The 220,489-nt window shown below is 37.1% G+C and overlaps 3 protein-coding genes, 1 long non-coding RNA gene and 4 pseudogenes across 12 annotated transcripts; 4 read left to right on the forward strand and 4 right to left on the reverse strand.

Annotated features, from left to right (window-relative positions):
- Positions 1 to 15,898: 15,898 nt before the first annotated feature.
- On the reverse strand, positions 15,899 to 21,611 carry LOC110346562 (uncharacterized). Of its 4 annotated transcripts, none has more exons than XM_087213187.1 (3): positions 21,113 to 21,611; positions 17,526 to 17,602; positions 15,899 to 17,029 (listed from the first exon to the last, which is right to left on the reverse strand). In XM_087213187.1, exons 1-2 carry the CDS (start codon positions 21,608 to 21,610, stop codon positions 17,564 to 17,566), a joined length of 537 nt encoding a protein of 178 aa, XP_087069313.1. In that variant the 5' UTR covers position 21,611; the 3' UTR covers positions 15,899 to 17,029; positions 17,526 to 17,563. The 4 variants fall into 4 exon arrangements, 2 of the variants coding, with proteins under 2 accessions (XP_087069313.1, XP_087069314.1); XR_015452011.1 differs by having other exon boundaries at positions 16,086 to 17,029; positions 20,006 to 21,611; XR_015452012.1 differs by lacking the exon at positions 21,113 to 21,611 and adding an exon at positions 20,223 to 20,344 and having other exon boundaries at positions 16,842 to 17,029.
- Positions 21,338 to 123,142, forward strand: Agl (amylo-alpha-1,6-glucosidase and 4-alpha-glucanotransferase). Of its 4 annotated transcripts, none has more exons than XM_004869110.4 (34): positions 21,338 to 21,478; positions 22,009 to 22,155; positions 32,616 to 32,826; positions 33,306 to 33,472; positions 34,291 to 34,494; positions 40,659 to 40,840; positions 41,177 to 41,288; positions 44,934 to 45,057; positions 45,391 to 45,493; positions 45,587 to 45,684; positions 46,942 to 47,081; positions 48,759 to 48,946; positions 50,705 to 50,828; positions 51,408 to 51,571; positions 51,849 to 51,950; positions 52,064 to 52,219; positions 52,307 to 52,457; positions 53,897 to 54,021; positions 54,107 to 54,219; positions 54,333 to 54,467; positions 59,853 to 59,983; positions 73,195 to 73,331; positions 73,591 to 73,724; positions 74,845 to 75,020; positions 79,379 to 79,481; positions 81,219 to 81,444; positions 83,279 to 83,390; positions 98,797 to 98,932; positions 100,190 to 100,302; positions 101,220 to 101,431; positions 102,934 to 103,031; positions 103,810 to 103,897; positions 104,006 to 104,139; positions 120,258 to 123,142. In XM_004869110.4, the coding sequence occupies exons 2-34, from the start codon at positions 22,074 to 22,076 to the stop codon at positions 120,373 to 120,375; spliced, it is 4,599 nt and encodes a 1,532-aa protein (XP_004869167.1). In that variant the 5' UTR covers positions 21,338 to 21,478; positions 22,009 to 22,073; the 3' UTR covers positions 120,376 to 123,142. The 4 variants fall into 4 exon arrangements, with proteins under 4 accessions (XP_004869167.1, XP_004869170.1, XP_004869168.1 ...); XM_004869113.4 differs by having other exon boundaries at positions 45,394 to 45,493; XM_004869111.4 differs by lacking the exon at positions 21,338 to 21,478 and adding an exon at positions 21,496 to 21,681.
- LOC106008083 (nascent polypeptide-associated complex subunit alpha pseudogene) lies at positions 30,760 to 31,358 on the reverse strand (annotated as a pseudogene).
- Positions 70,685 to 71,356, reverse strand: LOC147827685 (AP-3 complex subunit sigma-1-like; annotated as a pseudogene).
- An 8,009-nt stretch (positions 123,143 to 131,151) lies between the features above and the next one.
- Positions 131,152 to 138,514, forward strand: LOC110346565 (uncharacterized). The gene is made up of 3 exons (XR_002390674.2): positions 131,152 to 131,232; positions 136,527 to 136,647; positions 138,398 to 138,514. It is a non-coding gene; the product is annotated as an uncharacterized LOC110346565 (long non-coding RNA).
- A 2,746-nt stretch (positions 138,515 to 141,260) lies between these two features.
- LOC147827686 (U2 spliceosomal RNA) lies at positions 141,261 to 141,383 on the reverse strand (annotated as a pseudogene).
- A 32,464-nt stretch (positions 141,384 to 173,847) lies between these two features.
- Positions 173,848 to 214,203, forward strand: Slc35a3 (solute carrier family 35 member A3). Of its 3 annotated transcripts, none has more exons than XM_004869114.4 (8): positions 173,848 to 173,979; positions 192,549 to 192,753; positions 197,578 to 197,732; positions 197,809 to 197,931; positions 200,258 to 200,429; positions 204,650 to 204,768; positions 207,965 to 208,098; positions 211,908 to 214,203. In XM_004869114.4, the coding sequence occupies exons 2-8, from the start codon at positions 192,567 to 192,569 to the stop codon at positions 211,996 to 211,998; spliced, it is 981 nt and encodes a 326-aa protein (XP_004869171.1). In that variant the 5' UTR covers positions 173,848 to 173,979; positions 192,549 to 192,566; the 3' UTR covers positions 211,999 to 214,203. The 3 variants fall into 3 exon arrangements, with proteins under 3 accessions (XP_004869171.1, XP_021103495.1, XP_087069311.1); XM_021247836.2 differs by lacking the exon at positions 173,848 to 173,979 and adding an exon at positions 174,285 to 174,456 and having other exon boundaries at positions 211,908 to 213,598; XM_087213185.1 differs by lacking the exon at positions 173,848 to 173,979 and having other exon boundaries at positions 192,579 to 192,757; positions 211,908 to 213,598.
- Positions 212,794 to 213,234, forward strand: LOC147827687 (large ribosomal subunit protein eL21 pseudogene; annotated as a pseudogene).
- Positions 214,204 to 220,489: the final 6,286 nt, after the last annotated feature.

Consider the following 220,489-nt stretch of genomic DNA (forward strand, 5'->3'; position numbering starts at 1 on the left):
AAGTAAAAGGGTGGAAAACAATACTCCATGCGACAGGAACCTGAAAAAAAGCAGAAGGAGCTATCCTCTTTGCAGATCAATTAGATTTCAAACCAACACTGATTAAGAGAGATGAAGAAGGACACTACATCCTTGTAAAGGGAAGAATCCAAGAGGAAGAGATGACAATCATAAATATCTATGCACCAAACACTAGTGCACCCAACTATATAAAACAAATACTAATGGACATGAAAAGTCATATATGCACTAATACAACTGTAGTGGGGGACCTCAACACCCCACTGGCACAAATAGATAGATCAACTAGACTAAAAATAAGTAATGAAATACTAGAACTCAATTGAACTCCTGAACAAATGAACTTAACAGATGTTTACAGAGTGTTCCACCCCACAAAATCAGAATACACATTCTTCTCAGCTGCACATGGGTCATTCTCCAAAATAGACCACATACTCACACATAGAACATGTTTAAGTAAGTGCAAAGGAATTGAAGTTATCCCCTGTATATTATCAGACCATAGTGTGATGAAATTGGAGATCCATAGCAAAAGAAACTCAAAAAATTTCATAAAAACATGGAAATTGAACAACACACTTCTGAATAACCAATGGGTCACAGAGGAAATTAAAGAAGAAATCAGACAGTTCCTTCAATTAAATGACAATGACAATACAACATATCAGAATCTATGGGACACAATGAAAGCAGAATTAAGAGAGAAATTCATAGTAGTGAATACGCATATTAGGAAAACAGAATGAGCCTAATTAAACAACCTGATGCTGCACCTCAAGCTTCTAGAAAAAGAAGAAGAGGACAACCCCAGAGCTCATACAAGGGAGGAAATTATAAAGATCAGAGGAGAAATCAATGCAATGGAGACTAAGAGAACTATACAAAAGAGCAATGAAGCCAAGAGTTGGTTCTTCGAAAGAATCAACAAAATTGACAAACCTTTAGCCAACTTTGTCAGAAAAAGGAAAGAAAAGGCCCAAATCCATGCAATTAGGAGTGAAAAGGGTGAAATTACAACAGACCCAGCAGAAATTCAGAGGATTATCAATACCTACTTCCAGAACCTATACGCCAATAAGATGGACAACACAGAAGAAATGGACAGATTCCTAGATACATATGAATTACCAAAGTTGAATGAAGAAGACCTAAAAATTCTGAACAACCCAATATCAACCAATGAAATTGAAAATGTAATTAAAAACTTATCAACTAAGAAAAGCCCGGGCCCTGATGACTTCACTGCTGAATTCTACAAGACATTTAGAGAGGAACTGATGCCACTACTGTTTAAACTCTTCAATGAACTTGAAAGAGAAGCAATACTCCCAAATTCATTCCTGGAAGCAAGCATCACCTTGATCCCCAAAGCAGAGAAAGACCCAACCGAAAAGGAGAACCATAGGCCAATCTCACTAATGAACATAGATGCAAAAATCCTTAATAAGATAATGGTAAACAGAATGCAGAAGATCATCAAGAAGATCATACACCCTGATCAAGTGGGATTCATCCCAGGGATGCAGGGATGGTTCAATATACACAAATCAATCAATGTAATACACTATATCAATAGAGCCAAGGACAAAAACCATATGATTATCTCCATGGATGCAGAAAAAGCATTTGACAAAATCCAACATGCATTTATGATAAAAAACCCTACAAAAAATTGGAATAGATGGTTTCTACCTCAAACTGATAGAAGCCATCTATGAAAAACTAACAGCCAATATCATACTAAATGGTCACAAACTGAAATCCTTCACACTAGAATCAGGATTTAGCTCAGTGGTTCCACTGCCTGCCTCGAAAGCAGAAGGACCCGAATTCAATCCCCAGTACCAAAAAAACAAAAACAAACAAATAGAGCCAAGGACAAAAAACATATGATTATCTCCATAGAGGCAGAAAAAGCATTTGACAAAATCCAACATCCATTTATGATAAAAACCTTACAAAAAATTGGAATAGATGGTCTCTACCTCAAATTGATAGAAGCCATCTATGAAAAACCAACAGCCAATACCATACTAAATGGTCAAAAACTGAAATCCTTCACACTAAAATCAGGAACAAGACAAGGATGTCCACTATCACCACTCTTGTTCAATATAGTTTTGGAAACATTATCCACGGCAATTAGACAAGAGAAAGAAATAAAAGGAATAAAGATAGGAAATGAAGAAGTCAAATTGTCATTATTTGCAGATGACATGATACTCTATATAGAAGACCCCAAGAACTCCACCAAAAGTCTTCTAGACTTAATAACCAAATTCAGTCAAGTAGCTGGTTACAAGGTCAACACACAAAAATCAATAGCTTTCCTCTACACGAATGACAGACTCACTGAGAGAGAAATAGGGCATATAATTCCTTTCACAATAGCATCCAAAATACTGAAATACCTAGGAATCATCCTAACGAAAGAAATCAAAGACCTCTTCTCTGAAAACTATGGCACTCTGAAAAGAGAGATTGAAGATGATATCAGAAAATGGACAGACATCTCCTGCTCCTGGGTAGGAAGGATTACTATAGTGAAAATGGCCATACTTCCAAAACTGCTATATAGATTCAATGCAATTCCACTTGAGATCCCAGCAGCATACTTCATAGACCTTGAGAAAACAATCCAAAAATTCATTTGGAACAAGAAGAGACTCAGAATAGCAAAAGCAATTCTAGGTAACAGAGACATGGCAGGGGGTATCACAATCCCCAACCTGCAACTCTACTACAAAGCTACTGTGAGAAAAAGAGCATAGGACTGGCAAAGAAACAGACCTGAGGACCAGTGGAACAGATTAGAAGATGCAGAAACAATGCCAGACACACTCAGCCATCTCATCTTTGACAAAGGAGCCAAACGCCCTCACTGGAGCAAAGATAACCTCTTTAATAAATGGTGCTGCAAAAATAGGGTTTCAACTTGGCAAAGATTAAAACTAGACCTGTATCTCTCACCATGCAACAAACTAAAATCAAAATGGATTAAAGATCTAAATATTAAAATAGAAACTCTGAACCAGTTGGAACAGAGGTTAGGTAGAACCCTTGAAGACATCGGTGTAGGAAAAGATTTTATGAACAAAACCTCAGTTCCCCGTGAACTAGCACAAACAATCAACAAGTGGGATCTTTTCTTATTAAAAGGCTTCTGCACAGCAAGAGAAACCACCAGCAGGGTGAAGAGACAACCCACAATGTGGGAAAAATTCTTCACCTGCTCTTCCTCAGACAAAGGTCTACTATCTCGAATCTATAAAGAACTTAAAAAGATCAGACCTCCCAAATTTAAAGACCCAATCCAAAAATGGGCATCTGAAATGAACAGACATTTCTCAGACAAAGAAGTAGAAATAGCAAATAAATACATGAAAAAATGTTCAACATCACTGGTCATTCGGGCGATGCAAATGAAAACAACACTGAGATCCCACTTCACTCCAGAAAGAATGGCTGCTATCATGAAATCCACCAATAACAAACGCTGGCGGGGCTGTGGGGAAAGAGGAACCCTGCTCCACTGCTGGTGGGAGTGTAGACTGGTGCAAGCACTGTGGAAATCAGTATGGAGATACCTCAAAGAACTAGGACTGGAAGTCCCATTTGACCCTGCTATTCTACTGCTAGGGATCTTCCCCAAAGAATTAAAAGAATCTTACCACAGTGATATATGTGCACCCATGTTCATAGCAGCACAGTTTGTGATAGCTAAAACTTGGAAACAGCCCGAATGCCCATCAACTGGAGACTGGATAAAGAAAATGTGGGTTTTTTTTTTATAAAATGGAGTACTACTCAGCCATAAAAAATGAGAAATTAGAGACATTTATAGCTAAGTGGATGCACATTGAGGCAGTACTCTTAAGTGAAATAAATAGGACACACATGTATAAATACCAAATAGTTTCTCTGGTGTGAGAAACTGAAAGTGTAAATAAGGACCAAAATGTATAATAGGTAATGTGAAATAGGAAGAAAAGGGGCAAAGGGGAAGGAAGTGGGAGGGCTAGGGGAAAGGATAGAAGGGAATGAGATTAATTGAGAAAATGGAAAAATAGGAACAAAATCTTTGTAAATAGGGAAGACTGGAGTGGTTGAAGGGAGGGCTGGGCCAGGGTGAAAAATAAGAACCAAGAGAGACTATGTAAAGGTGCAAATTTCCAATGATGAATATCATTATATTGTATACCTAAGATGTACCAATCATTAGAATGAATAATCGATAATGTAAAATAGGAAGAAAAGGTCCAAAGGGGTAGGGGTAGTGGGAGGGGCAGGGGAAAGGAAAGAAGGGAAAGGAAAAATGATGAGAAATGGAAAAAATGGAAATAAAGTCTTTGTAAATAGGGAAGGGTGGAGGGGGTGAAGGGAGGGCTAGGAATGGGGAAAAAATAAGAACCAAGATGCATTATGTAAAGGTACAATTCCCAATGAGAAATGTAATTGTGTTGTATACCTACAATGTACCAATAAAAGAATTTAATAAAAATAAATAAATAAATAAATAGAATTAAATTAAATTTAATTTAATTTAAAAAAAGAAGCAAACTTTTTTCTCTGAAAGAGAACACTATCAGAGATAAAGACTCACAGTGATGGGCAAACAATTACACCTAGCTTTTTTGGTCACTATTGGCCTGTTCACCATACTAGAGCCAGTTTTTCAAGGATAGAACAGAGGTACAAAGATGGAGACCAAAGCCTTGGACTGGTGAGATTTCACAGACAGAACAATGTAAGAAGAGAATTCCAGCTAGATCTGGAAACAGTGTATATATCTATCAACAGAAGAATAGGTATAGAAATGTGGTATTTATACACAATTGAGTACTACGCTGCCATAAAGAAAGATAAACTTGAGGCATTCATAGGTAAATGGATGCAACTTGAGAACATGATGTTAACTGAAATAAGTCAGGCACATAAGCTCAGCTATCACATGGTTTCACTTATATGAGAAGCACAAATAAATAACAAAATAAAAAAGAGATAAACGGGAAGTAGGGAGCAGTTCAAATACTTCCCCATATTACAAACTCCATTGTTTTAAAAACATTTCAATATATCTCTAATTGGTTTCATTTATACTACTAGTTTATCTTAGTTCATTGAAAAGAAAGATTTGTGTTATTATCTATTTCTTTTTTATAACAATCTTTTTTGTTTATGTCTTATACTCTAAGTACTTTGAAGACAACAATACACAGTGTAGCCAGGGGTTTAGCTCAGTGGTACTGCCGCCTGTCTTGCATGCACAAGGTTCTGAGCTCAATTCCCAGCACCAAAAAAAAGATTCCCCCACAATGTAACAACTATTATTATTCTCTTATTACTTGATTGTGAAATTGTTTTATTTTTTTCATAAACTAAAAAAGAAGAGAATTACAGCATTTCAATATCAATTGGCAGACAATGTACTTGCAAAGGAGATTATGAAAGAAAGAGAGAAAGAGAACAGTTCCAGAAGTAAAAGAAAAGTTAAGAGAATATTAAGTCATTGCAACAGAAAAATGTTTCAAGAAAGGAGAAGCTAACAATGTCAGATGACATGAAATATCAAGTAAGATGAAAATGAGGTTTAACATTGTGAAAATCATTGGTGATCTTAGTAGATATTGAGATAGAGCATTGGTTCTCAACCAGGCATGATTTTGCTCCATGGGAGTCAATTGCCAATATCCAAAGACATTTTGGGCTGTCCACAACTGGTGAAATGGGCTGCTTCGAGCATCTAGTGAATTAAACCAGAGATGCTGCTAAATATCTTAAGTGCACAAGATAGCCCTCATGCACATAAAAAGTAGCCACCCTACAATACCAGTACTGCCCAAAGTAAGAAACACTGAGGTAGACCCATGTAGGTAGAAGTTAGATTGGAGAGGGTTTAGAAATGAGTAGGGGGAAGAAATAGAAACAGTAAGTATAGACAACTTCAAAAGTTTTTCCTATGAAGAGGAAGAAGTAGGGCGGTAGTTAAAATGGGAATAAGGTACTCAAATGAGAACATTCTCTCTTTTTCTCTTAGTTGGAATAAAAGCCAATTTTTAAGCTCTAGGTGAAGGAGAATTTGAATAATAGGATTAGAGAAAGCATAATCTTTAACTTCAGGTCGCTGAGAAAGTGGATAAAATAAAAGATTTGGCCTTAGCAAAAATAGTTGTACCTATTAGTAACAGGAGGAAAATGAAACAGTATGGATAGAGATGTAATTAGGGTTATATGTTGGAAATGGAACAGAAGGTGGAGCTCCTATTTAATAGCTTCTTAATAGGGGAATAGGGGAAAAAATAAGAACCAAGATATATCATGTAAAGGTACAAATTCCCAATGATGAATGTCCTCATATTGTGTAGCTAAAATGTACCAATAAATTTAATGAATAAAATATACATATATATATGTGTGTGTGTGTGTGTGTGTGTGTGTGTGGCTAGTAACTCCAATTCATGTTACAAGTAATACAAACTGAGATATGGGGCAGTTAAATGAACTTTTCCAAAGCTAATTAATGATAGGGAACTCCAGGTACTCAGAACAAAGTTATGATTAGCATCAATATGTGTTACACAAGATGGGCTTCTTTCTGGTGGCCACCTGAGGATCACTAGAACCGAGGGTAAATTTTACAATACCACGTGCAGAGGTTAAGAAATAGACAAACTTAAGGTATAACCAATAAAGAAGTCACAGGTTCTTTGATTCTCTCTTTCTTCCCATGAAACCATTTGCTTAGGCCAGGATCATCTATCTGATGGATACTCTGACCAGTATTCCAGGAAAGACACCACCCTATTATAGGTAGGTAAATTAATTAGGTATCTTGTTGGCAGGTAGACAGGGCCTCCCTTAAGGCGCCAGCCCTCCAGGAGCCAACACAGCAAGGAACCAACAACTGAGGAGAACAACTGAGGCACATTCACTGGTTAGCATTATAAAAACGAAAAGAAGTACTACTTCCCCTAGAGATAGATAGCAGTGATTGATATTCTAAATGGAAAATTCCTTGTATGTGACTTGTCTTCCCATTTGATCCCCATTTAATCAATATTACCTGGATGACAGTACATGTAATCTTATTGGTTGGTCATGGTTTTGTCCCACCTCATGCCCACCTTGTAAATTTCCATTGGGTCTTATAGTTTTGTCCCACTTTGTACCCGCCTCACCACATGGCTTTGCTGTATAAAACATCTTTGAAGAGTGGGGTGAGTGGGCAACCCACTTTCTGGTTCCCCTTCTGTCTCTCTTAGGCAGGAGCTTTCTTTCTCCCAATAAATTTTTCCTACTCTTAACCTCTGTTGTTCCTAGAATTCATTCTTTGATTTTAGAGAACACAAACTTGCATTTTGGATATCTAGTAGGTTTGGGAGTTACATCTCTTCCCCCTATATCAACCCCACCACTGCTTTCTTACAGGGCAAGCATGACAGTAACCTTATCAGAAGAAATACTTGGACAACTTGTACATTAGGCTGGATTTTCACACTAATTAGTTGAAGGTGGTGAAATCTCTCTGTTCAGACCTAAGAACAGGAGCTAGTATAGAAAGTTCTAATTATCACAAGAGGAAAAAACAATGCCACCAGTCTTCTGGGAAGTTAAGATCAGCTGTGGCTTCTCCCACATAAACAAAGGTAATTCCTGGGCCAGGGATTTAGCTCAGTGGTTTTGCCGCCTGCTGCACAAGCGCAAGAACCCAAGTTCGATCCCCAGTACCAAAAAAAGGTAATTCTTTGTTCCAGATGGTCCACTAGTTCAGGAACCAAGAATTAGCTCTCAGAGTCCCTTTCAGACAATGCTGTGCTTGCATTATAAAATTCTGTATATCACTCAATAAACAACATTTAGACTAGCTTGTAAGCGTATTTCATCAGACTTTTCTCACATTATTTCTTCATCATCCTGTGTGGTTTTTAGAAAAAATGCAAGAAAGGGTACAATTTCAAAATGAATAGGGTTTTTATGCAACAAACCACAATGGTATTTACCAACCAACAGTGCTTAAACTTAATTTAGAGACAATTTTAAACTGACTTCTGATACATAAGTAAAAATACTACAAACATAAATACCTAAATTTCAACATGATCCATGAGGATATTATTTTCCTTCTATAACAAAGGCAGAAAAGTAGAGGGGGGAAAGCTAAGAGAACAGAGATGAGAATGTGCCCAATAAAGACTTTTTCTCGCTTGGCATGGTAGAGGGCTTCTGTAGTCCTAGCACTTAGATAGCAGAGCCAGTAGGATCACTTGAGTCCAGGAGTTCAAGATTAACCTGGACAACATAGTAAGATCCTGTCTAAACAAAAAGTTTTCTTTAATTGGTTTAGAATTGTAGGATAAAATAATAGAAGAAATATGACAAAAACACTGAAAAGAATAGCCACTGCTATGAGATGCAATTTCTGAGATTCAAAATTTCTAAAATGTTGTGAAAAATCAAACAAGAAGTTGGGGCTAATGGAGAATAATTCTCCATCTGTGTGTTTTTCATTTGAAGGCACTCTAAAGCTAGCTAAAAGGATGCAATATTGAAATTGATAGCACCTTTTCTGATAGAACTCAGCATTCAGCAGAAACTCAGCATGACGTTGTTGAGGGAAATTTTGCCTTTCTAACAAGATCCCAAGTGATCCAATACTACACTTTTAGTAGTGAAGTACTGGTAATTTCTGACTTAACCTAACACCTAGGGAACCCGAATAGGAACTCCTCACATTTTTTCAGCCATATAGATATACACACCTTAACAAGATTAGAAAATTGTGGCATGCGGAAACAGAGTTTACCTCTTTTACCTGTCTGTCATTGAAATAACTATTTCTTTATGCTATTAAAGTTATTTGCATAACTATCATGGGAATACTTATATAGCCCTAGAAGCACTGATTAAGTACCATTTGCTCACAGGGTAACAGGCCATGAAAATACACATGGAGATTATTATAGAGTAATGTGGCACATATTTTTATATAGGTAACATGGAAAGTTCACACTTATACATCTGCAGACTTATTGAGCAGAACATCTCAGGTTTCAAGTAAAACACATTTTGTAAGCTGAACCATGTGCTCATGTACCAAGAAAGCAGAGCTTCTTGCTTCTGCCCACTTAGTCTCAGCATGAAGACCAACATGGAGAACTAAAGACATTTGATCACACTGAGCACTGTCAATGAGAGCCATATCTGGAATCCATTAAGGGGCTTGAATTGGCTGGTTCTCCTTGTGTTTTATGTCTAGGTGACATTCATAGCCCATTAAACAGAAATAGTCATCTGCTTTCCAAACCCAGTGCCCCATTTTTACCGTATTTCTCTTTCTAGACAGGAAGTACCCCAGTCTGGATTTGTATTCCAATTTTGCATTTAAGTTTGGAGGCTCATGAATATTTCTAGAAAATATGAGTTCTGGGTCCTTGATATTATGCTTAATCCTTGTAGACGCTTCCCAACCTCTTCACTATAAGAGCTATTTGAATTTGCTACCTATAGTCCAACTCTAACCTCAAGAACAAAGATGCTGTCACTTGACTTACAGTAGTACAATTTAAGGTTAGAGTTACCATGTCTTACCCAATCAGAATGAATTATAGTATCTCTGAAATTGTGCTATTTCAGTCCAGAAAAAAATTGGTCATATGGCCTAATCAGTACCCTTCATCTCTGTGTAATCCATAATACCTTATGTCCACACCCACAAATTTTTATAATTTTTTTTTTTTTGGTACCAGGGATCGAACTCAGGTCCTGTGCTTGCGCAGCAGGCAGTGAAACCACTGAGCTAAATCTTCGGCCCCCAAAATTTTTTTAAATCTGATATTTCTTTCCCCTCTACATTTCTAGACCTCATTTTCCTACCTATAATCTGGAGTTGGTAATCTTTGTCTTCAAAAATTGTTATGAAGATTAAATAGAACCATAAATATTATAAGCCAGTATCAAATATTATCACTGATAGTGCATGTTTAATTTAGCACATGGATAAACTAATTAATTTTTCATTTTTATTAGTATATGTTTACAGTACATAATGATTACATCTATCATGGGATGTTGGCACATGTATGCGACACATCTTAAGACTTCTTTCTTCCCCTTCCCTTCCCCTCCTTTTATTTTCTTATTTATGTACTTTTGTGATACATAATAGAACAGTGGACTTAAGGATTGGAACTTCCAAGTGAATCCCCTAGGATTTCTGTAAATTTGGTGGGAATCTCAACATCCCAAAAGCTTTCCTCATCCCACCCTTTGTTTTGCTGAGTAAAGGGAGTAAGAGCGTATGTAAGTAGCTAGCTCATGAATTAGGTTGCTCACTGAAATGCAGTATCACTGCTGCAGTGTCTACCAGAAATTCCTCTGATTTCTGAAATACAGATAGTATCTCATTGTGCACTTTATTCCTGCTGTAGGTTTTGTTTCTATATTCTGAATCAGAGATCACTGCATAAATACAAAATTAAGGCTCACAGAGTGGCTTGTCTACACTAGTTAATGCCTCAGTAAGTTCTAGAACTGTATTGTCTGATGTGTACTCTCAGTGCTCTTTTTATGTCACCTTCTCTCCTAAACAGCAGAAAATTATGAACACAAGGTTGACACTTTGATTTTAATGTTACTATTAAGATATAACAAGAAAGAACTAGAACACACCCCAAATTTTCATTACTTTTTATTTATTTTACAATATCATAGACTCCATAAAAATTAGGAAGGAGAGCAAGTGGAATCTGGACGGATCCTAGAGAATTTTTTTAATAAATATAGCATGGTTTACAAAAACCAGTTCAAAACCTACTTTGAATTCAGAATACAATGTATTTCATACATTTGCACATCTAAAATACCATTATTCTCAAATTAAGTCTTATGATATTTAAGATGTAACTTTATTGTTTAAATCTCTACATAATTTTTTCAGTAAAACACTTTTAAAAAAGAAAATGAAACTATTTTTTTTTATATAACCAATAACCAGTCATTTGCCTTGACAGGACATGTAACCTATGTTCACAGAATAAACTTTCCAAAGTGCTAGTTGACTTAATTTAATGTTTTGCTGATTTTCCACTATGTTACATTCAAGATAAACTAGCACTTTATCACTGTGTAAGCAGGAAAATGACTCTTAGGGGCACAGTAAATTGAGAAGAGGGCTTTTTTTAAACCTTAGGCAATTAAAATAGATTGACCTTTATAGTTGTACCACTGACCTTTTCTCTGAATCTACTTGATTGGCAGTGAAATATTTCTGACAAGTGCTCTGGTAAGCTAGGTTGAGAAACTATATAGCAGGTATCACTTATAGATCATACTTCATGTGGTTTTATTTTCACACAATGCACTACATGATAATCTGTATAAAATAAATGCCTACTCTGAGAAGTCAGTTAAAGTGACTTTTTCCAATTCTGGCTTTCGATTACCATTTTTGCCATCTACTCTCAGATAAGTCTATCAACTGTTGAGAATTGAACAATGCATGGGTCTATATTGCTTTGAAAAGAGAAAGCAGTCAATAAAACAGCATAATCCTCTCTCACCAGCAAACTCTAAATCTTTCAAGAATTCTAAGTCAAGTGGTGTACCTGCTTACTCTTGTGCCAGTTGGCCCTTTACCACAAATTTTTAATCGGGAGATAAAGAAATAACAAATACAGCTCAGTGTGCTTATTTTAAATTTGTTGCAAGAGATATTAAAAAAATTACCCAAGAGAAGGAAAAGAAATACAAGGGGAAAATAATTTTTTAAAAAATTATTTATTATTATTATTTTTACTTAAATTCTTTTATTGGTACATTTTAGGTATACAACACATTTACATTTCTCATTGGGAACTTGTTCCTTTACATGATGCATCCTGGTTCTTATTTTTTCCCCATTCCTAGCCCTCCCTTCATCCCCTCCACCCTTCCCTATTTACAAAGACTTTGTTTCCATTTTTTCCATTTCTCATCATTTTTCCTTTCCTTTCTTTCCTTTCCCCTGCCCCTCCCACTACCCTTACCCCTTTTGGACCTTTTCTTCCTATTTTCCATTATCGATTATTCATTCTAATCATTGGTACATTTTAGGTATACAATATAATGACATTCATCATTGGAAATTTGCACCTTTACATAATCTCTCTTAGTTCCTATTTTTCACCCTGGACCAGCCCTCCCTTCAACCCCTCCATCCCTCCCTATTTACAAAGATTTTGTTTCCATTTTTCCATTTTCTCATATTAATTCCATTTCCTTCTTTCTTTTCAAGGGGAAAATAGTTTAAATGTCAATAAAAAAGTTAGCCTACATAAATTATTCACTAACCCAGAAACAAAAGTATAGATACTATAATATAATCAATTCCTATAATACAATCCATTCCTATAATACAATTCACTATGGAATGCCTAGAATTGCCAGGCAGTATACCAGGGAATTGAAACCCCAATGTAATAAAGTTGATATTTTTAATAATATTAATTCCTTTTCATTTACCTTTGCAACATGTAAGACTTTCTTCATTCAGCCTAAGACTCCCATCTGTCTCAGTAGGGGATGTGCATTATTATAGAATAAGTGCAAAGAGAAAGAATAATTCATCTTTAACATCTGACATTCAAAACAGAATTTTGCAGCAAGACTATAGGCATTTTAAAAGCGAAAGAAAGCTAAGTTCTTTTGTCTCTCATTTAATGTATTACAGGCTAGGTCTAATGGGCTGGTTGCTAATAGAAAGGGAGGGAAACTCATTCCTTGAGAAAGGACTTTAGGGACTGTACAGATGAAAAAACTTAGAGAAAGGGAGGTGAAAGAAACAATGATGTGTTCTAATAAAAGCAAGTCAGGTTAAGGGGATTACTAGATTATAAACCTGTGAACCCCACATGGCAGAAATTTTTGTTTGTTTTGTTCATTACTGCACTCCTGATGCTCTGGAACAGTGATTAGCACACAATAGGGACAGTATATATTGATTGTCCTACTCTGTTCTGAACTCTTAAGTGTAAAGTACAGAAAGGAGGTAGGAGGACCCAAAAGGGACTCAGCATGGTCAAGAGGGCAAGTTAAGGGGATCAGATAAACATGTACATCATGGATTGAGCATGACAGGTGAGGTGAGTCCAATGAAGTGGATATCTTGGACCTTGGACCAGGTAGAGAACATTTCAGATACTCAGCAGGATGTGGAGTGACAGTAGGAACTCAAGGAAGGCCAGGATGGATTGGGAGTCGGGGTAGGGGGAGGTTAGACTGATGAAACCAATAAAGACTAACCAGAAAGTTATCAGCTACATATATCAGCAGCTTCTGTCAACAACGGAACCCAGGACAGGACTGAATACACAAGTCATAACGCTAGCTTCTGTACAATGCCCAACTTATTCGTATCCATGTGAGACTCTGCTCCGTGTGCCAGATGTCTCTTTAGACAGAAATAGGGAGAGGATGGGCCATTGATAACATAGAACAATTATTTCAGAGAGACAAGGTTAAAGAGATTGTTATAAATATATTATCAAAATAAGTTTTAAAACAACTGAGGCTCAAATTATTACTTTTTCTTTTGCCTGTCTAGCAGTTGGGGAATGATAAGATCATAGAAGTCTTTAAGAATAAAATACACTGTTCCTAGTGTATCTAAGCAGTGTGAGTAATATTCTGTAACTCATGCCATCAGAGACAGAAAACATAGTTCCTGTCACAAAGACACTAGAGGGAGGGGAGAAAATTAAAATAGCAATTTTTATATAACATGATTAAACAGATTATACAACAAAGGAGCTGGAAAGAGCATGAAACCTAGACCTATGGGAGGGATGGTGAGGCAGTGACTTCCTGAAAGCAACATCCTGAGAGGTCTGAGGTGGAGAAGAGCCAGAATATCCCTAGAAGCAAAGCCATTAATAACAATAACATCACTCTGTACAGGGCCATACATAAAGTCAGCAACATTCCATTTCAATTTAGAAAGTCTTGGGAATAAGTCAGTGCCCTGGCATGTAGGATTTACTGAATGGGATCACTGAGAATGCAGTTAAGGTCACACTCATTCACTTGCTCACTATGTGAGTGTAAACAAGTTCCTTAACGTTGGGGACTCAGTTTCTTTCTTTTTAAATTAAAAGTAATACCCGGGGATTTAGCTCAGTGGTTCTGCCGCCTGCCTCACAAGCACAAAGACCGAATTCAATCCCCAGTACCAAAAACAAAAACCAAAGTAAATTAAAAGTAATAATACTGTTTTGAGATTTGAGTTAGTTCGTGTGAAAGGCTTAGAACTGTTTCTTTAACCTCTTAGATGCTTATTAAATACTAGTTGTTGGTAACTAGTTATAGGACGTATATTAATTTTCATGTTTAATACATTTTACTTTTGTGATCTTTGGAAGATGAATAACAGCTTAAGAATTAGGGCATAAGGGGCCAAGGGTTCAGCTCAGTGGCACCGTGCCTGCCTTGCAAGTGCAAGGTCCTGGGTTCAATTCCCAGGATGGCAAAAAAAATTAGGCCACAAAAGAGGCTAGATGACTTGCATACTATCCAAGGAAAATACTTTTCCCTAATTCTGTTTTCTTTGAAGAGACAACTTCCCTAAATAATATCCTGGCTTCTCTTTGCTCTTTACCTTGCTCCATTCCTGGGGAGGCAGAGCAATTTATCAGGCAGGTAAATTTGGGAAGAATAATTGTGAGCTCTGTTCTTCCTTGTGTTAGTTACTTTTCTCTTGTTGTTGAGACAAAATACCCAACACCCAAAGTTAAAAGAGAAGGGTTTATTGGCTTACAGTTTATAGAGGTTTCAGTCCATAATCAGCTGGCTCGAAGACAGGGATGGCAAACAAGCATCGCAGAAGAGAAACACAGCACGCACAAAGCAGCAAAGGTAATGAGAGACTTTAACATCTCTCTGTCCCTTTTATCTTATTCAGACTACCAGGGTAAGGGTGGTGCCAAACTAATCACTCACATGTAGTGGTTTAGTAATCACACGCCCTTAACCCCAGCATCACACATTCCAGATTCAACTACCTCTGAAAAAGAAAGTCCCACCTCATTCATATGAGGCTTTGGGAAGACATCGAAACACAAACCATAACATTCCTTTTGGGAGCAAACTGCACCGATCATGATTCTCCCAGTCCTTCTGTGACTGAGAGGGTTGCCTGGCCTACTTCTAGAGTTTAGCTTTAACACCGAAGCTTATTTGGCTGGCACATCTAAAGCAACATTCTCCAACAAGATGTGTGTGTGTGTGTGTGTGTGTGTGTGCGCGCGCGCGCCCAGGCTTAGTGTTCTGTGTACCAAACATTGATTCACCGCCAAGCTTCCTGAGGGAAAAAAATGGTACACTTTTGAAACATTTCTTAATATGGTCAAGCACATCGAATAATCAGCTTCATGTTTTGCTTGGAGACATTCCTCCTAGTCTTTTATCCTCCTTTGCAACCACTTTGGCACTTCTGGACCAGTTTGAGAACAATTAAAAATTTAAATGAAGTACCATGTATTCAAACTGTGACAAGTTTGTCTAGGAAGAAAGGGAGCAGGGGTGAATTCAGAGCCCAGTGTTTCAGTGCAAATCACAACAAACAGGAAGGAAAGAGCCTAAGAATAAAATTAGGATGTCACTGCATGGTAAATATTTGTTAAAGAATGTATCAAGATGTACATATGAAGAAGTAAAGTTGGTCATATTTCTGTTCAAGACCAAACAAAACAAAACGTGAGCTTTATGACCTTGCTTAGGAAAATTCCTAAACACTGACAACAAATTAGCTGAAATCAGTGTGAGATACTTGGAAACTGTGTCAGGAGGAAAGTCAAGAGGTTTTTTTCTTTTGGGGAGAGTGCTCTTTTTTTTTTTTTTTTCTTAGAGTAGATCTTTTAAAATGTTCCACATTCCCAAATTTAAAACTTAATCATTTCACCCTTGCAAATATATCAAATTTCCTGTTAAAATCATGGGCTCCAAAATTTTAATAATGGAGGGCTTAGGATTGGCAGTTTGGTTGTAGAGAAAAAGGGTTACTCCAGCTACACACAGCAGAAAAGTGACAATGGCTTAAATAAGAGATGTTTATTTCCCACATAAAAGTTTAGAGTTAAGCAGTTCAAAGCTTGTGAGGCAACTTTATGAAGACATAAGGCTTCTTCCAACTCATACTTTCCTTCCTTTTATTGTGTGAACCTCATCATAATTGCACAGTAAGGCTCCCAGAGCTCCAGCTATCATAGCTATGTTCAGACAGCAGGATGGAGAACAGCGAAAGAGGAGTTAATTTCTTTCCATTAAGTAGAAGTCCTAGGGCTGGGGCTTTAGTTCAGTGATTCCACTGCCTGCTTCGCAAGCATAAGGTCCCGAGTTCAATACCCAGCACCAAAAAAAAAAAAAGAAGTCTTGGAATACCTTGCAACATTTCTTCTGTATCTTATTAACCAAAACTTAGTCTCAACAAGGTACACACAAAAATAATTTTATATAGACAGTGATGAGACATTCTAAGGCCTAGGTTTTGTTATTAAAGAAATTTTTTGAAAGGAGCATCCAAACTTTGTCTCCAAAGTTCATTTTCTGTGATTATCTTCTTTTTGAAAAATCTCTGATTTTCCATACTTCTTACCATCATATTCAAGTCCTCCTATTTCTCTGCCTTCAATTCTATTTACTTTCCTATCATCTCTTTTTCTCTTCACTGGCTATATTTGTGTCATGGTTCAGATGGAAAATGTTCCCCAAAAGTCTCGTGTATTTGGAGAGTGACTGGATCATGGGGTGCAAAACTCATTAGATTCATCTACTGATGCATTCACAGCTGAATGTACTGGGGGTACTCCTTGCAGGTGAGTCTTTGGCTGTTACCTGGAAAGGTGTATTCTTGACCCCGGCTCCTCCCTTCTCACTCTGCTTCCTGGCAGGCTGAGGCAGGCAGATCACTGCGAGTTTGAGGCCAGCTTAGGCTACACAGTGAGTTGAAGGTCAACTACATCGCAAGCCCCTGTCTCTAAAAGCCAAAAGAAAGAAAGTTGCTTGTGGAGGATATTTTGCCACAGTGACAAGAAAGTAATCAATAGACTCTGAATACTGCAAAAATGTAGAATAATTTATTCAATTTAGAAAGGATTTCACACGATTCAAAGTTCTGTAAAACAAAAGTATGACATTATAATAATGTCAGTGTATAGCACTATAAATTAATATACAGAAAATACTGAAGAGTATAAAAACCGAGTAAGGCAGTCTCATCCATTTCAAATACAGACAACCATTGAATTAGGATCTAACCATCAATACCTCAAATAACCATAATAACAACTTCCTTTTCAAAAAACATACACAAACTTGGAGAAAGCCTCTTCTGACGATGGCCCTTCTCTAGTTTTCCAAGTGCATCAGTATAAATATTTTAGAAAACACGAGTTTCACTATCAAAGAATTGAGAGAATCTATTAGATGTCCCTCAAGGAGATTCTTCTCAAACCCGGGATGATGGCACACACCTGTAATCCCGGCACTCTGGAAGGCTGAGGCAGGAGTGTCATAACTTCAGGACCAGCCTGGGCAGCTTAGCAATACCCTGTCTCAAAAAAAAAAAAAAAAGGTGAGGCTGAGGGCCGGGGCTATAGTTCAGTGTGACAGCCCTGGTTTCCATCCCCAGTGTTCTTCTCCAGAAACTACACCATGAGATTATTGTGCATTTAAAGACCTGCACAGGGCAGGCACATGACAAATGTTCACCAAAATTAAGATGGACATGGCCTTGGACTGCAAATTCATTGGTATTTGAAGAACTTCACAAATAGCATGCTGATATGACTTTTCTTCTTAAAAAGACACTATGTGGCTTGTAAAATTAGTCTGAGAAGGGCCTGGGATTTAGCTCAGTGGTTCCGCCGCCTGCCTCAAAAGTGCAAGGTCCCGAGTTCAATCTCTGGTACCAAAAAAAAATAAAAATTAGTCTGAGAAGCACCTCATATTAAATCATAGTTCTATCACTTAACATTCTTCACTTTATTTCACAATATGGAATCTCCAAAATTAAGGTCATATGTACTAACAAATCTTGTTAAATTCAAGCACCTGTGTAAGAATGTATCACTACTAAAGGAATGCATGTCCTCAATCCATTTTATTCCTTATATCAAGCTGAAATATTGGGCACTAGAACGAGAGTTTTTCTGAAGGAAGGACAGGTGGAAATGCTAACTCTGGAGCCCTAACAGTGAGCAACAGGAGGGCAGGGTGATGAGACAGCCGAAGGAAAGACTAAAGTGGAAGACGACGTGGAGAGGAAGAGCCTGAAGATGAACGTAAGTGTGATCTATGGGTCACAACATGGTCAGGGTCCCAGTCTACTAACGTCTGTACTTAACCAGTACTTAGCACAGATAAGGCACAGTCCTGAACCCTCATTTGGAGGGACCAGGGAAAGGGGGATGTTACTAGAACCTCTGCAGCAAGTGCTAGTCTCCTGGGAGCCACGGCAGCACAAGGCGAATTAACTTATTATATAGGAAAGGTAGAAAAAATGAGACTTTGAGAAGCTGAGCTTTGGGCCTGATCAGAGCTGCTCTGGGCAGCACAGACAAAAGCTCCTGAACTTGCCGCACCTTCTATTCAGTACACAGGGAGAAACAGATGTAACAGATGACTGGGGAGTGGCGGAATTCCTAGATCAATGCGGAACAATGCCAACGAAGATTTGGTTCTTCCCAGGTCATCTTCCGCTGGTGTGGTCTTGGCCTGGAGCATCACAGTATCATGGAATCTTTGAGGTCTCAGTTGTAACCCGAGGCCAAAATGGAATTATGTCTTGAAATGCCATAGCTGGCCTCTAGGCAGGAGAACTAGACCTAATCAAATGATTTTCCCCTAAAATGCTGTAACATTGCTCCCGATCCTCATTTAATTAATAGTAGGTGCTATTTTTATCCCCATTGATTGGTAGGAAAACTAAAGCACAAAGAAGTTGTGTACCTTCCGAGGCTTCCCAACAAGTTAGTGGCATCACTTCATAGTCATGAGTCACAGTGCATCACTTGCACTGCAAAGCAGTCACTTTCAATATTGTTTTGAACCATGACCCCCAGTGGGAACCAAAACTAAGTTACATAAGTTTTGTGAATTAATACTTTTATCAGATGTAACACATTCAGCTATTTCATTTTTAAAATTGCTTGCTGCCACTTAAAAAATGATTTTACAACCTTCCAATGAATTACAACCCACAATTTAAAAAACATCACTTGAGACCAGAAATACAAATTGCAACTCCAAAGCTGTACTATCTTTAACAGTCATTTCAAATTTACTGTTTAGACTCCTGATTCTCCAATCCTATTCCTTCCCTTTTTTCTTCCTCTCTCAATGCTAAATGACAGCTTCTTCTATACCATCCATAAGCCACATACGCTACTGAACACTTAAAATGTAGCTGTAAAAAGAATGTAACACAGCTCATTAATAACTTTTTATATTGATTACATATTGAACTGTCTTAGCTATACAGAATTAAATATATTACAAGTTAACTTCATCTTTTTTTCTTAATGCGGCTTGACATTTTTCAATTACCTATATGGCACTATTTCTACCTGACAGTGCTTGCTACAGTTGCTGCGAATAAAAACCCTGGAATCATCCTTTACTTCTTTTTTTCTTTCCAGGAACAAATTCTACAGGCTGTACTTTGAAAACAGATGCAGAATTCAACAACTTCTCACCACTTTCACTACTATACCTTTTCTCCAGTCTGCCTCAGCGTAGCACCCACACATCACTTCTCTGCCTTGCTAACTGGTCTCCTTGCTTCCTTCCTTGCTACCCACTCCGTTTATTCAGCTATTCCCCAGAAGTTGTGGAGTAATCCTTGTAAAGGATCACACCTCCCACAGCTTTTTCCTAAAGTAAAAGCCCAAGTCTTTGCATTGGCCTTTAAAACCTTACAAGATCAGGACACTCACTCCAACCCTTTTCTTACCGCTCTTCACTCAGCTTCTTCAATTCACCAGGCAGACTGTCCCAAGACCTCCCCAATTCCTGTATGCCTGCATGTAGTCTTCTAACCCGACATCCCCCTTTCTTCTTTCGGTTTTGTTAGTCTTGCAAACTTCCCTCTCCTGAATCTTCTGGATATAGCCCTTCCTTCTCTGCTTTATTTCTTACAACTGATTAATCTACACAATTATTTTTCTCACCAATTAAATGTACGAGTTCCATGAGGGCAGTGAATGTTCTACTGCTGAATTTCTCAACACTTATATGTCTGTTCAACAACAGGTGTTAGTAAGTGAACGGTGCGTTCACCAGCTCAGTTTTGGACCGTTTGCAACTGGCCATTCTCAAAAAAATCTATTGAAATATAGAAATACTTCAGTATTTTTTAAAAATCCATTATCCTTCTTGGAACTACAGTACTGTAATTCCACAATAAATAGGGCACAATTTTTCTCTACATTCCACCAACTTAACCTAAACCCTTTGTCCATTTTCTCATGACCATTAGGTGTTCTGGAAAAGCCTGGGAAGATGGCTTTTCTTATCCCGCAGAAATAAAATCTCAGGCATCTGCGCCGAGTTCTGAATTTCTGACCGAAAATATGTGCAGTTTTATCTCAGACGGTCTTCACTTGTGGTCAGCGCACACTAGGTACCTCTAGATATTGTAAATAAGCGTTTTAGACTGTTCACACTTCACCCACTTAGTCCTTCCTGTCTGTTGTGGAAGCTGTGCCCTGTTAGGACTAGAGGCAATGGTGCTGGAAGGCCTGTCAGAGACTGTCGCCAGGTCTCTTATTTTAGACATGGGGCATGTTTTTTTAAAAAAAATCAAAACAAAGAAACATAATACATCGGGGATATAAGAGGCATCGGAAGCCGGGTCGCTCTACTAGCACCGTCCAGCCTTCCCAGGAAAAGATCTGCAGTGCGGCTCCACCTAGCTCTCAGCTCAGTCTGGCACTGCAGGACTTGAAGCTTCAACCTGGAGCTCGCAGCTGTTCCGGAAGGGCACACCTGGCCGCCACATCTCCCCCTGGGCAGGATTAGGAGCCCGGCCGCAGCGCCTCTACAGCCCCCGGGAATTCACCTGCTCCCTCGAGGTCCGAGACGGGCAAACTCTCGCGAGACCCGCGGTCCCGGCCGGCGGCTCCCGGAAGCGGTCGAGAGGGCCGCTCCACTCCCAACGCTGCGCGCCCCCGGCCGTGTGGGCTCCTGTCGCCTCAGGCAGCGGCTCGAGGCGGAGTCCGCGGGACTCTCCCTGCCTGCCAGTCACGCCGCCTGGGCCCGTCCCCGCGTCGCCACCCCGCCCTCTGCCCTTCACGGCGCCCTGCCCTCCGAGGGCTGCGACCTCGGCGGCTTTCCCTGGTGCTGGCCTGCGCGATCCCGGCCTCGCTCCAGCGCCGCAGCCGCGGGGCCGCAGTGTCTCCGACGCCGCACGTAGAACCCGATCGCCGTAAGTGCTAGGAATGCCGCCCGCCCCAGGGGCACACGCAGTCTTTCTATCTATAGCTCCCTCTGTACATCCTAGGTCTGCGGCAGCTATTCCAGGGGCAGCAACTGCTTCCCGCTGTTCTCTTCTCCCCATTGGTGGCTTCCGACCCGAATTTGGGAATGGGGCGATCGCCCACCTGTTACCGTGGAGCAGACTAATCTCCTGTAAGCAGAAGTGACATTTGGAGCGTCCACAGCCCTTTGGCCTGGGGCTGAAAATAATTTCCGCCAATTCCAGCCTTTCCCAAATGTATTGTTTTTCTCTGAGAATTCTTTAGCTTGTTTTGTTTTAGCTGCAAGATTTGTAACACAGTATTTTTGCTTCAGTCATATTGTGCCTGAAGGGAGGAAACAACTGTTAATTTATAAGAATCCGTGTTTCGCATTGCTCTTCTAGAGTTAAAACACGTTTAGAACATGTAAGTGGCGCTGTCAGCTCTGGAGAGTTTAAGGTAACATTTTCTTTTTCCTAATTCTTTTTTGTTCTCATAGGGGTAACGCATTCGACCTTGGCGTTCTTTTAATGCTGAAAGATTTCAAATCCTCCAGAACACAAAATGGAACACAGTAAGCAGATTCGAATTTTACTACTGAACGAAATGGAAAAGCTGGAAAAGACCCTTTTCAGACTTGAACAAGGTCAGTAGCAAATGTTTTGAGTAGCTCATTTGTGTCTTTTAAAGCTTTGATTCGTTGAAGGTCATATTAAATCTTTAAAACTTTTTAAGTTAAGGTCTGGGGGATGTGGCCGAATGGTGGAGTGTGTGCTTAGTATGAGTGAGTTCCTGGGTCCAATCTCCAGCACCCAAAAAGAAAAGAAAACTTAAAATTAGACATAGTTCGTAGGATCTTTCTTAAACTTGATTTGTGCAAAAATGGCGCTGTGTTCTACAAATATCAACATTAATGATTGATTTTAGAAACATTTTGTATCTGTCATGTTAGAATAGGAATAAAATAGTTCATTTTCTTTGCATGCTAACTTCCACTTAAGCTACATATGTAATCAAAAGATTGACCGTATTATTTCCAATAGCATTTATTGTTAAAACTTAATTAAAAACTTCATATGTAATTTTGCTTTGAATGTATCAATAGTTTGGTTTTTTATAGTTTACTGTTTTTTTATTGAACTTTTGTATTAACAGAGATCAGCAAAAAAGTATATTGTTTGTTTACCAAATGCCTTTCAAATACAGAGAAGGAAAGTTGAAAATACTTTCTTACCAAATAAAAAGTGGAATAACTTTTTGTCATTGGGTTATGTTGAAATATATTTGAGCTGTGATTAAACAGATCAAATTATATTTCTGTAAGATAAATTAATAGTTTTTAGGCTTTGTAATTTTTCAACATTTAAAAACATTTCACACTTATTTTATGTGAATATAATTTGTGAAGTAGAAGCTTAATATATGAAAAATAAAGTCCAGTCTCCTTTATGTGTGTACCAAATGGGCCTTGATAAATGTTTTGGAGAAATTTTATATCTCTAATATTTTGAGCATTAAAATTCTGAAAAAAAAATTCAACCATCTAATGTGCCAAATCCTCCTCTTCTTCCAGCTTTGTTTGTCATTTAAGGTCGTTGAGTAGTTGCTCCATTTTTGGTTTTCCTGACTCTGCACTTTTCCAATTTTTGATTTTTTCCCCCCTACCCTCAAGTGTTCTCTCAACCTGGGATCTGTTACTGGGCTCTCTTCTTTCCACACTTAAATTAATTAATGGTATATGCAGCACTAGGAATCCTTTCTTTTTCTGTTTCCCTATTCTCAAGGAATTGTATGTTCTCCCAGCCTCAGCTTTTACCTCTATGCTGAGTGAAGACTCCTTTGGAAAGAAGGGCCATGAGCTTTGTTTTGTTCTTTGAAGCTTTTGAGTATAGTATGACAAGGGTCAGGAACAAGATTTTCCTGACTCTGCTGTTAACTGTGTGACTTTAAGCAAGTTACATTAATTCTGAGCATTGATTTCTCTATTTGTGAAATGAGAATATTCTGTTCTTCTATGAACTTTCTGAGTTCTGAGGCTTAAAATTAATAATATGTGGCTTTGGGTGATAAAGTCCTAAATAGATACAGTATAAGGCATTGGTAGATCACTCTGCCTGTTGTAACCCTGTATCTTGGCTCCACCCAGTACTATGCTACGGAGTAGTCTTAGTATAGGTCTTCTTGATTGTGCTTCAATCTAACGTGTTTAATCCCCTCCCACCCAGTTCCTGAACTTTCTTGAAACAAGCTTCCCTGTTTATTTTAGTGACGTTTCTATTTTCATATTTTCCCAGGTTAGAACCTTATATTCTTCTTTGATAATTTCTTTTTTATAATCTCTCTTTAAGCCCTATAACTTCTTTCCATGTATTTCTGCCTGCCTAGCCCTCTGTCTCTTCCATAGGACCAAATATAGATACCAGAATAATCTGCTTATACTGTACAGTCTCTTTTCTTTCTATTTATTGGCATCCGTAAAGTCATATTTAAACCCCTGTGTCTGGCTTCTAAAACATTCTTGTTTTGTTTGGTTTGTTTTTTGAGACAGGGTCTCCCTTTGTAGTTCAGGCTGCCCTTTGAACTCACTATGTATCCGAGGCTGGCTTTGAACTCACAGTGATCCTCCTGCCTCAGCCTCCTGAGTGCTGGGATTAGATGTGCACCACGACGTCGGGCATCATTCTGTAGTGGAATCTTTCCTAGTAAGATTGTATCTCATTGTTTCCCACCATTAGAGTGTAACATCTTTATAGTTCCCCTTTATAGTTCCTGTTAATTCTCTCCCCGGACTGTCCTTATACCCCAACTCTTACCAGATTCTTCTGTATCTGTTAAATTCCTTTTATTCTTGTTTTGTATGTTCAGCTTTCAGCTGAAATGCCAGGCTTCTTGATGAAGTCTTTAATTTTTTATTTTCTTTGCTTTGATTTCCAATTACACAGTAAACAAAACAATTAAGTACTGAACAGTGAAGCAGTGTCTAAAAGTTTGTTGGTCTTACAGTGTCCAACTAGAGTTTGAGGTTCATGAGGAAAGGGACAGTTTTACAGTCTTAATGCAGTGTACAAGAGTTAATAAATACTTGTTGATCAGTACCCAAAACTCCAGTTAAAACTGGTAAATTCAGTTACACTATTTGAAGAGGGAACTGTGAAGGGTTTATGGAATGAGAATAATGTGGTTAGATTGGTAGCTCTAGTTAAAACCAGTAAATTCAACCAAATGCTATAAATGGGAATGCCACTTTTTTGAAATAATTTTTAATGTGAAAGATGAAGCGAGGGAACATTGGGACAAGGAATCATTGAGAAGGCTCTTTTTTAAAAAAAATACAAGAATCCTTTTAAAGATAAGGATTTAACATATCAGACTTGAAAAAGTGAGGACAGAGTATGACATATTTTAAAATTAGTAGGACTCAGTGGCACATTTGAGGAAAAACTCATTTTTCATATTGAATTGGTCACCAAACCCCTCTCCATTTTTCTTCTTTTCTTTTTTCCCTAAGAAAGAATTCCTCTTCATTTTTAAGATTGAAATTTCTAAAGATATTTAATTCAACAAGTTAGGACTAAATATTAATCTTACATAGCCAAATCATAGTCTTTTCCGGATTTTTTTATCTGATTTAGTGGTAGTATTACGAACAAAATCAATATTCCTCAAATCTGAAATTTTTGCATCTTTTTATAAAGGTTGGTCAAATTTTCAATTTTTACTATTTAAGAAAATGTACACTGCATCAAATTTCCTTGATTAGAATCTTGAGCTTCTATAAATTGGGTGGGAATAAGAATTTCAATTTACAGTAATACTTTAATCATTCATCTTGCTAATTGTCTTACAACAGGGATATGGCTAATCTAAGTATAGTATTCCTAATGTTAGCATAAGGAATAAGATAGCCACACTGTGTACTGTATGACCTAAGCTAATTTTAGCAGGCTGCGTGATTAAGTATAGAATCTCAATAGTCTGGCTATTCTTATGCTCTGTTTACTGTATATAAAAATTTTAGTTTCAGTGATTTGGATTAGAGATCTAGAGTGGCTCTGGACCCCTGTGGGTATGAACTGATCTGTGTATTAGGGTATGGGAGAAAAAATAAGATCTTTCTTTCCTTCTTTATATCCTTTATATTTTAGGGGTTTTTTAAAGTAATTTAAGTTTTGCTAATATATGAATTGACCGCCTGCCTCGCAAGTATAAGGACCCGAGTTTGATCCCTGGTACCAAAAATAAAAATGAAACAGTGTTAATATATGAATTGACATTGACACTCAGTTTCTAGGTCAGATGACAGACATGTTATGTGGGAAGACATAAAAACAGAGACATATTATGTGGAAAGAGTGTCATGGAAAGGTTGTAGGTCTACAGTGGCTCAGAGGTTAAACCCTCACTTGTTTGTTTATAGTATATTGCCATGAATTGCACTTTTCCCTAAGCCAAGTTAGGTAGATATCCAGGTTGTAGTATCTTAAATAATAGGGAGTAGGGATGTAGCTCAGTGATAGAGTGCCTAGCATGTGTGAGGCCACAGGTTCAATCCTCAGTACTGCAAAAGAAAAGAAGAGAAAAAAATCTCCCTAAAACTTTGGAACAAATGGAAGAGTAATGTGAATCTCTTTTACTTCATAGAGATGGCCAGCCTTAAAGATGAGTTAGAAATTGAGATTTGCTCTTTGAGATTTTTCTTTTTTAGGAATGACAAGTATGATACTTAGAAATTATTATCCCCTCCAAAAAGCACTTTAGATCTTTGAGGCAAACGTGAATGAGAAAGTTAATTGCTTTTTTGAGGAAAATTGATGCTATGGAACAGAGTTTGGCACATTCTCCCATGTAAAGATTCAGGGAGCAAATCTTTCCAGCTTTGCATGCCATTCAGTCTGTTGCCGCTAACCAGCTCTGGCATTGTAGCTCAGAAGCAGCTGTGAGTCCTAAATACGTAAATAAATGGGCATTGGCTGTGTTCCAATAAACTCCTTACACAAACAGGTATAATATTGGCTGCTTATAGTTTCCCTTGCATAGCAAAAGCATTTTGAATGTGTGCTTCTAGAAATGCTTGCATTGTTACATTTTACCCTTGTAAATGAATACATACCAACTTTAAAAATTAGTAACAGTTTTCTAATCTGTTGAATAAAGGGTTTGAGCTGGTTTTCAAATCATATGCTTAATATATTAATACAGAACATCATATGATTAACTTGTAAAAACAATGCTGGATGTCAGAGAAAATATAAATTTACCAGCTGCATTTTAGCAAAAGTCTTTGAATGGGAATGAAGATTTACATCATGGATAGTAGGCATAGCCACCAGGAACTTCCTTCATTTGGATTTAGGTATCTTTGTTTTTTTGTTTTGTTTTGTTTTGTTTTTTGGTACCGGGGCTCGAACTTGGGACCTTGCGCTTGCGAGGCAGGTGGTAGAACCACTGAGCTAAATCCCCAGCCCCATCTTTGGTATTTTTTGCACCTTTGATGTCAGTTAAAGGCATTTATCAAAATAAATAGAATCTGGACTCTTTGGACCACTTTATCTAAAATATTAAACCAAACTTTTAAAAAATATTCAAGTTTATTTAATCACATTGTTTTCACTGGCTAATAGGATCAATATTAATTTTTAGTGAATTAAAAGACTTTTTTGGCCAGGCGTGGTGGTACACACCTCTAATTCTAGGATCTTTTTTTATTTTTTTTTTTGTACCTGGGATCAAACTTGGGTCCTTGCGTTTGCACAGCAGGCAGCAAAACCACTGAGCTACATCCCCAGCCCCACACCTCTAATTCTAGCACCTGGGAGTTCACCTAGCTACATAGTGAGTTCAAGGCCAGTCTGAACTACATAGTGAGACCTTGTCTCAAAAAACAAAACCCTCAAAAAACAGATTTTTTTTTTTTGGTACTGGGGATCGAACTTGGGTCCTTGCACTTTCGAGGCAGGTGATGGAACCACTGAGCTAAATCCCCAGCAAAAACAGATTTTTTTCCCATCGATTAATAAGTAAAGTTAGTCATTAAAATATTGTTCTTTTCATTTCAACTTTATTTTAGTGTTTTACAATTTACATAGTCTATTAGAACAAAATATACATATGCTATATAAATAAATACTCAGATTTATTTGAGTATTATTTGAGTGAATGCTTGTTTTCTTTTTTCTTAAGGATACCACACTGATCCAAATACTGTTTTAGAGTTGGATGAGTTTTAACCTTTGTACTCCAAATTCTCTGAGCTCTTGTTTAAACATAAAAGCAATATTTGTGCAAAATTAACAGAGGACAGGTTATTTAAATATGCCCAATCGGCTCACAGTGTCATCGTTTTCTTGATGATAAATTTAATCATTCCTTAGATGTTTATGATTCTCATAGTTACTAAGTACAGTATTTCATTTCATATTTTAATTTTTTTTGTCTAATTTCTCAATCTGTCCCTTTACAATTGTAGCTCTAATTTTAAAATGATTTTCTCCATTATAAAATTGTACATATGTATAAAAAGACTTATGCTTTTTGTCTTAAAAAAAAAAATGGAACTATACTACAATTTCGTAACCTGCTTTCCCCCTACTTGTAATACAAAGGTGAGTGTATACTACTTTCCTTACTGCCACATTTCAGCCATCCTGTGCTCTAGACCAGATTTTAAAAGTTCTATATAATGCATAAAAGCAAAAGGAAATTCTTAGTTTCATTGTGCAATGTGAAAAGTGAGTCTTTGTATTTTTATAGCTACTTAGTAATTCCTAATTTGATTTTTGCTTGCTAAAGGATTTACCGTGAATAAATTTATATCTGTATTTTGTTCCAATTGAGGGAGATATTAATAGTACTTATCACTAGATAATAACTTTTCCAGAAATGTTTAGAACTTCCATTCACTAATATCATCCATATTGCAGAGTGAAAACAAACTGTATTTAGCTTGGCAGTTACAGGTGTTTAATTAGCGTAAGTTGGAAGAGTCCATTATTCTCCTAATGTCTTACTGAAATCTTTTGTTCACAAAGAATATTTAACCCAGTATTTAAAATTGTGGTTGCTACCTATCAAACATCAGTGTGAGGGATTTACCTCTACCAAAGAACAATTTTAGACCTCAGTGGAAATGCAGCGTATCTACATGTTCCTACATTTAGTATTTGCTTTGAACCAAACTGTTGTTTGTTTTGCAGTACTGGGGATTGAACCAAGGACCTTGGTACTAAGCTATGTCTCTAGCCCTTTTTAATTTTTTTTTTTAAGAAAGAGTTTCACTAAGTTGCTCAGGCTGGGCTCAATGCAGCCCTCTTGCCTCAGCCTCCCAGAGTACCACCATGCCAAGGTCATTTTTTTTAATGTATAAATAAAAGGCAGTTTATACTGTTAACTCAGAGTCATATCCAGCATAACAGGATTCATAGTAGCTTTCCCGCTTTATTTATGACATCAGTATCTAATAGTGAGAAAGCTGGCTTTCATAACTTTTGTTTTGAAAGATATTTTCACTAGATATAGAATTTTAAGCTGACAGTTTTAGTCATTCTGTTAGAGGCATACTTCAGAGATACTGCAGATTTGGTTCCAGTCCACCACAATAAAGTGAGTCATACAATTTTTTGTAACGTGATACTGTTTCACCTGTAGGTGGAACTTCTTTCAAAATTGGAGTCAGTTCTCTCAAACCCTGTTTATCAACTAAGTTTATGTAATATTCCAAATCCTCCTGCCATTTCAACAATGTTTACAACATCTTAGATGCAATCTAAGAGTACGTAAATTCCATCTCAATATGCTTTGTTCATCCATAAGAAATCACTCATTTGTTAATTTTATCATAAACTTGAAGCAGCTCAGTCACGTCTTTAGGGTCCACTTCTGATTCTAGTTCTCTTGCTGTTTTCATCATATCTGCTTTACTTTCTCAACTGGTCTTGAACTCCTCAAAGTTATCCATGACGATTCCACGCTTTTTTTTTTTTTTTTTATCGTACCGGGGATTGAACTCAGGACCTTGTGCTTTCAAGGCAGGCACCGGAACTACTGAGCTAAATCCCAGGCCCTTCCACACTTTTCTTAATGATGATATTTTGAGCTCCAGCCATGAACCGTGAATGTTCTAAGAATGATGAGCATTGACTTCAATTTAAAGGTATCCTAACAAGAGTCAGTCTGTCTTCTGTTACTCTGACACCAAGCATTGACTTCTCTCTAGCTGTGAAATTCCTAGGTGTCATCTTCATCAGTGATCTTACTACAGCTTTTACATTGTTACTTGCTATTTCAATTTGGACTTTTACAAGAGAGAGACAGCTTCTTCCCTTAAATGTTGTGAGCCAGTGTTGTTTTCGGCCTTTGCTTCTGCAGCTTCCTTCTCTCAGCCTTGAAGAGAGGGTCTTGCTCTGGATTAGGTTTTGTCTTAAGGAAATACTGTGGCTGGTTTGATCTTCTATCTAGACCACTAAAATTTTCACTATATCAGCAATAAGGTTGTTTTGCTTTCTTACTCATGTGTTCATGGGAGTCACACGACTGATTTTACTTCAAGAACTTTTTCTTGCCTTCACAGCTTGGTTAGCTTTTTGGTGCAAGAGGCCTAGCTCTCATCCTGTCTCAGCTTTCAATGTGCTTTTCCACTAGGCTGAATCATTTCTATCTTTTGATTTAAAGCTAGAAGATAGCTTTGATTTTAAGCTAGAGAGATATGTTACTTCCTTTCATTTGAACACTTAGATTAGGGTTATTAACTGGCCTACTTTCAGTAATCATATCTCAAGGAACAGGGAGGCCTCAGGAGAGGGAGATGGATAGGAGATTGGCCATCAGTGGTTCAGTTAGAGCATGTAAAACATTAACCATTTAATTTTTCCTCCTTATTTGGTTCCAGTTCAAGTTGCTCCCAAAACAGTTACAGTACTTAGATCAAAGATCACTAATCAGTTAATCAGATATAATAATAATAAAAATTTTGTTGAATTATAATTACCAAAATGTGACATAAAAACATGAAGCAAGCATGTGCTATTGGAAAAAGGTACCGACACACTTGCTCAATACAAGATTACCACAAGCCTTTAATTTATGACAAGTAGATTTGACTATAGTCAGACCTTTCACATTCTAATATTTTTTTCATTCAATAAGTCGTAACTTTATTAGTGATAGAAATAGTACAAATTTCAAACCACGCTGCAGTGACCTTTTTGAAACACCAAAAAAAGTCCTCCTTTCAGATGTGGTTCTATAACAGCACTTACAATGCATTACTGTCGTTCTTCAGGGCTCGGACAGCTTTTGCCCTCCACACCTTTGCTTGTGGCATAACCAATACTATGTCCTTAACTTCCACACCTGTTTCATCAACCTCTTCCTCTTCACTCTCCTCTTGTACGGTTGGAGTCTGTATTTTCTTGAATGTTTGAACTTTGAATTTCTCAGCAGCTGCTAACTGTGCTTGCTGAGATAAATCCTCAATCTTGATTTCCCCGAAAACTATGTAGGTATCTGAAACTGGACTCTTATAGACATCTGGTTTTGTGATGACAAAGAGGATATTCTTAGATTTCCAGGTAGTGACTCTAGTAACCCCTGTAACCTCCCGAAGACCCAGTTTGGACATAGCCTTCAGTGCCTTCTTTTCATTCCAGCTTTATTTTCTTTACGGACTGTTTCTTCATCGATTTCAGCTGCTGCTGCAAGCTGGGCTTGTTGTGTGATTGCTTATGTGGAATCTTGCTCCTCTAGCTCTGGTACTGATTCATCACTGTCCGATTCTGTTCCAGACCCTGTGTCAGCCTGGGGCTGTGGAAACTGCTCTGCAGCAGGGATGGTTTCTGTGGCTTCACAGGGCATTTTATGCAGAGAATGCAGAACCAACATGGCAGCAGCACATTCTAATATTTTTGAAGATGATTTGAAGTCTACCTTAAGCCAACCAAAACTTTTTTTCTACAGAAAGATTTTAACTATAATGTGTTCATTATTCCCCACTTATGGTAAAATACTTGTGTAACATAGTACCAAGTCTCAGATATATTTTTAATAGAAACAAACTAACAAAATTTGGAATATCTTGGTTCTCAGGATTCCAACAAAGATGTTAGTAATAAACCATGAAGAGGAGGGATGTGAGCAGTAGTGCATGAGAGGGGTCTATGTGCTGGCTCACAAGGAGTGATTGTGCACATTCCTTCCCAGTTCCATGTTCAGTGATGTGTTGGTATCTTTAGATTGTAGTGGGGCTGTTCCCACCAGAAAGTCGGCAAGCACCACGAGTCTGTGTTTCACACCACCCCAGTCAGTTGTTCAGTCTTTACTAGCGCACAACTGTATTTCATCAGACATCAGTCAGTCACACAGATACCTCCAGAACTCCTGTTGGAAGTGTGAATTCTGTCTTTTGAGGTTAACTTCTGTCAGTGAAGATGGCTTTCTCTATGTAGTAGAACAGTTGTCCCATGATACCTCCCAAGTTTTATATACAGTCCCATCTTCTACTGATCTTTTTTTTTTTGGTACCGGAGATCGAACTCGGGTCCTTGCGCTTGTGCAGCAGGTGGCGAAACCACTGAACTAAATCCCCGGCCCTACAGTCCCATCTTCTGACACCATAGAGTCACTCACTTTCTCCATTGTAGTTCGGAAATATTGGAAAAGGTCTGAGTTGAGGGTAGGGAGCTTAGAGGGGTTGGGGGGGGGCGGTTGGGGGGGGTTAAAGGTACATAAGGTCACATTCAGACTGTGCACATCTTAAAGTAGCTATATGAATAGGAATCAGTTTCCTAAGAAAGTAAAAGGGCCCATTATGAAGCAGACTGTTCTATCATGTTTACTATACTTGGTAAAATATAAAATTTGGCTAAATAAAAGTATGTAGTTCCAAAACAGCATTAATTATATGGAGTTATTTTAAACATGACTGAAAAAAAACATGGTTTTTGAAAGACTAAATAAGACATCTAAGACAAAAGTGAGTGTGACACTGGATCGCTGCTGAGCTCTGTGACTCACCATTTAAAAACTGATAAACCAAAAAAAAAGACATCTATTCTTTTTAAAACGTTTTGTAAGTCCTACACTGATTTTATTAAAATATGCTTTTTTGTTTAGGGTTTGAACTACAGTTCCGATTAGGCCCAACTTTACAAGGAAAAGCAGTTACTGTATATACAAATTACCCATTTCCTGGAGAAATATTTAATCGAGAAAAATTCCGTTCCCTGGATTGGGAAAACCCAACGAAAAGAGAAGATGATTCTGATAAATACTGTAAACTTAATCTGCAGCAGTCTGGATCATTTCAGTATTACTTCCTTCAAGGGTAAGTTAGGTGTTATGTGTTCAGGAAAAAAAAGTTAATTTATTTTATGACCTGAAGTTACCGTATAAACAGTGGCAGTGCAGTTTTTTTTCAGTGCTTTCTTGAAATGCAAAAAGAATATGATTCTTCAATTTCTAGGAAGTTACTATATGGTCCATTTTAGAGTCAAATATAAATTTTTAAGGTAGTCTTTTCCTGCAACATGATTATAGGATGCTATTTAGTTGAGACCCCTTGCTATTACTGATGGGATTTGGCACATTTATTTTTCATTAAACCTGTTGTGTCATGTAATCTTGTAGTAGTTGAGTAAAAGCAGCTTCCATTATTTTTTGTTGCACCTTTGTAAATGATTTTTTGTGCTTAGAAACAAATACATTTTAAAATGAGACAATTAACCTCCTAGAGTCACACTATTAGAAAAGGATGTTTTTCCCTGTCACTAATTGGAAAGTTTTTGTTTTGTTTTTTTCTCTTAGAAATGAGAAGAGTGGTGGAGGTTACATAGTCGTGGATCCTATTTTACGAGTTGGTGCTGATAATCACGTGTTACCCTTGGACTGTGTTACTCTCCAGACATTTTTAGCTAAGTGTTTAGGACCTTTTGATGAATGGGAAAGTAGACTTAGGGTTGCAAAAGAATCAGGTAATGTCAGCTTCCTTTATTTTTTCCTTTTTTTGAAAAAGAAATCAATGTAATTATCCTCTAATACAGTTTTCAAAAGTTGTGTTTTTCTTTTAATTTTGTTTCTTAATATATTTAGTAATATAGATAAACTGTATGAAATTTTTTATACTTGACCACATTTAATCTATAAAAATGGCAAGTTAAGGCCGGGGATTTAGCTCAGTGGTTCTGCTGCCTGCCTCACAAGTGCAAGGTCCTGAGTTTGATCCCTGGTACCAAAAAAATGGCAAGTTATATGGTTTAATTTAATAATTGATGGAACTCTGCTAAAATGACATATTATCATTTGAAAGGATTTGTTTTCAAATATGAAAATTAATGGTAAACTATTATAATAATGTTCATTTTCTACCTTCAAGTTGAATATAGTGTGAAGAAAGAAATGAAAAGTTCACTGACATAACTAAGTTCTGTGAATACAAGTATTGTAGAATATTGGAAGTAGAAAAAAGTGTATATTGATATACTTGCATGGGAAATGTTATCTTATATCCAACAAATAAAAACTAAACAGCTAATAATAATTAAGCATTATGTGTAATTTTTTTATATATATTATCTCCTTATCCGTATCTTGTAAATGAGACCACTGATCTCACTAAATGATTTAAGCAGTGTATACAAGTGGAAATCAAACCTATGTCTTAGACGCCTTTTCTAGTAGCATGGTTGCCTTCTTATTTATAATTACTTAAGAAAGTTTACATTTATATTTTGCTTAGTTTTAGGTTAGTCACTTTTTTTCTTACAGTAGTCCTTGTTTTCTTGCTTTACAGGGTACAACATGATTCACTTCACCCCACTGCAGAAGCTTGGACTATCTAGGTCATGCTACTCCCTTGCTGATCAGTTAGAATTAAATCCTGACTTTTCAAGACCTAATAGAAAGTATAACTGGCATGATGTTGGACAACTAATGGAAAAACTGAAGAAAGAATGGAATGTTCTTTGTATTACAGATGTTGTCTACAATCATACTGGTATGACCTTAATTAAATTTTTTTTTTTTGGTACTGGAGATTGAACTCAGGACCTTGCACGGCACGCACCGGAACCACAAAACTAAATCCCTGGCCCAACCTTCATTAATTTTGATGAGAATGTTAAATTCTAATTATTTTATTCACTGATACATACACACACACACACACATTTGCACTATACTATTGAGCTACATCCCCATCCCTTATATAAGATGCATTTTAAAGAAACAAATGGTGATTGAATGTTTTTCAATTTAACAGTTCATTTTGTATAGTGTCACTTTCTTTTTTCTTTTTTTATTTCTTTTTTTATTTTTTGGTACTGGGGATCGAACTCAGGACCTTGGGCTTATGAGGCAGGCACCAGAACCACTGAACTAAATCCCCAGCCCTAATGTTTTGTTTTGGTTTTTTTGGTACCGGGGATTGAACTCAGGACCTTGGGGTTGCATGCAGGCATGGTGCCACTGAGCTAAATTCCTGGCCGTCACTTTTTTCTTTTAAAGGAACCAATATTAGTTGAAAATATAGTTGATATATAAGTACTTTTTATGTGATGATTATAAAAATAGAGTGATTGTAGAAGGGACATAATCACATATTTCAAATTAGAGTATTAATACTTTCCATAATAAAATATATATACCAGAAGTTCTAGTCCTGTAGCATATATGAATGACTTCTGTTATTGTAGAGAAAATCACTGGTTAGCTTTCAAAGTTATATATTTTACTTGTTAAAGGAGCACCAAAAAAAAGACTATAAAGTTAGCACATTCTGGTTCCCAAGATAACCTTAATTATATAGAATCCTATAAAATATGTAAAATTTTCCCAACTGATGATCCTCAAGGAATAATTGTTCCCTTTACCCATCAGAGCAGCTGAGCCTGATCTGGTGAAGCCTCTAGCCATGATTTTGAAGTTTAATCCAGTGTACATTACAAATATTATCTTCTGTGTGTGCCACAGTGTAGAAGAGTGGACACTACTGACACGTATGTAAAGAACAGGAATTGTGAATAGTGTAAAAATTTAAATGAAATCATTATTGTTTCATATTTTTCAAGAAACCATAAAAATATGAAAATGCTTAAAGATTATAGATCTGGTTTGTTAATATAGACACTATCAGTTAATGCTTACTAAAGAAACGGACTTAAAGCAAGATATACAAATATATAAAAATTTACAAGATTGACTTATAGTGGCCACACACAGAGTCAGATGTGGAAGAGTGCAAAAGGTCTGTCTGCACGCTGGAGATCTGAAGGGTCCCGACAAAGGCCTGGAGCTTGCTGTAGTGTCCCGTGTGAGTCCATAGCAGGAAGCCAAAGGGTCCATGATGGAAGGCTGAAGAGCCTGTGCTGGAAGCCAGGAGATGATGACTCCGGTGAAGACTGGAGCTCCTCTGAAGAAACAGAAGCGAGCCTTCCTTTCTTTCCCTTCTATTCCTTTCAGGCTACAAGCCTATTGGTTTGTGCCACTCACACCCAGGATGGGGCTTCTGTCTTCAATAAATCCCTTCAGCCATACCTGCAACTATCCAATTTAATTGGGTGTTTCTTATTCAAGTTGACCCAATCAGTAACTATCACAGACAATAATATCCAGTAATAATGGCAAATCTTGGGGCCAGGGATTTAGCTCAGTGGTTTCGCCACCTGCTGCGCAAGCACAAGGACCTGAGTTCGATCTCCGGTACCAAAAAAAGGCAAATCTGGATTTGTAAATAATAATAATGCAAATCAGGATTCAGTGTCCATAGTGAAAACTGTAACTCAACAACTCAGTATTTGTCACTTGAAATACTGACAGTATTCATAATTACTTAGACATCTGTAATATTATTCACATTGAGTTAATCAACATAGTGACATTTTCTTAGTTACAAAGTATAGAATTAGATTACAGCTTAGCCAGCTATATCAGAGAGAAAACTGTAGTGGTTTAAGATTGAAATTGTATTTATCTCTTATGAAAGAGTAGGTAAGCATGCTAGGACTAAAATAGTAGCTCCATGGCATTAGGGAATCAGATTCTTTCTCTCATGTTGCTCTGCCATCTCCATCACTTTGCTTCCAACTTTTAATCAAATATGGTTTCTCTGGCTTCTGTATCATATTCCACCCAAGGTTCTGCTCACATTGCATCAGGTCAGATTTTGTCTCTTATTCCATGTACTTTTAAAGAAGACTTGCAGTGAAGTCTTTGATTTGCCAGCCATGTGTACAGCTGAACCTTGAGAGTTTCATTACTAAAGGAAGAAAGAATGAAAATTGAAGTACAATAGCAGTTTTTGCCACAGACAGTATTTCTGAAGCATTTGAGAGATTCTGTGCATGTAAAAGAAGTAAATTTTGTCACAGCTCCCTTGGAAACTGTTGCAAATCATAATGTCCCTTCTGTGAAACAGGATTGCATTTAAAAAGTTACTGTTCAGGGGGATCCACTTCCAGAATTACAGCAGGAGGGCTCCACACATCCTCTACCCAGTGAAACAACCATAATTGATGAAAATTATTTTAAAATAATCATTTAAAGGCCAGGGATTTAGCTCAGTGGTTCCGCTGCCTGCCTCGCAAGCACAAGGTCCCGAGTTCAATCTCTGGTACCAATAAAAAAAAATTTTTTTTTAAAATCATTTAAAATCCCCAGAGAAATGTTTGGCATATGGAGAAACTAGAAAATCTACTAGATTGTGGTAAGAGCAGCAAGTCTCTCATTTAAACAGAAATCTGCTCCCTTATCCTGTCCATGAGCTCAATTGTTGTCTCCCAGGTGCTGTATCCCAGATGCTGTAGCCTTCTCCCCCAGCTCCCATTTGGGGGTGCAACTTCACCCCGAGAGGGTCAGGCTGCCTTTCATTCCCCTACCCCATGTCACAGAAGCTCTGTTGCCAGGTGGGCAGCTCCCTTTCTCACCCACTCGTGGCTAGATGTCCTAGCCCAGGGTAACAGACCATGGACACTGAAAACCCAGTCTTTTTTTTTTTATTATTTTAAATTTAAATTTTAGTTTTATTTTACTTTTTTTATTTTCCCCATTAACTTTATTGGTACATTTTCGGTATAAAATACAGTTACATTCATCATTGGGATCTTGTACCATTACATGAGTCTCTTGGTTCTTATTTTTTTTCCCCTTCCCTTGCCCTTCCTTCACCCCCTCCACCCTTCCCTATTTGCAAAGACCTTGTTTCCATATTATTTCCTCTTCTCATATTTTGAAAACCCAGTCTTGACAAATGCCACAGATTCTTGCTGTTATTATTTTGGGTAAGTTTTTCTCAGTGTGCTAAATGCCCTTCCAGAGACATTAAGTGATTGTTTTTTTAATGATTTTTACCAGTTAAATTGGGAACAGTGTTTTTTGAGTCCTTTACTCCAGAAGTGTGTGATTAATTTTTATTATCATTACTTTTTTTTTTTTGGTACTGGAGATTGAACTCAGGACCTTGCGCTTGCAAGGTAGACAGCAGCACCATCCCTGGCCCCACCTGTGATTAATTTTTAATTTTGGTGTGTTTTTGTTTTTTTGGGGTGTTTTTGGTACTGAGGATCGAACTCGGGTCCTTAATTTTGGTATGTTAAAACACAGTCAGGAGTTTCATTCCTCTTTCATGTAGAATTTAAAAAAGGATACATACCTTCCTTGTTTAATGCTTTGAATTACTTCATTTGATACTTAATTTGTTTGAGAAGAGACCATTTCAGGACTTTACCATTAAAAAAATCAGCATGTCAGGATATGGTGGCACACACCTATTATCCCAGCCACTGGGGAGGCTGAGGCATGAAGATCGAAAGCTCGGGGGCAGCCAGAGCATCTTAGCAAGACCCTGCACTGAAAGGGCTGGTAGAGCACATCCTACTATGCACAGGGCCCTGGGTTCAGTCCTCAATACTATAAAAAAAAATTAGAGTAGAACCAGGCATGATACTTAGCTATTTGGAAGAACCTAGTGGTTGAAGACCAGCCTGGGTCTCATAGCTAAACTCCTCAAAAGAAAAGGGCAGTGGGGAGCCTTAGCATTTATTCATAGCATTCATATATACGTATGTATGTATGTGAACTCAGGATCTTGCATGTATTAGACAAGTACTCCATCACTGGGCCCTGCCTCTAGCCCAGTAAGTGAAAATTCTAACTAAATATAACCATTGCTACATTTTATCTTTTTAACAAATACCTTGAATTTCAGTGAATGTGATGATGAATCTAAAAAATAGCATCTTTATTTGTTTGTTTTGTTTTTGTTTTTTGAAACAGTGTCTCACTATGTAGTTCAGGCTGGCCTTCAACTCACTATGTAGCCCAGGCTGGCCTCGAACTCATCCATCCTCCTGCCTCAGCCTCCTGGGTGCTGGGATTATAGGTGTGTGCCACCACACCCAGAGGAACAGCATCTTGATGCAAACTTTGAAAATTATCAATTTAACTCTTATTGTACGATCTGTATTCTTTACAAAACCTTCTTCATCTAAGTGTTTATTGTGGGCATAAATAAATACTATATGAATAGTTTACTAAATACAGAAATAGAAATAATAATGATTCTAAAAATCTGTAAGAGCATTCAGCTGAGTAAATGAGACATAAACACATTCATCTCAGCAACAGAGCAAAGAGGTTATGATTCCAAATTCTGAAGAGAGAATTGCTCAAGTTAATTCCTGGCTGTCTGACTTTGGCTGAGTTACTTTCTATGCCTCAGTTCTTCATCTATTAACGAACATAATAGTATATTCTCTATCAAATGGTAGGAAATGAGGAATCATAAATTAGTGCATGTAGGGCTGGGGATTTAGCTCAGTGGTTACGCCGCCTGCCTTTCAAGCACAAGGTCCCGAGTTTGATCCCCGGTATCAAAAAAAAAAAAAAAATTAGTGCATGTAACTGTTTAGAACAATTCCCAGCATGTGGTATGTATGCAGTGATTGCTATTCCTTATTATTTCACTAACCACTCTTCTCTTTAGTGTGAATTCAGGGGGCATTAGCCCATTTAAAAATCATACAAGCTTGCCAGGTGTGGTGGCGCATGCCTGTGATCCCAGCACTCAGGACGCTGAAGTTTGAGGCCAGCCTGGGCTACATAGTGAGTTCAAGGCCAGTCTGAACTACAAAGTGAGACCCTGTCTCCAAAATAAAAACACAGATATACAGATAGATGATAGATGAGTGGATGGGTGATGGGTGGATGGATATCAGGCAAATTGTGTATGAGTCTTCTCCATTTAAAAAAAATCTTTATAATGTTGTAAGTTATCTTTAATAATTGGCATCTTTCCAAACTCCTGATTCTGCTTCTGAACTTACTGATGCAAATGGATAAAAAGATACAAACCACATCCTTATTCCTTCAGTATATTTCTTTTAGAAACTTCTTAGCCTCACTTTTATCTGTCTTATCTAAGCCCGTATTTTATTAACCCTCATGATTACTATGCAAAGAGATTACCCATGAGATAACTGATTTTTCTTCAATCAGGATTTTCTTTTTTTTTTTTTTAATCAGTACATGTTTGCAGTACATAATGTTTACATTCCATGTGTGGAGTTAGTACCTGTACGTAAAACACCTTCATTCTTTTTTCATCCTCTTTCCTTCTCTTCTCTCCCTTTCCCTTCATCTCTTGATCCCCTTCCCATTTGAAAAAGCTCCATCTCCCTACTTCCTATTATCCTTTTATTTCACTCCTTATATTTTGGGTTTTTCATATAAGAGAAATCATCCAATATTTAAGCTTGTGTGCCCAATTTATTTCACTTAACATTATGGTCTCAAGGTGCATGTGTGTCTACAAATGACTCATTTATTTTTCTTTATAGTAGATAGTACTCCATTGTGTATAAATACCAGGTTTTCTTTATTACTAATTTGTTGATAGCACAATTCATAATAGCCAAATATTGGAAGCAAGCCATTAGAATTTTCTAAGCAGAATTAAAATTTAAAATAGTATGGTGAAATAGATTATAGGATATCATACAAAGAAAATTTTATATGATAGTATCATAAAATACTAATGTCTAAGGCAGAAGGAAATTAGTGGTAGATGTCAATGTTTTCTTTTACTTTTAAGCTTAGCACAGGTATTTTCTTTAATTATAAAATATTCACTTTAATCACAAAATATGTGTTTCCTTTCTCTTTAAGCTGCTAACAGTAAATGGATCCAGGAACATCCAGAATCTGCATATAATCTTGTGAACTCTCCGCACTTAAAGCCTGCCTGGGTTTTAGACAGAGCATTCTGGCATTTCTCCTGTGAGGTTGCAGAAGGGAAATTCAGAGAAAAGGGAATCCCTGCTTTGATTGAAAATGATCACCACATGAATGTAAGTATGTGTAGAGAACCATCACACCAAATTAGAGTTAACAACATTTCTAAAGTAAAAATTAAATATCTGGTTGAAAATTATTTATAATATGTATTTGAAGCTGGGTGTGGTGGCACATGCCTGTAATCAGGAGGCTGAGGCAGGAGGATCACTGTGAGTTTGAGGGCAGCCCAGGGCTATATAGAGAGTTCAAGGCCAGCCCAAATTACAGAGGAAAACCCTGACTCCAAAAACAAAATCAAAAACAAAAAAATTATGTGTTTTAACATTCTAACCAGTATTTGGCAAAAAGATTCATATTCATACTTTTTTTTCACTATTAAAATTTTGTAGTGCATTCGAAAAGTAATTTGGGAGGATATTTATCCGAAGATTAAGCTGTGGGAATTTTTCCAAGTAGATGAACACAAAGCAGTTGAGGAATTTAGAAGACTTCTCACACAAGGTAAAGGACATAAATCAGGTCATCCCTATCAATTTAAAGAAATGTAATATTATTCCTATGTGATTTATAATTTTTCTTTTGGTTAACATTATAATTAAATCTGTTTTACTTATATAATATTTGGGTTATTTTTGATGCTATAAAGCTATATTTCTGGAATCTGAGAGCAGAGACATCTAAACTGTGTCATAATAATGTGTAATGTAATTGTTTCCCTTGGGAACTGTATCTTACTGCTGGTTCTATAGCAGAATGCTCAGATTATAGTTGAATGAGAGGTAGAGCATAAAAATATGAATGAGAGGTAGAGCATGTTACTTCAGTCGAGAAAGGCTTGAAACAGGCCTTGAATCAGAGATGTGATAGTTTTCTGCCATCTGTAGTAAGAATCTTAACCAGTGAGGAGGAGCCTTCAGCTGATGGTGCCCATCACAATGGCCACCTAACCACTAGTGACACTAAAGCCAGATGATAGTTTGTAAGAAAAGATAAAGAGCCAGGCATGGTAGTGAATGCCTCTAATCCCAGCACTCAGGAGGCTGAAGCAGGAGGATTGCTTCGAGTTTGAGACCAGCCTGGACCAGCCCGGACCAGCCTGGATGCTGTAGTGAATTCAAGGCCAGCCTGAACTACATAGCGAAACTGTTTCAAAAAACAAAACCAACAAAAAAACCCACCTTTAGTTATGGACATAATTAATCAAGAAGTTAATCAATGCACCCCCAACAAAGTAAGATAGGAAAAACTGTACTCAAAGAGAAATTAGCGTTAAGAGACAAATTAGAAAGGATTATAATGAAAGTATCTTATTAGTGTAGGACAGCCTAGTGTTGAGAATCTTTGGAGGCTCTTAAGAAGTTTCCTTCTAGATCTTGAAAACAGATTTAAAGTAGGACCCAGAAATAATGCCTTTGAAGTAGAATTGTCTTGAGATTCAGGAAGCTTAGTCAGATTCAGCATCAACTTTTATGATTGTGTCATACCCTAAATATAGGAATTTTTATATTAGCTTTCTTTCATGTTTTATTTTATGAAAGAGCCTCTATCTTCCCTGGTGTATTTATCTTCTCTGGTGTATTTAAGCTGTAATGTGTATATGCAATAATGTATATTCATCATAAAGATAAATAGCAAGCCAGGTGTGGTGGCACAAGCCTGTAATCCCAGCACTCTGAGAGGCTGAGGCAAGAGGATCACAATGTCAAGCCCAGCCTGGGCAACTGACCAAGTCTTAGTGAGACCCTGTTCCGGCTGGGAGTGTAGCCTGGATTCAGTCCCTAGTGTTAAATATGATATGTGACTTCCCTCTCCTGAAATTCACTTCTTAGAGGGAACTACGAATTGATGCTTTCTGTATTTTTTTTCAGACTTTTTCAAAGAAATTCTTTATTTTCAATAACTATAAATTATATACATACATGGCTTTATATTTATATCTGTTTTCTACACACAAATAAGACTAGAGCGGAAACTGTTTAGCTTTTTCTTTTGGTTGACAGTATGAATTTATTACAGCTGATTATTTCTTTTACCCCCCTATGTAATAAGTGTATTGCTATATACTGTTTTAAAATGCATAAATTTATTTATTCATTTTGGTAGGTTATTTCCAGTTTTTTCATTATTATTCATTCAGGGTATGTATGTTTGTTTGTTTATTTGTTTTGTTTTTTTGAGACAGGTTCTCCCTATGTAGTTCTGGCTGCCCTTGAACTCGCTGTGTAGCCCAGGTTGGCCTCAAACTCACAGTGATCTTCCTGCCGCAGCTTCCTGAGTGCTGGGATTACAGGCATGCACCACTATACCCAGTCAGTGTATATTTATTAAACAATCAGCTTTGTGTTAGACATTTTTCAGGCATGAAGATTCAGTGATGAACATAACAAAATCCTTGCCCTAATAGAACTTGTAAGCAGTGCTGCAGAAAATATATCTTGCGTATGTTATGTTTACTTGCTATGTAAATCTGTAGAATAAATTTTAAATATAATAGATATTATCAGATTGCTTTTTATAAGGCATTATACCAGCTTACATTATTATAAGCAGTACTCAAGCTTATGTTATAAGAAATACCCTCACAAACATTAGAAACAATCTTTAAAATCTTTGTCAGACAAAGCATATCTTATTTTAATTTATATCTTTGATTATTAAATCTTTTCACATGGAAGCTGGTTGGTTGTTTCTTGCATTGATTGATTATTAATGTTCTTCATTTTTCTATTGAACCATTTGCCTCTTTCATATTGATATATTATTACTAATATTTCCTTCTTATATAGGCCCCAAATATATTTTCCTATTATACCATTAATCATTTAACTCCTGTTTCTTTTTTTTTTTTAAACTCTGGATCAAACTCAGGGCCTTGCACTTGTGAGGCAGGCAGCGGCACCACTGAGCTAAATCCCTCATCCTAACTTCTATTTTTTCTGGTATTTTTTTTAATGTCATCAGTCTCTTAGGGCTTCTGATTTCACATCATACTTAGAAAATACCTATCAATATTTTATATTTTCTTCTAATAATCTTATTATATGTTTCTATATTTAATACATTTAAATCATATAAAGGAGGTATTTAACTGTGTTTATTCAAAAATGATGTTGAATTGATAATTCATTCTTTATACTGATTTGAAGTACCACCATAATACTTTATGGTACAGTATATAGTTATATACTAAATATACATTGGTCTATTTTCTGTGTTCTTCCAGCAATCTGTCTTTGATTTTACCAGTACTAAAAACTATTACTTGACACTGATGGTACAGATTTATCTCTTTTTCAAACATTTCTTGGCAGTTTTTATATACTTCTCCAGATTTTAAAAATTGAATTTTAAGAATCTATTTTACTTTGTGTTTTTATAAGCTTTTTCAAATTATCTGTCATTTAAGCCAAATATGAATTAATTTTTTAATATAAAATCACTTCCAGTGGAGACAGTCCTGCATCATTGCCTTATTTATTAGAAACAAGTTCCAGAAAAAGAATGAGAATTCCCCCCAAAACCATATATTTCCTTTTTATCTTATTATTATGTAAATGATATGGTTGTAGTTGAAAACAGAAAATAATACATAAAAACAAAGCTATGTGCTTCTTTCAGAGAATGCAAAGAAAGACAGGTTGTTGATAAGACTTATTTTAGAAACAGAAGCAATCTCTGAGGAAACAACTCCTGAGGTTAAAATATTTGGTAGTATGTACCTGAGAAGAAAGCACTTACTCCCAAAGTCGTTAATAGTGTAAAACATGAATAAATGAATTCTGACTGAGGCAGCAAAGTAGGATTAGGATTAAACTGAAGGAATCCCTATGTTTTCCTTTTATAATGATATTTTGTTTCTTTTTGTATAATGCCTTGACCAACATTCAGGAGGCTGAGGCAGAGTGATCACTGAGAGTTTCAGGCCGCTCTGGGCTATGTAGTGAGAGGTCAAGGCCAGCCTGGACTATTATAGCAAGACACTGTCTCAGAAAACCAAAAAAAAAAAAAAAGGAGAAGCATGAAGGATGCTTGTAAAATAAGGTTTTATTTTCTATAAAAGTAATAATAGACTGCACACTTAAAGCCAGTGACAATAATCTTCTTGTGGATATTTTCATTTAAGATATAATTTTTTCTTTCTTTTAGAAAATAGAAGAGTAACCAAGTCTGATCCAGAACAACATCTTAAGATTATTCAGGATTCTGAATACAGACGGCATGGCTGTACTGTCGATATGAACATTGCACTGGCAACTTTCATACCACATAAGTATGTTATAAGTCCTGTGAAATGAAAAATATTACATGTATACCTTTTTGGCTAGTATGACTTTCATACTGATTAAAACACTTCACAGGAAATGAAGTGAAGTAATGCTTCGTAATTCTACTGCTTCAGCACATGACACCTTCCCACTTCATCTGTGTTCCAGGTCATGTTTCTATGCATGTATGTAAAAATTTTTACAGTTGCAATAGTTTTTCAGCCATAATTAAGATCCTGATGATCATATTTAAGGATTCTATGACCCTTGTTAGAAAGTTTTTAAATGTAGGTTTTATAAAACCACTAAATAACTTTGTATTACTCTGTCTGCTCTAGCAGTGGACCAGCCGCAATTGAAGAATGCTGTAATTGGTTTCATAAGAGAATTGAGGAATTGAATTCAGAGAAGCATCAGCTCATACACTACCATCAGGAACAGGTCTTACTTATTTTTAAACTGTTATTTCTCTTTGAGACTTAATACTGTTTTTTTGTTGTTAATAATGATATAACATAACTTAATATTTTCTAGGCAGTTAATTGCCTTTTGGGAAATGTGTTTTATGAACGAATGGCTGGCCATGGTCCTAAACTAGGTCCTGTCACTAGAAAGCATCCCTTAGTTACCAGGTATTCCATTTTTGTTTTCTTCTCATTTGAAAATTGTATTCAATATTGCAAGTTAATATAAATGTTTCTTTTAAGGTGTGATTTCAGGACATTTCTTAAATTGAAGTAGAAGATTTAATGCACAAGTATACTTACTATTAATTTTTTTTTTCTTTTTTTGGTACCGGGGATCGAACTGAGGACCTTCTGCTTGCAAGGCAGGCGGCGGAACCACTGAGCTAAATCCCTGGCCCCTTATTATTAATTTTGTTAGGCAAATCTTTAGTTAAAAATATTATCTCACTCTGAACCAACTTATAAATATTATTTACACTAATGTTTCTGGAGGACTGCATAGTAGATGTCTTTTCTGTCATTGGAATAGAGAATGCCTGAGATTGGAACATTTTATAGAGAAACAGGTTTATTTTGTCTCAATTTTTTTTTTTTTTTTTTGGTACCGGGGATTGAACTCTAGTCCTTGTGCTTGTGAGGGAGGCAGTGCAACCACTGAGCTAAATCCCCGGCCCTGAAACAGGTTTATTTTGGTTCAGGGTTCTGGAGCCTGGGAAGTCTTAGAAGCATACTGATGGCCTCTTCTCAGCTTCTGGAAAGGGCTTTATGCTGCATCAACTCGGGACAGAAAGTGGTAGGGCAGAGAGCACATACAGCAGAGATGAACACAGGGAGCACCCTCACTCTCAACAAACCCACTCTCGTAATAGCTAAACCAGTCCCAGAGAGGGAGAACTCACTCAAGGAAGGCATTAATCCACTCGAGGTTTCCACCCCCAGGGTCCAAAATCTTATCACAAGGCACCACCTCCATACATAAGGAATTAAGGATCCAACACATTATCTTTTGGGGGACACAGTCAGACCACAGCAGTTACTAGTAATAATTCAGTGTTAACCAAATCGAGCAAGTAGCTAGCTCCTTACTTTATTTTAACATGCAACATAAGATGGACAACTAGAAGATAATAAAAAGCGTTTGCAAACCAACAGGAATATCTCAAGGAATTTTCCTGTAATTTTAGTAGATTTAAAAAATTATTTTAAAAGTTAGCTATGTATGGTACAATTTTAACTCTTCACTCTTCTAATCCTACTAGATTAACTCAAAAAATCTACCTACATATTTGAATTTTATATCCTGGAAATGGTGTCAAACTAATTTTATTCTACTCAGTGAAAAAGTTTAATTTTTAATATTGCAGATTCAAATTCTCTCTAAGGGATTTCTCTCTAGGATTTAATATTTCATTGTATCTCTAGGTATTTTACTTTCCCATTTGAAGAAATGAGCTTATCCACAGAAGAATCTATGATGCACATCCCAAATAAAGCTTGTTTTTTCATGGCACATAATGGATGGGTGATGGGAGATGATCCTCTTCGAAACTTTGCTGAACCAGGTACATCATTTTTGACTTCTCTGTGCATAGGGAAAGAAGAGTTCTTGGAAAGTTTAAGATATGGTCTGTTTTACTGGGATCTTTCCCCAGTGAGGCTAGTTTTTCAACTGTTTCACTACAAGTATCAGAGGTACATCAGTTTGAGAGAAACAAGAAAGAAAACTATTTTGAGCAGAACTATAGCTTTAAAGAACCTGTTACTATTACTCTTTTTCCTTAAGAAGCAACTTAAATTTTTGAAATTTTAAAGACTATAAGCTAGAATTTTGCAAAATAGGTATAAGATATAAATTAATATTTGACAGAGAAGAAAAGAAGGATGGTATTCATATCCTTTTCTGGCCTTGCCTTCCTACCTGCATTTCGTCAAACTGAATACCTTTTGAGCTGGGCTTGGTGGTGCACACCTGTACTCCGAGCACTTGGGAGCCTGAGGCAGGAGCATTGCTGCAAGTTCGGGGCCAACCTGGGCTATATAACAAGACCCTGTCTCAAACCCCACCCCCCCAACAAAAGAAGAGCTTTTGTGTATTTAATTTATATTTTGTGAATCTATATAAGCTATTATTTGGGCAAAATATTACTTATTATACTTTTAAAAAGTTTGAAACCATAGCTGTTATAGTCATAGATATTTTCACTCATTGGCTCTAAGGTATTTGAAAGACAAACTAGAAATAATTGTTTCTAGGTTCCCCCTCATTTACTCTTGGCATCTTTTTTCTCCTACTGTTTCATTGTTAGGAAACATTTTGCAGGGGGTGCTTTTCAACATTTCGGAACCCAAAATTTATTTAGTAACATTAAAGTTAAAATCAGAATTCTTCTGTTCTTATAAAAATATAACTATGTAACTTTGGGCTTAAGTATATCTGCCCTCTCTTTTCTAGCCATTCTAAATGAAAAAATTCATTCTGCCATATACCACAGATTTAATGTAAACTATTCTCAAAAATGAATGGAAAGGTAGAGATGTAGCTTTAAATGTTTCTGGTAAAACTACGGTTTTTAAGAGCCTGTGATAATTACTATTACTGTTTTTGCTTAAGAAGCAACTTGAATTTTTGAAATTAAGCCCACATTTTTTAGAAGAGATCATAAGCTAGAATTTTTGTTTCTTTTTTTTTTTTTTTTTTGGTACTGGGGATCAAACTGTAAGCTAGAATTTTTGCAAAATAGTATGAGATACAAATTCATGTTGTATTAATTTTATATTTTTGTCTCATACCATTTTAGGTATAATTTTAACCAAATATCATTTGTGGTAGAAATAATTCACTTTAAAAATGACAGTATTAGCTGGGTGTGGTGGTGCATACCTATAATCCTAGCACTTGGGAGGCTGAGGCAGGAGGATCGTCATGAGTTTGAGGCCAGCCTAGGCCTAGTGAGTTCAAGGCAAGCCTGAGCTACACAGGGAGACCTTGTCTCAAAAAAAAAAAAAAAAAAAGGCAGTATTTCTTTAATAGGTCTTTTACAAATGGGAAGCTCTAGAGATGGAAGGAGGGAAGGGAAAGGGGAAGTAAAAGAATTAAGATGTGTCATGTACGTGTACCAACCCCTCATAACTATAATAAACAATTAAAAAAATAAAGTGAAAATGACAGTGTTTCCTTGAGGTAATTATTTTTATTCTATTTCTTGAACCATTGAAAGCATGCCTTTTTTTCTTAACAGGTTCAGATGTTTACTTAAGGAGAGAACTTATATGCTGGGGAGACAGTGTGAAATTACGCTATGGGAATAAACCAGAAGATTGTCCTTACCTCTGGGCACACATGAAAAAATATACTGAAATAACTGCAACTTATTTCCAGGGTGTACGTCTTGATAACTGCCACTCAACACCTCTTCATGTAGCTGAGGTACAGAAAAGCAATTCTTCTATATTAAAAAAATATAGATACAACAATAATAAAAGCATTCTTTCATAGCTTTTCTTAAGCAGCTATGCAGATACATGTTTCATTGTGCTATTTGGATTCTGGCATTGTTTTGGTGGTAAAATTTAACTCTTTTGCATAATTTACCTAAGTACAACAGTCTTTGAATACAGTTGTTACGGAAAACTGGGCCATAAAATATTTAGTTAGTTTAAGTTAGTTTTTAAACTTTAATTTTGCGAGGTTGATAATTTTGTCTCTGGTAATACAGATATATCAAAACTATGACGCCTATTAGTAATAGATAAAAATGTTTGCCTTTTAAGGTTCCTTTCAATATATACTAGTAGCAAATGTAAAGTTGAGTAGTTTACTGCATATTATAGTGATTTGAGGGGGAAGAGGTTCTGGGGATCAAACCCAGGGCTTTAAACATGGGAGACAAGTCCTCTACCACTGAGCTATGCTCTCAGCCCTTTTCTACCTCTTGGAAACATCTTGAAGGAGGCCCATTAGTGATTATTTAAACTCTAATATTGTGGCACATTGAGACTTGTTTTAGCCACATTGACTCAATTCTTACCCATTATTTATTTTAAAATATAAATAATTATTGTGTATTCATCTTTGGACTTTGAAAAGCAACTTGGGAACAATGCTAATATTTATAATTTATCTCCTACCTAATACAGCTTTGTAAATAAACACTTAAAATTTTCATCCTAAGAAGTATGATAGCTTCCTAGTTTACAGTTTGGTATTCTTTGGAAATATGTGCTTATTTGAAGAATATCTGTTTCTATAATTTTTACATACAATTATAATGTATATGTTTCAAGTCCTATGATGAAAAATTGATTTGGAGGGATTTAGTAAACATAAGTTATACTAGTAGAACATTGTTTAGCTTCAAAAATGGCAGAGTTTTTTTTTTAAGTTTTGCCTTTAGCAATAACAATTACGTATATATGCATAACATTGTTATGATATTATGGCAAAACTGAAAATTAGCACTTAATTTGCATAATTTAAAATCACGGAATCCTCTAGGATTCTACTTGTTAGCTAAAATTTCAGGTATTTTGTTAACTTTTTTGAAAACATTATGAAAAAAATAGGAATTAATCTGATTTCTGATTATAAACCAGTATTGGCTTTTTGATTGTCAGCTAGATAGCTAGCTAGCACCAACATAAAGCAATTGTACAAATAGAAATTGTAAGATGTTAAGAGTTTAAGAGTTTATTATCATCTGCAGGCTTCAGTTTGGCTAGTCAGACCTAATCTTTGCAATTGTTAAATTATTAACCACTACAAAATTTATCAGTAATGATAAGCTTAATCAACCAGCCAGAAATTAACAGTCTGACTACTGACTAGAGGTATTAAAAATAAACAAAAAATGGGAAAGATTGGCAGATTTGCAATGTCGTGGGTTACATTTTTTAACGACACTAACATTTTTCTTTTTCCTTTTTTTCTCCTTTGTGTCTCTATATCTTTTGGAAAAATCTTTCTTTTTAATTGTTTTACTCTATATAAATTCTCTTGTTCCTCCGTGTATTGATCTGCTTGATGTTTTCTTACATGTGGAAACAAAATTTATTTGGAAATTCTTTTTGAATGTCCACTCTGTCTTGCTATACATCCTGTGTCAAATCCCCACTTAGCCTTGCCTCCTCCCTTCCAACCCATCTTGCTTTTCTCTTTCTTTTAAATTTGTGACTGTGCTTCTTGCAGTACATGTTGGATGCTGCTAGGAAATTACAACCCAATCTATATGTAGTAGCTGAACTATTCACAGGAAGTGAAGATCTGGACAATATCTTTGTCACTAGACTGGGCATTAGTTCCTTAATAAGAGGTAGGCTGATTGAAGTATATTTCCCATCTAAAAATTTACCTTTTGTTTAAGTTGATTGAAAGGCATTTAAGAGCTTTATATGAAATGCTTAATCATTTTAAGTGTTTATTTAAATAGTCTATATGAAGTTTTTTATATAACTTTTAATCAGTAAAAAATACCTACTTTGAGGTAAGTTACCTCATTTCAAATTAAAGACCAGTGGGATGAACTTATAACTCACAAACAAAACCATTTTTTTGTTGTTTGAAATATGCAGATCTGTTTTTTATCACCTGCGTGGATTTAAGACATAATTTTTAGATTTTTTTCCATAGATTTTTTTACAGCCAACCTCTCAATAAACAAATACTTTCTACTTGAGTGACTTCTGCTGTTAAGTTATAGGAGAACTTCCTTGCTCACTTAAACTAATTGACAGTTGTTTAATTGCTTAAAGGCATTCTAATTTTTATATTTTTATTGTTTTTAATAATATTAATATATTCTTTGTTTTAAAAATTAGTCATGGTAAGAAATCTAACCTCTTCCTGGACGTGAGTAATAGAGATTGTTAAAATATTCTGTAATACTCTGCAGAGGCAATGAGTGCATATAATAGTCATGAAGAGGGCAGATTAGTTTACCGATATGGTGGAGAACCTGTTGGATCCTTTGTTCAGCCCTGTTTGAGGCCTTTAATGCCAGCCATCGCACATGCCCTGTTTATGGATATCACCCATGATAATGAATGTCCTATTGTGGTAAGCATCAGTCCATTTCTTGTATTTACCTATTTTTCTCTGATGAATGTTTTAATATTTAGTCCTGATATTTGTAGCAAGAATTTCACAGTCTTCAGAATAACATATTAGATTTATAAGTGATTGTAATACCTGTATTTTAGAATATTCTGTTGTTTAAAAAAATTAATGTACTCATAGAATGTGTTTATGTAATTATCCTTTTATTTTATTATACTATAGAATGGCACTTTGCATTTGAAAGAAAGTAAACTTTTGCTTTGTTTTTGTTTTCTAGCATAGATCAGCCTATGATGCTCTTCCAAGTACCACAGTTGTTTCTATGGCATCTTGTGCTAGCGGAAGTACACGAGGCTATGATGAATTAGTGCCTCATCAGGTTTGTTTATATGTAGTTTTCTAAAATTCAATGGCTTCCAGCTTTGAGCATTTTTATCAAAAGTTCTCATTGTAATTAAAATATATAAATGAGTAAATTTCACCTTTCCCCAGATATCAGTTGTTTCTGAAGAACGGTTTTACACTAAGTGGAATCCTGGAGCATTGCCATCAAATATGGGTGATGTTAATTTCCAAAGTGGAATTATTGCAGCCAGGTGTGCTATTAATAAACTTCATCAAGAGCTTGGAGCCAAGGGTTTTATTCAGGCAAGAAACTGAATCCTCTAAATTTCTTTCTGAAGGTTTGTAGAAAAAGACTTGGAGTACAATTTAGTTGCTCTTTCCCTTTCTCAGGTATATGTAGATCAAGTTGATGAAGACATAGTGGCAGTAACAAGACATTCACCTAGTATTCATCAGTCTGTTGTGGCTGTATCTAGAACTGCTTTCAGAAATCCCAAAACTTCATTTTACAGCAAGGAAGTGCCTCAAATGTGCATCCCTGGTATGCAATCTAAAAATGTTATTGTAACTATATATTAAATTATACAGGTAGTATAATGTTATATTGAATTGTCATATATTATGTAACAGTACAAGTAAGAATGTCATTGAGATGAGGAATTGGAAATTTTAGATTATATTTTTACTTCCTGGGATAAAATCTGAACAGAAATAGTCTCAGATGTTAAATTTTCAGTGTTTAAAATATTTTTGTTTACATCTTAATATACATATTCCTTTTACTTATACGTATATAGTAGACATGTATTTTTTTGTCTTTTATGCTGTATAAATATTTCTGTATATACGTATGTGTACACATGTATACATGTGTGTTTAAGTGTGCATTATTTATGTAAACACAAATGGAAAATAGTCTTAATACTTAAGACTCTTCATAACCCATCTTCATAACCATCTTAGCCCTGTGCTAGTCTACTATTTCAACCGAATAGATATTTTCTCTGTTCCCCAAGTAATCTTACTTGTACTTGTATATAAAATGTTTATCTCCTTCAAGGACTAAAGTTCTTCCTCCTTTCAGAAGCCTATAAGAACTCAATGATCTCTCTCTCTCTTCTAAACATATAGCAATCATAGTTATAGCTCTCCTTTGACACCTAATTATAAAATATGGCCAGGTGTGGTGGTGGTGCACACCTATAATCTCAGCACTCGGGAGGCAGAGGCAGGAGGATTGCCATGAGTTCAGGGCCAGCCTGCATTACATAGTGAGTTCAAGGCTATCCTGAACTACATAGGGAGACACTGTCTCAAAAACAACAAAAATTAATTATAAAGTATGTCCCTGAGATATATCCTTATTGTTGCTTTCTTTTTTGCTACATGTGTATATTTCCTTACTATTATAGATAGTATATTACAGCATACCTTGCTCTTGTACAAGCAGCAACTTCCAAGTTTGTTGACTTACTGAATGAAGATTCCCATAAAAAACATTTTATATTTGTTGCTAGTTGCTAAATATACGTAATTGCAATTCTTAAAAATTATCAACCTCAGTAGTTTTAGGGTTAAATAGTCACTATTTCAACTATTCAAAAATTTATATTCAATAATCTTGTCTGATCTTTGCTAATGTTTGTAGTTTTCTGTTTGTTTTATATTTTTTGTGCTGGAGATTGAACCCACAACCTCTCATTTGCTAAGCACATGCTCTTACCACTGAGCTACATACACTCTCGGCAGCCATAGCTGCCTTTACAGAACTCAGTCACTGTACAATATTATCTCATTTTTTGGTCACTGATCATTCATAAAGCATTTCTGTTTGTCGGTCTATAAAATTGTGATTTTTACTATGTTTCATATTTTGTTTGGTTAGTATTCAATTTTTAATATTCTTTAGTATGCTTAATGGTGTTCTTATTTAAGTTTTGAATGTATATTAGGAATAATCTTAATGTTATATGTTTCTAGGCAAAATTGAAGAAGTTGTTCTTGAAGCTAGAACCATTGAGAGAAGTACACAACCTTATAGAAAGGATGAGCATTCAATCAATGGAATGCCAAATATCACAGTAGAAATTAGAGAACATATTCAGGTATTTAGGGCTCTCATCTTTTTAATATATGCAATACTTTAAGGACATTAAACTTATTGAATGGATTTTATACCTTTTTTTTAAGCTCAATGAAAGTAAAATTGTTAAACAAGCTGGAATTGCCACAAAGGGGCCCAATGAATATATTCAAGAAATAGAATTTGAAAACTTGTCTCCAGGAAGTGTTATTATATTCAGGTATGTTAATTAGAGTTCAAACTGTTGACTTATATTTAAAATAGTTTGCATATCTTGTTAATTTTGAATAAATTACTCTTAAAAATTAACAACCTTTTATTAATGTTATTCAGAGTTAGTCTTGATCCACATGCACAAGTTGCTGTTGGAATTCTTCGGAACCACCTGACACAGTTTAGTCCTCACTTTAAATCTGGGAGCCTTCCTGTTGTCAACTCAGATCCTATTTTAAAAATCCCATTTGCTTCGTAAGTATGCCTTATTTTGTAGAAATTTGCCACTTAAAGGATTGGTGAGTTACCACTCACCTGATTTAAGCAGGGTTTTTTTAGTTAATTTATTTTTCTGACTTTTATGATTTAAGCAGTTTTGAGGATCCTCTTTATCTTTGCTGCTCAGTGTGGTCAAAAGACTAGCATCCATTATTGTCAACATTTTTCCCTGTTGCTTTATCATTTGTGGGTGTATTCACATGTGCACTTTCTCATGCTGTGCACTTTTTTCTCTGAGATTTAGATATATATAAGCCTGCATATGCACACACAAACACATACACATATTATATACACACATACAGTTTTTCTGAATTATTTGAGAGTTGCATACACCATACCCCTTAGCACATCTGTTTGTTTGTTTGTTTGTTTGAGACAGGGTCTTGGTGTGTAGTTTAGGGTGGTCTTGAACTCACTGTGTAGCCCAGGCAGGCCTCGAACTTATGGCAATCTTCCTGTCTCAGCCTCCTGAGTTCTGGGACTACAAGCATGTACCACCATGCCCAGCTCCCACCACCAAGTTTGGCTCCCGCCACCATGCCTGGCTCCTGCCACCATGCCTAGCTCCATCATTTTTTTAAAGTGTCAACATATTTTATTATATGGCTGTGTTGTAATTAATTTAATCATTTTTCATTCCTTGGACATCTAGAGTGCTTCTAATTATTCCTTATTATGAATGCCATGGTACATTCATCTCTTAATAAATCCTTAATTATTCCCTTATTGTGTGGTACCACCTAGCACTGAAGAATATGGGTTTTGAAGTTTCAGCCTAGGTTTAACTTCAGCTTCATCATGGCCAATATGATCATGGGCAATTTATTTAGAACTTTCTTCATCTCAGTTTCCAACTTGGAAATCAGGCTTATACTACTACCTACCTTTTAAATTTTGTAAAGATTAAATGGATAACATATATAAAGCAACTAACACAATATCTGGTACATAGTAAATGCTTGATACATGTAAATTCTTGATACATGTAAATGCTTGATACATGCTTGATACTTGTTTGGTAGTACTAGGATGAAATTCCAGAAATGGAATTTTGGAATTATACTATATCATGTATATATGAAGCTTTTGACTCATACTACCAAGTCCCCTCCAGAAGGATTGTATTGAGTTTCTTCAGATCTATGTAAGAGTGCCCACACTTACAAATACTGAATATATATTATTATACAGTGATTGGTTCACAAACTTAATTTGTTCTGTGATTCTGGAAAAGATAGCCACATTTGTGTTTGTGTGGGAAAGATGGCTATGATTGTGTTTATTACCCAATGCAGAGTTTGCAAATGAAAATAAATGTTGGCAAACAGTTCTGTTTGCAAGCCAGATTGTTTGTAAACATACGCATTTGTGACCCAAAGTACCACCGAAATGTAATATTTAAGAGCATGAAGTATAGAACCAGACTACCTGGGTTTAAATACTATTTCAGACCCTTATAAGATTTAAGAAGTAAGACCATGGACAAGTGTCTTAGTCACTTTTCCTTGTTGCTGGGACAAAATACCCAACACCCACAACTTAAAGGAGAAGGGGGTTATTTTGGCTTACAGTTACAGTCCCTGTTCACTTACCTCCAAGACAGAAAAAGGATGGTGAAGGAAAAGGTGCTTAACTCATGGCAACAGGAAGCAGAGAACAAGAGAGGAGCTGGGAAAGGAGATACACCCTTCCAGATCATACACCCCCAGTGACCTACTTCTTCTCCTCAGACTTCACCTCCTAACAGCACATTCAGCTCTGAACTCTTCAGTTCCTTGAACACATGAGCCTTTCAAAGGACATTCCAGATCTAAACTATATCATTCCACCCCTATGTCCAAAAGACTTATGTCCATCTCTTTATGCAAAAGGCATTTAGTCCATCTCTGAAAGTCGCCAAAGTTTTAACAGTTTCAGTATTGCTGAAAAGTCCAAGTCCAAAATCTCCTTTGAGACTCAAGGCAAACTCTTGGCTGTGAGCCCCTCTAAAAATCAAAAAAGAAAAGTTATCAACATACAATGGTATAGTGTAAAGATTCCCATTCCAAAAGGAAGAAATAAAGGGATAAAAAGGAAAGGTACCAAAACAAGACAGAAATCCAGCAGGGCAAGCATTAAATTTTGTAGCTCCATATCCAGCACCTGGAGCAAGTTGTGAGATGTGAACTCCAACTGGTTTGGGTGGCTTTGCCCCTTTAACATTACTGGTTGCAGCCCTCATAACTTCTTTCTTGGAATGATTCTGCTACTTCTGGCTTCTCTTAGCAGACATTCCACATTTCTGACATCACCAACTTTCTGAGGGATCCACTACACTTTTGGCTTCACTCTTACAGCTTCTCACATTGCCATCTCAGTAGCAAATTGCCTAACTGCCCAAGCCTCTTGAAATCTGGTGGAAGCTTCACTCACCCTACAACTCTTGCAGTCTATATTTCTGCATGTGAATGGTGCCAAAGTCTACTGCTTGCTAGAGCAATAGGCAGGCCCCTTTGGATCATGGTTATAGAGGCCGCTGAATGCCTGAATGGCTGAGCACTATGAAAGGCATCCCAGAGAATCAGTTCCATAGGTTGCCCGTTGTGAGCAGCAAACACAGATGATCTCTTCAAAAATAAAAGCTTTACTGTTTTTGTGCCTTGAGCTATGAAGGGTGAGGTCTTGCTGACTCTTGAGATTCTTTCAAGTCATCTTTCTGATTGTGCTGATACAAAGTATTTGGCTTCTTTATAAGGCAAATTTTTTCATCAACTGTGCTGTCCTTTGCCCCAACCTTACAGGAACTTCCTTTCTCGGGAAGCTAAAAACTTTTCACCTCAGCTTTTTGGCCTTAATTTCTTCTGTAGATCGGGCTAAAAGCTGCCACCAGTAAACATGCCACACCCTGAACTTTAGGCTGCCTTGAAATTTCCTTCACCAGATTAATTAGTCCATTGCTCTAATCTCCCTCCCCTAGAAAGTCTCGGGACATAAGCAGAGACAAATTTTCTGTCAGAATATAACACACATGGTCTCTAGTCCAATTGCCAAAGGAGCCCTTGCTCCCAGCTTCAATGTCTTGAGCCTAACCTTTTTTGTCTTAATTTCTACCAACATTATAGTCTTCTGCACACCAATCAGCTCAGTTTACAGTATCTTAGGGCTTCTTTAGCTAGCATCTCCAAACCTTCCCATACTTCTGTGAACCGCATCCAAAGGCTTCTAAACCACATGATTAGGTACAGCCACAGCAATGACTCCACCTCTCTAGTATCAAAATCTGTCTTAGTCACTTTTCTCATCCTTGGGACAAAATACTCAACATTGACACCGTAAAGGATGAGAGGTTTATATTGGTTAACAGTTACACTCCCTGGCAAGCTGGCTCCAAGACAGAAACAGGTTAGCAGAATTACCAAATAGAAGAACATGGCATAGGAAAAGGTGCCCAACTCAGAACAGCCAGGAAGCAGAGAGCAAAAGGAGGAGGGGCTGGAGAGGGAGATATACCCTTGCAGGTTATGTCCCTAGTAACCCACCTCTTCCATTCACACCCTACCTCTTAACACATTCGGCTTTAAACTCTTAAGAGGGTTAATCCTCTGATGAGTACTGTGCCCCCATAATCCAGTCACCTTCCAAAAGGCCCACCTCTGAAGAGCTGACCCTTTAGGAGGACATTCTAGATCTAAACCATAACAAGAAGTTACTTAATAGAGATAACTATAGTGCCTCTCATGGAAAGTTGTAATTATTTATGGAAAACACTTAGAACAATTTAACACATAGTCAGTGATCATAATTGTTATTACTAATTAAATTAGTAAATATAAAATACTTTAAATTAGCATCTCATTTTAAATATTAGTTAAACTAAGCTGGGGCACACATCTGTAATCCCAATACTTGAGAGGCTAAGGCAGGAGGATTGTTGTGAGTTCAGGGCCAGCCTGGGCTACACAGTGAGCTCAGGGCCAGCCTGAACTACATAGCAAGACCCTGTCTCAAAAACAAACAAAAAAATTACTTAAGTTTAAAATGTTTTGTTCTTTTGTATTTGATGAAACATCATTTTATGTATTAGCACATTTTTTTTTTTTTTTGATATCAAGAATCAAACTCAGGTCCTTGCGCTTGCACAGCAGGCAGTGAAACCACTGAGCTAAATCCCCGGCCCACATTTTTATATTGTGTTCAGGTTTTTTTTTTAGTTGTTTATAAGAGCTTTATCAACGAGGCATGGTAGCACATGCCTGTAATCCCAGCACTCAGGAGGCTGAGGTAGGAGGATTGCTTTGAGTTTGAGCCTAGTATTGGCTACAGAGTGATTTGAAGGCCAGCCCGAACTACATAGCAAGACCCTGTCTGAAAAAATAAAAGAAGAAAGTTTTAGTGAGTAGAAGAGGGAAAAAGTCCTTGCCCCTGGCTGCGATGTCTTGAAGTGTGCTGGAAAAATCTTTTGGTTATTATATCCTATATCTTATAAATTTGTTTTTTGAGCTTTCTAGTTCACACTTAATTTTTCCCTACTTCGTATTCTCCTAAATGCAACTTCAAGAACTTTTTACGTTAAAGTCGAACTATTTATCAAAAGACCAATAAAGGGATAGTCAAAGTTAATCACCTAAGAAGTCAGATAAATCTTTGCCTTTGTATTTCCCTCCTGATACCTTCTATCTTCTAAGGTTTTGTTGACCTTCAGCTTGGTAATTCAAGAAACAGTGATATTCTCAGAAAAAGATGCCTCTTGGTGATGGTCATACTCTTCCACCATGGTGTTTCTGCCTCGCAGCAGCTGATTGTGGATTGAAACATCAGAAATCATAAGCCTAAAAAAGAGGAAGAAGAAGATAAATAGAAGCACAAAAAATTCAGTTTTTCTTGTATTCAATTGTGGTCAGTTACACAGTTTCACTGTGAACTGAACAAAGAGAAATCACGGCCATGATAGTTACATTTTCCTCCTACCATCACCAAGTGGGAAACAAATTTATAAGATATAGAATATAACAACCAAAAGATTTTTACAGCACACTTTTAATTAAAAAAATTTGGCACGATTATTTTCTTTTGGTACCGGGGATTGAACTCAGGACCTTGCACTTGCAAGGCAGGCACAAGAACCACTGAGCTAAATCCCCAGCCCACAATTATTTTCTTTATGGGAGAAGGTAACATTAGTTCTAAGTTAATATCTAGCATGTAATTGTTATAGTATATATATAAATATATATATATATGATGTTTATTTCAATACTGAGTTCCTAAAACCTACATTGCTAAGACATTTTATGATTTTAATGCAGATTTTCTGTTGTTTTTATTGATAGCAAGTGAAATTTTAGTTTTTAACCAGTTGCCTTGTTCTCTAATTCTTAGTATTGCCTCTCAATTAACTTTGGCTGAGCTAAATCAAATACTTTACCGATGTGAATCAGAAGAACAAGAAGATGGGGGAGGTTGTTATAACATACCAAACTGGTCATCCCTTAAATACGCAGGTCTTCAAGGTGAGCAAGCATTGTTAGATTGGTTTGAGGGGGGATTGTTTTGTTTTGTTTCTTTGTGAGTCATATGCTTTCTTCTTTATAGAAATAAGAATATGGGCTTAGAGTGTGTCTGTCTGGGTTCAAATTATGACTTTGCAGCTTACTCATTGATTGTCCTGCTGAGTGACATAAGCTCTCTGTACCCTAATTTCTGCCTCAATTAAATAGAAATAATATTGTCTAATTCACAAGATTTCTGTGAGGAGCAAATGAGCTCATCCATCTAAATAGGATATGGCACAAAGTATGCACTACCAGAGTATAATTGCTACCTAGTATTACTGGTTCTTGTCATGCCTCTTCAACATACTTTGGCCTTAATTAATATTTCAACAGTTTGGTTTATTTTAAAACAAGAAACAGTGTGCTTCTTTGGTCTCCAAATGGAACTGGCTTGGAAATATAATACACTCTTCTTTTTTATCTAATTGGAGTCTTTTTTTTCTGTTTGTTTTATCATAAAAGAAAACATAAAGTATTATGTAAAGTAGTCGTAACATGGGTAATAGGAGTTAAATATTTAACTCAGTTTAATCCATCTTGTTTGTAGGATCTTAGATTGTTTTAAATTAATTTTATTGGTACATTTTAGATATACAAATGATGACATTCATCATTGGAGATTTGTACTTTTACATAATATATCTTGATTCTTATTTTTTCCCCATTCCCCTCCCCTCCCTTCAACCCCTCCCTGTTTACAAAGACTTTCCTCCCATTTTTTCATTTTCTCATGTTAATTCCATTCCCTTCTTTCCTTTCCCTACCATTCCCACTTCCCTTTCCCAACTGCACTTTTCCTTGCTATTTCACATTATCTATTATACATTTTGATCCTTATTTACACTTTCAGTTTCTCACACCAGAAAAACTATTTGGTATTTACACATGTGTATCCTATTTATTTCACTTAAGAGTATGGCCTCTGTGCATTCATTTATCTATAAATGTCTAATTTCTCTTTCTTTATGGCTGAGTAGTACTCCATTTTATTTTTTTAAAAACCCCACACCTTCTTTATCCAGTCTCCAGTTGATGGGCAGCTGGGCTGTTTCCAAGTTTTAGCTATTACAAACTGTGCTGCTATGAACATGGGCGCACATACATCACTGTGGTATGATTCTTTTAATTCTTTTGGGAAGATACCCAGCAGGGGAATAGCTAGATCAAATGGGACCTCTAACCCTATTTTTTTGAGGTGTCTCCTTTCTGATTTCCACCGTGGTTGCACCAGTCTGCACTCCCACCAACAGTGGAGAAGGGTTCCTTTCTCCCCACGGTCCCTCTAGCATTTGTTATTGGTTGATTTCATGATAGCAGCCATTCTTTCTGGGATGAGGTAGAATCTCAGCTTTGTTTTCATTTGCATCTCTCAAATGATGAGTAATGTTGAACATTTTTTCATATGTTTATTTGCTGCTTTTACTTGTCTGAGAAATGTCTGTTCATTTCAGATGCCCATTTTTGAATTGGGTCTTTAAATTTGGGAGGTTTGATTTTTTAAAGTTCTTTATATATTCTAGATAGAAGACATTTGTCTGAGGAACAGCTGGTAAAAATTTTATCCCATGTTGTGGGTTGTCTTTTCACACTGTTGCTGGTTTCTCTTGCTGTACAGAAGCTTTTTAATAAGAAGAAATCCCACTTGTTGATTCTTTGTGCTAGTTCAAGTGTAACAGGTTTTGTTCATGAAATCTTTTCCTATGACAGTGTCTCCAAGAGTTCTACTTAACCTCTCTTCCAGCCAGTTTAGTGTTTCTGTTTTAGTATTTAGATCTTTAGTCCATTTCGATTTTACTTTAGTTCATTGTGAGAGACATAGGTCTAGTTTTAATCTTCGGCAAGTTGAAACCCAATTTTTCCAGCACCATTTATTAAAGAGACTATCTTTCCTCCATTGAGGGTATTTGACTCCTTTGTCAAAGATGAGGGGGCTGAGTGTGTCTGGAGTTCTTTTTGTGTCTTCTAATCTGTTCCACTGCTCCTTGGGTCTGTTTGTTTGCCAGTACCATGCTGTTTTTATCAAAGTAGCTTTGTATCAAAGTAGTTTCAGGTTCTGGATTGTGATGCCCCTACCTTGTCTTTGTTGCCTCTGGCTCCATATGAATTTTTTTTTTCTAAATGAATTTTTAGATTGTTTTCTCAGGCTCTGTGACATATGCTGTTGGAATATCAGTTGGGATGGCATTGAATCTATATAGCAGTTTTGGAAGTGTGGCCATTTTCACTATATTGGTTCTTCCTACACAGGAGAAAAGGGTGTCTTTCCATTTTCTGATATCCTCTTTGATCTCTTTTTTCAGACTTCTGTGCTTTTCAGAGTAGAGATCTTTGATTTCTTTCATTATTTTTTCTTTCTTTCTTTTTTTTTTTTTGGTACCAGGGATCGAACTTGGGACCTTGCGCTTGCGCGGCAGGCACCCGAACCATTTAACCCCCCGGCCCCTTTGATTTCTTTTGTTAGGTTGATTCCTAGGTATTTCATTTAGACATAGTGAAGGGAGTTGTTTCTCCTATTCCTCTCTCAGTGAGTCTGTTGTTCCGTACAGGAAAGCTATTGATTTTTGTGTGTTGACCTTGTATCCAGCTACTCTACTGAATTTGGTTATTAAGTCTAGAAGACTTTTGGTGGAGTTCTTGGGGTCTTCTCTATGGAGTATCATGTCATCTGCAAATAATGACAATTTGACTTCTTCATTTCCTATCTTTATTCCTTTTATTTCTTTCTCTTGTCTGATTGCTGTGGCTAATGTTTCCAAAACTATATTGAACAGGAGTGGTGATAATGGAGATCCTTGTCTTGTTTCTGATTTTAGTGTGAAGGATTTCAGTTTTTGACCCTTTTGTATGATATTGGCTGTTGGTTTTTCATAGATGACTTTTTATCAAGTTGAGGTAGTGACCGTCTATTTCAATTTTTTGTAGGGTTTTTATCATGAGTGCGTGTTGGATTTTGTCGAACACTTTTTCTGCATCTATTGAGATGATCACATGGTTTTTGTCCTTGGCTGTATTAATATAGTGTATTACATTTATTGATTTGTATATGTTGAACCATCCCTGCGTCCCTGGAATGAATGCCATTTGGTCAGGGTGTATGATTTTCTTAATGATCTTCTGCATTCTATTTGCCAGTCTCATATTAAGGATTTTTATATCTGTGTTCATTAGTGAGATTGGCCTGTAATTCTCTTTTTCGCTTGGGTCTTTCTCTGCTTTTGGGATCAAGGTGATGCTTGCTTCCAGGAATGAATTTGGGAGTATTACTTCTCTTTCAATTTCACTGAAGAGTTCAAACAGTAGTGGCAGTAATTCTCTAAATGTCTTGTAGATTTCAGCAGTGAAGCCATTAGGACCCAGGATTGTCTTCATTGGTATGTTTTTAATTATGTTTTCAGTTTCATGATTTGATACTGGGTTGTTTAGGATTTTTAGGTCTTCTTCGTTCAACTTTGGTAATTCATAAATATCTAGAAATCTGTCCATTTTTTCTGTATTTTCCATCTTACTGATATATAGGTTCGCAAAGTAGGTAAATATGATCCTCTGGATTTCTGTTGGGTCTGTTCTAATTTCACCCCTTTCATGCCTAATTGCATGGATTTGGGTCTTCTCTTTCCTTTTTTTTGGATAAGGCTGGCTAAAGTTTTGTCAATTTTGCTTATTCTTTCAAAGAACCAACTCTTTACTTCATTAATTTTTTGTATCATTCTCTTAGTCTCCATTGCATTGATTTCCACTCTGATCTTTATAATTTCCTCCCTTGTATGAGTTTTGAGTTTGTCCTGCCCTTCTTTTTCTGGAAGTTTCTAGAGGTTCAGCATCAGGTTGTTTATTTGAGCTCGCTCTGTTTTCCTAGTATGAGTATTCACTGCTATGAATTTCACTTGTTAAACTGGTTTTTGTGTTTCAGATATTCTGGTTTGTTGTATTGCCATTGTCGTTTAATTATAGAAACTGTCTGATTTCTTCTTTAATTTCCTCTGTGACCCACTGGTTATTTAGAAGTGTGTTGTTTAATTTCCATGTGTTAAAAAAAATTTCCATGTGTTGATGAAATTCTTGCAATTTCTTTTGCTATTGATCTCCAATTTCATTGCTCTGTGATCTGATAATATACACGAGATAACTTCAGTTCCTTTGCACTTACTTAAACATGTTCTATGAGCAAGTATGTGGTCTATTTTAGAGAACGACCCATGTGCAGCTGAAAAGAATGTGTATTCTGATTTTGTGGGGTCGAACCCTCTACAAACATCTGTTAAGTTCATTTGTTCAAGAGTTTGATTGAGTTCTAGTATTTTATTGTTTATTTTCTGTCTAGTTGATCTATTTGTGACAGTGGGTATTGAAGTTCTCCCCCCCTACTATTGTATTAGTGCTTATTTGATTTTTCACATTGATTAGTCATCTCTTCCCCTTGGATTGTGCCCTTTACAAGGATGTGGTGTCCTTCTTTGTCCCTCTCAATTAGTGTTGGTTTGAAATCCAATTTATCTGCAAATAGGATAGCTACTTCTGCTTTTTTTTTGGTTCCTGTCACATGGAGTATTGTTTTCCACCCTTTAACTTTCAGTCTGTGAGTTTCTTTTTGAATTAAGTGTTTTTCTTGTATGCAGCATATTGTTGGATCTTGCTTCTTGACCCATTCTGCCAGTCTTTCTTTTTATTGGTGAATTGAGACCATTAATATTGATGGTTATAACTGATATGTATTGACTTATCCTTTTTTTTTTTTTTTTGGTACTAGGGATCGAACTCAGGTCCTTGCGCTTGCACAGCAGGCAGCGAAACCACTGAGCTAAATCCTCTGTCCTGACTTATCCTTGTCATGACTTTTTCTTTTTTTTGATTCTCACCCTTTGCGTTTTATAATTTTTGGTCGTGCCGGATGGATTCATTCTGCTGGACTTCCTGGGGTTGTGATCTTCATTTTCTTTTCCTAGGATATTGTTTAAAATTTTTTGGAGTGCTGGTTTGGTAGTCATGAAGTTCTTCAGGTGCTCTTTGTCATGAAAGTATCTTATTTCTCCATCAATTTTGAAAGATAGTTTTGCAGGGTACATCAATCTGAGTTGGAAGTTGTTTTCCTTTAGGGCTTGAAATACGTCACTCCGGGCTCTTCTTGCCTTGAGGGTTTGTGTTGAGAAGTCTCCTGTGATTCTGATGGGCTTTCCTTTGTATGTGATTTGTTTCTTTTCCCTTAACTGCTTATAGAATTTTGTTCGTCTGTTGGGTTTCTGGAATCTTAACTATAGCCTAGGTGTAGATTTATTTGGATCATGGCTCATTGGAGTCCTATATGCCTCACTTATCTATATGTCAAGTTCTTTTCCCCTGCTTGGGAAGTTTTCTGCCATTCCTTCTGTTAACAGTCTTTTTTTTTTAATGTTATTTGCCCTCTCTCCTGTTTCTTCATTGACTCTGATCAGTCTAATGTTATTCTTCTTTGCATCATTTAGCAGCTGCTGGATTGATTTCTCGTGGTCCCTTACTATTTTAAAGAAATTTCTCTTTTCCTCCTCACTAATTGAGAATCCTGTCTGCTATATCTGAAATTCTGTCCTCACATTGGCTCATTCTGCTGGGTAAACTTTCAGTGGAGTTTTTCATCTCCTGGAAATCTATTTGACTCTGTTTTATGGATTCCATTTGTTTCCTGTGTTGGGATTCCATCATGTGCCTCAGCTCCTCTGTTTTTTTTTTATTCTGTGTCTGCTCTAGATTTATTAATCATGTCTTGCACTATGGACACAATCTCTCTTGTTATCTTAGAAGTTATTTGTGATTTCATTTTTTTCCACATCCTCTTTCATTGCCAATTCAGGGAATCCAGGTAGTTGAGTATCAGGTTGTTCCATCTCATTGCCCTTTCGGGTTGCCTTAGGTAATATGGAAGTCTGGTTTCGAGATTTCTTTACGTATCTTCTCATTTCAACAGATGCAGCCTGCTATGCCTTTGTTGAAGAAACTTTTTGCTCACCCAGTGGTCTTCAGTTTTCAGTAAGCCACCAAGTGGCCTTTTCTCTGCTGCTCATCACCACACCAATTCCTGGGTTCAGCGTGGTGGGCTTCTGGATCCCTGTGCTGTCCAGTTGTCCGGGAGAGGTTCTGGCTGGGGCCTGTTCACACTTGGGATGTTATCTAGGCATGCTTCTGGTTTGGGATCTGCATGTATTTACCAGTGTTATCGGGGCAGGTCTCTGGCTATTGGTTGTGTGCCTCTGTAGCTCTGTTTCACGTGGGTCTTCGGCTGGGGCCTGTGGCCCATGGGGCAGGAGTCACAGGGGAGCTCTGGCAGGACCTGCCTGCAGCTGTGCTGCTCTGGTCCACACTAGGTTTTTCCTGGGTGCACACACTTACCAGTGGTATCATGGTGGGCATCTGGCTGTTGCTTGTCACCTGTGCAGCTCTTTTCCAGATGAATCTTTGGCTGGAGCCTACAGGCCCCGGGAGCTGGGGTCAGGGTGGGGCCCTGGCTAGACCTGGTTGCAGCCAAGCCATTCTGGTCCACACCAGCTTCTCCAGGATCTTAGATTTTTAATCTAAGAAATTTGATTTAGCAAACCTTTTACTTGGCCATTAGATTATATTATGTTATTTTGGTAATTCATATAGTGATTTTTTTTTTGTCAATGTTTTTAATTACGGTTTTATCTTTTTTCGGTGGTTTTTTTCTTTAGCTTTTATACCTCCTAAACCCAGCACATAAGAAGCTCTTGTAAACTTTTTTTGAGACTTTTTGTATTTATGGGCACTCTAGTGGGTTTTTTTTCCTAAAGCATTGTCATTTTCCACACTTAGCAGTTTGAACTGTAATTAAGAGGTACAGAAGTTACCTCCTGTAGATAACATCTTACTCCACTTTACTTGGAGCTATTGAACTCCTGCTTAACTAAAAAGACCTCACTTGTGAGCCCTTTGTCCTTTGTCTTAAAGTTAAGTCTCATCCTTTTCTTTATTGTTATTGTTTCTGTTGGTATGTGTTTGCAGTACATAATGATTACATTCCTCATGGAAGTTGGTATATGTATATAATACATTTTAATCCTTTTTTTTCCCCTCCCCACTCCTGACTTTCTTCTTCTGTCTTTTGGTCCCCTTCTTTTGCAAAAGATCTATCTCCCTATTTCCTATTATCTATCTTTATTTTCCTTTTTATTTATATGTTGGGTTTCTCAAATAAGAGAAATCATGAGATATTTAAGCTTTTGTATCTGATTTATTTCATTTAAGATCATGGTTTCAGGGTACATCTGTTTTCCTACAAATGACTCAGGGTTATCCTTCTTTATGGCAGAATAGTACTCCAATGTATAAACATGCCACACTTTCTTTATCCATTCATCTGTTGATGGACATAGAAGCTGCTTCCAAGATTTAGTTATTATAAATTACACTACTGTAAATGTGCGTGTGCATACATCATTGTTATAAGATGCCTTTAACTCTTTTGGGAAAATACCTGAAAGGAGAATAGCTGAGTTGAATGGGATTTCTATTTTTAGTTTTTTGAGGAATCTCCATACTAATTTCCTTAATAGTTCTTCTAGTTTATAGAGTATTCCCACTAATAATATAGAAGGGTTCCTTTCTTTCCCCACAGTTTCCCCAGCATTTGTCATTATTTGACTTCTCGATGATAGCTATTATTTCTGGAGTAAGATTTAATCTCATTATTGTTTTAATTTGCATTTCTCTAATGGCCAGAGATGTTAAACATTTTTTCATGTATTTATTAGTCATTTGTACTTATTCTCAGAAATATATATTCATTTCAGCTGGCCATTTTTTTGCCTCAGTCTTTTATTTTGGGAATCAGGGTTTTTTTTTAGCTTTTTATGTATTCTAGATATTAGTCCTTTGATTAGTAGCTGTCAAAATTTTTTTACATATGTAGGCTGTCTCTTTACTCTCTTGGTTGTTTCTTTTGCTGTGCAGAGCTTTTTAATTTGATATAATCCCATTTGTTGATTCTTGATTTTATTTCTTGTGCAATTGGAGTTCTAGTCAAGAAATCCTTGCCTACCTCTATGTCTTCAAGAGTTTTATCAGGGCTGAAGATTTAGTTCAGTGGTTCCTCTGCCTGCCTTGCAAACTCAGGGTCCTGAGTTCAATCCCTGGTACCAAAAAAAAGAGTTTCATCTATTTTGTGGGGGAAGGTGGCACATAACTGGATCCCAGTACTCAAGAGGCTGAGGCAGGAGGATTTATACAAGTTTGAGGCCAGCCTGGGCTACGTAGTGAGTTCAAGGCCAACCTGAACTGTATAGCAAGACCTTATCTCAATAAAAATAAAAAAGTTTTACCTATTTTATCTTCTAGCACATTACGTGTTTCTGCTTTGACATTTAGATCTTTGATCCATTTTGATTTTAATTTAGTACATGGTGAGATATATGGGTCTAGATTCAGTCTTCCGCTTGTGAGTAGCCAGTTTTCTTAGCACCATTTGTTAAAAAGGCCATCTTTTCTCTGCCAAAAGTATTTGGCCCCTTTGTCAAGGATAAGATAACTGAGTGTGCCTGGAGTTGTTTCTACATCTTCTGTTCTGTTGCATTGATCCACATTTCTGGTTTGATTTTTGGGTTTATTTTTTGTTTGTTTGTTTGCCAGTACTGTGCTGTTTTGTTTTGTTTTGTTTTTTGGTACCAGGGATTGAACTCCAGTCCCAGTGCTTGCGCAGCAGGCAGTGAAACCACTGAGCTAAATCCCTGGCCCTGGTTTGTTGTGTTTTTTTTTTTTTTAATCACTGTAGCTTTGTAATACAACTTCTTAAAATATGGGACTGTGATGCCTCCTTGCTTTGCTCTTGTTTCCCAGGCTTGCTTTTGATACTGTGGGTCTCTTGTGGATCCATATGAATTTTAGGATTGTTTTCTCTAGTTCTGTGAGGAATGCTGTTGGTATTTTGATTGGAATTGCACTAATCTGTATATTAGTTTCAGAAATATGGCCCTTTTAAAAATACTGATTTTGCCTATTCAGGAACAGGTGATATCTTTCAATGTTCTGATGTCCTCTTCAATGTCTTCTGATGTACTCTGTTTTTCAGAGTACTGTAGTTTTTTTGTAGAGGTTTTTCACTTCTTTGGTGGGTTAATTCCTGAGTATTTGACTTCTCAATGCTATTGTGAATGATATTGTTTTTTCTAATTTCTTGCTCAGCGAGTTCATTATTGGGGTGTACAAGAACACTTTTGATTTCTACATGTTGATTTTGTATCCTGCTACACCACTGAATTTGGTTATGAATTCAAGGGTCTTTTATGTAGAGGATTGTATCACCTGCAAATGATGATAATTTGATTTCTTCCTTTCGTATACATATCTCTTTTATTTCTTTCTCTTGCCTGATTTCTCTGGCTAATTATTTGAGGACTGTTTAAATAGGAGTGGTGATAGTGGATTTCCTTGTCTCAGTCCTGATTTTAGAGGGAAAGCTTTGAGCTTCCCCCCATTTAATATGATATTCTCAGTAGATTTGTTGTAAGTGGCTTTGATCAAGTTGAGATAATACCCTTCTATACCTGTGTTCTTCAGGGTTTTTATCATGAATCAATGTTCGATTTTGGAGAAGGCTTTTTCTGCATCTATGGAGATGATGATGATGTGGTCTTTGTCCTTGATTCTGTTTATGTGATAGATTACATTTATTGATTTGTGTGTGTTGAACCATCCTTGTATCCCTGGGATGAAGCCAACTTGGTCATGATGTATGATCTTTTTGATGATTTGTTCCATTCTGCTTGCCAGTATCTTGTTGAGGAATTTTGCATGTGAGTTCATTAAGGAGATTGCCTAGAGTTATCTTTTTTTGTTAAGTCCCTGTCCACTTTTGGTATCAGGGTAATGCTAGCTTCCAGAAATGAGTTTGGTAGTACATGTTCCTTCCCTTGAAGAGTTTGAGGTGTATTGGCATTAGATCTTCAATGAAGTTCTGCTAGAATTCTACAGTGAATCCATCATTTCCTGGGCTTTTCTTTGTCGGTAGAGTTTTTATTACTGGCTATATTTTGTTGTCTGTTATTCATCTGTTCAGAGTTTTGTGGGGGTTTTTTGTGTGTGTATGTGTGTGCACTTTAGAAATCCAGTTACCTTTGAGTTTATTTAAACTAAAAGGAAAAGGTCATAATGTTTTCATATAATACATACTTGGTTCTTTAACAGTTGTAACAAATAGCAGAAAGAATTAAGGAATGTTGCACTTGTGATCCATACGAAACACCAACATTTTGGGTTGTACATAATTTTTTTTTTTTGGTACCAGAGATTGAACTCAGGATCTTGTGCTTGCAAGGCAGGCGGTGGAACCACTGAGCTAAATCCCAGCCCATTGGGTTGTACATAATTAAAGAAATACCTCACTCTTGAAATACTGTAATAGCCAATACATAAAGCCATGCCTTAGATGGGCATAGGAATGCAGTTTATAAAAGAAAAAAAAAATCACACTGGAACCATACAATTTCTTTAAATCACTGAGCAAGAAAAGCAACATTGAACTTTCATACTGATTTTTACACAACTTCTATTCAGTATCTTGACTTAAATCCAAGAGCAAAAGTTAAGACTGTCCTCTATTTTTGGTTAAAAAAAAACTGTATGGTAAACTTAGACTTTTCCCCCTGCATTTTACCTGGGAGTGGCCTTTTTAATATTTTATTTAAAAGAGGACAGGTTTGGCACTTTTATACTGATGTCACCAGTGTTAATATTTCTTGGGATTTCAGGAAAATTCATATTCTTTACAGCTGATACAGCACAGGCTGGAGCTCCTGCTAAGCCAGCCTCAGATTTCTCCAGTTTACTTTGTGCATCAATTTGTGTAGCAATTTCATTTATGTTGGTCTCCAGTACCATCCCACTCATCACCATTTCTTCAAGAATATTTTGAATCTTGTCTACATGGAAAATTAAATCCAGCTCACAGACAATTTCAAAACATTTGTCTAATGTTTCCAGTTGAATTAAATCTAAAATGCCAGGTTTAGGGCCGGAGATTTAGATCAGTGGCACCACACCTGCCTCTCAAGTACAAGGTCCTGAGTTCGACGATCTCCGGTACAAAAAAAAAAAAGCCAGGTTCTCTTTCTGAAGAATTCACACAGAAGACAAAATATAGTGTTGCATAATGTCTTTAAATCAGTTTGTTGTCAGATCCTCCAATTAATAATCCTCCTTCTAGGAAATTACAAACTTTTCATCTCTCTTACATACCAAAGGGAAAGTCTCCCTGATGATTTGCTGTTGTGTATCTTCACTGTAGGGCTGGTAGAACTTAGAGAGCCGCAGCTTGCCGAGACTGTTGAAGATGAGAATCCCCATGATCATGGCTGGGCCAGGTGGCCTGGTGAGCACAAGGGCCAGGGAAGGGGCAGGTCTGAGAGCCTTGCCTAGGGATCTCTCCTGGCAGTCCTTCCCACCCGCCCTCTCCTGCATGCAGGTACTCCCACCCCCACCCCCAGCTGCAGGGTGGTTATTAGAGTATTTCTATCTTCTTGGTTTAGTTTTGGTAATTCATATATGTCTAGTAATTTCTTCTAGGTTTTCCAGTTTACTTTAATATTAGTTTCTCCAGTAGTTCCTTATAATCCTCTGGATTTTGGTGGTATCAGTCTTTATTCTGCCTTTTGTATTTCTAATTCCATTGATTGAAGTTTTTTCTTTCCTTTTTTTTTTTTTTGGTAAGTTAGGCCTAGGGTTTATCAATCTTGTTTATCCTTTAAACAAACCAACTGTTACTCATTGATTTTTGTATTTTTTTTTTAGTCTCAATTTCATTAATTTCTACTTGGGTCTTTATAATGTATTTCCTTCTATTAATGTAAAGTTTGAATTTTCTTATTTTTTAGGAACTTGAGAAGCATCATTAGGTTATTTGGGATTGCTCACTTCCTTTAATATATATATTCACAGCTATAAACTTCCCTCTTAATACTGCATTCATTGTGTCCTATACATTTTGACATGTTGTGCTTCCATTGTCATTTGATTCTAAAAACTTTTTTATTTCCTCCCTGATTTCTTATGTGATTTTGATTATGCGGTAATGTATTGTTTATTCTCCATGTTTGGGTGTATAAATTCTGTGGTTTCTTTGCTGTTGATTTCTAGCTTCATTCTACTGTGACTTAATATTATGCAGGGGATTATTTAAATTCTTTTGTATTTCTTTAGGCATGCTTCATGGCCTAATATATGGGTTTTTTTGGAATAAGTTCCTTATGCTACTGAGAAAAATGTGTATTCTGTTGTTGTTTAATGAAATGTTCTTCAGATATCTGTTAAATCCATTTGTTCAGTGCTATGGTTTAACTCTGATATTTCTTTGTTAATTTTTTTGTCTGATTGAACTAATTGTGACAGTAGGGTGTTGAGGTCTCTTGCTATGATTGTATTAGTGTCTGACCATTTATGTCCAGTAGTTTTTGTTTTATAAAGTTGGGCATCACCATACAAATTCTTGCTTTCTCTGAAACTATTTGTGTGATTTGCTTAAGGCTTGCTTGAATATTAATGAATCTACCACTTTTTAACATGAAAAGATACAGGCGAATAAGTATTTTTTCTTCTTGATACCTTAAGGCAAAAAAGCTGCACCAGCTGCCTTTGAATATATTATAACATTAAAATGCAAATAAGTATAGGGGCACAGTTCGTAATAGCTAAAGCTTGGAAACGGCCCACTTGCCCATCAACTGGAGACTGGATAAAGAAGGTGTGGTTTTTTTAATAAAATAGAGTACTACTTAGCCATAAAGAATGAGACACTAGAGTCATTTATAGCTAAATGGATGCACATTGAGGCCATACTCTTTAAGTGAAATAAATAGGACACACATGTGTAAATACTGAATAGTTTTTCTGGTGTGAGAAACTCAAAGTGTAAGAATCAAAATATATAATAGATAATGTGAAACAAGAAGAAAAGGTCTAAAAAAATGCAAATAAGTAAAAATAAAACCAGTTCCAGAAGTTCTGACCCTTTGGCAGAGTCTTACCAGGATGTCTTTGTGTCCTGGCTCAAGCCAGTACTTCCACACTTATATCCAACACTGACAGCTGTCATTGTGGACTAGGAGACCTTTGTGCCTGACTCTGTCACAGCATTGGTCATAGGAACATCGATTCTGCCAATAATGTAGCATGCTATGTCATTGAATTTTCAGGATTAATGTCCATATTGGCAGAAATAAGACCAAAGAATGACTTGGGACATCCTTTTTGTGATAATTTGAGATCTGGAGATTGGATGATTGACTATGTCAGTGGCCGGCTTATTTCACGATCAGGAACTATTGCTGAAGTAAGTAAAGCTATATTCTAACCCAAATAAGTAATCAAGGCCACAGAAAGAATTATATTACCATGTTATGTGTAATATTTGTGTGTTTTTGAACCATTTTCTTCCCTACATCATCTTTCGGTTCTAATAAGTAGAAATTTTGTTAATAAATTACCAGATAGTAAAGTTATATGTTTAGACTTACCTCTTAAATTATACCTTAAAATATCCCTAGACTGTAAACACACCAAATTAACTTTTTAAATTATTTTTGTAACAGGTTGGCATATGGTTGCAGGCTATGTTCTTCTACCTGAAGCAGATTCCACGTTATCTTATCCCATGTTATTTTGATGCTATATTAATTGGTGTGTACACCACTCTTCTGGATATAGCATGGAAGCACATGTCAAGGTATATCCAAAAAAGCTTGAGTAAATAGGCATGTTTATATAGAAAATTAATACAGAGTTATTTTATATATACTCTTAAAAGACCAGAATATGAGGAATTGTTATAGGCATACACTGAAAAAGTTTTTAAGTAGATTTATTAGTATACTCTAGTTTGAAACACACAAGAACAAACTTACATATTAAAAATCTGCTGCAAAGCTGGGCATATAGTACATACCTGTAATCCTGGGGGGCTGAAGCAGGAAGATCTCTCGTTCTCGGCTACACAGCAAGTTTGAAACCAGCTTGGGCTACATAATACAATTGAAGTACTCTGGCCTATATGACAAGACTGTCTCAAAAAGTGAGGGGAAAAATAAGTTCTATAAAACTAAATAAAACATGTTCTGGGAAGAATCAGTTGTTTTGTATCACTGTTCCTATTTAGTCACTGACTTGTTAACGTTAATTGGTACAAATTTTATAATATACATACGTAATTTTTTTCTTTCCTTTTTGGGGGTTTTTTGGTTTTGTTTTTGTTTTTTTTGAGACAGAGTCTTGATATGTAGTTCATTCTGGCCTTGAACTCACTCTGTAGCCCATGCTGGCCTCGAACTTGCAGCAATCCTTCTGCCTCAGTCTCCCATGAGATTTTTATTTTCATCATTTAAAAAGAAATTTTATTTTACTATTTTAATTAATCAAATTTTCCTTTTATGATGAAATTTCCTAAAATGAAACCACAGATTGAAATGTACCTGTGAGAACCACTAAATTGATTTGGGCATCATTTCAGAAAAAATAAAACTTCAACCCTACCTTTTGTTTTATAACAAGCCTTAGGCTTAAAGCTAACTGAAATAATGGTTGACATGAAAGCAGTTTTGAAATCTAGTCAAATTCGACGTTTATTTTTAAACTATGTTGCCTTTTTTACACTTTTGTGTAGAAAAATCATTTGAAGGGGAAAACTCAAAATTAAAACTGCTAAAAAATTTTGTATCTCTACAATAATTTTTTTTTGGTACTGGGCATCAAACTCGGGACCTTGTACTTGTGAGGCAGGCGACGGCACCACTGAGCTAAATCCCTAGCCCTCTACAATAATGTTTTTAATTCTATCACTTTTGTTATAGCTTTGTTCAAAATGGTTCAACATTTGTGAAACACCTTTCATTGGGTTCAGTCCAAATGTGTGGAGTAGGAAAATTCCCTTGTCTACCACGTCTTTCACCTTCACTTCTGGATGTACCATATAGGCTAAACGAGATCACAAAAGAAAAGGAACAGTGCTGTGCTTCTCTGGCTGCAGGTGAGGGATTTTGTAGAAGGTTATAATGTGTGAATCAATAATATTCATAAAGGAATACTTATGGGAAACTGATTTTTTAATTCATGATGTTATCAACATTTTATATCATTGCTTAGTAAATTTCATAGATACTTATAAAAATAATAACCATACTTACTATTTAATTATAGCTGTGTACCAGGCATTTATGTGTGTTTTCTATTTTGATTGGTTATTCTTTTCTTCTGTAGATATGTTTTTTCCAACTGCTGACATTTCATATTTTTTGAAACCAGATGTAGTTTACTACTTTTCCCTATATTTCTTACCCAGTTTTTTTTAAAAAAAAAAAAACACTTTGCAATTACTACAAGATCATTTAAATAATTTTCTATTATATATCTAATTGCTGTCAGATCTTTTCAGCCAAATTTATTGGCATCCTTTCCTGCAAGTAGATTTAAAACATTAATCAAGTAAGCAAAATAGGCTAAAGAACAGACTTTTTCTTCTTTTTAATTTTTCTTTTTTTAATATAAATTTCCACTACATTTCTAAAAAGCACTTAGTATTTGAGGCCACTGAAGTTGAAAATGCTCTAAACTAGTATATAAAAATTATAGGAAAAATAATATTGTCTGTGTGGCTCCCTCTGTTAAATTTAAATTTCCTTAAATTTACATGTGCTTACATCAGGTGAACAATTTCATAGTACTCAACAACTAAAATAAAAATTACCTTTTCACTTAGAATGGTCATAAAAATACATAAAACTTGGTTTTAGGTCTGGGAATTTAACTCACTGGTAGAATACTTACAGTGTATGCTTGAGGTCCTAGGTTTAATCCTCAACTCTGCAAAAAAATTTAAAACTAAGAAAAAAGGAATAAAATCAAAACTCTTTTAATTTTATAATTGTGTTTCACATTTTCATTTGAATGATTTCCTTGTAGTTCCAATTATTCCCCTGTGAATCTATGCAGTGGTCATGAAATTGAACTGATCCGTTATGGGAAAAAACATAGATATGACAAATTTGGGTTTTAGAGTCTACTTTTTAGAAGCCTATTACATAAAAGTTATCTTAATCTTTTTGGTTATACACTGCTGTTAAACACCCCCAGAATATATGCATTTATTTATAAATCATATACTAACATAAGTTATAGTATTTGCTACATGTGTATACCAGGTACAATAAGTAAATATAAATAGATGTTTTGGTATTTGGTTCTAGTATCCCAAGAGAGTGTTTTGCCTAACACTGGCAAAAAATAGGACTATACTGAGATTTACAGATAAGTGTTTTAGGGATTTATTTTAAGATAGAAGGGATTCGTTTTTTGTGGGGTTTTTTTTCTTTTTGATGATGATATTGGAAATTTTTCTTAATTTTGAACCTTTGTAATAATTGACAAAGTAAAAATCACTCCAGATGCTGGGCATGGCAGCACATATTTGTAATCTCAGCACTTGGGAAACTGAGACAGGAGGATCACTGTGAGTTTGAAGCCAGCCTGGGCAACATAGTGAGTTCAAGGCCAGCTTTAACTACGTAGTGAGATCCTGACTCAAAAAAGAAACAAAAACAAAAAGAAATCACTCTAAATATATGTGATCTACAGGATGTATAGTTTGAGAGGTCAAAAAAGTTAATATAATGTGAAATAGGAAGGAAAGGAGCAAAGGGGAAGGAAGGAGAAGTGGGAGGGTGGGGGAAAGGAAAGAAGGGAATGGAATTAATATGAGAAAATGAAAAAATGGAAACAAAGTCTTTGTAAATAGGGAGGGATGGAGGGGTTGAAAGGAGGGCAGGGGAATGGGGGAAAAATAAGAACCAAGAGAGATTATGTAAAGGTGCAAATTTCCAATGATGAATGTCATTATATTGTATACCTAAAACGTACCAATAAAATTAATTTTAAAAAAAAGTTAATATAAACATTTCTCTATATCAGTGCTAGAGTTTTTTTTTGTTTTTTGGTACTGGGGATTGAACTCAGGACCTTGGGCTTGCGGGGCAGGCATAGCACCACTGAGCTAAATCCCTGGCCTAGTGCTAGAGATTTTATAGCTTTTACTTTTCAACAAAGACAGACTGTGTACATATATTTTTTTTCCCCCTAGTACCAGGGATCGAACTCAGGACCTTCAGTTTTCAAGGCAGGCATGGTGTCACTGACCTAAATCCCCAGCCCCCAGACTGTGTTTATTTTAGGACATACCAGTTCAAACTCACCTTCAAATCTGTCTATACACATATTACATATAAGAAGTTAAACTGGCTAAAGTGCTAGGAAGTCTGTACAGAATATTACAGATGTGTTAGGTATTGTCATTATCATAGTCCTCATCAAAGTTACCAACTATCAACCATATATGTTTGTTTGGGGAAATTTTGTACTGATATATTGGAAATAACATAGAAAAAAGTTGAGTGTTGCCCTTAGTTATGATCTTTCTTAATAGAAGAAACTAATGTCTAATTCCCTAGAAAAGGAAGGCCCAAATTAGCAGAAATCTAAGTTGTGAAGTACAGTTAGCAGTGCCAAAAATTTTTTAGCCGTTCTTTTACTTCTGAATTTACATTTTAGCATTAGTCTTTTATTCATTCAACAAATATTTATAAGGATATATAATATACCAGTTATGATTTTCAGTGAATAGATGTACATGACAAACAAGGCCGATAAAGTTTCTGTCATCATGGGTCTTATTTTCTACTGGGGAGATAATGTCATTCAATAAACAGGCAGCAGTTAAGTAGAATATAGTACTTTCCTAGCATGAGCAAAGCCCTAGGTTGAATCCCCAGCATGGGAGAGAAGGGGCACCAAACTCAAACTAAAAGTAAAATTTTAGATTTTTTTCCATTAGTCCTGTTTTGCCTCATGCATAATAAATGTTGCAGCTAATGTTCATGTAAGACCGAGGGCCTTACCAAACGCTCCGAGGAGCTGACTGCAGCGAAGAACACCCGGGAAGGAACACACTGGACAAGTTGGAAAGTGAAACAGATCTTTATTAGTCTGGCCAGACGGCATTCCCAAAGCAAAGTAGCTTAGAGAGGCAACTGGCTCAGAGTCCGAGGCTGTTTTTATAGGGGGTCGCAGGGGAAGTTGGCAAGGAGAAATACAAAAGCGGAGAGGAGAGATAAAACAGACCTTTTACAGATTGTCCTTAAGATAACATTATTCAGATATGGAGTTGGGCAAGCATGACCGAACACTACGCACACAACAGACCTTCCTGGCACAACAACAAGCACATCCCTGGAACTCGATGTCTACCTGGTGATCCGTAACAGAAGCAGACAAGTTGGGGCCCTAGTACAAAATGGAGTAACTGTTGTTCAGTCTCACAGTTCACATTATTTAGCATGTATAGTCCTTGTTTTCATCTGCAAAAGCTGTTTCTATGAAAATGTAACACTTTTTAAAATTAATTTTTGATAAAAATTGTATATATTATGTACGAAGTTTGACACTATAAGTTGTTTTAAATTAATGGAAAATTTAGTAATACATTTTGAGTGTAGAATATAGATTAATAAACATATTTAGGTATCATTTGGGTAATTAGTTCATATTCAGATTTATTTACTGTCCTTAAGGTAGAATCTTTCTACATATATAATTAATGTTATATTGTGTTACTTTATGTGTTAAATATTTGATTTCTGGTTTTATCCTTTTAATTTATTAAAAGTAAGTTTATCTGTGTTTAATGACACATTAAAATTTGGGCATAGTGGAGCACACTTGTAATCCCAGCCCTGCAAGGCTGAGGCAGGAAGATCACCCCAAGTTCAAGGCCAGCCTGGGGTACATAGTGAGTTCAAGGCCAGCTTGAATTACGTAGCATGACCCTGTCTCAAAACAAACAAACAAGGGGCTGGGGATTTAGCTCAGTGGTTCTGCCGCCTACCACGCAAGCTCAAGGTCCCAAGTTTGATCCCCAGTACCAAAAAAAAACAACAAAAAACAAACAAAGGCACATTCAAGTCAATTCAGTTAAGTATCCCCTTCTAGCAGAGGTTCTCAAGACTAAGGGTATATAGCCCCGTGGCCTACCATGTGTAATACTCTGGGTTTGATCCCTAGAACCACAAATAAAGGAAGAAAAAAAACCTCAGCAGCTGGTACTTAATCTCCTTGAGATCACATATTCCTTTAAGAATCTGATATGACTATAGAACCTTATTCCATAAAAGTTCATCTAAGGGTACAAGTACATGTTGCAGATAATTTAAAAGGGTTTACCACCTCCTGGTAATCCGTCCTTTTACCCCAGCTTTAGAGTGACCGTTTTGTACTAATAGCATTCATAGGTTTCCATGTGTTATGATTAACATATTATTTTGTTGTCTTTTCTGTTAGGCTTACCTCATTTTTCTGCTGGTCTTTTCCGCTGTTGGGGAAGGGATACTTTTATTGCACTTAGAGGTCTTTTGCTGGTTACTGGACGCTATTTAGAGGCCAGGTAAGAGATCTAAAAAGTTGCACTGCAAGTTTATGTCCCAGTGGTTTTTTTCACATGTCCTTCAAACTTGCTTTCTTATCCACCTATTATCAACAACATTTGAGTGGTATGTTTTCCTTAGGTGTTTTTTGTTTTATTTTTCATATATTCATTTAATAGGATCATAGAAGGTGAATTTAAAGGAGGAAAATCTTTGAAGTTGCTAAATTCTGGTCTTTCATATTAAGATCAGGTTAACTTTACCATTTACAAATTTATTTCAATAAAGAAAAATTATGTGACCATTTTATGCCTTTTATAATAAAGGCATTGCTGTCCCTGTACAGAAAGATAATTCAGGTTTTCTTTTATTTGTTTTCAGGCCTTACAATCTCCAGTTTTGTGTTTTCTAGACTAAAAGTGATGTTTTCTTGTATCTCAGTAACATAAACAAATTTATGAGAGATTGCAAAGTTCTACAGCAGTGCCTCTCACTGTGTATTCCACAAAGCGGTACTGTTACCATCATCTGAAAACTTGTTAGAAATACAAATCCTTGGTCCCTATGCATACCCCCTGAATCCAAACTTTGAGGTAGGGAGAGCGGGGTTGATAGGCAAAAACTTGTCTTCACAAGTTTTCCAGGTAGTTATCAGCAACCTGAGCCTAAAGTTCAAAAGCACTGCTCTGCGGGTTGAAAATTTTAGCAAAAAAGCATTTACTGTGTATGACACCTTATTTTGATGCCATCAGAAGAATAACTGAAATTTTCCCTTTCAAATGCCAAAAGTTTTTTGTTTTTATTTTTATTTTGGTGGGGGTCATTTTAAAATTGCCATGTCAGCTGGGTGTGATAGAGCATACCTGTAATCCCAGCCAGGAGGATTGCCAGGAGTTCAAGATAACAACAACAAAAACAATAAAATTGAGGTGTCTGAGTGGGCATTTAAAAGGAATTACATTCTTTCCTGTTGACCTAATATATAAGCCCTTTTTTTTAATTGTCTTAAGTTGTAATTATGGGGCTATCAAAATTTAGGAAGATGTTTGATTCTTCCCCCAAGTGTCCCTAAAATGACTGACTCAGAAGTAGGAAATGGATCATCATCATTCAGCACAGTATAGTAGTTAAGAATTAGGCCTTTGGGCCATAATGAGAGCTTCTAATTCTGTTGCCAGATTATCAAATGACAAATCACTTCCTCTTTTCATGCTTTCTGTAAAATGGTTGTAGTATTCGCTTATTGAGCTTGGTGAGCATTAATGAGCTAATGCTGTTTAAATATCTAGAATATCTGCCAGATGCTGAACATTCTATAAATGTTAGGCTTTATGATCATTATGATTGTTGTCTGGGCTTTCACTTCCCACTTCTGTGTCATGGAGTAGTTCCCAAGAGGGTTTCCAGAGTGAAGATGGGGAACCTGCATTCACCCCACTGGTGGGGTAGGTTGTAGGCTTCTGACTTCATTCACAGAAAACGAGTTTTCAAGACATGTCAATGTGAGGCATAAAGAAATTTATTAGGCAGAATTTAAAGAAACTGGGAGCTCTTCAGAGAGGCCTGGAGCTGGGTATATTTATGTGGTCTTAGGGATTCTTATTCTATTATATTATGACCACTATCTACAAATATATGAATAAAGAAGTAAGGGCAGGTTTAAAATGCCTCCAAAATAAAGTCATCAAAAGTAACCATTTTTTATCTTCAACTCTTTAGTTTCATTTCAAATGATCTACTTAATTATGTTGTTTTAGGAATATTATTTTAGCATTTGCTGGCACTCTGAGGCATGGTCTCATTCCCAATCTCCTCGGTGAAGGGATTTATGCCAGGTACAATTGCCGGGATGCTGTGTGGTGGTGGCTGCAGTGTATTCAGGATTACTGTAAAATCGTCCCAAACGGACTAGATATTCTCAAGTGCCCAGTTTCCAGGATGTACCCAACAGATGATTCTGCTCCTTTGCCTGCTGGTATTCTGGTAAAAATAATTTCTTCCTGAAATATGATTTGTTTTGTAATGTAAAACGAATATAATTAAGAATCTGAATCTTAAGAATTATTCAAATATCAACATTTATTTAGCACCTGGTGTTACTATGAGAGATTGCAGAGATAAGACTTGCTCCTTGCCTAAAGAGCATGAAACATAGTAGAAGAGGTGAGTGTGAATAAATATAATCATTGCAAAAAGATGTAGAGAAAATGCTTTGTAGTCTCATAAAAGAGAGAGCTACTAGGTGGGTCTCAGAAAGTAGCTAAATTTTGCCTAAATTGAGCCTTACAAGTTAAGTAGGATTTTAAGCAAAATAAGGCAGGTTATCAGAAGATAATAAAGATGAAAGGATAATGAAGCACAGTGGATGAAAGCACTGATTAGGTTGTACTGTGTGGTATAATTTGGCCTGTGCAGGACACCTGCAGAGGAGTGAGAGATTGTGAAGAGTGTAGAGACAACCCATCCAGGGAATTCAGAGTTTATCTTACGAACAGTGGAGGGCAGATAAACATTTTTGAGTGTTTTTTCTCCCAATCAGGAATGTACAGTGATTACACTTTTGCTACTTCTGACCTGCTTTTGTTATAATTTATTTGGTGGATGACTTTGGGCAAGGGTAAAGGGTATTACAGTCTAGTATATGTGTGTGTATCCCCATGATGTTTATATCATGAAGGACTAAAACAAAAACATTTGACCATAAGTTCTTTTTAACCTGTCTTCTGTTGTCAACTGATACATTTTAGTTATATGAATATGGACTCATGTTATCAGGCAGGTATTTATTTTGTACATAACTAATTTTGTCACAGTTTGTCAAAAACAATTCCACAGCATTTTAAAAATGCTTTGTAACCTTTACAATTATTACCAGAATTTTTATGAGAGCTTTGATTTTATTTAGAGGTTTTTAAAATGAAATATAATTAAGTATAATGGGACTCTATAAACATTTTGCTTCTGACAATTTTTGCTTTATTTTTAAAAATAGGATTATTTTTATTCTTATATATCATCCTTAGTATAATGTTTATTATTTATAAGGATAAAAGAAAATTACTTACTCTATATATTTACTAAGGATATTTTCTGAAGTCATCATAGATCCCCAAATTTAAGAGTATCACTTTTGGGCTGGGGATTTAGCTCAGTGGTGCTGCTGCCTGCCTCGCAAGCTGAAGGTCCCAAGTTTGATCCTCGATACAAAAAAAAAAGTATCGCTTTTACACGTAATTTACATAATTTATCCTCATTACATATGTATGCAAATGAGTAAGAACAGCTACACTAAATTAAAATTAAAGTGCTAGATGACAAGCTAGGTTTATTTATTATTTATTACTCTAACAGAAACTATACAAACTCATTAGATTTATTCTCATATATCAACAAAAGTACAAATTATTTTCTGTCAAATATCTGAATAGTTAAAACTACTGATATTCATATGCCATACTGTGTTATTTGATGTATGGAACTATAAATACTATAAATATTCATAAGCCATCCTGTGCTATTTGATGTATGGAACTCAATTCTCCAGCCACCCCAATCCAGAGGAAAGTGTAGGGGTTTTTTTTGTTTGTTTTGTTTTTTATTATTTTCCCTTGGTTATTTATTTATTTATTTATTTATTTATTTTGGTACCAGGGATCAAACTCTGGACCTTGCGCTTTTGAGGCAGATAGCAGAACCACTGAGCTAAATCCCCAGCCCCAAAAGTGTATGTTTTCACATTATTTTATTGTGGGATTTGGGGTACTATAAAGAAGAATGTAACTTTTAACAAAAGTAACATCCATGGTGTCTCAAACAGGATCAACCATTGTTTGAAGTGATACAGGAAGCTATGCAAAGACATATGCAGGGCATACAGTTCCAAGAAAGAAATGCTGGTTCACAGATAGATCGAAACATGAAGGACGAAGGTACATAACTAACTCCATAGTAAAAATGTACTGATACAATGAAATTAAGCCTTGTAAGCATTCATTTATGTCACAGATACTTGTGTGTAAAACCTCAGGATATAACAATGGAAAGATGAACACACCCGGCGTAACACTCACCTGTAATCCCAGCTACTCAGGAGCTCAGGAAGGTGATTGCAAGTCAGAGGCCAGTCTAGGCAACTTAGCAAGACCTTGTCTCAAAATAAGAAACAAGAAGGCCTGGTGATATAGCACAGTGATAGAGCACCTCTGGATTCAGTACCACACAGAAAAAAATTTTTTTAACATAGTTCCTGATCTCACAGTGTTTTTTCAGTTTCTAGAGGAAAGATAAAATTTTATATCTTTTGTCAACAAATTTAAAGGATGATATTGGTGGTTGCAGTTTATGATTATAATATTTATTGCCATGAATTGAGTGCTTACTACGTGCTAGGCATTGTTTTAACTGCCTTATTTGTGTTATTCCCATTTAACACTCCCAAGACCTTTGAAAATGAGGTGTATTGTTCCCATTTTTACTGACTGAGAAATCTAAAGAGTACCCTGCTCAGTCACACAGCAACTAAGTGGCATAGGTAGGAATTCATCCATGGTCTGTCTGTTTCTGTCATGTAGGCGTCTATGAAATATATGTTTGCGCATTGCTTTTTTTTTGGTACCAGGGATCGAACTCAAGACCTTGCACTTGTGAGGCAGGCGTCGGAACCACTGGGCTAAATCCCTGGCCCTGAAATATGTGTTTGTAAAAGAGGTTTATTTGTATATCAAGTAAAAATAGATAAAAGTTTTTAAAGTTCTTTTGAGTTCATCATATTTCTCATTTTACAACATACTGTCATTGCCATCCAATCCAAGGCTAGTAATTTATTTTTCTCATTCCTCTTAATCATTCTAATGAGTTTGCTGTGTATTTAGTTTGGTAAACACATATACAGATGTGTAAAACATATATTGTCTAATGTGCGTGTAGCTTTTTTACCTTTGTAATTTAAAAGCATTTAGAGATTCATGAAAGTTTCAAAAATAATGTATAGAATTCCATGAACCCTTCACCCAGCTTCCTGAAACAGGAATATCTTAAATAATTGAAGTATAATACCAAAATCAGAAAATTGACATTAGTATGATACTATTGATGAGATTATAAACTTTATTCAGTTTCCACCAGTTTTTACATTAATCCATCTGCGTCTGGATAGGTGACTTCTGTGTGTAGCTCTGTACAATCTGACCCATGTGTAGCTTTAGATAATCTCTATTGCAGTCAAGATACAGAAACAGTCCGTCACCACAAAGATATTTGTGTGCCCCTTTATATCACAGCTTCCCATTCTGCCCCCAACCCTCGTCTCTGGTAGCTTCTAATCTGTTTTGCTTCTCTATAATTTTGTCACTGAGAATATTATAAAAATTGAATCATATAATATGTAATTTTCTTTTGAGTTTTTTTTTCCACTAAGCATAATGCCCTTGAGATTTGTCCAAGCTATTACTTGTATCTGTAGTTGATTACTTTTTATTGGTGAATAATATTCACTTTTAGGAATATGTCAAAATTATTTAACCATTCATCAACTGAAGGACTTTTGGGTAGTTTCCATGTTTTGATGAATGTAAAATGAATGTTTTTTAATGTAGAGTTTTCCATTTATAGGTTTTTGTTTCTCAGAGATAAATGTCCAAGAACATGTAACAGTCCTACAATAAGTACATATTTTATGAGAAATACCAAACTATTTTCCAGAGTGGTTATGCCATTTTACAATCCTGTGAGCAAACTGGAGCAATCTGGTTTCTCCACAACTAACATATCACACTAATTCTTAGCTATTCTGATGGTTGTTCAGACCACTATACATTATGGCTTTTATTTGCATTTCTTTAATGCTAAACATCTTTTCATATGCTTATTTGCCATCTATTTTCCCTCTTTGCTGAAATATATTTGTCTTTTGTCCATTTTCAAATTGGATTACCAGAAGTTTTTAATTACTGAGGATTATTTTAATAATGTTAGAAATTTTGGTAATAAAAATTTGCCAGTTTAGCCATTTGGAAATGTACAATTTACTGGCTTTAAGTATATTCACATTGTTATGCAGCCATCTCTATTCAGCTCCAGAATTTATTTACCATCCCAAACGGAAACTACCCAGGAAACAATAAATCCTCATTATAGCTTTCTCTGGCTCTTGGAAATTACTGTTCTAATTTTTGTCCCATGATTTTGATTATCCAGGTATATCAGTTCAATATCTATTGCTATAACAAAATACCCAAGGCTGGATACTTTGTAAAGAAAAACTGAGTTATTTATTTAGCTGACAGTTTTAGAGGCTGAAATTCTAAGATCAGTCATCCCTGTTGGCTTGACCTGTGACCAGAGCCCCCTTGGCTACATCACACCACGGCAAATGGCCTAATGGTAGGAACACATGTAATTGAGAGATGATATAGCAAGAAAGGAAACCAGAGAGATTCAGGGGTCACTCACTGTTTTATAACCACCCATTGTTGTGGAAACTAACTTATTACTTCATGAATCTCCAGTGACCAAACAACTTTTCACTAGGCCTAACCTCTTAATATTGCCATATTAGGTACCAAGCTTCCAAAACATGAAATTGGGTGGGTGAGGGAAACATACATCCAAACTGTAGCAACTGCATACCTCAAGTGAAGGGATGTTTATCCCTTGTTTCTGACATTTCATTTAACATACTGTTAGAAAGATTTAACCAGGCTATAGTATATGTCAGAATTTCATTCCTTTTTTAGCCCTAGATAAAATTCTAAAATTGAATTTATCATCATATCCATTTTTAAGTGTACAGCTCAGTAGTGTTAAGTATATTTACATTGTTGTGCAGAAGATCTCTAGAACTTTTTCATCTTATAAAGCTGAAACAATATGTTATTAAACAACAGTTTCTCCTCTTCCCTTCCTACTGCTCCAGCCCTTAGTGAACACCTTTCTACTTTTTGTTTTTATGATTTTGACTACATTAGATATTTCATATGAATAAAATCATATAGTAGTTGTCCTTCTATCCTGATCTACTTCATTTAGCCTAAATTTGTGACAGAATTTCCCCCTTTTTCAAGGCTAAATAATTTTTCATTGCTTGTATGTATACCACATTTTCTTTATCCATTCTTCTGTCAGTATATACTTGGTATACTTCCACCTTTTTGATTTTTTAATAATGCTACAGTGAACACGGCTGTGAATATATTTCTTCAAGGTCTTGCTTTTAGTTCTTTTGGATATATACCCAGAAGTGTCCTTGCTAGATCATATGGTAATTTTATTTCTAGAGTTTTGAGGAACTTCTCTGATGTTTTTCATAATGGCTACACCACTTATACTCCCACCAACAATGCACAGGTATTCTAGTTCTCTGCATCCTTTCCAACACTAGAGATTTTCTGGTGTTTTGTTTTGTTCTGTGGCCATCCTGATGAGTTTAAGATGATACCTCATTGTGCTTTTGATTTTCATTTTCCTGAAGATTAGTAATGTTGTGGCTGTTATCATGGCTTTCCTCATGCTCCCCACCCTGTGTCCTCTAGGGTGTACTTTTATCTTGCTTTTTCCTCTTTTACTCAGCTCAAGCTCACTCTGCAGGGCCAGTTTCTCTCTCACTCTTCACTTTTACGTTTTCAAATAAACTTTGCCACTGCTTTTTGAGGGGAAAAAAGATATTAGTGGTGTTGAGCATCTTTTCTTGACCACATTTATATTTCTTTAGAGAAGTTTTATGTTTGGGGGTTATAGGGTTCTTTGTATATTATAGATGCTAAACACTTTTCAGATATGGTTTGCAAATAGTTTTTTCCTACACATTCGATTGTCATTTCACTGTTATAAGAATCTTTTGATGCAGAAGTTTCTAATTTTGATGAGTCTAATTTATTTATCTGGAGTTTGGAAGTTATTAAGTCAAACTGTTTAAAAATTCTACATAGGTTCTGCCACCTGCCTCGCAAGCGCAAGGTCCCGAGTTCGATCCCCAGTACCACACCACAAAAAAATTATACATATACTTTATAGGTACAGAAGCATTTTTCTTAGCACCCAACATTTTTTGTAACTGTACGTATCAATTTATTATCAGAATAAGTTGTACTGGTGTGCTAAATAAAATCAGATAATTCAAAAATAATAATAATAATAATAATAATTTACCTGGTTTTTTGTTACCCATGCTTTTGGCCAAGTATATCATAAAGCTTTTGTCCAGTATTTTTCTCTGAAAATTATATAACTTTAGCTCTTACATTTAGATCTTTTATCCATTTTAAGTTAGTTTTTATATATGGTCTAACATCACTGTTTTGTATAAGGATTTCCAGTTTGTTCAGCACACTTTCATGGGGAAGGGGTGAACCTGTCTTTTCCTCACTGAATAGTCTTAGTACCCATATCCAAAAATAATTGATCATTTACAAGTTCCCACCTATCTATGAGGATATGTACCTAGACCCCCAATGGACATCTGAAACCCCAGATAGTGCCAAACCCTCAGACACTGTGTTTATTTTGTTTTGTTTTGTTTTAAGGTACAAGGGATTGAACACAGGGTATGGCACATGCTAAGCAAGTGTTATACTACTGAGACACATCCCCAGCCCTGACACATGCATACCTGTGATAACGTTTAACTTATAAATTAGGCACTGTAAGATATTTACAACAACTTATAATAAAAATAGAACACTTACAGCCATAAAATAAATCATATTTAAAATGTATAAATTATTTATTTCTGTAATTTCCCATTTAATATTTTTGGACCAAAGTTGACTATGGGTAACTGAAAGTGTGGAAAGTAAAACCATGAATAAAGGAGGGCTGCTCTACATATGAAGGTTTATTTCTGGGTTCTCTGTTCTATTCCATTGGTTTATATGTCTGTCTTTATGCCACAAACATTCTGTTTTGATTACTGTGGCTGTGTAGTAGTTTGGGAAACAGAAAGTATAAGTCTTGGAAGTTTGTTCTTTTTCATGATTGTTTTGGCTTTTCAGGGTCCCTGGAAGATTATATATGAATTTTAAGGTGGAGTTTTCTACTTCTGCAAAACTTCATTGCTCTTTAATACATTTTAATAATAGTTTCTTTAAAACTTGTCAGATATTTCCAAACATCTGAGTCTTTATTGCTGTGATCTATTAAGTGCCTTTTCTCATTCAAGTTGTGATTTTTTTTGTAATTCTTGCCATGACAAGTAAGTTTTCATGTTTCCTATTCCTTTGGACACTGTGTTGGCCAAAGGATCTGGTTAAATCTTTTATTTTACCAAATACATAGTCACTCTGTTTAGGTTTCACACACCTTCTTGGCCTACTTTAGTGGGCTGTACTTTCAAAGCCTGTTTAATACTTAGCAATGCTGTTCCTTCCTGCTCCACTTATGGGCTACTAGGAAGCCACTTTGAAGACCTAGGTGGTATTCCACACTGTAGTTCAATTCTCAAACATTTTTTGTGTTAATTCTTATCTATTTCACATGTGGGTTAATTAGAGTCTACTCAGAATTTCCTATGCAGCCTCAAAAGCACCCTTTTCCTTCCTTCTCTCCGGATCTTTTTCAAAATGTCCAGCTGGGATAGTGAGAGACACCTGTGTCCCTAATGGGCAAGGCATGGATGTCCAGAGTCTATACTGTCTCTGCTGATGACTTTCTAGCAGGAGAGGAGAGCCTCTCTCAAACCATCTCATCCCTCTCATTCCACTGGATGAGGGTGGCATTCTATACCTCCTACCCAGTCTTGGGTAACATCATGCCTACAGAGGAGAAGACATCACCTGGGCTACATGCTAACTGCCACACTACCCTGGGCACCTGTTATTACCAGGTTGGTAATGGAAGTTATGACTCCCTGTCTAGTCTCTATTGATATCATACCAGTGAAGGAGGAGAGTACTGCCTTAGCATCTGCTACCACCAGGTTGGAGGCAGGAGTCCAGATTTATACTTCATTTCCACTGACTTTCCAGGGAGAGAGGGCAGCCCTGGTGTTTGGCACAGGTAGGTTTCTGTCCTGTGGGGGTACACCTTTCCTGTCCTTTGGCTAGAGCATGGAGGTTTTTCTTAGAGCTGTCTCCTAGCATCTTTTGGAGGTTGCAGGTTGCTTCTCCATGGTCATATCTCGTGCAGTCTGAATGTATAGGCAATATAAAAAGAAAATCCAGAGAATTTACAATCATGATATCCTCAGACCTTGAGGTTACTAGCAGTCTGCCCTTTTTGCATTTGCAGATTTCTCTTATGCTAGTGTGTTGTATTACACACAAGGACTTTGTTGAACTTAGAGAAAAAGGAATCTTCTCCACTTGGCCGTAAAAGGGGTTGAATCTTGTGCTTGTCCATAACCAGAAGTCCACATGTAGTTTTATCAAATAGAAATTGAATAATGTGCTAGTTCTGTTTCTTTTCATTTTCACTTAGCACTGTTTCTGAGATTTTTCAACGCCATTGTTTGTAACCAGTCTTTTAACCTGCCTCATAGAATAATGTGAAGCTGTACATGTGAAATATTCAAAGATGGATACCTAGATCACTTCTGCCTCTCAGCTACCACAAACAAGATTTTGATCAGCCTTTAGGTATCTTCATAGATCTTTGTGATCACTTCCTTGGAAGACATCAGAACTACACATACCATACTCATATGTCCTTAAAGTGCTACCAGTTTTATTTTTCCATAATTACTGTACTTGTTTAAAATGCCACTAATAGGCAAAGTGGCTTTGATGTGCCCACGTGCCTGCCAACATTTGGCATTATCCACTAATGTCACAGTATAAAGTAACATGTAATTCTTTTTCATTGCAGTTCTGTTGCAATGAATTTAAGTATTTATCCACATGTTTATTATCTTCTTTTAGGAAGTTTTCTTCCTGTAAATTGTTCATGGCCTTTACGTTCTATTCATCTTTCTGTTGGAATTACTTTGTTCCTCTTTTTGATTTATAGAAGTTCCTTGTATATTCTAGAAATTTGTCCATTGTTTATTTTAGAGCTTGCACATGTCTTTTCCCAGTTTGCCACCCAGCTTAACTTAATCAGTAGTGTCCTTCACTGTGTTTTGTTTCAGAAATCCCATCCCACCCCATGTCACAAAGAAAATCTCTCAGTTACCTTTTACTAACTTTATGGGTAGTGAGTGCTGTAAGTCTGCTATTAGTTAATAGCTTTTTTAAAAAGTATAAGAGCTTGCTGAGACTGTTAAACAAAGTCTCACAAACTGGAGGGCTTAAATGACAGAAATGTATTGTTTCACAATCAGGAGACTAGAAGTTCAAAATCGAGTAGTTAGCACTTAGGCATCTCCTAAGGGTTGTGAAGGAAGGTGTATCAGTCAGTGCTTACTAGAGAAACAGATTTAATCCAAGATATATAAGAATGTATAAGATTGGCTTACAGTGGCCACCCACAGAGTCAGATGTAGAAGAATGCAAAAGGTCTGTCTGCACATTTGGAGATCCAAAGGATCCAGTGAAAGGCCTAGAGCTTACTGTAGTGTCCTTTTTAAGTCTTATAACAGGAGACTGAAGGGTCTGTGCCGCAAGGCTGAAAGCAAAGACTGGAGCACCTCCAAAGAAACAAAAGCATTACTTCCTTCTTCATTTCCTCTTTATACCATTCAGGTGACAACCTGCCCTAGAGTGGGTCTTTGATAAATCCCTGAAACCATACTCAGAACTGTGCTGATCCTATTTAGTTGGATGTTTCTTACTCAAGTTGACACAATCAGTTAACTATCACAGAAAGATCTGTTCTAGTTCTCTTTCCTTTATGTAGACATCTTCATAAACACATGACATTCTCCCTTTGTCTTCACATCATCTTCCCTCTGTGCATGTGGGTCCAAATTTTCTCCTATAAGGATACCAATCAGATTGAATCAGCTACTTTAGTGCCCTCATTTTTAACTTGTAACGCCTTATTTCCAAATAAGGTCATGTTCAGATGTAGTGAGGTTGTGATTTCAATGTATGAATTTGAGAGGAGGGATTCATTCAACCCATTAAATAACAAAAATAACAGTTTTAGTTTTAGTTTTTGTTTTTTGCCCTCATCAGATTTATTTATTTTAAGACTTTATCAGGTTAATTATCATAAACACAGATTAATTGCCAGACCAACAGACCAAAAACATAACAAAACGATTATACTAAATCAAAGTACACTTTTAGATATATTGGCCATGCTGGATTACAATAACTTTTTTCTCTTTTCTATTGTCTGTCTTTTATTTTACACTTTATTTATAGAAGGTACACATTTTTTATTTTTGTAGTGCTGGGAACCTAAACCCAGAGCCTTGTACATGCTAGGCAAACACTATACCACTGACCCACATCCCCAGCCCAATTTTGCATTTTATTTATATATTAGGAAGCTTATATATCTGATTTACTTAACATTACGGTTTCAAGGTGCACCCATTTTCCTACAAATGACTCGTTTATCCTTTATGGCAGAGTAGTACTCCATTGTGTGTAGATACCACATTTTTTTACCCCATCATCTTTTGATGAACATATAGGCTGCTTCCAAGATTTAGTTATTATGAATTGTACTGCTATAAACATAGGTATACATGTATCACTGTAATATTATGTCTCTTTCAGGTAGATACCTAGAAGGGGAATGGCTGCTGTTTCTACTTCTTCATCTGAGAAATGTCTGTTCATTTTATATGCCTATTTCTAGATTGGGTCTTCAAATTTGAGGGTATGATTTTTTGGGTTCTTTATATATTCTAAATATTAGTTCTTTGAGGAACTGCTGATAAAAATTTTTTCCCACGTTGTGGGTTGTCTCTTCACTCTGTTGGTGATTTCTCTTGCTGTTCAAAAGCTTTTTTTTTTGGTACCATGGATCAAACTTGGGACCTTGTGCTTGCGAGGCAGGCAGCAGAACCACAGAGCTAAATCCCTGGCCCTCAAAAGCTTTTTGATGGGATAAGATCCCAGTTGTTGATTCTTTGTGCTAGTTGCCACGTGACTGAGGTTTTGTTGATAGTCTTTTCCTAAACCAATATATTTAAGAGTTCTGCCTAACCTATCTTCCAGCAGGTTTAGTGTTTCTATTTTAATATTTAGATCTTTGATCCATTTCAATTTTAGTTTAGTGCATGGTGAAAGATATGGATCTAGTTTTAATCTTTGCCCAGTTGAAACCTAGTACCATTTATTTTTTTCCAGTACCATTTATTTATTTATTTATTTTATCATCTTCATCATCACCATTAATCTTTTTTTCCCCCCCATTAAGTTTATTAGTACATTTTCAGTATAAAATACAGTTACATTCATCATTGGGATCTTGTACCATTACATGAGTTTCTTGGTTCTTTTTTTTACCCCTTCCCTTGCCCTCCCTTCACCCCCTCCACCCTTCCCTATTTGCAAAGGCTTTGTTTCCATTTTTTTCCTTTTCTCATATTTTTTCTTTTCCCTTTTTTCCTTTCCCCTACCCCTCCCACTTCACCTGCTCCTTTAGACCTTTACTTCCTGTTACACAATATCAATTATACATTTTTTAAATTACAATATCAAGATCTAGGAGACATTACCACAGATTTTACAGAATTTAAAAGGATATAGAAAGCATATTTCAAAAATCTGTTTTGAAATAAATTTGACAACTTCTAAGAAGTACCTTGGAAGACAAATTAATGAAACTAACTCTGGAGGAAATCTAAAATTTGAATAGCACCTATTAAAGAAAGTATATTCCTAGCTTGAAAACCTACCTATATGACAACAGCAGGCTCATATACATTTTAACTGACAAATTATATCAAACATTTAAAGCAGAAAAAAGAAGAAACCCTTCTCCCCTCATTTTAGGAACTCAACATTGTGCTAATCCTAAAACTGGATAAAGATAATAGAAGAAAAAAATATGAACATAGAGAGAAATTTGTTTAACAAAACAAACTCTTAGAAGTCAGATCTGGCAGTATGTAGAAAGTGGCTTTGTTATAGTGATGGCAGTGTTGGTTCAGCATTGGAAGATCCACCCCCAAAAGTCATCATTTTAACAGAGGAAAGGAAAAAGCCATATGACCCTGTCACTAGTTGGATGAAAAGTATTGGACTAAATTCTACAGCTGTTCATGATAAAAGCTATCAGGAGACCAGAAGTAGAATAGACCCTTCTCAACAGATTAAAGACATGTACGCCATACTTCCAGTGAGATTGCCTTATATGAATGGAGAAGATACAATGCTTTCTCCTTAAGGTGAGGAACAAGGGGAGATATATCCTTACTCTTTAAGTGTCCATTAAACTTTGAAACCTAGGCCCCACCAAAATAGTCTGGCCATAAAATGACACAATTAGGATAGTATTGGCAAGGTAGAAGCAAAATCTTTATATGTAGATGAAATGATCATCTATAGAGAAAACACTAAGAAATCTCTAGGAGCCCCTAGAACTTGTACTTGAATTTATCAGGATTAGAAAAAACAAGGTATATATAAAAATTCAGGTCTGTGTATACTTGCTATAAATGAAGAATTGAATATTGAAATTTAAAAGTTATGTAGGAGTACAATGGACCTAGAAATGTTAAAAAAAAAAAAACAGTGTTGGAAGACATTTAGTACCTAATTTTAAGACTTCTTCTAAAGCTACAGTCATCAAGGCAGTGTTGGTGTAAAGAAAGACATATTAGATCATTTGAATAAAACAGAGAATCTAGAAATAGAACCACACATATATGGTCCACTGAGTTTTGAAAGATTATTTAACATTAGCATTTTATAGAATATAAACTCAATTCAAGAGCCGAGGAAGAGATAGTGTTTTCAGCAAACGGCACTAGAACACCTGGTATCCGTATATAAAAAATTAACCTCAACCCTTTTTTTCCATACATGAAAATAACGTGAAGGGATCTATGAACCTAAATAAGAAACCCTAAAAGTATAAAACTTTTAAGAAGAAATTATAAGGGAAAATATTTATGAATTCAGGGTAGGCAAGAACTACCTAGCATACAAAAAACATGATGTATAAAAGAAAAAAAATTGATAAAGACATTCCATCAAAATTTAGAACTTTAAATGACATCGTTGAAATGAAAAGTAGTCCTTAAACAGACTATATTTACAATGGATACAAACTATGAGCAGAATATACAAAGAATTCTTAGAGCTCATTAATAGACAACCCAATTAAAATGTAGACATAAGAAGATGATAAATAGCCAGTATAGCACAAGGAATGGTGTGCAACTCTAGAATCAGAAAAATACTAATCAGTCCAATAATAAGATTGAATTATACACTCATTAGGGAGATGAAGTTAAAAGTTTTAAAAGCCTTGTCATGACTTTTTCTTTTTGTTGGATTCTCCCCCCTTTGCGTTTAATTTGTCACACCCAGTGGATTCATTCTGCTGGGTTTCCTGGGGTTGTGATCCTCATTGTCTTTTCCTAGGGTATTGTCTAAAATTTTTTGGAGTGCCAGTTTGGTATTCATGAATTTCCTGAGGTGCTCTTTGTAATGAAAGTATCTTATTTCTCCATCAACTTTGAAAGATAGTTTTGCAGGGTACATCAATCTGGGTTGGAGGCTGTTTTCCTTTAGGGCTTGAAATACATCACTCCAAGTTCTTCTTGCCTTAAGGGTTTGCATTGAGAGGTCTGCTTTGATTCTGATGGGCTTTCCTTTGTATGTGATTTGTTTCTTTTCTCTCACTGCTGTAGAATTTTGTTCTTCTGTTGGATTTCTGGTATCCTAACTATTACATGCCTTTGTGTAGATTTTTTTTTTTTGATTAAGGCTAGCTGGAGTCCTGTATGCCTCACTTATCTGTATGTCAAGTTCTTTTCTCTGCCATCACTTCTGTGAAGAGATTTTTTTATGTCATCTGCACTCTCTCCTCTTTCTTCATTGACTCCAATCAGCCTTATGTTATTCTTTGCATTGTCTAGCAGCTGCTGGATTAATTACTCATGTTCCTTTACAATTTTAAAGCAGTTTTTCTTTTCCTGGTCACTAATTGCAATTTTTCTTCTGTATCTGAAATTCTGTCCTCACATTGGTTCATTCTACTTTGCAGACTTTCGATGGAGTTTTTAATCTCTTGGAAATCTGTTTGTATCTGTTTTATGGATTCCATTTGTTTCCTATGTTGGGATTCCATCATGTTCCTCAGATCCTCTATTTTTTCATCTGTGTCCTCTCTAGATTTATTAATCATGTCTTGCACCATGAGCAAAATCTTTGCTGTTATCTGAGAAATTATTTCTGATTTCATTTTTCCCAGATTCTCTTTTGTTGCCAGTTCAGAGTGTCCAGGTGGTTGAGTATCAGAGTGTTCCGTCTCATTTCCCTTTGGGATTGCTGTAGGTAATCCGAAAGTCTGTTTTTGAGACTTGTTTATTTCCACGGGGGGAGGGAGGTACTTCTGGTGCCCACACAGCTCACCTTCTCTGACCTAGGAGCTTCGGATGGCGGCGGGGGAGCTTCCTTCCGGGTTCAGGGACTGGCTCAGCTTCTCTGCCCTAGGAGCTTGGGATGGTGGCAGAGGAGCTTCCTTCCGGGTGCTGGGACTGGCTCACCTTCTCTGCCCTAGGAACTTGGGATGGTGGTGGGGGAGCTTCCTTCTGGGTGCTGGGACTGGCTCAGCTTCTCTGCCCTAGGAGCTTGGGATGGCGGCCCAGTACCATTTATTAAAGAGGCTATCTTTCCTCCACTGAGGATGTTTGGCTCCATTATCAAAGATGAGGTAGCTGAGTATGTCTGGGGTTGTGCTCTCTTCGGCAGCACATATATTAAAATTGAGTGTGTCTGGAATTGTTTCTGAATCTTATAATCTGTTCCATTGATCCTTGGGTCTGTGTCTTTTCCAGTACCATGCTGTTTTTATCACAGTAGCTTTGTAGTATAGTTTCAAGTTGGGGATTGTGATACCCCCTACCTTGTCTTTGTTGCCTAGAATTTCTTTTCCTATTCTAGGTCTCTTCTGGTTCCAAATGAATTTTTAGATTGTTTTCTGTAGTTGTAACAGCTTTAGTTTTGAGAGGTATTCATATATTGTGTTGGCATTAGAAATTGATTCGGGCCTTTGTGTGTGGTTTTTGTTTTTTAGTTTTTAGGTTATTTTGCAGTAGTGGGGTTGAACCAAGGACCTTGTATTAGGCAAGTGCTCTGCCACTGAGCTTCATCCCTGTCCCTTTTTTATTTTCAGACAGGATCTCTCTAAATGGTCTAGACTGGCAGGTGTGGTGGTGCATGCCTGTAATCTGATCACTCAGGAGTCTGAGGCTAGAGGATTGCTGGAAGTTCAAGACCAGCCTGGACTACACAGAGAGATCCTGTCTCAAAAACAAAATTTAAGCTGTCTAGACTGGCTTTGAAGTTGGGATCCTCCTACCACAGCTGTTAAGGAGTTGGGATTATAGGCATTGAATACTGTACCCAGCTAATTCATTCCATTTTGAAAGCAGTTTTAGAAATGTTTTGTGACTTATAAAATATTTATATTTTTGTTTATGAATTTATTCCACTTGTGTGTATCTAACGTAAAAAATAATCTAAAATCCACAAAATTCATACTACAAAAAAATGTTGATCATAAGATTGCTTATAACTACATAAGAGAACAACCCTTACATCTAGCAGGAAGTGTTTAATATTGACCAGAATGAAAAACTTCTGTAGTGACTACAAATTATGCATATGACTATAAATACTGTGTGTATCAAATACACAAAATAAAATAATATATAAATAATATTTATGGAAATATTACTGTGTGAAAGACTATAAGGAAGTGTGTAAGCTATTTCTTGTAATAGGATTGTGGACTTTTTATGCTCTTTTTATTAGTATAATGACTTTTTTTGGGGGGGGGATACCAGGGATCAAACTCAGGACCTTGTGCTTGCAAGGCAGGCAGTGAAACCACTGAGCTAAATCCCCAGCCCTGTAATGACATTTTAATACACAAAGTAGTAAGTTTTTTTGAAGTGATCTATTCAAGCCATTGTAGGTAACTCATGATCTCATTGGCAAATATTAATGTAGACTTGTGAAATTCTTGCTTGTATGTTCTAAATTATATTTCATGTAGTAATCAAAAGTTGTTAATTTATTATTTATGGTTGTAACATACATATATTAACCCAAGTTATCTGGCAGCAATCACTGATACATGTTATTCTCACTAAAAGAAGTCAATAGAAATAGATTTTATATTTAAAAACTTTTTGTGACATCTCTGAATTATTTTAATTTTTTAACTGAAATATTTCAACTTATAGGATGTAATATAAATTTTACTTTTGAGCCTAGTACTGAAATTAAACAGGTATTAATATTTGACTATGTTTTCTTCACATATTTTCATTTTAGTTTGAAAAAGACTATATAAAATTTATCAAAAGCTTCATTTTTTTTTTCCTTTTCTAGAATTAATGACTATCGTATAATAAGGCTTACTCTTTAGGGGGTGAGGGGACAGGGTCTTACTATGTATTTCAGGATGGACTTGAACTCACTGTGTAGTCCAGGCTGGCCTCAAACTCATGGTCATCCTCCTGCCTCAGCCTCCCAAGTACTGGGATTACAGGTGTCCACCACCACACCTGGCCAGGCTTACTATTTGCATGTTGTTTTTATACTTTATGTGCATAAGCGTTTTAGTGTATAAAAATTACATGTAGTATATTATGTAGTATTTACTCCGTGTACTACTGCATAATATATATTGTGCATAAACTATTGTATATATATTTTTAATCTACATAAATACATATTAGACATAGCCATAAAGGCAGGCATAGTTAAATAGGGCCAAGGATTTAGCTCAGTGGTCCTGCTGCCTGCCTTGCAAGTGCAAGGTCCCGAGTTCAATCCCTGGTACCAAAAAAAAGTTTTTTTAATAAAAAATAAAAATAAAAGATTCCTTATTATACATATCCTTTTACAACTTGTTGAATCATTTTGTCTTGGTAGTGCATCGATTTTGACACATGCAAATCCATGTGAGAGTTGTATATTATATGAGTTTCCCAGTGTATAGACAGCAATGTTCATTCACTACTGAGCTATTATTTTTTCCTAATATAAACAGTGTTACAATGAATATTCTTATACACATCTCCATGTGGACATAGGTAAGAGTTTCTTTAGAGTTTATGTAAAGATAAATGAAATTAGTATATGGTTGAATATACACATCTTCAACTCATACAGTATTATTACCAAATTGATCTTCAGAGTAGTTGTCCTGGTTTATTATGTCCTTTTACACTTCTGTAAATGTTTTAAATGAAATATTTACTTTTATATACTATATATGTTATAAAACATTTTATTTTATAAATGTTTTATTTTACTTTTTTAGGTTTTAATATAACTGCAGGGATTGATGAAGAAACAGGGTTTGTTTATGGCGGAAATCGCTTCAATTGTGGCACATGGATGGATAAAATGGGAGAAAGTGATAGAGCTAGAAACAGAGGAATTCCAGCCACTCCAAGGTAGTTTAATAGTTTAATTATACCCTTTAAATTTATCACATTCATGTTAAAGAAAACTCATACCTGTGGAATCTTTTACTCTATTAACCATGAATTCTTTATATTAAATCAATCATAATCTGCTTTTCTCCTTCTCTTCCACTTCCTTTTCCATTTATTCCCTCCACTTCCCTTTGTAAAAACACACATTCCTGGGCTGGGGATTTAGCTCAATGGTTTTACTGCCTGCCTCACAACTGCAAGGTCCCGAGTCGATCTCTGGTACCAAAAACAAAAAAAAACAAAAAAAAACACATATTCCTCTTGGTATCAATCATCAAGCAAAGCTGTCTGTTCTCTTCTGGAAGTTCTCATGGTTTGAGTCTCTCCAAGCCCCTCAAAGGAGAGTTGTATGATTCCTCATCCCAATGATTAAGACATGTTCTTACACTGAATTCATTTCAGTGTAAACATTTCATTATGCCTGTCTTTTGTAAACTGTTGTTCTGTTTTTTGCAAAATCTTTTCTTGAACTTTTTCTCCCTAATTTTTATCATTTATCCCAGAATTTGTCATTTAGGAGTTTTTCTTTTTATAATTTCAGAAGCTATCAGCAAATACCTTCTGATGCTATATTAATCTAAGAAGCTATTTTCCTATTCAAAATTGTATCTTCACTTAGAGTTATTCAAAAACCAGTTAATAGTTGCTATAAGACTTGGAGTGTAGCTCAGTGGAACAGCACTTATCTAACATGTGTGAGGCCTTGGGATTGATCCATAGAACATCAAAACAAAAAAAGTTGCTGTATTTATATACTTTGAAAATTCTTCTAAAAACCTGTTTAGATTTTGTATTTTTATTTTCCTTAAAAATGAGCTTCTAAAAATGTTAGGAAAATAAACAGTAGCAAAACAGTAATAAATGAGATTGCTTATAAGGTATACTGCGTATTCCTTACAAGTTAAAGATTTTCTGGTGGTAGTTGTTTGTACAATTCATGTTATAATATTCATTATTCAGTGCCCTTTTGTTTGTGTGTGTATGTGGTACTAGGAATTTAACCCAGGGCCTTTGCACTGAGCTATACCCCTTCATTTTAAGATAAGGTCTCCCTCCCTAAGTTGCCTAGCTAGGCTGGCATCCAATTTGTGCTCTTCCTCCCTCAGCCACCTGAGCTTCTGGGATTACAGGCACCACCAAGCCCAATCAGAATGACTTTTTAAATAATGCTTAAATGAGTCCAGTTCATAAAATAAAATTTATTTTTAATTTTAGAGATGGGTCTGCTGTGGAAATTGTAGGCCTTTGTAAATCTGCTGTTCGCTGGTTGCTGGAATTATCAAAAAAACATATTTTCCCTTATCATGAAGTTAGAATAAAAAGGCATGGTAAGCTATTTGTTTGGTTGTTTACAAAGAAATTTCTAATGTACTCTCTGTATTCTTAACCTATGTAATCAGCATATGATTGTGTCAACTAATATTAGAAAACTTTAAATTTTAAGAGGAAAAGAAAAATAATTTACTAGCATAGAAATGGTAACAGACCTGGTTACTAACCATATTTTTATATTTAAACTGAGATAAAAATGCCATAGTTATAACCTTATTGTGCTCGTTTTTCCTCAGTATTACTGTAAGTTGAGTTTCTATGATTTTTTTCTTTTAGATAAGATTCCCTTTGTAGCTCAGGCTGGCTGTGAACTCACAGCAGTCCTCCTGCCTCAGCCTCCTGAGTGCTAGGATTACAGGTGTGTACCACCATGCCCAGTTTTTTCCACGAATAATTTTTAAATTTTTAGATCTTTTTCTAGAAGAGTATTGTCCAATGGAAATATTTGCGCTTCATACATAATTTTAAATTTTCTAGCACTCACATTTGAAAAAAGTAAAAAGAAACAGGTGAAATTAATTATAAGACATTTTATTTAAATCAGTATTTTATTGAACAATACAAAATATTGTTAAACATGTAAGCAATATAAAATTATTCTGAAGAGCCAGGGATTTAGCTCAGTGGCACTGTGGCTGTCTCACAAATACAAGGTCCTGAGTTCAATCCCCAGTACCAAAAAGAAAAAAATTATTCTGGATTCATTTACATTCCATGAGGGAGGTACTACGTCTTCAAAATCCAGTGAATATTTTTCACTTTTAGCAATCCCAATTCAGACTAGCCACATTTTCAAAAAGTGGAAAATGTATTTAGTAGATAAAAATAAGTAAACTAAATATGCCTTTAGCTATAACTAAATGTTTAAATTGCTTTGAATGTCTAAATTGCCATCTCTTTTATCATTTTTCAGGGAAGGTTGTAGCAGTCTCATATGATGAATGGAACAGGAAAATACAAGACAATTTTGAAAAGCTGTTTCATGTTTCAGAAGACCCTTCAGATCCAAATGAGAAGCATCCGAATTTAGTTCACAAACGGGGCATATACAAAGATAGTTACGGAGCTTCAAGTCCTTGGTGTGACTACCAGCTCAGGCCTAACTTTACCATAGCAATGGTTGTGGTAAGAGATTTGTTACTTTCAAAGTCCATAAAATTTTACCTATTTTTTTCAAATTCATCTAACTATAAAGAGATATTGCATACGAATTTTGTATAGTCTTCTCTAATAAGGTATACATATCATCTTTAACCAGTACCATTCAGTATCAAGAAATAGAAAATGAATGATGATTAATGAAGTGCTTCCTGATGTTTTTTCACATTATAGTATATGTAGAAAATGACATTTATACAGCATGCTGGACCAACTGAATTAGATTGCTTGTGCCAGATCTCATTACTGCAGTTAGCCACTACCACCCCAGCTGCCCAGAAAGCTGAGGGCAACTGTATCTCCAGACGCCTGTGCTGCATACAACTAGTGCCTTGAGAGATGAAGTGGAAAGCTCTATAAACTAGTGAACTATGAGTAGCTTAAATTCACTTTTGTGTTCTTTGTTGTATTGCTCTAATTAGTTCGTCCAGCCAAGAATTCTAAATTCTCCTTTTTAAGTCTCCACTTAGCCTAACAATAAACTATAAAAGCAGTAAAATAAACATTTGTATTAGTCCATGCCTGTCTAGCTGTTTCCACTTTGTCAAAAGATTACTAAACATGTGGGAAAATAGCCTAGTGGTAGAGAGCTTGTTTGCCTGGCATGTTACAATGCCCTGGGATTGATCCCTAGCACCAAAAAAAAAAAATTACTAAAAATAGTGTTATAAATCATAGTACAATGGAAAACCCAAAGGCACATGAAAGTAACTTTGGCTCAGTGTGCCTTTGATTTCATTTAACCATTAAAATTAATGCAGACTAGGGCTGGGGATTTAGCTCAGTGGTTCCTCCACCTGCCCGACAAACGCAAGGACCTGAGTTCGATCCCTGGTACCAAAAAAAAAAAATTAATGCAGACTGGAGCTGGGGATGTAGCTCAGTGGCACTGCACTTGCCTGGCAAGCACAAAGTCCTGAGTTCGATTCCTGGTACCCAAAATAAATTAATTAATTTAATTAAATTAATGCAGACTTTTGGTGAACCATTAAAATGAATGCCAACTCCTCTCCTCCATAAGTAACTATTCATGCTATTGAAATGCAGGTCTGTAGTATTTGATTATGGCCCCAAAAGAAAAAAGAAAAAAAAAAAACAGAAAAACAGTCTCAGATATACCTAAAATACTTATAAATCTTCTAAAGAATGAATTAAATGTTTTAAGTGAGTTCTACCTTCATTATAGCCATGGCAGTATTTTTTTTTTTAGATCTGTTATATGACTTTAAATGACATAAGGAAATAAAACACCTTTACATGCTTTCTCAACTTCTAAGACTAGGAAGAGTGCTTTCAAGTCAGCCTTATACATTTAGATTTCATTAGGCATTTGCTCTCAAATTCTGGCCCATGTTGTGTTTTTTAGATAATTTTCATTGTTTTCCAAGTTTGTGATTAATTTGTGTGGATGGGAATTAATTCTTCCATGATTTTTAAAAGTTTGTATATTTGTTTTTGACATTTATTAGGCACCTGAGCTCTTTACTGCAGAAAAAGCATGGAAAGCTTTGGAGATTGCAGAAAAAAAATTGCTGGGTCCCCTAGGCATGAAAACCTTAGATCCAGAGTAAGTTGGAATATAGTATAAGAATATTATTGATATTATATTTAATCCAAGTCCATTGACATCAGCCATTAATTTTTGTTTACAAATAATATCTCTTGTTGCATTTAAACATCTTTATCTTCATTAAGTATCAGTGTTCCAAATGCCTCTGGTTTGCCTATATTTAGTAATCGATTAAAGTTTTTAACTTTATGAAACTAGTATGTCCTGAATATTTTCTAGTGCCTTATCTGATTATAAAAGTAATACATGATTAGGCTGAGGCAGAAGGACCACTGCAAGTTCAAAGCTAGCCTGAACTACATAGCAAAACCCTGTCTCAAAAAACCAAAAAAGGGCCAAGGATTTAGCTCAGTGGTTCCGCTTCCTGCCTCACAAGCGCAAGGTCTGGAGTTCAATCCCCGGTACCAAAAATAAAAAATTGTATGAATATTTTAATTATTATACATATATTAGAGACTTAGTGAAATAGTTGACTTTAAACCAACCAATATTTAGTGTCACACTAACTCCTCAAAGCCAAGATACCAGAATATTTTATACTTTTTTATAATAACCAGTAAGCATTTGTTAATCATTCCTAAACACAATATTAAAATCCTATAAACTCACTGTGTACTAATTTAAAGTTAAACAATGTACTAATGCTGAATTTATTTTATAGGTTGGAGGACAAAATGATTTGATTATTTCTCTTACTTTTGCTACTGAAATTTTTTGAATGCTTCCTATATGGAATCTGATCTTTTACTTAACTTAAATTCCAATCATTTTGCAGTGATATGGTTTACTGTGGAATTTATGACAATGCCTTAGACAATGACAACTACAATCTTGCTAGAGGTTTCAATTATCATCAAGGACCCGTAAGAATTTTCTTCTCTGATTTTTCAGTTTAAATTTTTTTAAGTACTGTAATTTTAGATATTCACAGCTTTTTTTTTTTTTTTTTAATTTTAAATGATCTTTTTTAGGAATGGCTATGGCCTGTTGGATATTTTCTTCGTGCAAAATTACATTTTTCCAAATTGATGGGTCCAGAGACTACTACAAAGACTGTATTTTTGGTTAAAAATGTTCTTTCCCGACATTATGTTCATCTTGAGAGGTAAGTTGTTAAGGACATGTAATTTTTAGAACTAGTGTTTAGTCAGTTTATTAATATTAGGTAAATAAAGTTTCCTTGAATTCATTTTTGAAATCTCTAGGATCCTTTAAAATGTGAAGCGTTTACTTTTTTTTTTTTTCCATTAAGTTTATTGGTACATTTTCAGTATAAAATACTGTTACATTCATCATTGGGATCTTGTACCATTACATGAGTCTCTTTTGGTTCTTATTTTTTTCCCCTTCCCTTGCCCTCCCTTCACCCCCTCCACCCTTCCCTATTTGCAAAGACCTTGTTTCCATATTTTTTCCTCTTCTCATATTTTTTCCTTTTTCTTTTTTCCCTTCCCCTACCCCTCACAATTCCCCTGCTCTTTTAGACCTTTTCTTCCTGTTACACAATATCAATTATACATTTTTTAAAATACAATATTAAGATCTAGGAGACATTACCATAGATTTTACAAAATTTAAAAGGATATAGAAAGCATATTACAAAAATCTTTTTTGAAATAAATTTGACAACTTCTAAGAAGTAACTTAGAAGACAAATTAATGAAACTAACTCTGGAGGAAATATAAAATTTGAATAGCACCTATTAAAGAAAGTATATTCCTAGCTTGAAAACCTACCTGTATGACAACAGCAGGCTCATAAACATTTTAACTGATAAATTATATCAAACATTTAAAGCAGAAAAAAGAAGGAACACTTCTCCCCTCATTTTAGGAACTCAACATTGTGCTAATCCTAAAACTGGATAAAGATAATAGAAGAAAAATGTATGAACATAGATAGAAATTTGTTAAACAAAACAAACTCTTAGAAGTCAGATCTGGCAGTATGTGGAAAGTGGTTTTATTATAGGGATGGCAGTGTTGGTTCAGCATTGGAAGATCCACCCCCAAAAGTCATCATTTTAACAGAGGAAGGGAGAAAGCCATATGATCCTGTCACTAGTTGGAGGAAGAGTATTGGACTAAATTCTACAGCTGTTCATGGTAAAAACTATCAGGAGACTAGAAGTAGAACAGAACCTTCTCCACAGATCAAAGACATGTACTCCATACTTCCAACAAAAACTCCTTCTGTGAATGGAGATGATACAATGCTTTCTCCCTAAAGTGGGGAACAAGGGCATATATGCCTACTCTTCATCTGTCCATTAGACTTTGAAACATAGGTCTAAACCAAAATAGTCTGGCAATAAAATGACACAATTAGGATAGGATTGGCACGGCAGAAGCAAAGTCTTTATATGTAGATGAAATGATCATCTACAGAGAAAATACTCAGAAATCTCTAGGAGCCCCTAGAACTTGTACTTGAATTTATCAGGATTAGAAAACACAAGGTATATATAAAAATTCAGGTCTGTGTATACTTGCTATAAATGAAGAACTGGATATTGAAATTTAAAAGTTATGTAGGAGTACAAAGGACTCAGAAAAGCCAAAAACAAAAACAGTGATGGAAGATGTTTAGCACCGAATTTTAAGACTTCTTCTAAAGCTACAGTAATCAAGGCAGTGTTGGTGTAAGGAAAGACATATACATCATTGGAATAAAACAGAGAATCTAGAAATAGAACCACACATATATGGTCCACTGAGTTTTGAAAGATTATTTAACAGTAGAATTTTATAGACTATAAACTTGATTCAAGAGCCGAGGAAGAGATAGTGTCTTCAGCAAATGGCACTAGAACACCTGGTATCTGTATATAAAAAATTAATCTCAACCCTTTTTTTCCATACATGAAAATAACTTGAAAGGATCTATGAACCTAAATAAGAAAGCCTAAAAGTATAAAACTTTAAGAAGAAATTATAAGGGAAAATATTTATGAATTCAGGGTAGGCAAGAACTACCTAGGATACAAAAAACATGATGTATAAAAGAAAAAAAATTGATAAAGAGATTCCATCAAAATTTAGAACTTTAAATGACATCGTTGAAATGAAAAGTAGTCCTTAAACAGACTATATTTACAATGGATATAAACTATGAGCAGGATATACAAAGAATTCTTAGAGCTCATTAATAGACAACCCAATTAAAATGTAGACATAAGATGATAAATAGCCAGTATAGCACAAGGAATGGTGTGCAACTCTAGAATCAGAAAAATACTAATCAGTACAATAATAAGATTGAATTATACACTATTAGGGAGATGAACTCAAAAGTTTTAAAAGCCTTGTCATGACTTTTTCTTTTTGTTGGATTCTGCCCCTTTGTTTTTAGTTTGTCACACCCAATGGATTCATTCCACTGGGTTTCCTGGGGTTGTGATCCTCATTGTCTTTTCCTAGGATATTGTCTAAAATTTTTTGGAGTGCTGGTTTGGTATTCATGAAGTTCCTGAGGTGCTCTTTGTCATGAAAGTATCTTATTTCTCCATCAATTTTGAAAGATAGTTTTGCAGGGTACGTCAATCTGGGTTGGAGGCTGTTTTCCTTTAGAGCTTGAAATACATCGCTCCAAGCTCTTCTTGCCTTAAGGGTTTGCATAGAGAGGTCTGCTTTGATTCTGATGGGCTTTCTTTTGTATGTGATTTGTTTCTTTTCTCTCACTGCTTATAGAATTTTGTTCTTCTGTTGGATTTCTGGAATCCTAACTATTACATGCCTTTGTGTAGATTTTTTTTGATTAAGGTTAGCTGGAGTCCTATGTGCCTCACTTATCTGTATGTCAAGTTCTTTTCCCCTGCTTGGGAAGTTTTCTGCCATTACTTCTGTGAACAGTTTTTTTATGTCATCTGCACTCTCCTCTTTCTTCATTGACTCCAATCAGCCTTATGTTATTCTTCTTTGCATCGACTAGCAGCTGCTGGATTGATTTTTCATGTTCCCTTACAATTTTAAAGCAATTTTTCTTTTCCTGGTCACTAATTGCAATCTTATATTCTATATGTGAAATTCTATCTTCACATTGGTTCATTCTACTTTGCAGACTTTCGATGGAGTTTTTAATCTCTTGGAAATCTGTTTGTATCTGTTTTATGGATTCCATTTGTTTCCTATGTTGGGATTCCATCATGTTCCTCAGATCCTCTATTTTTTCATCTGTGTCCTCTCTAGATTTATTAATCATGTCTTGCACCATGAGCAAAATCTTTGCTGTTATCTGAGAAATTATTTCTGATTTCATTTTTCCCAGATCCTCTTTTGTTGCCAGTTCAGAGAGTCCAGGTGGTTGAGTATCAGAGTGTTCCATCTCATTTCACTTTGGGGTTGCTGTAGGTGATCTGGAAGTCTGTTTTTGGGACTTGTTTTCATGTCTTCTTATTTCCACGGGAGCAGGTGCTTCTGGCACCCACACAGCTCACCTTCTCTGCCCTAGGAGCTTGGGATGGCGGCAGGGGAGCTTCCTTCCAGGTGCTGGGACCGGCTCAGCTTCTCTGCCCTAGGAGCCTGGGATGGAGACCAGGAGCTTCCTTCTGGGTGCTGGGACTGGCTGAGCTTCTCTGCCCTAGGAGCCTGGATGGAGGTGGGGAGCTTCCTTCTGGGTGCTGTGATCGGCTGAGCTTCTCTTCCCTAGGAGCCTGGGATGGAGGCGGGGAGCTTCCCTCCAGGTGCTGGGACTGGCTGAGCTTCTCTGCCCTAGGAGCCTGGGATGGAGGCGGGGAGCTTCCTTCTGGGTGCTGGGACTGGCTCACCTTCTCTGCCCTAGGAGCCTGGGTTACAGGAGGGGAGCTTCCTTCCGGGTTCTGGGACCGGCTGAGCTTCTCTGGAAACATTTACTCTTTCACATAAGTTCTATCATGTAATTTTCACCTTCCCTTCATTATTTTTTTTTCTTTTTTTTTTTTGGTACCAGAGATCGAACTCAGGACCTTTCACTCATGAGGCAGGTGCTGGAACCACTGAGCTAAATCCCCGGCCCTCCCTTCATTATTTTAAATTATATTTTATTTCAACTTGAGGATTTAATATTATAAAAGTCCATGTAGTCTTAGATTTTCAGAATTTAGGTGATATTTTTAGATATGATTAGCACAAAATAAATACAAAATCTAAAACTATTCAGTCTGGTCCTCTTGAATTAATTGATTTAAAGATATATCAAAGAGGGCCAGGGGTCCCGGGATTTAGCTCAGTGGTTCTTCCACCTGCCTTGAAAGCACAAGGATCTGATTTCAATCCCCGGTACCAAAAAAAAAAAAAAAAAAAGAGGGCCAGGGATTTTGCTCAATGTACCGCACCTGCCTCACAAGCACAAGGTCCTGAGTTCAATCCCCAGTACCAAAAAAAAAATTTAAAAAAAAAGAAAAAAAAAATATATATATATCTCAAAGAAATAACTTTCAAACTAAGCTCACAGCTTTAATCTGAGCACTCAGAAGGCTGAGGCAAGAAGATCACAAGTTCAGGCCTAATTTGGGCAACTTAGACTTTTTTGTCTCAAGAAAGAAGGAAGAAAGAAGGAAGGCAGGCTGGCTGGCTGGTTGGCTGGCTGGCTGGAAATATAGCTCAGTGTGAAAACCCTTAGCTACACCCTTTTTTTCTTTCTTTTTCTTTTTTGAGACAGGGTCTCACTATGTAGTCCAGGCTGGCCTCGAACTCAAGGCAATCTTCCTACCTAAGCCTCTTAAGTGCTGGGACTACAGGCGTGTGCCACCACACCTAATCCCTAGCTTTACTCTTGAGTGCTGCAATAATAATAATTTTCAAAAATGCTTTCATTATAGTTCAAAATTAGTCTTGATTATTACTTCAAAAACCACTTCTCACTTCACCTGTCCTAGTTATTAGCAGCTAAACAGCATCAGAGTTACTTGTTTTCCTAAGATGATACAAATTTAGCCAAATCTATCTTCATTTCTCAAATTCTAAATTATTTGAAAGTATATCTACATCTTATTATTCGGAATATTTATGTATAATCAGCATAAATTATATATCCTTTTTTTTATAAGTACATAGGGGATTTCTGTCTCCATGAATGTTGCATCAGAATTTCTTTTCATTAGCTTAAATGTCGGCACAGAAAGCCCAAACCTGCCATGCTTCTGCCTCCTCTGTAGGTTGAGTATGAGGCTATGTGATGTGAACATTCTTGCGTTCAGTTCATCATATTGTAGTACTTCTCATTATTTCCATTCATTTCTCCTGTTCCTTTTTGTTTGTGAAAAGTAAGACTATTTGGCACTTCAGCAGTCATACTGCTTTTACCTGTGATCAGACCACTTCTGACCTGTTCTGTGACCTTGCTCCAGTAATTATCCTCTCTTAGTATTCCACTTGATCTTTCTTATTGCAGCTACAAAGATATTTTTTGGCCCATTCTAAAATAAAATCTCTCCTCCAGTAACTCAGACCTCATCTTGTCTCTTTTCAGAACACAAGTTCTTTGAGAATCACCTTGTCATTCCTTTTACATTTTCACGACTCCCCTTGGTCTGGTTTACCACCTGCTATCTGGTTTTGCCCTCACCACTCTGGAAAAGCTACTCAACAAGATTTCTTCTTGTTCCGTATCCCCTGACTTCCCTTTGGTTCTCTTCTTTGACCTGGCCATAGTTTTTGACATTGTTGCTATTGCGGTTCATATCTAGATGTGCCCTCAAAGCCTCATGCGCTCTGAGGCAGGGCTTGTAGAAGGTGGAATATGGGGCGCTGCATCTGACCTGCTGTTAGGAGGCTGGGTCTGGTCAGAGGAGACGGACACTGGGGGCGTGACCTACAAGGGTGTGCCACACTCCCCTTCCTTCCTTCAGTCTCTGGTTCCCCACTGCCCGCATGAGGTGAGCCCCTTTCCTCTTTGGGCCCTCCCCCTTGCTCCTTCGGGATGGAATCAATCACTGAACGTCTTTACAAACTGAGCAAATAAACCCCAGCTTTGAGTTGCAGGGGCTGGATATTGTGTCTTAGCAGCAAGAAAGTGACTTAAGACAGTTGCTTTTCTGTTTTGAAAAAACCATATGCTATCCATAGCATTAGGTTTCACTTGTTTACCCAGTATTAGTAACCTTAATAATAACAAATAATATTTATTAAGCAGTAGTTACTGTGTTCTAGGTATTGTTCTAAATGTATATAAGTAAAATGACCCATTTAACCCAAACAGCTATATAAAATTGCTACTATTATTATCTTATATCATCATCATCACATTATTATTACTATACACTTCACCACTTAGTAGTGATGTGACCGTGAGGAAGTTACTTCACTTCTATAAGCTGCAATTTTCTCATCTGTATAATGGATGAGATGTGGTTGTTTTGAGGACTAATATATATAACATAGACAAGATAACTCAGATATGAGCTGTCATTAATTACTCCATTTTATAAATGAATCTGAGAAGGTTAGGCAATTTGTATAAAATCAGGTGGCAGGTAAGCTCGTTAGCTCTTAATAAGATCTAAGAAGTCAGAAACCCAAGCTGTGCTCTTAACCATCACAGTTCTTTTTACTGTTTCACTGGCTTTTCTTCCTAGCATCTAAATACATTCATTCCCTAAAAATCTTATTGCTCTTTATTTTCTGTATCTCTCTTATCCTGTATATTTCCACTAACTTCATGTCTTTACTTACTCAGATAATTTTGAACCCTTTCATGGCTTCAGTCTGCCTGATAACCTCACCTGAGATACACTTTTACCATCACTCAGATCCCCACACGTTCTTTCCTGTATTTTCCCTTTCTGTTACAGTATCACCATTGTCCTTGTTCTCCAAGCTTGAATCCTGGGTACTTTTAATTTTTCTTCATTCCTTCTTAGAACATCCAGATGAGTTGCTGAGACTTGATCTATCTCTATCCTGCCCTCTAAAGGCGCATCTTCTTTCTTCTGTTGCCACTTCCTAATTTGTATCTTATAATCTTCTCTCTGAAATAGGAAATAGCTTCCAAGCCAGATTAATTTTATTGAAATATAGTTCACAATTTTAGTCTTATGCTTAAAAATTCTCCATCCCCTTCAGAATGAAACCCAAGTTCCTTAGTTTTCACAATGATTTTTAAACACCATTCTATTTATTTCTTACAGTATCATATAGTAGCTACTTTTAATACCATAGTATAGTAACTTCAAGTGTGAGCTTTAGGTACAGATGGGGCTTCATATTCCATTCATGCCACCTACTTTGCATATGGTTTTAAGCAAGTTACTTGACCTTTCCAAAATAAATTTCTTTGTCTGGAAAGTGAGAATAAATTTGTCTCATTAGATGCTGACAAGATTAAATGAGAGGATAGGTCAAACATGCTTATTGTGGGGCCTAGGATTTAGCTCAGTGGTGCCACTGCCTGCCCCGCAAGCTCAAGGTCCTGAGTTTGATCTCCAATACCAAAAAAAAAAATGCTTGTCACAATTCAAGAAATGGTTTCATCTAAAGTAAATTATTACTTTTTAAATTATCTGTAGATTCTCATTCAATATTACATTTTTTTCATTTTTCTGATTTGTGTGGTTAGTTTTATCAATTTTATTAATCTAAAGGACCCAAATTTTTGCTTCATTAATTCTTCTTTATTACTTTTCTTGTTTTATTTCTACTGTACTCTTTATTATCCCCTTTCTTGTACTTACTTTAGATATAATTTGTTCTTTGTTCCCTCATTCTTAAAAAATTGAGGTCACTGATTGCAGACCTTTCTTCTTTTATAATACAGGTACTTAAGTGCTGTAAATGTCCTACCAAGTACTAAAGTACCAGTGTTCCAAAAGCTCTGATGTATTGTGTTTATATTTTCATTCATTTGAAGTTCTTTCTGTTTTCTCTTTTAATTTCTCCTTTGACCCATAGGTTACATAGAAAGACGTTATTTACTTTTCAGATATTTAGGAATTTTCCTTTTGGTTTTCAGACTTAATTCCATTGTGCTCAAGGAATGTATTTTGAGTGACTCTAATTCTTCTAAATTTATTGGTAGTTCTACAGCTCAGAGTATGTTCTGTGTAGGTACCTTATCTGTTTTCAATTGGAAAGAACGTGTATTTGGTTATCCTTAGGTTGAATGTTCTAGAAAAGTCAATTAAGTCAAGTGGTTGATTGTGATATTCAAATTCCTTATAGATTTTCTGTCTTCTTGTTGTATATACTGACTGAGAGTATTGAACTCTCCTACTATGATTATCTATTTCGTTCTGCCGCCTGCCTCGCAAGCGCAAGGAGCCGAGTTCAATCCCTGGTACCAAAAAAAAAAAAAAAGATTATCTATTTCTTCCTGCAGTTGTGTGAGTTTTGGCTTCATGTATTTTGAAAAAACACTGTTACTAGGTACATAAGCATTTAGGTGAGGTTTTTTTGTTTTGTTTTGTTTTTTCCTGAGACAAGGTCTCAGCTATGTAGTTTAGGCTGGCCTTGAACTCACAGCAATCCTCCTTTCTCACCCTCCCGAGTGCTAAGATGACAAGCATGTGCCACTATACGCAAGAAGATGCATAAACATTTGGGATCATTATATTCTCTTGATAAATTAACCCCTTTATCATTATGAAATCACGTTCCTTATCACCAATATTTCTGTGCTTCTTGACATACTTTGTATGATATTAATTTGGCTGTTCTGTTCTAAATTCTTTTTTTTTCATTACTTTTTACCACAGCATATATTTTTCTTTGCCTATACTTTCATCATCTTTGTGTCTGTTCTGGCTCTGACATCCCTTGAGGCAGTGCCCTAAGATCTCAATACCCTTCCCACTGTGGGCCTAAACACCCCACACTTTACCACCTCTATGTGTGGATTCCCATTGTGGACCCACTCACCCTTGGTGTGAACTCCTGTAACAAAGGACTTACCTGTTTAACTTAACCACTTACCTGTTTTTTTTGTTTTCTTTTGTTTCTAAATTCTTTTATTGGTACGTTTTAGGTATACAGCACAATTAACATTTCTCATTGGGACCTTGTACCTTGACATGATTCATCTCGGTTCTTATTTTTTCCCCATTCCTACCCCTCCCTTCACCCCCTCCACCCTTCCCTATTTACAAAGACTTTATTTCCATTTCTTCCATTTCTCAGCATTTTTCCTTTGCCTTCTTTCTTTTCCCTGCCCCTTCCACTACCCCTACCCCTTTGGACATTTTCTTCCTATTTTGCATTATCGATTATTCATTCTAATGATTGATACATTTTAGGTATACAGTATAATGACATTCATCATTGGAAATTTGTACCTTTACATAGTCTCTCTTGGTTCTTTTTTTTTTTTGTATTAAATTCTTTTATTGGCACATTGTAGGTATACAGCACAATTACATTTCTCATTGGGAATTGTACCTTTATATAATGCATCTTGGTTCTTATTTTTTCCCCATTCCTAGCCCTCCCTTCATGCCCTCCACCCTTCCCTATATACAAAGACTTTATTTCCATTTTTTCCATTTCTCATCATTTTTTCCTTTCCCTTCTTTCCTTTCCCCTGCCCCTCCCACTACCCCTACCCCTTTGGACCTTTTCTTCCTATTTTACATTATCGATTATTCATTCTAATAATTGGTACATTTTAGGTATACAATATAATGAGATTCATCATTGGAAATTTGCACCTTTACATAGTCTCTCTTGGTTCTTATTTTTCACCCTTGCCCAGCCCTCCCTTCAACCCCTCCAGTCCTCCCTATTTACAAAGATTTTGTTCCTATTTTTCCATATTCTCATATTAATCCCATTCCCTTCTTTCCTTTCCCCTAGCCCACCCACTTCCTTCCCCTTTGCCCCTTTTCTTCCTATTTCACATTACCTATTATACATTTAGTCCTTCTTTACACTTTCAGTTTCTCACACCAGAGAAACTATTCAGTATTTACACATGTGTGTCCTATTTATTTCACTTAAGAGTATTGCCTCAATGTGCATCCACTTAGCTATAAATGTCTCTAATTTCTCATTTTTTATGGCTGAGTAGTACTCCATTTTATAAAAAAAACCCAACATTTTCTTTATCCAGTCTCCAGTTGATGGGCATTTGGGCTGTTTCCAAGTTTTAGCTATTACAAACTGCGCTGCTATGAACATGGGTGCACATATATCACTGGGGTATGATTCTTTTAATTCTTTGGGGAAGATCCCCAGCAGTGGAATAGCGGGGTCAAATGGGACTTCCAGTCCTCGTTCTTTGAGGTATCTCCATACTGATTTCCACAGTGCTTGCACCAGTCTGCACTCCCACCAGCAGTGGAGCAGGGTTCCTCTTTCCCCACAGCCCCACCAGCATTTGTTATTGGTTGATTTCATGATAGCAGCCATTCTTTCTGGAGTGAAGTGGGATCTCAGCATTGTTTTCATTTGCATCTCTTGAATGACCAGTGATGCTGAACATTTTTTCATGTATTTATTTGCTATTTCTACTTCTTTGTGTGAGAAATGTCTGTTCATTTCAGATGCCCATTTTTGGATTGGGTCTTTAAATTTGGGAGGTCTGATCTTTTTAAGTTCTTTATAGATTCGAGATAGTAGACCTTTGTCTGAGGAAGAGCAGGTGAAGAATTTTTCCCACATTGTGAGTTGTCTCTTCACACTGCTGGTGGTTTCTCTTGCTGTGCAGAAGCTTTTTAATAAGAAGAGATCCCATTTGTTGATTGTTTGTGCTAGTTCATGGACAACTGAGGTTTTGTTCATAAAATCTTTTCCTACACCGATGTCTTCAAGGGTTCTACCTAACCTCTGTCCCAACTGGTTCAGAGTTTCTATTTTAATATTTAGATCTTTAATCCATTTTGATTTTAGTTTAGTGCATGGTGAGAGATACAGGTCTAGTTTTAATCTTTGGCAAGTTGAAACCCAATTTTTGCAGCACCATTTATTAAAGAGGTTATCTTTGCTCCAGTGAGGGTGTTTGGCTCCTTTGTCAAAGATGAGATGGCTGAGTGTGTCTGGCATTGTTTCTGCATCTTCTAATCTGTTCCACTGGTCCTCAAGTCTGTTTCTTTGACAGTCCTATGCTGTTTTTCTCACAGTAGCTTTGTAGTATAGTTGCAGGTTGGAGATTGTGATACCCCCTGCCTTGTCTCTGTTACTAGAATTGCTTTTGCTATTCTGGGTCTCTTCTTGTTCCAAATGAATTTTTGGATTGTTTTCTCGAGGTCTATGAAGTATGCTGCTGGGATCTCAATTGGAATTGCATTAAATCTATATAGCAGTTTTGGAAGTATGGCCATTTTCACTATATTAATCCTTCCTACCCAGTAGCAGGGGATGTCTGTCCATTTTCTGATATCAGCTTCAATCTCTCTTTTCAGAGTGCCATAGTTTTCAGAGAAGAGGTCTTGGATTTCTTTCATTAGGATGATTCCTAGGTATTTCAGTTTTTTGGATGCTATTGTGAAAGGAATTATTTGCCCTATTTCTCTCTCAGTGAGTCTGTCATTCGTGTAGAGGAAAGCTATTGCTTTTTGTGTGTTGACTTTGTAACCAGCTACTTGACTGAATTTGGTTATTAAGTCTAGAAGACTTTTGGTGGAGTTCTTGGGGTCTTCTATATAGAGTATCATGTCATCTGCAAATAATGACAGTTTGACTTCTTCATTTCCTATCTTTATTCCTTTTATTTCTTTCTCTTGTCTAATTGCCATGGCTAATGTTTCCAGAACTATATTGAACAAGAGTGGTGATAGTGGTCATCCTTGTCTTGTTTCTGATTTTAGTGTGAAGGATTTCAGTTTGTGACCATTTAGTATGATATTGGCTGTTGGTTTTTCATAGATGGCTTCTATCAGTTTGAGGCAGAGACCATCTATTCCAATTTTTTGTAAGGTTTTTATCATAAATGCATGTTGGATTTTGTCAAATGCTTTTTCTGTGTCTATGGAGATAATCATATGGTTTTTGTCCTTGGCTCTATTGATATAGTGTATTACATTAATTGATTTTCATATATTGAACCATCCCTGCATCCCTGGGATGAATCCCACTTGATCAGGGTGTATGATCTTCTTCATGATCTTCTGCATTCTGTTTGCCAGTATCTTATTAAGGATTTTTGCATCTATGTTCATTAGTGAGATTGGCCTATAGTTCTCTTTTTCAGTTGCGTCTTCCTCTGCTTTGGGGATCAAGGTGATGCTTGCTTCCAGGAATGAATTTGGGAGTATTGCTTCCCTTTCAGTTTCATTGAAGAGTTTAAACAGTAGTGGCAGCAGTTCGTCTCTAAATGTCTTGTACAATTCAGCAGTGAAGCCATCAGGGCCCGGGCTTTTCTTAGTTGATAAGTTTTTAATTACATTTTCAATTTCATTGGTTGATATTGGGTTGTTCAGAATTTTTAGGTCTTCTTCATTCAACTTTGGTAATTCATATGTATCTAGGAATCTGTCCATTTCTTCTGTGTTGTCCATCTTATTGGTGTATAGGTTCTGGAAGTAGGTATTGATGATCCTCTGGATTTCTGCTGGGTCTGTTGTAATTTAACCCTTTTCATTCCTAATTGCATGGATTTGGGCCTTTTCTTTCCTTTTTCTGACAAAGTTGGCTAAAGGTTTGTCAATTTTGTTGATTCTTTTGAAGAACCAACTCTTGGCTTCATTGCTTTTTTGTATAGTTCTCTTAGTCTCCATTGCATTGATTTCTCCTGTGATCTTTATAATTTCCTCCCTTGTGTGAGCTTTGGGGTTGTCCTGCTCTTCTTTTTCTAGAAGCTTGAGGTTCAGCATCAGGTTGTTTAATTGGGCTTGTTCTGTTTTCCTAATATGCATATTCACTGCTATGAATTTCCCTCATAAGACTGCTTTCATTGTGTCCCATGGATTCCAATATGTTGTATTATCATTGTCATTTAATTGAAGGAACTGTCTGATTTCTTCTTTAATTTCCTCTGTGATCCATTGGTTATTCAGAAGTGTGTTGTTCAATTTCCACGTGTTTATGAAATTTTTTGAGTTTCTTTTGCTATGGATCTCCAATTTCATCACACTATGGTCTGATAATATACAGGGGATAACTTCAATTCCTTTGCACTTACTTAAACATGTTCTGTGTGTGAGTATGTGGTCTGTTTTTGAGAATGACCCATGTGCAGCTGAGAAGAATGTGTATTCTGATTTTGTGGGGTGGAAGACTCTGTAAACATCTGTTAAGTTCATTTGTTCAAGAGTTCGATTGAGTTCTAGTATTTCATTACTTATTTTTAGTCTAGTTGATCTATCTATTTGTGACAGTGGGGTGTTGAGGTCCCCCACTACAGTTGTATTAGTGCATATACGACTTTTCATGTCCATTAGTATTTGTTTTATATAGTTGGGTGCACTAGTGTTTGGTGCATAGATATTTATGATTGTCATCTCTTCCTCTCGGATTGTTCCCTTTACAAGGATGTAGTGTCCTTCTTCATCTCTCTTAATCAGTATTGGTTTGAAATCTAATTGATCTGCAAAGAGGATAGCTCCTCCTGCTTTTTCTCGGGTTCCTGTCACATGGAGTATTGTTTTCCACCCTTTAACTTTCAGTCTATGAGTTTCCTTTTGAATTAAGTGTGTTTCTTGTATGCAGCATATTGTTGGATTTTGCTTCTTGACCCATTGTGCCAGTCTATTTCTTTTGATTGGTGAATTGAGACCATTAACGTTGATGGTTGTAACTGAAACGTATTGACTTGTCATTGCCATGACTTTTTCTTTTTGTTGGGTTCTCCCCCTTTACATTTAATTTCTTGTCATGCCAGATGGGTTCATTCTGCCTTTCTTCCTGGGGTTGTGATCCTCAATGTCTGTTCCTAGGCTATTGTGTAAAATTCTTTGGAGTGCTGGTTTGGTATTCACGAAGTTCCTAAGGTGCTGTTTGTCATGAAAGTATCTTATTTCTCCATCCATTTTGAAAGATAGTTTTGCAGGGTACATCAATCTGGGTTGGAGGCTGTTTTCTTTTAGGGCTTGGAATATGTCACTCCAAGCTCTTCTTGCCTTGATGGTTTGTGTTGAGAAGTCTGCTGTGATTGTGATGGGCTTTGCTTTGTATGTGATTTGTTTCTTTTCTCTGACTGCTTGTAGAACTTTGTTCTTCTGTTGTGTTTCTGGAATCTTAACAATTATATGCCTATGTGTAGATTTTTTTTGATCAAGTCTGTTTGGAGTCCTATATGCCTCACTTATCTATATGTCAAGCTCTTTTCCCCTGCTTGGGAAGTTTTCTGCCATTACTTCTGTGAAGAGTTTTTTTTATGTCATCTGCACTCTCTCCTGTTTCTTCATTGAGCCCACCCAGTTAGTCTTATGTTATTCTTCTTTGCATCATCTAGCAGCTGCTGGATTGATATCTTATGTTCCCTTATAATTTTGAGGCAATTTTTCTTTTCCTGGTCACTAATTGCAATCTTCTCTTCTATATCTGAAATTCTGTCCTCACATTGGCTCATTCTGCTGTGTAGACTTTCAATGGAGTTTTTCATGTCCTGGAAGTCTATTTGCATCTGTTTTATGGATTCCATTTGTTTCCTATGTTGGGATTCCATCATGTTCCTCAGCTCCTCTCTGGATTTATTAATCATGTCTTGCACTAGGAGCACAATTTCTCCTGTTATCTGAGAAATTATTTCTGATTTCATTTTTTCCAGATCCCCTTTTGTTGCCAGTTCAGTGGGTCCAGGTGGTTGAGTATCAGATTGTTCCATCTCATTTCCCTTTGGGGTTGCTGTAGGTGATCTGGAAGTCTGGTTTTGAGACTTATTTACGTGTTTTCTCATTTTGACTGGGGGGCAGAGTGGGTGCTGTTGGCTTCCGTGGGGCTCACCTCCTCTGAGCTGGGAGAGGTGGGCCAGGGGCCGGGAGTGGTGGTAGGGATGGTGGCTGGAAAGCCCCTTCCTCTGGGCGGGGAGCGGCGGGAGGTTTGGCGGCCCAGAAGCCCCTTCCTCTGGACCAGGAGCAGTGGGACAGTGGCTCAGAAGCCCGTACCTCTGGGCAGGAATTGTTTAAATGTTGAGAACTTGATTAGCTCCAGTACAGTGGCCTGGTGGTCTGGTGTCCTCTGCCTCTTTGTAGTGTGGAACCAGGTGGCTGTCTGCAGTGGGCTGATTCGGTGTTTTCAGCATGACTCCGACTTACCTGCTTAACAGCTGTTTGGACTTACCAAGCAAAGCACACTGTTGAGATTTATGACCTGTCTTTTTTTGTACAATTCTGTACATCTTGTTTATGGAGCTTCAATGTCTTTTTTTTTTTGTATAGTATACTTTGTTTATATAGTACTGTAATTTTTGCTGATTGCATTGTATAGTATAGTACTGTAGTTTTATGTTCTGTTATACAGCACAGCACTACATGTAAGAGTGATAAAAACAAAAGCAAAGTCGGGCCAGGGATTTAGCTCAGTGGTTTCCCCGCCTGCTGTGCAAGCAGAAGGACCTGGTACCAAAAAAATCCCCGGTACCAAAAAAAAAAAAAAAAAAAAAAAAAAAAGCAAAGTCATCAAGTTGAAGTTTCCTTTGACCATTTCTTTCTTCTGAATATTGTACATAGTATATACAATTTCTCAGCGACCAATTCATTCAGCAACCTAGTCCCAAGAACATATCTGGTCATTAAACGAAGAGCGTCTGTATAAAGTACTAAGTAGTAGAGCATAAGTACATGATAAATAAGTTTATTATTCAATAGAATGAGAAATAAATTGGTACTTTTCCTAGTTATAATTCTTAGTGTTTATTCATTTAGTTTTATATTTGTATGGAGATCACACACATAATTACAATTTGAGTTTTATAAACTTAATTTGAAAGAATAAATTATGTCTGAGGATATTTTTATGTGTATATATATATGTGTGTATATATATATATGTGAATATATATATAGTTGGCATTTTTTTCTGTATGTTTAATACATAAAGGGATTTCTTTGTATTTTAAGATTTTAAATCCCAGATATGAAATATCAAAGAATAACTTCCCACCTAAATTCTTTGTACATATGTGCATCTTTTTTTTTTTTTTTTTTTTTTTGGCACTGGTGATTGAACTCTGGACCTTTTGCTTACAAAGCAGGCGGCAGCACCACTGAGCTAAATCCCTGGCCCCATATGTGCATCTTGAATATTTGTTTTATTTTATAACAAATAGCTATAATTGCTTTCTTTACTACAAGGCAAAAATCACCAGGTTGTGCCTATTTTATTAGCATGTGTTGAACTATGTCTTATAAAACGTCCTTCCTCTCTTTTTTTTCTCAGATCCCATTGGAAAGGTCTTCCAGAACTGACCAATGAAAATGGCCAATGCTGTCCTTTCAGCTGTGAGACACAAGCCTGGTCAATTGCTACTGTTCTTGAAACACTTTATGATTTGTAGTTGATTCATAACTATTAATTTAATAAGTATGCAACCATTTATATTATGGAATACAAGGTGATAGTATAATGTAAATGCCTTATATGCACAGGCTGAAGTCATTTCAGAAATTGTGTTTATATAATACTGATGCCCAATTAAGTAATACTGTTAAAAGCATTGATTTTTTTTCCTTTCTGTTTTTTGTTTGTGTTTGTTGCAGTGCTGGGATTCAAACCCAGGACTGTGCATGCTAGGCGAGTGCTATATCACTGAACTATATCCCTAGCCCTCTCTTTCTTTTTTAATGTACAAAGATAGCTTATAATTTGAATCAGAAAGAAAAATTATCATTACCAATGGAATTTTTTCTTTTTAGTAAGTGTTCTTCAAATGTGTGAAAATCTCAGAGTTACAAAAAGAAAAACTATGTAGCCTTCAACTTGCACATGAGTGAAAGTAAAATAGGAAAATGGAAAAATGGAAAAGGAACTTTAAATTGTGGTATGTATTATCTTCAGGATCGATACATATTGAATGCATTGTGGTTCTCATCATTCATTATAGCATTCTTAATACCTTGCACAATATAGTCAATACATATTTTATAAATATTTCTTAAATATAGAATGAAAGAAGTTTCCACCTAGAATATATGCTCATGCTCACAAATGGAATACAGACATTTGGAATGTGTTTTTATTTTGTTCTCTGATATATTAATATGTTTTTAAGAGACTGAATGCAAACAGTATATTTAACATAATTTATTTGTGCTAATGATTTTATAAAATATATGGAGGGAATATAGCATTATGAAATTTATTTCTTAAAAACAATTTTGTAAAATCAATGTTGAGTTACAATTTCCTATTGTGAGATTGTTTGCATTTTCAAAATGGAAATTGTTGGTTACTTTGAGAACTTTAAAGAAAAAATATGTTTTATTAATTTTCTAAAACTTGATAACTAACTTTATTTGGTATGCAAGAATCTACTCATGTAGATACTGATTTTCTGTTAACAAAAACCTACATTGACAAGTTCAGTGTTGAGAACAATCTTAATGTAATAATGTTACAGATATGAATTCTGTAGTTATTTTTAATTCAACAAAATAATTTGCAAAGTATGTTAGGATACCTTAAATCTGAAAAATGATAAAAGGAAAAAGATTATTAACATTTCTGAGTTGACTTTTTTTTAATAGTACTTTTTTCTTGGAATTGTTTTTACTCTTTTTCTCAAGAAAGCAAATAAGATCATTATAACTTCTTTTGGAAGGTAGTTGTAAAATGGAAAGTAGTTGTAAAAATTCTTTCATTACACCAGCATGGGGCACATTCCTTTAATCCCACGTACTTCTAAGGCTGAGGCAGGAGGATCACAGGTTTGATTAGTGAGACCCTGTCTCAGAAATAACATTAAAAGGGTCGGGTAAGTAGTTCAGTGGTAGAGTGCTTATCTAGCATGCATAAGGCCCTGGATTCATTCCTCAGTATCATAAAATAAGTAAAATACATACATACTATTTAATTATTCAGGGGGAGATTACATATATAATATATATTAATATATATAATTAATGAGGTAATGATATAGTACCACTTTTCTCAGAGATCACATACCTCCATTGTGACTGAGAAATAAAGAAAAATATGCAAACTAAAACTCCTGTGTGCCAAAAATTTATAAATACATCTAATTTCAAATATTCATGCTTCAGAGTTCCTGCAATTTACTTTAAAATTAGCTGCCTGCCCTTATTCAAAGCAGACCCTGCTTTATAAGTAGTTTTATCTTAGTTTCATGGATTCCCAACCTAGGGCAGATTAAGTCTTGCAGATTCAAGGACAGTTGTGGTAGTAATCTGACAGACATCTGGAAACAGATTTCCAGATTGCTCTTCCTTCTTCAGATCCTTCCTTTATCAATATATAACCTCTCCTAACCTTTGCCAGTAAAAGGAATGACCTTTCTTGAAGGAACTGTTATTTCATCAAAGGTTTATGTAGTTATATTGCTCTCCCCTAACTTTTATATTACAGGGGTAAGAAAAATAACAGAGAGCCAGGGATGTAGCTCAGCGGCACGAGGTAAGCACGAGGTCCTGAGTTCAATTCCCAGTACAAAACAAGAAATAAATAAATAACAGAAAACATATTTAACCAAATCAAGAAATAATAGCTGACAGTTAAATGTGACAAAATAAATGAGTTGATAATTTTAAAAATAATAGCCATATTAGGTTATTTACAATAGGTCAAATACCCACCCACCTTGGTAAATCTTTAGGATATTGTGCTCCTAACAAAGAATATTGATGAAAGAACATTATTATAATCTGCATGGTCTATTTTAAAGTTTAAGAAGGCATGTTATACATTATTCTATCACCAGTAGTTAAAGTAACAGTTTAGACTTTAGAAAGGTAAATGCCATTTGACTAAAGAATGTTGAGGTAGAATGCTTCACTCCCGAGTGCTGATGACAAGGTGTTTTTTTATTATATTACATTTCAACAATGGTCTGTGCCTTGGTTTATTACTAATCTAAATCAATTCTGCTTTTCAAAATGAGCGGTAAACTTGCTAGTTTAACCAGTAGGCTGTGATATTTTAGTAAGTGTTCGCAAAGATAACTGAGGAACATGAGACCTGTATGTTTATAAATATTGTAACATGTGAATTATAATGCATTTCTGATGTGTCTTAAATTGTTTTATCTAGTGAGCAGATGTCGTTTATATGTCTGTGTCAAAAAAAAATAAAAATCTTCTCTAAAGGACCATGTTATGCCCTCATCTCATCATTTACCAGTTAATTTGCCATGTATTCAGTGCTTGCTTATTTCAGATGCTGACCTTTTCCATGATGAGTAGAGGTAGAAAGAGGAGGAAGAATTTCAGGCTATGTGGTAATATACTTAATTAGTCAAAATTAGGAGCAAAATAAACTGTTGTATAAATAGATCTGTTAGCAACTGTACACTCCCTTCTGTTGCTTGCTTACCTTTCTTTCATCAGTTTACTTAAGGCAAAAACTACTGGTTAGAATGGACACAATGTTTATTTGTGCCTCCTAAAGTAGCCAAAAATATGTTTTCATTTTTTTTGTTTTTATTTGTTTGTTTATTTGCTTGTTTCTCTGTTTGTTTGTTTGTTGAGACAGGGTCTTACTTTGTAGTTCAGTCTGCCTTAAACTCACTATGTGGCCAAGACTGGCCTTGAACTTGTGATCCTCCTGCCTCAGCCTCCCGAGTGCCGAGTTTTTAGGCATGCACCACCACATGCAGCTATTTTTTCACTTTTAACTGTATTACTGAATAATATATATGTATGTAGGATAACATCTAATGACCAAGGTTGATCCAGTTAGTTTTTGCCTTAGTGTTGCTTTATTTTTAACTGCAGATATATATCTTTATCTTCAGATAAAAGCTATTAACCTAAAAACTGAAATCTGTACCTAACAGTTTTAAATTAAGAACATAGCCAGGTGTGATGGTACATGAATATAATCCTAGCATTCAGGAGGCTAAGGAAGGAGGATAGCCAGGCCAAGGCCAGCCTGGATATACATATAGCGAGACCATCTCGACAAAAGAAGAAACAAAGACATTTGCTTAGGTGTTTTTTGTTTTGTCTTGTTTCTGTTTATGTGACCCTTAAATTATAAAAATAGTACTGATACTTTGTCATTTGGGTTACAATTTTTTTCCTAAAATTTTATCTGTGATCAAGGTATAAAGCTATATGCTGCATCAAACTTTTTTTTTTTGGTACTGGGGATCGAACTTGGGACCTTGCGCTTGTGAGGCAGGTGGCAGCACCACTGAGCTAAATCCCCAATGCTGCATCAAACTTTAAGCTTCCCATTATTCTTTTTTTGTTTGTTTGTTTTAATCTTGACAGATTTGGCATCCCTTTACCTGGCTGTGAGTAGAAAGGCCTTGATTTCCTCAACTTGTCAAGATATGGCAACAAGGTGTACAGAGAGAGAACATGAAGCAGCACAGGAGGCAGCGAGGAACGAGGACAAAAAAGCCAAAAATGAGTCATGGCATTAATCTGTTTTTAATTACTGTGATGAAATAACTATAAAGAAAAGAAGTTTCTCTTAGCTTATGCTTTTGGAGGTACAGGGGCTCCCATCAGATGCTGGCTTTCTTGCTGGCAGAGCCCTAAGGCATCACATGGCATCATATGGCAAGAGGCAGGAGGTGCATGTGTAGTTGTGTCTGTCTTGTCTCCTCCTTACAAAACCTCTAGGCTTTAATAATGGGAGCTCCATCCTACTCACCTCCCAAAACCCTACCTCTAAACACTAGTGGGATTAATTTTCTATCCTCTTAATACCTCACAGTGGGTATTAAAATCCCCCCATCCCTCACAAAACTTTTGTAGACAAAAAAAAGCCTTTGGGGTCCAGGGACAGAATGAGTTCAGGTATGATAGGAGCCAAGCAGGGCTCTTTTGTTGGAGGCTGGACCCCCAATGCAGCAATACGACAAGTGAGGGCCCTTAGCTGAATAGGCTGTTAGAAAGTGGGCCCTAGCTGGAGGAAGTAGATCACTGGTATGTCTTGTCACCAGCTCTTTCCCTTTGTGCTTCCTGGCTGCCGTGGGGTGAGCAGCTTTCCTCGGCTATGTCCTTTTGCCACGATGTTTCTACCTCTTCACAGGCCTAAAAGCAGTGGAGCCAGGCCACCCATGGACTGAATCCTCTGAAACTTTGAGCCTAAATAAATCCTACTCTAAACTGTTTATGTCAGGCATTTTGTCACAGCAACAAAAAGCTGACTGACACATTAAATGTGTATCATACCCAGAATCTTGAGATACGGGAATAAATATTATATCTCAGGAAATATTCACAAGGATCCTGTGAAGATAAAATAAAATATACTCCCTAAAAATGCCAAATTGAAGCCAGGTATGGTAGTATATGCCTGTAATCCCAGGACTTTTGGAGACTGAGGCAGGAGGATCATGAAATCAAGCCCAGCCTGGACAATTGAGTGAGACTCTGTCTCAAAAAAAAAATTTTTTTTTACAGGACTGGGGATATAGCTTAGGGCAGAAGCCCTGTGTTCAATCCCCAATACCAGGAGGGGAAAACAGTTTAAAAATAGCAGTTATGCCAGGCATTGTGGTACACACCTATAATCCCAACATTCAGAAGCCTGAGCCAGGAGGATCACTGAGATTTTGAGGCCAGCCTGAACTACATAGCAAGCTCAAGGCCATCCTGAACTACAAAGCAAGACCTTGTCTCAAGAAAAACACTTATAAAAGATAGGATTATTGTACAAGAACGATATTTCTCAACCACTGGAGTCTTGTACCTCTGGAGATATTTATCAATAACTGGAAATAATTTTAGTTGATACTTTGAGTATAATGGGACATAGAAAGGTTCTCTTTTATCATAAATGTTTGGGGTTCTATTTGCCTCAATTATCTTTCCCTGTATGTGGGGAATTTTCTGCTATTATTCTATGAATAGGTTTCTTTTTTAATGCCATTTGTGTCCTTTTTTTGGTACTGGGGATTGAACTCAGGTCCTTGCGCTTTCGAGGCAGCACCACTGAGCTGAATCCCCGGCCCTTTAATGCCATTTGTGTTGTCTTCTGATTTTCCAGTTAGTCTTCTTTGCATCATCTAGAATCTGTTGGATCCATTTTTCATACTCTCTTGTTTTTAAGGTGTCTCTGTGTACTTGGTCTCTGAAGGTATCATTACCTTCTAGTTCTGAAATTCTGTTCTCACGTTGATCAATTCTGCTGCCCATACTTTCAGTATACTTTTTAATCTCGGATTTCCAATTAAAATTTCTAGTTCTTTGGTAAACTGCTCGTTCATGTTTTGTATCACTTTGTTTAGCTCATTTAGCTTTTTATTAGTGTTTTCTGAAAGGGGCATCTTTTTGATGTGCTTTCAAACCTCCTCTGTTATCCTTTGGACTTACTCAGATGATGCACTGCCCCTTGGTCTCCCCTGGATTGGCTTCAGGAAAGTTAAGAGTTTTGGGAGGCATTTTGTTTCTTCTTATGCTTCTATTGTTTTGTTTGTTTGTCTTGTTTTGTCCTGAGGTTTGTAGATACAGTGGATCCTCAAGTTACAATCAGCCTGACATTCGAACAATGTGGGTTATGACTGGAATTTTAGTTTTTAACTTATGACCAAAGTCTTGAGTTACAACCAAGATAACCAGTCATTTGGGCTTCCAGAAGGTCTTAGATACAGATTTAACCCTTAAAGAGTTCTGGAAGGAACATTACATCTTTTTCTGTGTGGGGTTAATTGAGAAATCCTGGGCTAATGTCTCTAAGGACACTGAGATATTCCTGTATACAGGAGAGAGACTTTGAAGGCTAGTGGTTTGTGAAATGTAGAGGAGCCTGAGTCTTCAGTTGACCAACTTGAGTTATAACCAGCCCTTGTGAACAATTTGAGTTCATAAGTCAAGGGTCCATTGTACTTACAGTCTAAAGACTTTGTTGCTAGTACAGAGACCCCTTTAGTTCCTTTTCAGTGATGTATTTTGGGCATGGCTAACTATAATCCTTTGCCACAGCCCCAAGATCTGACCACCTTGGTTAATTTGTGAGGGTAGGATCCAGTGTAGTTAGCCCAACAACCAAATTCTCTGGGAATGTACTCTAGTATTGTTAATGTCACAAAGGTAATTTGAGTGTTGGCTTGCAGAGAAATAGCAACAATTATGTGACCCTTTTGATATCAAGCTACAGTATTACCATCCAAGACACATTGAATGCTATCATACCATAAGAACCAGTTATATACCATCCTTAATCCTAGAGAATAAATCTTCAATTATGGTGTAAACATTAAGAAAACCTAGGTATTGACTTACAGCTAGTATGTACAAAATGCAACAGCTGTATCTCTGCTAATAGTAGAAAAGAATTCAACAGTAATTTTACAGAGTTAATTATCAAGATATTAACAAAATTTTATGGTCATATTATTAAAGATAAAGAATTTAGGATGGGGAAATGTAAGGAACACTCTGAAACTTTAAACTCTATGATATTAAAAAAGGAGGAGAGAGAAATGGTACAAAGGATCTTATTGGGGCATAGAAGAATTTTTATACAATTAGATAAAGGTAAGAAAAAAACTGATGAAAAATAAAAGAAAAAAGAACAAAATTATAAAGAGAGTAAAAATAGAAAAAATTAAAGGAAGAAGAGAAAAATTAAAGAAAAAGAATGAAAAGTGATAAGCAGCAAGGCAGGACAAAGGAAAATTTCCCACACCCCAGTAAACTGTTGAAGAAGAAAGAAGGAAAGGAAAGAAGAGCAAAAAACAAAGCAAAAAACATGCTCACCAAAAAACAAAAACAAGGAAACAAAACACACCCAAAAAAAGAAAAAAACCAAAAAAATTTGTGATTTTGAAAATGTGGTTTTCTTCTGGAACTTACAGTTCTGGGGCAGTGTCCACCTCCAGACATGTCACTGCTCGTGCTGGTGTATAAAGAAGGCCCCCGTCTGTGCTGGATGCAGGCACCAGCAGGTGGAAGGATCACAGTGAGGGCACCAATTCTGTGACTTTCAAATCCAGAAATGCAGGCTGAGCCTAGCCTCTGGCCATGGGGTCAGGCTTGTATCCTTTAGTTGAAACCCCTAGGAGGTATCTTGCCAGTCTGACCATGGCTCCCTGACCACGCCTGTCTCCCATGGCTGTCTCTCACCCAGTCACTGTGAACAAAACACTGGGATCCCTGAATTGAAGCCCTCCATGAGTCCCAGGGTCAAACATTCAACCCCTCCCTGGAGTGCAGTCCAACCAAGCACTCTCCAGAGTGTATGGGCTGCGTAGTGAGTTCAAGGCAGCCTAGAATACTTAGCAAGACCCTGCCTCCCCTCCCCCCAAAATCTTTTAATGAAATTATAAATTTGCCTCTTTTTTCAACTGAGTTGTTTCTAACCTAAATGGGGAATAGGTAATAATTAACATTTTCTTTTAGTGCAAACCTGATATTTATAGAGATCCTGAATCCAAAATTTCACAAATCTAGAAAACTCATCTAGATATTCCTGGAATATGGAGCAAAAACTACCACTCTTTCAATATTTCTTTTATTAAAGTTGTCTTATGTAGTAGACACCCCTGCCCAATTTACTAGCACATTCTAAGTAGCACAAGCGTCTTTCCCCATAATTCGGCTGTATTATATTAGGAGTCTGACCAAAGCCTTATGTGACTCACCTGGGCATGTCAAATGGCAGAGTTGGGTGAGCAGAGCTCCTCTACCAATGGCTGCCACAGAGACCTAAGTCCTGGTTTGTGAAGTGGCAGGAAGTTAACTGCTGAGTTAACTGCTGAGTTAACTTCCACCTGAGGTCAGCATGACCCCAATTAAATTCCTTTCCCTGAATTATGGTTTCCCCCACTGACCTGATGGGTTTCAGGTTATGACCCAGTCCTAGTCTCCGTTTGTTCTCTCCTGCAAGAAAGCAGGACCTATCTTACAGCCTTGCCTGCAACAACCACTGAAGCCAGATGCCTCACACATAATCATATGTCTCACATATACCTCGCTCTACTTATTCCCACGCTTGTTATCAGTAAATACTGGAAGTCTTGGGTGCCTTTTGTCTTTGTTGCCCAGAGCAGCTCAGACTATCCCAGACCAGCTTTCTCTTTAAGTCTTGTTTCTGTGTCCTTTGTTCTCTCTCACTTGCATTGCATTGCCTTGCAGGAATTCAAGACCTATGCCTGGGGCTCTTGATAGTCTTACTTTTATTCAGGCATGCTTTATAAAGCCTTCAGATTAGCACCAGTTTATCCAGTATCTTTTTTAAAATCTCATAATAATAGAATAGTACAAATAAAATACATTTTGAAAGAGCAAATTTTCTTTTCCCCCTGGCTTTCCATTGTACAGTTAGAATTTCATTTATTTGAAAAGTTCAATAAAATACATGATCAGGCTGAAACTTCGGAGGAAAGAGTAATTATTGTGAATTAACCAGTTGAATATTTCCTTAGATGTTACACTTCCATTTCAGTATCACAAATTTCTCCTTCCTTGGCTGGTGAGGCATCACCCAGAGATCCTATACAAATTCCTTGCCTTTCTCCTTTCTTCACCAATTGCTTTTAACAAAACTAGGCATTCTGTCCTCCGCCCATAGGTAGAGCCATCTCTTTTCTGTAATCCCATTAGAATATTCTTGTTTGTTTTTGAGACAAGCCCTCACTATGCTGCCAGGGTAGTCTCAAACTCCGAGGCTGAAGCAGTCCTTCTAACATAGCCTACCAAAGAACTGGGGCTACAGACACTTGCCACCATGCATGGCCTAAATACTCTTTAAAGAATATTTAAATACATATATTCTGTAAATCTTGATATTTCAAGATAAGTGAAGTAAATTGCGGTATTTCATAAGTTTTATAGTTGATGTTCAAAATATTAAAATATGTCTTTGTCCCGATTTTGAAAGTGAAACATTTTTACATTTATTGAATTGTTAAATGATGTTTGTGTGTTTCAGAGTTTTTTGTGTGTGTGTCTAATGCATATACTGTATTGCATAATGTCTTTTGAGAGTTATAATAAGGGCTTGGGGCTTTCCTTACTAGAAGAGAGCTCCCTGAGTACATGATCTTTCTTGTTCACCCTTATATGTTCAAGCCTGGAATATAGCTCATGCTCAACAAATGAAAGACCAAATTTTCTTTTATCAGGCCCTTCAACTGAACAAAACAATGACTGAAACAAACACAATGGAATTAATATTCTCTTCACAGCTAAACAGATCTTTTATTCTCTCTCCCAGGCCTGAGGCCTCATGCCTGCTGCTTTAGAAGGTAGGGCCCTCAGAAGGTAGCACATCCTCAGCTGGCTCAGGTCTCAGACACACCTGGCTGCTCTGGCGAGTGCAGCTTCCACAGTTCCTCTCCAGTGGAGCCACACTGTTAGTGTAATTAGGGGTTTGACCAGCTGTAATCAGGACATCCATTTTGGAGCTAAATTTTATAATTAATTTACTTTTTGATAAGTTTAATACTATTATTAATTATAATTTAAGAGAGAATTTTTTCCTCAGAAATGGAACTCTGTTGCTTGTTTGTGATATGATATTGGGAATTGAACCCAGGGCCTTCACACTGAGCTACATACTTAGCCCTTTTTTTTTTATTTTTTGAGACAGGGTTTCACTAAGTCACTTAACTACCCAACTTGCAACTTTCCTTGCACTTTCCTGCCTCACCCTCCTCAATTTCTGGGATTAAAGGCATCTGCCACCAGTTCTGGCTCAATTATTCATTTCTTTAGGTGAGATTTTATTTTTATTTATCTGTATCGCTTACAATCTCAATGTAGTATCTTACATGAAGGAAGGTGAAATTTTGTTTCCCAACCAATATTGATCATAATTATTTTTGTTCTGTCTTCTTTCCATATAGTCTTTCCAAGATATTTCCAGTCACATTTCCCCATAGTCTTATGGGATTGATGGTATTTCCCTCTGAGTTGAGATAACTGGTTCTGAAAGAAGTGAGATGATTCAGTATGAGAGAGTTCCAATTATGCTATGAAAAATTAGTTCTGAAATTATAAAATTTTTACATTTCCATTAATGATTTCATAATAGTTTTTCAGTTGTCATCAATCTGTCAGTAAGTTGCTCCATGGGTCTTAATAGATAAGAAATCAAAACCAAAACCTCAAAATTAATACCTATTATTTCAGTAATAGATAATTCTGAAGTTTTAATTCATGGAAAATTGAGTTATTTTTCTTTTCCATCTAGTAAAGATTTTAATCTAAATTTAATCATAATATGGGATGAAGAGGAACTTCAGCATAAAGCCTCTTTAAATACTGCCTGCTATGAAGAGGTGAGGTATTTGAGTACTAAATTTGAGTCAAGAAGATAAGACTGTCTGATTATTTCCTATAGTTATGGGTGGATAAAAAATTAAGTAAACAGATGAAAGGCATTTCCTCATTGCAGAATATTTAGGTTGTAGAGATTGAAAGTCCAGCTCTGTGTTCTCAAGACTTTTTAAAATGCTGGCTAGGCATGGTGGTGCACACCTATAATGCCAGCCCTCTGGGAGACTGAGACAAGAGGATCATAAGTTTGAGTCCAGCCTGGTAGTTGAGCAATTTAACAAGACCCTGTCTCAAAACATTAAAAGATGTGGATGCTGGGGATGTAGTTCGCATGAAAGCCCTGTCAGTCTCCAGTATTGAGGGACAGGGTTGATAAAATCTCTAAGCATTTTGTTGACCCTTATCAGTTGTTTCTCCTGTTTTTATTCACAGCCAGTCTTGGAAGAGAATGTCTCTTATTGTAGAAAACAGTTTAGTTAGCTTATGAGTAAGGCAGCTACTGGATGAAGGGCTGAGATACAGCTGGGTAGTCTGCCAAACTAATGGGAATCTAAGGAAGAATAGTGAACTAGGACTTTGGAGCTAGAACGGACTTCCTCAGACAACATGCAGTACAGCTCCTCCCTGCTAAAGGGAGGTGTGGTCACCCCCTACAAAACTGCTGAGTTTTGAAGAATTTAAAATACAGTGGACTTCCTAGGTAATGTGGAATGCAGCCCACTAGAGGTCCAACCACCCCCTATTAAGTTCCTGAGTTCTGAGGAAATTATAATGCAAAATAACCAGTTTCTTTCTAAGATCCCGTGTACTGTAAACACTGAAAGAACGGGGTTAGAAAGTCTTACTTCCAATGGGCCATATTTTCAACATCACAGAACCTCCCTTGATAGATGCCCACTAAGTGATCAAGCAATTCCTGCACCCTGATTACCTATAAGGGACTCTGTTACAAAGAATCCACTTGTTAACAAAAAAAACCCAGGTTCTTCGTTCTGAGAAAAAGAAGTTTATCCCAGTGAACAGGGACTAGAATCAGGAGATTCTAGCAGCTAGCTGGGAAACATTTCATCCCTGAAAGGATAGGCTAACACTAGGAGAAAGATGATCAGCAATTAACTGGGAAAGGAATTAGGCTTATATAGGCATTGAAGGGGCTAAGGAATCTAAGGTGACATATTTATGACTTAAATGCCCAAGGACAGTCTGGACAGCCTGCTCAGGTGTGTATACAATTACTGTACTGTACTTCTGCAGGGGGTTGTAAATCACAGTTGGGAGTCCATTTGCCCTACTTGCTGGGAAGCTGCTGATATTTGCTAAAAGCAGCCTGTTTATTTTTTCCTGTAGATTTAGGGGAGGCCTGACAGTCTCTAGATTGAGGGTCACGCAGCAGCCCACTCAGGACTCCTCCTAGAAATCCAGGAACTATTCTTCCTCTTGTGTTCAGTTAAAAACTCTCCTACCCTCCTCCTTTTGTTCACAACTTTATTCTTCAAAGTTTGCAGAACCACGGACCAGATACGTAGAGCGACACTGTTTATCACAGACATGCAGGGCACATGTGGCAAAAGAATTCTTTGAAAATAGGAAACCTGACCCTACTTGAACTATGACGCTTTACTGCTAGGAAGGGAGATCAATGAACTTGATCCCTTTTTCCTGGAAAATTCTTAAGACTGCCATTAAACTCTAGCAAACAAATTATAAAGGGAGAATTAAGTTAACATCACTTTCTACTTGGTGTTAAGAGAGAAGAAAAAGATCCTGTGTATGTTTGAAGGATTGTTGTTTGTGATTATTGTTTTCTGTTTTCTCCTGGAAATTGTCACAAATTACTCTTGAGTGTCCTTTCTAGAAAAATGTGTTTTTGAATAAATGCAAAAAAAAAAATTTCAGGTCAAGCATTATTTTCATATTCATGATATAAAGATTTACATATAAATGGTTATAAATATGGATTATGCAAGGATTTCCCTCTTCATTTCCCCTTAAGTGGTACTCAGGTCATTGTGGTTCAAAATGCAAAATCTGGAATAAAGAGATCTTAGCCTCAGAAGTTAAACTGATCCACACAATTGTAGGGAGAAGAAGATTTTCCTTGCATCATCTGAGAAGTCCACAGTGACTCAATTAAATAAACTGACAACTGGCAGATTCTCAGGAAAAAAAGATGTAGAAATTAATTACATGTACAGGGATATCACAGGAAAGAAAAAGTGAATACCCCAAAAAACAGATTGTGGGAAAATATGGTACATATATTTTTATTGCATATAGATGCAAACAGATCATTTAGCTATCATTTTTTAAATTTTTGCTGTGTATCAGACACAAGAATACAAAACTCACTAGTTTGTAAAAGATTAGCTGGGTCCAAATTCTGTTTCTGGCAAATAGACATGGTTACTCAAAAGGTTAAAGCCTTTTGCTAATATTAGTGGGAAATATTAAAGACCTTTGTTTACCCAATCTATTATTAAATACATAGTACTCATGTGTGAGCACTTTCTCCCTCTCCCTCTCCTCTCTTGTAACCAGGTTTTGGGGTGCTGCAGTCTCCTTCTGGAGGTGGTTTCTAGGTTCTCAAAGAATTAGTCAAGACAAGCACAGATGGTAGCGATTTTTTTAAAGGTAGGAAAAGAAACAGGCTCTGCAAAGTGAGTTTGGGTCAAGTAAAAGTAAGAAAAGAAGTACACCCTACAGCATGAGGGTGGGTCACCATGCGATAGAGAACACAGTGGCCAAAACTCAGTGTGAACTGTCCTTTTTGTATCACCCACTCCCTGGATTGATATCAAGTCTAGGCCATCCTATGAAAAACCTGCTCCTGTTCTCACAAGAAGTCCACATGCAGGGCTTTGGGACTCTTCTGCACATGTGTTCCAGGATTTTGTCATGCCTCCTTTCCCAGCCAGTGCTCATGCTCACTCGCTCTCTTTCTCTCTCTCTCTCTCTCTCTCCCCCCCCTCCCTTTCCCTTTCCCTCTCCCTCTCCCTCCCTTCCTCCTTCTCTCTCCCTCCTTTCCTCTCTCCCTCTCTCTCTGTCTCTCTTCCTGCTTTCTGATGAGAGTCACCTCCCCAAACTTTATATTTCAAATATATAGCAGTCAGATCCTAGAGAAGATAGTATAGGAAAAAAATAGGAGGGAGGTTTGAAACAGGATCTCGCTACCATAGTTCAGCCTTGCCTTAAACTCAGCCCATCTTCCTGCTTCAACCTCAAATGCTAGGGTTCCAGATGTGTCCCACTATGCCTGGATAGATAGTATAGAAAACTTATATCTCTAAGACACAGAGAAAGAATTTAAGTTTTCTCCAAAAAGAGTTTTGGGGGAGTGTATCTGCCTGTTACCAGAGATCAATCTTATGGAAGATGTGGGCTAAATTTTAAGTGAATGACTCAGGAAACATCTAGTAGTATCCAGATGTCTACGAAGGCCATCTTGAGTATATAAAATATTCAGTCTATTTTCAGTTAGTCTTTTTTTTTTCAGCTTCTTTTTCAGATAGTTGCTGTCAGGAGAGGAGGGAGGGATAATGGGTCCCTTTGGTGGAAGAATAAAAGTAGTGACTGAGGGGCTAGAGTAGTAAGGGAAAAGGTCTGACTGGGGTGGACACAAGGATGTAAGAGTTAAGGGAATAAAAGGAGCCATATCAAGAACTCAAGGGAACCGGATGGAACATCAAAAATAGCAAAAGGAGAAAGGAGCAGAAGCCATGGGAAGGAAGAAGTTGTAGAAGAGGTAGTTTGAAATCTTGAGTTCCTTTTTGTTGTTGTTGTTAATTTTTGGTTTTTTGATGACAGGGTCTTGCTATGTAGTTCAGCCTAGCCTTGAATTTACAGCAATCCTCCTGCCTCACCCTCCTGAGTGCTGGGATTACAGGCATGTACTACCATGCTTGCCTCTTGAGTTTTTTTCTCTTTTTTTTTTTTTTTTTTTGGTACCGGGGATCGAACTCAGGACCTTGCTCTTGTGAGGCAGGGGGCGGAACCACTGAGCTAAATCCCCGGCCCTCTCTCTTTTTTTTTTTTTTTTTGGATATTTTACCACAATTTTAATTTTTTAAATAAACTTTATTTTATCCCATTCTCCCCTTAAACCTCCTCTCCTCCCTATGTACAAAAGCTTTGTTTCCATTTGAGTTTCTTAAGCCAGTGGAGTCCAAGTTATTCCCAGAAAAACTGGGCAAACAAAAAGGAAAAAGGTAGAGTTAGCAGAGCATATAGTCATGGAGGTTCAAGGAGAGGGCTCCGCTCAACTGAGAAGTTGTGGAGAAGCAGCATCCATTAGAACAGAGAAGCCTTACGAAAACGTTTCTTACATGAAAATAAAGAACAAAGTAGAAGATAGATAAAGAGGAAGTAGGCAGATCTTTTTCAAATTGATGAGGGACCAAGAGATGGAGGGGGAGGTAGGGAAGGGAAGGAAGATGAAGGGGAAAAATGATGAAAATAGAACTTTTGCAAATAAGGGGATCAAGATTTGGAAGAAGGGAGGTGAGGGGTACAGAATTTTAAAAAAATCAAGTTGTTTGATGTACGTGTACCAACTCCCCACAGTAATTGTAATCATTATGTACTGCAATCATGTACTAATAAAAATCCTTTAAAAAAGAAGAAATTTCTCCTATAAGGCTCTGAATATTAGAAATCTAATTTTAATCCCAAAAAGTAACTAACAAGCTACTAGAAACCAAAATCAGTAAGGCTTTTGTGACTTGAAACTAATAAACTTTTTATGGCTTAACCATTGACACAGCAGTGACTCCCAGGAGTGTAGAGATAAAGCCCACCCAAGGTCCAAACTCACTTTTTTTTCCATTAAGTTTATTGGTACATTTTAGGTGTACAGCACAGTCACATTCATCACTGGGTGCTTTCTTGTTTCTCTTGTAAGAGGCTTAAGCCACTTTCCCCCCCGCTGGTTAAAGGTGTTTTGTTTGGAGACAGGGTCTCACTATGTAGTTCAAGCTAGCCTTGAACTCACTGTGTCGCCCAGGCTGGCCTCGAACTTGTGGGGGTCCTCCTAACTCAGCCTTCCAGGTGCTGGGATTACAGGTATGTGCTACCATGCGTGGCTCTCCCTGGTTAAAGTTTTAAAAATCAAAGAGTACTGTACATTCTTTCTTTTGAAACTCAGAGAAGGATGAATAATCCCTCTAGCTTTGTTCTTAGTTACTGGCTTTAATCACTGGTTTTGGTAGCTTAACTAAACAGTGATTACTACATAACACTTCTGATATATGGTCACCTTGGTAACAATTGTTTTAAGTTTTTGTGTTGTTTTGTTTTTTAGAGATTTAGCAATAGCCTTGTCTACCTCAAACTGATTGAAACCACCAACCCCTTCATTTGGCCTGCACAGGTGTCCAGTTGGTGAGCCCTTACTCTCAGATGGCCAAAAACTCCACCCTCAGGTAGTGCTACTGTATTTCCACAAAAATAAGACTGGGTTTTATATTAATTTTTTCTCCAAAAGATGCAATAGAGCTTATGTTCAGGGGATGCCTTATTTTTTTCATGTACAACTGTATTAGTTATTTTTCACTTGTTGCTGAGACAAAATACCCAACACCAAAAGTTAAAGGGAAAAGGGTTTACTTAGCTCACAATTAATAGAGGTTTCAGTCCATAATCAGATGGCTCCAAGGCTAGGTAGCAGAGGGGCAACAGTTTATGGCAATAGAAGACAACAAAAGCAACAAGGGCCTTAACAGCATCTTTCTCCCTGTTTGTTTTTTTTCTTCCAGTACCAGGGATCAAACTCAGGACCTTGAGCTTGCAAGGCAGGTGTAGAACTACTGAACTAAATCCCCAGCCCTCCTTTCTCTCCCTTTTATCCCATCCAGACTGCCAGGATAAGGGCAGTGTCAAACCAATCACTCCTGTGCAGTGGTTTAGTAATCACACACCCTTAATCCCAGCATCACACATTCCAAATTCAGCCACCTCTGAAAAAAGCATGAGGCTTTAGGGGGACATCTAAACACAAGCCATAACAACAACAATCTACATTTATTCATGTATTCATGTACAAAAATCTACATTTATTCATGTATATAAATCTACATTTATCCAAATATATTCATGTCATCTTCTGGAATATCGTTGTAACTCTCTAAACCCAGAATTCCGGCCTGAATTTCTTGTGACTCCACTTCCTGTAGAACCACTGGCCCCAATCTCTCATGTCCAGCAATAGAGCTCTCCCTAAATGAGCATCTCTTCTCCATGTAGCCTGCTTGTAGTGCACTGGCAGCACAGCTGTCAGTGATTTTATCCCATGAATTCTTCACCCACAGTCATGACCTCTTGTAGGCGAGGCTTCACAGTGTCCATTAAATCAAGTATTAATTGAAGACTTAGGAGACAGGAGTGGAAACAAAAATGATGACAGTTAAGAATGATGGTCCACATTGGGAATAGCGCCACACACCTGTAATCTTAGTACCCACGAGGCTGAGGCAGGAGGATCACCACAAATTCGAGACCAGCTTAGGTGACATAGTGAGTGCAAGGCCCACCTGAACTACATAGTGAGACCTTGTCTCAAAAAAAAAAAAGAAAAAATGGTGGGCCACACAAAAGTGACAAAAAATTACAGACACCAACATTCAGAAAATGTTTTTGTATTTCATACGAGTGCATTAGTTACATCTGTTACAACATATTGAATTATGAAGATTTATATTAGATATAACCACGTCCACTCATTATCAAGTGCACACATTATTCATATGTTGTGTCTGTACTATGGTCATCTGGTAATCAGTCTCAAATTCATCTGTTTACGTAGGTGTTTACCTCTTGTCCAAAGGCACCCACTTGGGTATTTACAAGTACTTAATTATAATTTATATTATCACATAAGTATTAATATCAATAATATTTATTTATATTTAATTATATATTATTTTATAATTCAGTACATCCATCATGTTTTGCAATGAATGTGCTAAATGCATCTGTCTGGCTGATGATTTTCACTGGGGCTTATTTTGGGGAGTAGGGCTTATATTCCAAGCATCCTGAAAAATTATGCTAGGGCTTCTTTTTCAGTTAGGTCTTATTTTCAGGAAAAGACATATGTCTTCTGAAGTTTGTGTGCACATGCATAGACCACCAATTACTTCACCTTTCTTAACTGCCAACCACCTTTCCTTACAGCTCAGGCCACCCCATCTCTTCATCCCACAAATATCCACCACCGTGTTGACCAGAAGAGTCAAGATCTTGGGGGTTTTTGTTGGTTGCTGCCTGCCTCCAAGTATGGTATATCTGAGGTTAGACAACTGTCAGTTTAACAGAAGAATGAGTAGTCAGTAGATAACATATGGCCCCATTCACCTAACAGAGAGTTGATTTTCTAGGGTTTCTCCTTCCAAGTCTTCAGGAGCACTCAGTTGCCAGGATATAAGTCATGAGGTAGAACATCTGATACAGTGACTTCTAAAAACAAACTCATGTATGGGGTTAGTGTAACACCCAGAGATTGGGCATAGTTTTTCAAAAGCTACTTTGTTATAGCAAGATCTGACATTTGTCCCATGGATGAGGTCTGAAATGGTCTACCATACAAAATTTCACGAGGACAAAGTCTTTCTTTTTTTTGGTACCAGGGATGGAACTCAGGACCTTTCACTTTTGAGGCAGGCGGCAGCACCACTGAGCTAAATCTCCGGCTCCACAAAGACCAAGAAAAGGGAGCTACATGTATCTGCAGCAAGGTAATAGAAAAAACCTTACCCCCATGCCAAGTATGTTTCTTGACACAGTTTAACAATAATCCTTTTAAAGGTCTGATTCTCATTTTGGTCTTTCTGGTTGATTGTGGCCTCCAGGCCGAATGAAGTTGGCATTTGATAGTAAAAGCCTTGGACACTTGTACAACTTGTGAGACAAAAGTGGGGCCATTGTCCCTCTGTATGGGTTTGGTACTCCATACCTTGGTATTATTTACAGGCCACTTCTGCTCCTCCTTCTGTTTGGATGGGGAAGGTCTCTGAACATCAAGAAAATGTATCTACCAAAACCAGTAAGTAACCAAAGTTACCCTAGACTAGGAGCATTTGTGAAGTCTATTTTCCAGTCCTTACGAGGGAATTCTCCCCTGAACAGTAGTGAGTTCCCACACTGGAGGCTGTAGGTTGGCTCTGGATAGTTTTAAGCACAAATGAGGCAGGTTCCTGTCCCTGAGTCTACGACACAGTGCAAACCAGGACCAGTTATATACTTTTGTGTCCACCGTAAAGTGGCATCTCAACCATAGGGGGCAGCACAATGAATTTGTCCTAACACTGGGCATATAAGAATTCCAGTATGAGTATTGTGCACTTAGCATTATACTTCTGTCCTAAAGGAGACCCCTTGGTGAAACGCAGCTCCTTGTCCATTTGCAGTCTTCTCTGGAGTAGTTAGATAAGATATCAGACAAGCTGATCTGAGGCAATAAAAGGCCCATCACAGTGAAGGATTTTAGCTCTACTACCAACTTGGCTGCTCGGCCAGCCAGTTGGTTTCTTTTTTCAACATTATTTCCCCATTGAGGGCAGGGTGCTGCACTATTACAACCTGTTAGAGCTTGTAAACTGTCTCTATTAACTGTAGAATCTCAAACACATGTTTAATGTCTTTTTTGCCTGAGTTTACTAGTCTTGCTTTCCAAACAGCTGTCTCGAAAGAAAAGAAAAAGAGATAGAGAGAAAGAAAGAAAGGAAAGGAAGGAAGGAAGGAAGGAAGGAAATAGAAAGAGAGAGAGAGAAAGAAAGAAAGAAAAAAGAAAGAAAGAAAGAAAGAAAGAAAAAGAAAGAGAGAGAGAGAAAGAAACAAACTAAGTGGGGCAAAGGGAGATATCTCTCCTCTCTACACCTAGAACACAAAGGTGTGGAATTTCTTAACTATGGCTGTTCTCCAGAAGTGTAGTCTTGGGAAAATTTCAACATTGTCAGCCTTTTGTAAAAGATGAACAAATACCATTTTTCATGGAACCACACATAGGTGAGAATAAATCTGAGCAGGGCCAAGCAGGGTCTAAGAAATCGTCTCCTGAGGACTTTTGTTGGTGCTATAGGGATATATGAAAATTTTTGTTGGTGCTACAGGTATATATGAAAAGAGAGAGGGCTACTTTTCTACTGAGAGATGGTGAAAAAGGTCAGTTGGTTTAGAGTCCTGAACATCAGACATCTTAAAAGAGGGATCCTAAATGAAAGAAAAAAAAGGAAATACTACAATGAAAAGCTGCTTTAAAGTAAATAGTGCCAGGGGTTAAACCTAAAGGTAACTAGTCCAGTGAATTCCAAGAGTTTTGTAAAACTCATTGGGTTTCTTGAAGTTGAAAGGTTGACATGCTTGGTGATACACTCTTGGTTACCTCTTGGGTAAGGGTATACATAACCCAGCATTGTGTCAGACTTCCTACTGGCTCTGCTAATGGCTTGTTCATAGAGAAATCCATGCATTTTCTGCTGCTGACAAACAAGTCAGTCCTGGGGTCTTCCAAGGTTCATATGAAGTCATTGGTGTCCAGTGCAGAGGGCTTCTTCAGATTGTGACCATCACAGGGTCTGAAAGGGATCTGTGTGATCTGGTTTTTATTCTTGGAGATGTTGAGTCAGAGGGAGGGAGAAATTTTAGAAACCTTCATTTAAAGGGATATAGCCAAATATTGAAGGAAAGATGAAGAATTAAACATTTGGTAAGTGTTAGGACTTATGCAAGGTAGCAAGAACGAAATCTAAGTAGGTACACAAACTGGTTTTCCCACAGAGGGGTGTGGGAGGGTGAGGAATAGAAAGATGTAACTTAAATCTCTGCCTTAGAGTTTCATATCCATAAATTACCTGCAATTTACAAATAGTGTACATAATTCAAAGACAATGAACAGGGCCAGAATATGGTATTACTATTGGGCTCAGGACTGGAGTTAAAAGGATGTGGTATAATTTTCCACTAAAACACAAAATATCCTTCCAGTTATTTCCCTTTCAATAAAACATAATCTTAAGAAAGATTACTTTTGGGGTCGGGATTTAGCTCAGTGGTTCCGCTGCTGGCCTCGCAAGCGCAAGGTCCCAAGTTCAATCCCCAGTACCAAAAAAAAACCAGAAAGATTACTCTTCACTTGATCTTAGCCAAAAGGCCGAGAAGCAATGAGAAGAAAGATTACTCTGATCACAAAATAAAGCATTATATTTAGCCTGATTATTTTCTCTCCTTTTTTTTTTTTTTGCAGTACCAGGGATTGAACTCAGGACCTTGCACTTTCGAGTCAGGCTCAGCACCACTGAGCTAAATCCTAGGCCCCTATCTAATTATATTTAGCCTGATTATTTAAATAGGTGCAACACACATTTTAATTTTTTTTTTTCTTTTTTGGTATCGGGATCGGACTCAGGACCTTGCACTTTCGAGGCAGGAGGTGGAACCACTGAGGTAAATCCCCAGCCCCTACATTTTAATTAACCATATAGTCTTTCTTAAATTTGCTTTGCTGAAAGTTTCCTCTTTTTTTTTTTTTTGAGACAGGGTCTCACTATGTAGTTCAGGCTGGCCTTGAACTCACTGTGTAGCCCAGGCTGGCCTCAAACTTATGAGAATCCTCCTGCCTCAGCCTCTCGAGTCCTGGGATTACAAGCATGCATCACCATGCCTGGCTGCTGAAATTTTCCTAAGAAATGTCAGGCTGGAACTGTACATGGTGTGGTCCACACCTGCAATCCCAGTACTCTGGAAGGCTGAGGCAAAAGGACCACAAATTCAAGCTCAGCCTGGGGAACTTAATGACTTGGATTCTAAAATTTCTTTTTAAAGAGATGTAGCTTGGTGTGAAGGCCCTGGGTTCAACTCCCAGTAACACAGAAAGAAGGAATGGGGGTAGGGGAGAAAGGAAGAAAGATAGAAACTATGGATTGTAAGGACATTAAAAAAGATCTTTGGGAACTTCTCATACAGCATACAGTTTCTGAGATATTTATATTAGTAGCATTTTACATATGCAGATTTAGCCCAGGGAGGGTTCTGATTTGACGTGTGCCATGTGCAATTCATCAGTAGTAACATATTGAAACCTAATTGTTTTTAGTACCTCTCTTTTTATAAGAAAGAATAATTTCTTTGTAATTTTTCAGGAGCCTTCTGGAAAATCAGTAAATCATTTAGGATTTGTTGCTGGGAAGGGAAAATAGCAAAAGTTATTGTGCAGTGTGAACACTTAAGTTGGTCATGGCCTTCTGGGAAACAATACTTGGCTATTTAACCAAATGACAACAAAAGATTTTAAAAAGTATGCAGAGGAGGTAACACAACTGTGGAAAACTTTGGTTCTTTCAAAAGTGGGAAGGCCTTGGTCCCTTAAATAAGCAAGGGCATGATGAAGTCCACGTAAAGCACAGAAACTTCACAAAATCTTTGGTGCTGTATATAGTCAGATTACTCACAAGGTAAAGACGAATCTCTTAAAACCACTTACTAAAGCAGGCAAGTAATCCAAGAAGATTTTGTAACCTTAAGAGAAAAAGTAAAGTTCTAGTTTTGCATCAGTATAATGTTTGATTTTAAAACACTTTCTGACAATCTTTTAAATAAAACCATTAAACTTTAGCCAGCTTTAATAATCATAAAATTCCCTTTCTGTGACTCTTCTGTAACTTCCTATATTTATTTAGGCTTTTCCTACACTTTCATCCTTCTCATTTAGAAACGAAGATTCATTTTACTTTGACACAAAACTACCTTCTTTTTCCTTTTCAGAAATCATCTTCCATACCTTGCCTATGAAAGTGTTCTTCTTGCCACTGTTGCTCCTAGAAGAGGTTTATTTACATACATTGTTTGTAACTTGTAATCACAATGACTCTTTTTTCCACCAGGGTTGGATAATGGTGGCTGTTTGTAATATGCCAGCATTTTGTTTTTTTAAACATATTTCTCTTGTCCAACTTAATCTATGCATTTAATTTACAGTGCCTGGGGGAGGCAACAGAGCATGTTACCAGGCCATGCCATTTGTAAAGGAAAATCACCTTTTCTTTAAAAATAATTTTTAAAATATGCGAAAATACAGATGGGACTGCTAAATTATAATGCACATGTTAGAATGAGACATATGACTTTTATTCCTTTAAAGTGCCATGTAGGGAATGATATCTTTGAACTCTGAACCAGTTCACTGAAAATTCAGTGTAGCTTGGTGTGGTGGCACATGCCTGTAATCCCAGCCCTTGGGAGGCTAAGGCAGGAGGATCACCAAGAGGTGGAATCTAATCTGGACTACATAATGAGTTTAAGGCCAGCCTGAACTAGATGGTGAGACTTTATCTCATAAATAAATCAATAAATCCAATATAAATGGACTGCTATGGAATGAAAACTACAAAGCTCCTTGGAGCTGTGAAAATCTGCTCTGTGCAGTTTAGGCTCCAAAGCTCTCAGGACTCTTGGTACTTTTCTGAAATTTGAGTCCCCATCCCACATTTAATGAAAATTAACATTTACAAGGGTGCATTTACATGCACTATAATACAGAAATGATGTCCCTTTGCCAGAAGATAAAATTGTACATTTCCTTGCTATTTCTTGGTTCCAACTTGAGAATTTCTTAAGATTGTAAATTATATAGCACTCAGCTAAAATATTTTATCATGAGCACTTACAGAACCCGCCAAAACACAAAGGGGAAAGTATTTTTCATTTTTAAAAAAATCATTTGAATACCACCAAGAAATAATGCTTACAGACATATTGTTTCCCGAATGGCCAGTAAACGACTTAGCTGAAGACAAGACTATCCTTCCCAGGATCCCAGCAGACAAAGCAAAATGTCAAACCACAGTACCTCACAGCAAAATAAAGGTCTAAGGAGGAAGCTCATTTGTAATCCTGTTAAAGAATGAGCGTTTCTTCTTAGGACTTCTGGGAAACATTTGCTAGCTCAGAATGGTGTTTTTGTAGAATTTGCTAAGAATTCAACCAAGGACACCTAAGGCATTGGCCAGGTGAGGAGAACAGGCCATTCTCAACACGGCCTTTGGTTCTGGGTGACTCGATCCAAGTAGGGTCTGTGTTCCCGACTTCTCATTCAACATCATTTTTATCTTTCTCAACAGTTTCTTTCTCAGCATCTTCTTTCTCCTTCTGGTCTTCAGCTTCACTGCTGTACCTTTTGGTCTCTTCCTCAGCTGTCTCCTCTAATCCTGCTGCTTTTCGTTTCACCTCTGGACATTAGGTATTTATCATCTTGTTCATTGGAAGGTACAGCAAAGCTGCTTTGCCCTGTTACTTTCCTTTCAGCTTCTCACTCCAATTCTTCTATCTCCTGCAGGTATTTTTCCAGTAACTGAGCCTATCTTTTTTGTTTCTGATTCAGCTTACCTTATGAGTGTACAACTTACAACTTTTTAGTGATACACACCCAATATGAGCATATTCTTCAAATGATTCATGTCTCACTGTATCATAAAACAGGGAAACAAAAATGTATATTAAAAATAAGCAGGCTGCGGATTTAGCTCAGTGGTTTTGCGCAAGAACCCAAGTTCGCTCCCCAGTACCAAAAAAAAAAAAAGCTACAAACTGGTCATGGTGGTATATGCCTATACATAATTCCAGCATTCTGGGAAGCTGAGGCAGGAGGATTTCAAGTTCCAGCCCAGTCAAGGCAATTTAGTGACTTAGTGAGGCACTCTCTCAAAATAAAAAATAAAAAGGGCTGGCGATGTAGCTCAGTGCAAAGGCCCTGGGTTCAATCCCTAGTACTGCAAAGAAAATAAAAAGCTAGGAGATTTAGCTCAGTGTTGCCACCCCTGCCTCACAAGCGCAAGGTCCTGAGTTTGATCCCCAGCACCAAAAAAATAAATAAATAAAAGCTACAAATAACCAATAAGTAGATGAAAAAATGTTTGTCTTAGCAAATGGATCCACAGTGTGATAAGACATGGTGAGGCTTCCAGTTCTGACAAGGCCACTGCACAAGCCTACAAGAAAGAATTTGCAGAATTCATGAAGGCAGAAGGATATGTCACTCAACAAGTGTTCAGCTACAATGAAACACAGCTCTTCTGGAAGAAGATGCCAAACAAAACCTATATCTCACAGGAGGAAAAGGCACTGCTGGAGCATAAGCCCATGAAGGACAGAGTGACCCTTTTGTTGTGTGTGTTTACCTTCTCACCAACAGTGTAGAAGAGTTTCTTTTTCCCCACAGCCTTGCCAGCATTTGTTATTATTTCATTTCTTGATAATAGCCATTCTTTCTAGAGTAAAATGGAATCTTGCTGTTGTTTTAATTTGCCTTTCTCTGATGGTCAGTGATGTTTAACATTTTTTCATGTAATTATGGGCCATTTGTACTTCTGAGAAGTGTCTATTCCTATGAGTTGCCCATTTTTGATTGGGTCTTTTGTTTTGAAGTGTCTCATTTTTAAAAAAATATTTATATATTCTAGATATAAGTCCTTCATCTGAGGAGTAGTAAAAAGTTTTTCCCATTCTGTGGGTTGTCTCTTCACTCTGTCGGTTTCTTTTGCTGTGCAAAAGCACCCTAGGGGCATTATGGGTAGGTAAAAAACTCCCCTACCATATTTTCTAATGAAAGTATGTACTTTAACATAACAATATATATATATAGCTAGCTGTGCCTCAGTAGCTGTGCTGGATGAATACAGGAAGCAATCTTTGTGTTCACCCATAATGATGAGATAAACAGCAAGGTGTATGCCCAGGTCAATTTTACCCCTACTATATACTGTTAAATTTTTGTGTATTTCTAATTATTTATTAAATGTTTTAAGTGACCAAAACAGAAGAATTTTCCATTCGATATTTTTCAAATGTCAGCAGATTTGTAGCAAATCGTTTACCTTTTTAAAAAATTCAGCTAAGTGGTTCAGGCTGTAAACTACTCAGAAAATTATTTGACATAATTCTCTAAGAAGTAAATATTTTTAGTGCATATTAAATCAAATAAAGTGCTCTAAAGAAATTATTAAAATGTTTTCTTGAATTAGTCCAATTCAGTACAATATCATATGAAAATCTGCTTTTACAACTTTGGGAGAAGGTTGAAAGTGAGTCATCAGGTGACTCGGTTACATATGATGACTTGGATCCTGTAAGCCAAAGAAGTTAGCAAGATATGACAGAGAAGTACAGAATGAAGATCTTGATTCAGATGAGGAAGAAAACAGTAATGTAAATAAATATTTCACTAATCACAATGCTACAAAATGGTCATGTATATCTGAATGATCCAATGTTAGCTCAAAAAATGTTATTAGATTCTTGCCAGGGGTGAAATCTATTGGATGGAATGCCAGCACTGTGATTCAATATTGAAAATTGTTTGTAACAGATGATATGTTACAAGATGTTGTGAAACACAAAAAATGAAATACAAATAAAACATTATGTATGCATAGTCATACTTGAAAATGTGTACATTCTGTATATACAGTCATACTTGAAAATATTCGTAGTCATGCTTGAAAATGTGTTTATTATGACACCTCACTATCTGAACTGAAAACATTCGTAGGTCTGCTGTACTTAGCAGGGATTTCTCATGGTAATCACAGAAATGTAAAAGACTTATGGAGAAGTGATGGGTGTGGGTTTGAGGTTTGTGGATTAACAATGACACTGAGGAGATTTGGTTTCCTTCAAAATTGCCTGCAGTTTGATGACAAAACCACCCACCAAGAAAGAAAAACAATCAATAGTTTGGCTGCTATATGCTCATTATTTGAGAGCTTTGTGTCAAACTGTCAAGAAATTTACAACTATCTGAATACATGACATTGATGAAAAGCTTGCAGCATTTTCTGGTCACTATAGCTTTAGGCAGTATTTGCCAAATAAGCCTTCAAAATATAAAAACTATGTCCTGATAGATGCAAAGACATATTATACTTTTGATTTAGAAATGTATCCTGGGACTCAGCCATCATATCTTTATTTGTGCAATAATAAACCAAATGATGTTGTAAACAGACTTGTTGCTCCTACTCCCAAACTAATCGGAATGTGACATTCTACAATTGGTTTACCAGTTACCCATTAATGTCACATTTGCTAAGAGAGCACCAGTTGATCAATGTAGGAACTATATGTAAGGACAAAGTAGAAATTCCCAATGAAATGTTGGAAGTTTGAAATAGAGAATTATATAGTCCAATCTTTGGATTTCAGAGAGATATAACATTGGCAAAGTAAAACAAAGTAGTACTGCTGATGTCACCATTACACCATGATGGCATGATTGACAGAGATACCTTGACACGAAGTCAGAGATGATAGTTTTTTACAATAAAACCAAAGGCAGAGTACATGTTGTTGATAAGTTATGCAGCAACTATGATGTCATTTGAAACATTTGAATCATTGTGGCCAATGATTGTGTTTTACTTGATCCTAAACATGTCTAGCATAAATAATTTCATAATTTATTAAAAATAATAAATACAAAATACTATGGAGACATTTTCTTAGAGGATTGAGACCAGAACTAAAACTAAAGATCAATTACAACAGAGGAAGAACAAAATTCTTCTTTCTTTCTTTTTTTTTTTCTTTTTTTTTTTTTTGCGGTACTGGGGATTGAACTCAGGACCTTGCACTTGCAAGACAGGCAGAACAAAATGCTTCTGCCCAAGGAACTAGACCAAAAAATTCTGGAGTAGACTGGTGAACTGACAGATGAACAGGCAGATGCAAAGTCACAAAGACCTCTAGACAATAGGAAAACCAAAAAGATGTCAACTGTGCCCTAAAAAATAAAAAGGACAGGAAAAAAAAAATGTGTGCAATCCGTGTAAGTGATACTTGTGTATGGCATGTGCAGTTGTCATCTGTGAAGACTGCCTTGGGTGTGATACCTGAAGCAAAGATTATTTCTGTGATAGACTTTTGTTTGTATTTTCATTGTAGTTCACATAGGATTTTATTTCTCCTGTTGTTTTTTAGGTTCTGTAAGCAAGTAAAGAGTTGACATTGAAAATGTTGATGTGTATTCTAAACACTCATTACATATTTGATATTTTATTTTATTGCTATTTTATTTTCCTGCTAAGTGTACATTGTATAATATAATAAGAAACTCCTGACAAAGGAGAAAGAAAGGGAGGTGATAAGGATGTCCTGTCAAATAAGAAAAGAAAACTAAGCATACTTGCTGTCAGTGTAATCAAGACTTTTGTATGGAACATGCAGTTGTCATTTGTAAAGACTGCCTTGGGTGTGATAACTGAATCGAAGATTATTTCTTTTTTTTTTTTTTGGTACCGGGAATCGAACTCCAGTCCTTGTGCTTGCACGGCAGGCGGCAAAACCACTGAGCTAAATCCCCAGCCCAAAGATTATTTCTGTGGTAGACTTTTGCTTACATTTTCATTGTAGTTTACATAGGATTTTATTTCTCCTGTTATTTTTTAGATTTTATAAGCAATTAAGCATTTCATTAAGTTGAAAATGTTCATGTTTATTCTAAACACTCATTGCATATTAAAAATTTGATATTTTATTTTCCTGTTAAGTATACATTAATATAATAAAATTCATAAAATTAAAATTAAAAATTCATCCATAAAACTACTTCTAAAAAATGAACGAAAGTGTTATAAGCTCCACATAATGTGGCTTTCGAAAAATTTTGCCATGATGCCCCCATGGTTTTAATTTCATGTGATCCCAGTTGTTGATTGTAATATTTCCTGTGGAATTGAAGTTTTGTTCATGAAGTCTTTGTCTACACTTATGTCTTCCAGAGTTTTGCCTAGTCTATCTTCCAGCAGATTTAGTGTTTCGTTTTAATATTTAGATCTTTGATCCTTTTTTATTTAAGTTTAGTGTGTGGTGAGAGATAACAGGTCTAGATTTAATCTTTGGCATGTGGATATTTCTTTGGCATGTGGATAATTTTCTTAGCACCATTTATTAAAGAGGCTTTCTTCCAGTGAAGGTGTTTGGCCCCTTTGTCAAAGATAAGGTAGCTTGGAGTTGTTTCTGCATCTTCTGTTCTTTTCTATTCTGATTCATCCTTGGGTCTGGCTGGCTTTGAACTCATAGCAATCCTCCTGCCTCAGATCCAAGTGCTAGGATTACAGGTGTACTGGCAACACCCAGCAAATTTTTACCTATTATATCTTCCTGTATATTGCTTATTAAGATTTGTATATTTTATCCATTTTTAGTTTAGTACATGGTAAGAGATAAATGTCTGGGTTCAGTCTTCTGCATATAGACAGCCACTTTCCCCAACACCATTTGTTAAAGAGGCTCCTTCCTCCTGTGCAAGATTTTGTTTCCTTGTGAAAGATCAGGTGGCTAAATTTACTAGGACTTGTTTCTGCATCTTCTATTTTGTTCCACTGATCCACAAGCTTCTTTTTTTCCCAATACCAAGCTGCTTTTTTCACTGTAGCTTTATAGTATAACTTGAAAAACAGGATCATGATGCCTCCTGCCTTGCTCTTGTTGCCTAGGATTGCTTTTGCTGTTCTAGGTCTCATCTGGTTTCATATGAATTTGAAGATTGCATTCTCTAGTTCTGTGAGGAATGCTGTCATATTTTGACTGGGATTGCATTAAATCTATACGTCACCTTTGGAAGTATGGCCATTTTGAATATATTGGTTCTGCCTAACTAGGAGCAAGGAACATCTTTCCATTTTCTTTGATCTCTTTTTTCAGAGTATTATAATTTTTGTTGTAGATGACTTTCACTTCCTTGGTTAGGCGAACTCCTACATAGAGTGGTACCTCAGTTCACGAACGCTTCTGTTTGCACACAATTTGGTTCAGAAACAAAAGCATTAAACAAAATTTTACTTCCATTTGCAAACTCCATATTAGATGATAGCATGGCAGTCATCCCCACACAAACACAAACACAGCCATCTTTCCCCAAATCATAAAACAAATAAAGTTTGTAAGACGAGGTACCACTGTATTTAATTTTTCTTGATGCTATTGTGAAAGGTATTGTTTCCCTAATTTCTTTCTCCATGAGTTTATTATTGATGTATAGGAACACTGATTTTTGTGTGTTAACTTTGTATTCTGACTCTGTAACAATTGTGTCCTACAGGTTTTGGTAAGTTGTACTAGCATTATTGCTACTGTACTTGGTTATTAATTCTAGGAGACTTTTGGTGGAATTTTTTGTTTCTTCTATGTAAAAGATCATGTCACCTGCAAATAATGATAATTTGACTTCTTCCTTTCCCATAAAAATCCTTTTTATTTCTTTCTCTTCCCTGATTGTTCTGGCTAATATTTCCAAAACTATATTTAACAAGAGTGATGATAGAGACTATCTCTGTCTTTTTTATTTTTGGTTTTTGGTTGAAAAACTTCAAGTTTGGTTTATTTCCATCACATATAGTACATTTTTGGGCTGGGGATTTAGCTCAGTGGTTCTGCCTCCTGCCTCGCAAATGCAAGGACCCAAGTTTGATCCCCGGTACCAAAAAAAAAAAAAAAAAAATATATATATATATATATATATATATATATATATAGTACATTTTTTTCCAAAAAGAGCGTGTACATTTAATATAGAATATTTCCAGAATAATTATAGTCTTTCTAATTTCCTCTCACAGTATATTTTAGTCCAAAGCACTGAAAAGGGTAAATGTTTTTCTAGCTGTATAAGCATTTTATTATGAACTTGTGGTTCTTCAACATTTTAAAATTTTATACAAAAAGTATGTAGATGGACAGGGTCCCTTCTAAGTAAAGGTGTGAACCTATAGGATATCTGTGTCTTAGTCTTGATTTTATAAGGATAGATCTTAGCGTCTCTTCATTTAATGTGATGTTGGCCACTGGTTTGTCATAAATGCCTTTTAGCAGATGGAGATAAGGTTATTCTATATCTATTTTCTTCAAGGTTTTTATCATGAGTTGACGTTGGATTTTGTCAAAGTCTTTTTCTGCATCGATTGAGACGATCATGAGATTTTTTTTTTCCTTGCTTTCACTTATGTGGTACATTACATTTTTTTATTTGCATATGTTGAGCCACCCTTGCATCCCTGGGATGAATCCTATTTATTTGGTTATGATGTATGATTTCTTTGATTATTTGCTGCATTCTGTTTCCTGATATCTTATTGAGGATTCTTGTGTCTATGCTCATTAAAGAGATTGGCCTATAGCTGTTTTTTTAGGTTGGGACCTTTTCTGGTTTGGGAATCAGGTTAATTGCCAGGCATGGTGGTACGCACTTGTAATCCTAGTACTCAGAAGGCTGAGGCAGGAGGACTGCTTTGAGTTCAAGGCCAGCCTGAGCTACATAGTGAGTTCAAGTCTAGTCTAAACTATACAATGAGATTCTGGCTAAAAAGAGTCAGGTTAGCTGGGTGTGGTGGCACATATCTGTGATTCCAGCACTGAGGAGGCCGAGGCAGGAGGATCACCATGAGTTCGAGGCCAGCCTGGGCTACATAGTGAGTTCAGAGCCAGCCTGAACTACAAAGGGAGACCCTGCCTCAAAAAAAAAAAAGGTTAATGCTTGCTTCCAGGAATGACTTTGGGAGTACTACTTCCCTTTCAAATTCATTAAAGAGTTTGAGGAATACTGGTATTAGATCTTTTCTGAAGGGTAGACTATAACACCAGAAATCAGGCCAGAACTCAAAAATAATAGAAATCAAATCCTCACTCTGCTATATAGGATGGGAACATATGAGTGGAGACCAGAAATCGGCTCACTGTTGGATTCCTGGATTGCGACTCAGGACCGAAGCACAGGGCTCCAAGAGACCTCAGTCCCTGGGCAGGGAAACCAGGGGTCCCAGGCTCAGATTCTGTCCTATCTGATTCTTGATATCCCACTGTCAAAGACAAAAAGTGAGCAATTATGGATACTGACTTTATTCAAGTCATTGCAATAGCAAAAGGACCTCAAATCCAAGGGCCAGAGTGTCTCAGAAGGTGGTTACCCCGGAGACTTTTTATATGGAGCAGTAAATTAGCTGCAGATGGGAAAATTTACAATTGGAATTGTTTTGCAATGAAGGGAAGTCTCAGCTAGCAGAAAATGTTTTTCCCTATGTGTATCTAGGATATAAACTTTAACCTCAACAAATCCAGGAGGCCAAGAATGGAAGTTGGAGGATCTGTGTTCTTGTTAGCAGGCTCATGTCAAAGGGGCTTGTTGTAGATAAACAATGGAGTCATTCTGACCTGTGGAAATCACAAGAAAGAAAAGTCTTGTGTAAGTTATACATGGAGGGGGGGCCTTTTTGTGGTAAATCAGTTCTCAGAACACAAAAGGGTACTGTTACTTTTGAAAAACAAAAAGTTGGGGGCATTTCTTCAAGCACTACGGTTTTCCAGAACACCGGGCTCAAGCAAAATCACACATTGTGATTACATAACCTAATCACCAATGTGACACCATGGTGGCTATCACAGGAACTTTTCAGGATTCTGAACACTACTACAGATGTAGTGCAAGAGGCTGAAAATATCACTGCCTGATAACTGCAGTTTTCTCTTTGAGGTATATATGTGAGGGAGTGGCTTAGCGTTGGTGACAAGAGGAGATTTGTGAAGGCTGGAAATGATCTTTGTGAGAAATAGAGATGACCAAAGATACTAAAGATCACCATGAGGTAAATATTTAAAGTCAAAGACCATAAAGTTGCAAGCCAGGTGTGGTCATATATGTTTATAATCCCAGCACTCTGGGCAGCTGAGGCGAAGAGGGTCACAAATTCGAGCCCAACCTGGGCAACAGCAACTTGGCGAAATCCTTTCTCAAAATTAAAAAGAAAAAGGGCTAGGATGTAGCTCTGTACAAAGACCCTGGATTCAATCCCCAGTACCAAGAAAGAAAGGAAGGAAGGAAGGAAGGAAAGAAGGGAGGAAGGAAGGAAAAAGCTAGAAAGGAGGAAGGAAAGAGAAAAAGGGAACCATAAATTTGCAATTTAATTGCAAAATAAATTTCCTTTAATTCACTAAATTGTGTGGTTGTTTCATTTCTCCAGAAAGCCTTAGCAGATTAATCAAGTGAGTTAATGAGGAAAGGCCAAGTTAGGATAACTCTGGATGAACAGAGCAGAAGTATAAGAGGACACAGCAATAGATGGTAATGGGAAAAGTATGGCAATGACAGTCAAAGCTAAGTAGAAAAAGATTAAAGGAACAGATACAATAAGGCAAGGGTCAAATAAAGTAAGAAATCCTGAAGAATTCAAATAATTTTGATGGCAGAAATAAAGAATTGACACAGTTGAAATGAAAGGAGGTGTTGGATAAATACCATACTGTGGGATTTATTATTTCAGAGGTAAAGTATTTTGGGAAAAGGACCTGAATGTGGCTGTGGGTGTAGGTGGCTAAATAAAATGGAGTAAGTAGACTCTAAGTCACATAGCAATGCTTCTGAGAAATGTGCAGATGGGACCAGCAGATATCAGGGATAAGGAGAGGCGAAAAAAACGGAAAGGACAATTTGTTCTCTTAGTCAGTGAGGGAATGATGGCTTAGAGTAGTATTGGGGAGCTAGAAAAATGACACACTGGCTACCAGATCTGTGGCAACTGCTTAACTAAATCAGTGGCCTTCTCAGCTCAGAACTCAATGGGGAAGAATGTCAGTACCTTGTTAGAGACACACTTCCTGAACACCTGGTACTTCTCTGTTATAAAATCTATAGATAGGGGCTCAGTATGTAGCTCAGAGATAGACCACAAGCTCAGCATGTGTGAAGCCCTAGCTTCAACCCCTAGCATGCCCCCAAATTATAGCATAGTACTTGTTTTGTGGAATACCAGCTCACAAAATTCCAGCAAAACAATCTATTGCAAAAGCAAAGGTGAATTTATAGTTTATTGCTGCTAAAGCTATTTCATATGTAGGACAAGATTATATATACAAATAAACCAAAACTCACCTTTTTTATCTTTTGATTTAATTGTGTTTTAAGACAAGGTCTTTTGATGTAGCCCAGTCTGGCCTTGAACTTGCTGAATGCTGAGATTGCAATCACACATCATCACACCTGACCTATATACCTTTTTTAAAAAATGTCCAGTACTATTAGTTTTTTGTTTTTTGTTCTGGTTTTTTTTTTTTTTTTCAAATTTTTTTGGTACTGGGGATTGAACTTGGGTCCTTGCGCTTGCGCAGCAGGTGGCGGAACTGAGCTAAATCCCCAGCCCCTGTTTTGTTTTATTTTTTGAGACAGGGTCTCGCTGTGTAGTTCAGGTTGACCTTGAGCTCACTATGTAGTCCAGGCGGGCCTCAAACTCATGGAATCCTCCTGCCTCAGCCTCCCTTGGGCTGGGATTACAGGTGTGTGTCACTACAACCAGCTGTTATTTTTAACAACTGCATAGATTTGTGTTGCTGCCACTGCCATCAGAATATGGAATATTTCTATCACTCCAAAAACTGCCCTAGTGTTGTTCCTTCATAATCAAAACACCACACCTAGCCCAACAGCTACTGAAATACTCTTGGTCCCTATAATTTTGCCTTTTCCAGGATGTCACCAATAGAATCACAAAACATTCCTTGTATAGCTGCACTACAGTTTGTTTATCCATTCACTCAATGAAAAATATCTGAGTTGTTTTGGGTTGATTGTAGGTTTTGGGCATTATGAATAATAATGCCCTAAACATTCATGTATAAGATTTTGTGTAAATAAAGTTTCAATTTTTCTTTCTTTCTTTCTTTCTTTCTTTCTTTCTTTCTTTCTTTCTTTCTTTCTTTCTTTCTTTCTCTCTCTCTTTTCTCTTTTTTTTTCTTTCATCCTGTCTTTCTCTCCCTCCCTTCCTCCCTCCCTCCCTTCCTTTTTACAGGAACACCTGCAGGAAGTCTTTCCAACAGGGCCTGTGCTGCAGCCCAGAGGGTTAGTACACAGGAGGGAGCCCTCCTAGACTAAACCTGAGAAGTGGCTGGAGAGAGCTGCTTATATTGCAGCTCCAAGCCTGTCAGGGAGCAGCAGGGCTGAAACCAGGGACTCTTCTGAAAAGCTAGCCATAAGGTTGGGTATGTTAATAAGGGGCCCAGATCCCTCCCTTTCTAATATCAGTGCCTCCAGGACGCCCCCTCCCTTCTTCAAAGAGGCAACAGTCCAGTCTGAAGTGGGCAAGTGGGGGAGGGGCACTTAGTGGGGAATTAATGGCAATGTGACTTTCTTTTTTCCTTTTTTTTTTTTTTTTGGTACGGGGGATCGAACTCGGGTCCTTGCACTTGCACAGCAGGCAGCGGAACCACTGAGCTAAATCCCCGGCCGGCGATGTGACTTTCATTGTAATAATTTTTTAAAAATGTAAACATTTCTCCATTTGTTTTGATCGCACCCTGTATCTTTTTGGGTAGAAGTCTGTTCAAATCCTTTGTCTATTTTTTTTTCTAATTGGTTTTTGTCTTTGGGTACCACAGAGTAAATCCAGGGGCTCATGCTTAACAAGCATGAGCCACACTATTAGCCCCTTTATTGGCTTTTCTGTTTCCCTATTTTTGAGTTTTGAGAATTCTTTATGTATTCTATGTATAGTACAAGTCCTTTGTCAGGTGATTTTCAAATACTTTCAAGATAAATGATAATAGGTAATTATCAAGATAGGTGATTTTCAAAAATTATAAAGATATTATCTATTTCCCAAACCAGAGCCCTATAGCTTAAATTTTTATTCTCTTAGTAGTGTCTTTTGTGGAGAAAATATTTTCTAATTTTGATAAAGTCGAATTTATAAATTTTTCTCTAAAGCCTTGTGCTTTTTGTGTTATATCTAAGAACAATTTTTCTAACCCAAGTTCACAAAGATTTCCTGCTATGTTTCTTATAAAGGTTTAGAGGAGGAAGGCTGCAAAGTGTAACTCAGTGGTAACACACTTGCGGGGAGCAGGCAAGAGTATGATCACTAGCACTGCAAAAAGCAAAGAGTCTAATACTTTTTTGGTTTGATTTACATTTAAGTCTGTGCTTCATTTTGAGTTGTTTTGGATAAAGTATGAAGTGGAAGTAAAGGTTCTTCTATTTTATATATTTGGAAGTCCAAATGTTTATGTATCATTTGGTGAAAAGAGCATATATTTCTCCATTAAATTGCTTTTGCTTGTTGGATATTTTGGGTGGAGTTGGGGATTGAATCCAGGGCCTTCACAGCAAGCTACATCCTTAGTCATTTTTATTTTTTGTTTTGAGATTCTTGCTAAGGCTCTAGATTGCCTAGGCAGGTCTCAAACTTGAGATCCTCCTGCTTCAACCTCACAAAGCACCAGGATTACAGGTGTGTACCACCATGCCTGGATTGTTTTGTTTTTTGAGACAGGGTCTTGTTATATTCCACACTGGCTTTGAACTCACTACATAGCCTGGGATTGCCTTGAACTTGAGGCAAACCTCCTGCCTCAGCTTCCTGAGTGATGGATTTACAGGCATGTGCCACCACACCCAGCTTGTCCTATAGTTCCTTGAAGTTTGGTTGAATTATTTTTTAATGTTTCCTTTCTTTGCCTCACATTGGATAATTTTTATTGATCTTCAGGTTAAGGTTCTGCTTTCTTTTGTCTATTCTACTACCAAGCTATTGAATCTTGGCCTGATAATTCTAATGTTGTTTTATTTCCTGTGAGTTGCTACAACTTTTCTGTTTTTGTTTTATTTCAATTGTTCAGAAAAAAAAAATTGTTCAGTAATTTTGCATTATATACTGAATGTTTTCATTGTTAGGAGACTAAATTCTGTTACAATATGCCAGCGCATGTTAGTTATTTTCTTTGTTTTCTTTCAGCAGGTAATTCTCTCAGGTTCAGCCAAAAGTCTGAGCCATAATCATATGTGATTTCAGTTTTCAGGATTTTGCAGTGTATTTGGATCCATTATACATGTCCCCCCTGTCTCCGCCCCAGCTAAATTTGATATGGGATACTGTCCATGGAATATACCAATGTTCAAAGAATTTGGTTTCCAAGGAGTTAGTTATACGTTACTTCATAGTAGGCCACTTTGGTATATTGATGATTTTGAGTTGAAGGCACCTGAAAAACAGCAAATGTAGGGAGAGACTTTCTCCAAACTCCCCTTCTCTGGACAAAGACACATCCTCTAAAGAGAACTCAATTGTTGTCAATACCTTTATCACAGGAGAGGAGACTAGATACCACCCCCAAACTTCGTCTTTTTAAAAAAATTAATTTTATTGGTACATTTTAGGTATACAATATAATGATATTCATCACTGGGAATTTTCACCTTTACATAATCTATTTTGGTTCTTATTTTATCCCCATTCCCCTGCCCTCCCTTCAACCTCTCCACCCCTCCCTATTTACATAGACTTTGTTTCAGTTTTTTCATTTTCTCTAATAAATTCCAATCCCTTCTTTCCTTTCCCGTACCCCTCCCACTTTCCCTTCCCCTTTGCCCCTTTTCTTCCCATTTTAAATTAACTATTATATCTTTTAGTCCTTATTTACATTTTCAGTTTCTCACACCAGAGAAACTATTCAGTATTTACACATGTGTGTCCTATTTATTTCACTTAAGAGTATGGCCTCAATGTGCATCCATTTAGCTATAAATGTCTCTAGTTTCTCATTCTTTATGGCTGAGGAGTACTCCATTTTGTTTTTAAAAACCCCACATTTTCTTTGTCTGGTCTCCAGTTCATGGTCACTTGGACTGTTTCCAAGTTTTAGCTATTACAAACTGTGCTGCTATGAACATGGGTGTACATATATCACTGTGGTATGATTCTTTTAATGCTTTGGGGAAGATACCCAGCAGGGGAATAGCTGTGTCAAATTAGAATTCCAGTCCTAGTTCTTCGAGGTATCTACATACTGATTTCCACAGTGGTTGCACCAGTCTGCACTCCCACCAGCAGTGGAGCAGGGTTCCTCTTTCCCCACAGCCCCACCAGCATTTGTTATTGGTTGATTTCACGATAGCAGCCATTCGTTCTGGGGTGAGGTGGAATCTCAGCATTGTTTTCATTTGCATCTCTCAAATGACCAGTGATGTTGAACATTTTTTCATGTTTGTTTGCTGTTTCTACTTCTTTGTCTGAGAAGCGTCTGTTCATTTCAGATGCCCATTTTTGGATTGGGTCTTTACATTTGGGAGGTCTGATTTGTTTCAGTTATTTGTATATTCTAGATAGTAGACCTTTGTCTGAGGAACAGCTAGTGAAAATTTTTTCCCACATTGTGGGCTGTCTTTTCACACTGTTAGTGGTTTCTCTTGCTGTGCAGAAACACTTTTTTTTTTGGTACCAGGGATCGAAGTCAGGTCCTTGCACTTGTGCACCAGGTGGCGAAACCACTGAACTAAATCCCTGGCCCTGGGCAGAAACTTTTTAATAAGAAGAGATCCCACTTGTTGATTCTTTTTGCTAGTTCACGTGCAACTGAAGTTTGTTCATGAAATCTTTTCCCACATCAGTGTCTTCAAGTGTTTTACCTATCTTCCAGCCGGTTTAGTGTTTCTGTTTTAATATTTAGATTTTTAAACCATTTTGATTTTAGTTTAGTGCATGGTGAGAGATATAGATCTAGTTTTAATATTTGACAAATTGAAACCCAGTTTTTCCAGCACCATTTATTAAAGAGGCTATCTTTCCTCCAGTGCGGGTATTTGGCCCCTTTGTCCAAGATGAGGTGGCTGAGTGTGTTTGGAGTTGTTTCTGCATCTTCTAATCTGTTCCACTGGTCATCAGGTCTGTTTCTTTGCCAGTACCATGCTGTTTTTATCACAGTAGCTTTGTAGTAGAGTTTCAGGTTGGGGATTATGATTCCCCCTATCTTGTCTTTATTGCTTAGAATTGCTTTTGGTATTCTAGGTCTCTTCTTGTTCCAAATGAATTTTTGGATTGTTTTCTCAAGGTCCATGAAGTATGCTGCTGGAGTTTCAATTGGAATTGCATTGAATATATAGAGCAGTTTTGGAAGTATGGCCATTTTCACTATGTTGGTTCTTCCTACCCAGGAGCAAGGGATGTCTTTCCATTTTTTGATATCATCTTTGATCTCTTTTTTCAGAGTGCTATAGTTTTCAGCGTACAGATTTTTGATTTCTTTCATTAGGTTGATTCCTAGGTATTTCATTGTTTTGGATGCCATTGTGAAAGGAATTATTTGCCCCATTTCTCTCTCAATGAGTCTGTTGTTCATGTACAGGAAGGCTATTGATTTTTATGTGTTGACCTTGTATCCAGATACTTTACTGAATTTGGTTATTAAGTCTAGAAGACTTTTGGTGGAGTTCTTGGGGTCTTCTATATAGAGTATCATGTTGTCTGCAAATAATGACAATTTAACTTCTTCATTTCCTATCTTTATTCCTTTTATTTCTTTCTCTTTTCTAATTGCTGTGGCTAATGTTTCCAGAACGATATTGAACAGGAGTGGTGATAGTGGAAATTCTTGTCTTGTTCCTGATTTTAGTGTGAAAGATTTCAGTTTTTGATCATTTAGTATGATATTGGCTGTTGGTTTTTCATAGATGGCTTCTATCAGTTTGAGGCAGAGACCATCTATTCCAATTTCCTGTAGGGTTTTTATCATGAATGGGTGTTGGATTTTGTGGAACACTTTTTCTGCATCTATTGAGATGATCATATGGTTTTTTTCCTTTGGCTCTATCAATATAGTGTATTACACTTGTTGATTTACATATGTTGAATCATCCTTGCATTCCTGGATGAATCCCACTTGGTCAGGGTGTATAATCTTTCTGATGATCTTCTGCATTCTATTTGCCAGTATCTTATTAAGGATTTTTGCATCTATGTTCATTAGTGAGATAGGCCTGTAGTTCTCTTTTTCGCTTGGGTCTTTCTCTGCTTTTGGATCAAGCTGATGCTTGCTTCCAGGAATGAATTTGGGAGTATTGCTTCTCTTTCAATTTCATTGAAGAGTTTAAACAGTAGTGGCAATAGTTCTTCTTTCAAGATCTTGTAGAATTCAGCAGTGAAACCATCAGGACCTGGGCTTTTCTCAGTTGGTAAGTTTTTAATTACATTTTCAATTTTGTTGATTAATATTGGGTTGTTTAGAATTTTTAGGTCTTTTTTGTTCAGCTTAGGTAATTCATATGTATCTAGGAATCTGTCCATTTCTTCTGTGTTTTTTGGGGGGGGGGTACCAGGAATCAAACTCAGGACCTTGCACTTGCAAGGCTGGCCCTGGAAACACTGAGCTAAATCCCTGGCCCTTCATTGATGTTTTGTATGGTTTTCTTAGTCTCCATTGCTTTGATTTCTGCTCTGATCTTTAAATTTTCCTCCCTCGTGTGAGCTTTGGGTTTGTCCTGCTCTTCTTTTACTAGAAGCCTGAGGTTCAGCATCAGGTTGTTTAATTGAGCTCGCTCTGTTTTCCTAATATGGGTATTCACTGCTATGAATTTCCCTCATAAGACTGCTTTCATTGTGTCCCATAGATTGCAATATGTAGTGTTGACATTGTCATTTGATTGTAGAAACTGATTTCTTCTTTAATTTCCTCTCTGACCCATTGGTTATTCAGAAGTGTGTTGTTCAATTTCCATGTGTTTATGAAATTCTTGTGGGGTTGGTGATTTAGCTCAGTGGTTTTGCTGTCTGCCTTGCAAGTGCAAAGTCCCCAGTTCAATCCAGGGTACCAAAAAAAAAATTCTTGTGGTTTCTTTTGCTGTTGATCTCCAATTTCATTGCACTATGGTCTGATAATATACAGGGGATAACTTCAATTCCTTTGCACTTACTTAAACATGTTCTATGAGCAAGTATGTGGTCTATTTTGGAGAACAACCTGTTTGCAGCTGAAAAGAATGTGTATTCTGATTTTGTGGGGTGGAATACTCTATAAACATCTGTTAAGTTCATTTGTTCAATACTTTGAGTTCTAGTATTTTGTTGTTTATTTTTTGTCTAGTTGATCTATTTGTGACAGTGGGTATTGAGATCCCCCACTACTATTGTATTAGTGCTTATTTGATTTTCCATGTCTGTATTTGTTTTATATGGTTGAGCTATATACTACTGTTTGATGCATATATCTTTTTTTTTGGTACCAGGGATTGAACTCAGGTCCTTGTGCTTGTGCAGCAGGTGGCGAAACCACTGAGCTAAATCCCCGGCCCAGATGCATATATCTTTATGACTGTCATCTCTTCCTCTTGGATTGTTCCCTTTACAAGGATCCAGAGTCCTTCTTTGTTTCTTTTTTTTCTTTTTTTTTTTGTTTGGTACCAGGGACCAAACTTGGGTCCTTGCACATGAGGCAGGTGACGGAACCACTGAGCTAAATCCCCGGCCCTTCTTTATCTCTCTTAATCAATGTTGGTTTGAAATCCACTTGATCTGCAAAGAGGATAGCTACTCCTGCTTTTTTGTCACATGCTGTACTGTTTTCCAACCTTTTACTTTCAGTCTGTGAGTTTCTTTTTTAATTAAGTGTGTTTCTTGTATGCAGCATATTGTTGGATCTTGCTTCTTGACCCATTCTGCCAGTCTATTTCTTTTTATTGGTGAATTGAGACCATTACCATTGATGGTTATAACTGATATGTATTGACTTATCTTTGTCATGGCCTTTTCTTTTTGTTGAGTTCTCAACCTTTGTGTTTAATTTCTTGTCATGCCTGATGGATTCATTCTGCTGGGCTTCCTGGGGTTGTGATCATCATTGTCTTTTCCTAGGATATTGTGTAAAATATTTTGGAGTACTGGTTTGGTATTCATGAGTTCATCAGGTACTCTTTGTCATGAAAGTATCTTATTTCTCCATCAATTTTGAAAGATAGTTTCACAGGGTACATCAATCTGGGTTGGAGGTTGTTTTCCTTTAGGCCTTGAAATATGTCACTCCAGGCTCTTCTTGCCTTGAGGGTTTGCATTGAGAAGTCTGCTTTGATTCTGATGGGCTTTCCTTTGTATGTGATTTGTTTCTTTTCTCTCACTGCTTGTAGAATTTTGTTCTTCTATTGGGTTTCTGGAATCTTAACTATTATATGCCTATGTGTAGATTTTTTTTGATCAAGGCTAGTTGGAGTCCTATATGCCTCATTTATCTGTATGTGAAGTTCTTTTCCCCTGCTTGGGAAGTTTTCTGCCATCACTTCTGTGAACAGTTTTTTTATGTCATCTGCACTCTCTCCTGTTTCTTCATTGACTCCAATCAGTCTTCTTATTCTTCTTTGCATCACCTAGCAGCTGCTGGATTGATTTCTTGTGGTCCCTTACAATTTTTAAGAAATTTTTCTTTTCCTGGTCACTAATTGCAATGTTATCTTCTGTATTTGAAATTGTTCTCATATTGGCTCATTCAGCTGAGTAAACTTCTAATGGAGTTTTTAATCTCCTGGAAATCTGTTTGTATCTGTTTTATGGATTCCATTTGTTTCCTATGTTGGGATTCCATTATGCTCCTCAGCTCCTCTGTTTTTTTTAATCTGTGTCTGCTCTAGATTAATCCTGTCTTGCACTATGGGCACAATCTCTGCTGTTATCTGAGAAATTATTTCTGATTTTATTTTTTCCAGATCCTCTTTCTTTGCCAGTTCAGAGAGTCCATGTGGTTGAGTGTCAGATTGTTCCATCTTATTGCCCTTTGAGGTTTCTGTAGGTGATCTGGAAGTCTGGTTTTGAGACTTGTTTACATGTCTTCTCATTTCAACAGATGCAGCCTGGGCCAGGAATTTAGTTCAGTGGTTTTGCTGCCTGTTGCACAAGCGCAAGGACCCGAGTTCAAAAAACCCGGTACAAAAAAAGGACCCCGGTACAAAAAAAACCAAACAAAACAGATCCAGCCTGCTGCACATTAGTTGATGCAAGATTTTGCTCACCCAGTGGTCTTCAATTCTCAGTGAGCCAACAAGCAGCCTGTTCTCTGCTGCTCATCAGTGTACCAATTCCTGGGTTCAGAATGGTTGCCTTCTGCATTGCTGAGCTGACCTGTTGTCTGGGTGGGCTTCTGGCTGGTGCCTGTTCACACTTGGGATGGTGTCTAGGTGTATTTCTGGCTAGGGTCTGCCCTTCTATGTAACTGTTTTCTGGGAAGGCCTTTGGCTGGGGGCTGTGCACCCCAGACCCTGGTGTCTGAGCAGGATTCTTGCTAGGGTCTCTATGAACTTTCTGATGGTATGGGACGAACCTCTGGCTGTTGCTTTTGTGCCTATGCAGTTCTATTTCAGGTGGCCCTTGGCTGGGCCTGTTTGCACAAGCGGTGGGGGGTTCAGGCAGGGCCCTGGCTAGGATCTGTCTGCAGCCTTGCTGGTCTGGTCTACACTGCTGCTCACCAGGATCTGCACGCACTTATAGATGGTATGGGGCAGGCCTCCAAACTTTGTCTTAAACTATTATTCCTCCCACATAATCTTCTAAGAATTCATCTTTCCTTAAAATTATTTACTCTTTCCTAAATCACCTATAACACTCTACCACTTTCCCTGATAAATACAGTATATAAACTTCTAAATTCTTTCTTTCTTTCTCTTTCTTTCTCTTTCTTTTTTCTTTCTTTCTTTCTTTCTTTCTTTCTTTCTTCCTTCCTTCCTTCCTTCTTTCCTTTCTTTCTTCTTTCAGTACTGGGGTTTGAACCTAAGGCCTTTGAACTGAGCTATATCCCCAGCCCTTTTTATTTTTCTAGATAGGGTCTTGATTAATCACTAAGTTGTTAAGGCTGGGCTCAGACTTGCTGCTCTTCTGCCTTAGCTTCCCAGAGTGCTGGGATGACAGGAGTGTTCCACCATTGCTGTTTACTTTTTTTCTTTCATATTAGCTTTTCTGTCCCCTATGTCACCCCTCTGAATATAATAAATATCTTTACTTTTCTCTGATTAATCTGCCTATTAGTTTATTCCATAGACTTACTTATAAAAGGTAGGAAGGTACAAAGAGAGTCATTCCATGCTACACCCTTGTATTTTAGAGTTTTACTCAGGAACACCTTAGGGGTGATCCTAGGACTTCAGCCCTCCTGGAGCTCCTCCATTGTGAAATCTGCACCACACTCTGGGTCTCAGGGCTGCTTCTCGTGGTCCTCTGGCCAGAAGGCCTGGCTCTCAGTCATTGTGTGCTTCCAGACAACTCCCATAACAGTCCATCTGTGCTATGGTCTGAATGATGGTGTTCCCATCTCCCAGATTCATATGTTGGAACTTAAACTCCTAGGTGATAGTATTAAGAGGCAAGGCCAACTTTAGGAAGTGATTAGGTAGGAGGTATGACCTGTCATGGATGGAATTAGTGCTATAAGAGGTTTGAGAGGGGCCCCTTGGCCCTTCCACAGTGTAAGGACACAGAAAATACTGTCTATGAAGAACAGCCCTCACCAGACACTGAAGATGGTGACACCTTGATCTTGGGTTTTCCAGCCTCTGAAACTATGAGCAATAAGTTTCTACTGTTTAGAAACTACCCAATCTAAAGCATTTTGTTGTAGCAGCCCAAATGGACTAAGACAATCTCCAAAACAGATCAACAAGCTCAAAAGAAAAAAATTAACAAGCTCAGCTGCTGAAATGACACTGCCCAGGGAGACTACAGCTTTGGATCTGGGGCACTACAGAGCCAATAGAGGAAAACAAAAAACCAGAGTATTTCCTCATTCTCTCCATTCTTTGGAGGCCTTCTTGTCATACTTTTATTAGAGAGAGATTAATTTTCTCTTGGCTGTGCTTTTTACAGTGTTCTAGAATTTGGGTTTTTTTCAGACTAAACCAGGAGATAATAGAGGGAAAAAAATATGAAACATCATTTTGTTGTTCTTTGATTTGATTTCCTCTCCAGTTTGTTTGCTGTTACTTTTCAGAGCTTCCTATTGTTTAGGTTTTTTGTTTTGTTTTGGTTTTTTGAGTCATTAGTTTTTTGTTCCATGTATTCTGTCCAAGATTTTTCTTGTCATCAGATTATCAGGAGAAATAGAGTATGCATATGCCATCTTAATCGGAGATGGAAATGTACTTTTTTTTTTTCTTGTTTGTTTATTATGGGATCATCTATGCTGCCAGGCTCTTCTGAAAGCCCTGAGCTCAACTGATACTCTCACCTCAGTCTCCTGAATAGCTAGAACTACAGGTGCACATCACCACACTTGGCAATAAAGAAACTTTATGATGCTGGTGTGACCTGTTGCGATGGACTTGTGTAAATTTTATGGTATCCAGGCTGTGCCACTTTAAGCATATTTGAATCAAAATTTACCTAGCTTAAAAGTAAATAGCTTGTGCTAACAGGCACTTTCAGTTTTACAAATCTTCTTATAAACTGCCTAGTAATTTCACAAATTATAGCAATGATTTAAGTCACACAAATAGACATCCTATCTGGATTATACTATAGAATTCAGCTTGTGCTACAAAGCAGCAGGGAGAAAAAGCTGTTGTGCTGCTCTTCAGTTTCAAACAGCTGAACTTAACTTTGAATATATAGTTGTTTTGCTATGTAAATATATGTAATCCATGTCTCATAACTGCAACTGCTGGAGGACTATTGTTTTAAGTTGCTATATAACACACATAGGTAGATTGGATGTGCTGGCACACACCTGTAATCCAGCTACTTGAGAGGTTGGGGGTGAGGCCAGCCTGCATCATTTAGCAAAAAGAAAGAAAAAAGATTAAAAGGGTGAGGATGCAGGTCAGTGGTCAGTACTCTGACCACTGGGTTCAATTCCCAGTACCACAAAACAAACAAACCATGTTGGTATGTGAGAAATGTAAGACATTATGGGTTTAACTTGGGTGCTGATACACACATTTTATCATCCTTTTAAAAATTATTACCGGATTTTTTTTAGACACAATGTCACTGCCTCTTCCCCCACTTCCTTCTTCTGTGTGTGACTATGTTGCCAAGGCTGGACTTGAATTCCTGGGTTCAAGTGATCCTCCTGCTTCAGCCACCTGAGTAGCTACATACCCAGCTCTACTGGATCTCTTATAACATCCATTCTGTGTTTTCTGTAGAGTTTATTAAATTGATTTAAATGAATATATTAGAAAATCAGTTTACCCGCATTTTAATCTGGTCGCACTTGAAATTTACCACAAAGTAAATAAAATTGATTTTATTTCCCCCACTTGGTGACATTAAAGAAAGAAAATTTTAAAACTCTATTCATAACCTTAGTTTCTATCTGAATATTTATCTTACTCCTCAAGTAGTTTGGCACTTTCTTTTTAGTCTTCAAAGCCAATCTGGTAATTCATTAGTAGATGAATATCTTTGATTCTCAACATGATGTCCAGTTATTGATACCAAACAGCCTATAAACCTCTGTTTCACTGGAATCATGCTATAAAAATTAGCTTAGTTTAAAAAGCAAGTGTAATCTTCATGACCCTGTCTGTATTTGGTAATAAGGATTTACTGTCCAGAATATATAAAGAATCCTCACAACTGGGCACGGTGGTGCACACTTATAATCCCAGCACTTGGGAGGTTGAGGCAGGAGGATTGCCACGAGTTTGAGGCCAGACTAGATTACACAGTGAGTTCAAGGGCAGCCTGAATTACATAGTAAGACCCTGTCTCATAAAACCAAAAGGCAAAAACAAACAAAAAGAATCCTTACAAGTCGGCAACAGCAACAAAAAAACAAACAATCTGATTCAAGAATGAGCAAAGGTCTTGACATTTCTCCAATGATGATATAAAAATAGTCAATAAATACATGAAAAAATACTCAACTTTGCCAGGCCTCATGGTGCACACATGTAATCCTAGCTACTTGGGAGGCTGAGGTAGGAGGATCATAAGTTCAAGATCAGTCTGGGCAATGTAATTCGACCATGAGACCCTGTCTCAAAATAAAATTTGCAAAAGGTCTGCGGAGGGGCCGGGGATTTAGCTCAGTGGTTTCGCCACCTGCTGCGCAAGCGCAAGGACCTGAGCTCGATCCTCGGTACCAAAAAAAAAAAAAGGTCTGCGGAGGAAGCTCAGTGATAGAGTGCTTGCTTAGCATGTATAAGGTCCTGGGTTCAATTCTCAGTGCCACATTGAAAAATAAAACAGAAAATGGAATGAAGTTTCTGATATAGCCGATAACATGGATGAAACCTTGAAGAGGTTATCCTAAATGAATCAGGCTTTAAAAAAAGGAGAAATAGCCAGGAATAGTGACACATACGTGTAATCCTAGTACTCAGGAGGTTGAGGAAGGAGGATTGCCATGAGTTTGAGGCCAGCCTCAGCTACATAATGAGTTCAAGGCTGGTCTGAACTACATAGTGAGACCCTGTCTCAAATAAAACAAAACAAAATGGAAACTATTATAGGATAACACTCATGTGAAATATCTAGAATAGACACATTTCTAGATAATAGACAATAGGCTAAAGGGAAGGAAGGTGGAAAGTCACTGAAAGACACAGAAGAGAGGCAAATGAGCAGAGCTGATCATTGGTCAGTGGTGAGATATGAAGTCTCACTTGGGGCTGCCCAAGTCATTGCTTTTTATTTTTCTTGACTTGAGCTTCTGTAGGCAGATCCACTCCTCTCATCTTCTTTTTTTTTTTTTTGGTACCGGAGATCGAACTCAGGACCTTGTGCTTTCGAGGCAGGCGGTGGAGCCACTGAGCTAAATCCCTGGCCCTCCTCTCATCTTCTTTAGGTACATCTGAGATTGGTGCCAGGCATGGTGGCAACACACCTGTAATCTCAGCACGCAGGAGGCTGAGTTAGGAGGACCACCTCGAGTTCGAGGCCAGCCTCGAAACTTGTGTGACCTTGTCTCAGAAACAAAAACAAAAACAAAAACAAAACAAAATATCTGACATTTGTATTGGAGATATATATACTCTTCGGAGGCTCAACAATGTTCTGAGCTCATTTCCTATTTATAGAAGGTTAGAGGTCACAGAGGCATTTTAAATCTCCACAGGCTCTTGGTCTCTTTTGAAGTACAATTATCTCAAGTCAAAAGAGTTATCTCTTATTCACTTGATTCCAATCAGCCTCATTTGCTAATGGTTATACCCAAGGTCCTTTTGTAGATGTGTCTCCATTTATCCATCTACATAATTTTAGGTACCTTGAGTCCAACAAGGTTGGTGGGACAGTAAGTAATATCTTCATTCCCTTTCTAGGGCCATTTCATCCAAATGCAAAGGTTTACTTGGTGGTGCCTAAATCCTTGTAGAGATATTAAGTATAGGTGCACAGAGATGTGCTTGATTTGATTCTTGGCTAAAGGGCTGGTTTTGTTGTTGTTATGTTTTTTGTTTCTGAGACAGTGTCTCACTTTATAGTTCAGGCTGGCCTTAAATGCACTATGTAGCCCAGGCTCGCCTTGAACTCGAGGCGATCCTTGTGCCTCAGCCTCACAAGTTGATATAGGGGTAAGAGAGTAACTCCCAAACCTGCTAGGTATCAGAAACTCGAGTTCGTGTTCTCTAAAATTGAAGAAGGAATTCTTGGAACAACGGAGGTTAACAGTAGGAAAAATTTATCGAGAGAAAGAAAGCTTCTGCCTAAGAGAGAAGGGGAATGGGAAAATGGGTTGCCCACTCACCCAACTTCTCAAAGGTGTTTTATGGGACAAAGCCATGAGGTGAGGTGGGTTCAAGGAGGGACAAAACTGTAGTCAACTAGTAAGATTACAATACAGTCACTTAGGTAATATTGACCCAATGAGAAATCACAAGGTGGACAAAACTATGAACAACCAATAAGATTATGACAAGTACAGATGCTTAGGAAATATTGATTAAATGGGATCCAATGGGGAAACAAGTCACATAGCAAGTGCACAAGGAATGAGCAAAGATTTTCTGTGGAAAGGAGTGGATCAGGGATCTTTCTTGGAAGATCTTTGTCCCCCACCCAGGTGACCAAACCTATTTAGAATATCAGTCACTCCTATTCATCCTTAGGAGAAGCAGGTGGGTGTGGTAATTTTTCTCCTTTTACAATGCTGGCCTTCAGTGCATGTCTTGATTGTCCTCCATATTGGCTCCTCGTGGGCTGGCCCTGTTTAACTGCCTACCAGATTAATTTATCTATCTGCAATAAAGTAGCTGAGATTACAGGTATTTGCTATCATGCTCAGCTCCATATTCTTTATTAACTTCCAAGTCATCATAGATCACAGTTTTATCAAATACTGCAATACCTAATATGGATTACATTCCTTCTGCTTCTAAAGTCAATTGACTTGCACAACCTCATTACTTGATTTCTAAATCAATGCCACGAAAATTATGTTTTTGTTAAAACACACCTACCTCATCTGTGGTGTTCATGGAGGATGAAATCATCTCCTCAAGACAGTTGTTTGCGGCTGATTGGGATTGCAATCTGTTGCTCCAAGATTCTATAAAATGGCAGCTTTAAGCCACCAGGGGTTTGGAAATTACAAAATTTGTTAGTCAGGAATTATGATTGGCGCTGGCAGAAGTTCAGCTGTGGTAGAAAAGGGATTAGGTGCACTCTTTGTCTTTGAGTAGTTGGCAGGAAGGAGTCTTTTACACAGAAGGGGTTAATAGTGTTTCTGGAAACTTGGGTTTTGCCCAGTCCAAAGGTCAACTCACATCCAGAGTGGATTTATATGCAGCTTAATTCAAAGATTCTGCTGCACTTGTGTCTGAGTTCTGATGAACCGTGGCTTCCCAACTCCATTTTAAATGCCCTCAGCTTGGGTGGGGGTGGGGGTTGGGGAGGTAAGTATGCTTACCTGCTATGCAGCAGGCCCTAGGTTCTGTCCCCAGTACTGTAAACAAACAAGCCAACCAAAAATCCAAGAATTAAACAGATAAGACAAAACAAAAAAAAGAAAACAAGAAAAACTAAAATAACCAGGGACCTGAACCAACTATACTCCAATTTGAATTTTTCCTTGACATTGGCCATCAATTTATGTATTAATTGATATAGTCTAGGTTTTGCCAAAATCTTAATAATAGCTAGGATGTAGCTCAGCAGTGGAGTGCTTGTCTAGCATGGTCAGAGCCCTGGGTTCAATCTCTAGCAATGAGGGAAAAACTTAATTACTTATGAAACAGGAAACTGTGAGGACCTGGACAGACCATTATTAACGTGAAGATAGGAGGAAAAAGTGGCTTTTAATGTCGGTGGCTCAGCAAGTGACTCCTGTCAGTCGCGAGAGCACCCAATAGAAGTTTGTTCTTCCTTATATACCTCTTTTTACATCTACAAGGCTTACTTTCATTGGAGTTTCCCTGGAATATAGCAAGCAGGATTTATACAAAGCAGAGCAACAGGTGTGTGTGTGTGTGTGTGTGTGAGGGGAGAGCAAAGAGTTCTGGCAGGACTTTGTTTGTTTGTTCGTTTTTTGGTACTGGGGATTGAACTGGGGACCTTTCCCTTGCAAGGCAGGGTCCCTTGCAAGGCAGGTGCTGGATCCACTGAGCTAAATCCTGGCCTGACAAGACTTTCTGATTCTGTTACGCTCCTTTGGTGACAGATTACAGAAATTGTCATGGATACTCAGATACATTCCACAAAGAATCTAGTTACCTAGCTAGCCCATAGTTCCCTAATAACACAGTTAACCCGTAGTTGCCTAATTCCATACAGAGAGGTGGTCTCCTCTCTCACTTATACTAATGAAAATCTATTTCTTGTCCATGGTGTATATTTCTGGCTGGTTAGTGGAGCCTCACTCTAAGGTACAATCTGAAAAGTAGTCATAATTAGGCACATTGCCTGATTCAAAGACAGAGAGGAAGTAAGTTCTGGAGAGTCACAAGTTGGCAATTCAGTGCTCAGCCCCAGGTGACACATTTCTTCTCATCACAACTCATTGGGCAGAACTAGTTCTGTGGTCCCGCTCAATAAGAAGAGAGCCAAGAAGCACAATCCACTACAGAAAGTACCCTGAAGGTAGTGTGGGAAATATTGGTAAACAACATAATCCAGTGTACTTTGGGACTGGTGAACACGGGGCCAAGGTTGCTAAAGTTGTAGCCTCTTTGTCCATTCCCAAGTTTAAGAGACCCGATCAGATTTAATCCAACAAATACATAGGGTACTGTATGTTCCTCTCAATGTTCTACAGATGAACCTGTGTTGACTTTGCTAGGCAACTGCGATTTAATGGGGAATTCCCAATGCTTTAATTTATATTTAACCTTGACTCTGAGATAAAACCAATTCCTTGATTCCCAATGGACTTTGGGACATCAGATAACTGAAGCTTTGTTGCAATCAACAAGCCCCAGGGGGCAGGAAACATGCCTGGTAACTTCTCCAGTTCTGAATATACAGGGGAAGAAAGGGCTTGAGTTTCATGAGATCATTCTAACTCAAAGAGGAAATCTATTATACTAAAAAAGACAAACAGAAGCCACCGGAGTGCACCTCTCCTGGCCAAGGAAGAAATGAAAAGTTCATTTCAGACTCTACAGATCCATCTCAAAAAACTAAAGGTTTACATAGCTGACTATTATGCACTGATATGAAAGTGACCTCATTCACATCCTCTAACAGGTAGATAATTTTTGGCAATCTTTTCTGGCTTTATTTTCAAAAAGCTTCCTTCCCCTGAAGAACTAACCAGAACAAGCCAGATTCCACTAATTTGGCACCTTGAAACAACTAACTGAACTAGTCTTTCCTGTTCTTGGGTCATAATTTCAATAGTTTTAGGAACTACAATAATGTAGAAACAAAATATATGATAAAGCAATGCCTACACCTCTGAAGTCCACATCCCTAAGCATCAAAAATTTCTTTTTTGGGAAAAAAATATAACTATTTGGATAGAAATACTTTTGGTCACTTTCAATTTCAGCCTTTTCTTTAAAGAATTTATTGTTATAAAGTGTATTTTTCTTGTCGATGTATTTTAAAAGTACTTTTAATCTCTTTACAATTATACATTTACTGAGCACCTGTTTTCTGAGTGAATATTTGTATACATGTACACACACACACATGCACACACATTTAGAATAGTGCCTAGCACATTTTATCACATACCAGGCATATTTTAGTTAAAAAAAGTTTTGACAAAGGTTGGGAGTACAGCTAGGCGGTAGAGTGCTTGTCTAGTATGCACAAGGCTCAGAGTTTGATCCCCAGCCATGAAAAAACAATTGGACAAGTATTGAGATCCAACATATATTCCACCTTCCAAGAATTTTCCCAAGGTCATATTATAGAAAAATTTAAAGTCACTATGCTAACACAATTATTTGTTTCTCTCTCTCTCTTCTCTCTCCCTGCCCCCCCCCCCCCCCCCGGAGATTGAGCCCAGACCCTTTGCACTGAGCTACATCCCAGCCCTTTTTATATTTTTAAATTTTGAGACTGGGTCTCACTAAGTTGTTAAATTGCCTAGGCTAGCCTGAAATTTTCCATCTTTCTGCCTCAGCCTTGAGCGCCACCACGCCCAGCACTGTTTTCTAAATGTGTCTCCGCTTGGCATAGTTTTAATCATTTGTACTACAAAGAGGCATAAACTTAATGTATAGTAGCAGTGTGTTAAAAGGAAGGGCATAATCCTGTTCTACCATTTAATTATCACACTGGACCTAGAATGTTAATTTCAGGCTGGCCATCAGTTGACTAGGCTGTAGTGGTTGGAGGATTTCAACAAAGATAGAGGAGCCAGGAGTGGTGGTGCACACCTGTAATCCTAGCAGCATCAGGGTGGGGTGGGGTGGGGTGGGGTGGGGCTGAAGTTGGGCCCTGAGGCAGGAAGATCAGCAAATTCCAGGCCAGACTGAACTAGATGGGGAGTTCAAGGTCACCCTGAACTACACAGCAAGACCCTGTCTCCAAAAACCAAACCAAACCAAACCAACACCCCCTCCCCAAATCCCCTTGCAAAGCTCCAAAGATAGAGAAAAGCCTTTAAAAAGAAATGTTTGCCATGTGCAAACATGGAGCGAACCTCAACTGTAATCCTAGTTACTGAAGAGGTTGAGACAGGAGGACTGAGAGTTTAAGGACAGCCGGAGCAATTTTAAAAAGGTTTGGGATGTAGCTCAGTGGCAGAGTGCTGACTCAGGGACGAGGCCCTGGGTTCAATCTCTAGTAACGCGGCGGTGGTAATGGTGGTGCGGATAATGTGTGTGGGATCCATGCAGCCAGGAAGGGCTATGCCCCTCAGGTAACTGAGGTCTCTCGCCAAGGTTTTCTTCTTCTTTGCTGGTTAATAGCACTAGGCCCATTGGTGGCACCACTGTGGGTTCTTCTCAGCCTCAAGGTCTCAGGGTCGAGGCAAGGGTCATTTGCAACGGAACAAGCTTCTTACCCGGCTGCTGGTTGGAACCTGCGTCAGATCGAATCTGGTTTGTTTTCTGGTCACTGACTGTAATTTTTAGGAGCAGGTTGGTTTGATGTCAGGATCCACCTCTCCGTACTTAATCTGGGTGCTTTGCCACGAAGGACTTTGCCCTTCCTTTAGCAGCTCATCACCGTGTAACTCGCCACAGCCGGACAGTCCAGCGGAGGCCTCGGCTGAATACACCTCTTTTACCGCTTTCCCTCAGAGGGTTCAAACGAGAGGCAGTGCCCTCGGCGATCAGGCAGCGGCGAGCGAAGCCTGCGCAGGAGCCAGGCTCCGTCGCCTTAGACACGAAACTGAGAAGCGCAGCGCTGGAGCCGCCAGAGCCGAGCCGGGAACGGCGTTTGCCCGGGCCAAGGCGGAAGCCGGACCATTTGGGGGACAGGACCGCGGGAACCCGGAAACGCCTGGGCTGCGTCGAGGTGGCATCGGCGACGGTGGCGGGAGCCGGCGGCGCTGCGGCTCGGCGGGCTCTGCAGGCTTGGCAGCCTGGGGCGCCCGGCGTTGCTGAGCCGCGGGCCCCGGTGCGGGAAACCAGCAGAGTCGCGCCGGAGGTGAGTTCTGGGCGCTCCAGAGAATGGCAGGCGCGGGAGGCCTTCGGCCGCGGGGCAGCCGGGCAACTCCGGAGCCGGAGGAGGAGGTGGAGCGCAGGGGGATGAGGTGAAGGCGGGCATGGTGAAGGGGACGGCGCCCAGGACCTGACCTACGAGTTAAGCAGGAGCAGATGAAGTGACACGTTGTAACTCCGACCGTTGACGTCCGGAATGTGCTGGGTGGAGGAGGAAAAGGTCCTGGGGAGAGGGGTGTGTCAGGGAATGAGAACTGCAGTCTGAGCCTCGGAGCCTAGCCGTGCCGGACGCGGGGCGCGGGGCGCAGGGCGCCGGGCTGGGCTGGTGGGCAGGGCGCCCCCCGGGCACCGCACGCTGGGCTCCCGCCCGGCGTGCGACCCTGTGCTAGGGACGGCCGCGCCCGAAGGGGACCTGGCGCCCGTGAAGCCACAGGGACGTCAAGAAATGGAAAGGCTGCCCTTGGTAAGGCGAGTCAGAAGGCGAGTACTGTTTCAGGGTGTTTAGGAGTCGGACCGCAACAGGGGGGTGTGTGTGTGTGTGTGTGTGTGTGTGTGTGTGTGTGTGTGTGTGTGTGTGTGTGTGTAGGGCTCAGAGTATTCAGGAACTGATGATTTTTTTTTTTTTTTTTTTTGGTAATGGGGATCAAAGTCAGGACCTTGTGTTGTGAGGCAGGCAAGGCACCACTGAGCTAAATCTCCGGCCCTGGAACTGAGGATTTTAACTAACATTTTTATTTAAATCATCAAAAGCACCTCTTAATTCAGGAAGGTTAGTTCAAATGAATTAAAGAATGTCAAATGTAATGATGGGCCTTGCTTTAGTAAATGACTAAATTCATTATATGTTAGAGTAGAAGCTCGAGTCTTACTACATTCTATTAAATGCAGTTCGTGAAGATGCAGCTAGAGTTAAGTTTTTATCAACATTCGGTAGTTAAACATTTGGTAATTAAAGATGAAATTTGATATTTTTCACTTGGCAGTCTTAGTTTCATTGGTAAACTCAGGTTGTTTTCTTTAAAAGGTGATGACTTCTAAGTCTCTCTCCCCCTCTCTCCCCCTCTCTCCCCCCTCCCCCCCGCCCCCTCCCCCCTCCCCCCCCTCCTTTCCTCCTTTCTTCCCTCCCTCTCTCCTTTCCTCCCCCCCGCCCCCCCTCCCCCTCCCCCTCCCTCCCCCTCCCTCCTTTCCTCCTTTCTTCCCTCCCTCTCTCCTTTCCTCCCCCCCCCCTTCCTTTATTCTTCTTGCTGCTGTGTGGTTAAGGCTGGTCTTGAACTCAACTATGTAGCTCAGGGTGGCCATGAACTCAAAGCAATCCTCCTGCCTCAGTCTCCTGCATGTGCTACTGTGCCTGGCCAATCCTAACTTTCCTCCCTAGTTCTTCCCCTTTTCATTCCCACCACCACTGTGCACATCTTTCTTTTTTTATACCAATAGCCTCCAAACTGGACTTGCTGCTTTCAGCCTGTCCTCCTTGAAGTCACTGTTCTGCATAATTACCGCCCCCCCCCTTCCCCCTTTGGTGCTGGGAATGAAACCCCAGGACCTTAAATGTACTGGACAAGTGCTTACTTCCAGCCTGTGTCATTACTTCTAAAATCCAAAGGTCTTATGCCATCTTTTGGTCATTCTTCTCTCAGAGATATTCAGTGACTTTCTGTTGGCTCCAGAATAGTTTTGTTGTTGTTGTTTTGTTTGTTTTTTAGTTTTGGTGGTGCTGGGGATGGAACTTAGGGCCTCATGCATGCTAGATAAGTGCTTTGCCACTGAGCTATGTTCCCCAGCCCAGAATAAATTTTAAAATATTGTCATTCAAAGCCCTTTGAAATTTAAGTCTTAGCAGGGCATATGGTGGATGCCTGTAATCCCAGTACTTGGTAGGCTGAGGCAGGAGAATCTCTGAGAGTTGATGATCAGCGTGGGCTAGCTACATAGTGAGTTCAAAGCCTGCCTGCACTACAAAGCAAAACCCTGTGTCAAAAAACAGACAAACATTAAATTAAATCTTTGTATAACTCAAATCAATATGACCCTTTTGTTTTTTAAAAAAATAACACACATCCTATGTTTTTTAGCTAAACTGGGGTATTTTGAAGTGAGATTTCTGAACATGCTATATGGCTACTTGCCTTAATCTTTGCTTATATTTTTTTTTTCCTATAAGGAAGGCCTTTCTCATTATCTTTGTGGAAATTCTACCCTTTTGTGCCTTAAAATCTACCTTATGAAACTTTCTGAAATCTACCATCTCTATGAAAGATTCTTTTTCTCTTGTGTGATAGGCTTTATAAAGTCTTATTATTACTTGCTAAATTTACATTGTATTATGGTTATTTGAGAGTTTTATTATCCCTACTCAAATGTAAGCTCTATAAGGAAAGTAATTGAACCTTTTAAATTTTTTACCACTTTAATACTTGAGCACAGAATCAAGATATTTTGCACTCTTACATTTTTGTTACATTAAACAGTATAATAAAACAAGCTTATTATTGGTTCTAGAAACAAGGATAACTCTTGTAGTATAACTTTATTTCCAATTTTTATTAATAATCTTATATTTGAAAATGCCTGTTTTGTATGTCAGTATATCATTTGATCCTAGTAATAAATCTTTGAGATAGAACAGTTATTATAACTCTTAATAGGTAAGAATAAGGATAGACAGGTCAAATAATTTGCCATTGTTCCCACATATATTCTTTAGGCTACCCTAATGTACTGGATATGGATATACTTTGTATCCTCATATTCCTTTTACTTAATAGGAACTCAATATGCTGAATGGATGACTGGATCAATGATAGAATTAATGGAAATAATTTCTCAGTTGAAAGCCTAATCTAACCATTTGGTAGCTAAAAACTGTGACGTTTGAAGTTCTTCTTTCCTGAAAGTTTTGAGAGGAGGGTCTCTATTTGATGTCAGTCAACTGTGGAAATTTATTTTATTTTTCAATACTAGGGACTGAACACAGGGCCTTGATCATAGGAGGCAAGCACTCTGTCACTGACCTCTATCCCCAGTGCTCAACTTTGGTATTTTTGTTTTGATAAAATTGCTTGAAATATAAGAGTAAACTGTAAACCTGTCTGGGTAGCTGAAATAACTTGAACATCAGACTGGTAGTTAATAATGTCATTCATGAGAGTTAATTAATTTATTTATATTTTGCAGTACTGGTGATTGAACCCAGGGCCTTATAAATGCTAGTCAAGCACTCTACCACTGAGCTACATTCCCAGCTTTTTATTTTATTTGCTAATTGCCTGGGATGGTCTCAAAGTTATGATCTTCCTGCCTTAGACTCCCAAGTAGGAGGAATTCCATTGTGTACCAACATACCTGACTGGGAATGAATTTATTATTGAAGTTTAGATTAATATCAATTGGTAGTTTAATGTAGGTTTTAGACCTCAAAAAGAGCAGGTGTATGCTAAGTACATTCAACTTAATTGTCTCCATTCTTTTTTTTTGGTACTGGGGATCGAACTCAGGACTTTGTGCTTGCAAGGCAGGTGGCGGAACCACTGAGCTAAATCCCTGGCCTGGCTGTCTCCATTAATATAGGAATGTAGTGTTCTGATTTTCAGTTTTTTTGTTCGGTGTGATTTTTATTTGTTTGGTTTTTGAGACATAGTGTCACTGTGTCGCTCAGGCTGGAATCAGACTCATGTTCTCAAGTGATCCTCCCACTTAGCTTCCCAAGTATCTGGGACTCTAAACATGCACCATTATGCAAGTCTTGATTTATATTCTTTTTTAAAAAATTGCTTATTTTTAAAAACTTTTATTAGTACATATTTGTAGTACATAATGATCACAATCATCATGGGGAGTTGGTACATGTATATAACCCATTTTAACTTCCCCCTTGATTTATATTCTTTAATCTTAATAACTGTCCTATGCAGTTTATACTATTATTTATTCCCATTTTAGAGATGAGGAAAGGGATGGACACAGAGGTGTTGAGTGCAGTCTGATTCCAGATGCATACTCTCATGTATTGTGACTGACCCTCAAATACTTAAACATGCCTTTTTTGGGGGGAGGTGTTTTTGAGAAGGGTCTCTCTGTATTCTTCAGACTGGCCTTGAATTCTGGGCAGTCCTTCTGCTGCAGCTTCTGAGTACTGGGATTTACAGACGTGTGCCACCACACCCAGCTTCTTAAACATGCTTAAACATAGGCTTTACTGCAAAGACCATGGGCTGACTGAGAAAAATCTTATTTCTGTTTGAACTCTGCCATGTTAATTCAAGGCAACCCATATACTTAATATCTCAGAATCTTAGTTTCTTAATCTGTAAAACAAATGATAAATTCTATTTATTTTTTTATTTTGTGTTTTTCAGTTGCCAACTTACCAGTTCATTTTATTTATTTTTTTACACCAGTTAATTTTTTTTAAATGAATTATTTTATCCCATTCCCCCTCTCCTTTTTAAAGGAGATAATGCTTGTAAATGCCTAGTATATCTGACATGTTGTAGATGCTCAAAACTCTGTATTAATTTAACTTCTCTTAATGGAGTTACAGTTATTAGAAAACATTTAATGAAAACCAGTTTTAGGCTGCATCTGTCTTTTATGTATTGTACAGAAAGATTTAGTTCACAAAGGGATCACTCTCTTGGTAGGATTTACATATTGTGGAGTTCTTTTATCTTTGTAAATGCAACACAGTAAATACCTAATATGTGATGGGCTGGTAAGAAGCTACAGGAAATACAATGATAAATGAAAGAAGGAAATGTATGTATGTCAACAAATTACTTTGAGTTTGAGTGCTTATATGTACAAAATGGCATGGAAGTATAGTAGGGGAAGGATTTATTCTGCTTGGAAGACTTAAAAAACGTCAATGAGAGGAGACCTGTATTTTCAACCCTGTAAGATATATAGAAATTCTAGTGGTAGAGAAGGGGAAAGAGATATTTTAGTCCTGAGAATGGAACCCAGGCCCTCACGTATACTAAGCATGTGGTCTACCACTTACCTACACCTCCAGCCCTAGAATTTTTACTTTCCAGACAAACATTTGTTCAGAAAATGCAGGAAGGAATGTTTGCCACTGGTAATGAGTTTATAGCAGAAAATTTAGGCTGTGGCCAGATTATGAGGAGCTGTTCTATGTAAGAGAATTTGGACTATATCTATTTGGTAAAGAGTCAGTTAAACTTTACAGTGGCTAAGGAATGTGATCAGCTCTACATTTCATTAAGATACCTTCTGTATGGAGAATAGAGTTGAGAGTCTGAAGCCTGTCTCCCTCCGTAGTCAGAGTGACGTGAATCTTGAACAGGAAACATTGGACAAACATAATTAATGAAATGCATATTCTGTGAGAATAGAGTTGAGAGAGTCTGAAGCCTATCTCAGTTACTAGGCAGAGTGACGTGAGACTTAACAGTAAATATTGAACAATTAATGCAATTCATAGTCTATATAGTTTGAACCCATAATCCTATAGTACATATAAATTTCTAAGACTGTAGGTTTACCAAGGAGAGGTTGCAATCTTATGTTTAGAAAGAGAGATGGTTAAAAAAACCAAAGAAACTATACATTGGAATTTTAGCATTGGAATCTCACCCTTCGGGAAGGGTGATAGTGTTCCATTAATTACCCAAACACAGTCCCCAGCTAGGATTAAAAGTTTTAAAAATCCTTGACAAAAACAGCCCATTCTATATGTTCTGTTAAGTTTCAGTTAATTTATTTTTATTGATAAGCATATTTTCCTAAAATTTTTATCATTTGTAAATACTGTAAAGAAAGGTTTTATTTTTCTTCCTCTGGTACTGAGATTGAACCCAAGGCCTTCCCACTGAGCTAGATCCCCAGCCCCTTTTTTATTTTTTTATTTTGAGAGAGTGTCTCATTTTAAGTTGCTAAGTTGCCCAGACCTGGCTTGAATTTGCCATCCTCCTGCTTCAGCCTCCCTGCATGCTGGGATTATAAGCATGTGCCACCATAGTTGAGGTCCTTCATTTCTCAGGTTTATCATCAGGCTGAATTAAATAGATTAACATAAGCCAGTCTTGGCCGTACAGGCCTGTAAGAAGGCAAGAGAATCTAAAGTTGCAGGCCAGACTGGATTACATAGACATTTCAAAGGCCAGCCTGGACTTTGACTTGTGAGATCTTGTCTCACAAAAAAAAGAAAAAAAAAAGGATAAGCATTCTTTTTTCTTTTGGTCCTGGCGATTGATCCTCAGCCCAAAAGCCTTATCTTTATTTCAGGTATCTACAATACTTTGCTCAGTGGGGTCAGCAGTTGGGATTAAGAACTGACCTAGAGCAGGATAGAGTGGGGATAAACTGAAACCTCTTAGGACCATAATTAGAGCCATACTTTTCCTTGGGGTATTTTCCAGTTATATCCTATATTTTATTTTCCTGTCATAGCAGTTTATTACTTATTACTTACACTATTTCTTTTCTTTTTTTCTTCCTTTCTTCTTGAATTGTTTGGGTTTTTTTTTTAGTTTTTTAGATAGGATCTAGCTGTGTAGTTTAGGTTGTCCTTGAACTCAATATATAGCCCAGGCTGGCCTTGAACTCAGAGTGCTCCACCTGCTTCAGCCTTCCAAGTGCTGGGATCACAGACCTGCATCATCATGCTTGGCTAATACGTGTCTTCTATGCTAGAAAATAAGTTCCATGAAGAAGTAGATTGTCATTATTGTATACATAATGCTCTTCACAATGCCTGACCATACAGTTTCTTAAATATTTGATGGCTGATTGCCATCTGGATAGTTGTGTGTTGCCTATATTTTTTACTTCTGCCTCTAGTTTTCTTAGTCTTGGATCTTTCATAATGGTTAGGGCTTGTCGTTCTTACCTGGCTCTTATATTAGTCTCTCTGCTCCTTGTAGAATATCTAACCCTTGCCTTCTGGTGGGAAATGATCCTAGCAGAAAATGGTAGGGCTGAGTAGCACAGGACTAGGGAAATGGGAGGGTGGGAGGAGTACATGTTATGTTGTGTAGTACCTCACATTAGAAGGAAATCTTAAAGCTACACTTAAGTCATCTTATTTTCCAAATCACTGACTTTATGTAAAGAGTACAATAATACTAGCCAAGTATGGCGGGGCTATATTTAGGTCATTTTATTTTCCATATCACTGACTTTATGTAAAGAATACGGTAATACGAGCCAGCCATGGTGTTGCATGCCTATAATCCCAGCTACTCCAGTGGGTGAGGCCAAAGAATCACAATTTTGAGGCCAGCCTGGGCAATTTAGTGAGACTGTGTCTCAAAAAGGGTTGGAGATGTAGCTCAACCCTCCCTGGGTTCAATCCCCAGTTTATTTTTTTATTTCTATTTTCTTTTGAGGCGGGGTCTTGTTTATGTAGTTCATACTGGCCTTGAACACTTGAACTTGCTCTGTAGCCCAGGCTGTCCTCCAAACTCAGGCAATCCTCCTGCCTCAGTCTTCTGAGTGCTGGGATTATAGGCATGGACCACCATGGCTGGCTTCAGTCCCTAGTTTAAAAAAAAGCAAAACACTTTTTTTAAATTTCAAAATTAGAAGGCTGATAGATTTTGTATTTGTGTGGTTGAAGAAATATTTGAACACTATTTTACTTGGATGTAGAAAAGGAAATTCTGCAGTCTGTGAAATTGACAGTGCTGTAAATTACACACAGGTGATATTATCATATAAACTGACACATGACACCTTGAGGAACAAAAGAAAAAAGAAACAATGAAAAGTTCTTTAACTTACAATGTAATAGGAACCTGTAGGTGATAAATAGTTGGTAAACTGGGGAATATATATGACTTTCCAATCGAGCAGGAAACTAGCATGTGTAAAGCCCTGGGTTCCATCCCCAGCACCACAAAACAAAGTGTTACTAAACAAGATCAATCTTTCTCTCTCTCTCTTTCCTTATTTCTTTCTTCCTTCTTTCCTCCCTTCCCCTTTTCTCCTCTCCTTCCCCCCTTCCCTCCCTCCCTCTCTCCCTTCCCTGTCCTCACCCTTCCTCCTTCTGTCCTTTCCTTCTTCCTCCCTTCACCAGTTTTTCCCTTTGGAATTTTGTTTTAAGGATGAGGAAGAATGAGGCCGACAGGATAGCAGTGGGAAACGAACCCAGTGTAGTTCATTAGAAAAAACAAAGAAAGCCCTTGTTACCTGAGAGGGCCTTCAAGGGAGGTGGCCAAGGAGGCGCCCAAATTCATGAGTTCATATGCACTTTTGTTTGGCTGTTTTGGTGGGGTGTGAAAATGAGATAATGAAACAAAGCAGTTGCCACTTTTAGCTTAGGATTTGACTTTAGAAGGAGCAGACTTCCTTTGTCCCCCAGTGTCCCTTGGCATATCTCAGTTTACCCAGGCCTTTGTCTTTTGAAACAATGAGTTGTCATTTTTCAGCTGTGCTTCCACCATTAGGAGAGCATCTGTTCCCCTACTTCCCTGTCTTCTAGCTTCCCCTGGCACAAGGGGCTCTTTCCCTTTGTGTTCTAATTTTCCCAGGGTTTATCCCCTCCCCTGAGGGGGGCTTATTTTGGTATGCTTAGGCCTCTATCTTAATCTGTCTACTGTTTGTCTATCACCTCTCTCCGGGTCTCCTTTCCTATCTCTTTCCCTCCTTTCCCCCCTTCCCTTCTTTCTCTTCTATCCTTCCTCCTTTCCCTCTCTCCCTCCCTCCCTTTCTTCTTTCCTGCTTTCCTTTCTTTCTTCCTCTTTCTTTCCTTCCTTCTTTCTCTCTCTCTCTCTGTTTCTTTCTTTCTTTCTCTCTTTCCTTCCTTCCTTCCTTCCTTCCTTTCTTCCTTCCTTCCTTCCTTCCTTTCTTTGTCTGTCTGTCTTTCTTTTTCAGTGCTGGGGATCAAACCCAGGGATTTACATATGCTAGACAAGTACTCTACTACTTAGCTATAGCCTCATTCCCCTTTTTTTTCCCTTAAGACTATTAAATATTTACTGAGAATGTCCTTGAACTCTAAATAACCTTACTACTGTACTTTTTTTTTTTGTACAAAATGCAAAAGTAAATTCTAACTAGACCTTCAAACTCATCAAATACAAATGAATGGATCGAGGATGAATGACGTTTTGTTGTACGTTGTACTCCAAGGAGTGAGTTTTTAAAAAATACTAAAGCTTGGCTGGGGATTTAGCTCAGTGGTTCTGGTGCCTGCCTTGCAAGTGCAAGGTCCCGAGTTCAATCCCCGGTACCCCCCCCCCCCCAATACTAAAGCTTGAGCTGAGAATGTAGCTCAGTGGCAGAGTGCTTGCCTAGCAAGCACAAGGCTGTGGGTTCAATCCCTAGTACCAGAAATCTCTAAACAAGCAAAAACAAAAACTCAGCTGGGTTTGGTAGCACATGCCCGTTATTTCAAGCTATTCAGGAAGCTTGGCAAGAGGATTACAAATTCAAGGCCAGCCTCGGAGACCTTGCCTGAAAATAAAAAGAGTTGGTAATGTAGCTTAGTGGTAGAGGGCTTACCTATCATGCTCAAGATCTTGGGTTCAGTCTCAAGGATTGCAGTTTTTAAAAAAAGGAATTGTGTGTGTGTGTGTGTGTGTATGTATGTGTGTGTGTATTTTTGGCTGTCCTTGAACTTGCTATGTAGTTCAGGCTAGCCTCAAACTCTAGATCCTCTTGGCTTAGTCACTCAAATGTTGGGATTACAAGTGTGTACACTATGCCTACTATGTGTTTTTCAGAACTAGAGAGGATCTGAGAAATTGTGTAAAATAAAATTTTAGAAAAATAGCTTCAAGATATTTGTGTTTTATATAATATTTAGAAGATATCTGTTGAAAAAAATTTAAGATATTATAAAGGATTTGAAATGTTCATCACTAGGAGAAAGAGTAAATGAAAGCTCCACTTGTTTGATGGAACATTATAGAGTTGTTAATAGCAATGAACTAGGACTATATCAACAAAGATGACAAAGCAATTGTATCAATGTTTACTAGAGACACAGATATAATACAAGATATACAAATATATAAGAATTTCTAAGATTGGTTTACAATGGCCACCGACAGTCAGATGTGAAAGAGTGCAGAGGGTTTGCCTGTACACAGGAGAACAAAGGTTCAGTGAAAGGTCTGGAGCTCACTGCAGTGTCCTGTGCAAGTTTGTACCAGGAGGCTGAAGAGTCTGCACAGGAAGCCAGCAGATGATGTCCAAAGTGAAGGCAAAGATTGGGTCTCTTGCAAAGAAACCGAAGCAGATCTGTCCTTCATTTCTCCTTTATACTATCCAGGCAACAAGCTGTCCTAGGGTGAGTCTGAGCCAGTTTAGTTGAGCTTCTCTTACTCAGATTGACACAATCAATCAACTATCACAATCTACCCCTTGTCAACTTGACAACCAGACACATTTCTTTAAACTAGCCTTCAGATACAAGGATAAGCTCATAATTACGCCTAACATGTTATAATTGTCCTGTGTACAAAGGGAAATGCACTAATTCCCTCCCCAGAATAGAAGGCAAGTTTTCTTTGGGTGATACTTACTCTTAACATTTTCTAACCTGAACATTATAACAGGCTTAACAATTCTTTTTTGTGGGTGGGGGGGGGTACTGGGGATCGTACTCAGGACCTTGCGCTTGGGAGGCAGGCATCAGAACCACTGAGCTAAATGCCCGGCAGGCTTAACAATGCTCAAGAACCAGTATTAAGTCTATCAACATTATATTATATTAGAATCATATTAGGAGAGAACTAGTACAATTACAGTCCTTATTTCTGTAGTGATCATGGGGTCATAGGTGGTATTTAGAACTACCTTCTAGAATCCATTCTGTATTCCCTTGGCCTTCAGCAAGCACCTCAGCAGGTCTTGGTTCTTTCCCTAGTATTGTGACCCATACCTTCATTCCTGAAGGTTCTGGACCATTTGTCATTCTGCCTAGATAAGGTTGTAGTTTCCCACTGACTTTATTTTATTTATTTATTTTTTGGTACCGGGGATCAAACTCGGGTCCTTGTGCTTGTGAGGCAAGTGGCAGAACCACTGAGCTAAATCTCAGGCCCCCCCATTGACTTTAATAACAGGCCATGGCAATACTAGGAGGCCCCCTGAGGGAGCTCCTACACTCCAGGTATATTCTTCTTTTCCTCCATTGTGGAATAATAGTCCAGTTTCCCCTTGATAGTCTTGGTCAATCACCCCTGACAACACTGTGATTCCATTTTTATCTTGTTTCCTCAGAGGTATGAGGAGACCAAAATGACTGGGGGAAGTCTTAGCTTCCAGTTCAGTGGTATCATTGTTATGGTTCCTGGTATAAGCCTTCCCCCTTCTGGAACTAAGACTTCTAAGCCAGCAGAACATAAGCTCACAGGAAAAGGAAGCAAAAGTTTTGCTAGTGGATCACTGAGGGTAATGGTGAATGGTACAATTTCCTACTTCTATCCCTTGATTCCTGGACCCATGAATCCTGGCTATGGGTGACACAGTACTATATAGTGGATGCTGATTCAAAGCATATACAGCCTTTTGAAGAACCTTGCCCCAGGCCTGCAAACTATTGCCACCTAGCTGGCACTGTGACAGTGTCTTCAAAAGACCATTCCACCTTTCTACTGGTCCAGCCGCTTCTGGATGGCGAGAAACTTGGTAAGGCCAGTGAATTCCACGAGCATGAGTCCGTTGCCTTACTTCTTTGACCATAAAATGTGTTTTTTTGTTAGAGCCAATGCTATGTGGAATTCCGTGATGGTGGATAAGGCAGTCTGTGAGTCCGTGGATGGTAGTTTTGGCAGAAGCATTACGTGCAAGAAAGGCAAATCCATATTTAGAACAAGTGTCTGTGTTAGTAAGGACAAAGCACAGTCTCTTTCACGATGGAAGTGGTCCAATATAATCAACCTGCCACCATGTTGAAAGTTGGTCACCCTGGAGAATGATGCCATATTGGGGGTCTTAGTTACTTTTCTCTTGTTGCTGAGACCAAATACCTGATACCCAAAGTTAAAGGGGAAGAGGTTTATTTCGCTCACAGTTTGTAGAGGTTTCAGTCTATAATTGGCTGGTTCCAAGGTACAGAGGCATGGCAGACCGGCATTGCAGAGGAGAAACAGTTCATGGTGTGTAGAAGGTGGCAAAGGAAGCAAAAGATAAGACAAGCCTTTTTCTGTCTCTTATATTGTATCCTGGCTACCGGAATTAGGGTGGTGCCAAACCATATCAGTGGAGTGATTTAGTAATCACCCATTCTAAATCCTAGCACCTTTTTTTTTTAAAGAGCTGCTGAGTTTTTTTTTTTTTTGATTGTGGGGATCGAACTTGGGACCTTACCTTGTGAGGCAGGCGGTGGCACCACTGAGCTAAATCCCTGGTGATCCTAGCACCCTTAATCCTCGCTTGCATTGCACCATGAATCAATCACACACTCTAGATTCAGCTGCCTCTGAAAAAGCCCCACCTATGACTGCATGAGGCTTTAGGGGGACATCTAAACTCAAGCCATAGCAGCAATGAAAACTAAAACAAAATTGCAGAGTATGTATACAGTTTGATATTATATATATAAAATATTTAGGGCTTATGGGTGTATCTTTATATGAAAATTTAAAAAGTAGGCCAGAGATACATACTCCAAATTCATGATAATAGATTATTCTGCAGAGGTACAAAGGAATTCGACTTGGAGGTATGGATTAAAGAGAATTTTGACACTAATTTTAATACTATTTTTAAAGAAGGAAAGATAAGCAAATGTTACAGAATTGATGCTTTTTAATTCTGAGTGATGAAATTATGTATATGTTATATTCTTGGTACTCATACTTTTACAATTCTACTTTCTGTTTTTGTTTTTTGAGACAGGGTCTCACTATGTAGTTCAGGCAGGCTTTGAACTCATTATGTAGTTCAGGCTGGCCTTAAACTTGTGGTAATCCTCCTGCCTCACCTTTTGAGTGCTGGGATTACAGGTATGCAGCACCACACCCAATTTGTAATTCTTTTTTTTTTCTCGAGAAAAGTCTATCATATTGTAGGAGAATGTGGAACTTTGTGACTGCCAGACTTTTTCCCCCTCAGTGCTGGATACTGAACCTAGGCCTTGGGCAGGGCAATAAATTGAATATCTTTGTGTGGTGTCATTATGGCACAAAATTTTATAATATTTTAAATGTTCTACTTTTTCTCTTAAAAATTATACTTTTAAATTAAATATAAATGCTCTTACAAAAAACACAAATAACAGTAAACAGCAACAAAAACCCATCAAAAAGAAGTAATGTGCTGGGAATGTATCTCAGATCTTGCACGTGCCAGATAAGCACTCTGCCACTGAGGTATATTCCTATCCTTATTGAATGGTTAGAAACTGACCTTTACATTTGCATTTGCAAAGAAGTTAAGTACATTATGATCTTGGTAACAGAATAAACAAAAGACTTCCTTGAACAGACTGAAGTCATTGTTTGACATTTTCCAGGTAAATTAGATGTCTATGCCAAATATAGGGTGCTGACAACTTACTTTCTTTCCATATAGAGATAAAGGCACCAGGATGTCCTGGAGTTTTACAGTAACATGTAATGTGTGCCAGGGAAGCTGATATTTAACTATATAACCTGATTTTTCTAAATACTGGTTATGTGACCTTGAGTAAGTGATCTAACTTTTTCTCTTTTTTTTGGTACCGGAGATGGAATAAATGATGTAACTTTGTTATTCACTATGTTCTTCCTTTTTGGTACCGGGGATTGAACTCAGGTCCTTGTGCTTGTGCAGCAGGTGGCGAAACCACTGAGCTAAATCCCCAGCCCTGTTCTTCATTTTTAAAATGAAGAGATTACATCAGATGATTTCTAAATCATCTTTCACCTCTAAAATGCTTTAATTTTTTTCATGTTAAGATTCTTTTGCTGTTGCATGTTTATAAAAGTGAGGTAGCTGGTTTGTAAAGAAGTCTACGTATTCTTTCCTGTGAGTGTGGTCTTCTGTGTAACTAAGTGGTATATTATTTAATTTTGTCACTTTGGCTAAAGTAATAAAATCAATAATAATAGCATCTAACAAACCATAGAAAATGACAAACTTATGTGTTGAATTGCCACCTTTAACCTTATGAAGAGGATTTATAGTTGTATAACCAAATCTAAAACAAACCAGAAAATTGTGTACAGTAAATATCCTCTCAGTGTGGTGATTTTACCCTCAGCAGAAAAAATTTAAAAGGGGTTAGGGGAAAAAAATAGAGAAATAGAAGAGAAAGGGATTGTAAGCAAGGGTGGCGACAAAGGAAGATTATAGAAGCTTTAGGAAATGGTGAAGAAGACAGGAGGGAAATAAGGAAGAAACAAACAAGGACAGAACAAAAACAAGAACAAGAAAACTAGAAACAATGTTTTTATTCATATAAACAAGAACAATCAAGAAAAGAGAAAAATAGAAAAGCCAAAAAAGGAAGAAATGCAGAAAAAAAAGTCCACTTCAGGGTGTCTCTCTGCTGTCACTGGTTGACACCTGGAGGAGACACAGCCCAGATCTATGTTGATTAATCAAAGTAAGTCAGCAGTAAAATTATGGCAGTGGTGGATAATCCCAGTAAACCCAAGCCTTTGTTTCCACTAAAGTTCAGGCTGCTTGTTCCTGGCTGTGAGGCAGGGACCTGAGTTTTTCAGCCTTCAGCACTCCAAGTTGCCTCCTGCTGGCTTGAACATGGCTCCCCAACCTTCTCCCCACTTGAACTCGGTTTTGCCTCACCCTGACACTTGGAACCACTAGATGGAGCCAACCTGCAGCTCCAATTTCCTTTGACCCCTTTCCAAAATAGCTGTCTGCCAATTGCTCCCTCCTGGGAGGCATCTGAACCCAAATAATTCACCAGCCACTGCAGTCCACAGTATCCACTGCTCTGTTCCACTGGTGCATTTCTCCATGAAGGCCTCAGGGGTCACTAGTAGTCACTTTGCCTCTGCAGGTTTGAGCTGCCCCTCCCCACTGTATGATCCAGGGTTCTGGGAGGCAGTGCCACTTGCCCCCTCCCTTTTCGGTGTTGTGGTCCCTCTCCTCATTCTCCCTGTGGGCTCTAATTCTTCAGATCCTTGCTGGATCCCAGGGACCTACTTCTTTTGTCCTCTTCCTCATTTTGCTATATTCCAGCATCTGGCTTCCAAATATTGGAGAGGCCATTTCTCCACTGCTCATTGTTCTGCCATCTTCTTGGAAGTTCTGATTTTTTTCTTTTTTGGCGGGGGTGGGGGGTGGGGGGGGGCTGATAGTTTGAGACTGGGTCTCCCTATGTATTCCAGGGTGGCCTTATACTCACTATGTAGTCTAGGCTGGCCTCGAATTCAACTGCAATTCTCCCACCTCAGCCCCCTGAGTGCTAGAATTACACGCATACATCACCATTGCTTGGTTCTGTATGGGAATTTTATAATCAGCTTGTGCCAGGGTTGGTAGCACACACTTTTAATCACTGGTTCTCAGGAGGCTGGGAAGTTGAGGTGAGAAAATCCCTTGAGTCCATGAGTTTGAGACCAGCTTGTTCAGCATAGTGAGACCGTGCCTCCAAAAAACAAAAGAAATCCAAACAACAAAAAATGAAATCAGCTTGCTAGTTTCTAAGAAAAAAGGCTACAGGGGTTTTTGTTTTGGATTGAATTTAATCTTTGGATCAATTTGGGGCAAAATATGTTACCTTGGGTGGGAAAGCTATTGGCTCCCACATAGTCTGCATTAAATCTTACTTGAAAGGAAGATCTGGGTAGAACAGTTATGGTGGTTCATAGCATTATTCAGATTGTCTACATCCTTACTGACTTTTTAAAAAACTATGTGTTTTACTATTTATTGAGAAAAGTAGGTTAAAAATTTCAAAGTATGACTGGAATTACCTGTTTTTTTCATTGGTTTCATTAGTTTTTGTTGTATGTATTTTGAAGCCATGTTAATTAGCCATATTGTATTGGCAGAGGAGAGCAGCTGTGTACTATTGTCAAGTGTTACAGCTCAGTGTCACAGCTAAGTGCCACAGCTCAGAAGGCACAGCTGAGCTTTATAGCTCAGTGTGGCAGCCCTGGGTTGCAGCTCTCAGTCCTTGAAGACTCAAGAATCTGATGGTCAGTTGAAGAGGTGGAGAAAAATCTTTTATTACGCTGGTGAACCCTGGCGGGCTCAGAGGAGTCTGAGCACTATACCAGAAATGAGAGCCTCCTTATGTGGGGATCTATAAAGTAGGTGAGCATGCTCAATGAAGTGGGGGTGGAGTGGAGGGAGATACAGAACATTCCTCAAACACATGCTGTGTGAGCATGCTCAATGAAGCAGGGGGTGGAGCTACATAACATTCCTGAGAGGGGGAGGAATTTAGCAGAACCTTCTTGTGAGGGGGCAGAGTTTAACAGAACCTTCCTGAAAGGTCACACAGTTCAAACAGTCACAAACCATTTTGATACATTGGGCAGGAGCCCAGCAACACAAACTTGAATTTCCAAAATAAAACATTCTGTGGGGAAAAAAATGGAGGCAAGGCAAGGGCCTATCTTATTGTATAGCACTTCTCTATCAATATACCTTTTTTGTTTGTTTTGGTTTTTTGAGACAAGGTCTTACTATGTAGTTCAGGCTGGCATTGAACTCAACTCTGTAGCCCAGATTGGTCTGGGGCAGCCCTCCTGCCTCAGCCTCCTGAGTGTGTGCTACTACACCCAGCACTATATGCACATATATAAGAGCAAATGATAGAGCAATATTATACAATAAGACAGGCTCTTGCCTTGCCTCCATGTTTTTTTCCACAGAATTTTTAGGGGGGAGGTACTGGGGATCGAACTTGGGTCTCTGCGCTTGCAAGGCAGGCCGCGTAACCATTGAGCTAAATCCCTGGTCCTTCACAGAATATTTTGTTCCAGAAATGTAACAATTTGTACTGCTGGGGCTCCTGCCCAATGTATCAAAATGTTTCGTGACTGTTTAAATTTAGTGATCTCTCAGGAATGTTCCATTAGCTCCACCCCTCTCAGGAATGGTCTGTTAGCTCTGCCCATTTCAGTAACTGTCCTCTTGCATCTGTAAGCATGCTCGCCTACATAGTAGACCCCTGTATAAGAAGGTTTCAGTTTCTAGTCAAATGCTCAGACTTTCCAGTATGAATTCCTCTGAGCCCACCAGCATAATAAAGGTTTTTCTCTACCTCTTCAAGTGACCATTGGAGTCTCGTCTTCAAATTGCGGTAGCTGCAACGCTGAGCCATAACGCTCGGCTGTGCCTCAGAGCTTTGGCACTCACTCAGCTGTAACACTGAACTGTAACACTTGGCTATAGCACCAAACCGTTCCACTTTGCCACAATGCTATGACCTGAGGTTGACCCGAGGCTTGGGACCCAGCACTGCCTATCAGGATCCCTATGTAGAAGTTTTCTCGGGTTTCCTCGAGATTTGGTCAGCAGCCACATGGAGTGGTGATGTCTTAACTTTCCACGATAGCCCATGCTGTTTCCCAGAGGCTGAATGTACTTTTATTTTTACTCTTACCTTTTTTTCTCTTTACTTGGCCCAAGCTCACTGCAGAACTAGTTTCTCCCCCACTCTTCACTTTTGCTTTCTGCCGTTGCTTTTTTGCTTGTTCATTCCATTTTTTGTTCAAGACACGAAGAACCTGGAATCTAACTTCAGAAGGAGAGGCGAGCAACCCAGAATCCAGTATTTAGTTGCCGAGCCACTTTTAGAAGTAGGCTACCCGGTAACAGTAGTGTGTGTAGTAACATGCTAATATATGAAGGTCTGGGTTCAATCCCCAATAAAAAATTTAAAAATCAGGGGCCAGGGATTTAGCTCAGTGGTGCCGCTGCCTGTCTCGAAAGCGCACGGCCCCAAGTTCAATCCCTGGTACAAAAAAAAAAAAATAATAAAATAAAAAATCAAAAAAGCATCACTTTTAGTAATACTGAATTATTTTAAGGAAAATATAAGGATTTATTGTCATTGGAGGAAGTGGGATACCTATACTACTTTTTTTTAATCTTTGTGGTTCTAAAATTTTCAAGGGTGTTCATAATTGCTTGTGGCTGCATTTTTTGTGATAGCTTCTTTGAAATTCTTGCCTGATAATTGTGTCATCTTTGTGATCCCCACATTGTTGTTTGTTGATTATCCTTATTTATCCAAATTGAGATTTTTCCTGGTTTTTGTTATGGCTACACTCATTTAGTTATATCCTGGACATTTTGAGCATTATAGGACTCCGGCTCCTTAAACTTCCTATATTAATTAAGAGTCACTGGGGAGGAGGAAAGGTACTGCCTCTGCTGCTGTTCACTTTGTGTAGCAGTGGCCAATAGCGCTCTACTTCATAGTGGCTCCAGATAGTGGTGAGAGGGGAAGGGCCACCACTTCTCTAGTTCCTTCAGGATGGAGATGACAGGCAAGGTTCTGTCCCATAGACTACACAGCATCGAGTCTTTGGAAGTTGATTTGTCTTTTGTCCAAGGTTTTTGGTGGTGGTAATTGGAAGAATAGGGTGCTTTTTCTACCTTGCCTAGAATCAGTCTCTCATTAGACATTTCTGTATGTTGTAATTTTATTTATTTGCTCTGTTTTATTTTGTTTTTCAGGCAAATGAAGATAAAACAATGTCCTCCAACCTAAAATACCTTTCTTTGGGAATTTTGGTCTTTCAGACTACCAGTTTGGTTCTAACAATGCGTTATTCTAGGACTTTAAAGGAGGAGGGACCTCGTTATCTATCTTCTACAGCAGTGGTTGTTGCTGAAGTTTTGAAGATAATGGCCTGCCTTTTATTAGTCTACAAAGACAGTAGTAGGTATCTAGGTTTTTTGTTTTAAATTAATTTAATTAACATATATGTAAATATGTATTGGTAACTACATATTTGAATTCTTGCATTTTTCTAATTGAGCTAGTAGAAAGAACATTGAAGTATTTTAAAAAGTTTTATTAAGACGGTTTTAGTTGGGAATGGTTCATGCCTTTAATCCCAGTACTTGATACGTTGAGGCAGGAGGATTCCAAGTTCTATTCTAGCCTGGATTGTATATCGTGATATAGACCAGCCTATGATACATGGTGAGACACTGTCTCAGGAAACAGAACAAGCCAGGCATGGTGGCACATTTCTGTAATCCCAGCACACAGGAGGCTGAGGCAGGAATATGGCTGCTGAGTTCCAGGCCAGCCTGGGCTACATAGTGAGTTCAAGGCCAGCCTGACAGCCTGACCTACACAGAGACTTTTAAAAAAAACCAAAAAACTAAACAAACCCTCCCAAAAGTTTTACCTTAGTAGAAATTTACTATGTTATTTGTTTATTTGTTTTTTGGTACTGGGGATCAAACTCGGGTCCGTGCACTTGTTCAGCAGGCGGCGGAAACCACTGAGCTAAATCCCCGGCCCAGTTTACTATGTTATTAATTTAATCTGTGTTATGATTCATGTCTTCTGTGTAATATAAATATGAATTGTGGTTTCCTGTACTTAGATAGTATGATAATTTGAGAATAAGTAAATTTTATAATTCCAAAACTGTTAGAACTTTAGAAGGGTCATAATGTTTTACTAAAGACTTTATTTTTTGCTACACTGATTAGTCTAACAGTGACTAATTTGATAGTTTTGTTTTTGTTTTTTGGTACTGGAGATCGAACTTGGGACCCTGCGCTTGCGAGGCAGGTGCCCGAACATCTGAGCTAAATCACCGGCTTGATAGTTTTTTTAAAAAGCAGTTTTACTGAGATGTAATTCATAAACCATGTAATTGCTCTGGTTTTTGTTTATTTTTGTTTCCTTTTGGTGCTAGTGATTGACCCTTGAGCATGCTACGCACATAGTATATACTCTACTAAACTACATCTCAGCCACAGTTTATGCTTTTTATTTTATCTTTTATAGTACTGGGAATAAACCCAGGGCCCTATATATGCATTTGCCCACTGTAAGTGTACAAATCAGTGGTTTTGGGAGTATTCAATTATTGTTTTAAGTTGTAGTAATGCATATATCTAACTTAAAATTTGCCATTTTAATGACTTTTAATGTCAAGTCACAAACAGAAACTGTGTAACTATTAAAAACTCTCCATTTGTCCTTATATCTAGTGCCTCATAACCTGTAATTTACTTTTTGTCTCTATGAATTTGCCTAGTCTAGATATTTCACCTAAGTTGAATCATATAATGTTTGTCATTTCATGCCTGGCTTATTTCACTTAGCATAATGTTTTCAATACTTCTCCATAAAATGTGTACTGAACTTTATTTCTTTTATGGCTGAATAATATTATATTGTGTAAATGTACCATTTTCTGTTTATTCATATATTGATGGACACTGTGCTTGTTTCCACCTTTTGGCTCTTGTGAACAGTTATGGAATGGACAATGAATAAGACTGTAATAATGCTGTTTGAATCCCTGTTTTCATTTCTTTTGTATATATAGGAGTAGGATTGCTTGGTCACCTAGCAGTTCTGTGTTTACCTTTTTTAGGAAACTGTCAAACTATTTTTCACAGCAGCTGCACCATTTTATATTTTCATTAGCAATGTATAAAGGTTCCAGTTTTTCGGCATTCTCACCAAAACTTATCCCTCTTCCTCTTTTTATATTACTGCCATTCAAGTGTGTGTGAAGTGATACCTCATTGTGATTGTGACTTACATGTCTCTAATCACCAATACCAATGATGATTTTCCAGTTCTTGAGTATTTATGTATCTTCTTTTGAATTTAATTTGACATGACTTGCTAATAGGATATGTGAAGGTCAGGAAAAAGGAATCTAGTTTGAGAAGTAATTTCTAGGTTTTTAGATTAAATTAATGGATGAGTGCTGCAATGATACATGGACGATAGATTTGAAGGAAATTTAGGGCTTCTCTTTTGGGTCCTGTTAAGTTTGAGATACTATGAAACATTCAAATTGAAAAGTCAAATAAAAGTCAAATGTAAGATTTGTCAGTTTATTGCCTTAAAGTCAAGGATTGCAAAAAGGAATCAGAATATCAAGGACTGAATGAGCTAACCTGTTATATATACTAGAAGAGAAGAAAGCCAAAGACTGAGCTTTAAATCATCTCTAGTCTTTAGAGATCAGATTCAAATCAGCAGCAGGCGCGCAGAGCCCTTTCTGTCAGCACGTGAGACAATATGAGTTTTCTAAACTAAAACCTCAGTATTCAGGTTTAATGGCCGTGTTAGCACTTGGCGATAAATATGTGAGTTTTGGGTTGCAGTTTTGGCATTGGTCTCTAAAAGCTTCACCATCACTGGTGAACTAGATGAATACAAGCATCCACTGCATTTAACACTGTGGAGCCAAAGATATTCTTTTTTTTCTTTTAATTTTTATTTTGCCAAAGATATTCTTAACATAAATAACTGCATTGTGGAAGGATGCAATGAAACCAGCTTTCAGTGAATTGAAACACAAATAGATACACTATATGCAAAAATAAATTCCAAGCAAATAAAATATTAATATTTAAAAACAAAGTTTATGACTTTAGCATTAACTTTCTTTTTTTTCAAACAAGACATAAAGATAAAAATAATCCATAAAGGAAAAAACAGATCATTTGGGGAGATACATTAAAATGAAAAATATGCATACATATATCAAACCAAGTGAAGTGACAAGACACAGTTTGCTGGAAGATATTTATATCACATTTAACCACTAATAATTAATATCCAGAATTACAACAACTCCTACAACCCAGGAAAAGATAGCAAGTCAGTAGAAGAGGAGCCAAAAGATATAAATAGGCAAGTCACAGAAGAGGAGACCTGACTGGCCAACTATGTTAAAAGATGCCCAGGGCTGAGAGGGTGCTCAGTGAAGAAGCCCTACCTGGCAAATGCAAGGTCTTGGGTTCAGTTCCAAATGGTATTCAAAAAATAAAACAAATGAGCTCAATCTCACGTGCAATCATGGAAATCAAAACCACAAAATACAGTGGTTTATAAAAGAAGTCTAACATTACCAGGAATTGGTAGGAATGTGGAACAAAGCTTTCTCTTTAGAGAAGAAATCATGATAACATTAATCATTTTAAAGTTGCATTTAAAAATAATCTTAAAAAAAATTAAAAAAAATAAAAATAAGCTAATGTTTTTAGATTTTTTCTGATAAATCTAAGAAAAAAGTCTTCTAGTTATTTTTATTTTAGTTAACAATTTTTTTTTCTTTTTGAATCAGAAAAGGGTAGCAGGTAGAGATCTTTAAATTGTTTTCATTTCAAAAAACATTCTACCTTTAATGCCTCTAATCCCAGAGAGGCTGAATCTGGAGGATCACAAGTTGAGTCCCACCTGGGCATCTTAGTAGGATCCTGTCTCAAAATTAAAAATAGATAGATAGATGGTAGATAGATAGATAGATAGATAGATAGAGCAAGCTGGTAGAGTGTTCCTAGGTTCAATCCCCAGTACCACAAAAACAAACAACTATCCACAAGAAAAATGTTTTCTTGGGCTGGGCCCAGGCCTGGTGGTCCACACTTGTAATTCCTGTATCGGGGAGGATAAAGCAGGAGAAACTGTGGGTTTGAGGCCATCCTGGGCTACATAGCTAGTTCTTCAAGGCCAGCTTGGACTGAATAGCAAGATTGTCTCAAAAATAAAACAAAACAGAAGTTTGTCATGATCAAAGTTTTCCTGTTTATATTCGAGGAAGTCATCTACAACATGCCATTTTGGTAAAGTATAGGGGTTCTTACAATTTTTCCTTTCTTGAGTTCATTTATCTCTGAAAATTCTTTTGACATTTTTTGTGATTAATACTGTAGTTTGGCTAGTTTAAAGTCTGTTTTCAATTCCTTTCTCTATTTCCTGTCACTAATACAGAGGAAATAAAGGAAAAGACTTGATTTCCCAACTCCCTTGCAGGTATGGGGAACTAATGTAGTCTAGGTCAATGGGAGCACAGAAAGATACCTTAAAGGCTGTTGTTTCCTCCTCTTCCTTCTTGCTACCTAAAACAAGAACCAGTGGTTCAGGAGTCATTTGGTGACCTTATTGGATGTCATGCAGATAATGAAAAGTGTGAAGGTAAAATCCAGTATATTTAAATATACAGAGAGGGGAGTCCCTGAGTTGCTATAGAAACCTTAGAGTTGGACTCATGGTGTATGAGACAAGTTGAGCTAGTGTTAGTTGGATTTTCTGTTGTTTGCAGCCAAATCCACCCCCTGATTTACCTTGTTTTCATGATTAAATCTTTACAATTATTAGTCGCCATGAATGGCTTATGATAAATGAGAATGCACAAAATAAAAATTTTTATATTATTACTATAGTAAAGAATACTTGAGCTTTTGGTTATCATAAATGTGTGTGTGTGTGTGTACACACATTTGTGTATAGGTAGATACATAATCACTTTGGCTATACTGTATATGGGAGTGAAAGAATATAAGGATAATGTTCTTCGTAATGTACTCCCTTATAATATTTAACATTTGAAAAATTAGCATCACCAAAGTATATTTCAGACAGAAAAGTAATTTAACATGTGTCTCAATTTCCTCTGTTTACAAATTAGAAAACTGAGACCTTGAGAGAAAGCATGTTCAACTTACTTGGAGGTACTTAATTACTGATTTTTCTTATTTCACTTGTTTATTCTAGAATGTAGTCTAAGAGCACTGAATCGAGTACTACATGATGAAATTCTTAATAAGCCAATGGAAACACTTAAGCTTGCTATTCCGTCAGGGATATATACTCTTCAGAATAATTTACTCTATGTGGCACTGTCAAATCTAGATGCAGCTACCTATCAGGTACTTAAAATACATTTCTCGTAGTCCTTTTAAGAAACAAACAAACAAATGATAATATTGGTATTTTTCTTTTCAGGTCACCTATCAGTTGAAAATTCTTACAACGGCATTGTTTTCTGTGTCTATGCTTAGTAAAAAGTTAGGTGTGTACCAGTGGCTCTCCCTAGTAATTTTGATGACAGGAGTTGCTTGTGTACAGGTAATATTTAAGATAAGTATACGTTTCATTTTCATCAGTGTTTCAAAACCTTATTTATTTTGCCTAGAGAATATGGGTCTATTGTTGAAGTAAATAAATGTGGGCATATTTTTTGAGGTCTTCCTTTATTAAAAAATACACTGACACTGTGATAGAAATAAATAAAAATAAAATCTTATATAAAGAAATGAATAAATGAGTTAGGATCAGTGGCACGTGCCTGTAATCCAGCACTTTGGGAGAAGGCTGAGGCAGGAGGATTGCAAGTTTGAACCCAGCCCCAGCAATTTAGTGAGACCCTATCTCACAATACAAAAGGGCGGGCTGGGATTTAGCTTAGTGTAAGGGCCCTGGGCTCAATCTTCAGTACCACCCCCCAAAAAAAATTGGGCTGGGATGTTACTCAGTGGTAGAGTGCTTGCCTAATGTCACAAGGCTCTAGGTTTGATCCCTATCAGCACAGACAGAAAGAAAGGAAAGGAAGAAGGAAGGGAGAGAGGGAGAAAACTATGACTAAGGAAATAAACTGGATGTAAAATAAAGCTGATTTTTACTAGATATGTAGAACATTTGATATTATTAGCTACCCCCTTAATGTCTGTCAGCTTCCCTGAAATTATTTTCTTGGTTCTCTTACAATCTTTCTGATGATGATTCTTTATTGATTTCCTTCATGGAGTATGTTATTCTCTTCACATATAGATTAGTTTGTGTCATTAAATAATTTAGCAACTTAGTAAGATGCTGTGTTAAAAAAAAAAGAAAAAAAAAGCACTGGGGATGTAGCTCATTGCTATCCCCAGTGCCACCAAGAAAAAAAGTTGGTCTTGGAGGACAGATTTTAATCATACAGGCTTTAAGGAAGTAATAAGTTTTTGAACAGCAGTAACTGAAATCTGGGACTTGAACTCAGAAGAGATGCCAGTACTTTTGTGATTAACTCTTCAGCAAGGAGAGCTTTAATATAAACTCTACTGTAGAGTTAGAAGCCATATGTGGCTATTTAAATTTAACTAATCAAAACCAAATTAAAATTTCAGTTCTTTTTCTTTTTTTTCCTTTGTTTTTTGAGGTAGAGTCTTGATATGTAGTTCAGGCTGGCCTTGAACTCACTATGTAGCCCAGGCTGGACTCAAATGCACGGCAATTCTGCCTCAGTCTCTCAAGTGCTGGGATTATAGATGTTGCACTACCATACTTGGTTTAAAATTTCAGTTCTTTAGTCATACTGCCCACCTATCAGTTGCTCAATAGTCACATGAAGATAGTAGCTACCCTATTGGACAGCAGAATTATAGAACATTTCCATCCTTACAGAAAGTCTATTGAGTACTGCAAGAATAAAGATTGGGAGGAGAGGACCAAGAAAAGCAGGCCATTCCAAGAGGCAAGGAATCAATAACAGTGCCACAATGAAGGCAAGCTGAATAATAAGTGAATAATTCTGATTTTTTTGTTTTGTTTCTGTTTTTTGAGACAGGGTCTTACTTACATAGTTCACACTGGCCTAGAACTCACTGTCAGGTTGGCTTTGAACTCAGGGTGATTTTTCTGCATCAGTTTCTGGAGTGCTGGAATTACAGGTGTGTGCCACCACACCCACAGGACTCCAATTTTGATATTAAGAGTTATTGAATACATTGAGAAGTCTTTGGTAACAATGAACAGTACACTTTCAAAAGGAAAAATGGCTTTAAGAAGTCCAGCTAGTAGAAGATCTATCAGAGAAGTGAAAAAATAGATTTGATAGAAAATTTAACAGTAGTTATAAGGTATCAATGGATTAGATCAGGGTCAGTAACATCTTAGGGTATCTTACTTGGTATGATGATCTTGGAGTCCCTTCCAAAACATTTTCTTTCAAGAGTACTCAGTTTTCCTTCATTTACTGATAGACCTCTTTCCTTAGAAGTGTTTTTCTTTATTTTGCTTGATTTAGCACATTTCTTTCCAGTTTCCTATGTTTTTGCTGAGGCAACAAAGGGAACATACAATTCTAATCCTTTCATCTACCTGTGTTTGCAATGCTAGTCTTTAAAATATTAGACTTTAAAGGATTATCTTAATATAATAGATTGGTCTCTGTAATAAATGAAATGTAAATATTTATTGTCCCCTAAGGTATTTTTTGAAATCATAAATTGAAATAGTAATATGTTATTACTGGGGGGGAAAAACCTAATGATTCTAAGACTTTTATTCAAAAGCTCTCCTCTGCAGTTCCTAAATGATATTGGATGCATTTTTATGTAAGGTCTGTGTGGGCTCATAATATGCACTTTGTAAGATATAATTAAATATCAGTTTTGTTTTTGCTTGTATTTAGTGGCCCTCAGATTCCCAAGAGCTTGATTCTAAAGAACTCTCAGCTGGCTCTCAATTTGTGGGCCTCATGGCAGTTCTCACAGCCTGTTTTTCAAGTGGCTTTGCTGGAGTTTATTTTGAGAAAATCTTAAAAGAAACAAAACAATCAGTATGGATAAGAAACATTCAGCTTGGTAAGTTTCAAATGTTCTCTAATATATTTTAAAAAATGATTATGTTGGCTGGGGATTTAGCTCAGTGGTTCCGCTGCCTGCTTCACAAGCAGAAAGAACTGAGTTTGATCCCGAGTAACAAAAAAAATGATTATGTTGTATTTATAAATTTCTGTATACATTTTTAAATAAGCCTTGCCTAAAATCTGCTATTGATACAAATATCTGGCAATGTTTTTGCCTTTTCAAAAATGCCCTTTATTCAAGAATATGGACCTTTAGATTTGAAATAAGAGTAAAGCTTGTTCTGTCCTCATTATTGAGGCTTAGTAAATTTATCCTTGGTTGCTGTTTTTTCCCAGAAGCTATTGCAAGTAGCTCACATATTTTACTCCTAGAAAAGGGGATTAAGATACTTAAATGAAAGAAGTTGGCAGTGATTAACTTTTCATTTCTTTTAACACCTAAAAATGCCTTTATATTTCGGTGTTTTAGCCCTTAAATACTACAGCATTTTTCTAACCGAAGGTATGCAGCTCAAAGAAAAAAAAAAAACCACACTGAAGGTTTGCCTTTCAACAAATATTTAGAGTATAGTATTGTTATATTCCAATCCTCACACGTGGATTCCAACACAGTATTCTTGGGCTTATATTCCTTTTGGATAGGGCTACATATAAAACTGTCCACGTGAGAAGCAACTCATTTGCAAATCAACATCTTCTATTTTAAGCCTTTGTCCTTGTGACTTTAGGGTTTTATTTTTTAAACCACCCCCAAACCCAAATCAGATTTACTTAATAGATATACCATGTTTCTCTTGATCAGCAATCATAGCAATCATGGCTGTCTCTCCAGCTCCTAAATGGTAAACTATACTCAAATTGACCCATATTTTAAGTTATACCTTCCAAATGTGATTAAAATTTATCCTTTTACCTTTTTAAAATTTATCCTTTTTTCATTAATATAAAAAAACCTGAACCTCCATTTTATCACATAGAATTTGTTTCTCTGTGAAATTTGTAGAAATGTATTTTTTTTAAAGAATAAACATTCAAGGTAAATATTTTTAAAGCAAAATTTAATTATCTTTTGCTCAGTTTGTCTGGAAGACAGATTCACAGGCTTAAATCCATTAAGCAACTTTATTTCCCCTTTTTTTTTTAGTACCCGGGATGAAACCTGAGACCTTGCACTTTCGAGGCAGGTGGTGAAACCACTAAGCTAAATCCCTGGCCCCTGATTTACCATTTTTTAAGTTATCTCAAATCCTGATTTCATTACTTATCACCTATGTGACCTCTGAGAAGTTACTTAAACTTTTTGTGCTTCACTTTCTTCATCTATAAAGTGTAGTACCTAGTTATAGTACCTATCTTATATGTTGCTATGAGGGTTAAATGAGATAACACATAGAGTACATGTTTTGCATGTACATTGTAGTAAGCACTAATATCAGTTATTTATATAAATGTGCAGACAGAAAAAAAATATTCAAGGTTTATATGAGTTGGCTAAAATTTTCTTGTATTGGAAGATAAAAATGGAAGATAAATCAGAATTCTTGATCAGTGGTGCTTCATGGTTTGATCTGACAGCACTATTCTCATGGAAAAATTGTGAGCCAATTGAAAAATTTTTGAAAGAATACTTTAAAAAAGTTAAGGCCGGGGATTTAGCTCAGTGGTGCCACCACCTGCCTCGCAAGCACAAGGTCCCTAGTTCGATCTTCAGTAACAAAAAAAAAAAGTTATAGATAACTCAATATTACAAGAACAAAAATTGAAATAACATAATAGCATTTTTCAAGTATCAAATTATAAAAGATCAGCAAATGGATAAGAAATCTTAGCCAGAGAATGGAAAAACAGGAACTGTTACCTATTGTTGCTAGGAATACAGATTTTTATATAACCCTGTTAGATCTCAATTTGGTTATACCTACAAAATTTTTAAATAAATATAGGCTTTGATGTAAGAATTTAACACCCAAATGAGAATTTATCCTACAAAAGCAAAAAATAGATGTCCAAGGTTCTTCATTTCAGCATTGGTTATGATGTAAAAAATAGAAGAGTGGACTGGTTTAATAAATTATTGTTTTGATAAATAGTGGATTAAGATCATAATAGTGATCTTAATAGTGGTTAAGATCATAGATTCCAGGGCTGGGGATTTAGTTCAGTGGTTCTGCTGTCTGCCTCGAAAGCGCAAGGTCCCAAGCTTGGTCCTCAGTACCCAAAAAACAAACAAACAAACAAACAGATTATAGATTCCAAGAGGGGGAGGAAAAAAAAGATCAGACTACAGAGCCATACTGCTTAGATTCAGATGAAACCATTATTTATTATAGTGTGAGCTTATAGTTTCCTCATGTATAAAGTAGACATACAAGTATTTATCTCATAGGGTTATAGTAAGTAATATGCATAAAGCACTTAGAATAGTTCCTGGGACACAGTTGTTCCATACATATTTTATAATATTCAGACAGTGGAATATTATGCAGCTGTTAGAATATAGTAGGTCTGTACATACTGACATGTATGACATGTATGCATCCTTATATACTTTCCATCACTGTAACAGATATCTCAGATGAACTAACTTACAAAGAGAGTTTTATTTGGCTAACAATTTTAGAGGTTTCAGTCCATGGTTAGTTGGCCCTATTGCTTTTGGGACTGTGGTAAGGTAGTAAGTCATGATGGGAGCACATGGTAGAAAAAGCTGTTCATCTTGTAGTTGCTGGGAACCAGAGATGGAGAGACAGGATTTCACTGTCCCCTTGGTGGGCTTGCCCCCAGTGACCTAAGACCTTCCACTAGTTCCTACCTTGTAAAAGTTCTGTCACCTCCCAGTAGTGTCATAAGCTGGGGACCAAACCTGGGCCTTTGTGTGACAATCTAGCTCAAAAAAGAAAGAAAGAAAGAGAGAGAGAAAGAAAGAAAGGAAGAAAGAATATAAAACATACGTATGTAATTATCAGTTACTTATAAGTTAAATTAAAAAATATATTCAGGAGTCCTTTGTAATTATCTGGCAGGATTAATTTATGTTGAAAATTAGACACATTAAGAAAGAGCAGGCATAAATGAAATTTTAATAGTATTTTACATTGTTTTTAGTTCCTTTTCATCATAGAAAGCTGCCTAGTTAAGCTTTATGTATATAAGAAAAACTTATTTATCCCTGTCCTCTTTAAATATATTCCAAAACTACCCATAAGAGGTGGGTCCTGGACTAAGGAATGAAGGGAAGGGAGAGAGAGGAGAAGTAAAGGGGATGAAAATAATTAAAATATGTTATATACATTTACCAATGCCCCACAAGGAATGAGAGAGAGAGAAAGAAAGAGAGGGAGAGAGAGAGAGAGAGAGATGGGTTCATCCATAGCTTAGCAGTGCTCCTGGAAATTTTTTAGGTCCAGTAATCCTGGGATAGGCAATATTTTAGAGAATTCAGCAGTGAACAAGATAGCTTTGCATTCACTGAGCTGACTAGCTCTAACAATAAGAATTCAATAATCTGTGCACCTTCCAATGGTGTACAGTTATATGATTATTTCTCAGCCCTGACTTTTTGGATATTGATTATTGTGCTTTCAAAATGTCTAAATACAAAACAATGCTATCACATACGTGAGCTTTTATATATACATATATGAAAGTAAACAAATCTAAACATAGCAATGGAAAGATATAAGATATACAGGACAAAATGATGTGTTAAAGTGAGCATCTTACAAATATTTGCATGAGCAGCCATATAATCATGTAATTTATGCTGGGACAGCAATGTAATTATATAGTTAATATTATTTTAGTGCTTGAAGGTTGGTATTTTTGTTTTTTTTAAATATTCTTATGTCTTTGCCTTGCCTTCTTATATTCTTATGTCTTATAGTTATAATATAATATCAAGTATACTTTTGTTGTTAAGTTTATGTAAACCAGCTGGGCATGGTGGTATATGCTTGTAATCCCAGCACTCTGAGAGGCTGAGGCAGGAGGATTGCAAGTTTGAGCTCAGCCTGGGCAACTTAATGACTTAGCAAAGACACTGTCTTATAAAAAAAAGAAAGAAAGAACCGAGTAAAAGTACTTACTAACCGAGTAAAAAAATTAGTATAAATAAAGTATAAAATTATTTGGAATAAGGTATAAAATTATTTGGAATGCCAACAGATAAATATATCTTCAGAAAAACTATATGACATAGACTTCATTGTTTTTTAGGTTTCTTTGGGAGTATATTTGGATTGATGGGTGTGTATATTTATGATGGAGAATTGGTATCAAAGAATGGATTTTTTCAGGGATATAACCAACTGACCTGGATAGTTGTTGTCCTTCAGGTAAAGCATGTAAAGTCTTTAATGCTAATAAATATTATTTTATTATAGAGAATCAAAGTAGCTATATATACACACATGCTGATTTTAGGGGAAAAAATTCTCTCGTTAGTTCTCTCATTGTACTTACTTTATCGAGGGAAGTTAAAGTACTACTGGTCTTGTTGTGCTTATGTCAACTTAATTGAAAAAGGCTTATGATTGAACTCTGGAGTATTTAAACGTAACATTGTGAAAATGCAAGTTTAAGAATAAAGTTTAAGCTAAGAGCAAACAACTTTTGGGTTTTCTGTAGCTCTATCATTACATAGAAGGTCTGTGGTTTAAAATCCAAGAAACATTTAATTCTGCAACAATTTTAAAATTCAATTTATAGTTATTAGGTTGTCACATTTCTTCAGTTTATAACTATTTTGAAGTTGTTCAAGAGTGGAGTAATTTTTCAGAAAATACTCATTTAGGGCTGGGCATGTTGATGCATCTCTGTAATCTCAGTACTTAGGCTGAGACAGGATGTTTGCAAATTTGAGGCCGCCCTGACTACATAGTGTGTTCAAAGCCAGCCTAGACTACATAACAAGACCCTGTCTTGGAAAAAAATTTTTTTTCTAGTGCCAGACATAGTGGTGCTCACTGTACTTTAGAGGCTGAGCCAGGAGGATCACAAGTTTGAGGCCAACCTGGCCAACTAGATGAGACTCTATCTCAAAGAATAAAATGGGCTGAAGATGTAGCTCAGTGGTAGAGCACTTGCTTAATATGCTCAAGGCCCTGGGTTTAATACCCAGTACCACAAAACAAAAAAAAGGAAACCACTAAAAACATTAAACCCTCCTTACCCCTCAAATGAAACTTACTGAGTACTCAGGAGGACATGAAAATAAAGATACAAATCATTGCCTTCAGGTTTTGGATTTTAGAATATTTGCCTATAATGATGTATCTTGGGAATGGAACTTAAGTCTAAACACAAAATTGTTTTGTTTTGCTGTGTCGTCCCCCCCGCCCCTGTACTGGGGATCAAACTCAGGACCTTGAGCTTGCAAGGCAGGTGCAGTGCCACCAGCGCCTAAATTCCTGGCCCCAAATTGTGTTTTTTTAGATATACATCTTATACACATAATCTGAAGGTAATTTTACACAGTACAGTATTTTCAATACAGCTGTTGTTCAATACATCATAGAAGGTCAAGTGTGGAATTTTCCGTTTGTGGCATGTCAGTGTTCAAAAATGGTCAAGATTTTGAAGCATTTTGTATTTGGATGAGGGATACTCAGCTTTGCAGTAAACCGTTTTGCAGTGCTTGGGATTGAACCTAGAGCCTTAGAAATGCTAGAGGAGTCCTCTACCACTGAGCTGTACCCTAACCTCCCCTCAAACCTCATTTGTTAAGTAGCCACAATCTGGAATTTGAGAGGGATTTGGTAGAAAGTTCTTTATATACTTACAAAGAGAGTGCATAGGGCTGGGAGTATAGCACAGTGGTAGAGTGCTTGCTTACCATATATAAGGTCCTGGGTTCTATCCCTAGCACCAATAGGGAAAGAAAAAGAAGAAAGAAAAGAAGAGAAAGGTGGAACATGGTAGTATATGCCTGTAATCCTAGCACTTGGGAGCCTGAGGCAGGAGGATTGCCATGAGTTTGAGGCCAGCCTAGGCTAAATAGTTCAAGGCCAGATTGAACTACAAAATGAGTCCTATCTCAAAAAGTGAAAACAAAACAAAAAAAGGGCTAAGAGCACTATTAGTACTGTACTTTAGGAAGAGTAATCTCAACAATGAGAAATGGGATAGGGAAAATCTATAAGAAAGCCAAGTTAGGAGGCTATTGAAAGGTTAGTAAAAAAAATTTGGGAGAGTTGCAGATGTAGCTCAGTGGTAGAGTGCTTATCTAGCATGCAGGCCCTGGGCTCAGTCTCTTTAAGTACTGGGAGAAGAAAAATAAAGCTAGATGGGATGGGATATGCTTATCCCAGCTATTCCTAACCTTCCAGCTACTTGGGAGGCTGAAGCAGCAGGACCATCAGTTCAATTTAGAGCAATTTAGGGAGTCCCTGTGAAAGTAAAGTAAAAAGGGCTGGGGACATGTGCTCAGTGCTCCCTGAGTTCAGTCCCTATTAACACAAAGACAAAAACAGAAGTAAAACAAAACTCATACATTTTAAATTAACCTTTACTCAAAAGTAAAACTATTTCACTATTCAGTAATCAGTTTTTGCACATTTGTCTAAAGAAGCGATGTCTAATTAATAATTTGGGTAAGGATAAATTTTTTTTATAATATTGTTACCAAGTGCGGGTCTAGAAGCTTATCCCATTGAAAAACCAGTGTGGTCTGGAGAGAGAAGATTTTATTCTTGGCCAAAGAATGAGGAAGAGGGAGCTTTGCTTACAAATCAGCTTCTCAACTCCAGAGAGAGTGAGGGGTTACAGATACAGGATAGGAATAATGAGAGAGAGAGATAGGGAATTAAGGGGACACATATTCATGTCTTAGAATAGATGATCTTCCAGGAACTTGGTACCACTTTTTTATCCCTTTATGGTTTGATGTTTCTGGTCATGTGGCTGGTAGGTGTCGTTAACCCCAAAGGGGATGGGAAGATACTAAGCAAGTTTAGGTGAAGTTGACTCTACATTATAGTTATAGGCAAAATATTTTGCAAATAATCCATGTGTCTATATGCAAAGCTAAGTAGAATTTTACTTAAAGGTGAGGGCAACATAGGAAACAGTATGTGAAGAGAGGCCAAGCATCCCATTCTGGCCTATTCCAGTCACCTATCATATATCTGCAGGTCCTAGTGAAGAGTCAGTATTTACAGCAAAAATGGCCTCAAGTCCCTGAAAAGTAACCTAGGTAACTGTTACAATGACACTTACCAGAGGTGTTATTTACAGCAATGCTAGAAAGAAATTTATGTATTGCCCAGAGATGTGAGCTCCAAAATGAATGATTAGGTTGACTAAGAGCAAGTGAAGCTGAAAGATGTATTTTTGTCTTCCCTCTGATAATAGTATGATCAAACTCCATGTGAATACCTTTTGAAATAAGAGTGTCATTGTACCAAACCTACAAATCTAGTGGTTATAAGAGATGCTTAAGGTAAATCATTTACAATAATGAGATTAAATTTATAGGACAAAAGCCTAAAGCTTCACTGAGTAATAAAAAATAATGTCTTAAAACTTTTACAGGCACTTGGAGGCCTTGTTATAGCTGCTGTGATTAAGTATGCAGATAATATTTTAAAAGGATTTGCAACATCTTTATCCATAATATTATCAACACTGATATCCTATTTTTGGCTACAGGATTTTGTGCCAACCAGGTAAAATATTTTTTTATTTCTTTAAATCTTCATAAGTATATAGAAAAATAAGAATTCTTCTTATAGTGATCCTATTACAACTTCTGTAATTTTAAAACTCATTTCACTATCTCTTTTTTTTTTTGGTACTGGGGATCGAACTCGGGTCCTTGAGCTTGCTAGGCAGGCGGTGAAACCACTGAGCTAAATCCCTGGCCCATTTCACTGTCTTTTAAAAAAAATACTTCAAACTAAATACATGAAGGAAAATTTTCTACCAGAAACTTTTTGCGCAAATTTGAATGGCCAGAATTTTCGTAATAGATCTGAATGTTTTTCTCCTAAAGTAAAAAGTCATATAAAATTTTTATGTCATATAAAGTTATAAAATAAATCATGACATTTTAAATACATAATTCATGTAACTAAATCCAGGAGAGTAGATGAGATTCCTGAAGAAGATAATTTATATAGAGAAGGTGGCTCAAGAGAAACCTCAATTCAATAAGCAAGAAGAAGAGCATGGAAAGGAATTGTAAAAAGAATAGTGAAAGGTAAGGCAGGAGACCCAGGACCTTGTGGTGTCATCGATGCCAAGCAAGGAGACAGACTCAGGAAGAATTAAGCATAATAAGTGTTACACCCAGCGAGAGAGAACCAACCAGAGACCGATATTAAATCCACACAGGAGTTTATTACCGGCTGGGACCCGGGGGAGACAAGCATGTTTTATACACCTTTGAGGCCAACAGTTTCTAGGCCCCGCTATGGGATAGAACTAGCAAAGCAAGCAAAAGGTACAGAAGCGGAACGTCCTGCCCTTAGAACATTTGTAAAACAACAGTTGATTAATTGTTGTTTCTAAAGAGACTTTCTAAGGGGAGGAGGTTTCTAAGCTTCCTTCTTCTGAGTTCATCTAAAGGGCAGGCAGGTGGGTCCAGAAGCAATATGGAGTCTGTTTTGCTAACTAGGGTCCTTCAATAAGTACTCATTACAGATGGTATTGAAGGCTCTATGAATTTCTTTTTTCAATTATTGATTTATAATCCCAGACTAATGGAATTACATTTTAATGGCTTTCAGGACACCATTTTTAGTTTTCTTGCAACTTCATCTCCTTCCTGATTTTCTCAGTCTTTAAACTTTGGAGTCTTATTTGTACTCATTTAGTTTCATTTAAATTTGAATTTGAGGCTTGTATATCTATCTAGTTGCCATTCAACATTTTCACTCTAAAATTTACTAGATACTCATTGCCTGTTCCTGGCTAGGTTTCCCAGTTTGGTAAATGGCAGTCCTTCATTGTTCCTTCATTGGCCTAGGCCCATATCTTCCTTGACACAGGGACACATTTTAACCACAGTAACCTAAGGGAAGGCAATATTTATAGATGGGTCACAGAATGGTTTACAGGATGAATTTAAGTGTATGGAACTTCTTTTTTTTTTGGTACGGGGATCGAACTGAGGACCTTGCGCTTTTGAGGCAGGCATTGCGAGGCAGGCACGGTGCCACTGAGCTAAATCCCCAGCCCCGGAACTTCTTTTTTTTTTTTTTTTTTTGGTACAGGGATCGAACTTGGGTCCTTGCGCTTGCGAGGCAGGCGGCAGAACCACTGAGCTAAATTCCCGGCCCTGGAACTTCTTAATTTAGGAGATGGGAAGCAATTAGAATTTCTGAGCATAGCAGTGATACATTGATTTATACTGAAAATAAAATCATTGTGGTTGTTGAATAGAAGACTGAGGATGCCCAGGCAAGAGAAGAAACAAGCAATCCAGTCAGAAAACAACTTCCCTAACCTTGATAAAAATGAGGGTAGCTCGGGTCGGCATTTAGCTCAGTGGTGCCACCGCCTGCCTTGCAAGCGCAAGGTCCTGAGTTTGAACCCAGCTACAAAAAAAAAAAAAAAAAAAAAAGAGGGTAGCTGAAACAGGGTGGTAGCAATGGAGATGGTGAGAAACAGTCTGACTCTGGAGATATTACAAAGGGAGGGTTAACAAAATTTGTTTCTGCATTAAAAGCAAAAGATAAACTGATGACCTAACTTCTTACTGCACTTTAGATAATTAAGAAGTTACCCATTTACCTTGCTATTTTTTTTTTTTTTTTTTGGTACCGGGGATCAAACTTGGGACCTTGTGCTTGCAAGGCAGGTGCCGGAACAGTGAGCTAAATCCCCGGCCTAACACTTGCTTTTTAAAAATTATTATTATTATTGTTATTATTATTATTATTTTTGGTACTGGGGATTGAACTTGGGACCTTGCACTTTTGAGGCAGGTGCCAGAACCACTGAGCTAAATCCCCATCCCTCAACACTCTTTATTAATCATAGTTATTACTGAGCTCACTATATATGATGGACACTGGTGGTACAACAATAATTGAACAGCACATGGTTGAATAGGGGAGCAGATAAGTAAATGCATTAATAGGATTGTGCTAAGTATTGTAATAGTGTAACTCTGCCTAGGAGAATGAGTCTTACCGACAGTAGACCTGAACTGTTATGAATAAACACTTTTCTTGAGGAAAGGAAATTGTAGACTGAGGACATGTGTGAAAACACTGTCATTAGAGAGCACACTGAGTGGAATGGCAGACTTACAGACTGGGTGAGGAGGAATCTGAGAGAATGAGTTTGAAGGAACCATATTAGGAAAGGACTTTGATATCATAATAAGGATCTTTTACTTTCTTTTTTTGTGTGTGTGTGTGGTACCGGGGATCAAACTCAGGACCTTGCGTTAGCAAGGCAGGCACAGTGCCACTGAGCTAAATGCCCCCAGGATCTTTTACTTTCTTTTTTTTTTTTAATTTTTTAAATTTAAAATTTTTTATTTATTTGTTTGTTTGTTTATTTATTTGTTTTGGTACCGGGGATCGAACTCGGGGGACCTTGTGCTTGCAAGGCAGGTGCCGGAACAACTGAGCTAAATCCCCGGCCCGGGATCTTTTACTTTCATAGAGCAGATTTTTTCTCTTTTAAGATCAGAAGAATGACTTTGAACTGTTAATAGAAACTTTAAAGTCAAGATTAATTTATAACTCAATAACAGCGTTTAAAAAGTATGCAACCCAGTGTGGTGGCACATGCCTATTATCCCAGCTTTTGGGAGGCTGAGACAGAAAGATCACTGTGATTTTGAGGTCAGGCTAGGTAGGCATAAAAGTTAAGTAGTCTAGTTAACATCCAGTTTAAGTTCATTTCCAATTTATGTGAAGTAGATTATATCTATAGATAGATGAAAAGAAAAATTGTGAGCTCGTTGCAGTCACTCTAATTTCCTTTTGTTAAGCATCTTATGAAAATCAATTCTGAGCTTTGGATATTACCTTGGATTTTAAACTGACCTTGCCAGGATTTGACATAAAAGAATGAGATTTTCCTCTTATATTTTCAAATAAAGAATTGAGACCTTTTATCATTGAATGCATTGCATGGAAAATGCATGTTATGGTAAAATAAAGCATCTTAAGTATTTGTATTGGGAAACCTTATAGAATAGTAGATGAGTGCAGGCTCTAGAGTGGGACACACCTAGACTGGAATCTTGTTTTACTCTAAACTTGTGGGCTTTAGGCATTTATTCACACTAAATTTGTTTCCTTATCAGTAAAAAATGAAGCTAATACTAGTACTTCCCGAAGGGCCATTGTGAGGACTGTGTGATGCATGTCCAGCATCTCAGCACCCAGAATGTAGGAAGTGCTCTCTATTCTTACTGGAGCACCTGCTCCCCTAGTATAATTGTTTACTAAATGCATAGAAAGATCTTGTTTTGCCTTTATTTGATTTTCATCTCTTTTATTTTTCTTTTATTCAGTGTCTTTTTCCTTGGAGCCATCCTTGTAATAACAGCTACTTTCTTATACGGTTATGATCCCAAGCCTGCAGGAAACCCCACTAAAGCATAGTCATGTACTATCTTTTACTGGTTTTCCATCATGGTGCACTCAGAATCTCAACATCAGTCTTCCACAGAGGACGTCTATGGATTTTCTGAAGAAACTGTCATCCTGAAACTGATCATGTTGTTCAAAGGTTTGAAAAATATATGTGCTTAATGATAAAGCATGTACTGTATATGTAACAAAACACATTACATTTAGAATTCAAAACTTGAAAGTGTTTCCAGGAATTTGAATTAGAAGAAATATTTGAGGAAACTTGAAATCTAAGTTTAAAAGAATCTACCTTTTTGATTGGTGCAGAAATGTCCTATGTACTCTTTGTAAGAGCACACAAATGTCAGATACCAATTTTTGCAAATTAGATGTATTTACTCTTATGAAATGTTTTTATCTTATTATTTCTGTAAAAATATATCAAGTCAAATGGAATATTCAAAATTTGAAAATTATAATTACCTATACAGCTGTGAAAAAATAGAAGTATGATTTGAAAAACATTTTCACAATCTGAGATTTTTATATTTATACAAAAGATTATTCAGCCTAGGATTGCTAAATATTATTCGTTAAATTATGTAAAATTTGATTAAATAATATTCTGGGTCTGGTTTGTCAGAGAGTAAAATTCATATTTAAATTTAGTGTAGAGAAACTATTTCTCCACATATAGCCTAAGACCTTTTAGTACTTTACAATACCTAAAAACAGTCCAGTTGGCCTTTCGGCCAGAACCGCCATCTTCCAGTAATCTGCCAAAATGACGAACACAAAGGGAAAGAGGAGGGGAACCCGGTATATATGTTCTTTAGGCCTTTTAGAAAACATGGGGTTGTTCCTTTGGCCACATACATGCGAGTCTACAAAAAGGATGATATTGTAGACATCAAGGGAATGGATACTGTTCAAAAAGGAATGCCACACAAATGTTACCATGGCAAAACTGGAAGAGTCTACAATGTTACCCAGCATGCTGTTGGCATTGTTGTAAATAAGCAAGTTAAGGGCAAGATACTTGCCAAGAGGATTAATGTGCATATTGAGCATATTAAACACTCAAAGAGTCTAGATAGCTTCCTGAAACTGGTCAAGGAAAATGATCAGAAAAAGAAAGCCAAAGAGAAAGGTACCTGGGTTCAACTGATGCACCAGCCTGCCCCACCCAGAGAAGCACACTTTGTAAGAACCAATGGGAAGGAGCCTGAGTTGTTGGAACCTGTTCCCTGTGAATTCATGGCATAAGCTGGGGATGTAGCTCTGCCCTGCAGCACCTAATTAGCGGCTGAATCCCCTAAGCCCTACTTAAAAATAAAAAATCATCCTGTGTTATAAGGATGGTTTTCTTAATTGAACCAGGTATGTGGTGCCTTTACCTCAGAGAAACAAATATTTGGAGCAGATTCTCATTATACCCAGTTAATTGTGTCAGTTCTTTACTCTTCAGTGTTTTTCTTGCTGAAAGATGTGAGGTATTGTGCAGATGTATACCTAAATGGCCAAATATTTATGAAATATTTGTATTGGCTTGAAGATCCTCTAAATCACCTTGGGGACAGGATGTATCAAAATAAATGGAAGCAAGTATATGGCATTTCAGTTAAATGAATTGTTTAAAGCAAAAAAACCCAAAAAACAAAAAAACAATTCAGTTGTTCTTGTGTTCCATAGTAGCTGGTGACTTTTATAAAAATGGAGCTTTACCCTTACTTAATCTCTTAATTGCATTTCTTTTCTATAAATCAGATAAATCCTTAATATCACTTTACATTTGTATGTGTTAATTGCCATTAAAGTTTTAAAATATAATCTAATTGGATTAAATACTCATTTATTAATTTAAAATAATCACTATTATCTAATACCTCCATTTGGAAAAATTTAAAATATCAACCATATATTGTATACAACTAGAAAGTTTTTAAATGATATTTTGCTCATTGAGCTGTAGAAATTTCCTTTAGTCTACTACTATTGAAAAAAAAACAACAACTAAAAAAATAGTAGTGCATGTAAGAGTAGACCAAGAACAGCCAGGCATGGTGGCACACACCTGTAATCCCAGCATTTGCGAGGTAGAGGCAGGAGGATCACAAGTTTGTGGCCAGCCTGGGTTGCATAGTGAATTCCAGGCCAGCCTGAACTATACAGCAAGACTTTGTCTCAAAAAAAAAAAAAAGACCAAGACCAAAATGTCTTTTCTTGTAGACATTCCCTATAGACTTATTATATTACTTTAAATAGCACTATAGCACTATAGCTTTAAATTTAAGTCTGGTCAAAAGAACTTTTCAGATCTCTCTTAAGCCTGCTGTCCTCAGGGATACTGTGACTTTTTGATTGGGAGTTGTAGCTGAACTCTGAATTCCCTATGTCCCCATAGAGCTTCTGGGAGAGAACCACCATTTTGCTTTAAAATAGTGGATCCCCCCCCCGCCACCCTTTTAACACTGGAGTTGAGAATGCAAATTATATGAATTATTTAATAAGTTGGTTCAGAGGAGAGGGGATATATTAGAAATAATAAGATGTTAGTGGGCAAATATGCTTTCTATAATTGGGGATATAGGTTTAATTTAATTATGAACTATATACAGAATTACCTATTGAGTATAGTATTTTATTTTTTCATTTATACTGTATATATTTTTAAAGACTTCTAATAGAAATACTGTAAAAATACATATTTTTATATAGTTCTAATGGATTTTGTTAAGTAGAATTTGACTCAAAAATAGTGTTGTTATAAACTGTTGGGTACTCTTGGCTAATTTGGACTGTGTTACCTTGATAATGCAAACATAGGCTGTAGATTGTAGGTCTAATCAGCTTCATTCAGGGTTTCAAATTGCTGAAGATTACAAAATATTTAGAATCAATTTACTGATAACAAAATGGCACCAAGCAAATTTTCTGGATACTAGAGTTCAGATTTTTGCTGACTGCCTTTTAGAATATTTTATTTAATAACTTTACCTCATTTTGAACATATTTTTAGGACTATAGCAACATTCAGGCTTATATCTTATTTTCTACTACTAAGTGAAATTAAATTTTATAAGTACACAGAATTCAACACTAAAAATAAATATATTCGTTTCACATTGAAGTATTGTTTGGGCAATTGTTTATTAACGCAATGTATATCCACATTTGTTAATCTAGGTTTAGTCTGCCCTATTTTAACACTTAAAATTTATACCAGCAATTATTGGACATTAGGTATGACAGAGTAAAGACACATTTTTAGGTGTTCAATTTTCAAGATTCCAATAAGGGTTATAAAAAATATAATTAAGAGATGTGAAAATGGGCAAAATAATCTAAAGTATATTTTAAAAGCAAATTTTCATTAGGTGTATATATATTTTTGGTACTGGGGATTGAACTCAGGACCTTGCCCTTGTGAGTCAGGCACTGTGCCATTGAGCTAAATTCCTGGCCCCAATTAGGTATAGTTTTTATTTTGCTTTTCTAGTAGGTTTGAAACTGTTATTGGGCTATGTAGTTTCTAATTTTTTTTTTTTTTGGTACTGGGGATCAAACTCGGACCTTCCACTTGCGAGGCAGGCAGCAGAACCACTGAGCTAAATCCCCAGCCCTCTAATTTTTAATTCATAAGGAAATACTCATGTTTGAGAAGATGGACTTGTGTCCTTGGATCATATCATATATACAGATAATGCCATTTCATGTAAGTGGTTTGTGTTTTGTTTTTATTTTTGTTTTTGGTACTGCGGATCGAACTCAGGTTCTCGCACATGTGAGGCAGGCGTCGGAACCACTGAGCTAAATCCCCAGCAGTGGTTTGTGTTTTGATGACCTTCAAAGGTCTTAATATATCAAGCTTTTATAACAATGACTTTGACTCTTTATATTTTTATGCTTTTAAAAGTGAATTTGTTATCTCTCAACTACTTTGTTCAATGTGAAAATATGCTCATTCATGAGAGAAGAGTGCCAACTGATAATTCTATTAAAAATTAAGAATATGGGGGACTGGGGATTTAGCTCAGTGGTGCCATGCCTACCTGGCAAGCACAAGGTCCTGAGTTTGACTCCTGGTACCAGAAAAAAAAAAGAATATGGTATTGTGAAGAAAAGTTTGAAATATAGCAGGTAGATGTTTCAAGACAGTAATACTGTCAATTTTTTAATAAGTGATTTTAGAGAAATAGTAAGCTAATTTAATGTGGATTGTATAGAGATGCAAAACTTAAATATTTACATCAATTTATTTTGAAAGTCACAGAATTTCATAGAAAGGAAAGGCAGTTTGATATTTTAACTAGATTCTAATAACAGAATTTGAAAGAAAACTAATTGACATTTTGGTCTATACACTTAGTCTAATCCTGAATATTCTTACATATTAAATGATTTTACTTTTCACTCAAACTGAGTCACTCAAACTGAGATTTTGTTGTAAAGGAAGGGTTTAGCATCACTCATTTAAACATTCACTGTAAGCATATTTAATTACTGTACTATATGTGTATACTTTATATAAGATTTATAAAAGCTATTTATGTTATATTGAAAGTCATCTTAATATCTCCAGGATATTCAAAGAAGTTATAGGGCCAAAGAAAAAGCACCTTTATCAAAATCTGGTCCTATGTGCCTTGCTTTACCAAATACCTGACTTTTCTGGAGGATATTACTGTAATTCACAATGTTAGAACACATGAGCAAAATTAGTTTCAAGATTAACTATAAATTCTTTTGTATATTTTGGTTTCAAGATTTGCTCTTTAATTTTTTAAAGATTTTTTTTTAAGATTTGCTCTTTTAAATCTATGACCTAAAAAATTAAAATAGGTATACTGTAAAAGCATTAGTGAATAGTATTCATTAAATTAATTGTTGCACTTTTGTACCATCATTCAACTTTTTAAAACCTTTTAATAGTTGTATATAATTGTAATTTAATTGTTTCATTTCTTATTATGTAATTTACTGTAATTTAAAAAATATTTTTGAATGATTTGGATCCTGAATATGCCTGTGTCTGTATTTCATTTGTTTAGAAAGATTCTTTTGGGTTTAGGAATGAGATTTGTATATTTAAATTTTTTATGGATATAATACAAAGGAATGTATAAATTAGTCTTTTGTTTTGGTTTTTAATTCACATATTTCTCTTGTCATTTTTTGATATCCATTATCTATTTAATTATTGAACTAGATTATTTAAAAAAATAATTCTATATGGATTTTCCTTAGATTTCCTTGTTTCTCTTTTTATTTGTATCTGTGGTTTAATCAGTGAATTAATCTCTTTTAATATCAAAATGAATTTCTGGTCTTTATCTCTATTTAACATTTTTTCATATTTGATTGTCCTTTTCTCTAGCCTGTGCTCTAGAATGAACAACTGGGTTTTATTTAAACTAGTTAGAATTTGTCTATCTATACGATGATAACAGCCCAAACATATTTTATTTTAAATAAAATATTTCTGTGCTAGCTTCAAGGTTATGTATAGTAATTCATTATATTGTTTCCACAATTTGAATATAACTTTCTATTGTGACTGTCAGTTTAATGCATAAAGGTCAAATGTAATAAGCAATATGTAGGATTTTAATTCCACTTCTGGGGAAACTTTACACAACATGCTTTATTTTTATTTATTTATTTATTTATTTATTGGTACCGGGGATCATGGCTGCATAGTGAGACCTTTCTCAGAAAAAGAAAATAACAAGCCAGGCACGGTGGTGCAGACCTGTAGTCCTAGTACTTGAGAGGCTGAGGCAGGAGGGAACGAAAACAGAACAAATAATAAAATAAACTAAACAAAAAGAGAGTATCAGCTTTTTTTGTCATTGTTTTAGGTTTTTTTGAGACAAGGTCTCGCTATATAATTCAGGCTGGCCTTGAACTCACTATGTACACTATGTAGCCCAAGCTAGCCTCAAACTTGTGGCAATTGTCCTGGCTCAGCCTCCTGAGTGCTATGATTACAGGTGTGCACCACCATCCCCAGCTTCAGCTTTTTAAAATGTATACTTTTCTTTAGTAACTTCTCATGAAAACCATTAACTAGAAATCTTTAATGTAATTTTTTATATTAGAATATTTCTTTTGTTGAAAACATATCACAATTCTCAAATCCAAGTACTATGCAAAGATACCTCATAACATAAATCTTGTAACTATTAACTACCTTTGAACAGAATCAGGTAGAGGCTAGCATTAGTAATCATATTGGTCTTTCTTACTGTTCTCAAAAGAGAATTCTTTAAAGCGGGACTGATTACTTGAACTCACTATGTAATGCAGCCCAGGCTGGCCTCAACCCACACCCAGCTAGGACCAATTACATATTTATTCCAGAGAAGAAGTTATCAAGAAATAAGCAAATTACTTTCTGTTACAAATACTTGACTTTCTTCTGTAGTGGACAGTGTCTTGGCGATTTCTAATTCGGGGTTTCTCAAAGCCACCCTCAGGTTTGATATTTGCTAGAAAGTGCTAACAAAGCAATTATACTCCAAGACACATTTATAACAGGGAAAGAAAACACAAATTAGAAGCAGCAGAGGAAGAGATACACAAGGTAGAGACTAGGAGGTGCCAGACTCGGAGCTTTCAGTGCTGTCTTCTTGCAGTTACACACAGCCTCAGTCTGCTCCTGGCCACTGTGTGTGACCGTGTGCACGGGCGGCTCACTCCAGCTGCAGTGTCCACGTTTTCATTTAGCTGGCTTGGTTGACTGATTCTTTGCCCAAGTGGTTGAAGTCTTCTAGTCCTTGGTGGCGCCTCCCTGGAGATCTTGCTGACATCAGGGTCCAGGGGTTCAACATAGTCATCTTTGTAGGGAATATTTTAAGACAAGTCTTGCTTAGTTGCCCAGGTTGGCCTGGAACTCATAGTCCTCCTGCCTCAGCCTTCTAAGTAGCTGGGATTACAGGTGTGCACCACTATGTCTAGTGTACAATTCTTATTTATAGAGACTTTGAATTTATACATTGTCATTTTTAATTTTAGAAATTATATGAAGTGTTTCTGAATATAGCATGAATCTAGGGCAGAAAAACATTCACGATCAGATACTGTACTAAGTAGAATATATTATTATATATGTATAGCATTGTATTGTCATTTAGTTCTGTTCTGATGTTTAATAATTTTATTAAAGGCCATAATTTTTGCTTTTGAGATAAAGTCTCACTGTATGGTTCAGGCCAGTGTCAAACTTGCTGAGAACCTCCTATCTCAGCCTCCTGAGTGCTGGGATTACAGGTGTGCACCACCATGCCTGGGCAAAGGTTGTAATATTAGGACAGATTTAATTGATTTATAAGGGATAGGCATAGTGGTATGCCTGTAGTTTCTGCTACTCAGGCTGAGGCAGGAGGGTGACTTGAGCCCAGAAGTTTAAGGGCAACCTGGAGACTGGCCTGTCTAAAAAAAAAAAAAAAAATGGTGCACGCTTGTAATCCTAGCACTTGGGAGGCTGAAGCACGAGGGTCACCTGAAATTTGAGGCCAGCCTTGGCTAAATAGTTCAAAGCCAGCCTGAATAAAACAAGACCCTGTCTCAAACCCCTAAAAAGCAAAAAACCCCAAAACCCTCTAAGAAAGGTTTAAAATCTCTTATCCTAGATATTAATGTAAAATTTTTGAACTAATTTTAAATTTGCTATTAACCATTACTAATTTAAGGAAAAGCTACAGAGAAGAACTGATACCAGTTGTTCCTTTGACTCACAGAAGGGTTTCATTGTTGTTAGGTCCTTATTTCAGGTCATCCTTTATGTGAGTTTGAGTGTTAGTCCTCTACCATAGGATCAAAATATCCATTGTCTTTCATGTATGCATTTATGTTCATTTATTCACTTAGGATTTCTAAAATGTTGAAAGTAATGACTTTCTTTTAGAAAAGTTAGCATAGTGTTCTTTTGGAAATGAATTTACCCTAGGTGTATACACTTTTTTCTGACTGAAAGTAGAACACACTGAAAGTTGAAGCGGAATGAATGGCTGGGTGTGGTGGCGCATGCTTGTAATTTCAGCACTGTGGAGGCTGAGGCAGGAGGATCGCCACAAGTTTGAGGCCAGCCTGGGCTACATAATTCAAGACAGCCTGAACTACATAGTGAGACCCTGTCTCAAAATACACCCCCCTCAAGATGCATGTTGTTGCAGTGTTTTGAGGTAATCTGAAAATGAAGTTTTATTAAGTGTACTTTAAATGCAGAGTACAGAAAATGGTAAGTGTGTTAAATTGACTTATGTGGTTTTTTTAAAAAAAAACAACATTTGTATATGATGTTAAAGAGCTGTGTGTTTGTGTGCCTGTGTACATGCACTCTACTGGTGATTGATCCCAGGACCTTGTACATGCAAGGTAAATGCTTTACCACTGAGCTATATCCCCAGCCCTTTTTATTTTCTTTTGAGATAGTGTCTTGCTCTTGCCTCAGCTTCGTGAGTAGCTGGGATTACGGGCATGTGCTACCGCAACCAGCTAAAAACTTTTAATTTAAACT

This window comes from Heterocephalus glaber, unplaced genomic scaffold (genome assembly GCF_053883595.1).
Source record: "Heterocephalus glaber isolate CG9 unplaced genomic scaffold, H.glaber_assembly_v1.0 deba00001442, whole genome shotgun sequence".
NCBI lineage: Eukaryota > Metazoa > Chordata > Mammalia > Rodentia > Bathyergidae > Heterocephalus > Heterocephalus glaber.

What these genes read in the sequence shown, in the direction of transcription:
- LOC110346562 (XM_087213187.1), bottom strand. Translation starts at nt 21,610, where the DNA reads ATGGGGAGAAGAGAACAGCGGGAAGCAGTTGCTGCCCCTGGAATAGCT. An exon ending in CTCGGACCTCGAGGGAGCAG is followed by an intron (nt 17,603 to 21,112) that starts GTGAATTCCCGG and finishes TTTTTGAGACAG; the next exon opens with GGTATTGCTAAGCTGCCCAG.
- Agl (XM_004869110.4), top strand. Translation starts at nt 22,074, where the DNA reads ATGGAACACAGTAAGCAGATTCGAATTTTACTACTGAACGAAATGGAA. An exon ending in AAGCATCCCTTAGTTACCAG is followed by an intron (nt 45,685 to 46,941) that starts GTATTCCATTTT and finishes TTGTATCTCTAG; the next exon opens with GTATTTTACTTTCCCATTTG. An exon ending in CTGTGCTTCTCTGGCTGCAG is followed by an intron (nt 75,021 to 79,378) that starts GTGAGGGATTTT and finishes CTTTTCTGTTAG; the next exon opens with GCTTACCTCATTTTTCTGCT.
- Slc35a3 (XM_021247836.2), top strand. An exon ending in ATTAGTCTACAAAGACAGTA is followed by an intron (nt 192,754 to 197,577) that starts GTAGGTATCTAG and finishes TGTTTATTCTAG; the next exon opens with AATGTAGTCTAAGAGCACTG. An exon ending in CAGGATTTTGTGCCAACCAG is followed by an intron (nt 208,099 to 211,907) that starts GTAAAATATTTT and finishes TCTTTTATTCAG; the next exon opens with TGTCTTTTTCCTTGGAGCCA.